This window comes from Rhineura floridana, chromosome 5 (assembly GCF_030035675.1).
Source record: "Rhineura floridana isolate rRhiFlo1 chromosome 5, rRhiFlo1.hap2, whole genome shotgun sequence".
Classification (NCBI taxonomy): Eukaryota; Metazoa; Chordata; class Lepidosauria; order Squamata; family Rhineuridae; genus Rhineura; species Rhineura floridana.
The window spans coordinates 188,143,508-188,377,128 of record NC_084484.1 but is presented as its reverse complement, the minus strand read 5'-3'; the positions used below and the strand labels follow the sequence as shown (position 1 = coordinate 188,377,128).

The 233,621-nt window shown below is 49.3% G+C and overlaps 6 protein-coding genes and 1 pseudogene across 11 annotated transcripts; 5 read left to right on the top strand and 2 right to left on the bottom strand.

Annotated features, from left to right (window-relative positions):
• Positions 1–1,888: 1,888 nt before the first annotated feature.
• On the top strand, positions 1,889–10,892 carry LOC133385713 (F-box/WD repeat-containing protein 7-like). The gene is made up of 13 exons (XM_061629299.1): positions 1,889–2,070; positions 2,257–2,427; positions 2,600–2,878; positions 4,267–4,349; positions 4,531–4,669; positions 5,065–5,199; positions 7,407–7,530; positions 7,614–7,750; positions 8,609–8,722; positions 8,812–8,993; positions 9,118–9,343; positions 9,431–9,641; positions 10,444–10,892. Exons 1-13 carry the CDS (start codon positions 1,942–1,944, stop codon positions 10,710–10,712), a joined length of 2,199 nt encoding a protein of 732 aa, XP_061485283.1. The 5' UTR covers positions 1,889–1,941; the 3' UTR covers positions 10,713–10,892.
• Positions 10,873–127,226, bottom strand: DNHD1 (dynein heavy chain domain 1). The gene is made up of 43 exons (XM_061629760.1): positions 127,089–127,226; positions 119,072–119,750; positions 118,791–118,970; positions 118,067–118,270; positions 117,840–117,950; positions 117,561–117,717; positions 115,487–115,738; positions 115,122–115,265; positions 114,815–114,905; positions 111,378–111,646; positions 90,101–90,344; positions 89,819–89,976; positions 79,987–80,112; positions 78,192–78,468; positions 77,942–78,069; positions 65,364–65,562; positions 64,954–65,045; positions 64,578–64,794; positions 61,916–62,041; positions 61,626–61,723; positions 58,416–61,440; positions 58,034–58,178; positions 54,432–54,624; positions 54,048–54,351; positions 52,164–53,877; positions 51,866–52,071; positions 51,301–51,505; positions 36,453–36,555; positions 26,755–26,904; positions 26,487–26,669; positions 21,413–21,844; positions 20,871–21,312; positions 20,645–20,791; positions 20,280–20,462; positions 18,393–18,571; positions 17,345–18,310; positions 17,072–17,264; positions 16,908–16,976; positions 16,294–16,495; positions 12,616–12,707; positions 12,299–12,451; positions 11,460–12,187; positions 10,873–11,364 (listed from the first exon to the last, which is right to left on the bottom strand). The coding sequence occupies exons 1-43, from the start codon at positions 127,123–127,125 to the stop codon at positions 11,020–11,022; spliced, it is 14,148 nt and encodes a 4,715-aa protein (XP_061485744.1). The 5' UTR covers positions 127,126–127,226; the 3' UTR covers positions 10,873–11,019.
• LOC133386319 (5S ribosomal RNA) lies at positions 74,323–74,431 on the top strand (annotated as a pseudogene).
• Positions 127,227–132,417: 5,191 nt separating the features above from the next.
• Positions 132,418–137,676, bottom strand: TIMM10B (translocase of inner mitochondrial membrane 10B). Its single transcript, XM_061629290.1, has 4 exons — positions 137,614–137,676; positions 133,700–133,973; positions 133,093–133,188; positions 132,418–132,978 (listed from the first exon to the last, which is right to left on the bottom strand). The coding sequence occupies exons 1-4, from the start codon at positions 137,667–137,669 to the stop codon at positions 132,775–132,777; spliced, it is 630 nt and encodes a 209-aa protein (XP_061485274.1). The 5' UTR covers positions 137,670–137,676; the 3' UTR covers positions 132,418–132,774.
• Positions 133,364–146,015, top strand: ARFIP2 (ADP ribosylation factor interacting protein 2). 4 transcript variants are annotated; one of them, XM_061629288.1, is made up of 8 exons: positions 133,364–133,586; positions 137,614–137,721; positions 138,200–138,308; positions 139,018–139,133; positions 142,387–142,608; positions 143,551–143,708; positions 143,892–144,066; positions 144,265–146,015. In XM_061629288.1, exons 2-8 carry the CDS (start codon positions 137,623–137,625, stop codon positions 144,418–144,420), a joined length of 1,035 nt encoding a protein of 344 aa, XP_061485272.1. In that variant the 5' UTR covers positions 133,364–133,586; positions 137,614–137,622; the 3' UTR covers positions 144,421–146,015. The 4 variants fall into 4 exon arrangements, with proteins under 4 accessions (XP_061485272.1, XP_061485270.1, XP_061485271.1 ...); XM_061629286.1 differs by lacking the exon at positions 133,364–133,586 and adding an exon at positions 133,764–133,973; XM_061629287.1 differs by lacking the exon at positions 133,364–133,586 and adding an exon at positions 133,980–134,168.
• A 20,299-nt stretch (positions 146,016–166,314) lies between these two features.
• LOC133385708 (FH2 domain-containing protein 1-like) lies at positions 166,315–185,603 on the top strand. The gene is made up of 10 exons (XM_061629285.1): positions 166,315–167,468; positions 171,909–171,970; positions 172,101–172,203; positions 172,349–172,434; positions 172,559–172,659; positions 173,135–173,205; positions 173,765–173,872; positions 183,471–183,541; positions 183,853–184,132; positions 184,520–185,603. Exons 1-10 carry the CDS (start codon positions 167,064–167,066, stop codon positions 185,108–185,110), a joined length of 1,878 nt encoding a protein of 625 aa, XP_061485269.1. The 5' UTR covers positions 166,315–167,063; the 3' UTR covers positions 185,111–185,603.
• Positions 185,604–188,705: 3,102 nt separating this feature from the next.
• TRIM3 (tripartite motif containing 3) lies at positions 188,706–206,698 on the top strand. 3 transcript variants are annotated; one of them, XM_061629284.1, is made up of 12 exons: positions 188,706–189,269; positions 190,375–190,550; positions 194,040–194,283; positions 194,715–194,866; positions 195,007–195,187; positions 198,381–199,104; positions 199,405–199,508; positions 199,616–199,783; positions 200,642–200,822; positions 202,133–202,203; positions 204,025–204,165; positions 205,261–206,698. In XM_061629284.1, exons 2-12 carry the CDS (start codon positions 190,420–190,422, stop codon positions 205,411–205,413), a joined length of 2,250 nt encoding a protein of 749 aa, XP_061485268.1. In that variant the 5' UTR covers positions 188,706–189,269; positions 190,375–190,419; the 3' UTR covers positions 205,414–206,698. The 3 variants fall into 3 exon arrangements, with proteins under 3 accessions (XP_061485268.1, XP_061485267.1, XP_061485266.1); XM_061629283.1 differs by lacking the exon at positions 188,706–189,269 and adding an exon at positions 189,555–189,933 and having other exon boundaries at positions 200,642–200,810; XM_061629282.1 differs by lacking the exon at positions 188,706–189,269 and adding an exon at positions 189,555–189,933.
• The last annotated feature ends 26,923 nt before the right edge of the window (positions 206,699–233,621 follow it).

Here is a 233,621-nt window from a genome sequence, read left to right as displayed (position 1 = left end):
TATATGGACCCCAATGGGCCAGCATAAGACAGTTTTCTAGGCTCCTATCCACTCATGGCTTCCGGAAGGCATCTGGCCAGCCACTGTGGGAAACAGCATGCTGGACTAGATAATCCTTTAGTGGATTGACCTAGTGATTAAAGCTTGTAGCTCTACCTGATGCTTATTTTATTGGTCAGTGAAGGGCTTCAGCCAAGGTGCCTTTGGGTCATTCCTGAAAGTCACAGAGTGGCAGCCTTGAGCAACTCCCTCCTCTGATCTCTACCAGAAATCACAAAGGAGGCAGCAGCTCTTCCACAAGCTAGAATCTAAGGCTGCAGTGAACAAGAACCTCAAGATGAATGGTCTTTGAAAGCCTGGCCAAACTTCCCTCATGTAGAATCATGGAATGGTAGAGTTGGAAGGGGCCTGTAAGGCCCTGTAGCCCAACCCCCTTGCTCAATACAGAAATCCAAGTTAAAGCATACCCAACGCATGGCTGTCCAACTGCCTCTTGAATGCCTCCAGTGTTGGAGAGCCCACCACCACCCTAGGTCATTGGTTCCATTGTTGTGCCACTCCAGCTGTTAGGAAGTTTTTCCTGATGTTCAGCCAAAGTCTGGCTTCCTGCAATTTGAGCCCATTATTCCATGTCCAGCACTTTGGGATGATCAAGAAGAGATCTTCTCTGTGACAACCTTTCAAGTACCTGAAGAGTGCTGGTGTATCTAAATAGCACTTTTTATTATTATTACTATTATGATAGACTGACTTTAGGTTTTGTAATTGCTGTGAGCCTTGCAAGCAGGGAAAATAGGTTTGTTAGGTAATTTGCTGTTGCCAGAAATGGTGATGATTTTTAGAGGGAACTGATTATGCAGATTCATGGAGGATAAGACTATCAGTGGCTACTGGTCATGATTGCTACAGGCTACCCGCAGGATCAGAGGTGGCAGCACCAGCTTGCCTCTGAACATCCGTCAGTGCAGAACAAAGGCGGATGGGAGAAGGTAGTTGTGCTCACAGCCTGCTTGGCGGTTATCTTCTGCTGCTTGCATGTTTTATTACATTTTTGCAGCCACTCGTCAAATATTCCCTGGGCTCCTTACAGGGCAAACAGTAAAACACATTCTTTAAATAGAAGCTAATAATTAAAAGCATCAACAAGAACAATAAAATACTACATAAAGCTAACATTAAAGTGTTTTTGGTGGCAAAGACGCTTGTTTTCTCCCAGACCTTTCATACATCTTTTTTACCTGCTGTGCTTTGTGGGATTTGTTGATTAACCTCTTAGGGACGTCCGGGCCTTCGTGGGGGCGCTCGCCCAGCTGGGCTTCAAGCTGGTTTCCAAGGTAAGGCCAGGCCCGGCCCAGCGGGCGGAGCAGCCTCCCTCCCTTCCTCTGAGCAGCGGGGGGGGGGGGGGAGGAAAAGCCGCTCTGACCCACCTGGGTGAAGCAGTCGCAGCGTGTCCGGGGGGAGGGGGTGAGGGACAGCCAGCCGGCCAGCCACCGCCCCCAGAGCCTGCCGGGGAGGGTCAGAGAAGGGCGGGACGGGTGACGTGCCCCTCGGGCCTCCCGCCTCTCCGCTCAGGCAGCCGTTCCTCTCTCTCCCCAGGACGTCTCCGGCAGCCACTTCTACACCTTCGCGCTGTGCAAGGTCCGTGCTCCGGCCCCGGCGGCCCCACGAGGGCAGAGGCCACAGAGTCCAGATCCAGGTCCTCGGGCCCCTCCCCCGCCAGGCCTGGTGCTCCGGCCTTGCCTCTACAAGCGACGATGACGCAGGCGGGAAGGGCGTGGCTGGGGCGGGAGCGGCTGTATCTCTGTGAATAAAGTTTCTTCCTCTTGGACCGGAAGTGCCTGCTCTCATCTCGCGATGTTTACGGGGGTCCTTGCGAGAGGGGCGGGGCAGGGTGGGCGCGCAGGCGCAGTCCGACCGGCCGACTGGCTCCGGGCGGCAGCGATGTCGGGATCGGCGGGCGGGCCGGGCGGCGGCAAGCTCGACATCAACCGGGCCGGTGTAGCAGAGCTCGAGCGGGCCCTGGTCGGGATCGGGCGCCGCCGGGCGAGGGGCATCGTGCGCAAGAGAGAGGTGAGGGACCCAGGCGTCCGGGGGTGATCCCTCCCCCAGGCGCGCGGTTTCGTCGGCTTCCTTGCGTTTCTCGCCCGCCGAGGGGGTTCTGCCCGCAGAAGCGGCTCTGCTGGGCGGAAGGGCGGCTCCGTGTCCGTCCCGGGCGGGGGTCCTGCTGTGACTCTGCTGCCCTCTCCTCCCCCCCAGGAGCTGAAGGGTTTCGCCTCCCCAGAGGACCTGCTGCGCGTCAAGGGCGTCACTGCCCGGATCCTGGAGCTCAACAGCCAGCGGGTGATCTGCTCCCGCCGGCCGGACCCTGCCAGTGCTGCCGCCGCCGCCGCCGCCGCCGCCGCCCCCCGGAATGGCACCGCCACGGAGGTGGGCTTCACAGCAGCCTGGGCGAGTCCCCCATTGCGCCGCCTGCTTTCTTGTGCCTTTTGGGGTGGGTGGGCCGCTGCGCCGGCCCTGCAGAGCGGGCTTGGAAGTGAGGGAGGGTCTTTGATGAGGTGCTTCGTCCGCCCGTCCTTCCCTGACTTGCTTCCTCTTCCAGGCTCAGGAGGAGGAGGAGGAGGGCGAGGGCGCACTGTGTTCGAGCCAAGCCCCCGTTCAGGGCTGTTGGGAGCCAGACGGTTTGGCAGATCTGGACCCGGAGCCCAGTAGTTCCTACCCCCTGGGGGGGGCGGAATCTGAGGATGAGGAGAGCGGAGGAAGCAGCGATGGGGAGGAAAGCGGGGGAGATGTCTACTTCTACTACACGGTGGACGAACGCTGGATCGATTACCTGGAGCGGACGGAGGGTGGGGGCCTCATCCGGCACACCCGGCCCAAGGTGAAAGGGTCGTACTCTGGAGTTGGGGGGGTAGTTCAACAGTTTATCTGGCTCCTCAGGAAAGAAAAAGACATCTCTGTTGTCACGATTTTAATCAGCAGAGGGTGAAGAGCTAGTTCTGAACTCCCACTATAAAGCTGGTTGTACTACTTAGAGCTGTCTTTGCTCATACAAAGTTTCCCAACCAGGGGTGTAGTCATCCAGAGTCTCAGGGAGTCTTAGATCCTTTACCTTTTTGGGTGCAGGGTCCCTATGTCTGGAGCATCCTGTGAATCAGCATGAAAGGGGGATGTCTTAGCGACTGAGAAGAATCTTCTAACACACTTCCTTGACCTTTCCTGATGATTGGAGCCAGTCAGTTAGAATGAAAGGAGATGAGTCAGCTACTGAGAAGACACTTTTAAGTAGATAATGCTCTTCCCTTTCATGCTTATCAGTTCCTAGGGACATTTGTTATTGTGGGAGAAAGCATTAACAAGGATCTCATTCTCAACCCCACAGCAGGAAAGGGGGAGGGATGTGGCTGTGACTAACATGAACGGATCCTGCACTTTTGCATTTGCTACTATACCACTGTCCCCAACAGGTGCTTGCGGTACAGAGGTTGAGGAGTGAGCCCTTGAGGTTTGCAGGCTTTCCTGTTCTAGCGCAGAAAAATGGCTGTATAAAGCAGTCTCCAGTGATCCTAAGGAAGGTGGCCTTCTAGCCGGTTGGCCACCAATCTTTACTTTGGGTTTAACTTTCTATGCAACACCAATGGAGGCTGGCTCTGGATGGTGGTGGCCAATGCTTTCAGTTAAGCCTTGCAAATGATTGTGACAGCAGTGTGTGAGTTGTGTTTGTTTTACTATTGGAGCAAGCAAGGTACTGTGCAACACAAAACAAATTTGCTGGAGTTTTTTTAATGTAATACCTTATTCCTAGCGTCTTTTCTGATCCACCCGGAGCAATTTTGAAGCCTGGGCGTTTCTGTTTCTGGAGAGTTTTAGTTTGCAATCGTGAGAATATTGGGTAGGTTTGTAGCCCTCAAAGCCACCAGAAAGAAAGACAAGCAGGCAATAGCTGTTGGAAGCGGGTGTGTGTGTGGAGGGACTGCTGTGTGATAAATCTTTATTCTCTGTTTTCTTACGATGTTGTCTGTCCCAAAATAGGGTTTCCGGGTCAGAACATTCCTTGGAACAATGTTTTGCTGTTGACTCTTTAGATAGGGTGGGGAGGGGCAGTGACTAAGTTAGTGGCTGCTCTCCAGTGGTGGTAGGGGTGCCCTACTTGGACTGTTGTGTTTGGGTTATGGTGTTTGCATGCATGGCTTTACTTTATTTCCTGCTGAGCTGGAGAGCTTTCTGAATTCGCATGACTCCACTCCACCCCATCTCTTCACATTGCAGATGAAACGCAAGTCAGAGAATGGCCCAGATGGCAGAGCCCAGTCCCCTGGTAAAAAACTATGCAGGGGTTCTGAGAGGGGCAGGTAAGGAGGTTGTCTGTGGGGTGGGGTGGGGTGTGGGAAGCTTCTCCAAGGAACCAGTTGTGAAGTATGGTCAGTCTCCAGCTAGGTTCCTGACTTAAGCAGATTCTTGTTGGAGAAAAACTTGTGACAACTCGGGTTATTCCTCTACCAAGGAGACCTAATACACTTATTTCCTGTCTAGAATGCTGGGCCCCTGTGTTGCTAGTCCCACTGCCACATTTGGGGATTTGCGGAACGCAAAGGCAGGTCAGGCACGCTGCCGGCATGTCCCCCCGTTGACCCCACCCCCTGAACTGCAGGATTGGCTACGGACTTTCCAGGTGAGCAGCATGCAGAGGCTGCCCAGGAGACCCACAAGGGCTCCTCGGTGTGTGACTGATATGCTCCTGAATTTGAGGCGAGGCAGGGCAGGGCTTTCTGGGTGGTGGCTCCTATTTCCTACAGAAGGCCTGCTTGGCTGGCTTGCTGTTGGCCTTCTGACATCTGTCAAAAGGTTTTTTTGTGTGAGTTGTAAGTTTGGCAGATTTTATACTATGTTATGCTTCTTATTTCCTGTTTGGTTTAGGATCTTGATTTTAAAATGGGGCATGGGTTGGTATGTTGGTGGTGGTTCAGCTTTTAAAATATTATGAAAGTTTTATTTTGATCGTTTTATGGGCTGTGTTGTGGACTTGGGTTTCCACTCATGTACTCTCTTACTCCTTTCTCTCGCCAGCGCTGGAGCAGCCCAGAGAAGCTGCTGGCTCTGGATGAGCTCATTGACCGTTGTGAGCCTCCCCAGATCAAGCACATGATGCAGGTGATTGAGCCCCAATTCCAGCGTGATTTCATATCACTCCTCCCCAAAGAGGTGAGTGTCGGGGGGCGGGGGGGTTGGCAGGAGGAAAAATGCAGGGTGGCTGAAATGGGGCAATTGTGAATTGTTGGCATCAGGTGTGGATGAAGGTATGAGCACGGATGATATTACTTAAAAGTCTTGAGTGAGAGGTTAAGAGGTCAGAACCTGAGCCCTGTAGGAAAGAGGAGAGGAACTTGAGAGTAAGTTTAAAACTAATAAAAACCATTAAAACTATTCATATAAGCTCAATTTTAAAGATATGTGTAAACACAAAAAAAGTAGGGAGCAGTAAAATTGGTCAGAGGAAAGACAATGGTTGAATCTAGAAGAACTGGATAATTTGGCTGAAGGGGTAAAGGTGGTGTCAGAAGGAAAAACTGATGCTGCCTACAGCTACTTACTTTAGAAAGATGCCGGGGAGGGTTATCAGAGGAGGAAGGGAGCTTGGTTAGTAATTGTATGAGTTCTTGGGAAAGGTGTAAGGGAAAGAATCGAAAGAGAGCCATTGGAAGACCTTGAGGACTGGCTAGAGGGTAATTTGAGAGTAATGGGTCTGTTTTTGCAAAAGAGCAGTTGTGGCTGCCTGTGGGTAGTGAGGGGGAGGAGAATATGATATTTTGGAGTGAGAGAGTCAAGGGGACAGGGAAGCACAGCAAGGAGAAGAAAGGTAAGATCACATCTGCAAAAGAGGGGCTTGAAAACCGAAGATGGGGAAAAGGAAGGAGAGAGTGGAGGGTTTTGCCAGCTGATGGTCTCTCCAGAGAAGTACTTGCTCTTACTACTGCGAGGCTGCTCAATATGCTAGAGTGGAGGGGGCATTTACATCAGAAAGAGAAGGTGAGAGAGCCTGCAGGAGAGTTCCTCTGCAGGAAAAGTAGGTTTCTGGCATCCAAAAAATTTCTAGCTGCTCAAGGAGAAGAGCATAAAAATTAAAATAGACTGCAAATCCTGTGTTCTCAGAAGTAATTGGCACCACTTAAAAATATTTAATAGACAGGATGTTTGTCATAAATCTCTGAGAAACAGCTAAAAGTGCATCTCCTTTCTGCTGTCCAGGCGGGGAGGGGATTATAAAATCTTTTGGCCTTTTCTGGTGGGAGCCTCAGGTCACCAAAATGTCTTATTCGTCATTATGGGCTTAATACGCCTGGAAAGATTTAGATGTTCTTTTTCTTATCTTTACGTTTGTGAGAAGGAAGCATGGCAGAGATCTTTCAGTGAGAGGAGATGACGATCAATGGATTTAGCAAGAGGCATTGCAACTTAGCTTGGTTGAATGGGTCTCCCTGATTTATTATGATGGAGGCCGTCTCTTTCCTCTCCAGGCCAAAGCAGAACTTCCCTTCTCAGGTGCAAGCTACTACTGTTAGAGCAAAAGCTGGGTTTTAGAGTTCTGTCATAACGTAAGCACAAGAGCTGCATTAGGTAGGGCAGCACAATGGACAGCATTGAAAGTAGCAGGTAGAACAGTCAGAAATGGAATGAGGGAAGCTGAGCGGGGGGGACAGTGGCACAGAGAGCAAAAAGCTGGATGCTTGCCAGGAGAAAGGAGGCAGCAGAATGGAGGGTTGGGCGTTCAGGTGCAGGCTCTGGCTGGTCAGAGAGGAGGATGGGGCTGCAGAACAGGGGAGTTGTTGAGCAGAACAGGCAGAAGACCTCATATGCTGAAGGGTGGGTGCACCCTGTGTGAGCTGGGCATAGGGCCCAACACCCACTGCCGGCCCACGACCCGCGAGTGACTGTGTGCATTGAAAGGCTGTGGGAGGGTGTGGAGGAGTGGCCTCCCAGAACTACCTTGGGGTATCTCAAAGAAAGTGAGGGGAGGGGGGTTGGAATTCCCTGGTTCTGATCTTTTTTTAAAATTTCTTTAACGTTGTTTTAATTGTATTTTAAGGTCTTTTTATGATGTTTTAAACTGTTTTTAACGTTTCTGTTTGCCGCCCTGGGCTCCTGCTGGGAGGAAGGGCAGGGTATAAATAAAATAATTAAATGAATAAAATTGTTTTGAGCCGCCTTCTCTGAGAAGTACCCAAGTGCTGTTTCAAATGTACAGTTGGTGAGGCTAAAGGCCACCCTGTTGGAGGCAGCCCACCTCCCCACTGAAGCCCCTCTGGTTGACCTGGGAAGCCACCCTGGGCACACGCTGCGTAGCCACACTCTCTCTTTCACAGGGGAAGGAGGGGGACGTTTCCATGTTGCACCTCTGGCTTTCTTTGCAGCTGGCTCTGTACGTGCTTACGTTCTTGGAGCCCCGGGATCTGCTCCGTGCGGCTCAGACATGCCGCTATTGGCGCATTTTGGCCGAGGACAACCTGCTGTGGCGGGAGAAGTGTCGTGATGTAGGTGAGGCCCAACTTCTGCCCCCTCTCCTTCCTTGGCCCCACTCCTCCGTCCTGCCCCATCATGGCAGTTCTTGCCTCCTGCAGGTATTGAAGAGCCACTGAGCCTGCGCAAGCGTCGGTTGCTCAGCCCAGGCTTCATGTACAGCCCCTGGAAACTGGCCTTTCTGCGGCAGCACCGTATTGACATGAACTGGCGCAGCGGCGATGCCCGGCCCCCCAAGGTATGGGAGTTGTCTTGCCACTGTGACCTTAGTTGACCCCCCCACCATCAGAATCATTTGATGCACAGTTTGCATACATTACTATTGCTTATGCTATTGTGATTGCAAGATGTTTCTCTGGGATCTGTAGTGCTGACCACATGATGGGGATATCAGGATAGTGGGTGGTCCACAGAGGCCAGGCTCCTATGCAGGAGATGCTCCCTTCCTCCGACCACGCCACCCCCAGCTCGGAAAGGTAGTAGTGAGCAAGGAAAGGGCCAGGAGATGCCTAGTTGGGTCCCAGTGATGCCACAGGAGCCACAGCTCCTTGAGAGCTTTTTAAAGAAATGTGTTTAAAGATGCTTTCTTTTAATGTATTTTAAAGTCTTTCATGATGCTTTAAAGTGTTTTTGGTGCTTTTGTTTGCCTGCCTGGGCTCCTGCTGGGAGAAAGGCGGGATATAAGGCAAATAACAAACAAACAAGCAGCTCAGTGATGGAACACATCCCTGTCAACATCTGCAGGGAGGGCTGCAGAAGACCCCTGCCTGGAAGCTGGGTGGGCCAGTAGTCTGACCTGGGATAAAGAAACTCCCCCTGTTCCAGGTTAGACACACACAGTGCAGTGAGAGGCAGGGTCAGGCTTTAGTCTTAGACCTCAGGTGAGCAGGATTCAGCAGGGGGAGGGGGAGGAGAGGAGCGAGACCTTTCTCTCTGAGAGTAAAATGAGTTGCTGAGGTAGATGCTAATTAACTGGGCCTTGATCTTGGTCTCAAGTTCTGAACTCCTGCCTGACAAAGCTCAGTGCATTGGTGCAGGGAAAGTAGAAGGGTTTGGGGAGTGATGGCAGCTCATCCACTAATTCTGTCTGGAGCAGGTCCTGAAAGGCCACGATGACCACGTCATCACATGTCTCCAGTTCTGTGGCAACCGCATTGTTAGCGGCTCAGATGACAACACGCTCAAGGTTTGGTCAGCTGTCACCGGTGAGGTGAGTTTCAGTTCCGTTTCCCCGCTGCAGCAGGTTATGCCTGCAGTTCTGCCTCCACTTGGTCTGAACATTGCTTCCTTCCACCGCAGTGCGTGCAGACCCTTGTAGGACACACAGGTGGCGTCTGGTCCTCCCAGATGAGGGACAACATTGTGATCAGTGGCTCCACGGACCGGACTTTGAAGGTGTGGAATGCTGACACTGGCGAGTGTGTACACACCCTTTATGGGCACACGTCCACTGTGCGCTGCATGCACCTCCATGGCACCAGGTATGTGTGTGGGGCAGGGAGGGGAGCTGGTGGAGAGACGGCAGCCTGCAAGGAGGGGCTCTCCCACCTGCCACCTGCGGTGTTGAGCCTGGGACTCAGGGCAGTTGTCTTCCTCCCTCGACAGGGTAGTGAGTGGCTCACGGGATGCCACCCTCCGCCTGTGGGACATTGAGACAGGGCAGTGTTTGCATGTGCTGATGGGCCACGTCGCTGCTGTGCGCTGCGTCCAGTATGATGGGCACAAGGTTGTGAGCGGTGCTTACGACTACACGGTGAAAGTCTGGGACCCCGAGACGGAAAGTTGCGTCCACACCTTGCAAGGCCATACCAACCGTGTCTACTCCCTGCAGGTGAACCCGCACCCTCCCTGCCTTGCCCGCCTCTTCCCCACATTAGTGCAGCTTGTCACTGACCTCCCCCCCCATTGTGTCACGCAGTTTGATGGAACCCACATTGTGAGTGGCTCCCTGGACACTTCCATCCGCGTGTGGGACGCTGAGAGTGGCAACTGCCTGCATACGCTGATGGGGCACCAGTCCCTGACAAGCGGCATGGAGCTGAGGGACAATATCCTTGTCTCTGGCAACGCTGATTCCACTGTCAAGATATGGGACATTAAGACCGGCCAATGCCTGCAAACGCTTCAAGGTACAGGTGGCAGAGCAGCCCCCACCCGGGTGGGCAGGTTGTGTGCTGCTGGAAAGGATGGGATTGAAACAGGAACCATCATATGATAATATCCTAATGGGTCAGCCCAGCAGTTTCCAAATCTTTTTCCCTGCAGACCACTTGAAAATTAGGAAGCATCTTGGTGGACCACTTAATTTTTCTGCCTGTATGATTTTTAATTGTATTTCATTTCTTTTATTTCTTAGATTGTATTTTATTGTATTCCAATTCAAATTGTAATACAATAAAAGCCTATCTGAGAAAAAAAGTGCAGCAGTAAAATACAATGAAAAATCCGTTGTGAATATTAAACGTGGTGCATATGCTAGCTCCCCTCTTCAACAAAAATGGACAGACACGCTGCAGACCACCGTTTGGAAACTCTTTGGGTCAGCCTGTTTGAAACACAGAACACTGTGCTGGGGGAAAGGGCGTGGGGTGTGTGGGAGAGGTCCCATCCCTCTGGCGTTATCTGCCTGAACACTGGAGAGCTCAGCACAGGCAGTGGTTGCAGGTAGGCACACAGGAACTGCCCTGCGTAGAGTCTACCTCAGTGTCGCTACAGTCATCCTCAGCAGTCCTCTGGGGTTTCAGACAAGGGTCCCTCACTCTCCTGCCGGGAGATGCCATTGGGCATTGAAGACCTTCTGCACACAGAGGAACTGTTCTATCACTGAGCTATGCAACATTCTCCAGTTGGGCTTGTGGGGCACTTCACAGTTGGACTGAGTGACTGACGGGTGTCCCTTTCTCTCCTTACCTGCTCCCACCCCCTCTGCAGGTCCGAGTAAGCACCAGAGTGCTGTCACCTGCCTCCAGTTCAGTTCTAAGTTTGTGGTGACCAGCTCAGATGATGGCACCGTCAAGTTGTGGGACCTGAAGACAGGAGAGTTTGTGCGCAACCTGGTGGCCCTGGAGAGTGGAGGCAGCGGTGGGGTGGTCTGGCGCATTCGCGCCTCCAACACAAAGCTTGTGTGTGCTGTGGGCAGCCGCAATGGAACTGAGGAGACAAAACTGCTTGTGTTGGATTTTGATGTGGACCTTAAATGAGGGGGGGGGGCTGGACTGTTTAAGGGAGCCTGCTGGACAGGCGTCCTGGGTGGGATGTGTGGTGCCTGGCCCAAGCACCTTATTTATAGCTGGGCATATGGGGCCCCGGGCAGCTGGCAGAACGGCATAGCGCCAAGGCCTGCTTTTTGTACACTAATAATATATCACTTTATTTCTGTACTTGTTTCTCGCTGTGTCTGCACTCCGCCTGTGGCATTTTCATAGCCGGAGAGGGCTCCATGGGAGGACTGGGCAGGTCTGGGCGGTGGCCTTGGTTTTCACCCGAGGCTCTTGCCCTCTGTCCCTCTCACCTCAAGAGGCTGACAATGTGCACCCGCTGCTGGACACACAGGTCAGGCGACATCCTAGAAGGCAGGGCCAAATGCATGATGACCCGGTGGCTGCTGAGGGGCACGAGGGCACCGGGTGCCCCCAGATACACGGGGCACTGGTATTTGGCCATGTCAGAAGTGCGCTTCCAGGGCAGGCGGCTGGCCTGGATCCAGATGGTGGGCAGCTGGCTGGCCTGGGCTGAGAGTGTCTCCTGCAGCTGGGAGCTCCGGCTGTTCCATTGGGCGTGGCGAACCTCCAGGCCACTCAGGTAGAGGCCTTTCTCTGGGCCGCTGGTGGGGGGCTGCACACTGGACAGCAGCTGCCAAAGGAAGCCAAGAGGAGGCCGTGAGGGGGTGGAGGAAGAGTCAAGGGGGCCACCTCGGATGCCCACGCCTGCTGCGCTATCCTCCCTACCTGCTGCTCTAGCTGATAGCGGTCCAGCTCTTGCTTCTCTGATCGCGCCTTGTCCTGCAGCAGGGCAAGGAACAGACGGCGTGGGTGATGGAAGGCTGCTAACTGGTAATGCGCCACCGGCTGCCCACTGATGGACCCCAGATAGGTGCACAGGAGCTGGCACCGATGCTTCAAAGTCTCTAGCCACGCCTCAGGGGGCTGGGGGCCAGTGGGCGCATAGGGCAGCCAGGGGCGGGGCAGTTGGCCTTGTTTCAGGTCGTGAAGGATCGTGGCACAGCGGCGGGAGGAGCAAGGGGTGCCCTGCAGGCATTTGTGGGCGCAGTGCAGGTCCCTGCCCACCTGCTTCAGCACAGCCAGGAAGATGCCTCCCTCCTCCAGCAGGAAGCGCTGCAGGGGGCGGGGCTTGGGGCGGGACTGCCCTCCTGGGGGGCGTCCCTTCCCTCCCACCTCCCAGCCACACTGTGTCAGGAGCTCCTGCAGATCCTTCACTAGTGTCATCCCACGCTGTGCCAGCAGCTCTAAAGCGTCCTTTTGCTGGCTGGCAGGGGGGCGCGGTGGTTGCCACAAGCCCTGGGATGCCTTCAAGGCAGAGAGCAAGCCCTGGCTCCGGAGTGCCACCATCTCCTGTTGCAGCCCGCTGCACAGGCCAACCCAGGCTGGCTCCATGGGGCTGGGTAACTGCTCGATGCGGGCCAGGGTGGCGACAGCAGCCTCCTCCTCTGACAGCCCTGCAATGGGAGAGGGTGGTCGGAAGGGGCCTGGTTCTTGAGAAAAACACTTAGCCCAAAAGCCACTCCAGCTCCCCTCCCTAAAAGCCTATGTGGCCAGCTTCCTCTCACCTGGGCTGGGCTGGCCAATGACTGTGGCCAGGAGCCTTTGGAGGCCAGTGCCAGGCTGCTGGCATGAAGCAGTTGCCAAGCATTCCTGGCATAGGCTCTGTACCGCTTGAGCGTCTCCTCTGTCCAGAACGTGACCTCCATAGAGGGTGGTCCCTAGAGCGGGCAGAAGAGGGTGACACGTTGGCTTTCAGCAGCCTTTGGAATAGGACTGGGGGCTGGGCTGAATCCTTGCACGCTGTTATGGAGGGCTTGTGGTAGCCCACCTAGCCAGGCTCCTGTATGCTTGTTGGGCCACTTGCTTGGTCCCTTTTTCATACCTGCAAGCTCCTGCAGCGCTTCCTCAGAGCTGGCCATCAGTTGGCTCACCTTCTCCTGCACTCTGAGCCCTGCCAACACATCGCCGTGGCTCCTGAAAGGTCACCACAAAATCAGGCACAGGCCAAAGTCCCTCTGCACCAAGGAGGGAGGAGACAAAGAGTGCAGAAGACGGAGCCAGGCCTTGGCCATTGGCTCCACAAAAAGCAAACGCCACACACCCTCAGCTTTACTGTGAGCTCCAAGGTGGCTCTTCAGAAAGCCGTCTCGTTCCATGGGCAAGCCCGGTTAGGCTGCAGAAACACTCACCTTGGGGAAAACATAATTTAGGGGTGTCTAGCCCTTGGGGGGAACTGTTTAGGAGTGGAGGTGTGCTTTACCTAGCTTAAGTTGCTGGCTTCCATGCACAGGAGCTCAGTGGGAGGAGAAAGGCCTCTAGCCAGGTCTGAACAGCAGCTACAACAGAGAACACTGGGGCGGAGGGAGTGGAAACGAGCCTTGCTGAGGCAGGACTCTTAAGTCCTGTCTCACCTATTATTTGAGAGTATCAACAAGGATACAGATACAGGTGAGCCCATTGACATGGTGCACTTGGACTTTCAAAAAGCTTTTGACAAGGTACCTCACCAAAGACTCCAGCATAAGCTTAGCAGTCTAAGAGGAGAGGGCCTCTTGTGGATCAGGAACTGGCTGGGAAACAGGACGAAGAGAGTAGGAATATATCGGCAGCTCTCCCAATGGAGGGCTGTAGAAAGCGAGTCCCCCAGGATCAGTACTGGGACCTTAACTTGCTCATAGGCCAGCAAAGTTTGCTGATAATACATTTTTCAATGTTGAAAATGTCCTGGGAGGCTCTCCCCAAACTGAGTGAAGGGACAGGAAAATGGCAAATGCAACTCAGTGTAAACAAGTGTAAAATTATGCATGTCAGAGAAAAAAATCTTGATTTTACATTTATGCTCGTGGGTTCTGAATTGGTGGTGACTGACCAGGAACGAGACCTTGGGGTCACAGTGGACAGCTTGGTGAAGTTGTCAACCCAGTGTGGCAGCCGTGACAAAAGGTGAATCCTATGCTAGGGATCATTAGGAAAGGAATTGTTAAAGAACTGGCAATGTATCAGTATCACTTGCTGTTACGCGAACTGATAGCGTGACCTCACATGGAATGTTGTGAACACCGTTCTGGTTGCTGCACCTCAAAAAGAATATGGTACAATTGGAAAACATTCATAAAAGGGCAACCAGAATGATCAAGGAGATGCAGTGACTCTGGTGAGGAAAGGGTCCAATACGAGGGACCTCAGTTTTAAAAAACGGTAAGTAAGAGGAAACATGAGAGATGTATACAATTGTAAAAAAGGTAAAGGTGTCCCTGCACTTGTAGTGCGAGTCGTTTTCTGACTCTTAGGGTGACGTCTTGCGACATTTACTAGGCAGACCGTATATATGGCGTGGGAATGCCAGTTCCTTCCCCGGCCTTTCTTTACCCCCCAGCATACGCCGGGTACTCATTTTACCGACCACGGATGGATGGAAGGCTGAGTGGGCCTTGACCCCTTTTACCGGAGATTCGATTTCCTCCTTCCGTTGGAATCGAACTCCGTCCGTGAGCAGAGCTTCAGCTGCATTACCGCCGCTTACCACTCTGCGCCACGGAGGATCTTGTATACAATTGTAGACAGCATGAAAAAAAAAAACCAATTGTAGATAGCATGAAAAAAATGGATAGAGAAAATATTTTCTTCCTCATAGCACTAGAATGTGATGAACCAATGAAGCTGAATATTGGGGGAATTCAGGACAAATAAAAGAAAGTACTGCTTCACAAAGTGCATAGCTAAACTATGACATTTTCTCCCATAAGCAGGGGTGACCACCAACTTGGAGGATTAGACAAATACATAGAGAATAAGGCCATACTTTGGACACATCATGAGAAGACAGGGTTCATTGGAAAAGACAATAATGCTGGGAAAAACAGCAGGGAGTAGAAAAAGAGGAAGGCCAAACAAGAGATGGACTGATTCCATAAAGGAAGCCACAGACCTGGCTTCAAATCATTACTGGTTTCTGTTAGTAGTATGGTATATCTGAATATCCATGGATTGTGAAAAAGACAAATAATTGTGTGTTAGAACAAATTAAACCAGAACTGTCACTAGAAGCTAAAATGATGAATCTGAGGTTATCATACTTTGGACACGTAATGAGAAGACATGATTCACTAGAAAAGACAATAATGCTGGGAAAAACAGCAGGGAGTAGAAAAAGAGGAAGGCCAAACAAGAGATGGACTGATTCCATAAAGGAAGCCACAGACCTGGCTTCAAATCATTACTGGTTTCTGTTAGTAGTATGGTATATCTGAATATCCATGGATTGTGAAAAAGACAAATAATTGTGTGTTAGAACAAATTAAACCAGAACTGTCACTAGAAGCTAAAATGATGAATCTGAGGTTATCATACTTTGGACACATAATGAGAAGACATGATTCACTAGAAAAGACAGTAATGCTGGGAAAAACAGAAGGGAGTAGAAAAAGAGGAAGGCCAAACAAGAGATGGATTGATTCCATAAAGGAAGCCACAGACCTGAACTTACAAGATCTGAACAGGGCGGTTCACGACAGATGACCTTGGAGGTCCCTGATTCATAGGGTCGCCATAAGTCATAGTCGACTTGAAGGCACATAACAACAAAGGCCATCAGTGGCCAATAGCCATGATGGCTCTGCTCTGCCTCGATGGTCAAAGGTAGTGTGCTTCTGAATACCAGTTGCTGTTGCACTCAGGCTGCTTGTGGGCTTCCTATAATGGGCATCTGGTTGCCACCATGGGAACAGAATCCTGGACCTGATGGGCCAACGGCTTGATCCAGCAGGATCTTATATTCTTATATATTGCCTATTAGAAGCTACTACTGGTATATAAAGTCCTGAAGAGCTTGGGAGCAATTTACTTGCAGGACCACCTTGCCGCATATGTGCCCATTCGAGCACTCCACTCTGGGGCAAAGGCACAGTGCCGCATCATACTCGTTCTGCAGTTGCAAGGAACTGTTCTTTTAGTGTGGCAGCATCTGCCCTCTAGCACTCCCTACCAGTGACATTAGCCCGGCATTAGTCCACTGTGGTCTTTCTGGTACCTGCTTAAAACATATCTGTTTAGGCAAGCCTATCCAGACACACACAAGTCAGTGTGGTGTAGTGGTTAAGGTGTTGGACTCCGATCTGGGAGACCAGGGTTCGAATCCCCACATAGCCATGAGGCTCACTGGGTGACCTTGGGCCAGTCACTGCCTCTCAGCCTCATGAAACCCTATTCATAGGGTCGCCATTGAAGGCAGTACATTTACATTTAATGTTAATTTTACTTGTTTTTTAATTGTGTGTTTATTGATAATTTTAATAATTCTTATAAACTGCTTAGAAGTTTTATTACACTCAAGCAGTATATATATTGTTAAATGAAAATAAGAAAGGGAGCAGCCCAGCTCAACAGGCAAAGGTTCCACCCCGCTGTCCAAAGCCCCAGTTAAATTAATTAGTAGACCTTAATCAGCCTCGCTGCTGGATGCTTCCCCACCCGCTGCCACCCCTTCACTCTGGACAGCACCCCGGCCCCTCCCTTTCTGGCTGCGTCTTTAAAGTGCTGCTTCTCTCTCCCACTTACTCACCACAGGTAAGTCTCTGCCTGGGTCCACTGGGCATATGTCTGCCTGTAGAGCAGGATCCCGTAGAGGGCTAGGAGGGGCAGCCGCTGCTTGGAGTCCAGACTCTGTGCTTGCCCCTGCAGCCACTGGTGGGTGCGTGCCAGGGTGCCCTTCAGCTCCAGTGGCATCTCACAGAAGAGGGTTGTGGCACTGCGGTGCACAGATCCTATGGTGGTCACGGAAGAGATCAGTCCCCTCTCATGGCAGAATCCGGCAGGGGGCATTCAGAGGAGAGTGGCAGCAAGCACAGCTGTGCCCGCCAGCCTCGGGGGGGGGGGGAGGCAGGCAGAGGCGCCTCTTCTGTTTTCACCAGAGAAGTCTCAAGGGGTAGAGTCCCTGTTTTGCAGGTCCAATCCCCAATGGCATCTCCAGGGGGACCCTTGCTCTGAAAGCCTGGAAAGCCACTGACAGCATGGGCAGAATCCTGACTCTGCTCTGACTTGGCCGCTTCCTGGGAGGGACATGAATGGGGCGCGGTGTGTGTAAGGAAAGCCCTACAAGAGAAGGGCTGTCTCTCATCCCCAGGCTGCTCCCCTTTCAGGTGGTGGTGGTGGGGCTGTGGAGAAGCCTCCCTGTACCTGGCACAGAGTCAGGGGCCTCTACTGCTGTGATAAGCCACAGGCGGAACTTGGGGTGGATCTCGAGGGCTCCGCCGCGGGTCTCGCCTGTGTGAAAAGAGAGGAAGGCAATGCAGGGGACTGTGGCACGGGGGGGGGGGAGCACCTGCATTCCCCAGACCGGCTCTCTTCTTCTGCCACACCTGCCTGTGTTTTTAGTAAGAGGTCCATCTGGACCAGTACGTCAGGATCCCAGTGCTGCTGAAGGTGGCAGTTGTTCAGAACCAGCCATTTGCCTTTCTTGGTGCAGAGAGGCAGTGTCCTCCATACACGTCTGGCAGCATCTGGGGTGCCAAAAGAGATGACCACGACTCTCCCCTGCAGGGAATGGGGCACAATTACCCTTTGCCCTCCCAGGAGGTCCCACGTGGCTCCCTCCCTCCCTGTGCCCATCTCACCGCCCGTCCCCGCTGGGTGGCCATCTGCTGGATCCAAAGGAGTGGATGCATGAAGAAGCTTGGAGACCTGGCAGGGGACGTGAGAAAGATGACAGGCCTGTTGGCACGGCTGTAGGAGTACGGGTAGGTGGCTGCCATCTCCTCCGTGAGAGACCAGCCCAGCAAGCAAGTCGTGAGGTCTGCAATCACACTGCTCATGGCGTTGGGGCACAAAATGCGCCACAGGATGGCACGCTGGAAAAGGCTGAGGTGGGCATGGCTGGGGCACAGAGCCAGTCCCACCACCGTGGAAGGCAGGCGGAAGTATTCCTGCCACTGGGCAGCCTGCTCAGCCAGGGAGGCCAGCAGCCCCTGGAAGCCAGGGAGGCTCTCCAGCAGGCTGCACTCCTCCCAGGCCTCCACGCTCACCCAGCTGGGGCGTGGGAGGCCGGCCTCCGGCTGCAGGAGCTCCCTGGCAGCCGGCTCCTGCAAGCCCTTGCAGAAGGCCAGCCACTCCAGCGGGCTGACCTCCCCAGACACTCGCAGCGTGGCCAGGGCCCCGAGGAAGAGGTAGAGGAGGCGGTCCATCTCCCGCAGGCAGGGCAGTGCTTGGGTGAGGAGGTGCCGGAGCACAGCCTTGGTGAGCTCCAGGAGACGGGCCTCCAGCGACTCCTGCTTGCTGGTGTCTTGGCGCTTGGCAGTGAGCAGGGCTTGCCGCACACGGCTGATGCAAAAGTCGGTGGGGAAGCGGTAGAACGGGTGGAGGCGGCACAGCTGCTGGAGGGCCCGGTGGAGCCCCACACCGAGGCGGGACACTTTCCGATACTTGTCACACAGTGTGGCCTGGTCCTGGTACTGGGAGACCATATGCTCGTGGGTGGCATGCAACGCTTGGATCTGGGTCTGCAGCAGCCGTACCATCGGCATGAAGTTCTCCTCCTCTAGCAGAGACCGCTGGGGCTGGGAGATCAGCTCCACCAGCTCCTCCTGAGGGGGAAGGAAAGAGGGCTGGGCGGGGCTGCCTTTCGCTTGGCAACAGCTTGCACCACCACTGATGCCGAAGCCTCACCTCTGTGGCCTCCAGTTTACCCTCCAGCTGCAAGACGCCCAGCTGTAAGGCCTGCCGGTTCTTCAAGATCTCCCGCCGTTCGGCACGTAGCACCTCCACCAGCAACAAGTCCTCCAGAGCCCCCTGGCTGAGGCTGAGATCAACCACATTTAGGCTCTTCAGCAGCATCTGGTCAACCTCTGCACAGAGGGGACAGGCACTGCTAAGCTGGCTTGCAGCTCCGGTCTGCTACCCTCTGCAGAACACTCACCATGGGGGAAAACACGCAGTGAGTGATGTGGGTATCACTACCCTACCTCCCAGCACTCTTCCTCCACTCCACTTTTCTGGATCCCAAGTGGGTCTCAGCTGTGCGCTGACAGCATGGCAGAGGGCCTACCCCACCCTTGGTGTCATCCGCTGAATCTCTCCCTCCACCCTCTGAGATACAGCAGCTGGCTCTTTCGGACGTGGAATACGCTCCCCAGAGAGGCCCCCCTGGCACCTACTTTCATGTCTAAAGAACTTTTTTAAATAACTTTTTTATTCTCCAGGCCTTTTAAACTTTACTGTGGTTCTTAGCATGCTTGCTTTGGTTTGTGGGGCTTGTTTTTAACTGTGCTAATTTATTATTGTTGTAACATTTTTATTGGTTGATCTGTTTATTTTTATTTTAAAACTTTTATTTGCTGCTTCTTACTTTGTCTTGTTCTAACTGAGGTTTTAAATTTGTTTTTACTTTGTATGCACCCGGATAACTCTTGCTATTGTGTGACTGATAAATTGGGTGAATGAAAGAATAAATAAATATAAACATATAAATAAGAGACCCTGACCCTACCCAGGGCTGCCAGAACGAAAGACAGCAAGGGCTGAGTGACTTGGAGACAAACAGGCCAGGAGCTGGGCAGGCGCAGGCCTCTACCAAGCCCTGCAGCTAGATCAAACCTAGGAGGCCCTCCGAATGAAACATCAGCTGCCTCTTGGGAGAAGCAGGGCCTGAGTGCAACAGCACTCTCTCCACGGAGGATTCCCAGTAACTGGTATGGAGAGGGATACTAACTCAAACCGTGGAAGGAGAAAATGGGCTGCCAGTTCATGTCTGGGCCAAATTTAAGGTGCTCATGTTAGTTTAAAGCCCTAAATGACTTGCCCCGAAATATCTGAAAAACCATCTTCCGCACAGGCCTCTTGGGGCACTCTCAGTAGTTCCACTGTCCTCAGAGGCTGGGGGACGTGGCCGGGGGGGGGCACATCCGCTGTGGAATTCAGAGGCGCATCTGACACCTTCACTACCTAGTTTTTGTCATATGCTGAAGACGCAACTTTTTATCCTGGCCTTTGACACTTGAGGTGCGTATTTTTAGGACCTACCCTATTCTTGCGATCGTAATTTGTTTTAAACTGCTTTTGACATTGCATTTTTAAATTGCTGTGACCTGTCCTGGGTCCTGCCCTTATGGTGAAGGGCGGATAATGAATAAAACAGCACAAATAGAAGAATGTGGCCATCACGCTAGCAGCATCTGATTGCCTTCTCTTCCTGCCTGTATTTGCAGGATCCCCTTTGAAGTCATGCAAGCTGGTGGTCATCATGGCCTCTTGGGGAGCAAATACCAGAGTTAAACAGTGTGCTGTACTTGGAGAAGTCAGAGGGTGAGGAAATCTCCTAGGAGGGTCAGGGGTTGAAAGCCAAACCAAGGGGGCAGAGAAGATGCCAGATGCCCCCCCAGCTCATGTTCATCCCAACTCACATCACGTTGGAAGCAAATGCAGCCCAGACAGTTCTCACTAACTGTCCTCCGCCATGCTCCTGAGAGTGAGCGAAACCAGGGATGCTCTACATTCTTGTGAGGTGGGGGGGGAAGATGACCCTTTGGAAGGGAGGGTTTGGGGCGTCTCCCTCACCTGTAGCCAAAGCCTCCAGAGGCAGTTCCGTGCACAGGTACAGCCGGAAGGAGGAGGGCACCAGTAGCTCATCCCCAGAGTCTGAGTGGAGGACTCCTCGAAATGATTCCTTCTGCATCAGCTGCTGGAGGGCCAGGCACCAGGGGACATTCTTGTCAAAGTCCACCAGTAGCACAGGGGAGCCTGCAAGGAGGCATAAGCCCAGGAGCACCACTGCCAGTGAGCTGCTCACTTCTGCCCAGCGCCACCTGAGAACCCAGAGGGCGATGAAGGATGGATGGCTCCTAGCAGAGGGCTGGGTACCCCCGTGCTGCCAGTGGCAGCGTAGGGCCAAGGCCCATGACGAGACGCATTCCTCTACTTACCAAGGCTGGCTGCGTTCCTCAGGTTCTGCTCCAGGTCAGGGTCTGTTAGTGACAGTATTTCCAAGTTGTTCTCCGGGATCTCATCATAGCAACCTTGCTCCACCATATCTGGCACCAGATCGGAGATGACATAGGCCTGGGACTCCTCTGTAAAGACAGGGACTTTCAAGTTGGCCCCAAGCCAAGACCACACTGCCCCTAACTCCCTCCCTCCCTCCCCACTCACCTTCTTCTAAAGCTGAAGACATGAGCAGCCAGAGATGGGCCTGTTTGTCGGGGTCCACCAGCAGAGGCCACCGGTGAGCCTGCGTGTGGATGCCCGAGTGCAGGATCATGGCAACCAGTCGGCTCGCGGGGTCCTTGGGCTTGTGGACCCGGTCCCAGAGGCGCTGCTCTTGAGGAGAACTGAGCAAGGACACCAGGTGCAGGGGCTTCTGCACCGCCAGCAGTGGGGTGTCGGCAGAGGCCGAGCCGGGGCAGGGCAATCCCTTCTGCAGGAGCCGGCTGACGTCATCTGGGCCCAGGGAGACCCGGGCTCCGGCGCATATTGCCTGCCACTTCTCAAGCAGCTCCTCTCGTCGACAGGGGGGGAAGGGACCCAAGTAGCATAGGGCTGCTGCACAGAGGAGGGCGTCCCCATGCACGGTGCTGTGCTGATATTCCAGACCCTGGGGAGAAAGCAGAGGCTGAAGAGCACTGAGCCTTCAAGAAAAGCAAGCTCTGCTCACGGCAGGGCACAACCCACATGACCCCCCCCCCAGCCATTACCCTGGTCAGCGCAGTCCAGTTGGCCATGTGCTCTGCCACAGAACTCTCCACAGTGGTGGCCTCCTCTTTGGCCTGCAGGGACTGCGTCAGCTGCTGCAGCACCTTCTCCTGGCGCTCCTGCTTCTGCTTTAGCTCTTTGATCCGGGCCTGGGTGGCATCTTTCAGGTACTCGGAGTGCAGCCGCCGGTTGCCTAGTTGCATTTTTTCCGTGTTGATCTGAGCATCGCAGCGCTTCAGCTGCAGCATGGCTGGCTGCCAGTCACGCAGTGCCCAGTGGTACCAGTAGGTAGCAGAGATCCACTGATAGAGGGCTGCAGCAGGCTGGCTGGCACTGCGTATGAATGCCACAGAGAAGTCCTTGTCACACACGGCCTGGCCTAGTGCCTTGAAGAGCTCAGTGCCCAGCTTGTCTTTGGGGTAGAAGATCAGCTCCTGGAGTGGGAAACAGAGGGAGAAGTGAATGGGACCCCCCTCTTCTGTGGCAGAGATTGCCAAGTGGCCCGTTGTCTGCTTTCTTCACCAAGCAATGGTGTGGAGTCATGCTATCTTGCATAGTTCTTTGTTCTGCCACAGAAGCTTAAGGTAGCACACAATATCAGTGAAGCAGTCAGCATTAGGATACTTCCAAGAAAGACTTTTAAAATATCCTAAGTGAAATAATCAGTTATTAAAACTAAGGAATGTAAGCACCACTGAACATCACTAAAGACGGACAGAAGGGGAATACCTTCACCAATCACCAGAATTGCACTGGAGACACAGTGGGCATTCCTGCTGGGAACCTTTGATCAAAGCATGGATGAATGTGGTCTTACTGTGTAATGATCTGTTAAACGATACCACACACAAGCCAGTAGGCACAGCAATGAGCAACCTTGAGTGAGGAACAAGGTGTAGATAGCCCCCAGCGGTTTTATGTAGATGTTAAACAGCATCAGGGAGAGGATGGAGCCCTGAGGCACCCCACAAGCGAGAGGCCAAGGATCCGAAACCTCATCCTCCAGTGCCACTCTCTGGTATCTCCCAGAGAGGAAGGAGCAGAACCACTGTAATACAGTCCCCCCTATGCCTAACCTCTCCAGGCGGTCCAGGAGGATACCGTGGTCAATGGTATCAAAAGCCACTGAGAGGTCCAGGAGGACAAGGAAGGTGCATTTGCCCCTATCCAACACCCTCCTCATATCATCTACCAAGGCGACCAAGGCCGTTTCAGTCCCATGTCCTGGCCTGAAGCCTGATTGAAATGGATCCAGATAATCCGCTTCCTCCAAATGCGTTTGCAACTGGTTCGCCACCACCCGCTCAACTGCCTTGCCCAGAAATGGTAAATTCGATATCTATATATACTGTCTGAATCTGTCCAAATTTTGTCAAAAAATGTCAAAAAATATGGAAAACTAAACAATAGCAAAAGCAATTAGAAGCTACAACGCAAGGTCTGAGCAAGTTATATCAATAAGATTAAATGGGAAACCTATCAACATAACCATCATCCAAGTCTATGCTCCAACGGCAAATGCAGAAGAAGAATTGGAGAGATTTTACACAGAAGTACAGGAAGAAATTGATCACACACCAAAATAAGATTTGCTGATAATCATGGGGGACTGGAATGCAAAAGTAGGGAACAGAGAAGAACTAGGAATTGTGGGGAAATGGGGCTTAGGAGACAGAAATGAAGCAGGAGAAAGACTTATTGAATTCTGTGAAGCCAATCATTTGTTTCTTGCAAACATGTTTTTTGAGCAACCGAAAAGATGACTGGACACATGGACAAATAGGACTGGGGAGGGCAGCTGTGAGAGAACCAGAAAAGGTCCTCAAATGCAAAGATGTATCACTGAACACTAAAGTCAGGATCATTCAGACCATGGTATTCCCGATCTGTATGTATGGATGTGAAAGTTGGACAGTGAAAAGAGGGGATAAGAGAAAAATCAACTCATTTGAAATGTGGTGTTGGAGGAGAGCTTTGCGCATACCATGGACTGCATTAAAGACAAATAATTGGGTGTTCTTGTTATGTGCCTCCAAGTCGACTACGACTTATGGTGACCCTATGAATCAGTGACCTCCAAGAGCATCTGTCATGAACCATCCTGTTCAGATCTTGTAAGGTCAGGTCTGTGGCTTCCTTTATGGAATCAATCCATCTCTTGTTTGGCCTTCCTCTTTTTCTACTCCCTTCTGTTTTTCCCAGCATTATTGTCTTTTCTAGTGAATCAGGTCTTCTCATGATGTGTCCAAAGTATGATAACCTCAGTTTTATCATTTTAGCTTCTAGTGATAGTTCTGGTATAATGTGTTCTAACACCCAATTATTTGTCTTTTTCACAGTCCATGGTATCCGCAAAGCTCTCCATTTCACGAGTTGATTTTTCTCTTATCTGCTTTTTTCACTATCCAACTTTCACATCCATACATAGAGATCGGGAATACCATGGTCTGAATGATCCTGACTTTGGTGTTCAGTGATACATCTTTGCATTTGAAGACCTTTTCTAGTTCTCTCATAGCTGCCCTCCCCAGTCCTAGCCTTCTTCTGATTTCTTGACTATGGTCTCCATTTTGGTTAATGACTGTGCCAAGGTGTTGATAGTCCTTGACAAGTTCAGTGTCCTCATTGTCAACTTTAAAGTTACATAAATCTTTCTGTTGTCATTACTTTAGTCTTCTTGACGTTCAGCTGTAGTCCTGCTTTTGCGCTTTCCTCTTTTACTTTCATCAGCATTCGTTTGAAATCATTACTGGTTTCTGCTAGTAGTATGATATCGTCTGCATATCTTAAATAATTGATATTTCTCCCTCCAATTTTCCCACCTCCTTCTTCTTGGTCCAATCCTGCTTTCTGTATGATATGCTCTGCATATAGATTAAATAAAGAGGGTGATAAAATACACCCGTCTCACACCCTTTCCGATGGGGAACCAATCGGTTTCTCCATATTCTGTCCTTACAGTAGCCTCTTGTGCAGAGTATAGGTTGCGCATCAGGACGATCAGATGCTGTGGCACCCCCATGTCTTTTAAAGCATTCCATAGTTTTCCACGATCTACACAATCAAAGGCTTTGCTGTAATCTATAAAGCACAGGGTGATTTTCTTCTGAAATTCCTTGGTCCGTTCCATTATCCAATATATGTTTGTGATATGATCTCTGGTACCTCTTCCCTTTCTAAATCCAGCTTGGACGTCTGGCATTTCTCGCTCCATACATGGCAAGAGCCTTTGTTGTAGAATCTTGAGCATTACTTTACTTGCATGGGATATTAAGGCAATAGTTTGATAATTACTGCATTCCCTGGGATCCCCTTTCTTTGGAATTGGGATGTATATGGAACGCTTCCAGTCTGTGGGCCATTGTTTAGTTTTCCATATTTCTTGACAGATTTTAGCCAAAATTTGGACTGATTCAGTCTCAGTAGCTTGTAGCAACTCTATTGGTATGTCATCTATTCCTGGTGATTTGTTTCTTCCAAGTATTTTATGAGCAGCAATTGGGTGTTAGAACACATTAAACCAGAACTATCACTAGAAGCTAAAATGATGAAACTGAGGTTATCATACTTTGGATACATCATGAGAAGACATGATTCACTAGAAAAGATAATAATGCTTGGAAAAACAGAAGGAAGTAGAAAAAGAAGAAGGCCAAAGAAGAGATTGATTGATTCCATCAAGGAAGCCACGGAGCTGAACTTACAAGATCTGAACAGGGTGGTTCATGACAGATGCTCTTGGAGGTCCCTGATTCAGAGGGTCGCCATAAGTCGTAGTTGACTTGGAGGCACATAACAACAAATTATTAAATTTATATCTTTCCTTTCCTCTTTTAACCACCCTGAGGAATTTAGTATCATCAGTAAATGTGGCCATCTCACTGCTCACCCCTAAACTCTCGTTTGGGAGAACTGTCCATTTCTTCCTACTCTCTGTTTGCATGATTGCTAAGCTCACTCAGGAGTCTTTGGTGGAGGTACTTTGTCAAAAATGTTTTGAAAGTCCAAGTACACTAAGTCAACTGAATCACCTCTGTCTATACACTTTAGTTATTTTTTCTGAACCAGAAGCTCCTCAGTTCCTGTTGGCTTCTCCCAGGATAAAAGCTGCTCTGCCACCTTGGACATTATTCTTGGTTGTAGCCTTTCCGCTACTTGAAAATCAGGGCCAAAGCACAAATAATTTTTATTGAAATGTAAATCACTTTGAGATTTTTTAAAATATAAAGTGGTATACAACTTAAACAAGCAAACAAATAAATAAAACAATGCACTCATCAAAGAAATAGGAGTGCTCTGGCTGACCCCCACTTTGGTTCATTCAGAGCTGAAGGGGTAGCAAAGCCCTGGAGTATTCTGGACTACATTTCATACCCCCACCCTCTCTGTCCCAACTCATTGTGCCATCCTGAGTACTGTGAAATGAGGGCAACAAGCAGGGGAAACTTTTTGGCACTTTTGGAGGAAAATGCAGACACTAAATCAAATGTTATCTTCTTTCTGGGCAGATTTCCCTTTTACCTATTTATTTATTTGATTTATTTATTATTTGATTTATATCCTGGCCCTTCCTCCCAGCAGAGCCCAGGGCAGCAAACAAAAGCATTAAGAACACTTTAAAACATCATAAAAACAGACCTTAAAATACATTAAAACAAAACAACTTTAAAAACATTTTTTAAAAGCTTTGAAGACTTTTTTTTAAAAAGAAGGTTAAAAAATATTGTTTTTGAAAAAAGGTTTAAAAACATATTAAAAAGCAATCCAAACACAGACTTTACCTAGCAGAACAATTGTATTGTTTAAAGACAGCATTAGAAAGCAAAACTAGTGTTTTTTTGCCCAGAGTGTCAGCAAGAGGGACATTCACAGTATCAGATCCCCTCCCAGCCAGCCCCCTCCTTGTCTGGTTTTGCTAGCGGTGCCTTTCCTCTGGGCATCAACCAGCTGCTTTCCTGCTGCTTTGCCAAAGCAAGGGCTGGGCTCTCAGGTCCTTTCCCTTCTGGCAGTGTTGTGGGGGTATGGCTCTGGCCCAGGGCCACCGCCGGGTAGGCAAGGGAAGCGTCAGGCCCTCACCTCGTAGAAGTTTTCCCTGTTGAGCAGGAGCTTTGCATTCTCCCAGCCTGGCTCCTGGTCAAACATCATGCAAAGGATGTCGGCCACTCTGACCACGGGGGCTGGCGGCTGGCGGTAGCTGCGCAGCTCCTCAATGTCTTGCACATGCAGCCTTGCTAGTGCTGCCTTGTAGTCTTTGCTCACCTGAGTAGAGAGGAGGAGGCTGTTTCATGCTGGCTGGCCTTTCCTCAACTGCCCTCCTCTCCAGCACCAGCACATCTCCCTGTACCTTCTTCATGGCCAGCTCCTTCCCCTTCTCCAGCACATCTCGCTCCTTTGTAAGAGCATCAATCCGTGCCTCGAACATTTGGCATTCTTTCTCCTGCTGCTTCAGCACCTCCTGCTCCCGCTCCACCTCCCGTTGGTTTTGCAACACTTGCTGCAAGAGGAGGACAAAATGAAGGAACACCACCAACAGCCACCCTGCCCAACTAGATAGGGCCACCTACTCCAACACATCCAGTTCCCCCAGTGTGAGGCTGCCGCTGAGTGCTGCCCAGTGGCCTTCCAGGTAGCCACTTCCTGCTTATGGAATAGCGTCCCTGGTGAGCAGCCTCGGCCTCCGTCATTATTAACATGGAGGTGGCATTTTAAACACTCTTGTTCACCCGGGTGTTTGAAACCTGGGAGTCATTTAGCTCTGAGGATATTTCACTGTGTATAAAATCTTTGCATTGCTTTTCTGTTTGGTTGTTTGCCACCCTGGGCTCCTGTGGGAGAAATAAAAACCAAATAAATAAATTATGCCCAGCAACTGGTGTTCAGAAACATACCGCCTCTGATACTGGAGGCAACGTAGCCATCATCATTCTCTGACAGTTGTGGTACTTTGTTTTGTAGGACCCACCTTGGTTTCATTTATTTATTTATAAAACTGTTTCTATCCTGCCAATTCATGCAATATAAAAAGGTTGTGTGCATCAATATACTGTATACAATAAAATATAAAACACAATAAAAAATACAAAATGATCATTAAAATGAGTGGCCAATAAAAAAACCTCAGCAGTTACTAGTTGAAGCCTATCAACATTTTTTAAAAATTATTCCAGAGATGCCTGAAGACCGTCACGGGACCAGCAACACTAAATTGCTGACTTCTAGTGGAGCTTAGTCAGGTCTCTGTAACAGGGAATAACCACCACCACTCCTCTAGCATAGAAGGGCTCAGGCAGGTCCTTAGGACATCCTGGATCCAAGTTGTTCAGGGTTTTGTATATTAACACAAGAACCTTGACAATGAGTACATGGGCAGCCACTGCAGTTTATTAGAATTGTCTCCTGATGTTGGCCATCTGCCCTCATCAGCAGTGTTACTGCTACATATGCAGTAATTCTTATTTTATTTATTATTTAATTTATATCCCACCCTTCCTCCCAGCAGGAGCCCAGGACGGCAAACAAAAGCACTAAAAACACTTTAAAAATAATAAAAACAGACTTTAAAATACATTAAAACAAAACAACTTTAAAAACATTCTTTTAAAAAGCTTTAAAAACATCTTAAATAAAAAGGGTTAAAAATATTGTTCAGGGGGGGAAAGGGTTTTAAAAAAACATATTAAAAGCAATTCCAACACAGACGTAGACTGGGATAAGTCTTAACTTAAAAGGCTTGTTGAAAGAGGAAAGTCTTCAATAGGCGCTGAAAAGATAACAGAGATGGTGCCTGCCTAATATTTATGGGAGGGAATACCACAGGGTAGGTGCCGCCACGCTAGTTTGTCTGCATCCTTCTTGAAGTGTGGAAGCCAGAACTGGACGCAGTACTCAAGATGAGGACTAACCAGTGCTGAATAGAGGGGAACTACCACTTCATGCGATTTGGAAACTATCCTTCTGTTATTGCAGCCTAAAATAGCATTTGCCTTTTTTGCAGCCACATCACACTGTTGGCTCATATTCAGCTTGTGATCAACGACAATTCCAAGATCCTTCTCATGTGTCGTATTGCTGAGCCAAGTATCCCCCATCTTATCACTGTGCATTTGGTTTCTTTTTCCTAGGTGTAGAACTTTGCATTGATCCCTGTTGAATTTATTCTGTTGTTTTCTGCCCAATGCTCCAGCCCATCAAGGTCCCTTTGAGTTTTGTTTCTGTCTTCCATGGTATTAGCTGTGCCCCCCAATTTTGTATCATCTGCAAATTTGATAAGCGTTCTCTGCACCTCCTCATCCAAGTCATTAATAAAATCGTTGAAGAGCACTAGACCCAGGACCAAGCCCTGCAGTACCCCCTCATTACCTCCCGCCAGCGTGAGAAGGAACCATTGATGTGCTCTTTGAGTACGATTTTGTAGCCAACTGTGGATCCACCTGATAGATCCATCCAGTCCACATTTAGCTATCTTGCTAATCAGAATATCATAAGGCACTTTGCCAGAAGCTTTGCTGAAGTCGAGATATATTATGTCCACAGCATTCCCACAGTCTACCAAGGAGGTTACCTGATCAAAAAACAAGATCAGATTTGTTTGGCAGGATTTGTTCTTCATAAATCCATGTTGGCTCCTAGTAATCACTGCATTGTTTTCAAGGTGCTTACAGATTGACTGCTTTATAATCTGCTCCAGAGTTTTTCCAGGGATTGATGTTAGGCTGACTGGTCTGTAGTTCCCCGGTTCCTCCTTTCTGCCCTTTTTGAAGATAGGGACAACATTAGCTCTCCTCCAGTCATCCGGCACTTCACCAGTCCTCCACGATTTTGCAAAGATAATAGACTGAGAGTTCTTCAGCCAGTTCCTTCAATTCTCTAGGATGCAGTTTACCAGGCCCTGCTGATTTGAACTTGGTCAAAATGATTAGGTATTCCTTGACCGTTTGCCTATCAATCTCAAACTCCAATCCTGCCCCTTCCACTTCATGTTTCCCGGGAGGGTCATAAACCCTTTTTTGGGTGAAGACTGAACCAAAGTAGGAATTGAGCACTTCTGCCTTTTCTTTGTCATCTGTTATTTTGCCATCCTGATTGAGTAGCTGTGCCACCATTTCTCTTCTCTGTCTTTTACTATGGACATACCTGAAGAAAGCTTTTTTGTTGCTTTTACATCCCTCGCTAATCTCAGCTCATTCTCAGCTTTAGCCTTCCTGACACCATCCCGGCAATTCCGTGCTACCTGCCTGTATTCTTTATTCCACTCAAGCCCCAGAGGCATTGGATGAGATCTCCTTTTCAGCTACCTGTAGGGTTGGTGCTAGGTGCAAGGGGCTGCAGACTCCAGGTCCCCACCCTCAGTCCCACTACCTCACCTGAGGTTTCCTTCCAGTTCGGGAGCTTTGCCAGTGCCTGGAGAGGAGCTGATGCAGATTGGGTAGCACAGCCACATCTCATAGAGTATGACAGAGATAGGTGCCAAAAGGCCTGACTGAGTCTGTATTATGGACAATCAGGCCCTTTTGCCCAGGCCTGCTCTGCCATCTTATCCCCCTTTGTTAGTGCCATGACTATTGACTGAAGGATCTTCATCTTGAACTGCTTTTTTGTGACCCATTTGAGCAACTTGGATGAGATCTCCTTTTACAAGTGCCTGTACGCTAATGCTAGGAGCCTCCGAACCAAGATGGGAGAACTGGAGTGCTTGGTCTTAGAGAAGAGCATTGATATAGTGAGCATAACCGAGACCTGGTGGAATGGAGAAAACCAGTGGAATACGGTTATCCCTGGATATAAACTATATCGGAAGGACAGGGAAGGACGTATTGGTGGCGGAGTCGCTCTATACGTGAAAGAAGGCATTGAATCCAGCAAGCTCGAAACCCCAAAAGAGGCAGACTCCTCCACAGAATCGTTGTGGGTGGTGATACCATGCCCCAGGAGGGACTTAATACTGGGAACGATCTATCGTCCCCCTGATCAAAATGCTCAGGGAGACCTTGAGATGAGATATGAAATTGAGGAAGCATCCAAACTAGGAAATGTGGTAGTAATGGGTGACTTCAACTACCCGGACATAGACTGGCTGCATATGTGTTCCAGTCATGACAAAGAAGCAAAGTTTCTAGATATTCTAAATGACTATTCCCTAGACCAGTTGGTAATGGAACCGACCAGAGGGACGGCAACCCTGGATTAATCCTCAGTGGGGACCGGGACCTGGTGCGAGATGTAAGTGTTGTTGAACCCATTGGGAGCAGTGACCACAGTGCTATTAAATTAAACATACATGTAACTGGCCAATTGCCAAGAAAATCCAACACGGTCACATTTGACTTCAAAAGAGGAAACTTCACAAAAAGGAGGGGATTGGTAAAAAGAAAGCTGAAAAACAAAGTCCAGAGGGTCACATCACTCGAAAATGCTTGGAAGTTGTTTAAAAACACTATATTAGAAGCTCAACTGGAGTGCATACCGCCGATCAGAAAAGGTACCGCCAGGGCCAAGAAGATGCCAGCATGGTTAACAAGCAAAGTCAAGGAAGCTCTTAGAGGCAAAAAGTCTTCCTTCAGAAAATGGAAGTCTTGTCCGAATGAAGAAAATAAAAAAGAACACAAACTCTGGCAAAAGAAATGCAAGAAGACAATAAGGGATGCTAAAAAAGAATTTGAGGAGCACATTGCTAAGAACATAAAAACCAACAACAAAAAATTCTATAAATACAATCAAAGCAGGAGACCATCGAGGGAGACAATTGGACCCTTGGATGATAAGGGAGTCAAAGGTGTACTAAAGAACGATAAGGAGATTGCAGAGAAGCTAAATGAATTCTTTGCATCTGTCTTCACAGTGGAAGATATAGGGCAGATCCCTGAACCTGAACTAACATTTGCAGGAAGGGATTCTGAGGAATTAAGACAAATAGTGGTAACGAGAGAGGAAGTTCTAAGCTTAATGGACAATATAAAAACTGACAAACCACCGGGCCCGGATGGCATCCACCCGAGAGTTCTCAAAGAACTCAAATGTGAAATTGCTGATCTGCTAACTAAAATATGTAACTTGTCCCTCGGGTCCTCCTCCGTGCCTGAGGACTGGAAAGTGGCAAATGTAACGCCAATCTTCAAAAAGGGATCCAGAGGGGATCCCGGAAATTACAGGCCAGTTAGCTTAACTTCTGTCCCTGGAAAACTGGTAGAAAGTATGATTAAAGCTAGATTAACTAAGCACATAGAAGAACAAGCCTTGCTGAAGCAGAGCCAGCATGGCTTCTGCAAGGGAAAGTCCTGTCTCAGTAACCTATTAGAATTCTTTGAGAGTGTCAACAAGCATATAGATAGAGGTGATCCAGTGGACATAGTGTACTTAGACTTTCAAAAAGCGTTTGACAAGGTACCTCACCAAAGGCTTCTGAGGAAGCTTAGCAGTCATGGAATAAGAGGAGAGGTCCTCTTGTGGATAAGGAATTGGTTAAGAAGCAGAAAGCAGAGAGTAGGAATAAACGGACAGTTCTCCCAATGGAGGGCTATAGAAAGTGGAGTCCCTCAAGGATCGGTATTGGGACCTGTACTTTTCAACTTGTTCATTAATGACCTAGAATTAGGAGTGAGCAGTGAAGTGGCCAAGTTTGCTGACGACACTAAATTGTTCAGGGTTGTTAAAACAAAAAGGGATTGCGAAGAGCTCCAAAAAGACCTCTCCAAACTGAGTGAATGGGTGGAAAAATGGCAAATGCAATTCAATATAAACAAGTGTAAAATTATGCATATTGGAGCAAAAAATCTTAATTTCACATATACGCTCATGGGGTCTGAACTGGCGGTGACCGACCAGGAGAGAGACCTCAGGGTTGTAGTGGACAGCACGATGAAAATGTCGACCCAGTGTGCGGCAGCTGTGAAAAAGGCAAATTCCATGCTAGCGATAATTAGGAAAGGTATTGAAAATAAAACAGACGATATCATAATGCCGTTGTATAAATCTATGGTGCGGCCGCATTTGGAATACTGTGTACAGTTCTGGTCGCCTCATCTCAAAAAGGATATTATAGAGTTGGAAAAGGTTCAGAAGAGGGCAACCAGAATGATCAAGGGGATGGAGCGACTCCCTTACGAGGAAAGGTTGCAGCATTTGGGGCTTTTTAGTTTAGAGAAAAGGCGGGTTAGAGGAGACATGATAGAAGTGTATAAAATTATGCATGGCATTGAGAAAGTGGATAGACAAAAGTTCTTCTCCCTCTCTCATAATACTAGAACTCGTGGACATTCAAAGAAGCTGAATGTTGGAAGATTCAGGACAGACAAAAGGAAGTACTTCTTTACTCAGCGCATAGTTAAACTATGGAATTTGCTCCCACAAGATGCAGTAATGGCCACCAGCTTGGATGGCTTTAAAAGAAGATTAGACAAATTCATGGTAGACAAGGCTATCAATGGCTACTAGCCATGATTGCTGTGCTGTGCCACCCTAGTCAGAGGCAGCATGCTTCTGAAATCCAGTTGCCGGAAGCCTCAGGAGGGGAGAGTGTTCTTGCACTCGGGTCCTGCTTGCGGGCTTCCCCCAGGCACCTGGTTGGCCACTGTGAGAACAGGATGCTGGACTAGATGGGCCACTGGCCTGATCCAGCAGGCTCTTCTTATGTTCTTATGTTCTTAACTTGAGATCCAATATGGCCCTTATGCCACCATTCTTTTTTTCACACTAAAAAAAGATTAAAGAGACCCCAGACTTCCTCTGCAAGAGTGGAACATGTTCTGTGGCATTTATCTGCAAAAGGTGTTGGATTGCCCTTAGGTAGTCTCAATGCTTCTCCAGCCACCTTGAACAAGGAGTCGTAACAAAGAGGTTTTAGGGTATGCACATGAACTCCGGGGCATACCCTTGTGATACAGTCTCCAGGATCCACCTGTCCAAGGTGATTGCCCCCCACCAGTGGGCAAAGTGTAGGAGTCTCGCACCCACTGGAATTCATGCTAGGTCCTGAGCGCAGTCAGGCAGAGGAGGTTTTCTTGCCATCTTTCTGAAACTTGGAAGGGTTGAAGGATGACTCTCCTGATCTGGGGAAGGACATTCCTCTCCCCTATCCTGTCTCCCCCAATGAAGCCAGTATGAAGAGAACCCCCTGGAATGAGGAAACTGCTTGGGGGGATGAGAAAACTGATTTGTCTTGCCCTTCTGCTCATCTTCTTGGTGGAAGGCTAGGCCTTCTTCTTCTCTCTAGTCTCAATCAGATGAGCCTCAAGAGGTTCTCCAGACAGTTTAGCCTCTGAGACGGGGAGGTTAACTAAGCATACCTGCGAACACGAGTCCACCTCCCACTGGTGCAGTGAAATATTCCTAGAGCCACAGTGGTGGAAGCCATGGAATGTGCCCCATATTGGAAGTTGTAAAAGGAAGCATCAGCTGCCAGAGCTGACCTGTGATAAATTTTCTTGAGACCATCCTTCACCCCCTTCAGATCATCATCCCTGGCTCCTAGCTCATCAGCCCAGAAGTAAAGAGCCCAAGAGAAAACAGAGGCTGTGGCAGTGGCCCAAAAAAACCATCACATCTGCCTCAAAACTCCTGCAAGAAGCCACTTTGAGCCACTTGTGACAAGGGTCTTTTGGACCCCCTTCCGCTTTGGAAAGAATGACTGTGGATGAGGCCAGAGCCACCACTGGAGGGTGGAAAACACAGTTGTTGCATGACACCATTAGCAAAGTTGTAGTACTGCTTAATGAGCCTAGACACCAATTTAAATCTATTAGGCTTGGCTCGTTCAGCTTTCCAAGCAATCTCAAACTGCTGAGGCAAAGGAACTCTAGCTGGCCTAGAAGAAACCAAAGGAAAAGCCTTCTTCAAACCAGGACCACCTGATGGTGGAGCAGGTGTAGTCACCAGGTCCACCTCCTCTGTCAAATGCAACACCCTGCAAGCCTTTGCAAGTAGAGGTTGAAAAACCTCAGGAAAAAAATGAGCCTCCACCTCCTCATCTGGAATCACCCCCCTCCCCAGCAGCCTTTGAAGGTGGGGGTTCTGAATCTGAGAGATTCCCTTCAACTATTGGCACAGAACCCTGCCCCACAGGGGCCTCGGTCCGAACAGAGGGTAAAGAAACCTGCAACTGTAAAGAGCCAGGCACCTGGGCTCCTGCTGGGAGGAAGGGCGGGATATAAATAAATAAATAAATAAATAAATAAAGGGGGATGCGTGTGTGTGTGAGAGAGAGAGAAGCCATCACAGCACCTTCAGGGATCCAACTGAGCCCACTTATGCCCTGGAACCACACCAGCAGAAGAAAGCACAGCCAAGGCACGTGAGGATGAGCAGGGGACCCTGCAGAGGCCTCAGAATAGTGACACCTGCGAGGCCTCCTGATCCTCCTGTTCCTCAGATCTATGATGTCTGGATTGATGCTTGTGCCTTGACTTAGACCTATGGTGTCCCCTGGAGAAAGAACACCTTTCCTGGCCCTCCTGGGCAGCCCAAATGGAACCATGAATTTCTTCAGCAATAAAGCTCTTCATCCAGGACAAACTCCCCCTCACTGGTAAAAAAAACCAAGGACTGGGGAGAAAGCAGGTTACTCACCCCAACACTGACCACACTCGGGGAGGGAAGAGCCACATGTGCCTGGTGCCTTGTGGAATCCATAGCTCACCCTTGATAGTCAGAACAGTCTCTCCTTGATGGATGACTGAGTGAGAGGCAGTGACACAGCAGGAGAAGCCATACTGGCAGTGCAGACTCTCAATGGAGCAACAACCAAAAAGGCAGGGAAAAGCCCCTATTGCGCCTTGCAGCCAATATGGGCGACACAGTACCCCAAGCCACCACACACCCTCAGAGAAAGGGTGGGTTATGTGAGACAGCAATTCCCTGAACTGAAACAGAACAAAATGGTGCTGAAAAGGTGATTCCACTGAGCGCAGGAATTCAGCCTAGGAATGGAGCTGAGCACAGTACGCTTAATCAAAATAGCAATCCTGCCAGCTGTAGAAATGCGAGACTCGCCAAGGCTCCAACTCCCAAACAAAGCAGCAGCTCCCTGCAGCTGCCCATGCTAGGTGCTTCAAGAAACAATGGTGGCCTCACTCGATAGCTGCAAGGGATGATGGGGCAGGAGAGCAACCCAAAGCAAATGAGTGCTACGTATCCTAGGATGAAATGGCAGCTCTGCTTGACGTCAGATGCAGAGCCTGCCAAAACTCTTTGCCCCAAGCCAAGCCCCACCAGCTGCACAGGGAAGGAACAGCTAGAGTGGGTGGGCAAAGGGGCTCTCTGCGCCAAAGAAGGGGAGTTCGACCCCAAGGTTCACTGGGTGAAGGGCAGGGTAGAAATATTTGAAATAAACAACAAACTGCATCTTTTCCACAAGCACAGGGAATGGCGCTCTCTTTCAGAGACCTGCTCTGTAGAGAAGGCAGATGCCTCTGGCTGATGGCAGCCCAGGTCAAAGTTTTCCAGGTTTGCTTCTATGCTTCCGAATTAAAATGGAATGAAAGATAATTCTCCATTTTTTCCCTGGCACCATTTTAAATATCCAAATTTGGTTTGCAAGCCTTACCCCATTCCCAGTTTCCTTCTAAATTCCTCTTTTGTGAAGTTCCTTCTACTACAGCAACTATTATTTGGTTAATTTAATTTAGCTTATTATTCTGGAGCTGCCACCCAGCAGAGACTGCTCTGAATGAGAACCCTCTGAAGATCATGCAGACAGTCCTCTCCCACTTCCCAAAAGCCTAGAAGAACCCCCATATCGACATGCCTGTTTGGGACCCCAAGAAACCAAACGAGTGGAAAGAGGCGGCTCTGCACCTGGCTCTTGCTGTCGGTGAAGCCTGCTCGAGTCACAGGTTCCAGCTGAGGAATCTGTTTGGGGAAAGCCACTTCCTGCCTTTTAAGCCAAGTTTTAATCTCCATACGGTGGATGCTTAGTAAATGTTAGGTGCTTTATAAATGACAAGTAAGCAGATAATAATTTGGGAGCCGAGAGAGATTCAAGCAGACAGCTGGCACTGTAAGAGGCTCCCCACATGCAGTGATGCTGTGTGACTGCCTTGCAGACCTCACCTCTCTGATCTTGACCAGCTTCTGCTGCAGAAAATGCACATCCCGCGTGTGCTCCTGCTGCTTCTTGCTCACTTCCCCCATCTTGAGCAGGGCCAGCTTCATCCTGCAGGCAGGAAATCAGCTCCAATGAGTATTGCACAATCAGATGCTGAAGGAGGAGAGGTGGGGCTCAGGTGTCCAGCTCTGGCATCCAGGATCCTTCAGTGGTCTCCCAGCCCACAAAAACTGGGAGGAAGATGGAAGGCAACTGGCAGCATCATGCAAGTGCTTGGAAGCGAGTTGCCTGCTCGTTGCCTATGAATGCATGCCTGAGTGGATGGATGCATAAAAAAGTAACCGTGCTTACCCTCAGATTGTGTACACTCTGAACATAACTGAAAAAAGAACTGACACTATTAATCACAGAGAGAGCCAGTGTGGCATAGTGGTTAAAGTGTTGGACTACGACCTGAGAGACCAGAGTTCGAATCCCCACATAGCCATGAAGCTCACTGGGTGACCTTGGGCCAGTCACTGCCTCTCAGCCTCATGAAAACCCTATTCATAGAGTCACCATAAGTCTGTATACTAATGTGCAGAGCATGGGAAACAAGCAGGACGAACTTGAACTCTTAATACAGGAGGGCAATTACGACTTGATAGGTATAACTGAAATTGGTGGGATGACTCCCATGAATGGAATACAGCAATTGGAGGATACTACTTGTTCAAGAAGAACAGAATGAATAAAAAGGGAGGTGGAGTTGTGCTATACGTTAAAAATATATATCCCTGCACAGAAATACAGGAAGATGAGCTTGGTAGTTCTACCAAGAGTATCTGGATTAAAATTAATGGGGCAAGTAATAAAAGGAATGTGGTGCTTCGAGTCGACTACCGACCACCCAATCAAGGAGAAGACAAGAATGTAACTTTTGAAAAGCAAATTGCCAATGTTTTGAGCAGGCATGATGTGGTAGTAATGGGGGACTTCAGTCATCCCGGTATCTGTTGGGAGACAAACTCTGCCAAACATGGCCCCTCCAAGAAATTCCTGACTTGTGTTGGAGATAATATCCTCCTACAGAAAGTGGAGGAAGCAACTAGAGGATCGGCTATCCTGGACTTGATTCTAACCAATAGAGATGACTTGGTGGATGAAGTGGGAACTCTGGGGGAAAGTGACCACACCATACTTGAATTCTTGATTTTAACAGAAGCAAAAGCTGACAGTAGCCATACGCACACCCTGGACTTCAGGAAAACTTCCTAACTATTAGAGCCATACAACAATGGAACCAATTACCTAGAGAGGTAGTGGGCTCTCCGACACTGGGGACATTCAAGAGGCAGCTGGACAGCCATCTGTCGGGAATGCTTTGATTTGGATTCCTGCATTGAGCAGGGAGTTGGACTCTATGGCCTTATACGCCCCTTCCAACTCTATGATTCTAAGAAAGGGGCTTTCCCTCTGCCCAGTGTCCACCCACCCAATCTCCTCCCCCCTCCCCCCCAGGTCATATCCTAAGCATAATTATACAGGAGTAAATCCCATTGAACTCAAAAAGCATACAAATGATCAAACCTGCCTTCCCCTCCTCCTATCCCCTCCCTCTTGCCCCTCCTCTCTCCCCTTTCTCCTTCCCTGTCCTCTCCCCTCACCCCTTCTTCTCCTCCCCCATGGTCAGTTTTACCTATTTTAAGCATAATTGCATGGGAGTAAATCCCATTGAACTCAACAAGCATGCTAATGAGCAATCCATTCTCAGCAAACTTGCACAGGATCCCATTTCTTACCTCCTGTATTAAAAAGCAGAGAAATTCACTAATAGGCAAAAAAACCTTGCTGTTTAAGAATGTACCTATAGCCAACACATATTTCTATCAAACTTTAAAAAGCAGGGAAATTTGGCAGGGAAGCGAGAGATCTGACCTCCTCTCTGAGATATTGTGCTACACTACAAACTTGTAAAAATGCAAATACAATTTGGATTGGTCTTTCACAGTCCAATCCACTTCCTGTGTAGCTTGGAAGAATTTGGTAACATGCCTCTGAGCATATGGTGAGTGGTGGCAACACCTGCAAGCAGCCCAAATAACAGAAACAAGACGTGTGCTGTGCTGATCTTGTTTTAGCAGGGAGAAAGCAACAATATTAAGACAGATGATATAGTTCTGATAGTCACTTTCAGTATCTTTGATTTACTTTGCAATATTAATGAAGCATTATCTTTTGCTTCTGTTTCTGTGAATATGTGGAGTACAGCAACACGTTGCATAATTTAAACTAAAAAACTCCAAAAACAATTCTGGAATAATGGAACTGACTATTCTGCAGAATAGCCTCCAATGGACATGAGGAGTGTCCCAGTTTGCACAAGATAAAACAGTGGGAGGTGAAATATATTCTAGCAAATTTCTAGGTGTGCTCTACGTTTTTAATTGACCGTGTCCACCCTTCCTTAAGTGGGGTAGTTTAAGCATAGCAGTAAAATCTTGGGCAGGCCAAGTTTGTTTTTTCCAAAAGCTAGATTCATTGCTTAAGTAGCAACATATGGTAATCCATCTGATTTTACATCAAAATGCAGTTTCAGATCCAACTGTTAATGCACCCAAAATAGAAATAGAACATAACCTCCAGTTTGAAACACAAAAGGCTGTCTTCCCCATCATATGACACGGACCAATAAAAAGGCTTTGAAATAAATTTGACACAGATTTCTAGGATGAATAATGAGAGAAATATAATTTTCTAGGTTAGATGCTCTGTAGAAACAGTAGTAACACAGGAAAGAAGCAAAGCAAACACCAGCAAACACACAAAAATGCAATTCTCCATCTATGCTCAGAGGCACATTACCAAATTCTTCCAAGCTACACAGGAAGTGAATTGGACTGTGAAAGACCACCCCAGATTGTATTTGCATTTTTACAAATTTGTAGGGCAGTACATATCTCAGAGAGGAGGTCAGGTCTTCTGCTCCCCTGGTGCATTAGCTACAGCTGCCCAATTTCCCTGCTTTTGAACGAAATATGTGTTGGCTATAGGTACGTTCTTAAACTGCAAGGGCTTTTTTGCCTATTAGTGAATTACATTCTAAAACATTTCCCCCTTTACAATTTTTCCCAGCACTTTGACTGGCTACCATTTTAACTTTCTACAATTTCCTGCATGTAACATCTCTCCCAGAGTGATGCTCTATTAAGGGCACTGTGGGAAGTAAAAATGGCAACTGTATTGGGGAACGGCCATTGTAGCTCACAGGTGGAGCATCTGCCTTGCATGCAGACGGTTGCAAGTTCAATCCTCAATGGCATCTCCTGGCGGGTTTGGGAGACACTTCTGCCTTGTAACCCTTGAGAGTTCTGCCTGTCAGCGTAGATAATACTGAGCTAGATGGTCTAATGGTTTCATTAAGTATAAGACTGACTCCTGTGTTCCTACTGGATTACCTAAATCAGGTGTAGGAGCCTTTGGTCCCCCTGATGTTGCAGAACTACAATTCCCATTAGCCCTAGCAAGCATTGTCAATGGCCAGGGATTAAGTGAGCTGTAGTTCAACAACATCTAGAGGGCCAAAATTTTCATAGAATCATAGAGTTGGGAGGAGTCTGTAAGGCCATCAAGTCCAACCCCGTTCAATGCAGGAATCCAAATGAAAGCATTCCCGACAGATGGCTGTCCAGCTGCCTCTTGAATGCCTCCAGTGTCTGCAAGCCCACTACCTCCCCAGGTAATTGGTTCCATTGTCATATGGCTCTAACAGTTACGACGTTTTTCCTGATGTAAAGTCGAAATCTGGCTTCCTGCAACTTGAGCCCATTATTTTGTGTCCTGAACTCTGGGATGATAGAGAAGAGATCCCGGCCCTCCTCTATGTGACAACCTTTCATATACTTGGAAGAGTGCTATCATATACCCCTCAGTCTTCTTGTCTCCACGCTAAACATGCCCAGTTCTTTCAGTCCCTCCTCATAGACAAGGCTTGTTATGGAGGAGGGCTTTTAATGTTTTAATGTTGTTGTCTATTGTTGTTTTTGGCTGTATTTAATTGTTGTTGTCTGTTTGTTGGTTGTTGTGTGAATGAGATTGGGTGGATGTGTGTGAGTAATTGTGTTGTTTGTTTTTAGAGTTTGTTGTATTAGATTTATTTTAAGATGTGCCTGGGAGAACATACTCCGGCCCTAGCAAGGGGATTTTCGGGGGCCCCAATTAACGTAGTGACGGGTAATGGGAGGTATGGTGTTGGGAGGAGAACGTGCCAGGTAAGGGGAACGCGTCCCAGACAAGTTGTGTCTGTGCCTTGTTCCGGTTCTCCTCATATCCACAGGATTGTTGGTTGTACTGTCAGCCAGCCCTCGGATCTCCAGGTGCTGCTTTTAAATGCTAGATCGGTTGATAATAAAAAACCCCTTATCCACGATCTGATCGTGGAGAAAGGTACCGATCTTGCGTGTATTACCGAGACCTGGGTGGGAGAGCAGGGAGGAGTTGCTCTCTCCCAGCTCTGCCCACCTGGGTACTCGGTGCAGCACTGTGGTAGATCTGAGGGCCGGGGAGGTGGGGTTGCTGTGGTCTATAGGAGTTCTTTCTCTCTCACTAAGCACCCTGTCCAGACGGCGACTGGTTTGGAATGTCTTCATCTTGTGCTGGGCCAAGGAGACAGACTGGGAATACTGTTGGTGTACCGCCCACCTTGCTGCCCAACAGCTTCCCTAACTGAGCTGACAGAGATAGTCTCGGAGGTATTGTTGAGGTCCCCCAGACTCGTGGTACTGGGGGATTTCAACATCCATGCCGAGGCTGTCTTGCTTGGGGCGGCTCAGGACTTCATGGCCTCCATGACAACCATGGGGCTGTCTCAAATTGTTACTGGCCCGACACATGTGTCGGGACATACCCTTGATTTGATCTTCGCCACTGGTCATGGAGATGGTGATCTGAAGGTGGGGTATTTTTCATCTACTCCATTGTCATGGACAGATCATCGCTTGCTGAGTTTTAGACTCACGACAGCCCTTTCCCTCTGCAGAGGTGGGGGACCTATTAAGTTGGTCCGCTCCCGGAGGCTTATGGATCCTGTAGCTTTCCAGAGGGCTCTGGGAGTTTTTCCGGCTGATAGTACTGGTGCTCCTGTCGAGGCCATGGTTGACCTGTGGAATACGGAGATGACCCGGGCCATCAACATGATCGCTCCCGCGCGCCCCCTTCGCTGCCGAACTCATACAGCACCGTGGTATACCCCGGAGCTGAGAGTGATGAAGCAAGAGAGAAGGAGGCTAGAGTGCAGGTGGAGGCGAACTTCTGACGGATGTAATCATTCCCTGGTAAGTGCTTCCACTAAGTTGTACATAAAAGCGGTTAGGCCGGCGAAAAAGTCTTATTTTGCTACCACCATTAGATCATCCCTTTGCCGCCCAGCGGAGCTTTTTAGGGTGGTACGAGGGCTCTTACATTCTGGCCCTCATGATACTAAGGAAACATCGGAAGCTCGCTGCAACAAATTTGCAGAGCACTTCCAGGACAAGATTGCATGCATCCGTCGGAACTTAGACTCTGATGTTATGACAGATGAATCCATTGAAGTGTCCAGAGCGCGGCCTTGTCCTTTATTATTGGATGAATTTCAGTTGGTGCAGCTCGAGGAAGTGGACAAGGTGCTTGGAATGGTGCGGGCAACCACCTCTGCTCTGGACCCTTGCCCATCTGGCTGGTGAAGACTGGCAGGACTGTAACCGCCGGCTGGGCCAAGGAGGTAATAAATGCCTCCTTGAGAGAGGGAGTAGTCCCTGGCAGTCTCAAGGAGGCAGTAGTAAGACCTCTTTTAAAGAAACCTTCTTTGGACCCAGATGTTTTGAACAACTATAGACCGGTCCCTTTTTTGGGCAAGGTTTTGGAGCGGGTGGTCGCTGGCCAGCTCCAGGCGCTCTTGGATGAAACCGATTATCTGGATCCGTTTCAATCCGGTTTTAGGTCCGGTTTTGGCACTGAAACAGCCTTGGTCGCCCTGTATGATGACCTTTGTCGGGAGAGGGACAGGGGGAGTGTGACTCTGTTGATTCTCCTTGATCTCTCAGCAGCGTTTGATACCATCGACCATGGTATCCTTCTGGGGAGGCTAGCGGAGTTGGGGGCACTGCTTGGCAGTGGCTCTGCTCCTACTTAGCGGATCGTCGCCAGAAGGTAGTGCTTGGGGAACATCGCTCGACACCCTGGACTCTCCATTGTGGAGTCCCTCAGGGGTCGGTTTTGTCCCCCATGCTCTTTAACATCTACATGCGGTCATCAGGAGTTTTGGAGTGCGTTGCCATCAGTACGCTGATGACACGCAGCTCTACTTCTCCTTTTCACCTTCTTCAGGTGAGGCTGTTGATGTGCTGAACTGTTGCCTGACCGCGATAATGGACTGGATGAGAGCTAATAAACAGAAACTCAATCCAGACAAGACTGAGACACTGTTGGTGAGCTCTTTCCCTGCTCAGATGGAGGATGTTTATCCTGTTCTAGATGGGGTTACACTCCCCTTGAAGGAACAGGTTCGTAGTTTGGGGGTCCATTTTGACCCTTCCTTGTCGCTCGAGGCTCAAGTGGCCTCGGTGGCACGGAATGTGTTTTACCACCTTCGCTTAGTCGCCCAACTACGCCCCTATCTGGACAGTGATGATCTCGCCTCTGTTGTCCACGCTCTGGTAACTTCTAGATTGGATTACTGTAATGCGCTCTACGTAGGGCTGCCCTTGAAGACTGTTCGGAAACTTCAGCTAGTGCAAAATGCGGCAGCCAGGCTGTTGACAAGGACCAATCGGTCTGCGCATATAACACCTGTCCTGGCTCGCTTGCACTGGCTACCCATTTGTTTCTGAGCTAGATTCAAGGTGCTGGTGTTGACCTATAAAGCCTTACACGGTGTGGGACCGCAATACCTTGTGGAACGCCTCTCCCGCTATGAACCTACCCGCTCACTTCGTTCAGTATCTAAGGCCCTCCTCCGGGTACCAACTCACCAGGATGCCCGGAGGACTGTTACTAGAACTAGGGCCTTTTCTGTGGTGGCCCCCGAATTATGGAACAGCTTACCGGAGGAAATACACCTGGCGCCTACGGTTCTTTCTTTTAGGCGCCAGGTTAAGACCTGGCTGTACTCCCAGGCATTTTAATGTTCAATGTTTTATGTTTAATGTTTTAGTTTAATGTGTTCCTTTCTGTTACTGATTTTATTCTATATTGTATTTTAATCTCGTTTTGTACACCGCCCAGAGAGCTATTAGCTATGGGCGGTCTAGAAATGAAAATAAATAAATAAATAAATAAATAGGGCTTTGTTTCCAGTTCCCTGATCATCCTCGTTGCCCTCCTCTGAACCTGATCCACTTTGTCTGCATCCTTCTTAAAGTGTGCTGTCTAGAACTGGATACAGTACTCAAGATGAGGCCTCATCAGTGCTGAATAAAGGGGAACCAATACTTCACACAATTTGAAAACTATACTTCTGTTAATGCAGACTAAAATAGTATCTGCCTTTTTTTGCAGCCACATCATACTATTGCCTCATATTCAGCTTGTGATCAACAAGAATCCCACGATCCTTCTCACATGCAGAGCCAAGTATTCCCCATCTTATAACTGTAAATTTGGTTTTTTCCCCCTAGGTGTAGAACTTTGCACTTATCCCAGTTAAATTTTATCCTACTTTTTTCAGCCCAATGCGTCAGCCTATCAAGATCCCTCTGAATTTTGTTTTCCAAGGTATTAGCTAGCCCTCCCAATTTTGTATTATTTATTTATTTATTATTTGACTTATATCCCACCCTTCCTCCCAGCAGGTGCAAATTTGATAAGCATTCCCTGTATCTCCTCATCCAAGTCATTAATAAAATTTTGAAGAGCACTGAGCCCAGGACCGAGACCTGCAATACCCCGCTCGTTACCTCCCACACCCTTTCCGATGGGGAACCAATCGGTTTCTCCATATTCTGTCCTTACAGTAGCCTCTTGTGCAGAGTATAGGTTGCGCATCAGGACAATCAGATGCTGTGGCACCCCCATTTCTTTTAAAGCATTCCATAGTTTTTCATGATCTACACAGTCAAAGGCTTTGCTGGAATCTATAAAGCACAGCGTGATCTCCTTCTGAAATTCCTTGGTCCGTTCCATTATCCAACATATGTTTGCGATATGATCTCTGGTGCCTCTTCCCTTTCTAAATCCAGCTTGGACATCTGGCATTTCTCGCTCCATATATGGTAAGAGTCTTTGTTGTAGAATCTTGAGCATTACTTTACTTGCATGGGATATTAAGGCAATAGTTCGATAATTACTGCATTCCCTGGGATCCCCTTTCTTTGGAATTGGGGTATATATGGAACGCTTCCAGTCTGTGGGCCATTGTTTAGTTTTCCATATTTCTTGACAGATTTTAGCCAAAATTTGGACTGATTCAGCCTCAGTAGCTTGTAGCAACTCTATTGGTATGCCATCTGTTCCTGGTGATTTGTTTCTTCCAAGTATTTTAAGAGCAGCTTTCACCTCACATTCTAGAGTTTCTGGTTCTTCATCATACGGTTCCTCCATGAATGAGTCTGTCATCCTGGCATCTCTTTTATAGAGTTCTTCACTGTATTGCTTCCATCTTCCTTTTATTTTGTCTTGGTCAGTCAGCGTGTTTCCTTCTTGATTATTCAACATCCCTACTCTTGGTTTAAATATCCCTTTCATTTCTCTACTCTTTTGGAATAGGGCTCTTGTTCTTCCCTTTTTGTTGTCCTCTTCTATCTCTATACAATAACTATTGTAATAGTTCTCTTTGTCCCTATGTACTAGTCGCTGTATTGCTGCATTTAGTGTTCTGACCATGTTTCTATCTCCTTTTGCTTTTGCTTTCCTTCTCTCTTTAACCATTTTAAGAGTTTCCTCAGTCATCCATTGAGGTCTTTCTTTCTTTTTAACTAGAGGTATTGTCTTTTTGCGTTCTTCCCTGATAATGTCTCTGACTTCACTCCATAGTTCTTCTGGTTCTCTGTCAACTAAGTTGAAAGCCTCAAATCTGTTCCTTATTTGATCTTTATATTCTTCTGGGATGTTATTTAAATTGTATTTTGGCATTATGATTGCTTTGTTGTTCTTCTTTAGCTTTACTCTGATTTTCGATACAACCAGTTCATGATCTGTACCGCAGTCTGCTCCTGGTCTTGTTTTCGCAGAAAGTATGGAATTTCTCCATCTTCTGCTACCAATGATATAATCAATTCGATTCCTATATTGACCATTTGGTGATGTTCATGTGTACAGTCATCTTTTCGGTTGTTCAAAACGTGTCCGCAAGAAACAAATTATTGGCTTCACAGAATTCAGTAAGTCTCCTGCTTCATTTCTGTCTCTTAAGCCCCATTTCTCCACAATTCCTAGTTCTTCTCTGTTCCCTACTTTTGCATTCCAGTCCCCCTTGATTATCAGCACTTCTTGTTTTGGTTTGTGATCAATTTCTTCCTGTATTTCTGCATAAAATCTCTCCAATTCTTCTTCTGCATTTGCTGTTGGAGCATAGACTTGGATGATGGTTATGTTAATAGGTTTCCCATTTAATCTCATTGATATCACTTGCTCAGACCCTGCGTTGTAGCTCCTAATTGCTTTTGCTACATCACTTCTCACTATTAAAGCAACCCCATTTCTTCTTAATTTCTCATTTCCTGTATAAAATATTTTGTAGTTGCCTGATTGAAAATGTTCCATTCTCATCCATTTTAATTCACTCACGCCAAGTATTGTAATGTTGATATGTTCCAGTTCTTGCTTGACGATTTCTAACTTTCCCTGGTTCATGTTTCTCACATTCTGTGTGTCTAGACTCCTGGCGGCATTGCTCTCAGCTTCTTCAACACTCTCAAATCCCTTTACCACGTTAAGGTGTGCATCCTAGAGGTTTAATCTATACACAGAACATATCTAACGGAAAGCGGGATTGGACAAAGATGAAAGGGGTGTGAAAATTGGAGGGAGAAATATCAATAATTTAAGATATGCAGCCAATAAAATACTACTAGCAGATTTGAAACGAATGCTGATGAAAGTTAAAGAGGAAAGCACAAAAGCAGGACTACAGATGAACATCAAGAAGACTAAAGTAATGACAACAGAAGATTTATGTAACTTTAAAGTTGACAATGAGGACACTGAACTTGAACATTGAACAAGGATTATCAATACCCAAATCCCTGTTGGAGGGAGGCTGAACAAGGCTGAGAGATGTCAGGTGTCTACCCTTTACTATGATAATATTGCCAACCCCCATTCCATACTTTGCCCAGGACCTGGTAGTAGCAGCCTGGTCAACCTCCCACACCTGATCCTCCAGCCCAGGCACATGATGCCATTATGGATTCCACCCATCTCAAGGCAACTGCTCAATCCCTCTCTCAGCCCAGAAGAGATCAACGTCACATATACCACCCACCAAGAGTACACACGGAAGAGTATAAGAGAAGATGAAGAGTTCTTAGATAGAACACTGGAACAACAACAGCAAAGAGAAGTATAGGAGGTGGAAGAGCAGCAGTATGTTGAAGCAGAAGAGGAGAGTGTTGTGGAGAGCAACTAAGTGGAGGAAACTCCGTGGAAAAGGGTGACAGGAGCAGAAGAACAAGAAGACACCCTTCATCAGTGGAACTGGAACCGCTTTCAAGCACTTGAGGATGAGACTAGAGGACAATTTGCAGAGGAAGAATTACAGGAGACCTCACACGACAGTGAGCAAGATGCTGAAGCTCAGTCAAGCAGAGGCAATGAAACCATGCCCCACAACAAGAAAAAAAGTAGTAGTGGTGGAAGACTCCCTACTGTGTGGGACTGAAACCAAAGTATGCCGAGAAGACCTATGGACTCACCAGGTATGCTGCCTCCCTGGAGGACATATTAGAGATATGAGGGAAGGGTTGCCATTGCTCATAAAGCCCACTGACAGATATCCCTTTCTTCTCATTCATATACGAAGAAATCACATCAGACTTTGAAGCTCTGGGAAGGGAACTCAAGGACTTTGGGGCCCAGATAGTTTTCTTGTCTCTCCAGTACTCAGAAGAATAGTGGAAAGGGAAAGAAAAATACTCCGGGTGAATGACTGGCTATGAAGGTGATGCTGAAATGAGAGATTTGTATTCTGGGACCACAAACTATGCTTCTTGGAAGATGGATTGCTGGCAAGTGATGGGTTGCACCTCACAAGGATTGGGAAGAATGTGTTTGGCCACAGCATGGACACATTCACCAGGAGAGCTTTAAACTGAATCCTAAGGGGGAGGAAGATGTAAACTTGGTGGTAACGACTAACAACTTGTGCACAGTAAGAGGAACTGAGGAAACAGCTCTAATGGGGCCCAGTAATAGTCTTCATAAAAATGTAGGAAGGAAACTAGACCATAAATCGCATGTCTTCAATGTCTGTATACTAATGCCCAGAGTAGGCATGATGTAATAGTAAGGGTGTACTTCAATTACCCCAATGTCTGTTGGGAGGCAAATTCTGCCAAACATGGCCCCTCCAAGAAATTCCCGACTTGTGTTGGAGATAACTTTCTCCTACAGAAAGTGGAGGAAGGAACTACTAGAGAATCAGCTATCCTTGACTTGATTCTAACCAACAGAGATGACTTGGTGGATGAAGTGGCAGTTAACTGAACTCTGGGGGAAAGTGACCATGCTATACTTGAGTTCTTGATTTTAAAGGAAGCAAGAGGTGAAAGTAGCCATACGTGTACCCTGGACTTCAGGAAAGCAGATTTTATTAAACACAGAACAATGGTAAGTAAGGTTCTGTGGCAAGTGACCCTAATGAGAAAAGGAGTCCAAGGTGAGTGGGAGTTTCTAAATGAGGAAATTCTAAAGGCGCAATGGCAAACAATTCCATCAAGGAAAAAGGGGCCAAGACAGCAGAAGAAGCCAATGTGGGTTCACAGAAAGCTTAGATATGACCTGAAAACAAAAAAGGACACATACAAGAAGTGGAAAGAAGGCCAGGCCACAAAGGAAGAGTACAGGCAGGTAGCACAGAATTGCAGGGATGGTGTCAGGAAGGCAAAAGCTGAGAATGAGCTGATTTAGTGAGAGATGCTAAATGCAACAAAAAAGCTTTCTTCAGGTATGTCCATAGTAAAAGACAGAGAAAAGAGATGGTGGCACAGCTACTCAATCAGGATGGCAAAATGATAACAGATAAAGAAAAGGCAGAAGTGCTCAATTCCTACTTTGGTTCAGTCTTCTCCCAAAAGAGGGTCTATGACCTTCCTGGCAAACGTGAAGTTGAAGGGGCAGGATTGCAGCATGAGGTTGATAGGCAAATAGTTAAGGAATACCTAATCACTTTCAATGAGTTCAAATATCCAGGGCTCGATGAACTGCATCCTAGAGTATTGAAGGAACTTTCTGAAGAACTCTCAGAACCACTGTCTATTATCTTTGCGAAATCATGGAGGACTGGTGAAGTGCTGGATGACTGGAGGAGAGCTAATGTTGTCCCTATCTTCAAAAAGGGCAAAAAGGAGGAACCAGGGAACTACAGACCAGTCAGCCTAGCATCAATCCCTGGAAAAACTCTGAAGAAGATTATAAAGCAGTTAAACTGTAAGTACCTTGAAAACAATGCAGTGATTACTAGGAGCCAACATGGATTTATGAAGAACAAATCCTGCCAAACAAATCTGATCTTGTTTTTTGATCAGGTAACCTCCTTGGTAGACTGTGGGAATGCTGTGGACATAATATATCTCGACTTCAGCAAAGCTTCTGGCAAAGTGCCTTATGATATTCTGATTAGCAAGATAGCTAAATGTGGACTGGATGGATCTATCAGGTGGATCCACAGTTGGCTACAAAATCGTACTCAAAGAGCACATCAATGGTTCCTTCTCACGCTGGCGGGAGGTAATGAGGGGGTACTGCAGGGCTTGGTCCTGGGTCTAGTGCTCTTCAACGATTTTATTAATGACTTGGATGAGGAGGTGCAGAGAACGCTTATCAAATTTGCATTCAAAGTGATCTTGATAGGCTGGAGCATTGGGCTGAAAACAGCAGAATGAAATTTAACGGGAATTAGTACGAAGTTCTCCACCTAGGAAAAAGAAACCAAATGCACCATTATAAGATGGGGGATACTTGGCTCAGCAATACGACATGTGAGAAGGATCTTGGGTTGATCACAAGCTGAATAAGAGCGAGATATGGCTGCAAAAAGAAAGGCAAATGCTATTTTAGGCTGCATTAACAGAAATATTGTTTCCAAATTGCATGAAGTATTGGTTCCCCTCTATTTGGCACGGATTAGGTCTCATCTTGAGTACTGTGTCCAGTTATGAAGACCACACTTGAAGAAGGATGCAGACAAACTGGAACAGGTTCAGAGGAGGGCAATGAGGATGATCAGGGGACTGGAAACAAAGCCCTGTGAAGAGAGACTGAAAGAACTGGGCATGTTTAGCCTTGAGAAGAGAAGAGTGAGGGGAGATATGATAGCACTCCTCAAGTACTTGAAAGTTTGCCACACAGAGAAGGGCCAGGATCTCTTCTCAATCATTCCAGAGTACAGGACACGGAATAATGGGCTCATGTTACAGGAAGCCAGATTTCAACTGAACTTCAGAAAAAACTTCCTAACTGTTAGAGAAGTACGACAATGGAACCAATTATCTAGGGAGACAGTGGGCTCTAAACACTGGAGGCGTTCAAGAAGCAGCTGGACAGCCACCTGTTTGGTATGCTTTAATTTTGATTCCTGCATTGGGCAGGGGGTTGGACTTGATGGTCTTAGAGGCCCCTCCCAACTCTATGATTCTAAGCATCCTGCATATGTACCCATGAATGGTTTCTATGCTCTTATCAGGTCATCATTGATTAGGCATATACACACCCTCACATTTATTCCTGGCTCTCACACAGGAAAAAATCCAATCAGCAAACTTACCAGTAGGGGTGTAATTGTCTGGGGGGGGGTCTTAGACCCTTACTATTTTGGGAGTGGGGGCCCAGCCGACATCCCACAAGTCAATCAGCATGAAAGGAGAGTGTGTGAGAAGAATCTTCCATCATGCTTCCCTGTCCTTTCCTGCTAACTGGAGCCAATCATAATGAAAGGAGGTGAGACAATTCTCGGTAGCTAAAACACTCTTCTTTCATGCTGATTGGCTCTTAGGGACATCTGTTATTGTGGGAGATGGCTCATGTGGGGAAGACTGAGGTGTGTGGGAATGATGACGGACAGCAATCAAGCGACTGAGGGGGCATGGCTGTGAGGGGGCGTGGCATGATTCTCATGAAGAGACCCTGCACTTCTGACGTTGCCACCACACAACTACCCTAGCCTGAGTGGCTACCAAAGAAACAGATCCCTTTTGTATGGGCCCACCACCAGGCAGCATTCCTTATAAGCCCCTGTGGAGTTTCTGGCAAAAGAGGACACCGGTGTCTGCAATCAAGAGCAGCTGAGTCAGGCCTGGCTGGTCCCTCAAGGAAGCCAAGCTCTTTTGCAGAGCCAAACTGCCCGGCAAGAGCACCACCGGTAGAGGCAGCAGGCAACAGCTGTTCAAGTGAGCTCCTCACTTGCGCTTTCTCCCTCTGCTGCTGCCAAGGGCAGGGAGGAGGGCTATCTGTGAAGATGTAATTTAGCTGCTGCTTTCTGTAGCTAAGGGCCAATGTCTGTATTGTCAAGCATTTCCTCACTAACCATTTATTATCTTTAAAAACAATTTATGCACAGAACTGCTTCTGCCACGTGGCTAGAACCAGGGGCCTTATCTGAAGCCCCGGAGGAGCAAACTGCTGGCTAGGGGCAGGGGTAGGGTTGTACCCACCTTTCCTCATGAGAGGAAGCGCCACACTTACCGATCTATTTGCTTGGAATTCTTCTCTTGCAGACTACTCGACAGCACGAGAAAGGTGTCAAGAAAATCCAGAAAACTTTTTGGAGTGATGAGGGGCAGGTGGGCAGCCAGGGATGTGACGTATGCTGTGGCAGAAGAGTGGATCCGTGCTGCAGCTGTGGCAATGCGATGCATCAAGTCCTTGTGCGCATGTACCGACGTTGGCACTAGCAACAGAGATCACAGCCTCTAAGGGTGGGGCATCCACTCTGCACCCTACAGGACCTGGGAGGGGCTCTGCCTTAAGCTCACTCACAGAGGCAGAGATAGTAATGTTGCCATCTCAGCGCATGGGGAGGGCAGAGAGCATGTGTGTAAGCAAGCAGCAGCCTAAGAGCTTAGCTACTGGGAAAGTAGCCTGAAGAAGAAAGGCAACAGTTAAAGAGGAGTGAATACAAGATGAGCAATGATGGCACGCCATACACATAGAGCCCTGTTGGGGGCACGGGACTGTTGCTGGAGGGGAAATGAGAGGTGGTGCCCCTCCCCTCTCCCCCCACCCTCACTGCTTCTCCACTGGCACCCACCTCGAGTGAGCTTTGCAGAATACTTTTGGTGGTACTTTAAGTGTTTGGAGGCCACCTCCAGCAAGGACTCATGGCTCCAAGTCTGATGGATCTCCAAGCTGCAGAACAATTGGGCCAGGGCGGTGGCTGTGAGGGGTGGTAGTGCCAAGGAGCCAGGCCCCAACAACAGCACTACATGCAAGTTGGTACGCACAAACTGAAAGAACCTGCAAGGAAAGCCAAAAGGAGGGACCTGAGGTCTGTACCAAATCTCTCTTGCCAGCCCCTGAGGAAAATGCATCCCCCGTCTGCCCTGTACCTCTGCAAAATGAGATCATCTCGCATTGTCCGTTTGATGCTCTGGTTCTCTTGCAGCAGGGCCTGAATGACAGATATGGTATCTTCAGAGCTGTAGAGCCCAGGGCATGTGCCCTCAGCCATAAGTGGCAGTACCAGGTGCAAGCTGGCCAGGCTCACCCCAGAGTGCACCAGCAGCAATACCCGCCTGCCCATAATTCCTGCCTGCCAGCTCGCCAAGCGCAACAGTGCCAGTGCCTCTGCCTCCTCAGCTTTTGCTGGCAGCTCTATGAGCAGGGAGGCAGTGGCGCGAGCAGCCAGAGCCACGAGAGTCTGTCGCCCTGTGCACCGGATGAAGGAGACAAGGGCCCCGTGCCTATCTGGGCCGCAGAACAAGCGGCTCAGCCGCACCACGTGCTTCAGCCCCTCTGAGCACAGCAAGAAGTCAGCTGACAACAAGGGGGTCAGTTGTTTCTTTAAGACCTTCCAGAGTTTTTCCTGATAAGGGTTGTGGGCATTGGGGCTGTAGGAGTCTGGGCCCAGGTCCTTGCTGAAGACAATGTCTCTTGGAGACTCGCCCTGCATCAACAGGAGATGAGATGGTAGCAGTGGGCCAGAGTTCTCCTTCTTGGCGGAGCAACGGCGCTTGACCTTCATGAGAGAAGGCCGACGCGGGGACACCTGGTGCCGATCGGTCATCACCCCTGGAAAGGTAGGACTCTGCTTCTTCCCTGTCTCAGTGTCCTCAGGCTCCATCTCAGGCACGTCATTCTCCAGCTCCCTCCGCACAGGATCTTCACGAGGGGCTGAAGCTGGAGGGTCCAGCACTAGGGAAGGGGCCTGCTCCACAGGATCCCAGGGATCAAGGTGATCCACACTGCCACTCCATGGGAAAAGCAGCTGTTCTTCCTCAGGCTCCTTCTCGACCACTGCTGGAGCAACGCTGGCACCGGAGGAGCTGCTGGGAAGACGGAAGGCAATGCGGGTCCGGCTGGGCAGGTGAGACGGCTGCTCACTGAGAGCGGGCACGACCTGCAGGATGCTGTGCTTGGCACAGAATGTGGCCGTGGCAATATCCGCTAGCATCTGCCCACAGAGCTCGTGTTGATGCTCCCCCCGCAGTGGGTCACAGAAGATGCGCAGGCATTCATGCATCCAGAGGCGGATGATCAGTCGGATGCTGAGGAGCGTGGTGTAGCCGGTCCCCATGGCTGGCCGGCCTAGTAATGAGGCATGCCTGGCAGCTGGCACCCTGATGCCATGATCCTCCTGGGGGCTGCTGAGGTGGATGCCTGGGCGGGGCCGCAACAGGAACAGCCCCTTGAACACCTTCTGGATGTCGTGCAAAGAGAAGCAGAAGAGGCAGCAAGCAGGAGAGGGCTGGAAGCAGCTTCTCACTGCCTCGTAAGTGTCGATGGTGGCCCTGACCAGGGCAGAGGCCAGCTCAGTATGCCGGGTCAGCAGGGGGAACTTCTCCAGCCAGGCTAAGACAGTGCCCAGATGCATGCTGAGCAAGGAGTCCTTGGTCATGACCGGCAGCACCACGGTGCTGAAGAGCCTGCCAAAGCGAGGGCAGAGAGGCAGGGCGCCTCTCATGGGTACCGACATGGTGCACAAGCAGTTGAAGCCTGCCACTGGGCAGTGTTGCAGCTCCAGAGTCTCAGCGTGGTAGAACTGCTGGTGGGACAGAGCCTGGCGCAGAGACTCCACCACAGGGCTTGAGCCTCGGGCGGGATCTGGAGGAAGAGGAGAGCCAGCATGAGAGTTGCTGCAATATTCCCTGGAAGGAAGGCCTCTCTGCAGTAAAGCCTAGCCCACAGACAGACAGACAGACAGTACGTGGGGCCGGAGAAGAGAGAGGGGTCCCTCCTTCCCACGTGGGGCAGCCTCTGCCTTCTCAGCTCACCAGTGAAGGCCAAGTGCAGATCCTCCACCAAGAAGAGGCAGCATCCTTTAGCGGCCGTCACCCAGGCAGGTTTGCCCAAGGGGAAGAGGCCCTTGTCCCGTACTATGCTGAGAAACCTCTTGTGCAGCAGGTGGCGCAGGTGGGCTGCGCTGAGCGCAGGCGTGAGGCACACCCTGTGGTAGAAGTAGTTGGGCTGCACCAGCATCTCTGCAAAAGACGACTTCCCACAGCCTGGCTCCCCAACCAGAAGAACAGGCCGCTCAGTGCCCAGGAGCAGGTCCACCACAAAGAGCACTCGCTCATACTGCAAGGAAAAGAAGATGCCCAGGCTCAGTGTGTGGTGCTCTTTTTGGAAGGGGATCCATCCCAGGAGCTTAACCATACCTGTGGCAGGAGAGAGAAGCTCACGGGGATGTTCTTGATGCGGCTGGGCAGGTACTGTCCATTAAAGGGCTCCAGAGTGCCATCCTCTGCCACGGGACAAAGCTCAAAGGCAGACGACCCAGGAGGAAGCTCTATGGAGAAGCGGCTGTTTTGCAGGGCCTGGCGGGCAAAGTGCTCAAAGAGAGGCCAGTGCCTGTAGAAAGAGAGAGGGGGCAGGCAGCAGGGAACGGGCTCTCTGAAGCCTCCAGGTCTCAGTGCCAAACGGCTAACAAATGTTGCCAAGGCTCATGTCCTGCTTGTCCATCACCACTGAGATTTGCACCTATAGTATGATGTGCCTCCATTTCCCATCTACTGAGAAGAACAGCTTTCCTAATCCACCGCCTCCCCATAAGAAGCATGGGAGTCTACCCAAGTCCCTCTCCCTGATAGGGTGCAGTGTGGCTATGAGGGGCTCCATGCCCTCTATGTAGCAGCTGTGCTTGGAAATGGGGCCATATTCTCCTGATGATCTCGGCCAACAGCTCCTGACCCTTTCTGAAAGCATCTCTGCTCTGGCCACCACTATGTCCCATGGGAACAAAACTGAAGATCAAGTGTGGAGCGGGTGGAGGAGGGGACAGAATATCTCCTCAGTTTCCCTGGAGTTGCTTGGCTGGTCTTGCTTGACAGTTCTCACAGTCTGAGGTGGGTCCCCTCCAGGCACTCTATTGCAGGCTCTCGCCTGGGCCAATTAGCAGGGAACCACCCCACCCAATGGCCACATTCCATGGGGTTCTTTGTATGAGTGAATAGCTTGGGGGACAGAGTCCTCTCGCCTCTATCCAGCATGCCATCGCTATCCACCTCTTCACTTGTTCAGCCCATGCTAGGAGGCCCCTCACAGCCTTCGGAGCTGTCAGGGTATTCCCATTTTTGTAGCCCTCAATACATCCATTGCTTCTCCAGTTCCACCACCCTCACCCACCCCAAGGCCTCCTTATCCTTACAGGGCTCCACCCCCCCACTTGCTCTGTGCTGACGCTTGAGCTTTTCAAAAGTCTAAACACATGGTGTCCACTTGATCACCCCATTGAGATACTTTGACTCTCAAAAAACACTGAAAGGTTAACCCTTTTTAAAAAGTTTTTAAAATGTTTTTAATGCTGTTTTGTCTTAATGTATTTTAAAGTCTGTTTTTATGATGTTTTAAAGTGTTTTTAGTGCCTTGTTTGCCACCCTGGGCTCCTGCTGGGAGAAAGGGCGGGATACAAATGAAAGAAAGAAAGAAAGAAAGAAAGAAAGAAAGAAAGAAAGAAAGAAAGAAAGAAAGAAAGAAAGAAAGAAAGAAAGAAAGAAAGAAAGAAAGAAAGAAAGAAAGAAAGAAAGAAAGAAAGAAAGAAAGAAAGAAAGAAAGACAACAACAACAACAACAATAATAGTAGTGAGACAGGGACTTACCCTTGAAGAAGCTGGGCTAGTTGTGCTTCACCAAGGCTTGTTCTATATGCTTTATATCTCTATCTTTAATAATTCTTCCCAGCAGTTTTCCCAGGACAGACATGAAGCTAACTGGTTGGCAATCTCCCAAATCCCCCCTGTTCCCGCCCTTTTTTACATGGTGTTATATTGGCCACTTTCCAGCCCTCAAGGTGTGGAAGCCCATCACAGGGACAAGTTCCATATTTTTCTTAGAAGGTCGGCAACTACATGATTGAATTCTCTTAAGAACTCTTGGGTTGATGTCATCCGGACCTGGCGATTTGTTCATTTTTAATTTGTTAATAAGGGCTAGAATTTCAACTCTTGTCACTACTACTTTCCTCAGCTCCTCAGACTCCTTTCTTAAGGAAGTTAGTTCAGGCACAGGGATGTGCCCTACATCTTCTGCAGTGAAAACAGAGGCAAATTATTTATTTATTCAGAGAAGTATTTCGTACTGCCCTCTCATGAAGTATCAGGGTGGTGTGCAGCAATGTAAGCATCATTCCGCATTCCTGGAATCTCGCTTTCCTTTGTTATTATACCATTGTCTGTCCAAAGGTCCCAAGCTCTTTTATTGTTTATTTGCATTTCTTTTAACAATTTGTGGAGGGTTTTGTTCTCCTCACTTGGACAAAACTTCCATTTTCTGAAGGAAGTCTTTTGCACTCTAATAACTTCCTTGGCACTGTTAGCCATGAAGGTATCATCTTGGCCTTTCTGGTACCTGTCCTGATCTGCAGAATACATTCCACCAGAGCTTTTATTATTTGTTTCTTTATTATTAAATTTATATCCCACCCTTCCTCCCAGAAGGAGCTCAGGGCAGCAAACAAAAACACCAAAAGCACTTTAAAACATCTTAACAACAAAAGACATTAAAACATATTAAAACAAAACATCTTTAAAAACATTTAAAAGTCAAGTTTAAAACCTCTTAAAAAGCAATTTCAGCAAGACACAGACTGGGATAAGTTCTCTACTTAAACGGCTGTCTGAAAGAGGAAGGTCTTCAGTAGGCACCAGAAAGACAACACAGATGGTGCCTGTCTAATCTTTAAGGGGAGGAAATTCCACAGGGTAGGTGCCACAGCACTAAAGGTCCGTTTCCAATGTTGTGCGGAACTGGCCTCCTGATAAGATGGTATCTGCAGGAGGCCCTCACCTGCAGAGCGCAGTGATCGACTGGTATATAAGGGGTGAGATAGTCTTTCAGGTATCCTGGTCCCAAGCTGCATAGGGCTTCGTACACCGCAACCAAAAGCCTGAACTTGGCCCAGCAGCTGGATTACTGTGGTTTTTGTGGTTTTGAATAACTCCCAAGAATTATGGAGAATGCTGACCCTCTTTACTTTCCCTTTCAACTTCCTTGTTACCAGTTCCCTCATTTTTGAGGAATTTCCTCTTTTGAAGTCAAACGTGGGCTTGCCCTGTCTTTCCTGTGGACTTTGTACAGGTCCTTCCTATAGGGCAGGATGGGGAACCTCAGGCCCCAGGGGCCAAATGCTGCCCTGCAGGCATCTCTCTCTGGCCTGGCAAGACATGTCTTGGACCTCTGTGTGTATGCGTGTGGGGAACACACATACAAACCTCTTGAGCCCTGTCCACAAAGAAAAGACTCACATCTGTCGCTCCACTCATTTTTTGCTGCCTCTGGCCCCACCCACCCCTGGCATGCGGCCCCTGGAAACTGGCCCCTGGGGGGATGTGGTGCTTGGGCTGAAGATAGTTCCCCCTCCCTGCCAGAGAGTATCCCATTGGCCCTCTCCATTCCACACCAAATAGCCGCTCTCTGTGCTCTCTTCTAAAACCAAGCCTTCCGGCTCACCCATCTTGGCTGGGAGGCTTCTGCATTAGCAGAGAAACACCACCGTTGTGCATTTTACCCTTCAGCATGCCATCACGTCCCCTGTGCTTTCATTCCCTAGTTCTACCCTCCCTGCCCTGCCCTGCCCCCAAATTTGGGCAGTCCTAAACATTTCCATCCTCATTCCGTAGGGCTGATTCATCCCGGCCCAGATGTTCCTCAGCTCCTCTCTGCTTTCCCCCACAGTGTGCGTCTTACTATGGGGCAGAAACGGCAAACAGTCCAGCACTGTGCCCCCGCCCCCCCCCCACTCTCACCCCATCCTGGGCAGTACCTGGGGTGCAGGTGGCTCCCAAAGCCCCAGAGGTAGGCGAAAACAAAGATGCTCTGTACAAGCAAGTGATGATGGACAGGGACAGAATCGTCAAGACTGCGAGAGGCAGGGGCACTGTGGGCAGCAGCAAACGTGTTGGTCTTGGCTTCTGGAGGGAAAAAGCCAGAGGAAGAAAAAATGGAGCCAGAGGAGGAAGAAACAAGGATTCTGCAGCTGGGCGTGGGGAGAAGCTAGCTCCCTCCCTGACAGGGCCAAGGCAAGGGCAAGACAGGTACAGCCCCCCCCCCGAGATACGGGGCTGCAGCTGGGGGCCAGCCCTGGCAGGCAGAGACCCCCGCACCCAATGACCCCCGGTTGGGTCCTTGCTCCCCTGGCCACTTACCACAGGATGGCTCCTGGACAGCCGGCAGGTGCTTGATCCGGTCACGGCGGAGGTACTGCTCCAGGAGTGCGTGGAGTATCCTGGCGTAGGCTGTGGTCTCCTGGACCCCGGAGGCCACAGGGTTCCGTGGGTGGGCATGGGACAGCAGCACCGAGCAGCAGTGCTCCTGCAGGAAGGCCAGCGTTGGGGGGAAGAGCTCCTCAGCCAGGTCCTGCAGCATGGCCAGGCTCTCCTGGGTCAGGCTGTACTTGCGGTACACGGGGGCAAGAGCTGAAGACAACAGCCCCCGCCAGAGGCTGGTGCCCCCACAGTGCAGCAGGGAGCAGTGGGTGCAGATGGACGGGGACATCCCAGAGACATCCGGCATTTCAAAGAGGAACTTGATATTCCCAGGGATCTGCAGCTTCTGTCCGTTGGGCAAGCTGAGGGAAGGTCTGCTGCTGAAGAGCGAGGAGATGGGGTCCAGCCACTCGGCACAAGCGGCTCCATCCAGCACCAGCCACTGCTGGGTGCTCCCCTCGTGTGTCCCACAGGCCAGGGCAGAGGTGGCTGCCCTCTGCAGGACCCGGGAGAGGACCCCGTCCTGCCAGATGCTGCCCTCCAGGCTGCCCACAAACTCAGAGACGCTCAGGCCGTTGGGCCACAGGCAAACAGTGCTGACGGGCCGGAAGAGCTCAGTCTGGGACGTATTGGGACTTTGTGCCCCAGGGGCTGCATCGCTGGCTGCCAGCCTGCTCAGTGCCTTGGCCAGGGTTCTCCAAGTGGTGGTCTTGCCACTCCCCGAGGGTCCCAGGAGGAGGATGCCCAGGGCACCCCGCAGCGCCTGGGAGAGCTGGCCAGCCATGCGCAGGAGCTCTGGGTCCGGCTGCAGCTTGTCCTCATGCAGCTGAGCCACCAGGGCACTGTGGAGACGAGACGGGACCGGAGGCTCATAAGGCTGCACAGAGGCACTGGGGAAGACCTCACGAAGCAGCTCCCGCACGTTGTGGAGCCTGGGGCACTCGGGGCCGCTGAGCAGACGCGAGAGGTACAGGGCCTTGACCATGGCTGGCTCCTCCTCCAAGCCCAAGGAGAACGCGGTGCGGGCTGTGGCCTTGGCCCTGGCCGGCAAGAGCTCGTGTCTTGCCAAGGGCCTGAACAAGATGTCAACAGCCATCCTGATCACCTCCCGGATTAGGGTTGGGTGGCCGAGCTGGGGGTCCGGGCTCAGCTCTCCCTCCAGGCGCAAAAAGTGACTCAGCTTCTCAGCCAGGCGTGCTGCCTCCCGGAAGCCAGCTGCTAACAGAGTGACCTCTGCGAGCCTGGCGAGGTCAGGGGGCAGCATGGCCAAGGGGCGCAGGGCCAGGCACAGAGGCTCTGGGAGGCGCTCCAGGGTGACCACACAGCCGTAGGCCTCTCGCACACGCAACAGCCGCCCTCCAAAGAGGATGTTGCCCAGGACCCGTGGCTGGTACGGCTCCGTCTCGTCCGTGCCCAGCTCTGGCAAGGGGATTTTCGGCTGCCCCTCGCCATCTGAGCTCTCAGAACTCTCTGAAGCCTGGCTGGAAGGGGACGAGCTAGCTGTGGACAGCCCTGGGGTGGTCCCCCTGCCCTCTTGCAGGCTCAGGCACATCCTCTGCAGGTCAGTGAGGAGCTGGCTGAAGGCTGAGAGCACAGCAGGCTCCAGCCGCTCGGCAGACTCCAGTAGCAGCAAGGCCCCAGCATGCACTGCCCCGCAGAGGTGGCGAGAGAGGCAGCCAATGGGAATCTGCGCGGTGCAGTGCAGGGTGACCAGCTGGCGGCCAAGAGCCTGAGCAAGGCCCCGCACTGTGTGAGACTTGCCCACGTCAGGGCAGCCTATCAGCCCTCCGCAGCGGAACTCGTCCAAAGCCAGGAGCAGCCCCAGGAAGGTCCTGTCCAGCAAGGGGCTGCCCAGCAGCTGCAGGCAGGGACCGAGGTACTCATAGTCATATGGGAGGTGGCTGTCAAGGATTTCAGCCCAGCAGCCAGGGGGACCACCCACCCAAGGGGTCCCAGGAGTGAGCCCAGCCCCCCGGGCTCTCTCTTGACTCAGGGTCACACGGTACTTGAGGAGCCGGGCCCACTCAAAGGCTTGTTGGGAGCTCACCTCGTGTTTCAGCAGCTGGGAAAGGACATCGCGTTGCTGGACAGTGATGATGATCAGAGCCTCCAGCAGCAAGCCCAGCGGGTCACTGCCGGGCTTCCAGCCGTGGATGCTGCGGCAACTGCGGACGTAGTGGGCCAGGGCCTCTAGCTTTAGGCTCAGCTTGAGTTCAAGTCCTGGCTGGTCTCTGGGGTCTAAGAGGGCCTCCTCCATGGTGACATGCCACAAGGCCTCTTCCGCAAGCACCACGCACTGGTTTGGGAAGGCGTTGCCAAGCGTTGCCCAGCACTCTGCCACCATGTGAAGGGGCAGCTCTGTGGGGCCAGGGCGCCGCCTAAAGGCTAGATCCAGTTGTGGCCGCAGGGCTAGCCGCTGGGCCACACACTGCTGCATCTTTTGGAAGACTGTCTCCTTCATGCGCTGCTCCAGGGTGCACAGCCACTGTGTGGCCTTCCGGCTGAGGGAGACCATGTTACACAGCTCCAGCTTCTCCCCTTGGTCACTGACCAGGCCTGTCACCTGCACCACAGGAAGCTGGGCTGAGAATGTGCCACGGTTCAGGGCAGCAGAGGGTACAAGGAGTTCTAGCTGGCACACCCCAGGGAAGCAGCGATGGGCCCAGGCAGAGGCGTCCGCTGGCTCTGAGGCTGTGGCGAGCATGCCAACCAGCTCCTCGTTGCTCAGGAAGAAGAGACGAGGAAAGCCCATGCGCGTGGCCTCTAGCACGTAGTCTAGGGCCCGAATGATGACCTGCAAATCTCCAGATCCATCCACAAAAGCAGCTTGTAAGATGCCACCAACAAAGCGGCTCTCGCGGCTTGAGCCCTGTGGTGGCCTCACACTGGACAGCACCAGCGGATCATTGCAGGTCACCTGCATGAACTCTCGGAAGTGGCTATCCACCTGCTGGAACCGTGAATCCTATGCAAAAGAGGGAGGAAAAGGGTGGATCACAGCAGGGCACGTGGTGCAAGGGGGAGCTGGCATGACAAATGAGGGGGGGCAGGAGCCAAGTCAAGGAGCCCCAGAACACAGCAAGGCCAAAAAAGGCACCTGGGCTCAACGGAGAGCAGGAGAGGCAGGCAAGGAGATGGTTGGAGACTCACCAACTCAGCGCTGGGCAGACTAATGTCCATCTCATAGAGAACAATATTCAAGAATACCCATTTCTGTTGGAAACTGACCCAGGCATCTAGGAGGGATTCTGAGGAACCGTGGAAACAAGGGAAGAAGTTAAATAAAAGCGACATTGGCTCTTTCTCTGATGCAAGCCCCGACTCCTCCCTCATTGCCAAGTGGGCCTGGGGTGATGGTTGCAGCTCCCCAACAAAAGATCTGCAGTGGACTTCCCCTGCCCCTGCCAAAGGCTACCAGTGGCTCTTCCCCACCTCCTCACCAAAGGCACGTAGTGTGGAAGCCCAGCTCTCAGCCTCCACCAGGATGTCGGAAGAGAATGGGGACAGGATGATGTTCTGGAGGGTTAAAATGCTATGTTCCACAGTAGCCTTCAGTTCTGCAGTATCTGAAGCAAGACCAAAGAAGGAACAGTTTCTCTTACTGTAAATGGTATTTCTTGTTGGATGTCCAGAGGGCTCCAAGACAGGTTGTGCTCCCTGCAACTTGGAGACAGAAAATGCCTAGGCATCAACAAAAGACTTTGTTCCTCTCTTCTTTTCTTGTTGAGGCTCAGTCCCATTTCATGCAACAGCATAGAGAAAACAGCATAGAGAAAATGGTGGAAAAACATCAGTGCCCAAGAGGAAACTATTTTAACACAACACATTAAGAGAAGTGAACAACAGTGAGGCACGAGTGGCAATGTTTGAAAGGAAAAATGGCACCCCCAAGGCAGTCCTGACCACCTGAGGCAATAAAGGATGTTTACAACTAGCCACACAGGGAGCGTCTTGGAGCCCTCTGGACATTCACAAAGAAATACCATTTACGGTAAGAACAACTGTTCCTTCTCTGGGGAAGCGGGGTCAAAATGTGCTGTAAAACTCTGCATCCGAAGGCTGCTGTTCTAGAGGCATGTAGGTCTGGTTTGTAGTGTTTTGTGAAAGTGGTGGGAGTTGACCAAGTTGCTGCCCTACAGATCTCAGATATAGAAGCATTAGAAGAGAATGCTGCAGATGTGGCTGCTGATCTGGTGGAGTGTGCTGTGAGGTTCTGGGGAGAAGGTTCTGATTGCTGAGAATATCTGCTTGCTGATCTGTGGTGGAATGCCTTGATGATGCCAAAACATTGGCTATGTGTCTTCAGACTGCCTGCCCCCTTGCTACCTAAAGGGGGGTGGGAGAAGCCCCCCTTGAGCACTGCCATACCTGCCAGGCATTTAGGGGGCAGGGGGGCATAGGATCTGTAGTAGCCATAGCAGGATCAGGAAAAGGCCTTGTGAGCGCTGGATAACAATACAGAATTGAGTTAGGTTATCCAGATATAGAAAATATGGATACCAAAGTTAATAAAATGAATATATAAAAATGTCCAACTTTAATCTCAAACAATTATTACACACACACACACACACACACACACACACACACACACACACACATATAACACAATACAGGGAAATGCCAACAAATAAAATAAAATGTCTACAAACTAAAATATCATAATGTCAACTACTACAGCCGACAATGTTGTGACAAACCAAATGTAGCATACACATACTTTGATAATGGACCAAACGTCTTTCTACCCTAAACGGGTCTTCTTCAGTGATCCACTTACATACAACGTATAATTCAATTCTGTCACTACACACAGTTTGTTATTGTAAGCAGGCATAATATAATGACCTACCTATTCCTACGAATATATTTATATCCTTTGATAAATCTGGATTAATCATGTATTTTGCCCAATCATTCCTACTTATAGGGCCTTTTCCAAATTCTCTCATAGGTCAGCCAGCAAACAGTTGAAAGTAGGGTAGAAACGCGTTTGTGAAACTGGAAGACCCTCTCTCTCTCTCTCTCTCTCTCTCTCACACACACACACACACACACACACTTTTTCACGCCACCCCTTGAACATATATTTTTTCTCTGTTTTCCTCTTTCCTTATTCCTGGCTTTGGGCTGGAACAAAGCCACAGAATTATGAAATCATAGAACAGTTGAGTTGGAAGGGGCTTATAAGGCCATCAAGCCCAACCCCCTGATCAATGCAGGAATCCAGGAATCCAAATTAAAGCAACTGAACCTCATAGGATGCTGGAGACATATGGACCTGCTGGGATCTGAACCTCAAAAAAGTAAGGGGTCTAAGATCCTCCTGAGACCCTGGACAACTACACCCCTGGAAATAAACTGGACTGCTGATGGGGAGATAGGGAAAAAACAGTACAAGGAAAGAACAGGCAAACTCAGTGAGGAGAGACAGAAAGTTCGCAAAGAGGATGTGCTCCAACCTGAAACAGGAAATAGACTCAGCCTCAACAGGAAGGGAGGGGCAAAGTCTTCTGTTGAAGCTGACACATTTCCCTGTCTCTGTGCTGCATGGCAGGCAGCCCAACCCATCTTGAAGACCTCTGACCCTCATGAGAGGATGAGAGCTGTACGGGGGGGGGGGAATCTCAGCTGGGGAGGGGATGGAGCCCAAGTGGATCACCATGTTAGAAAGTGCACTCCCGCACAGGCGTCTACAGGATGCTGGGATTGTGAGTGGCACATGAACTCTGCAGTGCTCAGTGATGACTCTGGATTGTCTCTTGTGTTGAGACACACATTTAATAGCGTTTCTAGTGTCTGCCGTGGCTCGTCTTGCACTGCCTGGCCATTATGACAGAAGAAAACACAGGGGGCAATATCTAGCCATGGGCATTCTCCTCATTCCTGACACAAAGCAAAAAGTGTGTGATCTACACAGTGATGAGATGGAAAGAGCCTTCGACATCACCACATCCTAGATTCCCAGTTCAAGAACTCTTTTTCATGGATGGAAGAAATGAGGGCCACAGCAGGTGCCTTTTGAGGATTCTCTTTGCTGGGGTCCAGCAGTAAAGGGCAGGCAAGGACCCAGGCTCTGGCTAAGGTCCTTCAACACCTTACCTGACAATATATAAGTGCCACTGTCCTTGGAGATGTACTCAAGCTTGGTTTGGCGCTGGCGCCCACCAAGTGGTCGCCGGAAGCGCTCAGGCTGTGGCTCCTGGTATGGCACGTTGAGGATGAAATTGACAAGGCGGAACTGCTTCTCAGCCCAGGATCTTTCCAGACGAAGAAGAGTGTCCTTGGCATAATGGCGGCTCTTCTCACAGGAGTAGACCTGGGTGTCAAAGACGATTATTGTGCTAACAGGGGGAACCATGCAGGCTGGGGCCATGCGGGCTGAGCCCTGCCCTTTCCTGCTCTTTCAACTGGCATGAGCAATCTCATTTTCTCACTGCTACCAAGTTGTTGCTAGCCCACAAGCAAAGCCACTCACCCTGAAGATGGCGTCACTGTGTTCTAGTAGAGGGTATGAGAGGAGCTGTCCCAGCGTAAATTGCATGTTCAGGGGGCACTTCACACCCATCACTGAAACAGAGCAGGTAGCACAGACCAGCATCACCATCTCCATTTGACCATCTCCATTCTTGGGGGATGTGGAAATGGACCCTGCCTGAACCCTCTGAGGCTTCTCCTCACAACTAGTCTTGATCGAAGTAGCTCCCTCTGCCCAGCCTCCTCATATAATTTCCCCACCCCCAGCCTCATGATGTAGTTTGGCTCTTCCAGCCTCTGTCAGAAGGAACAACCTCCCCTTCACACTCCATGGAAGGATACAGCTGGGGCAGAGGTGCTCCTGCCGGGGCAGGGCAAGAGACCACCCCACTCCCAGCACCAAGGCCTCACCAGCAAAGATTTCCTTCCAGCAGCTGAGCTTGAGAAAGTGGCTGCCGAGTTTCAGGAGCATGGGAAGGTACTTCTGGAAGTTGGCAATGGCACGCAAGCAAGCCTGCAGCACAGGGTGGTGGCTAGGCAGGCAGTGCTCAATACTGATCACCTCCTTTTGCCACTCCTCTGTCTTCTCCATGGCCAGAGCGGTGCTGAACTGCAAGGAAGAGGAGGAGGGAAGGGATGCTCAGACAATCTTGCAAAATCTAACTCCTCCTTCTCCTGATCTGCCTGGAAGGGGGGCACAGTAGACTTGAAAAAGCCTTGCAAAATAGTAGCAGGATGAGCAAAAAAAGTCTTGTACCACCTTACAGACTAGCACATTTTTATGGCATACAGTATGTGGACTAGAGCCCACTTCATCAGATCCATGGAGTATGAACCTCAGTTGATATACACGTGGGTGTAAAGTGGCAGAGGTGAATTAAATGTTAGGGTTAATGGCAATGGAATGCAAAAGTACAAACGGTGAAAATCCAGCATTTTCATGGCGACTTGGAACTCCTCCTCCTCTGTTTCCATCCCCAAAAGCCTCTACCTGGAATGTGTTGCTAACACCTTTATCCTCTGGAGCTACAGACAAAAAGCACTTGGGAAGTCCCACCAAGACGTCAACAAGTTTCACCCCACCATCAATGTGAGCTCAGAGCAGCCCACAGAGCAGGTTCTGGGCATGACTAGTACAACTACATAACGGAAATATAAGCACCACCTTATATCGGACACCTATTGTCCACTATCATATCTATAATAATAATAATAATAATAATAATAAAATTTTATTTATGTGTCACCTATCTGGCCGAATTAACGGCCACTCTAGGCGATGTACATTTACACAGTAAAATACAATAAAAACCAATGAAAACCAAAACAGTAATTAATGTACCAGTATTAAAAGCAACCCACCCCAGAGATCCCATAGGCCTGCCTGAACAGCCAGGTCTTCAAGGCCCGGCGGAAACCTATCAGGGAAGGGGCATGGCGAAGATCAAAAGGACGGGAATTCCAGAGGGTGGGGGCCACAATCGAAAATGCCCTCGCTCTGGTTCGCACCAGCCTCGCCATCTTAACTGGTGGGACTGAGAGAAGGTCTTGTGTGGCTGATCTCGTCAGGCGGCATAATTGGTGATGCTGGAGGCGCTCCTTCAGATAAACTGGGCCGAAACCATATAGGGCTTTGAAGGTCAACACCAACACCTTGAATTGGGCCCGGTAAACAACTGGTAGCCAGTGTAGATCTACTAACACCGGAGTGACATGATCACGGCGACAGCTGTTCTTAATCAAACGTGCCGCCGCATTCTGTATCAGTTGCAATTTCCGGACCGTTTTCAGGGGTAACCCCACGTAGAGTGCATTACAGTAGTCTAAGCGGGAGAAGACCAGGGCATGTATCACCCGTGGGAGCAGATGGGCAGGAAGGTAGGGTTGCAGCCTCCGTATCAGATGTAATTGATACCAAGCTGCCTGGCTCACTGCCGAGACCTGAGCCTCCATGGACAGCTGGGAGTCAAGAATGACCCCGAGGCTGCGGACCTGGTCTTTTAGGGGCAATTTTACCCCATTAAACACCAGGTCTATATCCCCCAACCTGCCCCTGTCTCCCCCGAGCAACACCTCGGTCTTGTTGGGATTTAGTTTCAGCCTATTCCTTCCCATCCATTCACTTACGGATTCCAGGCACTTGGAAATGGTGTCCACTGCCAACTCTGGTGAGGACTTAAACGAGAGATAGAGCTGAGTGTCATCCGCATATTGGTGGCACCGCAGCCCAGATCTCCTGATGATGGCCCCCAGCGGCTTTACATAGATGTTGAATAGCATGGGGGAGAGGATAGAGCCCTGTGGCACTCCACAATTGAGAGGCCAAGGATCTGAAACCTCATCCCCCAATGCCACCCGTTGGTGCCTGTCTGAGAGATAGGAACGGAGCCACCGTAAAACAGTGCCCCCTATTCCTAATCCCTCCAGGCGATCTAAAAGGATACCATGGTCAACGGTATCAAAAGCCGCTGAGAGATCCAGGAGGACGAGGAAGGTGAATTCTCCCCTATCCAACGCCCTCCTCATATCATCCACCAGGGCGACCAAGGCTGTTTCCGTTCCATGTCCAGTCCTGAAACCCGATTGGAATGGGTCTAAATAATCTGCTTCATCCAAGTGTGTCTGTAACTGTTTAGCCACCACTCACTCAATCACCTTGCCCAGAAATGGTAAATTAGAGACTATGTACTTTCAGCTTCCATTCAGAACACACCACAAAATTAATTGGGTTGTAGTCAGCCAAGTCCTGCTCAGAGTAGACCCATTGAAATTAATGAACCTAAATTAGCCATGTCTGCTAACTACCATGAGTCTACTCTGAGCAGGACAAGCATTGAATACCACCCAGCATTTGTCTATATCTGCATCTATGAGGAGAGACTGAAATAACTGGGCATGTTTAGCTTGGAGAAGAGAAGACTGAGGGGAGATATGATAGCACTCTTCAAGTACATGAAAGGTTGTCACACAGAGGAGGGCCGGGATCTCTTCTCAATCATCCCAGAGTGCAGGACACGGAATAATGGGCTCAAGTTGCAGGAAGCCAGATTTTGACTGACATCAGGAAAAACTTCCTAACTGTTAGAGCCACACGACAATGGAATCAATTACCTAGAGAGGTAGTGGGCTCTCCGACACTGGAGGCCTTCAAGAGGCAGCTGGACAACCATCTGTCGGGAATGCTTTGATTTGGATTCCTGCATTGAGCAGGGGGCTGGACTTGATGGCCTTAGAGGCCCCTTCCAACTCTACTATTCTATGATTCTATAATACTAAAACCTAGTGGGACCATCTAATGAAGCTGAGCATTGGAAAATTCAGGACAGACAAAAGAAAGAACTTCATACAGTGCGTAGTTAAACTACAGACAACTCCCACAAGATGTAGTGATGGCCAGCAGGGATGGGGGAGAATTTCCAATTCAGTTTGCGTAATTTGCACTTTCCAAACAATACACAGCATTTCCCCCACCTTTTTATTCTACAGCAGGCACATGTAGCCTCCCACACAAATTTAAACCAAAGCTGTCCCTGGCCACATCCATACCTGGCCTTTATTTCACTTTGGACAGTCATGGCTGCTCCCAAAGAATCCTGGGAAGTGTAGTTAATGAAGAGTGCTGAGAGTTGGTAGGAGATGCCCTGTTTCCCTCACAGACCTTCAATCAGAGTGGCTGACTGTTAAACCACTCTGGCCACTGGAGCTCTGTCAGTGGAACAGGAATCTCCTCTCAGCACTCTTCACAAACTACACTTCCCAGGATTCTCTGAGGAAAGCCATGACTGTCTAAAGTGAAATAAAGGTCAGGTGTGGGTGTGGCCCCTGATTAGCCAAGCCCAGCAGCTGTGAGTCTGGCTTTTAGAACACTGAGAGTTGGTTCTTACTGAGCATGCCTGACGTTATAATTGGGTTCCAGCCAAAATTTCTTAAATTAATTAAAAATCAGCCAGACATTTCTTAAACTTTTAAACTGCAGAAGATGAAGATCAGAGTATGGGGCAACAGCAGTAACAGGATTACACGTACTCTGTGAACATGGCTGATTTTTAATGAATTTCAACAGATTATGAGAACTCTGAGAGAAAAAAGTCCAAAAGGCATCTGGGTTTTCTCTCTCTCTTTAGACTTTGAACTCTCAATTTTTTCTAACTGTCTTGTGTATCGCCATGAAAATTGAGAGGGTTGTTAAGCAAGCATTTCTGAGTTCAGGACTATAAGTCTTGTAACGTTTTGTTTTGAAATGAGTTTATGGGAAGCATCAGAAGGGCATGGTGGTATTTTCAATTTAACATTGCAGAATGTGAAAACTCCATGCTGGCTATAGTATACAGCCACTCTTGGGGCTGTATAATTATGTCCACAGCATTCCCATAGTCTACAAGGGAGGTTACCCGATCAAAAAATAAGATAAGATTAGTCTGACAGGATTTGTTCTTGATAAATCCATGTTGGCTTCTAGTAATCACTGCATTTTTTTCAAGGTGCTTACAGACTGACCACTTTATAATCTGCTCCATAATTTCCCCAGGGACTGATGTCAGGCTGACTGGTCTATAGTTCCCAGTTCCTCCTTTTTGCCCCTTTTGACAACATTAGCCCTCCTCCTCTATTCCTTCTGTTATTTTTGAACACGTTATATCCTTTAATAACTGTGTTCCAGTCATGGGAGTCATCCCACCAAGTTTCACTTATACCTATCAAGTCGTATTCACTCTCCTGTATTAAGAGTTCAAGTTCTTCCTGTTTGTTTCCCATACTCTGGGCATTTTTTTTTTGACACACATCATAGAATCAGAATAGTAGAGTTGGAAGGGGCCTCTAAGGCCATCAAGTCCAACCCCCTGCGCAATGCAGGAATCCAAATCAAAGCATTCCCGACAGATAGCTGTTCAGCTGCCCCTTGAAAGCCTTCAACTGCTTATCAATGGTTCCTTCTCAAACTGGGAAGAAGTAACGAGTGGGGTACCACAGGGCTTGATCCTGGGCCCAGTGCTCTTCAACTTTTTTATTAACGACTTGGATGAGGAGGTACAGAGCATGCTTATCAAATTTGCAGATGATACAAAATTGGGGGGCACAGCTAATACCATGGAAGACAGAAAGAAAATTCAAAGGGATCTTGATAGGCTGGAGCATTGGGCTGAAAACAACAGAATGAAATCCAACAGGCATAAATGCAAAGTTCTACACTTAGGAAAAAGAAACCAAATGCACAGTTATAAGATGGGCGACACTTGGCTCAGCAATATGACGCGTGAGAAGGATCTTGGAATTGTCATTGATCACAAGCTGAATAAGAGTCAACAGTGTGATGCGGTTACAAAAAAAAGCAAATGCTATTTTAGGCTGCATTCATAGTTTCCAAATCACATAAAGTACTAGTTCCCCTCTATTCGGCACTGGTTAGGCCTCATCTGGAATACTGCATCCAGTTCTGGTCTCCACACTTCAAGAAGGATGTAGACAAACTGGAAAAGGTTCAGAGGAGGGCAACAAAGATGATCAGGGTGCTGGAAACAAAGCCCTATGAGGAGAGACTGAAAGAACTGGGCATGTTTAGCCTGGAGAAGAGAAGACTGAGGGGAGATATGATAGCACTCTTCAAGTACATGAAAGGTTGTCACATAAAGGAGGGCCGCGATCTCGATCGGCCCAGAGTGCAGGACATGGAATAATGGGCTCTAGTTGCAGGAAGCCAGATTTCAACTAGACATCAGGAAAAACTTCCTAACTGTTAGAGCCATACGACAATGGAATCAATTACCTAGAGAAGTAGTGGACTCTCCAACACTGGAGGCATTAAAGAGGCATCTGTTGGGAATGCTTTGATTTGGATTCCTGCATTGTGGGGCCCCTTCCAACTCTATGATTCTATGATGGATTAAAAAACTATCTGGGCCCCAAAGTCCTTGAGTTTCCTTCCCAGAGCTTCAAAGTCTGATGTGATTTCTTCATAGCTCCATTTGGCAGTGTCATTTGTTCCCACATGGATGAGGAGAAAGGAATACCTGTCGGTGGGCTTGATGAGTGATGGCAACCTTTCTGTCACATCTCTAATCCATCCTCCTGGCAGACAGCATACCCGGCGAGTCCACGGATCTTCTCGGCATACTTGGGTTTCGATCCCACGCAGTAGGGAGTCTCCCACTACTAGTACTCTTCTCTTCTTGTTGTTGTGGGGCGTGGTTTCATTGTCTCTGCTTGACTGAGCTTCACCCTCTTGCTCGTTGTTGCACGGGGTCTCCTGGAATTCTTCCTCCACAGGCTGTCCTCCAGTCTCCTCCTCGAGTGGTTGAAAGTGGTTCCACAGTTCCACTGGTGAAGGGGGTCTTCTAGCTCTTATGCTCCTGTCACCCTTTCCCCACGGAGTTTCCTCCACTTCGTTGTTCCCTCTCCAAAGCAGTCTCCTCTTTTGCTACCTCATGTTGTTGCTCTTCCACCTCCACTTCTCTTTGCTGCTGTTGTTCCAGCGTTCTGTCTAAGAACATTTTCTCTTATAGTCCTCAGTGTGGCCACCCGCCGTTCCAGGCCTCTCACTTTTCCTTCCAACAGTGCCACGAGCTTGCACTTGTTGCACATGTACGCCATGTTCTTCTCAGGCAAGAAAACAAACATAGCACAGTTGCCAGGAACCGAATGAAAGTCCCAGCACACACAGCTGCTGCTTGTTGCCCTCAGCAGTTCTCAGGCCACGCCCTTCAGCCAATAGCTAACTAGCTAACATCGAATACCATGTGAGCCAATTGGGCCCAGGCACACCCTTACCTATCGGAAACAGCCTGCTAGATATGGCAGTGTTGGTATCCTGCCCAAAGCAGAGGGATTCAGACACAGCCTCAACTGCGCCTTTTTCTCTTTTTATTAAAGTAATAGGTACATCCAATGCAGTTCGCCTCGTTAACCTAGCCGCTCTTTCTAGGAACTCAGCTCATAATTGTTGTAATAACACCACTCCGATGGCTACATCCGACCCATCAGTCTCCACCACAAAAGGGTGTTGGGGGTCTGCATGCTGGAGTATTGGCTTTGAGGAGAAGAGCAGCTTTCGATCCTTGAACACCTCTTGAGTCGCTTCAGTCCATCGGAAGGGGCCAGTTCCTTTTAGGCAGTTAGTGAGCGGGGCAGTCAACTTGGAGAAGGCTGTGATGAAGCATCAATAATAGTTGGCAAACCCCAGTAACTGCTGCAGGTATTTCTTGGTTTGGGGGGGCTGCCAGGAAAGCACGCCGCGCACCTTCCCCAGATCCATTTCGACTCCTGTGGGGGTGATACAGTAACCCAGGAAGTCCAGGGTGGTTAAGCTGAAACTGTTGGGTCCAAATCCAAGCACCCTCCCCCTTCCTAACAAAACCACACTTCTGCAGCTTGGCAAACAGGTGATGCTCTCTCAAGTCTCTGCAGCAATGCCCTCACACATGACTCATGGTGCTCTGGGGAGCCAGAGTAAATAAGGATGTCATCTAAATTAACTATCATAAAGTGGTCCAGGTAGTCCCGGAAGATGCACCCCCTTATCAGCTTCAGTCAGGCTCCGTGGTCTTGGGAGCGCTGAGGCCTCTGCTTCCCTCGGCGGTCCTAAATGTGGGAGGCACTCTGCTGTGGGTCACCACTGCCTGGCTGGCAGCCACGCCAACTCCTGACTGCTATGACTAATGCTGGAGAAGGGCAATCTGACCGCATCACCTCCTTGGAGGAGTGCAGGCCACACGAGCCCCAAAATCCCTCCTGTACCATCTAGTAGTGGCTGATATGTCCAGGAGGGGGTGCTGTGGAGGAGCAGCAGAGCAGCTGGTTTGCTGCCACCACTACCAAGAACAGTGCTCTGGGCAAGGCCACAAGCTCTGGAACAACACCTTCTCCAACATCTGCCACCAAGCCAAGGAGTTTGTGCGAAGTGGTGGACCCATCCCGGAGGCCATGACTCAGGCTCTTGGCTCAGAGGAGGAGATCCTTGGCCTGATCCTGTCAACTAAGGCCATATGTGGAACTGGAAAGGATTCCTTTACAGGTGTACATGGGTGACAGTGGTTGGGTCAGTGGTTGGGCGTGCCACAATTGCAAGGTGGCAGGCCACCAGGAACATCAGCATAGGCCTGACTGCTCTCTCCCTCCGGCAGCTCCCAGTGCCCAACTTGGCACTGAGGAGGGCGCTGAGGGTGGCCAAGTGCAGCGGCCTGAGCTGACCCCTCCTGTGAAGTGCAAGGGAGGTCCCAGCGATGCGCAGGAGACCATTCCAGGCAGGAAACATGCCAAGCAGGGCCAGACTGTGCTTGGTGAGTAGATGGACCACGCGCCCATATCTGAGGGTTCAAAGCGGAATGTGCATGCCAGGACGCGTCAGCAGAAGCCCCGGGGTCCCTCTCACAGGCAGCGTCTGCCCAAGCCATGGAAGCCATTCCTGAGGCGCCCGCTGCCCAGCTGAACATCTGCCTGCTGGCATTGCCGTTGGATGCCTCTTCAGCTGGGACTGTCCCCAGGGGGCTTCCCTGGCCTGTGGCCACTCATGCCATCCTGAGGCGGGCACCTGGGCATCTGTCTCAGACCTGGTTCCACCCTCTCTCCTTCCCCTGCAGGCTCCCTGGTGCTCTGTGGCTCCCTGCAGGTGGCAATGCTGATGTGGCAGCTGCCAAAGGAACTCCACAAGCCACTCCTTTGCCAGCTGCCGTGCACCCAATCCATGGAAGGAGTTTGGCCTGTCTATGATGCCCTTGGCAGCACTTCCCAAACCTCATACGCTGCCCACCAACCTGCCAGTTTCTCCCCCAGCTAGTCCCTCTGGCTGGGATCAGCCTGCCCAGTTCATGGGTGTGGTGTGTGCTCAGTCCAATGAGCTCCTGGCCCTCAGGGAATGTGCTTGAGTCCCTTGACTCAATCCCTCAGGGAATCCCTTGAGTCCAAGATGCCTGACCTAAAGATGCTGAGAGAAGCAGAGAGGTTGGAGGACGAGTCCTCCATGGACATAATAGCTGTATCCCACTCCTAAGATGATAGCACCCCTACTGTCATGGAGAAATAGGGTCAGGTATCACTCTGAGGAAGAGGGAAATGCTCACTTAGAAGGGAAGCATTGCTTCAGAGATCAACAGGCTTCCTATCGTGCTGACGAAACTCCTCCGGGGAGTGGAGAGATGATTTGATCATTAGGAACATAGATGCCCTTTAACAAGGACAAAAAGGAGGAACCAAGGAGCTACAGACCAGTCAGCCTGACATCAATCCCTGGGGAAATTCTGGAACACATTATAGAGCAGTCAATCTGTAAGCACCTTGGAAACAATGCAGTGATTACTAGGAGCCAACATGGATTTATCAAGAACAAATCCTGTCAGACTAATCTTATCTCATTTTTTGATCAGGTAACCTCCCTGGTGCCTACGGCCACACTACCCTGAACACACCCGATCTTGGAAGCTAAGCAGGGTCAAGCCTGGTTAGTACTTGGATGGGAGACTGCCTGGGAATACCAGGTGCCATAGGCTTAGAGGAAGGCAATGGTAAGCCACCTCTGAATACCTCTTACCATGAAAACCTTATGAATATATCCATACAAGATTCATAGGGTCACCATAAGTCGTAATCGACTTGAAGGCATATAACAACCAAACAAAACCTCCCTGGTAGATTGTGGGAATGCGGAGGACATTATATAGCTCGACTTCAGCAAAGCTTTGACAAAATGCCCCATGATATTCCAATTAGCAAGCTAGCTAAATGTGGGCTGGATGGAACAACTCTCAGATGCATCCACAGTTGGCTCCAGAATCGTACTCAAAGAGTCAATGGTCCCCTCTCAAACTAGGAGGAGGTAACAAGCGAGATACCGCAGGGCTCAGTTCTGGGTCCAGTGCTCTTCAATATTGTTATTAATGACTTGGATGAGGAGGTGCAGGGAATTCTTATTAAATTTGAAGATGATATAAAATTGGGAGGGATAGCTAATGCCTTGGGGGACAGAAACAAAATTCAAAGGAATCTAAATAGGCTGGAGCATTGGGCTGAAAACAACAGAATGAAATTGGACAGGGATAAGTGCAAAGTTCTACACCCAGAAAAAAGAAATCAAATACACAGTTGTAAGATGGGGGATACTTGGCTCAGCAATATTACATGCGAGAAGGATCTTGGGATTGTTGCTGATCACAAGCTGATTATGAGCCAACAGTGTGATGTGGCTGCAAAGAAGGCAAATGTTATTTTAGGCTGCATTAACAGAAGTATAGTTTCCAAATTGCATGAAGTACTAGTTCCCCTCTATTCAGTACTGGTTAGGCCTCATCTTCAATACTGCATCCAGTTCTGGACATCATACTTTAAGAAGGATGCAGGCAAACTGGAACGGGTTCAGAAGAGGGCAACAAGGATGATCAGAGAACTAGCAACAAAGCCCTATGAGGAGAGACTGAAAGAACTGGGCATGTTTAGCCTTGAGAAGACTGAAGGGAGATATGAAAGCACTGGTAAGGTTATCCCACAGAGGATTGCCAGGACTTCTTCTCAATCATCCCAGAGTGCAGGACATGGAATAATAGGCTCACAGGAAATGAGATTTCAATTGAACATCAGGAAAAAAGTCCTGTTAGAGCAGTATGATAATGGAGTCAGTTACCTAGAGAGGTGGTGGGCTCTCTAACACTGGAGAAATTCAAGAGGCAGCTGGGCAGCCACATATCGGATATGCTTTATCTTGGATTCCTGCATTAAGCAGGGGGTTGGACTCAATAGTCTTATATGCCCGATCCAACTCTACTATTGTATGATTCTAAGCTGAAATGCATAGACAAGATGGTCAAAATCTCTTCAAAATGCTTGAGAGTAAGAGTTGTTGAAAATAGCCTCAGCTAGAAAGTATACCACTGATAAAGAAAGGTACCAATAGGGTTAAGAAAATGCCAGCGTAGTTTATGAGCAGAATCAAAGAAACTATTAGAGACAAGAAAGCTTCCTATAGGAAACTGAAGTCTTATCCAAATGAGGAGAACAAAAAAGAACACAAACTTTGGCAAAGAAATGCAAGCAGGCAGTTGTCGTGAGTCATGCAGGGAGGGCAGATAGACAAGGGTGAAACAGAGGATGAGGCCTTGGACTGGGACCCCGGGGAGGGGGCAGACAGCGGGGTGGACTCACAGGCTGCCCCAGCCCCCATCTTTAACAGTTCAGCCGCCTCAGCTCCTGACTCCCCTGTGGAAGCGCCACCTAGCATGTCTGACACCCTCCAGCTGGACACACCACCACTGCAGCCGCCAGAGATTCAACCTTGCATGTCAGATGTTCCCCAGCCAAGTGCTGCACAGCTTTCTACACCATGACAGCTAGCAGCCCCTCTCTGTTGGAGACTGAAGCTGAGATCCAACTACCTTAGCCCCGCACTTGGAGGTGCTTGACACGGGAAGTTCAACAGACTGAGATGAGGCAGAGTTTTTGTTTGCACACGCGATCCCAGCCACTAAAGGGGACTCAGGGGGGAACCCAGTTGCTGAGTCAGCATCTTAGAGTCGCGAGGTCACGTTTAGGCAGAGTTAGAGCAGTGCAAAGTTCCTAGAAAGAGTAGTTAGTTTAATGAGGCGAACTGCATTGGATCTATCTATTACTTTAATACAAAGAGAAAAAGCCACAGCCGAGTCTGAGCCTGGTTTCCTCGACTTCGGGCAGGACAGCTGTGAGGTTATCTTAAACCAGCATAACTTTCACTGGCTTCCTAAAAGTATTTATTGCTCTAACCAGCTCTAACTGAATTGTCACAAACTGTACTTTTACATTATGTTGTCATTTTATTCCAGCCTTTTACATTTCCCCCCGATACACCCAGATGTATTTATTTGATTTATTATTAACTATATAAAGAGTTAAAACAATCACATATATAAAAAACATGTTCAAAACCCAAATTTTATATAGAAAAACAGTTTAAAACAATAACAGCACGTATGTAAAATCAATTCAGATCCAAGACAGATACAAACTGGATAAAGATCTCTATTAAGAAGGCTTGTTGAAAGAGGACTGACTGCAGGCACGACAAGTTAATAGAGAAGACGCCTGTTTGATTTGCAATGGGTATAGAGAGCTCCAAAGTATGGGGGGCACTACACTAAAGGCCTGATTCTAACATTGTGTGGAACGGACCTTCTGATAAGATGGTATCTGCACGAGGCCCTCTACAGAATGCAGTGATTGGTTGGGTATGTAGGTATTTATTTATTTAAAATACTGTTATACCACCATTCATAAACTGTCTCAAGGCAGTTCACAACAATAAAATTCACTAAAAATACATTAAAAGGATAAATCCAGCGGTACCTACAAAGTCAGGGCAACAATTCAACTAAGAACAGATATACCCGCAAGGAAAACAAAGGTCCTCAAAGAAGAAATATGTTTTTAGCAGGGACAGAAACGACATCATTCCTGGTGCCTGTTTTATTCTTGATGGGAGGCCATTCCACAGCAGAGATATATTCCTGACAATTGAGGATTTTGCTCCATGCACATGACGGAATGAGCTCTAGTTGCCTACTTGTAATGGAGGACAGCTGTCTGCTGCGGCTTGGTATGGATTTTAACACAAGTCTGAATGTGTTACTGTGTTTTATAGGTTTAATAATTTTACATGTGGAAATCGCCCTGCAGTTATTTGTGGTGAAGAGCAGCATATACATTTATTGAACGAATGAAAGAACAGTGCATGAAAGCTTATGCCACAATAAAATTTGTTAATTCTTTTTTTAAGATGCCACAAGACTCTTTGTTGGTTTTGCTGCAACAGACCAACATGGCTGCCCCTATGGAAATAGCAGGATGGCATCAGCAGAACTACAGCAAGAAGGTCCAAGGCTGCAACAGCGCAGGGCTGCTGCTGGGTGGAAAGTAAACACTAGAAAAGCAAGGGGACTAGACCACAGGTTGCACGCTAGGGGAGAGGGGCACCTAAAAAGTGGTTCTCTTTTGGGGGGCAGGGAGAGGTGTACAGCCAGCCACCTCCACCCCCTTACCTTAACAAAAGCCAAGCACTTCCATTCCGTGATCTGCTCAGAAATGATGCGGAAAAGCTGCCAGATGCGTGCGTGAATTTCAATGACCCCCTGCTTCCCAGTGATGAAGGAGACGTCCATGCACTCCCCTGAGAATGCAGCAAAGGGACACAGGGTTCATACACAGCCCAGGAGGAGGACACTCCTGCTGTGGAGTGCAGGGGACACACTACAGACACTGTGTTCTGTGGCTAGAGTCTGGCTTTCTCACCTGTCAGGATCCGCTGGGAGCGGCAGAGGTCAGTCACGCGCATCACCATGGCCTGGAAGCGATGGAAGAGCAGGCGCAGTCCATCCTCCATGGCACGGGGGTTCTGGGCAGGGTCCTGGAAGTGCCCTACTGTCACCACAGCTAACAGTTCCTGCAGCTCCTGGGTGGCTTTCTGGAGCGAGCTGCTGAGCTCAGCGATGATGCTGAGGCGCCGTGAGACAATGAAGTCTGAGACCTCCCGTTGCTGGTACACAAAGGCATCCCAGGTGTCCAGCAGCTGCAACAGAAAAGGCCAGGAAGTCACTCTCATGCCACATCCTCCAGCTGCCTCAGATGCCCCAGCAGGGCTCAGAGGAAACTGCACAGCAGAAGGGGCTAGCCTTCATTGCCTGTGCACCAGCTGAGCCACATATCAAGTCTGACCCTCGCGCCATCATGGAGAGCCAATGTGGTGTCGCAGTCAAGAGTGCTGGACCAGGGTTCAAATCTGCACTCGGCTATGAAGCTCACTGGGTGACCTCGGGCCAGTCACTACAGCTTAGTCTAGGGCTGTTGTGAGGCTAAAATGGCAGGGGACACACCATGAATGTCACCTTGAGCCTCTTGGAGGAAGGTGGGGCATAAATGGAATAAACAAATCAACGGAAGCTGACTCAGTACTGCCTTCCCTGAGTGGCAGCAGCAGCTCTCCAGGGTATTCCCCAGCCCCACCTGGAGATGCTGCCCTGGATTTATTTATTTATTATTTGATTTATATCCCGCCCTTCCTCCCAGCAAGATTGGCCCTGGGGCCTCTAGCATTCAGCACAGATGCTCTTCCACACAGCTGCAGCCCTTCTGTATGCAAAGCCAGACCAAGAAATGGACTCTCAAGCAAGCTAACCCATTATGCACACCATGCCCCACATCACTCAGGCACCGGGCAGCCTGTGGCGGCTTCCTGGGAAAAGAGCCTCAGGGTCGCTTGGGCTCCTTTCTGTATTGCTCCACTTCTTTACAAATAGACAGACTTGAGCAGGAGGAAATTTTGTTTTTATGCTGCTTTATGTCCCTTTAGAAAGGCAGCATATAAATGCTGAAACAAGAAAGAATGAGGACACCCATGAGCAGGTGGTGCTAGTCCTGAAGGAGTGTCAGCCTCCAAGCACCCTAGAGAGAGCAGCTTTTGGGCACCCCACAGCCGCCGCTCAAAATCCCATTTCTCCAACAGAGGGCAGAGCTTCTGTGGTACCCAGGAGTTCTTTCTTGGCATATTGTTGCCACTCTCATTGCCAATGCATGATATACATGGGAAGAAAAGGTCCCGGGTTCAATTCCCCTGATGTACACCTGGAAATGTGCCCTGGGGAGTCAGTGCCAGGTGATGACACTGAGGCAGATGCATCAAGGGTCCAACTTGGTAGAAGGCAGCTTCCTTCCCAGGTCCATTTCACTGCAGAGGTGCAGAGAAAGAAGGAGGCCTCTATTTGTTTTATAGAGCAAAATGGTCAGAGGAGACTTTCCACTTACTAGAGAAAGCCCAGCCTTCTTCTAAGCATCTGTGGCAAGAATGGGGAATCAGTGACCCTCCAGATGTTGTTGGACTCCAGTTCTCATGAGAGCCAGCCAGCATGGCCAAAGGTCAGGGCTTGTGGGAGATGGAGTCCAGCATCATCTGGCAGGCCGCACATCTCTGCTCTTCGAGCAACCTACAGGGAAGGGGCGGTTCTCCTAGCCAAAGAGCATGCTTCAAACAGCATTTTTCTCTGTCACCACCCAAATCCTTCCCTGCCCACCACCCCATCTCATATCTCACCGAGTTTTCCAGGCTCTCTTCACTAGGGCTAAGAGGGCGGAAGCACTGCTGGATGACTTCGTTCAGGGCCCGCACATAGTCAACATATTCTTGCAGCTCTGTCATCTGCCCCTGGTACTGCTCCAGCTGCAGAGGGACAAGCACATGCCACTCCGTTCATCAGCCCTCAGATCCCAGTGGTTCCAAACAGCACATGCTTCCACACAGTCCTGTGCCCCAGGTTGGGGAGCCATGGTGGTGATGGTTATTATCATTATTATTGGATTTATAATAATACGGATGCGATTAGAATGCCCTGACTGCTGACATAACATATGTACTAGGAGGGAGCGCTCAAAACCTAGGATCTAGTTTACTAAGAAAAGTGGGAGGGTGGATAAGCCACAGAGATGGGATCCGTTGGCCAGCACCAGTTTGAAAACATTCCATCAACCTAATAGGCAAGTATCAATTCGGGTTTGCACTTTGTCCACTAGCCACTGCTTCTACTGGTTTGATCTGGGGTTTTCCCCCCCTCACAAAAAATATTGATATTAATATCGATATTTTGAAAAGCAACATTGATACTGTCATGGTCTACAGCCACCAAACTGGCCGCCTGTGCAGTTCTAGGACCTAATGCCCCACCCAGGGCAATTGATCCTGGCAAACGATCTCCCCTTGCCAAGGTTGAGCAATCCAACAACAACCCTGCAAGGTAGATAGACTGCCACCACCCCTTAATCCAATTAACCACTCTGAGTCAGGGAAAACCCAGAGCCCAGAAATAATTCTGCCAGGGATTCCAAAAGCCCAACAGGTACTCCTCATCCTGGAGCCCCAGGCAAACACAACACACAGTAGTCTGTGGTCAGTGGCCAAGGTACAAGATTCAGAGCCAAATTTCTCCTCCTGCAAAGAACACACACAGATAAATAAGAAGTAGCTTTATTGAATAAAAATATAAGTGCACAATCAATAGCAGCAGAATGGTTCCTTAAAACCCACACCCAAAACAGGGCCAGGTAAAATACAAACAAAGAGTTCTATCACAAAGCAGAATAACAAGACTAACTAACCTATTCTACTTACTGAAGAGGTAGTTGTTGTGAGGTCTCACCTTTCCCCAGAGAAGCATAGTATGAGCAGCAAATGGCAGTGGAACCCACACAGGTACCCACCTATAGGCAAGATGGAACCCAGGGGAACAAAGGCTAAAGATTTCACCCCTATACTTAAGGAAAAGACCCTGGTAACAGACCATACTAATTAGCCAATCAGGGGGCTTCCTCATGAGATAATGCTTCTCCAAGTCTTCACACCTAACTGGCGCATAGTTCTCTCCATTCCCAGGCCAAGCTGCCCTTGGGTACCAGGCTCTTACCAGATAAGCAGGTGCCTTCAAAGATCTCCTAATTCAGCTGCAGCTACTGAGGAATGAAACTGCAAATTTTTCCACTCACAGAGAAGCCTCATTTCAAGCAAGATGAAATCCCACAACTCTTTGCATGAAAGCCATATTACATTCAAACCTTCTGACAGGTTTTTGACAGATACATAAAAGGAAATATCAGTAACAGTATGGTTCTTAACATCTACATTTTAGACTTCCGGGAAGGATTGCTTAGCTTGTGCCTGCCTCTGAGGCGAGCTCTCGTCTCAGAGGAAGCTTTTTCAGTTTTAAAACCAGCCAAAAGGTTTTTTTTGACTGGTAAAACTTTCTCCCAGGCAAGGGAGAAATGAAGAGATTATCCACAAGCTTCGTTGTGTTTGTTGGGGGACTTGAATTCATTAGGAACGAAGGACCTGCCAGCAACATCGGACGGAGCCAGGGAACTTCAAGCAAGCTCAAACTGATTAAGCAAGACGTTTTTTTTTCTTTAAAGAAAAACGTATTCTAACAGGCAAGCATTCTTCTATCTACTCTTATTTTGTTATCGTTACAGTAAAAGAGATTTGTTATAGGATCAGCAACAAAGAATCCCTGGGTGAGTTATAACTTTCTCTCATATACACGGAATTAAGGAGGAAGAAAATCGAAATAGCCTATCTTTGTTTTTTATTGCAAAAAGCTGGCATGGAATTGAGCATTTTAAAGATATAAACGGATGAGGGGCAACTAATCTAAAGAGGAAATCTGATTTTATGACATTTGAGACTATTTTTTCTGGTTTACTTTTTTTTTTTTTTGGATGAATCTGCTTACTTTTTATGCCACTAATTTTTTGGATGCTGTGAACCAAATTTGTTTTGCACTTTTGGACACATAAGAGATAAGGCGGTTTGTGCTGTCTAGAGGGTGATGTCAGCAGGCTTGGAGGATTAACTCCTTTGTGACTGGAAAAAGAAATAAACTGTTCTTTGCTTGGGAATAGTTAAGAATGACAATCAAGAAGGTGGCTGAGACCCTGGATGTACAGGAAGGGGTTCTCTATCTAGATATGTTTCAGAAAATAATGAATGAGATTAAGCTGGTGAGACAGGAGCTGAGACAGAGCAGACAAGAGATGAAAAGTGAATTTGGCAAAATGAGACAGGAGCTGAAGGAAATTCAGGATTCTGTGAGAGGGGAGGTGGATGAGACCAAAGATATGGCTGGACAAATAAAAGAAGATGAAAGAAAAATTAAAGGAAAGGTTCAAGCCCTGGACATTGGAATAGATATATCAACTATGGACTTGGAAAAAGATTTGGATTTTATGGTTGTGATGGATCCTGGAGACAAGTATTACTGTTTGGAATTCAGCGCTGTCCTTGAAGGAATTGGTGAAGAGATTAGAGATAAAGATATCAACGGTTCAAAAAAATTCCAGGACTGGAAGGATTTGATGGAACTTGAAATGGAGAAAGTTTACAGAATTAATTCCAGATGTGTGACAATGGAAAAACTCTCGGGAGATGTGATGGTGCATTCTGTGGAAAGGAGGAGCAGAGATGCAGCTTTACAACAACATTTCAGTGGTACATTCGGAATTGATGGCAAGGAAATATTTATGATGAAAGAAATTCCTATCAGACTTTTATTATATGACTATGACAGCAAGATTATTATGGGTGCAAGGATGGAGATGGAAGATGGAATTAACACTGAGAATGGCTATTGAAACTACTGGACCTAGCAGACTTGATGAGATGGATTAATTGACATGTTTATTTGGAGAAAAATCGATGGATATATTTCTCAACGAGTGGAAGCCTCTCTTTGACTTTTTGCGGAAAGAATAAAGTAATGTTAATGAGATTTGATGATTAATTAAGATAACTACTGGAGGAAAGTGATTTTGTAATATATTAAGAGACAGGTTTGTTATATATTATAGATCTATAACTGATCTGCGACAAATCGGAAGTCAACATTTTATTTTATTGTATTAGTTATTAATTTGTTTTTTTTGTTGTTTTGTTTTGTTTTGTTCTGTTTTGTTTTTTTTGAAACTTTGAATAAAAAATTATTGATATGAAACATCTACATTTTAGAGGTGGATTCCACCCCCACCCCCCAAAAAAATAGCAATGGAAAATCGCTACATAAAAATCCAATCTACCATGATAGAGAATAAGCAAATTAATGGAAAATTTGGTACCAAATCTGAATTGGGCAGAATTCTAGCCCATTCGTAGTAAGCCAGGATGGGAACAGAGAGGCAGAAACAAAATGCAAAATTCTGCTGTCTGACCAAAACCCCTGGATTCCTCCTCCTATTTTGGACAGGCCTCAATGGCAACTCAGGCTACCAAAGTGTGCCCAACCTTGAAGCTGCCCATGAAAGATGAGGGGTCCTGACCCACTTATCTCTCCCAGTAGAGCCTCTTAGATAACTTCCTTATGAGCAGCCTCTGGAGCATTACTTTACTTGCATGGGATATTAAGGCAATACAGTAGTTTGATAATTACTGCAGTCCCTGCGATCCCCTTTCTTTGGAATTGGGATGTATATTGAACACTTCCAGTCTGTGGGCCATTGTTTAGTTTTCCATATTTCTTAACAAATTAGTTGACAAATTAGTTTCAAAAAAAGCAACTTAATTTGTTTTATATACAAGGCTATGAAAACAGAGACAGAGATTTACAGTGAAACCCTACAGATGTACTCTCAGAAGTCAGCCTCCCTGAACTCAGTAGGGTCTTCTCCTTCCAAGTCCTGTGTGTGTATTGGACTGCAGCCTTAAGCAGCTTCACACAGAGAACAAAGGCTGCCCATCCCAGCAGTGGTCTAAAGGAGCTCAAACATAAAGGTGTTTTGATAATCTGTCAAGGGGTGTGGTCTGATAACTGCTGAGTACAACTAGCAGCAGCTGTGTGTCCTGGGAGTGTCATTCTGTTTCCTGACTCCTAATGGAGCAGACCAGAGAGCGCTGCCTCAGCTGGTCTACAAGTGATACAAGTGAGCTTGCTCTCAGAGAGCAAGCAAACAGAACAATTGAACAGGGAGAGCTAACAGAAGTTTGGTAGTGCAGTTCAGCGGGGGAGTTGCCTAACAAAAAAAGTTCTTGCAGCATGCATCATATACCAATGGGACTCTCCTGTTAAACTTCAAGGAGGATAGGACAAAGCACAGGCCATTCCAATTCAAGTAGAAATGTAATAGAGACTATGGTCAGAAAGGACACTCCAGCGGTGGTGAGAAGTCTGGAGCAGTGAGTGGCCACATTCAAGAGTAGACGAAGAGTTCTTAGGCAGAACGCTGGAATGACAGCAGCAAAGAGAAGTACAGGAGGTGGAAGAAAAGCAGCAAGTTGAAGAAGAGGAGAATGATGAGGAGAGGAACAACAAAGTGGAGGGAACTCCATGGAAAAGGGTGACATGAGCAGAAAAGCTAGAAGACACTCTGCACCAGTGGAACCACTTTCAGGCACTTGAGGATGAGATTGGAGAACAGCCTGCAGATAAAGAATTACAGGAGACCCTGAGGGACATCAAATAAGAGGCTGAAGCTCAGTCAAGCAGAGGTACTGAAACCACACCACATGACAAGAAGAGTAGTAGTAGTGGAGGACTCCCTACTGCGTGGGATTAAAACCCAAGAGTGCCAAGAAAACCTATGGACTTGCCAGGTATGCTGTCTCCCTGGAGAACATATTAGAGATGTGACTGGAAGGTTGCCAACACTCATAAAGCCCACTGGCGCATATCCCTTTCTTCTCATCCACATGGGAACAAATGATAGTGCCTAGCAGAGCTACGAAGAAATCACATCAGACTTTGACGCTCTGGGAAGGAAACTCAACGACTTTGGGGCCCAGATAGTTTTCTCATCCATCCTTCCAGTACTTAGAAGAGGAATAGATAAGAAAAGAAAAATACTCTAGATGAACTACTGGCTACGAAAGTGGTGCAATGTGAGAGGTTTGGATTCTGGGCCCAAGGGAAAATAGACTGCTGGCAAGTGATGGGTTGCACCTCACAAGGACTGGGAAGAATGTGTTTGGCCACAGCATGGAGAACGTCATGAGGACATCTTTAAACTAAATCCTATGGGGAGGGAGATGTAAACTTGGAGGTAACGACTGATGAAGGCCTATGCAAATTTATTTATTTATTTATTACATTTATATACCACCCCATAGCCAAAGCTCTCTGGGCGGTTTGCAGCAAAGTAATAGGAACAAAGATAATAGTCTTCATAAAAATGGAAGAAGGAAGCCATACTGTAAATCACATGGTCTTAGATGTCTGTATACTAATGCCCAGAGTATGGGAAACAAACAGGAAGAACTTGAACTCTTAATACAGGAGGGCAATTACGACTTGATAGTTATAGCTGAAACTTGGTGGGATGACTCCCATGACTGGAATACAGCGACTGAAGGATATAACTTGTTCAAAAAGAACAGAAGGGATAGAAAGGGAGGCGGAGTCACACTATATATACATGTATGTATGTTTGTGTGTGTGTGTGTATGTGTATTCATAATGCATTTTATATATTTTAATTGTATTCTATGCATTTTAATTTACTCAAATGTTTGTGTTTTTATTGTGTATTTTATTATATATGTGTGCAATTTTATTGTAGCTGCCCTGAGTGCCCTACTGTAGGGGAGAAGAGCGGGATAGAAATATTTTAAATAAATGAATAAATAAATAAATAGATAGATAAATAAAATATATGTTAAATATATATATCCTTGCACAGAAATACAGGAGGACAAGCTTCATAGCCTCACCAAGAGTATCTGGATTAAAATTAATGGGGCAAGGAATAAAAGGAATAAGATGGTTAGAGGTTACTACTGACCACCCAATCAGGGAGAAGACGAGGATGAAATGTTTGAAGAACACACTGCCAATGTTTCAAGGAGGCATGAAGTAAGTAAGGGGGGTAGTAAGGAGGGATCTAGTAGTAAGGAGGGACTTCAATTACCCCAATATCTGTTGGGAGCCAAATTCTGCCAAACGTGGCCCCTCCAAGAATTCCTATTTTGACTCAGTCTTCTTCCAAAAAGGGTCTTTGACCCTCCTGACAAACATTAAGTTGAAGGGGCAGGATTGCAGCTTGAGACTGATAGACAAATCATCAAGGAATACCTAATCTTTGAATACTTTGAATGAGTTCAAATCTGCACGGCCTAATGATCTGCATTCTAGAGTATTGAACGAACTGACTGAAAAACTCTCAGAACCACTGCCTATTTCCTTTGTGAAATTGTGGAGGATGGGTGCAGTGTTGGATGACTGGAGGAGGGCTAATGCTATCCTGTTATGTGCTGGCCCCATGTCTAATGTATGTAAATGTCCCATCTCAGAGTCTTTATAATGTATGTATTAACCCTACTGTATAGAATATTACACATCTAGGTATGCAGACCTCCTCATACAGTATACAGTTAAGCCTTAGAAAGTTTAAAATTTTTCATTCCCTGGGCAGGCAGCCAATGTACTCTTGCTTGTATAAACAGAGGAGATAACAGCTTTCATGAGCTGCACTACAGGAGGAAGCTCCTTCCATGGTGTGGATAACACCCGTCTATAACTATTTAACAACTAGTTGGGACATAACTATTTGCCATCACTGATGGACTGTAAATGATGCAGCTCTGAAGGTACATCTGTTCAGTAAGGTCACAGCCTTGATAAAATTCCTATATAAGGTGAGGGTTGTACCCAGCTAGGGGCCAGTCTCCTTTGAACTTGGCTGAAGACACACTGCTGTTATGCTTGCTCCTACTGAGAGCCAGAAGTCTGCCTCCCACAAAGATGAGATGATTCCATTTCATTATGGATAAGAAATAGAAATACTGTATACTAACAGGAAAATGTAACTTCTTTGATGTTGATTCCTTGCAATGTAACTATACAAATATTGCAATGCAATTTGTATAATGTATAAGTCTGAACTAACAGAACTTTATGCTTTCAGATATGTTAACTGTATACTGCAATGTGTATTGATGTACAAACCTGACAAGTAATCCTGAGCCAAAACAAATAAGAGACACATTAGCTAAGGACACTGTATGCATTACATCTGCATTTATACATAACCCGTCAGGACTTTGATCCTGACTTATATGATTCTGATATACTGGCTGAGGCCAGACACATGTGTACTTTGTATAAAGAAGAAATGAATGTATAAAGAATAAACGTTTTAAGAAATATTTTAAGACAATCCATTATTAAAGTCTGCCAAGCCTGAAGAAGTCTTGGGTGGGAGCTCCTACCTTAGCCTGCCTGTTCAGATGGACTGCTGTTGGAGACTGTGCAAACTTAGGTGAGCCCAAAGTCTGACATTTAAGGACTCTGAATGGCCAACAGGCAACAGGAAGAATATCGGAATCCTCAATCTTGTGCATTCACATGACAGAGGCCATCCAGTACCCATCTTCAAAAAGGGCAAAAAGGAGAAACCTGGAAACTACACACCAGTCAGCCTGACATCAGTCCCTGGGAAAATTATGGAGCAGATTATAAAGCGATTAGTCTGTAAGCACCTTGAAAACAATGCAGTGGTTACTAGAACTCAACACGAATTTGTCAAGAAGAAATCCTGCCAACTAGTCTTATCTCATTTTTTGATCAGGTAACCTCCCTTGTAGACTGTGGTAATGCTGTGGACATTATGTATCTCAATTTTAGCAAAGCTTTTGACAAAGTGCCCCATGATATTCTCATTAGCAAGGTAGTTAAACGTGGGCTGGACGGAACAGCTATCAGGTGCATCCACAGTTGGCTCCAGAATCATAGAGTGCTTATCAATAGTTCCTTCTCAAACTGGGGGGCAGGTAATGAGCAGGGTACCACAGGGCTCAGTTCTGGGCCCAGTGCTCTTCAACATTTTTGTTAATGACTTGGATGAGGAGATGCACGGAATGCTTATCCAATTTGCAGATGATACAAAATTGGGAGGGATAGCTAATACCCTGGAAGACAGAAACAAACTTCAAAGTAATCTTGATAAGCTGGAGCATTGGGCTGAAAACAACAGAATGAAATTGAACAGGGATAAGTGCAAAGTTCCACACCTAGGAAAAAGAAACCAAGTGCACAATTATAAGATGAGGGATTAGTTCAGCAATACTACATGCAAGAAAGATCTTTGAATTGTTGTTGATCACAAGCTGAATGTGAGCCAACAATGTGATGTGGCTGCAAAAAGGACAAATGCTATTTTAGGTTACATTAAAAGAAGTATAGTTTCCAAATCACGTGAAGTATTGGTTCCCTTCTATTCGGCACTGGTTAGGCCTCATCTTGAATCCTGTGTCCAGTTCTGGACACCACACTTTAAGAAGGATGCAGACAAACTGGAACAGGTTCAGAGGAGGGCAACAAGGATGATCAGGTGACTGGAAACAAAGCCCAGTGAGGAGAGACTGAAAGAACTGGACATGTTTAGCCTTGAGAAAGCTGAGGGGATATATGATAGCGCTCCTCAAGTACTTGAAAGTTTGCCACACAGAGGAGGGCCAGGATCTCTTCTCAATCGTCCCAGAGTGCAGGACACAGAATAATGGGCTAAAGTTACAAGAAGGCAGATTTGAGGGAACATTAGGAAAAACCTCCTAACTGTTAGAGCAATACGACAATGGAACGAATGACCTAGAGAGGTAGTGGGCTCTCCGACACTGGAGGCATTCAAGAGGCAGCTGGACAGCCACTTGTTGGGTATGCTTTAATTTGGATTCCTGCATTGCGCAGCGTGTTGGACTCAATGGCCTTATAGGCCCCTTCCAACTCTACCATTCTACGATTCTGTGACCTGACAGAACTGTTGGTAGATCTACATGCGGAAATACATTTGCCATCTTATCTACAAATGGCTGCTAGTTTGTATCCAATATATGATTGTGGACATACTAACATGCGCAACTTTGATGAACTTCCTTGGAAAAGTATTATTGGTGGTTTCTATGGCACAATAACCCATAAATAACATTTATTACGATGATGTTGTCTTAACTCTTTTCACTTAGTAACACTTCATTTAAAAATATACACTGAGAAGATGCAGTGAAAACTTTCCCCTGACATTGTCAGGGCTGTAAAAGGTATGGCATTTGAGCTGGCAAGCAGGCATTTGAGGAAGGAGCCCAGGTCCTAGATGCAGTCGCCAGCCACCACTGTGGCAAAATGGGATTGCAGCAGGGGCTATCAGCAGGGAGCAGTCTGAGCCACATCTGGGCAAGGCAAGTAGAGGAGTGCCTTTCTTTCCTACCTGGCCTGGAGGGGTGCAGTGATACTGAAAGGAGGAAAAGGATAACATGGGGACAGTGAGATTGCACATTAGCTGAAGTGGGGTTGAAGATTCCCAGGGGATCATTAAGACTATTAAAAATACAGGTGTGGTTTTGGCCTTACACTTCCACTACAGCAAAGGATATGGCCAGGGATGGGGAAGGGAGGTCCTACCTTCTGGGAGCACTTAGCAATTGTGAAGATATCAGTGCCAACATTCATGTAAAGTTGCAAGACACCAGCCAGCTCTGCAATGAACATCTCACTCCGTTGTGTGGTCTCGTTCAGCAACAGAGACAGAATGTCCTCGTTTATGGAGGTCAGTAGAGGCACTGCAAGGACACAGCAGGTTCAAAAGTACAGACACTGAAAAGCAATGCTCTCACCACTAGCCCAGCAGAGCAACAGAGAGCTCCACTGTGGGCTCCTTACTCCCACCCCCATCCCAGCACGTACGGATGTCCTGATGAATGCCACTGCAGTCCACAAAGAGAAGGAAATTACATGTGACAACAACACATGGCACCTTCTGGACCTGGGTCACCCACGTGCGCAACTTGAGGATTCGATTCACATATTCCTCTGCTGGCCAGCCCTTCATGCTCTCCAACTGGCTAGTTCCCCAGTTATGCACAAAAGTGTAGATCTCGCCCAGCCAGGAGTACTGTCGGCACAGAAGGTGGGTCTCAGTCAGCGCAGCCTGCGGGTGGGGAGAGGGCACCGTTCAGCCAAAGTATTTGCCATGCCAGACCAGGGCCCAACCCTCTGATCTGAAAGCCCCAATGAAGTGGTTTCTCAGTAGTGACAGAAATGAACCCTGCACATGCTCTGAATCTCAACTGGAATGTAGACCACAGATCAAGTGAAATGTGACTGTGTTGGATTTTCTTGGCAATTGGCCATTTACAAGAATGTATGATGTAACAGCATGATCGTCAATATTCACAATCAGTTCAACAATATTTACATCTGACACCAGGTTCTGGGCACTACTTACGATTAAGTGTAGGGTTGCTCCTGCTCTGGTCAGTTCCATCACTATGTTCAAGGGCACAGTCATTTAGGGCATCTAGAACTTTAACCTCTTTGTCTTGACTGGAACACATGTAGCCAGTCTGTGTCAGGTAGTTGAAGTCACCCATTGCTGCAACATTCCCTAGTTTGGATACTTCCTCAGTTTCATTTTTCATCTCAAGATCTCCCTCAACATTTTGATCAGGGAGACAATGGAATGTCTCCATCACCAAATTACTCTTGGAGCCTGGTACCACCACCCACCATGATTTTGTGGAGGAGTCTGCTTCTTCTGGGGTTTCTAGCTTGCTGGATTTAATGCCCTTGTTCACGTACTGAGCGACACCACCTCCAATATGTTCTTCCCTGTCCTTAAAATATAGTTTATATCCAGGGATGACAGTCTCCCACTGGTTTCTCCATTTCACAGGGTTTCCATTATTCTCACTGTATCAGTGCTGTCCTCTAAGACCAAGCACTCCAGTTCTCCCAACTAGGCTTGAAGGCTTCTAGCATGAGTGTATAAACACTTGTATACAGCGTCTCTCTTCAAGTTGTTATTATTATCATATCCTGCCCTTCCTCCCAGCAGGAGCCCAGGGAGACAAACAAAAGCACTAAAAACACTTTAAAACATCATAAAAACAGACTTTAAAATACATTAAAACAAAACATCTTTAAAAGCTTTTGAGACATCTTTAAAAAAAAGGTTAAAAAATATTGTTTTTTAAAAAAAGGTTTAAAAACATATTAAAAAGCAATTCCAGCACAGAGGCAGACTGGGATAGGTCTCAGCTTAAAAGGCTTGTTGAAAGAGGAAGGTCTTCAATAGGTGCCGAAAAGATAACAGAGATGGCGCCTGTCTAATATTTAAGTGTAGAGAGTTCCACAGGGTAGGTGCCACCACACTAAAGGTCCGTTTCCTATGTTGTGAGGAATGGGCCTCCTGATAAGATGGTATCTGCAGGAGGCCCTCACCTTCAGAGCACAGTGATCAACTGGGTATATAGGGAATAAGACAGTCTTTTGGGTATCCTGGCCCCAAGCTGTATAGGGCTTTGTACACCAAAACTAGAACCTTGAACTTGGCCCAGTAGCAAATGGGCAGCCAGTGCAATTCTTTCAGCAGCAGGGTGATATGTTGGCGATACCTGCCCCAGTGAGAAGTCTCGCCGCCGCATTTTGCACCAGCTGCAGCTTCTGGACCAACCTTAAGGGCTGCCCCACATGAAGCACATTACAGTAATCGAGCCTAGAGGTCACCAGTGCATGTACAACAGTGCTCAGGCTATCCTGGTCCAGAAATTTCAGCTGCAGCTGTCTTTACCAGCCAAGGATGGTAAAAGGCACTCCTAGTCACTGAGGTCACTGACAAAGATGGATCCTAGAGCACCGCCAGACTACAGACCTGCTCTTTCAGAGGGAGTACAACCCCATCCAAAGCAGGCAACTCACCAATTATCCGAACTCGGGAACCAACAACCCACAGCGCCTCCATCTTCCTAGGATTCAGACTCAGTTTATTGGCCCTCATCCAGCCCACCACTGAGTCCAGGCAGAGGTCCAGGGCTTGCACGGCCTCTCCCGATTCAGATGTTATGGAGAAATAGAGCTGGGTATCATCAGCATACTGCTGACACCTTGCGCCAAATCTCCTGATGAGCGCTCCCAAGGGCTTCATATAGATGTTAAACAGCATGGGGGACAAGATGGTACCCTGCAGCACCCCACAGCACATCTGCCAGGGGGCCAAGTAAGAGTAACAGGGCGCACTCCCCCTGTCCTTCTCCCAATAAAGGTCATCCATCAGAGTGACCAGCTCAGTCAGAGAAGTTGCCAGGCAGCAGGGTGGATGGTACACCAGCAGCAACCCTAGTTGACTATCTCCTCGGTCTGACACCAGGTGCAGGCCCTCACAGCCAGCTCCAAGACAGAGTGGTTTCCTGGTGACAGAACTGGAAATTCTGTAGACCACAGCAACTCCTCCCCCCCCCACCTATGCTGGTATTTCACCAAGTATCCAGGTAGGCAAAGCTGAGTCAGACCAACTCCTCCCAGCTCACCCACCCAGGTCTCAGTAATGCACACCAAATCGGCACCTTCATCCACAATCAAATCATGGATGAGTGTGTTTATTGTGTACCGATCTGGCATTATACAACACACACAGGCCAGTGGGCACAGCAGATGAGCAACGAGGAAACCATCCATGAGAGGAGTGGCAGCAAGGTACAAGGCATAGATAGCCTTGCCCTCGTCTTCTATAGTAATTCACCACCTCTCCATGGCTATACTTCCCTCTACCCATGATCACTGAAATTGGGGTGGCATCACCCATGTTCCTCCTTACTAAGACACCTCCTAACACCTGATATGGACCCAGCAATAGCCCACCAACAAAACCTACCTCAGCCAATTATCCCAGTAGGCCTCTGCGAGAATTAGGAACAGTAAGACCCACCCAATATTTTTCACACAGGGCACATATACTCCCCCTCTGTCTCACACCCAGGGAGGGCCAGCCTTCTGCCATTTACAGACTCTCACTCTGAAGGTATCTGATGACTTTCTCCTATCATTCAGTTCACTGCACAGGCTCTCACCCTGCGCAGGAACTACACATGAGCCATACGCCCTCCCCACTACCCAATCTCTTCCAGATTGGTTAGGAAAACAAAAGACAGAAACAGAACAGGGTAGCACCCTCGGCCTCGGGACTCCCGAAGGGCAACTCCCTACAGTGGCGACCCCACTGGCAGCAGACCTGCCACCCAAGGGCAGCTGGGCTTTTATGCCTTCTGACCCAAACAAGAGCTGATGCAAGAGGCTGCATGATTAACTGCAGCCTCTCTCTGGAGCCAGGATCAGGCAGGGGGTCCCAGTCGTCGCAACACTTACCAGGGACTTCAGCTGTCTCAAAAGACAGCAACCCAAGCAAGCACCCAGATGCTCGGATACACACTCCCAGGGCAGGTGGTCTTTAGTCCCACTAGTGCTTCAGCTGTCCCCCTTTAAAACATCTTTTAAAAAAACTTTAAAAACAATTTCAGACTGGGATGCAGACTGGGACAAGGTTTCTACTTAAAAGGCTTATTGAAAGAGGAAGATTTCAGCAGGTGCCAAGGGGTAAGTGCCACTTCACTAAAGGTCCGCTCCCTATGTTGTGCAGAACGGACCTCCCAGTAAGATGGTATCTGCAGGAGGCCCTCACCTGCAGAGCACAGTGGTTGACTGGGTATATAAGGGGTAAGACGGTCTTTCAGGTATCCTGGTCCCAACATAGGGTTTTGTACACCAAACCAGAACCTTGAACTTAGCCGGGCAGCTAAGATATTCCAATCTCTTCAGGAGAGGTTCAGCAGGTTCATGGTGGACTTATTTGCTTCCAAAAGGAACCATCAGACAAAATGCTTTTTTGCGTGCTTGCTGAATCAGGGAGCCAAACTGGTGGATGCTCTCTTGGTCAGCTGCCCCCAACTCCGTTGCTATCCAGGATGCTCAAAAAGATCTGGACAGAAAGAGCTAATGCAATTCTTTTGGCACTTTTCTTTCAGCCTGTAATACCGTGGCCTCTCTGAATTGCTATCCTGTGCCCCTCCACTCACAATGCCTAGGTCTAGGCCAACCTAGAACTAAATCATCATTGTTGGCTTTTTTGGCTTCATCCCAGAGAGATTTGTTCTGAACTGGACCCTCCTCAGCTCCTCTCGGATTTCCCTCCAAATCAATTTAAAAGCTGCTCTGCCACCTTTTTGATTTTAAGCACTAGCAGTCTGGTTCCATCCCGGTCCAAGTGAAGCCCATCCTTCTGTAGAGGCCCAGCTTGCCCCAAAATGTTTCCCATTGCCTAACAAATCCAAACCCTTCCTCCCAACACTGTCATCTTATCCACACATTTAGATTACAAAGCTGCACCTGGCTGGCTGGCCCTCCACGAGTTGTTTTAGGGTAGGGCTATACACAGCCCTCCCAATCCACCACATGGCCCAATCTGTGGACCCTGAGGAGGGCTAATGCATTCTGTCTCAAAGATGGGGCCACCCACCCACTCTGGATCTGTCCCCAAAGCTATTGGGGGCGAGGTTAGGGGTTCTTTTAAGTTAAAAGTATGGTTCGGAGGGGAGGAAGGAGATGTTATGAGAGCAGGCAGGTGAGAGACAGCCAAGGAGTCAAAGCCGCCACCACTATGATGGAGGTCCAGCAAGCCCAGTGCAATGCCTGATGGGGACTGCTGCTGCTGCTGCGGGTGATTGTGGGAAGGAGTGCAGCCACCGTCTCAGAGAAGGATGCACCATCTGCCCCTCTTTCTCTCTCACAGCCCGCCGGCATCCCCTCTGGGAATGCCCTGGTCCAGCTCCATTCTGGCTCTTGCACTCCCTCCACCGCTGCCAGCACCACCATCATGTCCTGCATGCACAACAATTTCTTTCTTCATGCCCTATGCCCTACCCCGAAAGCCCCGGATCACTCTGGGCCACTTTACCCAACTTGTAAGAACATAACAACGTAAGAACATAAGAAGAGCCTGCTGGATCAGGCCAGTGGCCCATCTAGTCCAGCATCCTGTTCTCACAGTGGCCAACCAGGTGCCTGGGGGAAGCCCACAAGCAGGACCCGAGTGCAAGAACACTCTCCCTTCCTGAGGCTTCCGGCAACTGGTTTTCAGAAGCATGCTGCCTCTGACTAGGGTGGCACAGCACAGCCATCATGGCTAGTAGCCATTGATAGCCCTGTCCTCCATGAATTTGTCTAATCTTCTTTTCAAGCCATCCAAGCTGGTGGCCATTACTGCATCTTGTGGGAGCAAATTCCATAGTTTAACTATGCGCTGAGTAAAGAAGTACTTCCTTTTGTCTGTCCTGAATCTTCCAACATTCAGCTTCTTTGAATGTCCACGAGTTCTAGTATTATGAGAGAGGGAGAAGAACTTTTCTCTATCCACTTTCTCAATGCTATGCATAATTTTATACACTTCTATCATGTCTCCTCTGACCCGCCTTTTCTCTAAACTAAAAAGCCCCAAATGCTGCAACCTTTCCTCGTAAGGGAGTCGCTCCATCCCCTTGATCATTCTGGTTGCCCTCTTCTGAACCTTTTCCAACTCTATAATATCCTTTTTGAGATGAGGCGACCAGAACTGTACACAGTATTCCAAATGCGGCCGCACCATAGATTTATACAACGGCATTATGATATCGGCTGTTTTATTTTCAATACCTTTCCTAATTATTGCTAGCATGGAATTTGCCTTTTTCACAGCTGCCGCACACTGGGTCAACATTTTCATCGTGCTGTCCACTACAACCTCAAGGTCTCTCTCCTGGTCGGTCACCGCCAGTTCAGACCCCATGAGCGTATATGTGAAATTAAGATTTTTTGCTCCAATATGCATAATTTTACACTTGTTTATATTGAATTGCATTTGCCATTTTTCCGCCCATTCACTCAGTTTGGAGAAGTCTTTTTGGAGCTCTTCGCAATCCCTTTTTGTTTTAACAACCCTGTAGAGATCCAGGGCTATCTGAACCTGACTCTGCCAATGCCCAACAGCCTCTGAAGAGGCTCGATTCATCTCGGGCCTTGGCCAAATACAGAGCACAGCCTTATTTTATGATTGCAACTGTTTAATAGTTGTATATATTGTGGTAACCCACCCTGGGACCTTATGGTAAAGGGCGGGTAAGAAATCTAATAATGAATATTAAAAAGTACAGGCCCAAATATCATAGACTTGGAACAGGCCTATAAGGCCATCAAGTCCAACCCCCTACTCAATGCAGCAATCAAAATTAAAGCATACCTGACAGGTGGCTGTCCACCTGCCTCTTGACTGCCTCCAGGGTTGGACAGCCCACCACCTCCCTATGTCATTGGTTCCATTGTTGTACTACTATAATAGTTATAATTTTTGCTGACATTCAGACAAAATCTGGCTTCCTGTAACTTGAGCCGATTATTCTGTGTCCTGCACTCTGGGACGATCAATAAGAAATCCTGCCCTTCCTCCATGTGGCAACCTTTCAAGTACTTGAAAAGTGCTATCATATTTCCCCTCACCCTTCTCTTCTCAAGGCTAAACATGCCCAGTTCTTTCAAGCTCTCCTCATTGGGTTTTGTTTCTAGTCCTCTGATCATCCTGGTTGCCCTCCTCTGAACTCATTGCAGTCTGTCTGCATCCTTCTTGGAGTGTGGTGTCCAGAACAGGATGCAGTACTCAAGATGAGGCCTAACCAGTGCCAAATAGAGTGGAATTAATACTTCACATAATTTGGAAGCTATACTTCTGTTAAAGCAGCCTAAAACAGCATTTGCCTTTTTTGCAGCCATATCACACTGTTGGGTCATATTTAGCTTGTGATCAACAATCCCAAGATCCTTCTAGCATGTAGTACTGCTGAGCCATACATTTGGTTTCTTTTTCCTAGTTTTAGATCTTTGCACTTATCCCTGTTCAATTTCATTCAGTTGTTTTCAGCCCAGTGCTCCAGCCTATCAAGATCACTTTGAATTTTATTTCTGTTTTCCACGGTATTAGCTATCCCTTCCAATTTTGTATCATCTGAAAATCTGATAAGCATTCCCTGCACCTCCTCATCCAAGTCATTAATAAAAATGTTGAAGAGCACTGGACCCAGGACTGAACCCTGCAGTATCCCACTTGTTACCTCTCCCCAGTTTGAGAAGGAACCACTGATAAGCACTCTTTGAGTATGATTCCGTGGCCAGCTGTGGATGCACCTGATAGTTGTTCCATCCAGCCCAAATTTAGCTAGCTTGCTAATCAGAACATCATGGGGCACTTTGTCAAATGTTTTGCTGAAGTCGAGATATATTATATCCACAGCATTCCCACAGTCTACCAGGGAGGTTATTGGATCAAACAATGAGATAATATTAGGTTAGCAGGATTTGTTCTTGATAAATCCATGTTGGCTTCTAGTAATCATGGCATTGTTTTCAAGATGCTTACAGATTTACCGCTTTATAATCTGCTCCAGAATTTCCCCAGGGATCAATGTCAGGTTGACTGGTCTGTAGTTCCCAGATTCCTGGTTTTTGCCTTTTTGAAGATAGGGACATTAGCTCTCCTCCAGTCATCTGGCATTTCACCCATCCTCCATGATTTCACAAAGATTAGGCAGTGGTTCCAAGAGTTCTTCAGTCAGTTTCTTCAATACTCTAGGATGCAGTTCATCAGGCCCTGGAGATTTGAACTCATTCAAAGTGATTAGGTATTCCTTGACCATTTGTCTATCACTCTCAAGCTGCAATCATGCCCCTTCAATGTCACATTTATCAGGAAGGTCATAGATCCTCTTTTGGGAGAAGACTGAGCCAAAGTAGGAATTGAGCACTTCTGCCTTGTCTTTGGCATCTGTTATCATTTTGCCATCCTGATTGAGTAGCTGTGCCACCGTTTCTTTTCTCTGTCTTTTACGATGGATGTACCTGAAGAAAGCTTTTTTGTTGCTTTTGGCATCTCTCGCTAAGCTCAGCTCATCCTCATATTAATCTTTGGGAGACCCTGCTTCTGACATATCTCCACTGGAAGAACTGTTCATTTATTTCTGCTCTGTTTCCTGTTTCTTAACCAGATGACTGATCTATATGATGGCCTGTCCTCTTAATCCTTGACTGCTAAACTTACTCAGGAGTCTTTGATTAGGATCTTTGTCAAAAGATTTTTGAAAGTCTAACTCAGGGATCCCCAACCTTTCTGGGCCAGTGGGCACATTCCAAATTTTGACAGAGAGCTGGGGGTGCCAGTCCCAAAATGATTGTCATGTGATAACTCACAATGGCTGCCCTAGGGGGCTTGGCATAACACAAATTAGGCAGTGCAGTCATGCTGATGCTTTCCCCATACTATTTCCATACTAGAACAGGCTTTATTTGTTGAATTTCTGCCTGCCTTACAGCTATTAAAGTCACAGGAACTCTGTTTTTCCCCAGTGATATTCCTAAACCAAAGTCTAGGCTGCCCCATTAAATACAAAGAGACTTCTGAGTAGAATGTATGCCATTGTACTGTACAGTGAACTTGAGTGCCTGGTCTTTTAACTCCTACACAGCAGGAAGCATGACTAAATTTTTGCATTCTTTAACATCCACACTTAGTGCTTAGTAGTATTGCCGCCCTGGGGTCCTACTGGAAGGAAGGGCGGGATATAAATCTAATAAATAAATAAATAAATTTGCAGAAAATAACTTCCAGGGACTACATGATCTCAGACAAACTCACCACAAGAAAGATGCAGCCTAATCACTAGGGGGAAAGGAAAGACAAACTACAGAATTCCAAGGACTAGAAAATAAGACAGAAACAAGGAAAGTGCAATAAGGGAGAGGAGAAAACAGCAGCTGTTTAGGACCCCAAGGATTCCTACTGTCTGTAGTTCAAACAACTCAGTCATCAGTCATAGCTCTGACTTCACTCATAGGTTTAAAACACTGACAGCCAGGAGCAGCCTGGACAGCTCATTTCACAAAAATTGCTTAGAAGTAATTTTGCTTCATAACATTCTTTCTAGAAGAGCTAGAGACCTACTTTTTGAAATAAATGAAAGAGAACCTGGGGACCCTACCCTGGGGCACTAATTAAGACCATTGTAGCTGCTGGGTTAATGATTCTACGCCTAATTACACAATGTCAGCTAGATCATCTGATCTATATGCTTGCTGACACTCTGAAAGAACTCTGAAAGACTAGTGGGACAGGATTTACCCTTGCAGAAGCCATGCTGGTCTAGCTCCAGCAAGACTTGTCTTCCTCTATGCTTGGTAATTTTATATTTAACAATCACTTTTGGAGGCATGGCTGGGTGCCAAGCTTAATGGTGGCTTAACTGCAGAGCTCCAGTGACCGTGGGACAGTAACGGCTTGAGAAGGAAGCAATATGAAGCACCTGAGGATCCAACAGTAAGCATTGCAAAGATTATGCTGAGGGGAGCAGATTGGCAGTCTGCAAAGTTTAGAAAAGTGGGAGAGGGAGAAGCAATAAGCAGCTCTTTAGCTGAGCTGTCAAGTGGAAACAAAGACACCAATATGGCAAAGGGTAATGGCAAAGGATCAAGTGGTACAAAATTTAGGAGGCTTTTAGCTGATAGCTCTGACACTGACAAACAGGTCAGTAAGCTGCAAACAGCATTAATGGAACACTGGGGAAATGTGTTACCACCACTTGAGTCAAAAATAGAGATGCTATTGTCACAAATAGCAGATTCAACTAAGACAGCTGATGAGGCTATGCAACTAGGCCTTGACAACCAAACTGAACTTGAGCTTATCAAAATGGTGACAGCAGACTTGGAACTCTGCCAGGAGAAATGGAAGAATAGGGAGTCTATGTGAAATTTCTGCATTCAAGGTGTCCCTGAAAAAGAAGAAGGGGCAGATATGGCTACATTTGTGGTTGAATGACTCACCACTTTAAATCTTGGGATCCCCATACCAACTGATGATATTCAAGACTCACAGGTCCTGCCCAGAGACAAAGTGGTGGGTTTGAGCGCCTACACACTAAGGAAACAATATTCAAAGCTTTGAGGAATTTTAGGGAATTTAAATATGGTGAGGCAACTGTAGAAGTGTTTCAAGACATATGCCCTGAGACTGAAACAACGGAGGGTATTCTGGTCCTACACCAAAGCACTCAAAATGTGGGTTCTCCTACAGATGTTGGAGGGATTGTTGTTTAGCATAAGGGAAAATTCTAACTGCCTCCAATGATTTGCAAGCTGAGCACATGTTTCAAGATCTCAACATGCCCCTCCCTGAAGCGAGTTCCAAGGAACTGGGAACAGCAACAGTGGCGAATCTGGCCAGAATTGGCAAAAGCAAAAGGGGAGACGGGAGAATCGCAAATACTCAATTGCTTCTTTCCCTGCTCTCACTGTGTTCCAGTGTTTATAGGTTCCAGAATCAGAAACGTTATCTTTTTGACCAAACGGCTTCCTTCTTATGAGGCTATGCTCTATTTATTTATTATTTATTTACTTACTAGATATATATATATATATCCCGCCCTTCCTCCCAGCAGGTGCCCAGGGCGGCAAACAAAAGCACTAAAAACACTCTTAAACATCATAAAAATAGACTTTAAAATATGCTACAACAAAACATCTTTAAAAACATCTTTTTTAAAAAAAAAAAAGCTTTTAAAACATCTTTTTTAAAAAGCACTAGATTGAAGCACTAGACAATGTCCCAAGGTTGGGAAGGGACTAAGTATGCATCCTGAAGTCCCTGCACAGTTTCAGGGATCCTAGGGATGTGGGGTTGCATCCCGCACCAACCTGTGATGCCCTGCTACTGGGCTGGCATCATCCTCTCATTAGAATCAGTTGGTTTGATTCCTGTTGCACCATTTTTTTTCCTGTTTGAAGTTCACTACGGAGTGGTGTACTGACTCCCGCCAAGCTACGCCATACAGAGGCTTATTTTGTATATGCAAACCATGAAAGATAGCCTTGATTTGACTGATCTGCGAGTGCTTATTCTCAACATCAATGGCCTTGGTACAGTGGTGAAGCAGGCAAGAACAGAGGCCCTTCTGAAGAGAGAGCAACCCAGGAGCATCCTCTTACAAGAAACCGGTCAATGCCGCAACCCCAAAACCAAGCTGCTAAAGAGTTCATGAATAGGACACTTCCAAAACTAGGGGAGTTGCTATTATGATAGCGAAAACCTATGCCTTGGCAGTTAGGGATTCACTTGCTGATCCAGCTGAGAGATACCTGTTTGTGAAAAGATCTTTAGGCCAATTACAGCTGACTCTGGGGTCCATATATGCCCTGAATGCAGGACAGATTGCCTTCCTTTGAGACACACTCTCTCAATTGTGAGACTTCCAACAGGGGGAAAACATTTTGGGTGGAGACATTAATATAAGAATGGACACGTTAGACAGGAGCACTCCACAGGCAATGCCTTGAGGACAAGGCCCTCAGCTGAGATCTCTTTCGGATGACTTTGGGCTTGCAGATGTATGGGGGGAGTTTCATTCTGACACTTGAGACTACACATTTTATTCTTTCAGATTTAAATCTCTTTCCCGCATAGACTACCTTTTCACCCCGAGGGGCCTGTGGCCAATGATTATGTGGGAAGGAGAGCCTGGCTGGGAGTCCAGAGTCTGTGAGTTCAAATCCCTGCTCGTGTCTCCTGGGTGTCAAGGGCCAGCTAGAGATCACCCCCACAGGGAGTGGCTCAGGGGTTACGTGCCCTGCCACCTGTGCAGCCGTGGGCAAGCGGCAGAGTCCCAAGGAGCCCAGTTGCCCCCCAGCTGGCAGTTGCGGACAAGGAAGGGGCTGGCTTGTGCAGCTGTGGCAAGCTGAGCAGGCCCTAGCCAGCTGGGTTGGAATAGCCTGAGACGGAGGCAATGGTAAACCCCCTCTGAATACCGCTTACCATGAAAACCCTATTCATAGGGTAGCCATAAGTCAGGATCGACTTGAAGGCAGTCCGCCCACACTCTATAATTCGAGCAATAATGACTTCATAGAATCATAGAATAGTAGAGTTGGGGCCTATAAGGCCATCAAGTCCAAACCCTGCTCAATGCAGGAATCCAAATCAAAGCATTCCTGACAGATGGCTGTCCAGCTGCCTCTTGGATGCCTCCAGTGTTGGAAAACCCACTACCTCTCTAGGTCATTGGTTCTATTGTCGTATGGCTCTAACCATTAGGAAGTTTTTCCTGATGTCCAGTCAAAATCTGGCTCCCTGCACTTGAAGAGTGCTATCGTATCTCCTCTCAGTCCTCTTCTCCATGCTAAACATGCCCAGTTCTTTCAGTCTCTCTTCATAGAGCTTTGTTTCCAGTCCCATGATCATCCTTGTTGCCCTCCTCTGAACCTGTTCCAGTTCGTCCGCATCCTTCTTGAAGTGAGGAGACCAGAACTGGACGCAGTATTCAAGATGAGGCCTAACCAGTGCTGAATAGAGGGGAACTAGTACTTCACATGATTTGGAAACTATATTTCTGTTAATGCAGCCTAATATAGCATTTGCCTTTTTTGCAGCCACATCACACTGTTGGCAACAATTCCAAGATCCTTCTCACATGTATTGCTGAGCCAAGTATCCCCCATCTTATAACTGTGCATTTGGTTTCTTTTTCTTAAGTGTAGAACTTTGCATTTATCCCTGTTGAATTTCATTCTGTTGTTTTCAGCCCAATGCTCCAGCCTATCAAGGTCCCTTTGAATTTTGTTTCTGTCTTCCACGGTATTAGCTATGCCTCCCAATTTTGTATCATCTGCAAATTTGATAAACGTTCCCTGCACCTCCTCATCCAAGTTGTTCATAAAAAGGTTGAAGAGCACTGGGTCCAGGACTGAGCCCTGCGGTATCCCACTCGTTACTTCTGCTCAGTTTGAGAAGGAACCATTGATAAGCACTCTTTGAGTACGATTCTGGAGCCAACTGTGGAGCCACCTGAGAGTTGTTCTATCCAGCCCACATTTAGCTAGCTTGCTAATCAGAATTTCATGGGGCATTTTGTCAAAAGCTTTGCTTAAGTCAAGATATATTATGTCCACAGCATTCCCACAGTCTACCAAGGAGGCTACCTGATCAAAAAACGAAACAAGATTAGTCTGGCAGGATTTGTTCTTGATAAATCCATGTTGGCTTCTAGTAATCACTGCATTGTTTTCAAGGTGCTTGCAGACTGACCGCTTTATAAGCTGCTCCATAGTTTTTCCAGGGGTTGATGTAAGCTGTAGTTCCCTGGTTCCTCTTTCTTGGCCTTTTTGAAGATAGGGACAACATTACCCCTCCTCCAGTCATCTGGCACTTCACCTGTCCTCCATGATTTCGCAAAGATAATAGACAGCTGTTCTGAGAGTTCTTCATCCAATTCCTTCAATACTCTAGGATGCAGTTTATCGGGCCCTGGAGATTTGAACTCCTTCAAAGTGATTAGGTAGTCCACGAGCATTTGTCTATCAATCTCAAGCTCCAATCCTGCCCTTCTACTTCATGTTTCCCGGGAGGGTCATAGACCCTTTTTTGGAAGAAGACTGAGCCAAAGTAGGAATTGAGCAATTCTGCCTTTTCTTTGTCAACTGTTATCATTTTGCCATTCTCATTGAGTAGCTTCAGATTATCTTCCTATCCTCAAAGACTTGAACGCTGTAGATCAATGCTCCAGATCCCATCAGTGGCACTTCCACTGGTCTTCTCATAAATGAATTGGCCCAGTCAAGTTTAAAACAAACATTGCAGTTTTATTTCAAGAGAATGCTACCCCTGGTGTGAATTCCCATACACTATGGTATGAGATAAAATTGGTTGCAAGGGATCAATGCATCAGTGAGTCCAGCAGATTAAAGGCAGCACATAATCATGACATTCAAAGTCTCTTGCAAGAAATTGAAGAACTACACTAGGACTACAAAAGGTCAAGGGCTCCTAAGACCTACTGCAAACTTCTTCCCAAGTATAATGAACAGTAGCACCTCGAGACTGGAAATATTTATACAGGGTTGGCATATATGAAAACTCAGATACTATGAGTTTTGAGATAATCCTTCCAAACTGCTTGCACATTGTCCTGCCAGCTTGCCAGCCTTGCCCTGGCCTGCATTTAAAATGGCTAAATCCCAAAGCCTTGTGGGGAATTCTTCGCCTTGACATCTTTTCTGTTAACTTGCTAGCAAGCAGTTAAACCTTGATTTTCTTTCATCACTGTGACTTGGTGATTTTTACAACACAGCTGTATCAGCTTACAGTAGTTTTGCACCTTCTTATCAGTGGAAGGGGCCTGGTCAAGGCCGTAAAACTCCTTGCTTTGTTATGGGAAACCAAGGAGGCGCCAGGTGCTGTGGGAACATAGTTTTTTCATCCCTTTCATGAAAATGTTAATTGGTTAATTGTCTCTGGCTGGGAGGGATTTTTCATCCATAAGAAGAGGCTCAGAACTCTGGGTTTGTGTCCCACTTCCGAGCACCACCTTGCCTTTGGTGATGTTCTGTTGTGGCTCCTTTTTCAATCCTATGGTCTGTGAGTATAGCTTAGGCAGAAAGCTTTGTTATTTTGATTTGTGCCAAGAAACTTCCTTTACCTTTTTATTTACTAAACACTTTACCCGTTTGGGTGTATGGTATTAGGATTCAATTTGCTGCTACAACTTACTTTTGTGCACCTTCTTGTTTTTTGTAACCCTTTTTATGCTTTTCTTATTTTCTTTTTAAATAAACTTTAATTACTTTAAACCAACGTGTGTTCATTCCAGAGAAAGGGGTCAGTTCCTAAATTCAGTCCTTGCCATTTGACTACAACTACCGTGTAACAGAGAAATGTTTTACCTAAGACTTCAGAAGGGGCCAGGAGTGTATCCAGACTCTGGTCCTGAGAGGCTCAGGTGTTTAAGTGGGCTCTGGGGTTCCCTTTGCCCCAGAGTAGCTAACCAGTTGAAGGGTGGTGGCCGTACTACCTTGCAGGGTTGGTGTTAGTGTGCACAACCTTGGCAAATCAGGATTTGCTGGGATCAATTGCCCAAGGCTGGGGATTGACTCCTAGGACGGTGAGAGCAGACGGGGAAGGGATCCCCACTTTCACTACACACATGCCATTCAAAAGAAGAGGAACAGGAATGTAATCAGGGGTGTTCACAATAAGAAAAGATCCTCTGTGGCGCAGAGTGGTAAGCGGGGGTAACGCAGCCAAAAGCTCTGCTCACGGCCGGAGTTCGATTCCAATGGAAGGAGGAAGTAGAATCTCCAGTAAAAGGGGTCGAGGTCCACTCAGCCTTCCATCCATCCGTGGTTGGTAAAATGAGTACCCGGCATATGCTGGGGGGTAAAGAAAGGCCGGGGAAGGAACTGGCAATCCCACCCCATATATACGGTCTGCCTAGTAAACGTTGCAAGATGTCACCCTAAGAGTCAGAAAACGACTCGCATTACAAGTGCAGGGACACCTTCACCTTTTTACAATAGGAAAGAACATAAGAACATAAGAAGAACCTGCTGGATCAGGCCAGTGGACCATCTAGTCCAGCATCCTGTTCTCACAGTGGCCAACCAGGTGCCTGGGGGAAGCCTGCAAGCAGGACCCGAGTGCAAGAACACTCTCCCCTCCTGAGGCTTCCAGCAACTGGTTTTCAGAAGCATGCTGCCTCTGACTAGGGTGGCAGAGCACAGCCATCACAGCTAGGTGAGTTAATACTTGGTTCCAGAGACATATTGCAGGAATTCACACAATTTTAATCTTCCCTGTACTGCTCAGATAGCCCCACCACAAATTCTGTAGGACAGTACTTGAATGCAGCTGGGCTGGTGCTCATTGTCTATCTGTGCAATGCAGGGGAAATATGCAGAGTTCTATTTTTGAAGAAGAGGTAAGTGATGCTATTGAGAGGCTAAAAAAATAGGACGTCTCCAGGCCAGATGGGTACACCAGGGAGTTCTATAAGGCCTTTAGACTGGAACTCACCCCAAGGCTCTGTAGGGTATTTAACAATATACTCTCTGGAGGTCTCATTCCTGATTCTTGGAAGCGCTCCAGGTTGGTGATTTGGCTTCAACCAGGCAAAGATCTGACTCACCTGAGTTCTTATAAGCCCATTGCTCTGATTAATATAAATGCAAAGCTATTACCCACTGTCATGGTTGCCCATCTGAATGTCTCAATTGGCAATTATATCTTTTATGACCAAACTCGATTTCTACCGTGTTAGAATATAACAATTATGCGTGCGAAGTTTTGAATGTTGTCCATGCAACCAACTAAAGGAAAACCGAAGCAGCTTTGATATCATTGGATGTCTTCAAGGCATTTGATCGAGTAGAATGGGGCTGCCAATGCCCCCAGACCCACAATGCTGGCCTAGAGAACCCCTGCTCAGAGGTGGCCCCATGGCAGCAGTGGTAAGGCATCCATGGGATCCTGTTGGGTGGAGAGGCCCCCAACCACCAGACCACACTACCATCAAGCTATCTCCACAGACCAAAAGCCACCCACAGCAGCGCCTGCCATGGAGGCTTCCCATCCCCACAGAATGGTGGCCCTGCAGTTGTGAACAGGGGACAGCACTGCTCCCTGTTACGTGCAATACAGTTTACTTGTTCTGCTGCTACCAACTTGGGGGCTTCAGCTGGGAAGGGCATAGGAGGGCCCCACGGGAGGCAAGCCATAACCCCCAGGAGGCTGTGCTGCTGTTGAGTGCTCTGCAGCTCAGCCCCTTGGGAGTTAAGCTCTGAGGTGAGAGCCAAGCATGCACACACCTTCACCCACACAGCAGAGTGGCGGGCGCAGCTGAAGTTCTGGCCCTCCCAAGGCACAGATGGGTGGGAGAGGCAGAAGGGAGGGGGATTGAGAAGTGTGGTGGGAGGAGACCCTTGGCCCAGTCCTGCCAACAGAGGCCATCTGTGGCACTGGGAAGGATTCCCTAACAAGTGGGCATGGGTGAAGGTAGGTGGGTGGGTGGGGGGCAGCATGCAGGGGAACTGGCACAGTCCTAACTGTCCCCTCCCTGCCCCCTCCAGCTCCCAATGTCTGACCTGCCCCGGAGGTGCTCAGAGCTGGTGGCCAGAAGCAGTGGCCTGAGCCAACACCTCCCGCACAGCCCAAGGGAGCTCCAAGTAATACACAGAAGGCATTCCAGGCAGGACACGTGCTGAGGGTGCCATTTGTTCCCTGAGGAGCAGCCTGAGCAACTGCCCCATGCCCAACCTGGAAGTGCCGGAGCAACCCGTCGCCCTCCTCCCACCGGCGGTGCTTGCCCAAGCCATGGAAGCCGCACCTGAGGCAGCTGTAGCCCAGCAGCCTGCTGAGATTCCACCTGCTGGCATCGCGGTCAGTCTGCCCTGCAGCTGGACTGACCCCAGGCAGAGTTGCGTGTGGCTGGCAGTACCCCAGGGGGGCCTCCCTGGCCACGAGCACTCATGCCGTGCTGAGGCGGACAGCCAGGCGTCTGCCTGTGACCTGGTGAGGGCTCCATGGTGACGTCTGTTCCCCCTCCCACCCCGCAGGCTCCCTGGAGGTGGCGATGCTGATGCAGCAAGAACCACTGCTGAAGGCTTTCCACATCGCTCCCATGCCAGCGCCCACTGGCTCCCATCCAGGGAAGGCCCCTGGCCCACCTGAGGCACCCTCAGCAGCGCTTCCCAAGCCCCCAGTGGTGCCCTCGTACCTGCCATGTTCTCCGGAAGCAGGCCCCTCTGGCTTGGATCAGCCTGCCCCACTCCTGGAGGAGCTGCTGGAGCTGCTTCTGCTTCCTCAGGCAGCCCCTCCCTGCCCCCAGGCACAGCCAGATGAGTTGTCCCCCCCCCGCCTGAGCTGCTGCCTGCCCCTCCCTTCTTCCCCTCCCGGGGCCTTCAGGGGCCCCCTATGCCTCTGCCTTTTCTGCTGGTGCCTGTGCTGCCCCCCCAACAGCTACGACAGCAGCAAGGGCGGCAGCGGCTACAGGGACAGGAAGGATGCTCAGGGCGACCCCAGCAACAGGGATGGGGAGCCACCCTACCACCCCCCTGCCTGAGAGATGATAGGGGGTAGGAAAGGATGGGGGAGGAGGGGCCTGATGAAGGGAATGATGGTGAGCTGGATGGCAATGATGTGCCCGTGGTGGAGGCTGGCGTGAACAAGAGGGAGAGACTGCACCCACGTGCCAGGCCCTCGCCCTTCGCAGACACTTCCTCAGATGGTGGCTGTACTGTGGGATCACACAGAGGCTGGGCACCTCTGGAAGGATGCCACCAACACCTCAGCCCTTGCGGTGCGTGCCATCTGGGATGGCCCTGGGGAGGTGGCAATGCAGCTGTGGGCAATGTCGGCATCCGTGCAGGGTGTCCAGCGTTTGGCGGATGGGGGCATGGCAGCTGCCTGGGCCAGTCAGAGGCCTCCACCAGAGCACCCAGCAGAGCAACAGGCTAGTGGTGGCGGCAGAGGTGTCTGCGATGTTGAAAACACTAAAAGAGACAGCTTTGGAGCAACAGCACCTGCCCGTCCCGTAGCTGCACCTTGCTGTAGGCGATGGGACTGTCCGTGGGTGTGGGGTGCAGGGAGGGCGGCTGCAGGTGAGCACAGCAGGGGGCTGACGAGGGTGTCCATGTGCGTCTCTTTACCCGGTCGCACTGTGTTGTGCTGCCTGGGCATGCAATTGGCGGGTGCGTGGTGTGCATGTGTGTAAGCGGGTGTCGCTGTGCTTGTCTGGCGGGACGGCTGCTCTGGCTGCTGCAAGCTGCACCGACTCCATAATGTGTGTGTGTGTCTGTGTGTGTGTGCGTGCGTGCGTGCACACTGTGGTATTCCAGTGCTGCTGATCCTGCTTCCCAGGGGCTGTGGGTGCGGATTCCGGTCTTTTGTGCCCAGCCTCAGCAGGATGCCTGTGGCTCCCTGGGGGTGGCTGCCATTGCTGCCATGGCGCAACAAGTGCTCTGCCAGGAGCTTGTTTCCCTGATGTTCTGGCTGCATACTGCTGTCTGTCTGTCTCCTCAGGATAAGTTCACTTGCACTTCCTGGTTCTTACTCCCCAGCAGGGTTTCTGGGAGGGCAGTTTTTACTTTCTGGTCTCTGCACGCAGCTCTGCCAGGTGAGCTGGAGTTCAGCCGGCCCAGAAGCTCCTGAACGGCAACTGGAAGCAGCAGAACTTTACACCGGCTTTACTTCTGCTGATTTCCTCTGAGCTGGATTGCTCCGCCCAGGTGTCTAGACGTTTTATGCCTTTGTTGTGACTGGAACACGTGTGTAGCCAGTCCACGTGAGCCTAACTGAAGTCACTTATTACTACGGCATTTCCTCTTCTAGATGCCTTGTTGATTTCATTCTCTATCTCAAGATAACTCTGAGCATTATGATCGGGGGGGGGGGACACACGATAGCACAGCCCCAGTACTAAATTACTATTGGGGCCCACTATTACCACTCACAATGATTCCGTGGAGGAGTCTGACCCGTTGGGATTTCTAGCTTTATTTATTTATTTGATTTCTTAGTCGCTTATCTGGCTGGCTACCCAGCCACTCTTGGGTAGCCACCCAGCTTGTTGGGACTCTGCATCTTCTTTGAGATAGAGAGCAATACCACCTCCAGTATGTCCTTCCCAGTCCCTCCTATAGAGTTTGGATCCAGAGATAATCATGTTCCACCAGTTCTCTCCCTTCCACCAGATTTCTATTATGCCCACTGTCATGAACCTGTATATGTTCATGAGTTATTAAAAATCTCATAAGTAATATCTTGGCTCAAGCAAGGGACTCTGGGAGATTTTACAGTTAGAAAAGACAGGCCTCTGACAAGGTAATATTCTAAGTTTCACTTTCCAGCTGAAGACAGTTAGAAGAAGCCTCAACAAGCTGCACCTGGTTATCTGTGCTGATTAGCAAGTGCCTGGCACTCAAGGTCATCCCTGGCCTGTGCAGTTTGAAACACAGTTGGGAGGGGGGCCTGGAAGGCGCGAAAAAGTGAGAAACACCTAGAAGAAGGTTACATCAGCCAACTCCTGATTGGTCAATTAATCTTGGACCGTTAGGATTCTTTCCCTTAAGTATAGGGCTGGAAACCCTTAGCCTTTGTTCCCTGAAGTTGACCTAAAGGGTTCCTGGTTCCCCTAGTGTTGCCTATGGGAGGCAACTACGCAGAGTTCCATTCTTCTTGTTCTGAGGCCAACCTCTCTTAGGGGAGAAGCCTTTGCAACCATCTACCTCATGTGTAAGTATTAGACTAGAAAGGTTATTATTTTCCTGCTGTGTCTTTGAATCCTCTTATTTGTACCTAAACCCCTGTTGGGTGTATGGTCTTAAGGATTACTTGCTGCTATATGTTTATGTGCACTTATATATTTTTAATAAAGCTACTTCTATTTAACCTGGTGTGTTCCTTGAGAGAGAGGATGGTTCTGGATTCAGTACCTTGGCCATTCTCAGTCACATAACTACCAAAGAGGGAAAAAGAAGTTCAAAGTTTACTTCTAATTTGAGGTATTAAACCAGAGGTTCCTGGCAAGGAGTGTAACTTTGGCTCTTGCCTTATAGGATCTTGGTTCTACCTATTTCCTGGGCTCAGAGATCCCCTGGCTCTGAGTGGACCAGTAACAGGGGTGGTGGCAGCCTACCTTCTACCTTGCAGGGTTGTTGTGAGCGTACACAGCCTTGGCAAGGGTGAAGTGGTATTTTCGGTTCTAGTCCCATTTTTCCTAGGGTGGGGTTTGGGTCTGACGCATGATCCCTGTGCCTTGACGGTAGGGATTCATGACACCCACTATATCAGTGCTGCCCTCTAAGCACTTCAGCTTGCCCATCTTGGCTCGGAGGCTTCTAGAATGGTGTATAAACACTTACATACAGGGTCTCTCTCCAAATGTTTTTGTACTTGTGTTATAGCCTGTTGTATTTTGCCCTTGCTATCATGAATCGGCTGGTGTATGTTCCAGACCCTCCTCCACCAGTGATGCAAATGGATAAAGTGTATGCATCAGGATGGAAAACAAATTGCACCAAAGGCAAAGGAAGCAGACAAAAACTCTAAAAGAGGCAGCTTCAACTCAACGGTACCTGCTCTTGTCCCCTTCACTGCGCTGTTGCTGAAGAGGTCCTGCTCAGTTCATGAGCCCAATGCTGGCCCAAATTAATTGACCCTGGACAAGTCCCTGGGCAAAGCAATCAAAAGCCCTGTTCCAAATGCTGACTACTGCAGCTCCCTATCCTAGGTAATACCAAGAGGGATTGCTGCCCCAGCCGAAGCTCAGCAAACTCTTTCAATGGACACACTCACTGTGAGCAGGGTATGCTGCTTGGCCAGAGCCTTCTCGATGATGCTGTCTGATCGCAGGTCCTTCTCCAATTGCTCACGCGACAGTAGGGGGTACTCGCCCCTCAGCCGGTGGCCAACCACCTCCAGGCCACCAAACGCCTTCAGGTCCAGCCGATGTACCAGCTCCGGCTTCTCGCCACAGAGCACTGCTGTAGGCAGCCGGTGGAGCTGCCCTGTGGACTCTGAGGAACCCTGGTCAGCACTGCTGCTTGCATCTGCCACACCCACAGCTGGAAGAAGACAGAGCAAACACTACCTTAGTGGACCGGCTGGGGAAAGACCCGTATCCCACAATTTAAATCTGGATAATACATAATAAAAGCAAAGCACATAAAACAATCAAGCAGAGCAGAATCAGCAGAAACAGCAGCAGCAGCAATACAGTTAACAAGGAATTCTCAACAAGCCTAAAAAGCCCTCCAAAAGAATGGCTTATCATGGTGGAGCAAGAAGGAAGTTCTATTGAATTGAACTGAACTGAACTGAAACTTTATTTTTACCCCTCCCTTTTTCCAAACTGGAACTCAGGGCGGCTTACAAATAAAACTACATGTAGTTAAAAACAGAAAACATACAATTAAAATACAATTAAACTATGCACAACCTTAAAACCATAAAACGCACGTAAAAATCTAAAAACAATTTAAAATAATACAGATAATAATATAAAACAATAAAACAAGCCTTGTAAAGCCCAATCCTAAACACCTTCTATCCCAAAAGCCTGTTGGAATAAAAGAGTCTTTACTTGCCGACGGAAGGACGGCAAGGAGGGGGCCATTTGTGTCTCCCTAGGAAGGGAGTTCCAGAACCTAGGAGCAGCCACCGAGAAGGCCCTATCTCGCGTCCCCACCAATCGCACTTGTGAGGGTGTTGGGACTGAGAGAAGGGCCTCTCCTGAAGATCTCAGGGCCCGGGCAGGCTCGTATAGGGAGATACGGTCTGACAAATAGCCTGGACCTGGGCTGTATAGGGCTTTAAAGGTCAAAACCAGCACTTTGAATTGTGACCGGAAACAAACTGGCAGCCAGTGGAGCTGTTGTAACAAGGGAGTTGGATGGTCCCTGTAACCAGCCCCTGTTAATACTCTGGCTGCAGCTCTTTGCACCAGTTTAAGTTTCCAAACAGTCTTCAAAGGCAGCCCCACGTAGAGCGCATTACAGTAGTCTAAACGGGATGTAACTAAGGCATGCATCACCATAGTCAAATCAGGCATTTCCAGGAACGGGCGCAGCTGGCACACTAGTCTTAAATGGGCAAAGGCACTCCTGGCCACGGCCAAGACCTGAGCCTCCAAGTTCAAAGCTGAGTCCAGGAGCACACCCAAACTGCAAACCTGTGTCTTCAGGGGGAGTGTAACCCCATCCAGCACAGGCTGAATCCCTATTCCCTGATCTGCCCTTCGACTGACCAGGAGCACCTCCATCTTGTCTGGATTTAGTTTCAATTTGTTCGCCCTCATCCAGTCCATCACTGATGCCAGGCACTGGTTCAGGACCAGGACAGCTTCTTTGGCTTTAGGTGGAAAGGAGAAATAGAGTTGGGTGTCATGCACCGAACCCCAAACCCCCGGACAACCTCTCCCAGCGGTTTCATATAGATGTTAAATAACATGGGGGACAAACCTGAACCCTGAGGGACCCCATAGGTCAACGACCAAGGAGTCAAACAGGAGTCCCCCAGCACCACCTTCTGAGTTCGTCCCTCCAGAAAGGAATGGAGCCATCGTAACACGGTGCCCCCAAGTCCTATCCCAGCAAGGCGGTCCAGAAGGATACCATGGTCGATGGTATCGAAAGCTGCTGAGAGGTCCAGTAGAACTAACAGGGACACACTCCCCCTGTCCAGCTCTCTGCATAGGTCATCCACCAAGGCAACCAAAGCTGTCTCTGTCCCGTAACCAGGCCTGAAACCAGACTGAAATAGATCCAGATAATCCGTTTCATCCAAGAATCTTTGGAGCTGGGCGGCCACCACACACTCTATTACCTTACCCAAAAATTGAATGTTGGAGACTGGCCGATAATTTCCTATTATGGAGGGATCCAGGGAGGGCTTTTTCAACAAAGGCCGTACAACTGCCTCTTTTAGGCACGATGGAATTCTGCCTTGTTGTAAAGAGGCATTAACTACTTCCCTCACCCACTTGGCCAGTCCCCCCTGGCACTTTTAATGAGCCAGGAAGGGCAAGGATCCAGGAGACATGTAGTGGCTCTCGCCTCTCCAAGGATCTTGTCCACATCCTCAGGCTGTACAAATTGAAAGGAATCCATTATTATTGGACAAGCAGGAGCCAAAGTTACATCCCCTGAGACTGAATTTTAGCGTCCAAGTCAGAGCGAATCTGAGCGACTTTATCTGCAAAGTGACGTGCAAATTCTTGACAGCGGGCTGTTGAGTGGTCTATATTACCCTCCTGAGGGCCAGATTTAAAAGACCCCTGACCACTCGAAACAGCTCCGCTGGACGGCTCCCAGCAGACGCAATGGTGGCAGAAAAGAAAAGTTTCTTCTTGGCCCGCACTGCCACGGAGTAGGCCTTCAGATAGGCTCTAGCCCGTGTTTGGTCAGACTCGCACCGAGTCTTCTGCCAAGTCGCTGAAGTCCCCATCTTATTCATTTCATTGCCGCCAGCTCCCTGGTAAACCAGGGAGCTGGTTTAGCTCCACTCCGTAAGAGGGGACGCTCAGGAGCAATCGTGTCCACCGCCCTGGTCATTTCCCCATTCCAGAGGTCAACCAGGGCTTCGACTGAATCACCTGCCGCGGTGACAGGAAAATCCCCAAGAGCCATCAGGAAACCATCCGGATCCATCAGCCTCCTGGGGCGGACCATCCTAATAGGTCCCCCACCCCTGCAGAGGTTCTGAGTCCCAGTGAGTCCAAACCCAACCAGGTAGTGATCTGTCCAAGACAACGGAACTATAGAAAGTTCCTCCACACCAAGATCACCATCATCCCATCCAACACAGAAAACAAGGTCCAAAGTGTGACCAGCGACATGAGTGGGGCCAGATACTACTTCGGACAGACCCATGGTTGTCATGGAGGCCATGAAATCCTGAGCCACTCCTGACAGAGCAGTCTCGGCTTGGATGTTGAAGTCACCCAATACCACAAGCCGAGGGGACTCCAACACCAACCCCGAGACTACCCCAGCTAGCTCAGGAAGGGAGACTGTTGAGGGTTTGGTGCCACTGTTGAAGAGGGCCTGTCCAACACAGCCACCACCACCTCCTCTTACAGGATGCCCTTACAACATATTCCAGTCTCAAATACTTGAGCACATTAAAATGTGACACCCACACCTCCCTGAGAGCAAAAAGAGGCCAGGCAACTGCCCATTGGGATGGGAGTTCATCCTTACACAGGCCTTTTGCTCTTCCCCTTCCTGGCTCACCACTTGGTTGGGCTGGATGTTGCTCAGCTTCAGATGTAATGCTCTGTGGGCTCTCTGACAGATCTGACCTCACACTTTTGATCCGGGTTGTCTGAAGGAAACAGAAAGCTAGGAAAATTCTCCCAAGACCACTGCCTACTCAGGCAATAGAGCAAAGCCCCATTCCAACCTCATCTGAGTAGTCCACATCTACTCCTTGAAACTGGGGTAAGTGTAAGACACCAAGAGGAGAGAATATAAGCGGGATGGGGTGGGGTGGAGAAGAGGCAGGATCCTCCTTGTGTATTGACCCAGGAGGCTCACCAACCTGCAGGACTGATTCCACAACAGTATTCACAGCCCCCAACAGGCAGTCCTCCAGCTCCTTGCTAGAGGGAAAGAGCATGAGCTGGCTGTCAGCACTGAACACCAGCTGCACCCGGAGGACAGCTTTTCGTCTGATGCCATCAGCCTGCAGAGAGACATACCAAAAGGCAGGTGAAAAGGCTTCTGGGACAGGACATGGCCTCCTATCTGCTCTGCAAGCAAAAAGCTGAGCCTGGCACTGGAAGCATCCCTGTGTGCATAGGCACTGTTCCCATATCGCCTGTTGGAGGAGACCCTGGGAACTGTCGCCTCCCACCATCCGCCCAGAGTGGGGTAGAAAAGAAGGGCCTCCCTGGGATACAGCACCTTCATGGTGTGGCTGACAAACGCTGTGACTTCCTCATGCATCGCAGAGACCAGGGTCTGGCAGATGAGGAAGTTCACCAGCAGGGCCAAGAAGCCCAGCCTCTGCAACCAGGATTCAGCTTCCTGCAAGCGGCGCTGCAGCCCCTCATACTGCATCCGCTGCTGGTACAGCGATTCCTTGGTGATGTACAGCTTGTAGCTTTGCACCTGCATCTGCAGCCCACGTACCATCTTGTACGTGTCATCCCGTACCTGCCAGAGTAACGTTTTACTTATTTACTTATTCAGAATATTTCTATCCCACTCTTCTACCCTACAACAGCACACTTGCAATAAAATCATATACAGTAAAATCACAAAAACATTAAAACAGATAAAAATACATAAAATACAATTAAGTATAGGGGAGTGACATTAAAAGGGAGGAAGCAGGGAGGTCTTCTTGGGGTAGGGTATTCCAGAGCTTGGGGGTCACGGCTGAAAAGGCTCTTCCCGTTTGCCTGCCAGTCTGGCATCTTTCATTCCAGGCACACAGAGGAGACCAGAGGCAGCCCATCTTAAATCATGGGCAGGTACATATGGGCTTAAGCAGTCCCTCACGTACATTGGTCCAAGACCGTTTAGGGCTTTAAAGGTCAGAACCAGCACTTTGAATTGGGCCCGGAAGCAAATTGGGAGCCAGTGGGGTCGATAAAGCACAGGGGTGATATGCTCCCTGCGCCGTGCTCCAGTTAACATTCTGAGTGCTGCATTTTGAACCAACTGTAGTTTCCGAACCGTGAAACTTTACAGAGTGATGAGGAGAGGAACAACAAAGTGGAGGGAACTCCATGGAAAAGGGTGACATGAGCAGAAAAGCTAGAAGACACTCTGCACCAGTGGAACCACTTTCAGGCACTTGAGGATGAGATTGGAGAACAGCCTGCAGATAAAGAATTACAGGAGACCCTGAGGGACATCAAATAAGAGGCTGAAGCTCAGTCAAGCAGAGGTACTGAAACCACACCACATGACAAGAAGAGTAGTAGTAGTGGAGGACTCCCTACTGCGTGGGATTAAAACCCAAGAGTGCCAAGAAAACCTATGGACTTGCCAGGTATGCTGTCTCCCTGGAGAACATATTAGAGATGTGACTGGAAGGTTGCCAACACTCATAAAGCCCACTGGCGCATATCCCTTTCTTCTCATCCACATGGGAACAAATGATAGTGCCTAGCAGAGCTACGAAGAAATCACATCAGACTTTGACGCTCTGGGAAGGAAACTCAACGACTTCGGGGCCCAGATAGTTTTCTCATCCATCCTTCCAGTACTTAGAAGAGGAATAGATAAGGAAAGAAAAATATTCCAGGTGAAAGGTGGTGCAGACATGAAAGATTTGGATTCTGCGACCATGGGCTACACTCTCCGGAAGATGGACTGCGCACAAGTAATGGGTTGCACTTCACAAGGACTGGGATGAATATGTTTGGACACAGCAATGATAACTTCATCAGGAGGGCTTTAAACTGATCCTACGGGACAGGGAGACATAAACTTGGAGGAAATGATTTACGAAGGCTTATGCACAGAAACAGGAACTGAGGCCCAATAATAGTCTTCATAAATATGTAGGAAGGAAGCCAGACCATAAATCACGTCTTCAGTGTCTGTATATTAATGATCAGAGTATAGGAAACAAACAGGAAGAACTTGAACTCTTAATACAGGAGAGTAAATACAACTTCATAGGTATAACTGAAACTTGGTGGGATGACTCCCATGACTGGAACACAGTGATTGAAGGATATAACTTGTTCAAAAACAACAGAATAGAAATGGAGGCAGAGTCACACGATACGTTAAAACTATATATCGCTGCAGAGAAATACAGGAGGATGGGCTCAGTAGCACCACCGAGAGTATCTGGATTAAAATAAATGGGGCAGGGAACAAAAGGAACATGTTGGTTGGAGTCTACTACCAACCATTCACTCTCTCTCTCTCTCTCTCTCTCCCTCTCACACACACACACACACACGGGGGGAGAGAGAGAGAGAGAGAGAGAGAGAGAGAGAGAGAATCTGGTGCTTACCATCTCCAAGATAGAGGAGCAGAGGCTGAGGAACCTGCTGAGTAGTCCTTGGGCATTGCTATTCTCCTGGGCCAGGGCCCGTTTGAGCTCGGGGAAGGTGTAACATTTGCAGCTGTCTGTTGGCAGCCAGTGGATGGATTTTAGCTCCTGCAGGAGTCTGCAAAGGAGAGGCAGGAAACAGCTGCCAGGACGAAGGAAAGCAGAGGCACCACAAGGGGCAGGAGGACATATGGGAGCAGATGCTCCAGCCCCTTGTCCAGGGCCTCTCCCATCTCTCACCTGGAAATGTGAAGAAGAGCTGCTCCAAAGTGGGGCACTGCCTGGAGCAGTTGCAAGCGCAGCTTCTCTTGGCGCTTCAGGCGCTGCAGATGTTTGACATTGAAGCACCAGCTGGTGGGGCAGGAGAGGGAGGGCCATCAGACTGAGCCCCCCTCCTCCTGCCACCCTGAGGAGAAGCTGCTATCACAGGACTCCCATCCCACGCCTCTTCCCTCCCTCCCTCTTACCGGGCAAAGGCCTTGCGGACCAAGAAGAGCCGGAAGAAGGGGATATACTGCATCAGCTGCCACAGCACAGCTTCCCGATGCCATTCACCCAGGGACAGGGCCTCGGACCCTTCCTCAGGGTGCACGTGCAGTACCCCAAATGGCGAGAAAACATAGTGCTGAGGACTGATCAGGTGCTTGGGAACCACCACCAGGTCATAAGGCCTGCAAAGACAAAGGGAGGGCGCATGAGCATGACTTCCTGAGGAGGCTCTAAGCAGGGCATTCATGCCTCCCCTGAACTCTCCTGTCCTCCCCCGCTGTCAAAGGGAAGGACACGTCACCTGATCAGACAGAGTCGGTATCGACTAGCAGTGGCTCTCCAGGGTTTCAGGCCAGGGACGCTGCCAGCTCCCACTGGAGGTACTGGAGACTGAACCCAGCACCTTCTGTATGCAAAGCATCTGCACTCAGGCCCTTGCCTTGAAGCTTATGTAACTCTGCAAAGGACTGTGCACACCAGTGACACTATACAAGTGACGACTGAGCCACAACAAGAAGAAAAGCAGATTCTAGGCTCAGTCTGCAGAATCTCCAGTTGGATCAAAACTGGGAGAGGCCTCTGGCCAAGATCCTGGTGATGGGAAAAGACGGGGCTGAACAGAGTGGACAGCATCTTAATCAAAGAAAAGGGCAAGATCGGGATTCAGCCACAGGAAGGAACACCTGGAAATGACAGCGTTACCTGAAGTGCCGGTTCTGGGCGACATTGAGGTAGAGGAAACTTATTTCCCCTGCATGTCGGTTCCTTGCAAAGACCTCGGCTGCCTGGAGACTTGTCACCAGCTGTTCTCTGCCTGCTGACGCCGCAGCTGTCTTACTGGGGACTGGCCCTGGTGCTTCTTTGTCTGGATCTAAGGAGGGTCTGCAGCAAAAGACGAAAGGAAGAGAGAGAGGCTAGAGCCAGTGGGACATTGATTGGCAGAAGTCCCAAAGGGTGCCCAGGGAAGCTTGGCGAGGCCTTACTCTGCAGCACTGCTTGAGCTGGCACAAGGGCATTCTGTTGGCACGTCTGCAGCTAGATTCAGCGGCATGAGGCCCAGCCTGCCAGCTCGGGGGGCCTCTTCTTGAGCCACCTGGCTGCCTACTGGCCCCACACATCTCTGCAGCTCCTGGAGAGAAACAGGGCGTGGCTGCAGCATGCCAGAGGCCCCAGCCATTACCCGGTCAGTGGCAAAAGGGCACGACTGGCCCACAAAGACTGGCCCTCGGCTGGAGAGCAGCAGCCTAGCTGGTTCTGTAGGGTCTCGAGGGCATGAAGTCCGTGGAGGGGCCCACAGTACAGCACAGTCCTCGGGGAAGACCTGCCAAATAGACCCCAGAATGTCCAGGTCAGAAACCAAGGCCTGGCTGCTGAGGAACTGATAGTAGAGTCCCTCCAGGTATGGCACCAGCTCCACTCGCCCAGACAGCAGCTGCTGAAAGGGGGCAATCAGCTGCAGCACTTCTATCAAGCGCAGCCAGGCCCGCCGGCCGCCCTTCTGCAGCACTGCTTGGAAGATGGTGATCAGTTCTGCCACGAGCACATCCAGGTGCTTGGGCTCTGCATGCCCGGCCTCTTGGAGCTGAGTGGTTAGGCATTGGCGGAGGGAATGGGCCCAAGAATGGTCCTCCTGCAATGCTGGGCTGTGTGGCATTTGCCTGCCTGCAAAGAGACACAAAAGGTGATGAATCAGAACCATCCCAGAACAGGCCTCTTCAGGCACGGGATACAATAACAAGGAAAAAAAGAGGGCCTCTGAGGAGGAACAATATACATACGGCCTTCAGCACCAGGAAAGAACACTTCATTCCCCCCCAGGCTTTTCAGTAATGTTAATAGTTTCATTAGTCTTAACAGCAGCACAGTTTTAAGGGTTTGTTTGTTTGTTAATAATTAATTAATTTAGACTTATATCTTACGTTATGTTAAGGTTTATTTCTAGGCCGCCTTTGAGCCAAAAAGGCCCCCAAGGTAGCTTACACACAAATAGAAAAAACACAAATACACAATACAAATAAACACAATACAATTTACAAAAATTCAAGCCATCAAAATCCTAGCATTTCTAAAAAGCAGCAACAGCTAAAAACCAAACACATTCATCTTCCTGGTAAAGGACAGTCCCTAGAAAAATGTCACTAAGAGCAGCAGGGGTGAGGGGGCAAGGCAGGTGGAGAAGCTTCCCCTTGATGCCCCAGCACAGTCTCACCCCTGCAGCAGTCTCACCCTTCCTCCCAGTAGGAGCACAGGATGGCAAACAAAAGCAGTAAAACACTCTAAAACATCATAAATACAGACTTTATATTACAACATCCTTAAAAACATATTAAAACAAAACATCTTTAAAAAAAATTTTTTAAGCTTTAAAAACATCTTTTTTTAAAAAAAAAAAGAGCATTAAGAACACATTAAACAGCAATTCCAACACAGACACAAACTGGGATAAGGCCTCTATGTAAAAGGCTTGTTGAAAGAGGAAGGTCTTCAGTGGGTGCTGAAAAGATAGCAGAGATGGCGCCTGTCTAATACTTAAGGGGAGGGAATTCTACAGGGTAGGTGCCGACACACTAAAGGTCCGTTCCCTATATTGTGCAGAACGAACCTCCTGATAAGATGGTATCTGCAGGAGGCCCTCACCTGCAGAGTGCAGTGATCGACTGGGTATATAAGGGGTGAGATAGTCTTTCACATATCCTTGTCCCAAGCTGTTATAGGGCTTTGTACACTAAAACCAGAGTCTTGAACTTAGCTCCTCTAGGATGCACACCTTAACCTCCTCTAGGATGCACACCTTAATGTGGTGAGGTGGTTTGAAAGTGTTGAATAAGTTGAGAGCAATGCCGTCAGAGGTCTAGACCAAGAGGCTAGACTCCTAGCAGGGGCACCCAAGGCGGAATGGTCAAAGCTGAGACACCAGACTAGGATGTATCCAGACTCAGAGAAAGGCAATGGTAAACCACCTCTGAATACCTCTTGCCACGAACACCCTATGAACAGAGTATCCAAAATGCAACACGAGATAGTGCTGGAAGATGAGACCCCCAGATCAGAAGGCACTCACCGAGCTACTGGGGAAGAACAAAGGACACGTATGAGTAGCGCTGTGACTAATGATGCAGCTGGGTCAAAGCCGAAAGGAAGCCCAGAGGCTGATGCGCACAGATGCGAAAGGAGAGTCCGGAGTTGTACAAAGCACACAATAGGAATATGGAGTGTGAGAAGCATGAACCAGGGAAAGTTAGAAATTGTCAAACATGAAATGGAACGTATCACTATTACAATACTTGGCGTGAGTGAATTAAAATGACGGGAATGGGACATTTTCAATCGGGCAAGGACAAAATATTTTATGTAGGAAATAAGAAATTAAGAAGAAATAGGGTTGCTTTAATAATGAGAAGTGATGTAGCAAAAACAATTAAGAGCTACAACGCAAGGTCTGTCTGAGCGAGTGATATCAATGAGATTAAACAGGAAACCTATTAACATAACCATCATCCAAATCTACACTCCAACAGCAAATGCAGAATTGGAGAGATTTTATGCAGAAGTACAGGAAGAAATTGATCACACACCAAAACAAGGTGTGCTGATAATCATGGGGGACTGGAACGGAAAAGTAGGGAACAGAGAAGAACTAGGAATTGTGGGGAAATGGGGCTTAGGAGATAGAAATGAAGCAGGAGAAAGACTTATTGAATTCTGTGAAGCCAATAATTTGTTTCTTGCAAACACATTTTTTGAACAACCGAAAAGACGACTGTACACATGGACATCACCAAATGGTCAATGTAGGAATCAAATTGATTATATAATTGGTAGCAGAAGATGGAGAAGTCCATACTTTCTGCAACAACAAGATCAGGAGCAGACTGTGTACAGATCATGAACTGGTCATATCGAAAATCAGAGTAAAGCTAAAGAAGAACAAAGCAATCATAATGCCAAAATACAATTTAAATAACATCCCAGAAGAATATAAAGATCAAATAAGGAACAGATTTGAGGCTTTAAACTTAGTTGACAGAGAACCAGAAGTACTATGGAGTGAAGTCTGAGACATTATCTGGGAAGAATGCAAAAAGACAGTATCTCTAGTTAAAAAGAGAGAAAGACCTCAATGGATGACTGAAGAAACTCTTCAAATGGTTAAAGAGAGAAGGAAGGCAAAAACAAAAAGAGATGCTCAAGATCCTACAACAAAGGCTCTTACCATATATGGAGCGAGAAATGCCAGACATCCAAGCTGGATTTAGAAAGGGAAGAGGCACCAGAGATCATATTGCAAACATACGTTGGATAATGGAATGGACCAAGGAATTTCAGAAGAAAATTACCCTGCGCTTTATAGATTCCAGCAAGGCCTTTGAATGTGTAGATCATGAAAAACTATGGAATGCTTTAAAAGAAATGGGGGTGCCACAGCATCTGATTGTCCCTGATGCGCAACCTACACTCTGGACAACAGGCTACTGTAAGGACAGAATATGGAGAAACCGACTGGTTCCCAGTCGGAAAGGGTGTGAGACCGGGGTGTATTTTATTACCCTAGCCAGTGTGGTGTAATGGTTAAGGTATTGGACTACAACCTGGGAGATCAGGGTTCGAATCCCCACATAGCCGTGAAGCTCACTAGATGACCTTGGGCCTGTCACTGCCTCTCAGCCTCATGAAAACCCTATTCATAGGGTTGCCATAAGTCGGAATCGACCTGAAGGCAGTACATTTACATTTATGTTTAATCTGTACGCAGAACATATCATACAGAAAGCGGGATTGGACCAAGATGAAGGAAGTGTGAAAACAGGGAGAAATATCAATAATTTAAGATATGCAGGTGACTTGGAGCTGACTGAAGGACACCCGGTCGAAACCCTGGTGATGGAGTGGAACAAGGAGATCACTAGGGCAATAGACCGGGTGGCACCGAAACGTCCTCTCCCCCTGAATAGAACTCAGACTGCACCCTGGTATACACCACGGTTACGCGGTCTGAGACAGGAAGTGAGACGACTAGAACGCCGATGGCGGAAGTCGTGCACTGAAGGCGAGCGGACACTGGTTAGAGCGGCAATGGCGGCCTACCAGCGGGCAACAAAGGCAGCAAAGAGGCAATTTTTTGCTGCCTCTATTGCGTCGGCAGAGTGTTGTCCCAGGAGGTTGTTCCAAGTGGTCCGAAGCCTGGACGGTCCAGCTGCGCAGGAACCTATGGAACATTCAAAAGCCTCCTGTGACACATTTGTAAAACACTTTGCTGATAAAATCGAGCGCCTAAAGGGCAAGATTCCGTGCGTCGTGGTTACAAGTAGTGGTCCAGAGGCCGCCAGTTGCTGTCCAGTCTGCTGGGATCGGTTTCAGCCTGTTCTCTCTGATGAAGTGGACAAGGTGCTCTCTACTGTGAAACCAACCACTTGCTTGCTTGATCCTTGCCCTTCATGGCTCATTATGAGCTGTAAAGAGAGACTGGGCAAAGGGATCAAGGCAATGGTAAATGCATCCTTGGAGGAGGGTGCAATGCCATTAGCCCTCAAGGAGGCAGTGATAAGACCTATTTTGAAAAAGCCCTCCTTGGATCCCCAAGATTTAAACAACTTTCGCCCAGTCTCCAATTTACCATTCTTGGGCAAGGTGATTGAGCGTGTGGTGGCTAAACAGTTACAGACACACTTGGAGGAAGCAGATTATTTAGATCCTTTCCAGTCGGGCTTCAGGACTGGACATGGAACTGAAACAGCCTTGGTCGCTCTGGAGGATGATATGAGGAGGGCGTTGGATAGGGGAGAACATACTTTCCTCATCCTCCTGGATCTCTCAGCGGCTTTCGATACCGTTGACCACGGTATCCTGTTAAATCGCTTGGAGGGATTGGGAATAGGAGGCACTGTTTTACGGTGGTTCCGTTCCTATCTCTCCAACAGATATCAACGGGTAGTGTTGGGGGATGAGGTTTCAGACCCTTGGCCCCTTAATTGTGGTGTGCCACAGGGTTCTATCCTCGCCCCCATGCTATTCAATATTTATATGAAACCGCTGGGAGCCATCATCAGGAGTTTTGGGCTGCAGTGTCACCAATATGCGGATGACAAGCAGCTCTACCTGTCATTTAAATCCTCACCAGAGTTGGCTGTGGAAACCTTGTCCAATTGCCTGGAGTCCGTAAGTGGATGGATGGGAGAGAACAGGCTGAAGCTGAACCCCGACAAGACCGAGGTGTTACTGGTGGGAGACAAGAGAAGGCTGCGAAATTTAGACCTGGTGCTTAATGGGGTGAGATTGCCCCTAAAGGACCAGGTCCGCAGCCTGGGGGTCATTTTGGACTCCCAGCTGTCCATGGAGGCCCAGGTCTCTGCAGTAAGCTGGGCAGCCTGGTACCAACTTCATCTGGTACAGAGGCTGCGACCCTACCTTCCTATACATCTGCTCCCACGAGTGATACATGCCCTGGTCTCCTCTCGATTAGACTACTGTAATGCGCTCTACGTGGGGTTACCCTTGAAGACGGTCCGGAAACTGCAGCTGGTACAGAATGCGGCAGTACACTTAATAAAGCAGAGCCGCCGCCGGGACCATATCACCCCAGTGTTGATGGAGTTACACTGGTTGCCAGTTGTATACCAGGCCCAATTCAAGATGTTGGTATTAACCTTTAAAACCCTATACGGTTTTGGCCCAGCTTATCTGAAGGAACGCCTCCAGCATCACCAAATATGCCGCCAAACAAGATCAGCCTCACAAGACCTTCTCTCAGTCCCACCGGTAAAAACAGCTAGGCTGGTGCGGACCAGAGAGAGGGCTTTTCCGATCGTGGCCCCCACCCTCTGGAACTTGCTTCCTTTTGACCTTCGACATGCCTCCTCCCTGATGGCTTTTCCCCGAGCCTTAAAGACCTGGCTATTCAGGCAGGCCTATGGGATCTCAGGGGTGGGTTAGGCTATTATGCTGTATTATTGAAGGATGGTTTAGATGAACTGATGTTAATATTATGATTGTTGTATGCATATGTTTTATATTGTATTTTATATTGTGTAAGTCGCCCAGAGTGTCCGTTAAGTCAGACAGATGGGCGACTAACAAGTAAAATTTTATTATTTTATTTATTATTATTAGCAGAAACCAGTAATGATTTGAAATGAAAGCTGATGAAAGTTGAAGAGCAAAGGACAAAAGCAGGACTGCAGCTGAACATCAAGAAGACTAAAGTAATGACAATAGACGAATTATGTAACTTTAAAGTTGATAATGAGCACATTGAACTTGTCAAGGATTATCAATACCTCAGCACAGTCATGAAGCAAAATGGAGACAATAGTCAAGAAATCAGAAGAAGGCTAGGACTGGGGAGGGCAGCTAGGAGAGAACTAGAAAAGGTCCTGAAATGCAAAGATGTATCACTGAACACTAAAGTCAGGATCATTAAGACCATGGTATTACCGATCTCTATGTATGGATGTGAAAGTTGGACAGTGAAAAAAGGGGATAAGAGAAAAATAAACTCATTTGAAATGTGGTGTTGGAGGAGAGCTTTGCGCATACCATGGACTGCGAAAAAGACAAATAATTGGGTGTTAGAACACATTAAACCAGAACTGTCACAAGTAGCTCAAATGATGAAACTGAGGTTATCACACTTTGGACACATAAGAAGACATGATTCACTAGAAAAGACAATAATGCTGGGAAAAACAGCAGGGAGTAGAAAAAGAGGAAGGCCAAACAAGAGATGGATTGATTCCGTAAAAGAAGCCACAGACCTGAACTTACAAGATCTGAACAGGGTGGTTCACAACAGATGCTGTTGGAGGTCGCTGACGCATAGGGTCGTCATAAGATTGACTTGAAGGCACATAACAACAACAACACTAAAACCAGAATCTGGAACTTAGCTCCGTAGCTAATAGGTTGCTAGAGTTAACAGCTAGAGTTTAGCGTTAACAACTTCTCCCCTACAGGGCTTTGTCTGTTGAAGTTGCAACTTTTGTTATTGTGCTAAGGGGTCCTTTTACTTTATTTTTATTTATTAATTTATTATTTGATTTATATCCTGCCCTTCCTCCCAGCAGAAGCCCAGGGCGGCAAACAGAAGCGCTAAAAACACTTTAAAACATCATAAAAACAGACCTTAAAATACATTAAAACAAAACGTTAAAAATATTTTTTTTAAAAGCTTAAAAAATATCTTTAAAAAAGGCTTAAGGGTTTTTATGTATACTTTTGTATTACAGAGGAGTTTGATTGTTGTATACTGTTTTTGAGATGTAATTTTGTATTTGAGATTCTGCTTGGTTTTGTTGTGATCAGTTTGTGACATTTTGATTGGTCTTGATAGATGTATCTAGCTTTAATTAAGGTATCACCCTACTGTGGCTTTCGGAGTTCTCCAAATGGACCAACACAGCCACCTAATTGTTTTAAATGTGCTTTCCCAACCCATCAAAAAAACCAAAAGCCACCAGGTGGGGGCGGTGGGCACATCTTCAAAGTCTCCTGCGTACAGTCTGTACTCCCCCTTCCGTTGAGAGTCTCCTCAAGGCGAGAAGCAAGCAGGCGCCCATGGGTGCCACCCTCCAGGGCACAAGCACCCAGGCTGGCTGGAGAGGAGGCATTCAGGCCAGCCCAAGCAGAATGCAATGAGCCACTTGCCGGGGGGCGGGGGCACCCCAGAAACTCCAAACCTCAAAAGAAAGAGACGCGGATTCTCCGGCTCTCGCTCTCTCGCACACACACACGCAGGTCCCCTGAAGCGCAGGTGGCGGCTGTCCTTTGCCTGGGGGGGGCAGGATGGGGGTGACCTCCTCAGGCGGCTGGGCCTTCTCTTCCCCCCCCCGGTGTGATCGGGAGGAAGGGGAGGGGCGGCAAGGGTTGCTCAGTGAGGCAGAGAAGCTTCCCTGGCCATGGATGGGATGGAGGGGTGGGCGGAAGGAGCCTGAACAAAGAACTCTCTGTGCATGGTCAGAGGCATCCCTTTGCGACCCATATGTGAGGGGAGGGGGAGGCCCTTACTCCGGTGAGCAGCCGGGGTCGAGGGCAGAGGCTCCATGGGGAGAGCAAAGGCAGCGCCCGGGCCAGAAGCGCTGCACCCGCCGGCGCCAGGAAGGGAGACAGGAGGCGTTGCTACGGCGCGCGAGGCGTTGCTAGGGGCGCCCAACGGCCGCTCCGCCCCGCCCCTCTAGCCTCCGCATTTTCAAGAGTCGCGCCGGCCGCCGACTTCGGGGTTTCCTCTTTCAGAAGGGGGCGGAAGTGACGCGGCTGCTCCGCCGAGTTCAAGGAAGCACCGCAGCCCGCGAGCCTGCTCTTTCCGGCACCCGCGGCGTTGGAAAGGGGATTCTGGCCGGTCCCGCCGCATCGCCCCTTGGCTGAGGAAGGGCCCCGCCGTCCATGCCCGCGGCGGCCATTCCCTCTCCGTCGTCCCTCGCTGCCTTTGTCACGTGCCGCCCCGCGCCCCAGGGCAAGGCCTGGCCCTTGTTGGCTCGCCGTGCTAGAAGCCCACCAACCTCCCGCGCTACCGCGAGTGGGAGAGCCGCTGTGTGGGATCCTCCTGCCCCCAGGTGGCATTGCCGGAGCGCAGGGCCAGATGTGGGGGACACAGCAGGGTATCGCTAAAAGTATATGGGTGTTCAGAACAAGCCCTTATTCTTTTCTTTCAGTCTCTCAGAATCTGAGAATTGCTGTCCCTTTAAGATTCCTATTCCCTTGAAGCTGTGTATCCTCACTGCTAAGTATGTAGATCAAAGGTGAGGGGTAATTGCTTGTTTGCCCTAGAGGAACTCTTTTTTTTATTCGTCAAGCATTGTACTAGTTCCTGTCTCTTCCTCAAGGGCTTCAAAGCCCTTACAGATAAGCAAGTATCAGCTTCACAGGAGAATGGACGGAATGTGATATCCTCTTCTGTCCTTGAAGGAAGTACTCTATGTAATTCTTTCACATTTTACTACCTATATGTGCGTCTTTGATGTTTATTATTTACTGTACCCAAAGTCCTATATAACACTGAGGAGTTCTGAATAAAGTTGTCCACCTGACCACAGCTGTCTTTCTCGGTTGGATGGATGGAACCTTTGATCAAAGCTTGTGTGTGAGTGTGTTTCCTTCCTAATCAAGATTCAGGGTCAATCCAGCTCCATGCCTCACCTGGTGGAAGGAGGCACACCGAGTTCTCATTTAGATCTCGCCCAACAAGGGGAGGCCGGCTGCTGCCTTTGTGTCTGCTTCTGAGCTGCTCAGAGGCACCTTTGGCCACTGTGCAAGGCGGGAACATGTGGCCTGCTGCACCCCAGCGCTAGAAGTCGTGGATTATTATTTTTAAAATAACACCCTGTGGTTCAAGAGAACAGCTTCAGGCTCTTACAAAGTCACTAGTACACCAAAGCCAGATTGTGATTGCTTGGAGAAGGGCTGTAGTTCAGTGGTAGAGCACATGCATGTTCAATCCTCGGAGTCTTCCCTTCACATCTGAAACCTGGGAGAGAGCCACTGCCAGTCAACAATCCTAAATTAGACAGACCAGTATTGTGGGTCTACGGCAGCTCCTCTTGCTCTTAACGAAGGCTCCATCACTTTCCCTTGGTCTTCCAGCAACAATCCTTACAGATTAAGGGCAAAACTCAAGATGAGGACAGGGAGACGCCAAACTTTAGAATTTACAAATATTTATCATATTAAACGCTTGCTTCTGGCAGCCATTCCTTTAATAAGCTTATCTCTCAGCTATAGACCCCAATTCTATGAAAATATCCAAGAAAACAAGGTGGCCACTGCACTGCTACATGCCTCATCTCCTCCATGCTGTATTCAGTATTCAGTTGGATTTCATTGGTTTTCTCCCTGCCAGATTTCCTACTAAAAGGACATAATCTTTATATTTTCAGGCTTTATCATGAGAGAAAGCTGGAGAATGATTCTACCTTGAACTGCACGCATCTCCTGCCACCTTGTAGCTGTATCTTGTGTGCCCCTCTCCCACCCCCCGTTCTATTTCCCTTCTTATTGGCCTGGCCACTTCCAACCCAAAAGGCTCCAGGCAATCCTTTGCACCCTTGGCCACCTACAAGCAATTCCAGGCACAGAAGAGTCAAAGGAAGGTGGGATTCTCACACCCAGCATCCGCTACCCCAAAATTTTGCCCCATTTCGAATTTGCCATTTTGGGGAAAGATCATTGAGCGAGTGGTGGCAAACCAGTTATCAGTACACTTGGATGAAACGGATTATTTGGATCCATACCAATCGGGTTTCAGGACTGGACATGGTACTGAAACAGCTTCTGTCGCTCTGGTAGATGATATGAGGGCATTAGACAGGGGAGAATTCACCTTTCTTGTCCTCCTGGATCTCTCAGCGGCTTTTGATACCGTCGACCACAGTATCCTGTTAGATCGCCTGGAGGGATTGGGAATAGGAGGCACTGTTCTGCAGTGGTTCCGTTCCTTTCTCTCTGACAGGCATCAACAGGCAGCATTGGGAGAGGAGGTTTCAGACCCTTGGCCCCTCACTTGTGGAGTGCCACAGGGTTCTATCCTCTCTCCCATGCTATTTAACATCTATGTAAAGCCGCTGGGAGCCATCATCAGGAGTTTTGGGCTGCGGTGTCACCAATATGCTGATGACACGCAGCTCTATCTCTCTTTTAAATCCTCACCAGAGTTGGCTGTGGAGACCTTGTCCAAGTGCTTGGAATCCGTGAGTGGGTGGATGGGAAGGAACAGGCTGAAGCTCAATCCTGATAAGACCGAGGTGCTACTTGTGGGTGACAGGGGAAGTGTGTACCCTGTACCAGTTTGGTAGTTCCAGCAAGCAAGTAGAGGCCTATAGCAAGATATTAGCCTTATATTAAGCATAGATTTAGACTGTATTTGTTAGTGAGCCTGAGGGTTTGTATTTCCCCTTTCAGGCCCTTGTATTTAATAAGCACCTGAAAGCCTAAGATAGTCAAGGGCATGATGACCTGCCCAGTACCTTGTTAGAGAGGCATCAAAGGAGCCCAATTAGGCATATATCCAAGAATAAGTTATCAGTAAGGTGTTGCATAGATGATTTAAGTTTAAGTTATACTCCCAAGGACGACGGTTAATGAGCAGGTGCTTGTTAAGTACAGCCAAGTGGACGAGTCAAAAGACGGTCAATGGGAGTTGCTTAGATATATGGCCAACATATAGTTTGCCAAAGAAGTGCCAGGGAGTTTCCATATAGTTTTCTAGCAATTAGTTTGCTTTTGAAGATGTTCTGTGAAAAGGTCAGAATAGCCAATTATAGGTAACAGGTGCCATGATGCAATGTATTGATGCTTTAAAATCATCATTTATGTATGTAACCCTGCCAATATTGTATGTAATCATGCCAATACCACGTGCTAGTTTCAATACTATAAAAGTGTTGCGTGTGCCCCAATGGGGTGTTCAGTCTGACACGAGCTACTGCAGAGCTGTGTGGCTGTTCCACTTTTATTGGGCTACTTGGCTGTATGCTTGTAAGTTACTCAATCAATTTTAACTCTTTGTAAGCAAATCTCTTGTCTGCATCTCATCTCTGGTAACCCAAAACAACCTGGAGGTACACAGGAAGGTTGGGTGTTGCTGACCTGAAGCTTAATGGGGTGAGATTACCCCTGAAAGATCAGGTCCGCAGCCTCGGGGTTGTTCTTGATTCCAAGCTGTCCATGGAGGCTCAGATTTTGGCAGTGAGCCGGGCAGCTTGGTATCAACTACACCTCATACGGAGGCTGCAACCCTACCTCCCTATTCATCAGCTCCCACTGGTGGTACATGCCCTGGTCACCTCTCGGTTAGACTACTGTAATGCGCTCTACGTGGGGTTACCCTTGAAAACGGTCCGGAAACTACAACTGGTACAGAATGCGGCGGCTCATCTGCTTACAAACAGCCGCCACCGTGATCACATTACGCCAGTGTTATTTCATCTACATTGGCTTCCAGTTGTTTTCTGGGCCCAATTCAAGGTGTTGGTGTTAACCTTTAAATCCCTATACGGTCTCGGCCCAGTTTACCTGAAGGAGCACCTCCAGTACCACCAATTAAGCCACCCGACTAGATCAAACACGCAGGGCCTTCTCTCAGTCCCACCAACGAAAACAGCTAGGTTGGTGGGGACTAGAGAGAGGGCATTCTCAGTGGCGGCCCCCACTCTCTGGAACTCCCTCCCGTTTGATCTTCGCCATGCCCCTTCCCTGGATACATTCCGCCAGGCCTTAAAAACCTGGCTCTTTGGACAGGCCTTTGGGATCTCCGGGGAGGGCTAATTTTTCTATGACTGTTTAAAATTGGTTCTATACTGTTGACTGCATTGTATTTTATTCTGTATTTATATTGTATATTATTTTGTATTTTATGGAATTTCAATATGTACGTCGCCTAGAGTGACTTCGGTCAGATAGGCGACACAAAAATTAAAATTTATTATTATTATTATTATTATTTTATTATTATTATTATTAAATATCCTTATAAATCACTGCAGTCCCCTCACCTTCCAAAGAAAGTGCCAGCAAAACTGACTTTGCTTGGTTTCTGGTTCTGCTTACGAATATAGGAAGCCGCATCGGCCCATCTAGCTCAGAGCTGTCCATGCTGGCCAACTCCCAACCTGGAGATACATTCAGGGATTGAACCTGTGATCTTCTGCATGCAAAGCGGATGCTCTGCCACTGAGCCACAGCCCTATCCTGTAAGGCTTGGGAGCAACAAGATCACTTCTGTGTGCTCTGTACAGTACAGTTTTATTCTTGGAGAGTCTCATGTTCTCACCATTTGCCAAAGGCTGGTGTTCTCATACCAAATTCGCACTGGAACTCAGGAGAGTATCCATGTTTGACAACATCTCTCCAAATCCAGGTACAGATGGACAGACCCACCAAACAGCATGGGCTGAACAGCAAGAGACCACACTGCATCAGGGCTCTCTGCTTACTGTACAGACCAGACATTCTATCCAGATCCCCTGCTCTCGACCCACAAGCTATGTAGTGACCCCCACAGCATCAGGCTTCCCAACAGTTTCTCAGGGGCCCTCCCTGCTCAGAGCCCACCATTTCCCAAAAGCATCTGGAACAGCGAGGGACAAGGGGTGGGCTCCTAGCAAAACAGTTGAAGGAGGAGGAATGCATTTAGGTGAGAAGGCTTGCTGTCTTCAGCTACCAACACAGGAGCTCTACAGTTAGCCTTGTGGTTTTAAGTGGCAAGAAGGCCTTCCCTTTCCATCCCATCCTGAGGTTTAGTTTAAGCAAGCAGCACTAATACAACACAGATAAGGAAAGTACCTGGGTCATGGAGCGGTGATGGCAAATAACTCCCACCAAACAAGCAAGAGCGAGAAAGTAGTTGATGTTGTTGTAGCTTTTGTTACTTTTAAAAAAGTACGTCCCAAATAGTACTTTACAATTTAGAAGGTGCCCATCAGAATGATCTGAGCAAGAAAGTGGTTTTATTGTCACAGGAAACAGCCCACTGAGATGTGTCAGGAGAAATGGGCCTAAGAAGGAGGTGGAGCGGCTGACACCATCCCATCCATGCCGGTGCCATCAAGTCCAGCCTCCACAGTGCAAGCGAGTCCTGTGGCAGTCTCACAGGCTGCAGGAGCCATTGAGAGCCAGCCACGAGCCACAAGCAGGCTGCCCCATGTGCTGCCGTGTGGATGAAGCCATGCTGCGTTGAGTTGGCAGACACTCCTGGGTCACATTAGGAGGTACTGATGATGCTGGGCCCTGGGAGGGACACAGCTGGAGTCACTGGTGGGCTGCCCTCCTGCTGAGCCACTTGGCTGGCTGCCTCGTAGTCGGATATCCGGCGCTGGACAATGGAGGGCATGAGCTGGACATAGGCAGCCATCAGGCGGTGGTTGGAGCGCACAAGTTTCCCAGCACAGCTGTCCAAGCAGGCTTCCTGCAATAGCAGAGATCCCCCAGCTAAGCGGCTTCCGGAGAGCCTGCCCCCCCCCCATTGCCAGCCACACAGGGGAGGCGGCCACAGAGCGAGCCCTCCTCGCCCTTACCTCACCTCATCCCTTGTGAGCGTCCGGTAGTTGAGGTTGGAGACGCAGCGCTGGAAGCATTGCTCCGTCATTTGGTTATAGACCAGAAGGAAGTCCCGCAGCTGCAACGAGACCGCGAGGCTGAGAGAAAGAAAGGACGCCGGTCCTCTCTTCCGGACCCTTTTCAGCATTCGCCACCCCATGGCCTTTCCCCGCATTCACACGTGCACGTATTCCGCGGAAGGAGGAAGCTGCAATCTATCTATACTGTATACACATGCATGCATGAGGCGGGGAGAAGCTTTGGCGGCCGGGAGGGCCAGCCAGGCACAGAAGGGGCCAAGTCCCCCTTTGCGGGGGCGAGCTGATGCCGGCCTCGGACAGCCCTGCGCACCCCACCCTACCGTAGGGCCACTCGCCCCACCAAAGGGGCCTCCAGCCCTGCGCCGCCGCCGGGCAGCGCCTCTCAGGCGGGGTCTTTCCCAGCCTCAACGGAGCACCTCCCGGCCACTTTCTGCAGGCAAGTCCCGCGCTCAGCCCCGAGGCGGCTCCGGCCCCAAAGAGGCGGAGGCGGCAAGAGCCGCCTGGGAGCTGCCCCAGGGCGGGAGGGGGGTCGTGGCGCGGGTCCCTCACGCTGCGCAGTTGCTGCTGCTGCTGCTGCTCCATCCTGCTCCTCCTCCTGCTCCTCCGTCCCTCGCCTGCCCGCCCTCCCTGGGCTTCCGGGAGCCACTTCCGGCCTGGCTCGCGATCCCCACGCCGGGACCCGTGACGTTGTTTCCGGTGTGCCCCGGGGCCCAACGCGGATCCGACGCCCGGAGCCTCCGGGACCGGCCACAGCAGGGGCAGAGCCGAGCCGAGCCGGGCCGGGAGAGGAAGCAGGGCGCGGGAGGGACCTCGAGCCCCCAAGGTGAAGCCCATCCCCAATCTAGGCCACGGGGGGCGGCGGCGGCGGGGTCCCTCCTCCTCCTCCCGCGCTGGGCCTGGCGGGGCCCGAGATGGCTCTGGAACGTACCCGGACCGACCTGCCTGCGCGGCGCCCCTCCCCTCCCGCGGTTGTCTGCCGCTGCCGGCCCCTCTCGGCGTCCCCCCCCCAGTGGCACAGGTAGGCTGTGCTGCGCTCTCCCGCCTCCACCCCCCCGTGGCAGAGCGCAGACGTGGCACGACGGGCACCTGGCCAGCGCCTCTAAAGGGCCGGAGAGGCGCTACCCCCCCCCCGCTGGGCCAAGGGATGTGGCATCTTGCGGGTCTTCAGGTGCCCGGCGTCCTCCTGCCGGCTGTTGCCTTTCTGCCTTGTTGCCCTTCTTCCTCTACTCGACCAGGGAACTGCTGCTGAGCGAGCCGGACTTGCTCACGGCCACCAGCAAGGCCGGGTGGGGGACCCTCCAACTCCCCCCTGCATCATTGGAGCTGCACAGTGCTTTGCCCATGCCCCCGGATCTAGGGCTGTGCCCAGTGCGGCTCCGTGAGGTGTCCGCTTGGCTTCTCTGGTGCGGAACGGGCTGTCCTGAGGCCTGGACAGCTCCAGCAGGGCGTGTGGCCGGCGGCTGACCCTACCTCTCAGCTCGTGCCCTCTTTTCTCTGGGGGGTGATGAGAATTTGGAGGAGGAAGGGCTGGTGTTTCGGTCGGGGAGGGGGTCTGCGCCTGACCGTCTTCTTCTTTGCCAGTGAGGTTGGGCCACTTGCATAGGGCAGCTGAGGGGGCGAGGGGCATTGGCATGTCTCCCCTTACCCATCGGGTGCCAGGGTTCTCCAACAGCCCCTGGTCAGCTGGTGGCATCAAGGTGCCTTTTGCCTGGCCTGCTATTTGGCAGTATTGGATATGGGGGATGGGGGGGCAGCACAGGCTGGCCTCACTGATGGGCTGTTCTCCCCGGGTGTCTCTGCAGCTCCTCTCCTTGCTTCTCTGCGCCTTCTGGTCCTCCCCAGAATGGACCAGAAGGGTTTGGAAGGCAGGCTGAGAGAACTCCCAGGGGCTGGCTGATCAAGCAAAGCCTAGAAACTGGGTGCCAGCCTCGGGGATGCTGGGTTGTTTCCCACCCTCCGCCCCTGGACAAGCTCACGTGCCACATATGCATTCTTCTGGGAAAGGCCACCGAGCCAAAGCCGGGTGTCCTTTTCCCTCCCAGGTGTCTGGCAATGGGTTGTGGGAATCCAGTGAAGGGCGTTTGGGCACGTTGAGCAAGGAGTTGGCCACGGTCAGGAGGGAGCAGGGCCACGCATGCCGCCAACCCCCAAATCCAAGTGATGTTTCCTCTGGTGCTGCTGAAGGTTGCAGCATGAAAGGACTGGGCAGGTTCCTGGCAGCTCCGATGATTGGGCAGCATGGCCAGACCTTGAGGTGAAGGAGCCCCTCGGACTGCGCCACCTCTCCTCTGTATCTGTCGTTGGGGAGGGGGTGTCTTGCGCAGTGTTGAGTGTGGACTTCCTGGGAGGGAGGGAGGGTGTTGTTTATTACACCCTTCAGTCTAAAGGCTGTCAGGGTAGTACATAACAATATACTAAAACGTGCAAATGCATAAAAAACCCATAAAATCAACAATATTAAACAAATACGAGAAGCCAAAGTGTATGTTTTTCTCAACACCTGGAGCAGTGAAGTGCCTGGCAGCTGCGTCCCCATCACGCACTGCTTGCCTGTTCTTCTGCAAATAGACGGCCACCCTGACTCACCTGGGTGGAAGCTCTGTGTTCCTGGAGTGATGGTTGGGAGCTCTTGTGGTGCTCCATGGACGTGCGAAGGGATCTGGTGGCGACCTGCTGCCGCCGCCACTGCCGATTTTAAAGCAGTCTGATTGCATTGACGGGGATGGGTGAAGTAAGTTGGGGCAGAGTGATCCCAGTCATGGTCTGTGCGTCCCCAGACTGGAGGAGGAGCCGCCGCCGCCGCCACAGTGGTATCTGGCCTGCTCTGGTTCTGTGTTTGGTTGCAGGAGATGCAATGCTGCCTCCTCTCTGGAGCATTCTGTGTCAATGGCCCATGCTGGCGTTTCTCACCTGGATTCGGTTTCATCAGGATTTCCAGATTGTTGAGCTGATACTCTCCTGGGTGGGTCTCCACCAGCACTGTGGCCATGCAGGCTGTGCCTAGTTCCTGTCCATCTCCTGCACCTGATTGGCATTCTTTGCACCTCCGTTGTGCTGTGCTCATTGGAGGGCATCATAACCAGACACTGCCCCTGGCCAATGGGAGCTGCTGGCCAACCTAGGAGACAAACAGTGCTTCCTGAGACACAAGTAGTGGGGGGCAGGAGCATTTCTCTTTGGAACCTGCTTTCTGCTGAAGCTGGGAATTCGAAAACCTCCCAGATCCCTGAGCCTGAATGAGGCTGATGATGTAGTGGGGGGCAGGAGCATTTCTCTTTGGAACCTGCTTTCTGCTGAAGCTGGGAATTCGAAAACCTCCCAGATCCCTGAGCCTGAATGAGGCTGATGATGGCTTCCAAAAAAGTAATTAGGCTGGTGCCCTTCAGAATGTGAAATGTTTTGCGTTAGCTGTGTATTATTTTGAAATTTGCAGGCAAGGCCTAAACTGCAAGCAGGTTTTTTTTGGGAGGGAATCTCTGTGTTCGTGTGGGCCCGGGCTCTGTTCTCCCCAGGGTAGCTCTGAGGGTTGATGGAGCGAAGGGGAAAGGGGCTTGTCATCTCCAGGTGTATGTCTGTGGGGGGGGGGGCTCTTTCATTTCAGAAGTTGAGCCCACCCTCTTTTCAAAGGAACGGTGCACTTGGCCTGTTTCTTGTCCTTCCTGCCCTGTTTTACAGAAGAAAAGCCAGTGGCGGTGCTGGATTTTTCTTTTGTTTTTGTCAGAGTGATGCATTTCAACGGCTGTCAGGTCATGATGGGGTGGGGTGGCATTAAGATACTAGGCAGTTAGCAGGTACCACAGTAGTTGTTTTTCAATGCTCTCTGGTACATTTTGGGGGAGGAAAGTGAGCTTTCTTTCTTTTTTATTCAAACAAGGGTGGCAACAATACCCCAAGGGTCAAAGGTGGCAATGCAAGGTCCTGCAACTAAAGGCCGCAAAGGAAATACGCTGCTAAGAAAGAACAACAGAGGGATTGCCAGCATAAAGCCATCTGCATTGTGATAAATGCCACCTCACCGCTGCAGTGCAGAAACAAAGCCTTGTAATTTTCATAAGAACAAGTTTGGAAATGAAGTCCCTCTTGCAACCTCAGGGGTGACCCGCTGCGATTGGTTCTCCCTGCCAACCCTTGACGAGGTCTTCAGTGAGGTTGCCAGAGCATTGATGGGGGGGGGATGGATGGGACTGGACATCTTCCCTTCCTAGACAAGAGCAGAGAGATGTCCCCTCCCTCCCCCCTCCCTCCCTGGATCAGCTTCTAGGCCAGTGGCAGCTGATCCTGGATGGATGGGGGCTCTGTGGAAGGGGGGAGCTATCCAGGCTGCCCTGTTCATTGGAACCAGCACCAAGGAGGCATTGTGTGTGTGTCTCACGTGCTGTTTGGGATGGAGGCGGAATGGGGGTGTTGGTGGTGGAGCCAAGACTGGCCCCGGCAGCTAAGCCGCCACTCTTTCTGCCCTCCAGACCCTGAGCATGACAGACGGGCTGATGAGCAAAGCGGCCACCATGGAGATACCCATCCATGGCAATGGAGACTCCAGGCGTCTCGCTGAGGACGATGGTCTGGAGCAGGTAAATTGGAGGGGGACAGGACAGGGTGGTGGTGGAGCCACCAGGCTCAGTGGCCCTGGACCCAGGAATGGGCACCGATGTGAGGCAGAGGGATGGGAGAGCTCTTTGATCTTCTGTGCCCTACAAGGTTGGGAGGAAAGGAGGAAGCTGCTTTAGTTGAGTATGAGGAAGTGGCCTGCTTGGGTTTTCTGAGAGGCAGCACAGGCTGACTCCCAGCTGCCAGCGTGGGGATCCCTGTGGCCCCTTCTTGATCAACTGAGGGCAGAAGCAGAACAGCCTTGTCTGTCCTCTGTTCTCCTGCTCCCCCTGCCCCAAGAAAAAGCAGGGCTATGGCTGTGTGGGCAGCAAGCCCCACCCGAGGCCAAGGATCTCTGGAAGCCAGACTCGGGCAAAGGGATGCCGGTGGCTGCCGTCACTCGCAGGCAAACGATGGGCCTGTTCTCCAATTCAGAAGCTGTCTTTCCTTTGCGTCCTCCAGGACCTGCAGCAGGTGATGGTGTCAGGGCCCAACCTGAATGAGACCAGCATTGTGTCCGGGGGCTACGGGGGCACCGCCGAGGGCATCATCCCCACCGGCACCATCAAAGGTCAGAGTCCAGGAGAACCAGAGGGCGCTGCTTTTTGTGCAGAGAGGAGGCCAGTCTGGAGCCGCTGCCCGTGCCCAGCTTGCTTGGCCTGCGCAGACATTGGTCCATCCTGCCTGTCCATGAAGGGCATTCTGATGCCCCTGCGGAACGCTCCTCTCCCTTGGAGCGCCGCCAGCTCCCCTCAGCTGCTCTCCTCCTTCCAGATGGGGCAGTGTGCAATGCCCAGGGGCACCGGCATCATTTCCCCCCAACCCCCAACATGTGTAAGGAAGGCATGTAGGTGACCCGGCCCCTGTCTGGGTGTCTGTTCCTTTGGGGGTGCTGAGTCAGGTGTTCATGTCTCCCTGTCTGTGTCTGTCACGGTTCACCCTCTCCCCCCCCCGTGTTATCCTGCACCCCCTCCACGGCTCTCCTTCTCCCGCCACTCCACTCCCACCCTGGTGCCCATCTGCCCTGCCTCGGGCCCCCTGCATTTCAGGCTCTCTTGTTCCATCTCACCCACCCCGAGGACCATTCATCTCCCCCAGCCCATCAGCTGCCAGCAGGATAGCCAGCCAGGCTGCTGCTGCCGCCTCAGGTATTGCCCTACACCCCAAGAACACCCACCTTGGGTGTGGCTGGGATAGGGGTTCTGGGGGACCCAGGAGAGGTGGAGGGACCTAGCAGCTGCCTACTGCCCTGCTGAGGAAGCCTCCCCTGGCTGTTGCAGGTTCCGGTTTGCACCAGCCTCACTCCAACCAAGCTATGGCAGGCGAGGAGGCCACACGAGGGGTTGCTGTGGAGAAATTTGATGTCGTCAAGAAATGGGGCATCAACACATACAAGGTGAGCCAGGCACTTGGGGGGGGCGAGGGGAAGGCTTCATGCCCAGGTGAGATGGAGGTGCTGCGGGGTGTGTGTGGCTGCACTCCCCCCCAGGGATCGGGCTCTCACCACCTGGCTGATGCAGCTTGTGTCGCCCTCCTGGGCAGAGAGTCGGTTCAGAGTTGCCTCCAAACCATTATTTATTTATTTATTTATTAAATTTATTAGTTGCCCATCTGGCTGGTTGTCCAGCCGCTCTGGGCGACGTACAAGATAAAAAAACAATACATTAAAATGTTAAAATTTAAAACCATAACAGTAAAAACCTAACCCACCCCAAAAGCCTGCCTGAAGAGCCAGGTCTTCAAGGCCCGGCGGAAGCTCATCATAGAAGGGGCATGGCGGAGATCATTTGGGAGAGAGTTCCACAGGGTGGGGGCCACTATTGAAAAAGCCCTCTCTCTGGTCCTCACCAGTCTAGCTGTTTTAACCGGTGGGATCGAGAGAAGGTCTTCTGAGGCTGATCTTGTTGAGCGGCATCCCTGAGGATGCTGGAGGCGCTCCTTCAGATAGACTGGGCTAAAACTGTGTAGGGTTTTAAAGGTCAAAACCAACACCTTGAATTGGGCCCGGTAAACAACCGGTAGCCAGTGCAACTCCTTCAGCACTGGAGTGATGTGATCTTGCCGGCGGCCGCCTTTAATCAGACGAGCCACCGCATTCTGTACTAGTTGCAGCTTCCGGACCATTTTCAAGGGTAACCCCACGTAAAGCGCATTACAGTAGTCTAGGCGAGAGGTGACCAGGGCATGTACCACCGGTGGGAGCAGATGGTTGGGAAGGTAGGGGCACAGCCTCCGTATCAGATGGAGTTGATACAGCGCCGCCCGGCTCACAGCTGAGACTTGAGCCTCCATGGACAGCTGGGAGTCAAGAATGACCCCCAGCCTGCGGACCTGGTCTTTCAGGGGCAATCGTACCCCAGTGAGCACCAGGTCCACATCCCCCAGCCTTCCCTTGTCTCCCACAAACAGTACCTCGGTTTTGTCAGGGTTCAGCTTCAGCTTATTCCTTCCCATCCAGCCACTCATCGACTCCAGGCACTTGGACAGGGTTTCTACAGCCAACCTTAGTGAAGATTTAAATAGAGCTGCGTGTCATCCGCATACTGATGACATTGCAGCCCAAATCTCCTGATTATTGCCCCCAGCGGCTTTATATAGATGTTGAACAGCATCGGGGAGAGGATGGAACCCTGTGGCACCCCACAAGTGAGAGGCCAAGGATCCGAAACCTCATCCTCCAAAGCCACTCTTTGGTACCTACCAGAGAGGAAGGAATGGAACCACTGCAATACAGTGCCCCCCATGCCTAACCTCTTCAGGCGGTCCAGGAGGATAACGTGGTCAACGGTATCGAAAGCCGCTGAGAGATCGAGGAGGACAAGGAAGGTGCCAAGGCGACCAAGGCTGTTTCAGTCCCATGTCCAGGCCTGAAGCCCGATTGAAATGGATCCAGATAATCCGCTTCCTCCAAGTGCGCTTGCAACTGCTTTGCCACCACCCGCTCAACTGCCTTGCCTAAGAATGGCAAATTTGAAACTGGGCGAAAGTTGTTCAGATGTTGGGGATCCAAGGAGGGCTTCTTTAAGATTGGTTTTATTACTGCCTCCTTGAGCGCTGATGGCATTACTCCCTCTTCGAGAGATGTATTTACCACCATCTTGATCCCCTCACCCAGTCTATCTTTGCAGCTCATAATGAGCCATGATGGGCAAGGATCGAGTAAGCAAGTGGTTGGCTTTAAGGTTGAAAGCACCTTGTCCACTTCATCAGATGGAAGAAGCTGGAACCGATCCCACACCACCAGAGCACCACTGGTCACCTCTGGCTCGCTCACTGTGTCCACAGCGCACGGAATAGCACTCTTAATACGATCGATTTTCTCCGCAAAGTGTTTAGCAAACTCGTCACAGGAGGCCTTAGCATGTTCCGTTGGTTCCGGAGCAACTGGACCGACCAGGCTCCGGACCACTTGGAACAGTCTCCTGGGACAGCACTCTGCAGATGCAATAGAGGCAGCATAAAAATCTTTTTTTGCTGCCCTTATTGCCACATGTGTCCGATCGTCGTCAGAGCGAGATTTCCGCCACCGGCGCTCTAACCGTCTCACCTCCCACCTCAGAATTCGCAACCGTGGGGTGAACCACGGTGCCGTCTGAGCTCTATTCAGGGGGAGAGGGCGTTTCGGAGCCACCCGGTCTAATGCCCCGGTGATTGCGGCATTCCACCCCTCCACCAGGGTCTCAGCCGAGTGGCTGTGTGCATGCTCCAGAGAGTCCCCAAGCGCATTCAGGAATCCATCAGGATCCATCAGACGCCTAGGGCGGACCATCTTAATAGGTCCTCCACCCCCACGGAGGGTTTGTGGCACCGAAAAGTCCATCCTCACCAAGTAGTGGTCTGACCATGACAAGGGGGTGATGGATGTACCCCCAATTTTCAGATCACTTCCCTCCTCTCCCGAGACAAACACAAGGTCGAGTGCATGACCGGCTACATGGGTGGGCCCCATTGTAATAAGGTGCAGCTCCCAGGAAGCCATGGTTTCCATGAAGTCCCGAGGCGCCCCAGTAAGGATGGCCTCTGAATGTACATTGAAGTCCCCCAATACCAGCAGGTTTGGGGACTGTACACGCACAGCCGAGACCACCTCCAGCACCTCGGCCAGGGAGTCCGTCGTGCAGCGGGGTGGACGGTACAAGAGCAGAATCCCTAGACTGCCCTTTGGGCCCAACCTCCAGTACATGCAGTCTGCCACCTTGGTCTCACAGAGAGGAGGTCCCAGGACTGCCTTTGAAGACTTCTCAGGAAATTCACCCACAACCACTAGACACTAGCCGCTGGCACCAGCCCACAGGGACCTCAGGGCCCTTCCCAGCACCGTCCCAAAGGTCTGGTCTCACCTGGAGAGTCCTTTCTGTCTTGGGAGCTGGGCTCTGGCTGTGAAGATCCTCTCCGGAGGACCTTCTTCTCCGAGTGCCATGGGAAGGTGGGGCAGCGGCAGCCTTTTCAGCCATGGCGCCCCCACTTGTGCAGTCCTCTCCTCTCCCTTTGTGGGCATCTGAATTTCGTGCCCCCTGCCCCCGGGCTTTTACAGCGGTCCTCAGTGCTGCTTTTCCATTTAGCTGTCCTGGGAGTGTTTGTAATTAAGAGCAAGCTAAAGCAGCAGTCAGTGCGCCAAACGCCACCTCCTCATTCTCCACCCTCCTCAGTGCACGAAGCAGCTGATCTCGGAGCGCTTTGGCCGAGGCTCTCGGACTGTCGACCTGGAGCTGGAAACCCAGATTGAGCTGCTGCGAGACACAAAGCGGAAGTACGAGTGTGTCCTGGGCCTGGCGCGGGCCCTCACCAACCACTTCTACAGCCTGGTGCAGACGCAGCACGCCCTTGCCGACGCCTTCTCAGACCTCAGCCAGAAGTCCCCCGAGCTCCAGGTTTCTGCTCCCTACTCCTAGCCGAGGCGGACAACACCAGGCCTCCCAGTGTGCTCAAGTGCAGCGGGCCAGGGCCTCCCTCCTGCCTTTGGGGTCCTTTCCAGGGTCTCCCTCCAATCACCTGGCGTTTCACAGAATGGCAGGCGCAAAAGATGAGCCCCTGCCCCAGGGGAGGGGGAGAGCTGGGCCGAGAGGGCCCAATGCGTGCCGAGGGGGTAGGACAGAGGGCCGACGGCTTCTGGGGAAAGGTGGGTTTGAAGGAGAGGGGAAGACACGGGGGGAGAAGGGGCGCTGGGCGGGGTTTCCAGGCGTGGCTCAGCAAGGTCCCTTAGAGAGGGGAGGTCAAAGCCAACAAGGTTGCACAGGACGTGGTGGGGCAGCCAGTGAGGGGTTTCGAGGAGAGTGCAGTAGGCCATGCTCTCTGGGCAGAGCCCAGTGCTGCCTCCCTGGCTCAAGGCTCCGGCCTCCCCCCCCCCCCCCCAGTCAAAGGCAAAAATCCAGGGTGAGAGAGGAGTTCCGGGAGGAGGAGGAGGAGGCATGGAGATGGGCAAGGCCCTTCCCTCCCAGAAACCCTGGAGAGCTGCTACCAGTCAGAGTAGGCTGGGGCTAGGCGGACAGAGAGTCTGATCAGCTCTTCTGTCCTGTGACGCTGCACAAGCATGGTCCGCTGTCTGCCCCCTTGCTTGGCAAAGCTGAGTCTGAAAATGCCTGGGCAGTGCCAGGACGGCAGCTTCAGTCCCCCCAGATGTCCATATCTGCAGACGGCTGAAGCAAGATCAGTCAGGCCCAGGCCCCTAGCGTTGGCAGCGGGGCGGAGAGAGGAAAGGGAGTGTTGGTTGCCTTCCATTGAATAAGCTGCTTCGAGTGCAGGCTGCGGGTCTGGGGTGGGCTTTCTTCCCCAGCAGCCCCCAACCTTGGGCCTCTTCTCCCCTCCCCGCCCAGGAGGAGTTCGGGTACAATGCAGAGACACAGAAGTTGCTGTGCAAGAATGGGGAGACCCTCCTGGGAGCCGTCAATTTCTTCGTCTCCAGCATCAACACACTGGTCAGCAAGACCATGGAGGACACCCTCATGACCGTCAAGCAGTACGAGACTGCCAGGTGGGGCCGAGGGGGAGGGGGCACCTGTGGAGGAGGCACAGGCAGGGCCCAGCGGGTTCCCTGGTGGTGGTGGGGGGGCTGCACAGAGGCCACAATGACTACTCACGCCGGGAATGGGGAAGTGGCAGGACTGCTGCGGGGGCAGTGGCTGCCGCGACTCAGCCTGTCCACCCCACGGCGCAGGTTGGAGTACGATGCCTACCGCACAGACCTGGAGGAGCTGAACCTGGGCCCCCGGGATGCCAGCACCCTCTGCCGCTTGGATGCTGCCCAGGTCAACTTCCAGGCCCATCGCTCGAAGTACGAGAAGCTGCGGGCAGACGTGGCGGTCAAGCTGAAGTTCTTGGAGGAGAACAAGGTGGGCGAGGGGGCAGGGAATGGTCCCCCCCCCCGCTCTCACCTCCTGGGCTGCGCTCCTTCGGCATCAGGCATTGCCCAGCAGTGCTCCATGCGTGCTGACATGTGCCCAGTGGGCCCGGGTCTAGAGCGGAGGGGGCTGCAAGGGGGGCAGAGCTTCTCCCTGGGGTGACACTCACCTTTCTCCCCCCCCCCGCAGGTGAAAGTGATGCATAAGCAGTTGCTCCTCTTCCACAACGCCATCTCGGCCTACTTTGCCGGCAACCAGCAGCAGCTGGAGCAGACCCTGAAGCAGTTCAACATCAAGCTGAAGAGTCCTGGGGCGGAGAAGCCCTCCTGGCTGGAGGAGCAGTGAACGCCTTGGCCCCCTCCCTCCCTCCCTCCCTTCCTCCTGGGCCTGGACTCTGATCTGGTGTGTGGGGAGGGGGAGCTCAGGCCTCCTTCCTGTGCCCCAAACTGCCTTTGGAGGAGGGGGGCAGCTCACGCCTGGGAGGATCCCAGCAGTAGGAACAGTTGCTTTCCTCTCCTCCTGTCCCCCTCCCCCAGCGTTTCCTGAGGCTGGTTTAGTGGCCCCTCACCCCCTCCATCTGGGTTGGAGGCCTTTGAATCCTTCCCCAGACTTATCTCCTGGCTCTGAAAAGAGTGCCCCCCCGTGCCATGCTGGAAGGTCAGCGTAGAATGTTGCCTGTGCACTTTGAAACACTCGGGGGGGGGGGGCTGAAGGGAGAACGGCCACCAAAGAGGGTCTTACATTGGCGGGGGCAACTTCATTGGTTGCTCCCTTGTGCAGCAAGCAGCGAGATGTGTGGCCCGTGAGGTGCCCCCAGCCTATGCTGCAGTCCCCCACTGGCGTAAATAGGGAGGGGGGCAGTGGCTTCCCATCTGCCCCCCACTGCTGCTCTGTGCCAGCGTTTGTCGGGGGGTTCCTGCATTTGGGTAGTTCTGGCCTCTGTGTTTTTGCTCCAAATGGAGAGGCAGCCTCCCCCCCCCCCCCGCACAAGAGATCTCGGCCTTGATATGCTGCTGTTGGGGAGTAGGGAGGACGAAGAGCCCAGGCTTAGACCCCCCACCCCACCTCGCAAGTGAGGAGGGCAAGGACCAAAAAGTAGCCTGTCACCAGTCTGGTGGTGGGGGACAAATTGGTGTGTGTGCGCGAAGTGTGTGTGTGTGTGTGTGGGCATGTCTTTTATGGCCAGTATCCCTGTGTTGTATTCCTGGGTGAGTGGTGGTGGCGCAATGGGGGGCTGGGAAGAGGTGCTTCTTTCTTGCTAGGTCAAGCCCCTGGGCGACACCTCCAACTCCCTCTGTAAAGATTCCAGAATAAATGGTACAAAACAGAACCTGCCATGGTCCTCTTGTAGGTGCCACGGTGATGATCTGCACCCCCAGCTTGGCATATTTCTGCTCCCTGGTGGGCCCTCTTGTTCCCCCTGATTTGGGTTGGGATGGTGGAGCTGCAGTGGTTGGCAACACGAGACCTGAGCAGTAGTCCCCCCCCCCCGTCTAGGTCCAGACACGCTGGCTGCGTTGAAGCCAGAGTGGGGAAAGGGACAGCCTGATGCTCTCAGCCCTTCCCCTCCTCGGCGAGAGGGGAGGTGCGAATTGTTGTAGTCTCGCTTGGAGGGCCTTGCAGGAGGCCGTGGAGACTGCACGACTGGCCAGGGCCTTCCTTCCAGCTCCTACGGCCTGGCTTGGTGTCCCTGGGCCTAATTTCACATGCCTTTAGGAGCAGTCCTGGGGCATTGCTTAGCCCTCAAAGCTCTGCCACCTCCAGATCAGCCGCTGTGGCTTGCCCCACCCCTCCAAGTGTGCTGGTTTCAGTCAGAGGAACATGACTTGTATGGATGGAGAGGAAGGGTGCAGGGACCCAGCATATGGTGGCGATGGAGACAATCAAAAGGATTGTGCAGAAATAAAATACAAAATTCTGTTTCTAACTCTGAAGAAAAAGTGTTGCCTTGGATTCCCTCCTTTTGGCAGAATACGCAGGAACCTCCGCCCTTTTTCCATGAGTCTGTGGCAGCCTTCCCTCCAGGGCAGGTGGAGGGATCTGTGTGGCAAAGACAGCTGGCAGAGGCCGCCTCCATTTTTACTGGTCCTGAGCGAGGACTAGCATTCCTCAAGCACAGCCTGCTGCTGACACCCACCTGCAGGACTCCCGGAGGGGGGGCAGAATCCTATGCGGGGCTCCAAGAGTCAGGATATTCTATCACCCCTTTCTCCCCGAGGCTTGGCTGTGGAGGCACACACCACAGAGAACTTGTGTAACTGCAGGTTTGGGGGAACGGGGGAGAGCAATGTGCCAAAAAATGCTCAGGGGTGGGATGGTTTGGCCCGCGTCCTCTTTCTCCAGCCCCCCCCATGTTTCTGGAAAGGCAAGAGCTGTTGCTCCACCCATGTTTTGATTCTGGCCACACCTGCAAGCAGGGCTGTGGAGTTGGTATGCCAAACCTTCGACTCCGACTCCTCTATTTTTCTACTGTCCAACTGACTCCACCCAAAATTGCTTCCAACTCCACAGCCCTGGAAAGGGCTGTAAATGTCTTTTTAAATTGGAAGCTCTCATAGGAGCATTTTTATCACTGCCTGAATATGCGCTGATCTTGGCATCACAACATTTGTCTTCATCTGGGTCCTGTGTCATACACTGACACACAAAATGTTTTCCATCTTGAGTTATGGTGAAATGCTCAACTACAGCTGACTTCATGGGAAGCTTCTTTGACATTTTGAATTTATATTTTTAAAAATTTGTCAATCAAACTTTATTTTGAAGTCTGAGTCGGTACATTTCTACTGACTCCGACTCCACCCAAAATTGCTTCCGACTCCACAGCCCTGCCTGCAAGGAATGTGGCTCTCAGGCTTGAAAAAAATCTGTCTAGTCCACCAGTCTATACACAGTGGCCAACCACATGCCCACAAGCAGGACCTGAGCACAACAGCGATTCCCAGTAACTTGTCTTGTACTAGAGGTAGTCCATTGGCCTGCCCTCTCCCATATGCACTACAGAATTAGAATAGTAGAATTGGAAGGGGCCTATAAGGGCATCAAGTCCAACCCCCTGTTCAATGCAGGAATCCAACTAAAAGCATCCCCGGCAGGTGACTGTCCTGCTGCCTCTTGAATGCCTCCAGTGTTGGAGAGCCCACCACCTTCCAAGGTCATTGGTTCCATTTTGTACTGCCCTTATAGTTAGGAAGTTTTCCCTGACGTTCAGCGGAAATCTGGCTTCCTGCAACTTGAGCCCTTTATTCTGTGTCCTGCACTCTGGGACGATCGAGAAGAGATCCCGGCCCTCCTCTGTGGCAACCTTTCAAGTACTTGAACAGTGCTATCATATCTCCCCCTGAGAACAAGCCCAGTTCTTTCAGTCTCTCCCCATAGGGCTTTGTTTCCAGTCCCCTGATACTCACTGTTGCCTTCCTTTGAACCTTTACAATTTATTCTGCATCCTCCTTAAAGTGTGGTGTCCAGTGGACATAGTGTACTTAGACTTTCAAAAAGCTTTTGACAAGGTACCTCACCAAAGTCTTCTGAGGAAGTTTAGCAGTCATGGAATAAGGAGAGGTTCTCTTGTGGATAAGGAATTGGTTAAGAAGCAGAAAGCAGAGAGTAGGAATAAACGGACAGTTCTCCCAATGAAGGGCTGTAGAAAGTGGAGTTCCTCAAGGATCGGTATTGGGACCTGTACTTTTCAACTTGTTCATTAATGACCTAGAATTAGGAGTAAGCTGTGAAGTGGCCAAGTTTGCTTACGATACTAAATTGTTCAGGGTTGTTAAAACAAAAAGGGATTGCGAAGAGCTCCAAAAAGACCTCTCCAAACTGAGTGAATGGGTGGGAAAATGGCAAATGCAATTCAATATAAACAAGTGTAAAATTATGCACATTGGAGCAAAAAATCTGAATTTCACATATATGCTCATGGGGTCTGAACTGGCGGTGACCGACCAGAAGAGAGGCCTTGGGGTTGTAGTGGACAGCACGATGAAAATGTCGACCCAGTGTGCGGCAGCTGTGAAAAAGGCAAATTCCATGCTAGGGATAATTAGGAAAGGTATTGAAAATAAAACAGCCGATATCATAATGCTGTTGTATAAATCTATGGTGCGGCCACATTTGGAATACTGTGTACAGTTCTGGTCACCTCATCTCAAAAAGGATATTCTAGAATTGGAAAAGGTTCAGAAGAGGGCAACCAGAATGATCAAGGGGATGGAGCGACTCCCTTACGAGGAAAGGTTGCAGCATTTGGGGCTTTTTAGTTTAGAGAAAAGGCGGGTCAGAGGAGACATGATAGAAGTGTATAAAATTATGCATGGCATTGAGAAAGTGGATAGAGAAAAGTTCTTCTCCCTCTCAATACTAGAACTCATGGACATTCAAAGAAGCTGAATGTTGGAAGATTCAGGACAGACAAAAGGAAATACTTCTTTACTCAGTGCTCCCACAAGATGCAGTAATGGCCACCAGCTTGGATGGCTTTAAACGATTAGACAAATTCATGGAGGACAGGGCTATCAATGGCTACTAGCCATGATGACTGTGCTCTGCCACCCTAGTCAGAGGCAGCATGCTTCTGAAAACCAGTTGCCGGAAGCCTCAGGAGGGGAGAGTGTTCTTGCACTCAGGTCCTGCTTGCGGGCTTCCCCCAGGCACCTGGTTGGCCACTGTGAGAACAGGATGCTGGACTAGATGGGCCACTGGCCTGATCCAGCAGGCTCTTTTTATGTTCTTATGTGGTGTCCAGAACAGGATGCAGTACTCAAGGTGAGGCCGCACCATTGCCAAATAGAGGGGAACTTGTACTTTGCACAATTTGGAAACTATACTGTTAATTCAGCCTAAAATAGCATTGGCCTTTTTTGCAGCCATATCCGACCATATCCACCAGGAACAGATGGCATACCAGTAGAGTTGCTACAAGCTACTGAGACTGAATCTGTCCAAATTTTGGCTAAAATCTGTCAAGAAATATGGAAAACTAAACAGACTGGAAGTGTTCAATATACATCCCAATTCCAAAGAAAAGGGGATCCCAGGGAATGCAGTAATTATTGAACTATTGCCTTAATATCCCATGCAAGTAACATAATGCTCAAGATTCTACAACAGAGGCTCTTACCATATATGGAGTGAGAAATGCCAGACGTCCAAGCTGGATTTAGAAAGGGAAGAGGCACCAGAGATCATATCTGAAACATACGTTGGATAATGGAATGGACCAAGGAATTTCATAAGAAAATCACCCTGTGCTTTATAGATTACAGCAAAGCCTTTGACTGTGTAGATCATGAAAAACTATGGAATGCTTTAAAAGAAATGGGGGTGCCACAGCATCTGATTGTCCTGATGCGCAACCTATACTCTGGACAACAGGCTACTGTAAGGACAGAATATGCAGAAAGTGATTGGTTCCCCATCAGAAAGGGTGTGAGACGGGTGTATTTTGTCACCCTCTTTATTTAATCTGTACGCAGAACATATACAGAAAGCAGAACTGGACCAAGATGAAGGAGGTGTGAGAATTGGAGGGAGAAATATCAATTTAAGATATGCAGATGATACCATACTACCAGCAGAAACCAGTAATTATTGGAAACGAATGCTGATGAAAGTTGAAGAGGAAAGCACAAAAGCAAGACTACAGCTGAATGTCAAAAAGACTAAAGAAATGACAACAGAAGATTTACTTTAAAGTTGACAGTGAGGACACAGTCATTAACCAAAAAGGAGACAATAGTCAAGAAATCAGAAGGCTAGGACTGGGGAGGGCAGCTGTGAGAGAACTAGAAAAGGTCCTCAAATGCAAAGATGAATCACTGAACACTAAAGTCAGAATCATTCAGACCATGGTATTCCCAATCTCTATGTATGCATGTGAAACTTGGGCAGTGAAAAAAGCGGAAAAATCAACTCATTTGAATTGTGGTGTTGCAGGAGAGCTTTGTGCATACCATGGCCTGTGAAAAAGACTGGTCAACACTAAGTTTATTGCCAATGATGTTTGATCGATTTTAGAGTAACTTTGTGTCGCTGATTCCGAATATGGCATCGGTTTTGCTAGATTGGCTCTAATTTTTGAGATAATGGATGCCCCCATTGAAAAACATAACAAATTCAAAAAATTTAATGGTCAGGCATAGCCTACCCACAAATGACATGGAAACTGTCTCAAATCATACAAAAGTAAACACATGAAATACCTAATGGCGTTGTATTCAGTACAATATTAAAACAAAGTAAGCTGATTCAGATAATCACAATTAATGCATAGAACAACGCTGTGTGTACGATTTTCTTTTATGTGGGGCATCAGGACAATCACGTTGGAGGCTCCAGCAGTAGTCTGCCACCATGTGTCTGTCCCATCTGCCTTGATACCTTTCCTCCATCACCTTTATATCCTGATGGAACCTCTCCCCTTGTTCCTCACTAAAATCACCAAGATTATCCAGAAATCTGTCTAAGTGGCCATGGAGATAGTGTACCTTTATGCTCATATTGGTACCCAAATGTTTATTTATTTATTATATATTATTTATTTAAAGTTTAAAGTTAGCGAGCATGTTTTGCACCAATTCTTCATAATTGTCTGCTTTGTGGTTACCCAAGAATTTCATAGAATCAGAGTTGGAAGGAGCCTTGTACGCCATCGAGTCCAACCCCCTGCTCACAGCAGGAAATCCACAGCTAGAACATCTCCCGCAGATAGCTGTCCAGCCTCTGCTTGAAGACATCCAGCGAAGGGGATCCCACCACCTCCCTAGGCAGTCAGTTCCATTGCCGAACTGCCCTTTCTGTCAAGAAGTTCCTTCTAATGTCCAATCTGAATCTACACTCCTGCAACTTAAAACCATTAGACCTAGTCCTACCCTCTGGGGCAGCAGAGAACAAATCTGTACCCTCCTCTATGTGACAGCCCTTCAGGTACTTAAAGAGTGCAATCATGTCACCCCTCAGCCTTCTCTTCACCAGACTGAACATGCCAAGTTCCCTCAACCTTTCCTCATAAGACTTGTTCTCCATACCAGCTATCATCCTCGTCGCCCTCTTCTGAACCCGCTCTAACTTGTCTATATCTTTCTTAAAATGAGGCGCCCAGAACTGAACGCAGTATTCCAGATGAGGCCCGACTAATGCAGAATATAGTGGGACTATTACTTCCCTCGACCTGGAAACTATAGCTCTGTTTATGCAGCCCAACACCGCGTTTGCCTTTTTTGCCACAGCATCACACTGCTGGGTCATGTTCAACTTGTGATCCACTACAACTCCAAGGTCCTTCTCACACGTACTACTGCTAAGCCGGGTATTTCCCATCCTGTACCCGTGCATTTTGTTCTTGTGGCCTAAATGCAGAATCCTGCATTTGTCTTTATTGTATTTCATTTTATTAATTTCAGCCCAATTTTCTAGTCTATCCAGGTCCCTTTGGATTTTATTCCTGTCTTCCATTGTGTTAGCTATCCCTCCCAGTTTCGTATCATCCGCAAACTTCATAAGGCTTCCCTCCACCCCATCATCTAAGTCATTGATAAAAATATTGAAGAGTATCGGCCCCAAGACAGAACCCTGTGGCACTCCACTCAAAACCTCCTTCCAGTCCGAAGCAGAGCCACTGACAACCACTCTTTGAGTACGGTTTTCCAACCAGTTGTGAATCCACCTGACAGTATTTCCATGTAGTCCGCATTTGACCAGTTTGCTAATCAAAAGGTTGTGGGAGACTTTGTCAAATGCTTTGCTGAAATCTAGATAGATGACATCTACAGCATTTCCACCATCTACTAAGCTAGTGACCCGATCAAAAAAAGAGATGCGATTAATTTGACAGGATTTTTTCTTGACAAACCCATGCTGGCTCCTACTAATCACAGCATTGTCATCTAGATAGTTGCCAGTGGACTCTTTTATTATCTGTTCTAATATCTTTCCCGGTATTGAAGTCAACTTTCTTGACAACTGCTTTTAGTTTTTCCATAGTCAGTCCAAGGAACGATCTACAAATGTATTTGAAGCAATCACCATCTCTGTCCAAGGCCTTAACAAATTGCTTCATCAGTCCAAGCTTGATATGGAGTGGTGGGAGAATGATTTTTTCTCTGTCAACCAATGGCTTGTTAATGATGTTCGCTGCACCTACAGTCATGTGTTCCCTTGAAGGCCATGTCACTTTTTTCCAATGATCTCGCTTTGCCCTACTATCCCACAAGCAGATGAAACAAGGGTACTTCGTGTATCCACTTTGCTGCCCAAGGAAGAAGTTCACCATCTTTAGATCAACACAAATAGACCACTGGTACTCGTGATAGCAGAGCTTCTGCAAGACCATTTTGATATTTTCATATTCTTCTTTAAGTTTTGTTGAGTGAGGACTTCCGGGAAGGGTGACTTAGCCTGTGCCTGCTTTTGAGACGGGCTCCTGCCTCAAAAGAAGCTTATTCAGATATATCAGTCAGTTTTTTCTTTTTTTTTTGACTGATTAAACTTCTCCCGGGTAGGGAGAAACGAAGAGATTAACCTCAAAGCCTATTTTTGTTGGGACGACCAGATCTCATTAATTTATGGGACGAGGTCCAGCCGACGAAGGTGGGACGGATTTTCAACAGCAAGCTCTATCTGTTAAAGCGAACGTTCATCTTATCTTCTAAGAGAGAACGCACTAACAGGCAAGCACCCTTCTTTCTATATTTTTCTTTTACTTGACTTAAATTGTTGCTGTTTAAAAGAGATTTGCCAGATTGATCAGTTTTTGACATCTCACTGGGGAGCCATAACTTCTCTCTGCTACGCACTAATTAATAGCTTATCTCTGTTTTTGTTGCAAAAAGCTGTCCTGGATTTGCATTCTAAAGATATACACAGAAGAGGGATTTCTATTCCAGATTTTTATTTTGAAAAATATTATACTGTTTTGAGACTACTCTCTTTTTGGTCTATTTTATTTTGACGAATCTGTTTCTTGACGATTGCCATTAATTGTTTCGATCCTGGGAACTGCATTTTGTTTACTTAACTATTGGAGAGATAAGGCTGTCTGCTCTGTTTATACTGTGATGTCACCAAGTTTGGAGTATTAACCCAATTGTTGCTGAAATAAGAAGTGGTTTTCCTATATTTTTCTTTTAAAATGGCAATTAAGAAAGTGGCTGAAAATCTGGAAATAACTATGTTTCAGAAAATAATGGATGAGATTGAGATAATGAAAATTGAATTGAGTAAAATGAAGCAGGAGATTAAAGATATAAGGGTCCCTGTGAGAGAGGTGACCCTGGAAGGGGTCCCTGTGAGAGAGGAGACCCCGGAGATTGGAACAGGGGTCCCTGTGAGAGAGGTGACCCTGGAGACTGGAATAGGGGTCCCTGTGAGAGAGGAGATCCCGGAGATTGGAACCAACGTGGAACAGGAACAAGATTTGGAGTCTATGGACTTTAGAAATAAAATCTATTGTTTGGAACTCAATGTTATCTCTGAAGAAATGAATGAAGATTCTAGAGATAAAGTTATCAATGGCATGGATAATCTTCTGGACTGGAATGATGTGATGGAGCCCAATATAGAGAAAATCTATGGAATTAACTGCAGCCATGTGACAATGGAAAAACTTTTAAGAGATGACCCAGTGTATTTTGAAAAAAAGAACAGAGATATGATTTTACAGCAGTATTTCAGCAACCTATTCAGAATGGATGGCAAGAAAATATTTGGGATAGAGGTAATCCCCATCAGACTCTTACTATATGACTATGGCTTTGACAGCAAGATTATTATGGAATACTGATAATGGAAGATTGGATATTGAAATTACTGGACTTAACAAGACTACTGAAGATGGAAGATGGAAAATGGAACTAATAGAGATAATAGAACAATGGCTACTGAAATTATTGAACCTAACAGATTCTGATGTGATGGATTAATTGAAATGTTTATTTTGACTATGGTTATGACAATAAGATTATCATAATTAGTAATGAGATGGATTAATCGATATGCTTATCTGGAAAAAAAAATTGATAGATATATTTCTTAAAGAATTGAAACCTCTCTTTGACTTTTTGTGGAAAGAATAAAGTAATGTTTATGAGATTTGATGATTAAGTAAGATAACTACTGGAGGAAAGTGATTTTATAATATGACTTAAGAGACAGGATTGTTATATATTATAGACTTATAACTGATTTGATCTTTGACAAATGGGAAGTCAATATTTTACTCTTTATTTTTTATTTTTGTTTTTTTTTTTCTTTTTTTCTTTTTGTTTAACTATTTTTGATTTTGTTTTTTGTCTTTGAATGTTTTATGATTTTGTCTTGTATGTTTTATGAAAATCTAAAAAAAAAAAAAAAAAAAAAAGTTTTGTTGAGTGAGCAATTGGAAGAGATGCATAGCAGTTACCATTGTGCAATAAAACACATTTCAAGCTTCTGGTGGAGCTGTCATAAAAAGTCGCCAATCTTCTGGTCGATATTCCGGTAGTCCTATTTGGAGAAGAAGTCCAGAAATGTTATTGCAGTATACAAGTTCTTCATCTTGGCTGAAGTATTGAAGAAGTCCCTCCTCTCTTGTCCGATAAGCTGTTATGTTAGCTTCCGGCTGTAGACAGTTCTTTTCCATTAGCCTGGATGCTAAAAGTTCAGATGCTTGCTTTGACAGACTGAGGTCTCGTATCAGATCATTGAGTTCTTTTTGGGAGAACTGCTCAGGTGTTGAAAAGCTTCTTCATATCCACTTCCAGGGCTACCACCTGTGCTACACTCCACGTCCAGCATTTCTTCGACATCTGACAATGGAAGGTCAGGCAGTGAGGTAAACACTGGTATGGGAACGTCTTCGCCGTGTGGCACAGGTCGCCTTGCTGAGTCCAAATCAGGATACTCCCACTTATAATAATAATAGTAATAAAATAATAATAATAAAATTGTATTTGTTAGTCGCCTATCTGTCCGAATTCACGGACACTCTAGGCGACTTACAACAGCATGATAAAATACAATATACAGTCCAAAACAAACTCATCAATTAATAACATCAATACATCAATTAATTAACCCAAAAAACTAATCTAATCCACCCCAAAGACTCTGTAGGCCTGCCTGAAGAGCCAGGTCTTTAACGCTCGGCGGAAAGTCATCAGGGAGGCGGCATGCCGAAGATCATAAGGGAGAGAGTTCCAGAGGGTGGGGGCCAACACCGAGAACGCCCTCTCCCTGGTCCGCACCAGCCTAGCTGTTTTGACTGGTGGGATCGAGAGGAGGTCCTGTGTGGCTGATCTTGTAAGATGGCCTGATTGGTGATACTGGAGGCGGTCCTTCAGATATACTGGGCCAAAACCGTATAGGGTTTTAAAGGTCAACACCTTGAATTGGGCCCGGCAAACCACTGGTAAACTTATGTTTCTTGTAGCGATTGAAGCCTTTCACATTCACGACACAAAAATAACAATCATCGTGATGGTTTTGCAGCTCTCTCCACACCACAGGCGCACCAAAGTTTAAACGTTTCCTTTCTCCATTTTTCCACTGTCGTAGGCACTCTACACAGGTTTTGCAAACCTTATGGGGAGCCCAAGCTTCACTCCAAAATAAGCAAGATATGCTTGTTTTACAAAGTCAGTGATGTTTTTTCTTTGTTTTTGCAGAGTGTATTCGCCACAAACGTACAGTAGGGCCCCGCTTACCGGCGCTCCGCTTCCTGGCGTTCCGCTAATGCGGCGGCTTTCGTTTTCAATTTTGAAGCCGATTTTGCTGCTTTTGCGTCATTTTTGCGTGATGCGGCCCATTAAAGTCAATGGGGTTCCGCTTTACAGTGTTTTCCGCTTTATGGCGGGGGTCCAGAACAGAACCCGCCATATAAGCGGGGCCGTACTGTAGCAAAATGCATTAGGATTGTTTAAGCAGCCTCTTCGTGACGAACTCATTCCTCTTCAAAAAAAAAAAAAGTATTAATATGATATTATATGCAATGGATAAACTTGCAAAACAATGTTCAAGAGTAGAAAGACAGACCAAACCCTGCTGCATATGTCAGCAGCTACAGGTCGTATTGGGGTACAATCGTCATTTGAGGGTTATCCATTATCTCAAAAACTAGAGCCAATTCGGCAAGACTAATGTCATTTTTGGATTTAGCACCCCCAAAATACCCTAAAGTCATTCAAACATCCTTGGCAACTAAAAAAAAATTATTTTTTTTGTTGGGCTGTGATTGGGTGTTAGAACAAATTAAACCAGAACTATCATTAGATGCTAAAATGATGAAACTGAGGTTATCATACTTTGGACACATCATGAGAAGACATGATCCATTTAGAAAAGACCATAATGTTGGAAAAAACAGAAGGGAGTGGAAAAAGAGGAAGGCCAAACAAGAGATGGATTGATTCCATCAAGGAAGCCACAGACCTGAACTTACAAGATCTGAACAGGGTGGTTCATGACAGATGCTGTTGGAGGTCACTGATTCATAGGGTCGCCATAAGTCGTAATCGACTTGAAGGCACATAACAACAACAAATGACCTCTGAGTTGCCTTTTCTCTAAACTAAAAAGCCTCAAACGCCGCAACCTCTCTTCATAGGGGAGTTGCTCCATCCCCTTGATCATTCTGGTTGCCCTTTTCCAGCCATACAATACCCTTTTTGGGGTTAGGTGACCAGAACTGTATACGTACAGTATTCCAAACATGGTCACACCATAGATGTATATAATAATATTATGATAACGGCACTTTTATTTTCAATACCTTTCCTAAAGATTTCTAGCATGGAATGTGCCTTTGCTGCACACTGGGTTGACATCTTCACGGAGCTTTCCACTTCAACCCCAAGGTTTTGCTCCTCAGTCACCACCAGTTCATTCAGACCTCATGAGAGTATTTGTGAAAATAAGATTATTTCCTCCAATATGCATCACTTTACATTGAATTGCATCTGCCACTTTACCACCCATTCACTCAGTTTAGAGATATCATTTTGGAGCTCTTTGCAATGCAAATATTTTAATAACACTGAACTATGTAGTATCACCACCAAACAAGATGGTTTATGAGCAAGTTTTAAAAGCACAGACCCCAGTACTGATCCTTGGGGGACTAACAGAACCAGAGAATGGTAGAGCTGAAAGGGTCCTTGTGGCACCCTTCCCTGGCTCTCCCTGTCAGGTTCCTACCTGCGCGTGGCTACTGCCTGTCACTAGGCACCACCAGGGACTCCACCAGTCCGGACTGTCCTTTTTTATTGTTTCTCTCCCCGCTCTAGCACAAATCTCAACAGATCCCCCTGCTAGGCAACCACCAGTCACGTCCTAATACTAGTATTCCCAGAGACTCTGAATACTGGTATTGTTATTCTCTTCACCGCTGCCACCATTTGTTACAGTTCCCCTTCAGCCTTGGTCATTACCTTACCCTCCCTTCTGGTCTGTGAAACCCCAGCCAAGGATCAGGCCTTTGGTAAACCAAATTAAGTATTTATTAAAGATAACAAAGCTAACAAGATTAACAAGATTTCTTCTTAAGGCACATAAGCATATGGTTTTACTCAATACTAATCCGAACTCCACCCCCCTCCTCCACTCTCTCCTGGCAAACCACTCTCTCAAACCCACCAAACAACCCACTGTTTCTCTTCTCCCCCCAGATTCCACTCTCACTCTTCCTTTTATACGTTCAGCCATTTTAAACACTCAGCCAATCATCTAGCATTCTACTGCCCATTCACTCCCCCTCCTCTTTCACTCCACTTACCATGTATCTTCTAAACAACCAACACTTACCATATATACATTAATATAGGAACATCACAGTCCTCAATGCAGGAATCCAAATAAAAGTATACCCAACGGTATACCCACCACCTCCCTAGGTTATTGATTCCATTGTCAGATTGCCCTAATAATAAGGACGTTTTTCTGATGTTCAGCCAAAATGTGGCTTCCTGTAATTTGAGCCCCTTATTCCATGTCCTGCACTCTGGGTTGATTGAGAAGAGATCCTGGCAAGCCTCCGTGGGACAACCTTACAAGTGCTTTCATATCACCACTCAGTCTTTTCTCCTCATAGGGTTTTGTTTCCACTCCTCTTGTTGCCCTCCTTTGAACCAGTTTATCTTCATCCTTCTTAAAGTGCAGTGTCTAGAATTGGATGCAGTACTCAAGATGAGACCTAACTGGTGCTGAATAGAGCACTGGTTACTGCTCTATGGCAAATGCAATTCAATGTAAACAAGTGAAAAGTGATGCATATTGGAGCAAAATATCTTAATTTCACATATGTGCTCATGGGGGCTGAGCTAGTGGTGACTGACCAAGAATATGACTTTGGGGTCATAGTAGATCGCTGGATGAAGACCTTGGCCCAGTGTGCAGCAGCTGTGAAAAATGCGAATTCCATGCTTGCGATCATTAGGAACAGCATTGAAAATAAAACTGCTGACATCATAATGCTTATATAAATCTATGGTGTGGCTGCATTTGGAATATTGTGTACAGTTCTGGTTGCCTCACCTCAAAGACGATTGTGGAGTTGGAAAAGGCTCAGAAAAGGGCAACCAGGATGATCAAGAAGAAGTAGCGACTCTCCTATGAAGAAAAGTTGCTGCATTTAGGGCTTTTCCCTTTAGAGAATTAGAGAGTCAGAGGTGACATAGAAGTGGAAAAAATTATGCATGGCATGGAGAAAGTGGATAGGGAAAAGTTTTTCTCCGTGTCTCATGACACTAGACCGCGTGGACATCCAATGAAGCTAAACATTGGAAGATTGGTAGACAGTGCTGGGGAGGAGTCAGTGGTCGTGGTGCATGCTGGCACCAATGACATGGAGAAATGCGGCCGTGAGGTCCTGGAAGCAAAATTTAGGTTGCTAGGTAGGATGCTGAAAGCCAGGACCTCCAAGGTAGCTTTCTCTGAAATGCTACCAGTTCCACGCACAGGACCAGCCAGACAGGCACAGCTTTGCAGTCTCAATGCGTGGATGAGACGATGGTGTCGGGTGGAAGGGTTTAGATTTGTTAGGCACTGGGGAACATTTTGGAACAAGCCGTGCCTGTACAAAAGGGGCGGGCTCCACTTGAACCAGAATGGAACCAGACGGCTGGCACTTAAAATTAAAAAGATGGCAGAGAAGCTTTTAAACTGACTGAGGGGGGAAACCCTACAGGAGCTGAGGAAGGTCCGGTTTGGAATAAACCCCCCTGGGATAAAGACCAAAGAAATGAGGAAATTTTAAAAGGGGTAGGCCCAGAAGAAGGCATTGTGAGAGCAGGGGCACAGGAGATAAATTCAGAAGGGCAAAATTACCACAGGCTAAACCACAAGTGCCAAAGACCCAGTGCCTGCAGGAAGAAGAGACCATCGCCCAAGGGAAGGAGAGGCTGCTGCTGTTGCTACTGTGCTACTGCTGCTGCTGTGGGACCACCACCTCCACCACCCTTCCCTGTGGGACTTCTGCCTGGCAGGACCAGGCCCCAGGTACCCAGCCAGCTAGGGCTGATTCTCACCACCTGTTCCTCTTGGGAGGGATACATAAGCCGGCTGGCTGAGTTGGCCTGGGAGACCCAGGGCCTGCAGGAAGAAGAGACCATTGCCCAAGGGAAGGAGAGGCTGCTGCTGTTGCTACTGTGCTACTGCTGCTGCTGCTGTGGGACCACCACCTCCACCACCCTTCCCTGTGGGACTTCTGCCTGGCAGGACCAGGCCCCAGGTACCCAGCCAGCTAGGACTGATTCTCACCACCTGTCCCTCTTGGGTGGCTGGGGTGGCCTGGGAGACCCAGGGCCTGCAGGAAGAGAACATCACCGCCCAGGGAAGGAGAGTCTGCTGCTGCTGCTGCTGCTGCTGTGGGATCACCACCTCCACCACCCTTCCCTGTGGGACTTCTGCCTGGCAGACCTGCATCCTGCAGGACCAGGCCCCAGGTACCCAGCCAGCTGGAACTGATTGCTACCACCTGTCCCTCTATGGAGGGATACATAAGCCGGCTGGCTGAGGTGGCCTGGGAGACCCAGGGCCTGCAGGAAGAGAACATCGCCACCCAGGGAAGGAGAGTCTGCTGCTGCTGCTGTGGGATCACCACCTCCACCACCCTTCCCTGTGGGACTTCTGCCTGCTGGACCTACATCCTACAGGACCAGGCCCCAGGTATCCAGCCGGCTGGGACTGATTGCTACCCCCTGTCCCTCTTGGGAGGGATACATAAGCCGGCTGGCTGGGGTGGCCTGGGAGACCCAGGGCCTGCAGGAAGAGAACATCGCCGCCCAGGGAAGGAGAGTCTGCTGCTGCTGCTGCTGTGAGATCACCACCTCCACCACCCTTCCCTGTGGGACTTCTGCCTGGTGGACCTGCATCCTGCAGGACCAGACCCCAGGTACCCAGCCAGCTAGGACTGATTGCTACCCCCTGTCCCTCTTGGGAGGGATACATAAGCCGGCTGGCTGGGGTGGCCTGGGAGACCCAGGGCCTGCAGGAAGAGAACATCGCCGCCCAGGGAAGGAGAGTCTGCTGCTGCTGCTGCTGTGGGATCACCACCTCCACCACCCTTCCCTGTGGGACTTCTGCCTGGCAGATCTGCATCCTACAGGACCAGGCCCCAGGTACCCAGCCAGCCAGGACTGATTGCTACCACCTGTCCCTCTTGGGAGGGATACATAAGCTGGCTGCCTGAGGTGGCCTGGGAGACCCAGTGCCTGCAGGAAGAAGAGACCATCGCCCAAGGGAAGGAGAGGCTGCTGCTGCTGCTGTTGCTATTGCTTTCTTTTTTGCTTTTTTAATTATTATTAATTGTGTTTGTGTGGTTGTTGTTCTGTGTGTTCCGTGTGTGTGGATTAGTGTGGTGTGAATGATTTGTATGATTGTTTTGTGTATGTGTATTTGTGTATTTTTGTTATGTGCCTGGGAGAAAGGATTCCATCCTTCGTGGGGGGACTCTCGGGGGCCCCAATTAACGTAGTGACGGGTAATGGGAGGTTTGGTGTTAGGAGGAGAACTGGCCAGGTAAGGGGAACTCGTCCCAGACAAGTTGTGTCTGTGCCTTGTTCCGGTTCTCCTCTTACCCACAGGATTGCTGGTTGTCCTATCAGCCAGCTCTCGGATCTCCACGTGCTGCTCTTGAATGCCAGGTCGGTACATAATAAAACCTCCCTTGTCCATGATTTAATTCTGGAGGAGAGTGCCGATCTGGCATGTATAACCGAGACCTGGGTAGGTGATCAGGGAGGAGTTGCTCTTTCCCAGCTTTGCCCACCCGGGTATGCGGTTCTGCACTGTGGTAGATCTGAGGGCCGGGGAGGGGGAGTTACTGTGGTCTATAGGAGTACTTTCCCTCTCACACAGCACCCTGTCCAGGCGGCGACTGGTCTGGAGTGTCTCCACCTTGTATTGGGCCAGGGAGACAGACTAGGAATACTGTTGGTGTACCGTCCACCTTGCTGCCCAACAGCTTCCTTAGCTGAGCTGACGGAGATAGTCTTGGAGGTACTATTGAGATCCCCTAGACTTTTGGTACTGGGGGATTTCAATGTCCATGCCGAGGCTGTCTTATCTGGTGCAGCTCAGGACTTCATTGCCTCCATGACAACCATGGGGCTGTCTCAATTTTCTACTGGCCCAACGCATGTGTCGGGACACACTCTTGATTTGATCTTCGCCACTGGTCATGGAGATGGTGATCTGGAGGTGGGATGTTTTTCATCTACCCCATTGTCATGGACAGATCACCGCTTGTTGAGATTTAGACTTACAGTAGCTCTTCCCCTCTGCAAAGGTGGAGGACCTATTAGGTTGGTCCGCTCCCGGAGTCTGATGGATCCTCTTGGTTTTCAGAGGGCCCTGGGAGATTTTCCGGCTGATAAGACTGGTGCTCCTGTCGAGGCCCTGGTCGCACTGTGGAATACGGAGATGACTCGGGCTATTGACACGATCGCTCCTGCATGCCCCCTCCGATGTAGAGCTCATACAGCTCCGTGGTATACCCCGGAGCTGAGAGTGATGAAACAAGAGAGGAGGAGGCTGGAGTGCAGATGGAGGCGAACTCCCAACGAATGTAACCATGCTTTGGTAAGTGCCACCAATAAGTTTTATATGAAAGCGGTAAGGACAGCGAAAAAACTTTATTTCGCTGCCTCTATTAGGTCATCCTTATGCTGCCCAGCGGAGCTTTTTAAAGTTGTGCGGGGGCTTTTACACTCTGGCCCTCACGATATTATAGAAACATCTGAAGCCCGCTGCAACGAAATTGCTGGACACTTTCAAAATAAGATTGCTTGCTTCCGTAGGGACTTAGACTCCGACGTTGTGACAGATGAATCCAGTGAAGTGTCCAGAGCACGGCCTTGTCCTTTATTATTGGATGAGTTTCAGTTGATGCAGCTCGAGGAAGTGGACAAGGTGCTTGGAATGGTCTGGGCAACCATGTCTGCTCTGGATCCTTGCCCATCTTGGCTAGTGAAAGCTACCAGGGCTGGAACCACCGGCTGGGCCAAGGAAGTGGTTAATGTCTCCTTGAGAGAGGGAGTAGTCCCTAGTAGCCGCAAGGAGGCAATAGTGAGACCTCTTTTAAAGAAACCTTCCCTGGACCCAGATAATTTGAACAACTACAGACCAGTGGCGAATGTCCCCTTTTGGGCAAGGTTTTGGAGCGGGTGGTTGCTAACCAGCTCCAGGTGCTCTTGGATGAAACTGATTATCTGGATCCGTTTCAATCCGGTTTTAGGCCCGGTTTCGGCACTGAAACAGCCTTGGTCGCTCTGTATGATGACCTTTGTCGGGAGAGGGATAGGGGAAGTGTGACTTTGTTGATTCTCCTTGATCTCTCAGCGGCGTTTGATACCATCGACCATGGTATCCTTCTGGGGAGACTCGCGGAGTTGGGAGTTGGGGGTACTGCTTGGCAGTGGTTCCGCTCCTACTTCGCGGATCGTCGCCAGAAGGTAGTGCTTGGGGAACATTACTCAACACCCTGGACTCTCCATTGTGGAGTCCCACAGGGGTCGGTTTTGTCCCCCATGCTTTTTAACATCTACATGAAGCCTCTGGGTGCGGTCATCAGGAGTTTTGGAGTGCGTTGTCATCAGTATGCTGATGACACGCAACTCTATTTCTCCTTTTCATCTTCTTCAGGTGAGTCTGTTGATGTGCTGAACCGTTGCCTGACCGCGATAATGGACTGGATGAGAGCTAATAAACTGAGACTAAATCCAGACAAGACTGAGACACTGTTGGTGAACGCCTTCCCCGCTCAGATGGTGGATGTGCATCCTGTTCTGGACGGGGTTACACTCCCCCTGAAAGAACAGGTCCGTAGTTTGGGGGTCCTTTTTGACCCTTCCTTGTCTCTTGAGGCTCAAGTGGCCTCGGTGGCACGGAACGCGTTTTACCATCTCCGTTTGGTAGCCCAACTACGCCCCTATCTGGATGGCGACGACCTTGCCTCAGTTGTTCATGCTCTGGTAACTTCGAGATTGGATTACTGTAATGCACTCTACGTAGGGCTGCCCTTGAAAACAGTCCGGAAGCTTCAGCTAGTGCAGAACGCAGCAGCTAGACTATTGACGAGGACCAGTCGGTCTTCGCACATAACTCCTGTTCTGGCTCGCCTGCACTGGCTACCTATTTGCTTCCGGGCGAGATTCAAGGTGCTGGTTATGACCTATAAAGCCTTACATGGCGTGGGACCGCAATACCTGGTGGAACGCCTCTCCTGCTATGAACCTACCTGCTCACTTCGTTCAGCATCTAAGGCCCTCCTCCGGGTACCAACCCATCGTGAAACCCGGAGGGTGGTTACTAGATCTAGGGCCTTTTCTGTGGTGGCCCACGAGTTGTGGAATAGCCTCCCCAAAGAGGTACACCTGGCGCCTACATTATCTTTCCGGCACCAGGTAAAGACCTTCTTATGCTCCCAGGCATTTTAATCATTTTAATCTTTTTATCTTTTTAAGGTTGTAATACTAATCCTTTTATCATCTTATATTTTGTTTAATTGTATTTTGTTTTCATTGTGTCTTATATGTTTTGTGATTTTATTATTATGATGTATGTATTTTATCCTATTCTGTTTACCGCCCTGAGAGCTACTTGCTATGGGCGGTATATAAATGCAACAAAATAAATAAATAAAATAAATAAATTGAAGAGAGACACTGCTTACAAGTGCCTGTGCGCTAATGCTAGGAGCCTCCGAACCAAGATGGGAGAACTGGAGTGCTTGGTCTTAGAGGAGAGCATTGATATAGTGAGCATAACGGAGACCTGGTGGAATGGAGAAAACCAGTGGGATACGGTTATCCCTGGATATAAACTACATCGGAAGGACAGGGAAGGACATATTGGTGGCAGAGTCGCTCTATACGTGAAAGAAGGCATTGAATCCAGCAAGCTCGAAACCCCAAAAGAGGTGGACTCCTCCACAGAATCGTTGTGGGTGGTGATACCATGCCCCAGGAGGGATTTAATACTGGGAACGATCTATCCTCCCCCTGATCAAAATGCTCAGGAAGACCATGAGATGAGATATGAAATTGAGGAAGCATCCAAACTAGGAAATGTGATAGTAATGGGTGTACAGTTCTGGTCACCTCATCTCAAAAAGGATATCATAGAGTTGGAAAAGGTTCAGAAGAGGGCAACCAGAATGATCAAGGGGATGGAGCGACTCCCTTACGAGGAAAGGTTGCAGCATTTGGGGCTTTTTAGTTTAGAGAAAAGGCGGGTCAGAGGAGACACGATAGAAGTGTATAAAATTATGCATGGCATTGAGAAAGTGGATAGAGAAAAGTTTTTTCCCCTCTCTCATAATACTAGAACTCGTGGACATTCAAAGAAGCTGAATGTTGGAAGATTCAGGACAGAGAAAAGGAAGTACTTCTTTACTCAGCGCTCCAAGACGCAGTAATGGCCACCAGCTTGGATGGCTTTAAACGATTAGACAAATTCATGGAGGACAGGGCTATCAATGGTACTAGCCATGATGGCTGTGCTCTGCCACCCTAGTCAGAGGCAGCATGCTTCTGAAAACCAGTTGCGGGAAGCCTCAGGAGGGGAGAGTGTTCTTGCACTCGGGTCCTGCTTGCGGGCTTCCCCCAGGCACCTGGTTGGCCACTGTGAGAACAGGATGCTGGACTAGATGGGCCACTGGACTGACCCAGCAGGCTCTTCTTATGTTCTTATTCAGGACAGACAAAGGAGGACTTCTCGCAGTGCTTAAACTATGGAATTCGCTCCCAGGGGCGGCAGTAAGACCGCCAACTTTCATGCATTTAAAAGAGGATTAGACAAATTTGTGGAGGAAGATAAGGCTATCCCTGGCTACCGGCTATGATGGCTACCCTTTGTCTCCATAGTCACAGGTATGTTTCTGAATGCCAGTTGCTAGAATCTGCAGGAGAGGAGACGGTCTTGCCCTCAGGTCCTGCTGTCGGCTTCCATTGGGGCTACTGGTTGGCCACTGTGAGCACAGGATGCTGGGCTAGGTGGGCCACTGGCCTGATCCAGCAAGCTCTCGTGTTCTTACCAACTGAATATCTGGGCCCAGGTATCCCAAAATTTTCAGGAGCCCTGTGGGGGTTCCATCAGGGTCTCCCCCACCCTTCCCTTAAATAATGTGATTTATCACAGCTTTTTCAGCTGTCTGCAAAGTGGCAGACTGCCATGACTCCTGTGGTGGCCATGCTGTCTCAAGGTTACAGCCGCATCCTAATGTCTACCCTGAGGTAAGTCCTATTGCATTCTGTAGGGTTTACTCCCTAGTAAGTGGGGTTAGGTTTGCAGCTTTAATTATGTAAAAATATTTCTAAACCACAACATTTTACCAACTTCTTAGCAGCCTACAAGCAATACTAATCAACAAAAACGTTCTTGAAAGGGGCATCCGATGATGCTGGGACGATCGCATCAGTAAAATTCTTAACAGGAAGTCACCTATTGCCGATCAGTCCAGACGGGGGGCGACACCCAATCTTGGGGGTGGGCGACACTCAGGAGCTCACGAGACGGGCAGGACCCCCGACACCGAATAAAAACGCAGCAGCCCATAAACCCAAACCACCAGGATGGCTGGTGGCGAAGTGGCGCTGAAGGTATGGTGCCCACGCGGGCAGCAGACCGAGGCGAGCGCTCAGGCGTGAGGAGAGACGCCCCGCCCCCCCAGAAGCGAGGGCCCTGCTACGCCCAGCTCTGACGTCGGTCCAGCGAACCGACGAGCCAGGACAAGGAGAACTGGCCCCCAGCTGAGCCCCCACACAGGGCAGAAGGGCTCGCCCAGGCCCCAGGTCCGGCTCCCCCTTCTTCCCACCAGCTGAGATGGGGGGATCTACTTTGGCGGCGTTCAGACCACAGGGCAGAACAGGCCCTTTTGCCCGGGCTTTACGGGGGCGGCCGCGGATGGACGGTCCTCGCTACAATGAGGGCTTTGGGGTCTTTGACGGCTTTAGACGCGGACGCGGCTTTTTCTTAACGTGTGCAGCTTCCTGCCCTGAGGACTGTAGATGCTGCTGATGGGCGGGATGTCGGTGGCTTGCAGACGGGCTTCTCTGCGCCCCGCCTGGCTGGTGGCCAGGCGGCGGGGCCAGCATGCCGGGAGCTGGCGAGCCACCCATCCTCTGGCCGCCCTTTCTCCTGTAGTCCGTTCCGTCGGCGACCTCGGTTGCGGACCCCGCGGGACTTGGAAGGGCCGGCGGCGCTCCTCTCCGGGAGGAGGCGTCTCTAGAAAGCCCGCGAGGAGGGCGGGGCTGCGCAGGGGCGGGCCGACCCTAACCCTAGGGAACGAGTCGCTGGCCGGGCCGACTCTCTTTTAGCGGGCTAGCTCTTAAGTTCTCTGGGTTACCGGGAGGCAGGCACTCGGCCCCGCAGCCTCTGCGATAGGCCCTCGAGCGACAGGTCCTCGGGCCGGGCGAGGCCGCCCCCTACCGAGCCCGGGGGAGGCGGATTCCCCGACGGAGGCGGCGGCGGCGGCTCTTGACTGCCGGGTCTCGTGCGCGTTCTTTCTCTTGCCGCTTGTCATGGTGACCGTCCGGGGCGCTCCCACCTCACCCACAGACTGGACGGGGCCTGGGGTGACCCCTGCGGCCGTCGCCTCCTGCTCCTCCTCCTCGCCAGAGGCGGCTTCTCTCCCGCAGGACCCCGCGGCCCCCTTGCCGCCGCCCCTGCCGCCCGCCGCCGGCTTAAGCCCCGGAGGGCCGCCGGTCTCGCTGGGCGCGGAGGGCTCCTCCGGGCAGCGGCGCCCCGCCAAGCTGCGGAACTTCAACTGGGAGGCCATCCCAGCGGAGCGCGTGCGTGGGCGCCCCAACCTCTGGACGGGGCGGCGCCGCGCCTTCCACCTGGACGTCGCGCTCCTGCAGGAGCTTTTCGCGCAGCGCCCGGAGCCGCCGGGGGGCAGCCTGCGCGGGCAGCAGCCGGCGGAGCAGGTGAGCGAGGGCGGAGCGGAGTCGGGCGCCCGAGGGGCAGGGTCAGTGGGGGGCTCCGTCCCGAGGCCTGGAGAGAAGCGAGGCCAGAGCCGGTTGGCCAGTTAGGGCCGACTTATACAGTAGGCACAGTGCCTAGGCCCCACCATACTTTTAGGGGCCCACGAAAATATTTTAATTTCTTTTAAAATCAGGAGGAAAAAAATGAATTTTTAGGGTCAAAGAAAATCTTGTAATTTTTTTCTCACATCAGAAAAAAATGAAATTTTTAGGGCTCACGAAAATTTATTAAATTTTGCCTAAAGCAGAAAAAAATAAAATGTTGAAGTATTTAAAGTTATATCAAAAATAATTGTTAATATTGATGTTATCATGGAGGAAGGAGCCCAGAAAGGCAAAAGTGCTAGGGCCCACGAAAGTCATAATGCGGCCCTGATGGGACACCTGTCCACCTACCTACCCCTTTGCTGTCTGCCCACCCGCCCGGGTTCTCTGAAGGCAACTCTTTTCACTGTTGCACAGTCTGTGACGTGCAGCCCTAACGGTCCATCGTCAAGGCGGGAGCCTCATTGGGGAAGGGCCGGGAGAGCCGGTCTCGGCCACATCTGCAGCCCAACCCAGGGACGCTGCCCAAAGGAGCCAGCCCCTCTGAGGGAGCCCCCGCCTGGCTGCCTGCCTGCCTGGCTGCCGTGAGGAGGCTGACAAGCTGAAAGCAGGGAGGCAGGTGGGGGCCTTCCCAGGAACCTGGCCCGGTGAAGCTGCTCGAGCCCTCAGTGGGAGGCGTGGCCCCTCTGCAGCTCAATGCAGCATACATGGGTCTTCCTTTCCTTACTCCCCTCACACAACAACCCTGTAAGGAGGGTTATGCTGAGCGATAATGACTGGCCCATGGCCACCGTTGCAATGTGGTCTCTGCCCTCTGCGCTGTGGAACCTCTCAGCCGGTAGCCCATCTGCCCTGCCCACCCTTGCAACCCAGACGTCCTTCCAAGCTATGTTGAGTGGTTGAGTTTCTCTAGTGAGATGTGGTGGTAGCAGCTTTATGAAACCCCTCTGAAAGGGGGGCATTTGTCCTGGAGCAGGTGCTTCAGCTCAGCTGCTACAGTACCATCTACTGCAGCCCAGAGTGTTGGGGGGCCAGTCAGGCTGCCCTTTGGCCCAGGATGAGAGAGGTTCTTTTAAGAGCCCTGGAGAGAGGCTGCCTGCCAGTGCAGACAAAATCCAGAGCTAGAAAATCCAGCAGCCTGCCCTGGTCTAAGTTCACTTCCTGTGCTGTGTTCATGGCTCCTTGGCTCTTGGCAGCACTACCTGCAAGCCTGTGTAAAAGGCAACAAGTGGCATGTGGTGCTGGTGCTGGTGGTGCTAGTCATGGCAATGCCAGGAGGCAATCTGGAAATAAGTCCTTGGACCATTTATTTATTTCACAACATTTTTATGCCGCTTCTAAGAAATCTCTAAGTGGTTTACAAAAAAAGTTAAAATTATCAATAAAATCAGTTAAAAACATTCTAGTTGGATGAATGAATCGGGCTAACTGGCTGCTCCAATCCCTGCCCTTTCAGGTTTTTAACCAATACATGAAGTCATAGTTGTGATTGACAAGGGATTGGTTGAACTCCAGGCAATAGGTAGAACCCCTTGCAAGTCCTGAAAATAGCTGCCTTTTCTGTTCATCTCTGCGTATTGGTTAATGGTGTGCATCTACGCATCACATAAGCTGAGTAAGCTTATAGCTTTCAGCAGCAGCATATGTGCCTGTCCGCCCACTTTTCTTTCTGTGTACACATCCAGCACAAGTCACAGAATAGAAGATCACAGCAGGATCTTGGTAGGCATGCTCAGTAAACAATTTCAGTGATGATGATGATGATGATGATGATGATAGTAGTGTACATGCAGGTTTTTTAAATTTAAAAATAGTTGAAATGTATATGCTATCAAATCACTTTTGAACAGAAATAAAAAGTGTATATGTAGCTCATAATGCATAATGTGTTATAGTTTTCTAAATATAAAGGGTCATACATGTTTAAATTTCCTGGGCTGTTGAAGAAGGCAGTTCATTTGTCTAATTCATAGCCTGTTTTGAAAATCTTCCCAACATGAGGCTATAATCCTATACTCACTTTTCTGGGAGTAAAGCTGCAGTGCCAATCCCACATATCTGGGAGTAAACCCCATTCAATTCAGTAGGACTTATTTTTGAGTAGACATGTTTAGGATTGTTCTGAAAATCAATGGGCATTTTGAGTAGACAGCATAGGATTGTGTTGCAAATCTTTATCTCTCCTTTATCCTTTTTAAAAAAGCAATTAGGCAGGGCTTACGTAGGTGTCACAGCTATTATTTTGCAGAAGATTAACACTGTTTTTTAAAAAAGTTCTGCAGTGGCCAACTGGTTTTGACCATAAACGATTATATGAAGTCTTTCCAACAATCCTGTGAAGTAGATTAGGCAGAGAGTTGGTTCAGTCAAGTTGCACATGCTCAGAGTATTTATGTGTGTGTTGGCAAGCTTTTGTTTTGTCAGTATTTTGCTATAAAATATCAAGACTGTGGAATGTTGCAGTTAAAACAATTGTGGGATTGTCTTTATGCCTGTTTCTTCCATCCCAACACATACATACATGCTGCACAGTTTGTGAATATTGCCAACCAAAAGGAGAGGGCTCCTAGTACAACCACAAAATACACAGAAAAAGTTACTACCCAAATTTGCAAAGGAAAGTGAAAAGCACTGTGGCATGCAGCTGAAATGAAAACTAGCAAAACAATAAAAATGAGCACAATGACTGTGAATCACAGAACAGGTAAATAATAAATATATCAAGAGGCCCAACACATGCGGAAAATATACGATGACAGGCAAAGGAAAATGACACAATAAGACAAAAATGACAGTTATTCAGGATTGTTAAACTGTTTCAATGCTTCTTCAGACATTCATAATGCTCAAGTGTACAAATTTGTATTATTGTGTCATTTTCCTTTGCCTGTCATCATTGTACATTTTTTCATGTTACTATATTCACTGTGGCAGCATTTTGCATTGTTATATATTCTTGTTTCAGGTCCCATGTTTTGGGCCTCTCTCTATATATATCAATATATATGTTCTGTGATTCACAGTCATTGTGTTTGTTTTTATTGTTTTGCTAGTTTTATTTATTTTATTTATTATTTTATTTATATCCCGCCCCTCCCAGCAGGAGCCCAGAGAGGCAAACAGAAATGCTAAAAAACACTTTAAGATATCATAAAAAGACCTTAAAATACATTAAAACAAAACAATATTAAAAACATTTTTTAAAAAACCTTTAAAAACATCTCTTTTAGAAAAAAGGGTTAAAGACATTAAAAGGAATTCTAACACAGACGCTGACTGGGATAGGTGCAACTTAAAAGGCTTGTTGGAAGAGGAAAGTTTTCATTTCTGATGCTGGCTTCCAAAAAAGTAATTAGGCCGGTGCCCTTCAGAATGCAAAACGTTTTATGTTAGCTACCTATGTATTATTTTGAAACTTGCAGGCAAGGCCTAAACTGCAAGCAGTTTTTTGGGGGGAGGGGGGGATCTCTATGTACATGTGGACCCGGCTGCATGCCACAGTGCTTTTCATTTTCTTTTGTAAATTTGGGTAGTGAATTTTTCTATTTTGCAGTTTGTGAATATGACATGATATATTTGCTTTTTTTCCTGGGTCCTTCCCCTTTTTAACAACCCTGTGAAGTAGGTTAAGTCGAGAGTTGGTTCAGTCAAGCTGCACAAGTTGTTTTAGCTGTTCCTATTTTTTAAATATTTTTTAATATTTAAATGTTATCTAATAATTATATGATTATGCTTTTTGAACCAACTGTTGCAAATGTCTTGTGAGGGCAGGAACTCTGAAAGGCGGGTTAAAAATCTGTTAAATACATCTTAAAATAAGACTGTGGATTCAAAATAACTGTTCATATCCGTCATGTAAGCAGCAGTTCTTGCCAATATATTGCCGGGAGGTGGGTGGGAGTGTAGGGAGCCCAATTTACATAGAGTGTACCATGCCCAGGAAATCCTCTTGGCACCCCTGGGTGTGGGTGTTCCTGTTTAGAAACTATGGCTTAATGCCATTAATAGGCCTGTGCTGCACGAATTTGTCAACTTCTTTTAAAACCCTCCAAGGCAGGAGCGGGGGGCCCTTTTCAGCCTCAGGGCTGCCTTCCCTTCAGGGCAACCTCACAGGAGTCACAGGCTAGCGGTGGGCGGGGCCAGAGCAAAAGCGAGAGCAGCAACGAAGGAACGTCTGTCGTCTTTTTGCAGTCAGCGAGTTTCAGCACACGCTCACACAAACCTCCCGGCAGGCAAGAGGCATTATAGGAAGCTGTTGGGGTGCTTGCAGGGTTGTGCGTGGTGTGCGATATGTGGTGGCAGCTGTAGGGCTGGCTTCCTTTCTCCTCCTTCATTCAGGTCTCCCTTTTGGACCCCAAGAAGATTCTGAACCTGGGGATCTTCCTTAAGCAGTTCAAGAGGTGAGGGGAGGCAGTGAGCAAGCTGGGCTGGGGGGCCAAAGGGGTGGTTGGGGGGCCCTGGTCTGGGGACCAGATGGGCTGGCGAAGAGGGCTGCGGCCCGGTTCAGGCAGCTGCCTCCTCTCTTCCCAGGCCGGTCCAAGAGATTGTGGCTGATATCCGAGGTGGAGCAGGAACCCTTTATGGCGCTGAGAAGCTGCAGGAGCTGACCAAGATGCTGCCTGATGTGGAGGAGGTGACTGCTGCTGCTGCTGCTGCTGCTGCTGCTGCTGCTGCTGCTGCTGCTGCTGCTGCTGCTGCTGCGAGATTGGGGTGGTGGAGGCGGGGGGGGCTTGCTCCACTGGCCGACTCCCAAGTGACCCCCCATTTCTCTTTGGAAGGTCAAAAAGCTGGCAACGTTCCAGGATGGCCAGAGCCGGCTCTCTGAGGCGGAAGCCTTCACCTTGCTCCTTGTCCAAGTGCCCAGGTGAGGCGAGTGGCCAGTCCGGTGGTGGCCGGGGGTGTGTGTCAGAGGCTCCACTCGCCCTGCTGCATCTGCTCCTGCTGGCCTGCCCTGCCCTGCCCACGGATGCCCTTATCTCCACCCCCAGCTATGCGCGCCGCCTGGAGCTTCTTGTGCTGCGAGAGGAGTTCTTTCCTCAGCTGAATTCGCTGCAGTCGGCCATCCAGATCCTGACGGAGGCAGCACGAGGTACACAAGGGGCATGCGGGGGGGTGTGTGTCAGCAGCAGCAGAGATGAGGAAGGGGGTCTCTTCCTCTTTGGCAGTGCAACATTAGCTGTGGGGGCGGGGTGCTGCCTCTTATTTGGGGGGAGACACATGAATCTGTGGGGAGGGCTGCTTGGCTCTTTCCCCTCAGCACATGGCGGGAGGAAAATGATCCTGAGCTGGACGCTGCCCAGAGGTCGCCTGTCCTTGGGGCAAGGCAGAACACAGAGCGGGTCTTCCGTGGGCTGGCTAGCAGAGATTGTGAGTGCCATCGTTCTGGAGGCAAAATGGTGCCCCATGAAGTGGCCCAGCAGAGCCGCTATCCCTCATTCCTCTTTCTTTCTCCTCATACCCTGAAAGGGACTTGGAGGAGTCTCAAAGGGCATCTAGCCATGTCCTGCCTGGGACAGGAGCCCCTTCTCCCCTCCCAATGTCATTCACACCCTTCCCTTCTCCAGAGCTGTTGGAGTGTGAGGAGCTGCACGAACTCATCCGGCTGGTGCTGGAGGCAGGGAACTACATGAATGAGGTAACTGGGCTGGGCTGGGCTTGGGAGAGAACAAGAATCTCTGGTCTGGGGAGCCGGAAATGCAAGCCTCTTGGCTCAGCCTTGAGGCCCTACAGGCTCCTTGTTGGGGTCCGGCTCCTTTGTCCGCCAGTGGGTTGGAAGGTAAAAGCTGCCAAGCCTACCCCAGCTGTGGGTGAAGAGGTGGTGCATCAGAGGTGCTGCTCCTTAGGAAGAGGCAGGCCCTGCTTTGCGTAGCTTTTTGGCCGCCCAACTGGGAAAAGGAGGACCTCCATGTCCCTGCAGAAAAGCTCATGGTTAAGGGTTTCCTTCTCCTCAGGTGGCCCTTGGACTACAGCCTGGCCACCAGGTCTCTGCTCAGCCCCCTCGAGCAGTTGCCCCATGGCCAGCCATGAGGGCTTTTGTGAGCCTGCGTAGGTGCCTGTGCACATAAGCAGACTCTGCACACATGAGGAGAACTGTAGGAAAATGTGGATGCAGGGAGAGCCATGGCAGGTATGGGGGCTCTGGGGCATGGCTCCCTTCACTGATGGCTTCTCTCTTCTTCCCCCCCAACCACCAGGGAGGCTATGCTGGCTCTGCTGTTGGCTTCCGCATGCTCTCGCTGCTCAGGCTAGCTGACACCAAAGCGAACAGGCCTGGGATGGACCTACTGCACTTCATGGCCCTGGTGAGCTCCGTGCCCCTTTGGGGGATTTTAGCGAGGGAGGGAGGGAGGTGCCATGCGCCCAATGCGGGTGGCAGCATAAGCAAAGACAGGCAGAGAAACTGGCCCACAAGAGCAACATGACAAACAGAGGTAGGAACAGCATCCCCAAACAGCCTCTCTCCTCCTCCAACATGGTCACGTTGAAGGCAGACTGGCTCCAGGCCACGCAGGACATCATTTTGAAACCCACCTGGCAGCCAGCATGGCACTTGAAGAAGAGCCCCGTTAGACCCTTGGTGGCCGGCAGCAGCCAGCGGGGCTGACATTTCCGCAGTCCTTCCAGAGCTGCCCCTCACCAAGTGCCTCACGTAACCGAGTCCAGTGGTGAGCAAGCAGCATGCTCATGGGGGAGGGATCCTGCCTGCACCTGCCAAACCAAGTAGCAGGTCTCGGTCTAGGGGACTCCCCTGCCCCCCGCTGTGCTCAGCAAGAGGAAGATGGGCCATTCACTGGTGCCTGTGTCAACTGGGCTACTCAGCATCAACGTTTTGGTCTCCTCAGGACTCGGCCTCAGTCTTTGAATCCTCATCCAGTCTAATTCCACTTCCTAGCAATCGCTGCCTGAGGTGATCTTGACTCTAGTATTGTGGATCTCCAGGATGCTGTTTCTGGGCATCCCAACATCCCTGCAGAGGCTGCCTCCACTGGTGCTGCTCAAGACTCTGGCCAGCATGTTAGCAGTCAAATGCACGATGGTGGGACCAGCTCTCTACTTGCTTCAAGTGTGCAGGCGGATGGTGGTCAGTAATGGGGGGCTTCTTAATTCCCTTGTCATGGAGGAATCAATTCTAGCCGAGCTTTAGATGCACAGTGACTATTCCCCTTTGCTCCCTCCCCTCAGAGCCTTATTCTCCAAAATACACTGGAGAGCCCCAGGGGGAGGAAGGTTCCAGTTGGCATTGCTGGCGTTCCTGCTGATGCCCTCGTTGTGCTGTGAAGAGCAGCATGTCTCATCTACTCATGAAGGCTTCCCACACCCAAGTGTGATCTCCCCACTCCTGGCAAGAGCCCTCTCTGTTCCTTGGCATGCCACTGCCTCCTGGGTGCTATGCTTGTCCAATCTGTGGAGGTGTCCAGAAGCCCAACTGATAAATGGCTTTCTGCTGCTGAGGCCTGAGGATATGGGCAAGGTGCCTGGATAAATGCAGCCCACCCCAAATGGCTAGTGCATTTGCCTTATATTGACCCTCTGGATCCCAGACATGGCAAATGCCTCGGAGGCGGGGGAGCACTCCCAGCTGCACTAAAGGATGGTGATCCTGGGACCATTAACATAAGAACATAAGAAGAGCCTGCTCACAGTGGCCAACCAGGTGCCATTCTAGGCAGAACCTGCCTTGCACCTGCAAGGGCTAAATAATGATCATCTGGCTGCTGACTTCCCTCCCCGGGCAACACGCTCAAGCGGAGGTTGCTGGTTTAACTCCAGGCACTGGTGGATGCGGCTGAGCTTCCACGTCCATTTTAATCCGGCTTTATGCCTGATCTTGGAACTGATACTTCCTCAGTCAGCCTGATGTTTGACTTTTTCTGGGAGCAAGACAGGAAGGCTCTTCTGCTGGCTGGTTCTGCTGGACCTCTCAGTGGTTTCCCATGCCATCAGCTGTGGGTTTTTTCAGGATAGGCTGACTGGTCCCTTCTAGGATGCACACCTTAACATGGTGAGGGGGTTTGAGAGTGTTGAAGAAGCTGAGAGCAATGCCGTCAGGAGTCTAGACCAAGAGGCTAGACTCCTAGCAGGGGCACCCAAGGCGGAATGGTCAAAGCTGAGACACCAGAGGCATCCAAACTCAGAGGAAGGCAATGGTAAACCACCTCTGAATATCTCTTACCATGAAAATCCTATGAACAGAGTATCCAAAATGCAACACGAGATAGTGCTGGAAGATGAGACCCCAGTCAGAAGGCACTTACCGAGCTACTGGGGAAGAACAAAGGACACGTACGAGTAGCGCTGTGACTAATGACGCAGCTGGGTCAAAGCCAAAAGGAAGCCCAGAGGTTGATGCGCACAGATGCGAAAGGAGAGTTGTACAAAGCACACAATAGGAACATGGAATGTGAGAAGCATGAACCAGGAAAGTTAGAAATTGTCAAGCATGAAATGGAACGTATCACTATCACCATACTTGGGGTGAGTGAATTAAAATGGGAATGGGACATATTCAGTCGGGCAAGTACAAAATATTTTATGTAGGAAATAAGAAATTAAGAAGAAACAGGGTTGCTTTAATAATGAGAAGTGATGTAGCAAAAACAATTAAGAGCTACAACGCAAGGTCTGTCTGAGCGAGTGATATCAATGAGATTAAATGGGAAACCTATTAACATAACCATCATCCAAATGTACACTCCAACGGCAAATGCAGAATTGGAGAGATTTTATGCAGAAGTACAGGAAGAAATTGATCACACACCAAAACAAGGTGTGCTGATAACCATGGGGGACTGGAATGGAAAAGAAGGGAACAGAGAAGAACTAGGAATTGTGGGGAAATGGGGCTTAGGAGATAGAAATGAAGCAGGAGAAAGACTTAATTGAATTCTGTGAAGCCAATAATTTGTTTCTTGCAAACACATTTTTTGAACAACCGAAAAGACGACTGTGCACGTGGATATCACCAAATGGTCAATGTAGGAATCAAATTGATTATATAATTGGTAGCAGAAGATGGAGAAGTCCATACTTTCTGCAACAACAACATCAGGAGCAGACTGTGGTACAGATCATGAACTGGTCATATCGAAAATCAGAGTAAAGCTAAAGAAGAAGAACAAAGCAATCATAATGGCAAAATACAATTTAAATAACATCCCAGAAGAATATAAAGATCAAATAAGGAACAGATTTGAGGCTTTCAACTTAGTTGACAGAGAACCAGAAGAACTATGGAGTGAAGTCAGAGACATTATCAGGGAAGAATGCAAAAAGACAATACCTCCAGTTAAAAAGAGAGAAAGATCTCAATGGATGACTGAAGAAACTCTTCAAATGATTAAAGAGAGAAGGAAGGCAAAAACAAAAGGAGATAGAAACACTGTTAGAACCCTAAATGCAACAATACAGCAACTAGTATGTAGGAACAAAGAGAACTATTACAATAATTACTGTATAGAAATTGAAGAGGACAACAAAAGGGTAAAACAAGAGCCCTGTTCCAAAAGATTAGAGAAATGAAAGGGAAATTTAAACCAAGAGTAGGGATGTTGAATAATCAACAGGAACACACTGACTGACTGAGATGAAATAAAAGGAAGATTGAAGCAATACACTGAAGAACTCTATAAAAGTGATGCAAAGATGACAGATTCATTCTCAGAGGAACCATATGATGAAGAACCAGAAATCTTAGAATGTGAGTTGAAAGCTGCTCTTAAAATACTTGGAAGAAACAAATCACCAGGAATAGATGGCATACCAATAGAGGTGCTACAAGCTACTGAGATTGAATCTGACCAAATTTTGACAAAAATCTGTCAACAAATATGGAAAACTAAACAATGGCCCACAGATTGGAAACTTTCAATGTACATCCCAATTCCAAAGAAAGGGGATTTCAGGGAATGCAGTAATTATGGAACTATTGCCTTAATATCCCATGCAAGTAAAGTAATGCTTAAGATTCTACCATATATGGAGCGAGAAATGCCAGACCTCCAAGCTGGACTTAGAAAGAGAAGAGGCACCAGAGATCATAGTGCAAACATACGTTGGATAATGGAACGGACCAAAGAATTTCAGAAGGAAATCACCCTGTGCTTTATAGATTACAGCAATTTGACTGTGTAGATCATGAAAAACTATGGAATGCTTTAAGAGAAATAGGGGTGCCACAGCATCTGATGGTCCTGATGCTCAGCCTATATTCTGGACAAGAGGCTACTGTAAGGACATAATATGTAGAAACCAATTGGTTCCCAATCGGAAAGGGTGTGAGACAGAGGTGTATTTTATCATCCTATTTGTTTAATCCGTACGCAGAACATATCATACAGAAAGTGGGATTGGACCAAGATATGTGAAAATTGGAGGGAGAAATGTCAATAATTTAAGATATGCAGACAATACCATACTCTTAGCAGAAACCAGTAATGATTTGAAAAAAATGCTGATGAAAGTTGAAGAGGAAAGCACAAAAGCAGGACTACACCTGAACATCAAGAAGACTAAAGTAATGACAACAGAAGACTTATGTAACTTTAAAGTTGACAATGAGGACATTGAACTTGTCAAGGATTATCAATACCTTGGCACAGTCATTAACCAAAATGGAGACAATAGTCAAGAAATCAGAAGAAGTCTAGGATTGGGGAGGGCAGCTATGAGAGAACTAGAAAAGGTCCTCAAATGCAAAGCTGTATCACTGAACACTAAAGTCAAGATCATTCAGACCATGGTATTCCCGATCTCTATGTATGGATGTGAAAGTTGGACAGTGAAAAAAGCAGATAAGAGAAAAATCAACTCATTTGAAATGTGGTGTTAGAGGAGAGCTTTGTGCATACCACGGACTATGAAAAAGACAAATAATTGGGTGTTAGAACAAATTAAACCAGAACTATCATTAGAAGCTAAAATGATGAAACTGAGGTTTTCATACTTTGGACACATCATGAGAAGACATAATTCACTAGAAAAGACAATAATGCTGGGAAAAACAGCAGGGAGTAGAAAAAGAGGAAGGCCAAACAAGAGATGGATTGATCAGGGGACTGGAAACAAAGCCCTATGAGAGACTGAAAGAACTGGGCATGTTTAGGCTGGAGAAGAGATGACTGAGGGGAGATATGGCACTCTTCAAGTACATGAAAGGTTGTCACACAGAGGAGAGCCAGGATCTCTTCTCGATCGTACCAGAGTACAGGACATGGAATAATGGGCTAAAGTTGCAGGAAGCCAGATTTCTACTGAACATCAGGAAAAACTTCCTGTTAGAGCCATACGACAATGGAACAAATTACCTAGAGAGGTAATAGGCTCTCTGACACTGGAGACATTCAAGAGGCAGCTGGACAGCCATCTGTCGGGAATACTTTGATTTGGATTCCTGCATTGAGCAGGGGGTTGGACTTGATGACCTTATAGGCCCCTTCCAACTCTACTATTCTATGATTCTTTGATTCCATAAAGGAAGCCACAGACCTGAACTTCCAAGATCTGAACAGGGTGGTTCACGACATATGCTATTGGAGGTCGCTGATTCGTAGGGTCACCATAAGTCGTAATCGACTGGAAGGGGCATAACAACAAGAACAAAAGCAGATTTGATCAGCATTCCCTGCACCTTTTCATCCAAGTCATTAAATGATGAAGAGCACCAGGACCAGGACCAAGCCCTGTGGTACCCTGCTCATTACCTCACCCCAGTTGGAGAATGAGCTATTGATAAGCACTCTTTGATTAGGATTCTGTAGCCAACTGTGAATCCACTTGATAGTTGTTCCATCCAGCTAACGTTCAGCTAGCTTGCTAATCAGTGTTTCATGAAACACTTTGTCAAAAGCTCTGCTGAAGTCAAGATATATTATGTTCACAGCATTCCTACAGTCTACCAGGGAGATTAGCTGATCAAAAAATGAGATAAGATTAGTCTGGCAGGATTTGTTATTGATAAATTTGTGTTGGCTTCTAGTAATCGAGAGCCAGTGTGGTGTAGCGGTTAGAGTGTTGGACTACGGTGGGTGACCTTGGGTGCCTCTCAACCTCAGAGGAAGGCAATGGTAAACATCTCTGAATACCGCTTACCACGAAAACCCTATTCATAGGGTCGCCATAAGTCAGAATCGACTTGAAGGCAGTACATTTACATTTTTCTAGTAATCACTGTATTGTTTTCAAGGTGCTTACAGACTGACTGCTTTACAATCTGCTCCAGAAGTTTCCCAGGCACTGATGACCGGCTGACTAGTCTGTAGTTCCCAGGTTCCTCCTTTTTGCCCTTTTTGAAGATTGGGACAGCATTAGCCCTCCTCCAGTCATGCGGCACTTCACCAGTCCTCCATGATTTCGCAAAGATAATAGACAGCGGTTCTGAGAGTTCTTCAGACAGTTCCTTCAATACTCTAGGATGCAGTTCATCAGGCCCTGGAGATTTGAACTCGTTCAAAGTGACTAGGTGTTCCTTGACCATTTGTCTATCAGTCTCAAGCTGCAATTCTACCCCTTCAACTTCACATTTGCCAGGAAGGTCATAGACCCACTTTTGGGAGAAGACCGAGCCAAAGTAGGAATTGAGCACTTCTGCCTTTTCTTTGTCATGTGTTATGATTTTGCCATCCTCACTAAGTGGCTGAACCACCATTTCTTTTCTCTGTCTTTTACTCTGGATGTACCTGAAGAAAGCGTTTTTGTTGCCTGTGGCATCTCTCACTAACCTCAGCTCATTCGCAGCTTTAGCCTTCCGGATGCCATCCCTGCAATTCCGCGCTACCTGTCTGCACTATCCTTTTTTGTTTTCAGGTCATTTCTAAGCTTTTTGTGCAGCCACATTGGCTTCTTCTGCTGTCTTCCACCTTTTTTCCTTGTTAAATTGTTTGCCATTGTACCTTTAGAGTTTCCTTTTGTAGAAACACCCACCCATCTTGGACTCCTTTTCTCATTGGGGTCACTTGCCACAGAACCTTACTTACCATTGTCCTAAAATCAGCTTTCCTGAAGTCCAGGGTACGTGTGTGGCTACTCTCAGCTTTTGCTTCCTTTAAGATCAAGAACTCAAGTATAGCGTGGTCACTTCCCCCCAGAGGCCCCGTAACTGCCTCTTTATCCACCAGGTCATCTCTGTTGGTTAGAATCAAGTCAAGGATAGCTGATCCTCTAGTTGCTTCCTCCACTTTCTGTAGGAGAAAGTTATTTCCAACACAAATCAAGAATTCCTTGGAGGAGCCGTGTTTGGCAGAGTTTGTCTCCCAACAGATATCGGGGTAATTGAAGTCCCCCATTACTACTACATCATGCCTGCTTGAAACACTGGCAATTTGCTTTGCAAAATTTTTATCCTTGTCTTCTCCTTGATTGGGTGGTCGGTAGTAGACTCCAACCACCTGATCCATGAATAAATGCTCCTTTTATTCCTTGCCCCATTAACTCTCCATAAGCTAGTCCCTTCTGTTTTCTGTCTTCAATCAAGAAATCTGGAAAGTGGGCCAGTTATTATGCCGCCCTGGGCTCCTACTGGGAGGAAGGGCAGGATATAAATCTAAAATAAATAAATTATGGCAAGGGTTGAGTTTGGGTGGGTGGGGGCTGTCATGAGTCTTGGTTCTGGCAGACATCCCTGGAGATAGCAAAGGGGGGTGGTAGAAGCACTTCCATGAGTGCAGAGGTGACTTGGAGCCTCCACGAAAATATCCAGAATGTCCTGGAGCAATTCTACTTCAGGGCCTCTGGAGCATTTTAGGAAATGGTGGCGCCTCAGTGTTCTGGAAAGGGCAGGGTTCGATGGGTTGGGCTGTCGTTGGTGGGGGGCTCTGGTATTTGCTAGTGGATGCTGGGTGCCAACCCCAGTCTTGCCCATGTTGAATGGTGTAAGTAGAACAACTCTCTTGGAGGCTCTGTTGACCCCCCTTTCAATGTCCCACCCTCCTTAGCCTCGCCACACTCATCTGTGGCCAAGCCCCCAACAGGGAGTTGAGGCGTGGCTCTGCTGATCAGGGCAGGCTGGCTTGATGCTGAGCTGAAAAAGGGGAGCAGGTTTAACTGCCTCCTCAAGTACATCCTTGGAGCGAGCATCCCTAGGGACATAAGGTGAGCCTGCTGGATCAGGCCAAAAGGGGCCCATCTAGTCCAGTATCCTGTTCTCACAATGGCCAGGCCCACAAGGAGTAAAAGAGCACCTCTCCCTGCTTGGGATTCCCAGCTGCTGGCATTCTGGGCAAGCTGCTCTGACAGTGAACATAGACGTCGTGACGAGTAGCCCCTGACAGACTTATCCTCCATGAATTTGTCTAACCCTTTTTTAAAGCCATCCATGTTGGTGGTCTTAATTACCTCTTGTGGGAGTGAATTCCATAGTGAATAAATACTTTCTCTGGTCTGTCCTGAGTCCTCCAAAATTCAGCTTCCTTGGATGTCCACGAGTCCGAGTTTTTACACACACACACACACATCTGAGAGAGAGAGAAATCCTCTCTGCATTTCTGCCACACCATTCATCTTATACAACCCTTTCATTTCCCCGTTTAGCAGAGTGAGCTGATGCGCACAGCCAAATTGTGAACAAGTGTAGGGCTTCACCGATACAAGCAGACTTTTACTTTGCATGCAGAGGGACTTTGTTATGTGCCTTCAAGTCAGTTACGACTTATGGTGACCCTATGAATCAGCCACCTCCAATAGCATCTGTTATAAACCACCCTGTTCAGGTCTTGCTAGTTCAGGTCTGTGCCTTCACAAGAAAAGCTGGTTTATTTAAGGAAGAACGTTCTTGGTAGGAAAGAGAGCTTCTTGCTCTAGCTAACCAGCTTTGTCCCCTCTCCTGGAGATGCCAAGAAGGACAGATGGGAGGAGCCAGAAGATGTGGTCAGCATCTCTAAGAGTACAGGAAGGAAGATTATCAGAAGCACAAAGTTTAGAAAAGCCCCAAATGCTGCAACCTTTCCTCGTAGGGGAGCCACTTCATCCCCTTGATCATTCTGGTTGCCCTTCTCTGGAACTTTTCCAGCTCAACAATGTCCTTTTTGAGGTGAGGTGACCAGAACTGTACACAGTACTCCAAATGTGGCCATATTGTGATTTTGACAGTTTTCTTTTCAATCCCTTTCCTAATAATTCCTAGCATGAAGTTTGCCTTTTTCAGTGTTGCCACACACTGAGCCTCATTGAGCAGTCCACTACATCGCCCAAGGTCTCATTCCTGGTCAGGCAGCACCAGTTTGGACCCCATGAGCATATCTGTGAAATTATGCATATTAGAGCAAAAACTCTTTACACACGTTTACATTGAATTGTGTTTGCCATTTTTCCACCCATTCACTCAGTTCGGAGAGGTCCTTTTGGAGCTCTTCACAATCCCTTTTTGTTTTAACTACCCTGAACGATTTAGTATCAGCAAACTTGGCCACCTCACTGCTCACCCCTAACTCAAGATTGTTTATGAATGCACAGGTCCCAATCAAGAGTGTTTGCAGAAATATTTTTTGAGGGGGACAAGGTCTATGAATTGTTACTACAAGTCATTGGCAACCCACTTCACCTACCATTACATTTATAATTTTTTAGGGGGGTGCCCCCTGCTGCGGACACCCTTGGTCTCAATACTAATCTTTGGAGGACTCCACTTTCTACATTCCTCCATTGGAGAACTTTGAATTGATTCCTATTTTCTGCTTGCTGTTTCCTAGCCAGTTGGTGTTCCAGAAGAGGACCTGTGTCTGTGGTCAACCTTGCTTCCTCCTTGTGTGGCTGAGGGAGTCGTGTTAGCTTCATGGTTTGAGCATGGAGTGACCCAGACACATCACCCTCTCTCTTTCTCTCTCTGGCTACCTTGCATTGGCTACGTGGCCATCGTGGAGGGGGGCAGCAAAGGATATTAAGGGCTAAGTAATCTCCTTCTCCACACAGGAGGCAGAGAAGAAGGACCCAACTCTGTTGCGCTTTCCCAGCAAACTCCCGCACGTTGGCCCTGCGTCACGGTGAGGAAGGGAAGCCAGTGGCACCAGTGGGACCCTCTATTTTTTTTGGTGGAGGGAGTGGGTGGGAATTAGTCCCAAGGAGGAGATGGTGTGCTTTGCAGAGAGACAGTCCTTCCATCCTGCGCCACTTTCCAATGAATTAAAATTTTGGCCAAGCCCTTCTCCAGCATGCTCTACCAGGCCTGGAGGCTGCAAGTTTAGTGTGCTTGTTGCCATTGCATGGGGAGGGGGGGCATCTGGCCCTTTGTGGGTGGAGGGGATGGGGAATTAAGCAAGCTTAGCTGCTGGACCTCTACCGTGTTCCTTCCCAGGATCATTGATCAGGAGGTGATGGTGGAGCTGGAGAGCTTGGAGCAGCGTCTGTCGGGGGCTCAAGGAGAGCTGGAGCCCCTGGGCTTGGAGGCCCAGATGGGGTCCTTCCTTCAAGTGGCAGCTGCAGAACTAGGCGCCGTGAGGACCTCTCAGGAGGATCTGCACCAGGCACAAGCTACCCTCTGCGACTTCCTCTGTGAGGATCTGGAGACCTTCAACTTGCCTGAGTGCTGTGGCATCTTCCAGGCCTTTGGGGAGCGTTTCCTTGCTGCTGTTCAGGTAAAAACTGGCCCCCCCAAAGTATGTAGGTGGGATGGTCCGTACGCCTCTTCCCACTACCACCACCACCACCTTGTTCACACATGCAGCTTCTCCACTGTTGGAAACCCCAAGGGGTCCAAGACTTTGGGGAACAAATTTGATGGAGGCAGTGCTAGGTGGTCTTGAGCCCCCTTGCCCAATTCCAGAGAAGCATTGTGTGGCTTGTATTGTGGGGGGGTGGTGGTGGTTGGTAGTAGTGGGGGTGATGGCTTTGCTTCCGCCTGCTGAGCCTTGGAGCTCCCCTTAAGTGTACCACCCCCAGGCTGCCGCCTCTGCCCCAGTGTTTCCAAGAGGGCAAAGCACGGGACAAACTCACTGCTCTCCACCTCTGCCTCCTTTCCCCAGGACAACCAGGCCCGAGAGGCAGCCATTTGCCGGCAGCAGCTCCAGGAGCGCGAGCAGCGGGAAAAGCAGAAGCGGCGCTCCATCACCACGTGCTCTGCGCAGGACCCCGGCTTGCAGGACATTGAGCTGGACCTGCTTTTCCGCCACCCTCCTCGCTCGGGAAGACGCAGCAGCCGGTCCCTGCGAGGACCCCGGGGCCCTGCCCTGGATAGCCCCCAGGCCAGAGAGAGACCCTTGCCCCTCAGCCGGCGCCACACTCTTGCCACGCTGTCCCCTTGCCCGGAGCCCCCTGTCCCCATAGAGCCTGAAGCTGCCACCCCCCCTAGCTGTGGCAAGAGGACAGGGGGGCTCTTCGGGCAGGGTCTCAAAGCCTTCCTTGTGACTCCACCTGCTGCTTCCTCCAAGGGCCCGGTGTCGCCAGAGGGCCCCAGTGGCTTCCGCTTCCCCACCCTCTTCCAGAAGAAGGTCCTTCCCGGAGGGCCAGTGTCCCCCACTTTCCCCCAGCCTTCCCCAAAGAACGTCTCGGCCCTTGTGGGTTTCTTCCGCCGCCTGAGCATGGGGGAAAAGCCGGGGCAGGGGGCCCACTCCTGAGTCCCTCTGGGGTGAGCCAGACCAGAAGCAGAGCTGCTGCCGGACTCCCCCTCCTCCCCCTGCATTGCAGCCAGGGAGGGGGGAATCATAGCTTCCCATTCCCACCTCTTCTCTCTTCCCCCACTTCGTTCTCCTGTGGCTGATCTGAGGGGGGGGGGCTTGTGGGTTTGTTTCTGCCCATCTAGCTGTGAGTATGTGATCCCTCCCCCTCCAGCCTCGCTGGGTTTTTTTGCAGGGTTTTTAAAAAAATGATCTGGTCTGCCTCCACTAAAACTCGGCACTGACTTAGCAGAATTGGCGCCCTTTCCTCACACTTCCACCCCCCCATCCCAACCCTACCCTTGTGGGAGCAGCACCCCCCAATGTGTGTTATGTTACCAACTGAGCTGCTCTCAGCAATTTTAAAATGCACACAAAACAAGTGCACTTCACTTCTTTTTCCTACCCCTGACTTCTTAAATAAAAAAGCTGTTGTTTGTGGACTCTCAATAAAGCTTTTTGGATTCCTTTCCTGCATGTGTGCAGTCTGAGCCACAGGAGTTTAGCAAGCTGATGTAAGTGAAACTCTGAGTATGCGGGTTGGACCTTTGCAGAGGCTGCCATGGGTGGGGGAGCTTGGTGCTGGTGTCTAGTGGTTATAGTGCTTCGGGGGGCGGGGGAAGTATCTCGCAGCCCTTTTCTCTTAGCTGGGATGCAGCTTCTCCCCCCCCCGACTCACCTTTCCTTCAAAGGAGAGAACATTGTTGGTCAACCACAAACTTGTCTTTCTCTAACCATCTTGTCCGGTTCTGGGCTTTCCACAGATTTTAGGACAGGGATGCTAGATGGACTTTGCTCTAAGGGATGTGTCAGGTATTTGTGGCTACTATTTTCATTAATTGATGAAAGATAATGTAATCTTCTAACTCTTGCTCTGGGAGGCTCACAATGTCCTTAAATGCAAAATGGGCACCAGCTCTAATTGCTGGCCCAAGAATGCAGAGAGTATAAATGAAGAAATAGAATGTGTGTGTGCCTGCCTGTCCTGTAGAGGAGTTGAAGGAAGGGTACCCATGGTGCAGAACTCCCAGCCTGGACAAAAAAAAAAATGGCAGGGCATTGCTGCAACCTTGAGGCATGGTGCTGTCCCCCACCTCCAGGGTGGAAAGTGCAGCCGCCCTCTTCCACCAGGTTTCAGCTCAAACTGCCCCCTCCTGCATCATCCTTATACACCATGACTACAACTTATTTCTGCCACAATAAATCTGTTAATCTTTATAAGATGCCCCAAGAAAAAGGCTGGTAACATTAAATAATGAGTATACAAATCAAATATCTTAACCAATTAATTGCACACTGGTAATTCAATTTGTATTTTTCAATATGTTTTTATATTCACTCATCAATAAAATTATTTCAAGGTGCTGTCTGAAGTTGAGACAATAAGCAGAAAGCTGAGAGTAGGAATAAACGGACAGTTCTCCCAATGGAGGGCTGTAGAAAGTGGAGTCCCTCAAGGATCGGCATTGGGACCTGTACTTTTCAACTTGTTCATTAATGACCTAGAATTAGGAGTGAGCAGTGAAGTGGCCAAGTTTGCTGATGACACTAAATTGTCAGGGTTGTTAAAACAAAAAGGGATTGCGAAGAGCTCCAAAAAGACCTCTCCAAACTGAGTGAATGGGCGGAAAAATGGCAAATGCAATTCAATATAAACAAGTGTAAAATTATGCATATTGGAGCAAAAAATCTGAATTTCACATATACGCTCATGGGGTCTGAACTGGCGGTGACCGACCAGGAGAGAGACCTCGGGGTTGTAGTGGACAGCACGATGAAAATGTCGACCCAGTGTGCGGCAGCTGTGAAAAAGGCAAATTCCATGCTAGCAATAATTAGGAAAGGTATTGAAAATAAAACAGCCGATATCATAATGCCGTTGTATAAATCTATGGTGCGGCCGCATTTGGAATACTGTGTACAGTTCTGGTTGCCTCATCTCAAAAAGGATATTATAGAGTTGGAAAAGGTTCAGAAGAGGGCAACCAGAATGATCTGCAAGAGACTTACAACATTGTTAAAAACACAAAAATGTCATACAATGAAAACAGCAACAATAAACAGCCGCGGCCCCCAAAACAGTCACAGGAAGCTTTGGTGGCAGCACGTTAACACAAAGAGCATCATCCTAGCCTATGAAAAGCCTTGGGGGAAGAGAAGTCTTTACCTGGCCCCAAAAAGGTGTCAAGGAAGACACCAGGTGGACCTCGCTGGGGAGGGATGCCAGAGACGGGGAGCCACAGCTGAGAAGTCCCTTTCCCTCCTCACTATCCTGGCCTCCCTCAGAGGGGGGACCTGGAGAAGGGCCTCGGAGGAAGTCCTAAGGGTCCGGGTGGGCTCACAGCAGGGGGAGGCTTTGCAGAGGTATTGGGGTCCTGAGCCATAAGGGGCTTTATAGGTCCAAACCAGCACTTTGAATCCACTGCCTTGCAGCGGGCCCAGAAAACACGACTGTGAAATGGCCATTGGAGACGGAGGGCAAGGAGAATATCCTGGGCAGCCGTGAGGAATAGCTGGCAAGGGAGCAGCCCTGGAACCCTCTGCATCATATCCACAGAGTAACACCTCCTCCTCCTTCTCTGTTTGCTGCCTTTCAGGTGCCCCCTCCCGTTGCTGTGGGGTAGAAGCAGCAGGGCCCTTGGCCCAGTGAAGACGTGACCTGGCCATGGCACAGTAAGACTATGGGGCAGCGGGTCAGAGGACTTTACTGGATGGGGGGAGCCATTATACTGCAGCCAGGCCAGGCCAGGCCAGGCACTGTCTGCTCAGGAGCTGGACTGGAGCAGCGAGGAGGGTTCCTCTTGGGAGAGGGGGTGGGCATGGGCCGGATAGGGGAGGTGACTATTATGGAGGGGAGAGGGGTTACAAGAGGGTTCGTCCTGGCCTTGCCCTTCCAGTATCACACCAGGCTCAAGGGTTGATACCCCTTGAGCAAGTAGGAGACCTGTCAGGAGCCCTCCAGACCCAGAGAAGAGGTGGTGGTTCCATGTTGCTGCCTCCCAGGCTGGGGATGAGTTGGGCTGTGGCACTTAGGATCATGTGGCCGACAACCGGACTGGAGAGGCTTTTGGCCTCATCCAGTAGCCCAACAGGCTCTTCTGATGTTCACTGGAATGATTCAGGGTCACCCAGTGAATTTAATAGGCATGGCATTCTGCAAGATTTAGTGCTGGCTGCTGCTTTGGGCGGGTTTAAAAGTGGTTTAGATAAATGCATGAAGGATAAGAAGTCTTTTAACCACTATTAGCCACAGTGACTTAGTGGTGCCCCCACATCCCATGAGCATCTGCCTCTAGGGCTAAAGCAGGGAGGGCGGTTGCCTTCCTGCCCTGCCGGGCACTTCCCACACACACACGGATCATTGCAGAGAGAGAGAGAATGTCTTAATTGGGCCTCCGGAAGGCGCTTCCATGAAAAATCTCCAGCGGCACTGGGCGCCATGCGGTGACCTTCCTGAACTGCGGGTGGGGGGGGCAGAGGACCCTCCCTGGAGCGAAGAAGCCCCTCCCTCCTGCCACTCCCCTGCAGCATCCTCCGCGGGTACCCTTTGCCTAGATGCAGTTCCCATGACAACCACCATCGCTCCCTCCTCCCTTTCCCGTAGCGGGCTGGAGCAGGCTCTTCTCCTCGCCTCCCGGGGCAAGGGCGGCCTGACGCTCGCTCCTGGCCCCCCACCCCCCACCTCGGTGGGCTCCGCTTCTCCGGCTTGGGCACTGCGGAGGAGCCGCAGCTGCTGCGGCTCCGGCGGCTTGGCGCGGCGGGCGCGACCATTCCTGCTTCCGGAGAGGGGGCGGGACAGGGCGGCCCCGCTTGCCCAGAGGTCCTGACTTTCTCGGGGCTTAGGCGGAGGCCGCGAGTGGGAAGGGAGACGGTCCCCGGCCGCCTCCGGCTAAGGGCGCCGGCCGAAACCCCCCCTCTCGCCCCCCTCCGGCGTGTGCAGTGGTACGCTCCGGCCGCGGAGGAGATGCGGTGAGCCAGCCCAGCCCAGCCGGAGCGGGAGGCGCCGCCGCCACCTGGTGCAGCACGCCGGGCCTCCCCCCCGCGGGCGTCCCGGGCGATGTGGGCTCTGGTCCCTCCAGCACCCCCCCGCTAAGCCGTCAGCCAGGCAGCCACTCCGCCGGTGAGTGAATGGTGCCAAGATCGGGGCGGGGGGAGGGGAATGGGCCGCCTCTCCCGGGCTGGCACGCGCGGAAGGCGCCTGGCGCAGAGCCACGAAGGGACGGCCGGTCGAGCAGCAGGCGAGGAAGGGCGGGGCCGGGTTTCTGGAGCAAGGCGGCGGGGCCGATACCCCTGCGGGACCCTCTTGGTTGCGCCCCCGTGTGCCGGCGGGGGCAGGGCCGGGGCGGGGCAGGGGCGGGGGCGGGGCAGGGGCGGGGGCGGGGCCGCCCCCCCCTCGCCCAGCTGATTTCCCTTCCGCCTCCCGCAAGCAGCGGGGCGGGCTGCTCTTTTTCCTTTGGCGCTCGGGGGCGCCTTGGCCCCGGCCCAGCGTGTCTTGCCGGGAGGGGCCCTTCCCTGAGCACCGAGGGGCGGGGAAGCGGCTTGCCGCCCGCAGACCCTCCTCCTCCTCCTCCTCCTGGCCGGGCTGTGTGGCACACAGCTGCCTCGCCTCCCTTCCAGGGGAAGGGGAGGAGCCGACGCCTCCGCCCGCCCAGCCCGGCTCGCCGCGGGCCGTCCTACTGCTAGACCCGGAAGGTCCTCGGGCCGCCGCTGCGCCATGCCTGGAGTGCAGGCGTGAGGCTCCTGACAGCCGGACCCGAGGGGGCCCCCGCGGCCCGGAGAACCCGGTGAGAGCGCCACTCCCCGCCTAGCCCTGCGCCGCTGCCGGGATGTGGCCCGCCGCGTGGGGTGAGGGCGGCGGGCGGGCAGGCGTCGCAGGCCTGGCCCTCGGACTGGCCCTCGGACTGGCCCTGAGGGAGGGGCGGGAGGGGGAGCCGGCCTGGCAACGGGGGGAGGCAGATGTGCATCTTCTGGCTCTTGGGCCAAGGTGACTTGTAGTTCCTGGCGGTGTGTCCCCCCCGTGGTGGCGGGGAGGGAGGGAGACCGATTTGTAGAGGAGCTGCTCACCTAGCCCTGCATACTGCCGAGTAGGGGAGGAATGATTTTCAGGACCCCGCTCTCCCCTGTGCCAAGGGGGAGAGTGTGTGTGCGTGTTTGGGTTGCGGTGCCTCCTCCTGAGGTCTGGTGTCACCCTTTGTCCGCCTCTTCCGCCCTTCCTTCCTTGGCAGGCCAGCCGCAGAGGGTGCCACTCAGGCCTCCACCCGACCGTCACCATGGCGAAGCGAGAGTCGAGTTCGAGCCCAGTGGTGCGGCAGATCGACAAGCAATTCCTAGTGTGCAGCATCTGCTTGGACCGCTATCACAACCCCAAGGTGCTCCCGTGCCTCCACACCTTCTGCGAAAGGTGAGAGCAACCCTTCTCTTTCTGCTCCCCCCTCCCACTCCACATCTGCCTTCCCCTGGCCTGGAGGTCATCAAGAGTTGTGGTTTTCAAAATCCAGCTTCCTGCAGTTTCCGGTCAAGAGACTGCAGTGATGAGCTTTACTCTGCTGAGCACAACAGAAATTGGAAGTGCTGCTTTGCTTTATTTATTTATGTATTTATCTTGAGGGGTGTGAGGGAAAGGAGGAACTGGGGAACAAGTAACAGACTTCTAGGGTGTCTCTCTAAGTTGTGTGTTGGGGGGAAGAGGGAGATTTCTGGGAGGTTGAGCTGACCCCCCACTGGCTTCTGAGTATTGCCATTTCTAGTATTACTCTTGAGTTGGTTGGTTCTTTTGTGGGGATGGGGACCAGCCTGTTTGTCTTATGGAGAATGAAGGAGGACATTGGTGGCAGATGAGGGCATCTATCGCATTGGAAGGCTCGCCCTTGGTGCCATGGATAATGCCAGTAGGTAGGCCCTGTGATAGTGCTGCCAGAGGAAGGCAGAGCTGGCATCTGGCTCTGCCATGTGGCCTGTTGTTGCTGGTGAGGATCTGTTTCAGGTTGTCTGTGAGCAAATACAGCCCTGTCCCCCGAGGCCTGTGAGGGGGAAGTGCTGTTGTCCAGGATGGGCTTGTAGATCATTGGTGATGTGTGTGAGTGATTTGAACTGGGAGCTCTGAGTGACAGCAATAGCAACAAGTGGTGTTCTCTTGTTTTCTGTTCTCACTCTGCTTTGTAGTAGATTGTTCTGAGCGCTAGTCTAGAAATATAATGCAGCCATTGCCCCTGTGTCTTCTCCACCCCCACCCCACCCCATCTCCAGTGCCCAGTAAAGTCACACGCAGGCTGTGATGGACATGGCAACCCCTGTTCTTTTACCTCCCAGCATCTGATAAGTGACTGGCCTGTTCTTCACCAATATGTCTCAGCCCATTTTGAAGGCAACTTATGCTAGGGGCCATTGCAACATCCTTTGCGATATGATCTCTGTAGATATGTAACACAAGCAAGCCATCTTTGGATGTCTGACATCTTCTTTCCCTCAAAGTTGTTTTATGTGTACCACACTTTGAGATTCACCTTAGAGAAAGCTGCAAAGACCAGGAAGTGTCTCATTTCTTTCAGCCATTAGATTGGCTCCCCTATTGCTTTTGATGCTTTTTTAATGCTTCTAAATTTACTGAAGTTGAGATATATTATGTCCCTGGCATTCCCACAGTCTACCAGGGAGGTTACCCGATCAAAAAGTGAGATAGATTAGTCTGGCAGGATTTGTTCTTGACAAATCCATGTTGGCTTCTAGTAATCGCTACATTGTTTTCAAGGTGCTTACAGATTGACCGCTTTATAATCTGCCCCAGAATTTCCCCAGGGATCGATGTCAGGCTGACTGGTTTGTAGTTCCCAGTTCCTCCTTTTTGCCCCTTTTGAAGATAGGGACATTAGCCCTCTTCCAGTCATTGGGCACTTCACCCTCCTCTACGATTTCACAAAGATAATAGACAGTGGTTCTGAGGGTTCTTCAGCCAGTTCTTTCATTACTCTAGGATGCAGGTCATTGGGCCCTGGAGATTTGAACTCGTTCAAAGTGATTAGGTGTTCCTTGACCATTTGTCTATCCATCTCAAGCTGCAATCCTACCCCTTCATGTTTGCCAGGAGGGTCATAGACCCTTTTTTGGAAGAAGACTGAGCCAAAGTAGAAACTGAGCATTTCTGCCTTTGTCATCTGTTATCATTCTGCCACCCTCATTGAGTAGCTGTGCCACCATTTCTTTTCTCTGTCTTTTACTATGGACATACCTGAAGAAAGCTTTTTTGTTGCATTTAGCATCTCTCACTAAATCAGCTCATTCTCAGCTTTTGCCTTCATGACACCATCCCTGCAATTCCGTGCTACCCTGCCTGTACTCTTCCTTTGTGGCCTGGCCTTCTTTCCACTTCCTGTATGTGTCCTTTTTTGTTTTCAGGTCCTCTCTACGCTTTCTGTGAAGCCGCATTGGCTTCTTCTGTTGTCTTCCCCCTTCTTTCCTTGACGGAATTGTTTGCCATTGCGCCTTTAGAATTTCCTCTTTTAGAAACTCCTGCCCCTTTTTGGACTCCTTTTTGTATTAGTGTCGCTTACCATGGGACCTTACTTAGCGTTAGCATGCAAGAGTTATTTCCCCCTATAGCAGGTTTTGGGTGGGTGGAGAGGGACTGAAGTCAGCATTAGTGGCTTTCTGAGGCATGCTTAGGTGGAGGTGCAGTCAAATTCAGCGTGCCCGCAAGAGCGCCATGCACTGTCCCATCCAGGCATCATCGTGTGAGTGCAGCCACAGGATTGAGACAGGCCTGTGTGGAGAGGCTGCCCCTTTCAATTGGGAAGGGTTAGGCCCTGTAGTGAAAGCTTTATTAGAAGGCTATACCCCTTGGTCCTCGGGGAAGGAGCGGGCTGTACATTTAAAAACACAATGAAGTAACCTCCCTCTGCTCTCATTGTTGCCACAATGGAAGGACAAGGGCAGGGAATGGCTGGGGGCTTTTGTGGATCGCTGGCCCAGGGCCAGGGCCAGGCTGGCCCTCTTTTGGCCTTGTGCTGAGATCTGGGAATCCACACTGGCTTCCGACAAGTGCCAGTCTCCACGTCCAGATCTTCTGCCGGGCACACTGCGACCTTGCAGATGGTCTGGTCCCCTGGAGAGGCACCAGTCTCTGCTGCCAAAGCCAGAACCTCATTGGAGGTGGCTGAGCTGGGTGTGATGATTCAGTGGTGGACGTGGGGAGGTGCTTGGGTGGCATAAGAGGCCTTGCAGGGGTGGCCTCATACCTGAAGGAGGAGCCAGCAAAGCATGGTGCTGCTGTGACCGGCCACAGCTGCATGGCCAATGTGGCAGGAGGCTGTGGGTCCACGGTGCAGGGTGGCCTCTGGCTCTTCTTGGGGCAGGCACGGCAGGACTGCCTTGCTCCGGAGTGGCTCTGCCAGAAGAAGGGGGCTTGAAGTGCAAGAGAGTAGGGGGTGTTGGGTGGGACCTGGCAGGTGGCGTGGGTTGTTTGCACTCCGGGTGGGGCGGGGAAAGGCTTTGAGCAAAGCGGCTTCCACTACAGGCCCATCCTGCAGCTGGAGAACGTAGGAGCAGAATTCCTTGGATGCTTGCAGGTGAAGAGGCACCTGTCAGGGGTGCTGTGCATGGAGGGCAGGGGTGTGTGTGTTGTGTTGGGGGGAACAGAGCTGACTGTAACAGGTCCCTCCCAGCCCTGAAGACTACAGTGCTCTGAAGCTTCTTGACTCCTCTGTTCTCCCCGGTCTGTCTTCCCCCCCTCTTTCCGCTCCCCCCCCCATTTCCTGCCACTCCCCCCCCCATTTCCTGCCACTCCCTCCTGGCTTCGTCTGTGCCGCCTCCTCCTCCTTGCCCTTCCTCCCCTCCCTGTGAGCAGCGGGCACTAGGCCACCTGACCCTCCGTCTCCTCTTGCCTGCTCTGCCCCAGGTGTCTCCAGAATTATATCCCACCCCAAAGCTTGACCCTCTCCTGCCCCGTGTGCCGCCAGACCTCCATCCTGCCCGAGAAGGGCGTGGCTGCCCTCCAGAACAACTTCTTCATTACCAACCTCATGGAAGTGCTGCAGCGGCAACCTGACAGTGCCAGCCACGAGGACGCTGCCGCTGCCATGCTGGACTCCGTCAGTGCTGTGCCCGGCAAGCCGCTCTCCTGCCCCAACCACGAGGGGAAGGTGGGTGCTCTGCGCGTGTGTAGGGTGCTGGAGGGGCCCATCTGGGAGGTGGGTGGAGGAATGGCTGTGAAAGGAGCTGCAGTATATTTTTGGGGAGAGGTCTGCCGGGATGGGCAGGTTCCCCTACACCAGTTTCTCAGGAGGACTGCGAAGGGGCCTGCTGTGGGCCTGGAGTCTCTCCCCAGGTGTGGAGGTGGGAGCCTGGAGGCACTTTGGTCAGCGTGGCATCTCCAGGGGAGACCCTTTGCCCCTCTGAGGTCTCCCTTTCTGAACTGGATTGACCCTGGGGCCTTTGACTTGCTCAGCTGCGGCAGCCCCTCCCCCAGGGCCACTCAGGAGGGAGGGGCCTGCTCTGGCTCCTGCTCCCCCAAGGCTGGCTGAGGTGGGGGAATGGGCTGGCCCTTGTACCGGTGGCTTCTTCCTCTCCCCAGATGATGGAATACTACTGTGAGTCCTGCGAGACGGCCATGTGCCACGAGTGCACGGCAGGCGAGCATCGAGAGCACATGACGGTTCCCTTGCGCAACGTCGTGGAGCAGCACAAGGCTTCCCTGCGGCAGCAGCTGGACGCCATCAAGAGCCGGTACCGCCCTGGGCCAAGGGGTGGGTGGCATTGCAGCGGGGCTTCTGAGGAGCCGGGAGGGGCAGCAGCTACTGCTCTGGCCAAGGTCTGGCGTCTGCAGCATTGGCTGGACCAGCAGGCCTCCCCTGCTTTCCTTCCAGGCTGCCGCAGCTGGCCACAGCCATCGGGCTGGTGTCCGAGATCAGCCAGCAGCTGGTGGAGCGCAAGAATGGTGCTGTGGCTGAGATCGGAAGCACTTTTGCTGAGCTGGAGAAGGCCCTGCACCAGAGGAAAGGGCTGCTGGTCCGGGACTTGGAGGCCTTGTGTGGGGCCAAGCAGAAGGTAAGCCCTGGCTGGGGTGATCTCTCGCCTCCTGCTCCAGCTGTCTGACTGAGCCCCCAGACCAGTCTTTGCTGGGCCCTCAGAAGCCAGAGAGGCCTGTTTTAGCAAAGGCCATTAGAGCCAGAGACTCACCATGCTGGGCCAGCCCAAACATTCAGCTTCCCGTCGTCACCAGCCTCTTCCTCCTGGGAGATTCTCTGCCTCTGTCTTCCCCACAGCATCTGGCATGCGGCGTTAGACTGCTCCTGTATGTGCAAGCTCCACTTTCCTCCTGTGGCGAATCGCTGCTGTCAGGCCTGTTATCTAACAATTTGTACAATCCTGTCTCAAAGCCACGTCAGCCACTTTGCGATGGCGTTACAGAGAGGGAGGCTAAATTCTCTCTACCCGCTTATTCCACACGATGCTTAATTTCATGAACTTCGATCATGTCCACAGTCCTCCCTCCCCCTTTTGCTGCTCTTTTCTCCCTAACCCTGAATAAAGAGTTGCAGCTGCTTTAGCCTTGCAAGGTTGGCGTTCCAGACCTGCTGAACGTTTTAGAAAATGCCTTTTATGTGTGCCTTTTCTGGCGCCTTGCCAAACGTTTTGGAGCTAATGGTGACCAGAGCCATACATTGATTTAAATAACAGCATTGAGATACCTTGCATGGAATTTGCTTTTTTTAAAATATCTCACTGGTCTCAGTACAGTTTCATGTGGGGGCACTACTTATCCTCCCCCCCATTGTGAGAATTGGCCTTTATTCCTGCACTGCTGCTGCTTCACCCATGACTGCGAGGTTGACCCGGAGCTTTGATGGGGGTTTTGTCAAAAGGATTTTGGAAGCCAGCTGTGGAGCCACTGAGCTCAGGTAATCTTCCAGACCCTGACGTGAGCTGTGGGATTGTTGGCTCCCTCCGTGCCCTCCCTCCTTGTTAGGGGCCTTTCCTCTCATTTCCCATTCAACGTTCATTACAGTTTGCTGCAGTATCCCAGTTGACAATCAGTGGGTGGCACTTGGTCCAATCTGAAGCTGGAATCTGAGTCTCTTTTGGAGAGCAAGTTCTGTCAGTCATCATTAGCCAGTTCAGGCGCCGTGGCAGTTTCAGTTAGTTGTAAACAGGAAATTGGAAGGAGGGAGCAAGTGTGAGTGGAGAGGAGGGACTGTGCACATTGGCAGCATGCACGATTCACCGTGGTTTGGAGGGTTGTCTGAACTTAGCAAGTGTCTCTGCCGCAGGACCTTTACTTTAGTTTCTGTTTGTATTTGAGGGTTTTCAAGAGCCTACCAAGGCAGGGCTTCCAGCGTGGCTTCTGCAAGGGAAGGTTCTTCTTCAGCAAAGCCTTAATAATAACCCCTGCTTTATTGATGCTTTCCTTCCTTCCTCATGGCTGATGGATTTGTACTTTCCTGGGCCTTGGTGATGGTGGTAGGTAGACAGTGTAAGGAGGCCGTCTTTAGCATAATGTTTACATGAGGTGCGAAGTGTCAGCAGTTTCACATTTGAACTGTTAAGAACTTTTTGGTGGACACTGTCCAGCCTTAGGGGTTTGCTGTTACTGTTTAATTTGATCAGTTTGTTCTGAAGGAGCCTTTTTTTTTTTGCAGTTTCAAATGTACTTAAATCCTAAATACTGTCTCTAAAATCCCAGAAGGATGGGAACTGGAGAATTCTGCTAGGGAAGGTCTGGAGTTCAGTGTGGGCTGATCCTGGCTGAAATTCCACTCTGGGCCTTGTGACTTGAAGCGACCACAAGTGGGTGTTTTGTGAGATTTCAGGCTGAGCGTGAATAGCGGCTTCTGAAAACAGTTGTTGTTCTTTTTGAATAACAAAGCATATATCGAGGGGGCCAACATAGTTGCTTTTCTCTTCCCAGCTCTCCACCTGCCTTAGACCTGTGCTCCCAACTGACCAATGGCCAGCCCCTCCCTGTTTTCCAAACAGCAGAGATTTTTGTTCTCTGGTTGAGCCAGTGGCCAGTTGGCTAATGGGAAAATGAATCTGTGGTAGGCTCAGCCCTGGCCCTTGCACCCCTGCACCTGTGTACTGACTGTCCCTCTGCTCCAGGCCAGTCTGGGGACTGGGCTGTGGGTCTGACACTGTCCCTGCCCCCCCCCCCGGCAAGGCTGTCGGCACCTGTGTCCATGTCCTGTCTCGCTTCTGCTGCTCCCTCCCAACCGGGGTGGCTGCTGAGCCTATGGCACCTGCATCTGACACCAGGCAGGGTGTGGTGAAATGTGGTCTGCTGAGCCTGAGGGGAAACTCTGCAGAGGGCAAGCCCGCATGGGTGAGCCCAGGCGGGCCCTGCCATGGCTGCAGCATCCCCACGTGATTGAGGAGCCTTGATAACCTTTCCCAAGCTGGGAGTTGCCCATGGACTACTTGCAGGGAGGCTGAGAGCATCTTGCAATGCAGGGTCCCATCACGGGCCCCCATGAGGCTCCGCGCCACACACAGTGCACCCAGCCTCCACGCAGGTGGCTCCCAGTGGCAGCTCCAGACGCTTCACAGTTGAGAGGTCCTGTGGGCAGTAGCAGGTGTGGCTGAGGCTGTGCTTGGAGACCTGGGCCGCCTCCTCCTCCTCCTCCATCACTTACTACAGCCTCTTCTCTGTGGACCCCAAGAGAACCCCAGAGTGCTTCCAGGATCAGTCCTTCTGTCCTGCCCTCCGATGCATTCATTCCGTCACTTCTGCCCCCAATCTCACTTTAGGAAGTGACCATCTGTTACAGGGAGAGAGGAAGCTGCCTTATATTGCGACAGGCCATTGGTCCAACTAGCTCAGTATTGTCTACACTGACTGGCAGCGTCTCTCTCCCAGCCCTAGCTGGAGATGCTGCCGTTGGGGATTGGACCTGGGACCTCCTGTTGGCAAAGCAGATGCTCTTCTCCTGTCCACATGGAGGGCTGGGCACCCCTTTCCCTGGTCAGTGGATATGCAAAGCCACTGGTGTGTAGGCTGAGACCCCCACCCATCTGCAGGAACCAACTGGGGGTGGGAGTCTGCAGTGGGGCCTGAAGCAGGCCGCGTGGTGGGAGGGAAAGCACTGCAGCAGCAGCAGCAGCACCCTCCAGTCTTCCAACCTGGTCTGTCCACTGGGAGGTGAGTCCTCAGCGGCAGATGTTGTGAGGATGGCTACCCAGCCGCCTCACCCTGCCCAGCCGCACCTGCTGGCCTGCCAGTGTCCAGCTCCTCCCTCTCCCGCAGGTGCTGCAGGCCCAGCTGGACACCCTTCGCCAAGGCCAGGAGAACATCTTGAGCAGCTGCAGCTTCACTGAGCAGGCGCTGGACCACGGCTCGGAGACAGAGGTGCTGCTGGTGAAGAAGCAGATGAGCGAGCGGCTGAGCGAGCTTGCGAGCCGCGAGTTTCCCGAGCAGCCCCATGAGAACGCCCAGGTGGACTATGTGGTGGAGACGGAGGGTGTGCGCAAGTCCATCCTCAACTTGGGTGTGCTGCTCAGCACCAGTGCCATCGCTCACAAGACCGTGGCCACCGGAGAGGGCCTTCGCCACGCTGTGGTCGGCCAGGCCGCCTCGCTCACCATCACCACCAAGGACAAGGACGGCGAGCTGGTGCGCAGCGGCAGCGCCTGTCTGCAGGCCAAGGTGACGGCGCCTGACGGCTCTGCCCTGGACCACGAGGTGCTGGATAACAAGAACGGCACGTACGAACTGCTGTACACTCCTCGCCATGAGGGCGACCACCTTCTCTCCATCCACCTCTACGGGCAGCTGATCCGCGGCAGCCCCTTCCGCGTCAAAGCTGTCAAGGCTTCCGACGTGCCCCCCTCCCCAGATGACGTCAAGCGCCGGGTCAAGTCCCCCAGCAGTGGCCACATCCGCCAGAAGGCTGTGCGCCGCCCATCCAGCATGTACAGCAGTAGCAAAAAGAAGGAGAACCCCATTGAGGACGAGCTGATCTTCCGTGTGGGTCAGTGTCGGGGAGACGCCTGTGGGTGCCGGGAGCAGGCAGGTGACCCTGCAGCGTGGCCGCTTCCCCTGGGGGCACGGACGGCGCTGCTGCTTAGGTCTCGTGCAGCACTTGCCTGCCACTGCACTGGCCACCTGTATTTAATGGTCAAGGTAGAGAGCGGGGAGGGGAGCTGATGGGCAAATTCAGGGGCTGGCTGCCTCCAAGTGAGCAGCCTTAGCGTGAGTGAGCTTTCTTGAGCTGCTTTTCACTGACCTTTGCCGTCTCTCTCTCTCTCTGTCTCCCTTCCTCTGGCTGCAGGTAGTCGGGGCCGGGAAAAAGGTGAATTCACCAACTTGCAGGGGATTTCCACCTCCAGCAGTGGCCGCATCGTGGTGGCCGACAGCAATAACCAGTGCGTGCAGGTAGGGTGTGGCCAGCCTTGCCCCTGCCTCTAGCTGCCTGCTGAGGCTGACTGGGCCACCACCTGACACACACTCTCTCTCCCCCCTCCTCCTCCGGTACATGCCAGGTCTTCTCCAACGAGGGCCAGTTCCGTCTGCGCTTCGGCGTGAGAGGCCGCTCCCCAGGCCAGCTGCAGCGCCCCACAGGGGTCACCGTTGACCTCAATGGGGACATCATCATTGCAGACTATGACAATCGCTGGGTCAGCATCTTTTCCCCTGAGGGCAAGTTCAAGGTAAGGTCTCCGAGGAGGCAGAAGGCAACTTCCACCCACCCCCCAGTTGGGGGCTGCAATTATGGGGTATGGAAGGGTCTTTGGCTCCCATCAGAAGTGAAAGAAGTAGCACTGTAGAGTTCCCACCACCACTGGGAAGGGTGATGCCTGCCCCCCTCCATGCCTTGCAGTCTTGGTACCACCAGGTGTCTGGAGAAGGTTTGGAAGGCAGACCAAATGGGCCTGTGATATTCTGGAATGTTTGGGATGCCAATTTCCTTGTTGGAGCCTGGCGGTTGAGCTAACTAGATGACCCCATAAGATCCTGACCCTAAGGAGGGAGCTGTGGCAAACTTATCCAGGTGGCTGATGGAGGAAAGTGTTGCTTTTGCAGGGTCATGTTCTGGGGAACATGGCAGGGTGCAGATGGAACAAAGTGTGTGTGTGCGTGCGTATGCGCGCTAGGAGAGATGGGCCAGAGCTGAAGACTGGTGGAAGGGCTGAACCCCAAACCCAGGCTGTGACTCCTCCTTACCTTGTTTGTGTGTAGGCCACACTTAGGAACATCAGCAGCTGCCTTAGACCAGGTCAGATGGCAGGATTGTTTAGCCGAGGTCTGCCTACCATGACTGGCGGTAGCTGTTGAGGTTGTCAGGCTGAGAAGGGCCTGCCTCATGACTTGCTACCTGATTTTTCTTTTTTTTAAAACCAAACTTGGAGATGCCACTTGAGGATTGACTGTGGGGCAGTCTCCTGCCACTGAGTTGTGGGCTCCTCTGTGGTCTGATGGGTGGCTCCGTTCTCGTTTTCCCTGCCTGCCTGCCTGGCATTGCCTTCGCAGGTGGCATCTCTGATCTTTCTCTTCCTCCCCCCCCCCAGACCAAAATTGGAGCGGGCCGCTTGATGGGCCCCAAGGGCGTGGCTGTAGACCGCAACGGGCATATCATTGTGGTGGACAACAAGGCCTGCTGCGTCTTCATCTTCCAGTCAAATGGGAAGCTTGTGACCAAGTTTGGCTGCCGAGGCACCTCAGAGCGCCAGTTTGCAGGTACCCTTGATGGTAATACACTGACAGGTTTCCTCTTGTTACCGCATGCCGTTGGCTTCTGCCGGGGCCAGGCTGGGACCGGGTTGGTGAGTACGCTCTCTCGCGCTCTCTGCGGCCAGCCCTGCTGCGCTGCCTTTGTTCTGGGAGACTTACTTGTTGGTGGGGGAAGGGGTAGGCTTGCCAGCTCTCTGCTCTGTCGCCCGGGCCTTGCTCCTTTGCTGTGGACTGTGGGCTGTTCCTTACCACAAGGGCACTTCTTCAGCTTCACTAACAGTTCTGGCCATTGGTGTGGTCACTAACATGTCTGTGCCCTTCTCTTCCATAGTTAGCACTCTGCTCTGTGGGTGATTTTACCCCAACCTGCTGTCATCCAGAACTTGTTGGGCTCCAAGACCCAGCAGCCAGTATGTCCACGGTTGGGGCTGACAGCAGCTGGAGTCCAGCAACATCTGGAGGCCACCTGGTGGGGAAGGGTGGTTTTGCACATCCACTCAGGTGCTGAGAATTGGCATTGGGCCTGGGGTAAGGTGCATGATTGGAGCCTCCTCCCTAAACCTTCCTTCAAACCAAATGTTACTACTCTCTTTGAACAAGTGTTTAAGTGACTTAGGGTTAACTTAGGGTGAGAAATATTATTTATTTATTTGTTTGTTTATTATTTGATTCATATCCCACCCTTCCTCCCAGCAGGAGCCCAGGGCGGCAAACAAAAGCACTAAAAACACTTTAGAACGTCATAAAAACAAACATTAAAATACATGAAAACAAAACAACTTTAAAAACATTTTTAAAAAAGCTTTAAAAACATCTTTAAATAAAAGGGTTAAAAATATTATTTAAAAAAACACATATTAACAAGCAATTCTACACAGATGCAGACTGGGATAGGTCTCAACTTAAAAGGCTTGTTGAAAGAGGAAAGGTTCTATGTTGTGCAGAACAGACCTCCTGATAAGAGACTGTCTGGTGGCTCCCCTCGCACTCTCCCCTTGCCTCTGGGTTGGGGCCAGGCGGGGCCCTCAGGGGGCGGCGTTTGGCTCAGGGCCTCTTAGGTGTGCACTCACTTCAGGCAACAGAAGCAGGCGATCGACTCTCTCCCACTCTCCCCACATGATTTCTTTTCCTCTTTCTATAGACAATTTCTGTATGTCCGTGTGCCTTGAATGTACCTCCCAAAGAGAGCCCAGTTCTTTGACCCAAACTTTCCCACTGTTGTCTTCTCCAGCCCTTTGCAGTTGCCCCCCCCCCCCGGCCCTCAGATTCCCAGCAGTGGCAGGCCAAGTCTCCCTCCCTCTTCCTTTCTTTTCTTTTCCTTTCCTCAGGACCACACTTTGTTGCCGTCAACAACAAGAATGAGATTGTGGTGACTGACTTCCACAACCACTCCGTGAAGGTGAGAGTTCAGCCCTGCAGGACCCTTCCAGCCTTCCCTTCAAAGCTAGGGCTAGGAGGCAGGGGGTAGCCTTGCCTGCCTGCCTCTTCTGCTATTGCCATGAAAGCCAGCATCCCCCGCTCCCCATTTCCCTGAATGGAGGTGGGCTGCAAAGCCTCTGTGTGTGTGTGTGAGTGAGAGAGAGAGAGAAGATTCACAACGAGGTTCAACTGCCAGCTCTTCAAGTTTAAATTGCCAGAGAGAGAGAGAGAGAGACTGTGTGTGTGCATGCGTGTGAGAGAGAGACTGGCTTTTGTTGAGGCTGCCTTTCCATTCCCCTGGCACTCCTGGGGAAGAGTTGCATCAAGTCTGAAATACTTCTGGGGAGTCTGTGTCCGTGTCTGGTGCTGCTGTCCCACTCCCCAAAGCACACCACAGCAGTTGAGAGGCTGCCCCAAAGGTGCAAGAGCTCCAGAGCTGAGTAGGAAGCACCTGCTTTGCATGCTGCCAGAGGTCCCTCTCCTTTCAGTAAAAAGGGTCCCAGGGAGAGGCCTGTCAGAACAGCGCGTGCTGGCTGAAAGGAACCCACAGTTGGGGGCTCAGCAGATTTGCAAGGGAGCGTCACGTGTCCACCCAGAGAAGCACCTCCTCCTCCGTTTAGTGTCATGATGGAGCTCGTGAGGGTGCATTGGGGTAAACGTTGCCCTTCGCCTGAGTTATTGTGGGACCTGCTAGTCAGTCTGGATTTGGTGCAGCAATGCCCCCAATCCCGTGGCAAATTGAGTGACTCCAAATGGGCGTCAGGGAGGAAGAGGGCTTATTTGTTGGGGGGCTCTGTAAGAATGAAAAGATCTCCACAATTCCAAGAGCTGAAAAGGGGATTTAAGATCAAACAGCGGCTGCACTCAGTGGCCAGATGGGTTTGAGACAGGCTTTGAAAATGAGATGCACAGAACTGTTTTGCTTGGGGCAACAATGCAAGAAATCAGCATATTAATCAAGTGGGCAAAGTCTTCCCAGAGACAGGTAGTATAGTCATACTGAGTGTAAAAAGTGATATTCCCTCCAAAATTCAGACAGTGAAAAGGCTGAGGGTACATACACACCAATGTGCAGAGCAAAACCTCATTGAATAAAATACTCCACCCTTCCCAAGATCTTCCTGGATGGCTTTAGTGCACCGTTGTTATTTGGGGGGGGAGGCTTGGGTCTCCATCTGCAAAATGGGAGCATTGTTTTGGCAGTTTCATTATCCTGAGGATGGAAGTGAATGCTGATCACTTCCGTGCTAGGGCCAGGAACTGCAGGCTCCTGGAAGTCTTCTCACACAAAACTAGGCCTTAGCGTGGTCCATGACAGATGCTCTTGAAGGTCGCTGATTCATAGGGTCGCGGTTACACACAGGGTCGCTCTCTTTGCCTGTGCTGCACATAAGATCCGTGCGGCACAGCTGGCTCAATTGTCGAGTAATTCATAGGGGATAAGTTTTGCCCTGTACACCTCTTGAAATTTACCAAAGAATGTTTTAACTGTAGTTTTATATAATGATCAGCGATTCTGTATGTTGCAATGGCCTACGGCTAGGCAATAAAACTGACTGACTGACTGACTGACTGACTGGCCATAAGTCGTAATCGACTTGAAGGCACATAACAACAACAAGGGGGGGTGGGCATCCAGTGCCTTGTGTCTGGGGCAAGCCGTGCAAGGCCAAGCCATTCATTATTCTGCTCCCTTCCTTCTCCGATACATTCCAAGAGGCAAGGGGTGTGGGAGGGGGGCAGAGGCGCTGTGGAGGAGGGGAGAACTTTGCCAACCATGACGTGTCTGCCCACTCCCCAGGTGTACAGTGCCGACGGAGAGTTTCTCTTCAAGTTTGGCTCCCACGGCGAGGGCAACGGGCAATTCAATGCCCCAACGGGTGTCGCCGTGGATTCCAATGGGAATATCATTGTGGCTGACTGGGGCAACAGCCGGATCCAGGTACTTTGTGTGGGGGGGGGGGCAGGGGAACTGCTTATGCTGACAGGTATGTGTGTGTGTGTGTGGCTCCTCAGTCCATGTCTGGTGGCAGTGAAAGAAGAGGGCTTAAGACCCTGGTGAGGAGGAGGGTAATGAGCCAGCCGGGGGGGGGGCATTGTCAGGGTGATCCAGTTGATTTTTAAGGAGAGAGAGACAGTGTGTAAAGCCCCAGGAGTCCTCGCTGCCTGACTCTGAAGCCCTGCCCCTATTCCCAGGCACCAGTACAGGCAGTGGGATGGACCCTGCACATGCTCAGGCCAGCTCCTTGTCCTGGAGCCAAGCCTGGCCTCTGCAGCTTGGCCACAGTCCTTTTCTGGGCAGCTCAGCGATGCTGCTACCTCTGTTCTCTGGCAGCCAAGAGGCTGTGCTCTCTTAAGGACACGGGGAATGCCCCTGGTGGGGCACACCCAGTCTGACACCCTTTTTCCAGTGCTGGTGCACCTAGAAAGGCTGCGGGCAGGGCAGGGAAGCATCCCTGCCCAGCAGCTGTGCTTAGAGGTAGACAGGCTTTGAACCTGCAGGCTCTGCGGAGCTATTTTCTCCTTTGTGAATTTGCTGAGTCTTAAAACTGCCTCCGAGGTAGGGGCCTTTGTGGAATCTCTGTGTGGTGATTCAGTCATGAATTGCATGTCGTGTGAATGCCTCATTCTTGCACCTTTTGTCAGATGAACCTGAGCTGAGGGGGAGGGGGATCTTTTCCCCTGGTGGCTCTTCCCACGATTCTTGTAATTAGATGAAACTCCTCCTTTCATATTCTTTTCTTTGTAAACTGGACTTGTTTGCTTTTCCTGATAGAGAAGGTGGACCGCTCCTGTCTCATTTGGGTTGCTCTTTCTGGCACCTTTTTCCACCTCTGGCAGCATTTTTGGGGAGAGGTGACCAGCACTGTGCGCCATCTTCCCAGGGTAGCTGCCCCAGAGATGTCTTTCAGGGCATTAGGGCACCTCTTGCCTGGGCTCCTCTCCACCCCATGGATGGCAGCTGCTCTCCTGGGACTGGAAGTGTTGGCCTAAGGCTCCCTCTGCAGGCTCCTTATCCCGGTTCCTCCTTTTCCAGGTTTTCGATAGCTCAGGCTCCTTCCTCTCCTACATAAACACCACAGCGGATCCGCTCTATGGACCACAGGGCCTGGCGCTCACCTCTGATGGACATGTCGTGGTGGCAGACTCCGGGAACCACTGTTTCAAGGCCTACCGCTACCTGCAGTAACCGGGGGGGGGGGCAGCTGGGTCCAGGCGGGGGGGGGGAGTTGGGATGTTCCCTTGATCCACTTCCTGCCCACCTGCTGGCCTTAAAGATGTGGGCTGGGGGTGCTGGTCCCTCCGTGGGGCCCCTCCCCACACTGGGTTGTGGGCTGTCTGGCAGGTGTCTGTGTGAAGGTGCCAATTTCTCCGGAGGCAGCTCTATGCCCATTGAGTTCAGGATGCTTCCTGGGGTGGGTGTGCAAGGGGGTGCCTTTCGCTTGGCCATAAGCCTCTGGCCTCTTCAGAGGGGAGGGGACTCTCCCTCCCTCCCTCCCTCTTGGTGAGGGCACCGCAGCGCCTTGCCTGTTTAGAGGTCTTGGCATCCCTGCCCCCTCCCCATCATGGGGAGCAGCTAGCCCTCTTTAATTCTTTCCCCACTGCTTTGTACATCACTTTGCTCTTTCCTAACTTGGATTCGCTCTGCACTTTATCTCTGAGGCAGCCCCCTGTCCTCCCCCGCCCTCCCCCCCTTACCTAGCTATGGCTGTTTGAGGAGGGGAGGCAGGCGGCAGAATACTTGCCCCCCAGCAGGTGGTAGCGGAGCGACTGTCGCCTCTGGGCAGGGCAGGAAGGGGGGGGCATCACTGCCTGCTTTGATCTCTGGGGCTTCTGTGGGGCTGTCCTTCAGATGCAAAGAACCCAGGTGGGGAGAGGGCCAGACTTGCTATGGGGAAGGTGGGCCTTCCTCATCCTGAAGGGCACCTGCTACAAAGCAGTTTTTCCAAAGCCTGAGGTACTGCCTTCCCTCCCCCAATGGGGGTGAAGAGACCCTGCTTCATGGTGGCTTAGGCAGGGGGGCCTGGGCTGATGGCTCCAGCTGCGTGGCACCTGAGCCCAGCCTTGATTCCTGACCCTTGCCTTTGCCCTCCAGGGAAGGTGGAATTGCCACTGGGTCCCACTGCTACTTCCTGCAGGCTCTCTTTCAAGATGTCAGAGCTCTTTGTCCTCCCCCCCACCCCAAGAGGGAAGCAGAGTCCATGCTCCGCCACTCTTGGGGCGGTTTCTCGCCTGGGGGACTCTGCCCCTCCTTTGGGCCAAGCTGAACAGGCCTTTCTGCCTGCCCGCTTCCCTGTGCCCTTCCACTCAATAGCAGTTCCAGCTGTAGCCGCTGCCTTCCCTCCCCCTCTGCTCTCTGGGCCTTCCTCCCCCACACACTCCTGTCTGGCTGGGCTGGGTTGAGGCAGCCATGGGCTGACCATGAAATGTATGTATAAAATAAATAAATAAATAAATAAGTATTCTGAAAGTAATTCCATGTCTTCTTCCTGCAATTGTTCAGGGTGGGGGCGGTGCACGGCTGCATCACAGCCTCACTTATGGGGCAATACCTTCCACACAGGTGGCAGTGTTGCCCCTAGAGTCTGCTCATCACTGCAAGATCAGCAGGTTCAAAGCAGCACAAAAAGCTTCTGCCCCATCAACTGCCGCCATCTTTAAGGTGCTGTTTCATCACAAGTCAAAGCTGACCTGGGGCAGAGTTGCTGACAGGATCTGAAGTGGGAGGGGGCTGATAAAACCAGTTCAGCACAGCTGATGAGGATGTGCCATGTCCTTGAAACCACACAGGGAGCCACGACCCCCACTGAATGGCAGTCGCAAGACTCCTGTGGTTGCCATCTTCACAGTCAATGATGAAGCAAGTTGCTCTCTGTTGCTGCAGGGGGTTTGTGTTAAAAAGGATTCAGAATAAATGTCAGGCGAGTTCCTGGCAGGCTCCCTGGGAAGGGGTGGTGCCTTCCGCCCTGCCTGGGATGCTCTGGCAGTTGCGTAGGGATGGGTGGCGGGTGTTGTGGCCAAAGGCCCATCTAGTTAAACATCTGGTTTCGTCTGGGGAGGAAGCCCACAAGTAGAGCAATGGCCCTCACACGCTCAGGAGATGCCGTTTGGCCAGGCTGAACAGGTGGAGGCGTTACACATTTCACGGCCCGCTCCTAACACTTAAATGTTTACTCTTTTCTACCAGCTCTGTTCGCTCCCTTCCCTAACAAGAAATAAGAGCAAGAACTCAAAATTTAAAAACTTGGGATTAGAGTCCAAGTTGTTTTAATGCCTCAGCATTCAGATGCGAATCTCCTAGTGGATTTCAGTGAGGACGGGAGGGTGCCTGCATCTCTAGAAGCCCAACCATCTTGGGCAGGGTCACCTTGGGCACCAAGCAGCCCCGATTCCTGGGGCATTGGTCGGAAGCAGGGCTTGTATGCTGGCCTCACCCCAACAAGAATATTGCAGTGTGCTGGAAAAGGTTCAGAAAAGGGGAACCAGAATGGACCAACTCTCTGAGGAAAGGTTACATTGGGGCATTTTAGTTTGGAGAAACAGCGAGTAAGTAGAAGTGTATAAAATTATGCAGGGCATGGAGAAAGTGGTAGAGGCAAGTTCTTCCACTCTCATTGCAGAAGAACTAGTCGATATTCAATGAAGCTGAACGCCGGCAGCTCAGAGTTAATTTAATAAAATAACTTTTGGCCGCCAACTTGGGACGGTACTAAGAGAGGATTAGCCTAATTCACGGAGGAGGAGAAGGCTGTCAATGGCTGTTAGCCACGATGGCCACACGCTGCCGGTGCTAGGAAGTCAGGAGAGTCTCCCCGCCCCCGCCGGCATGCGAAGGTAGACTGCTTCTGCAGGGGGGGCATTGTAGGTTAGGCAGCTGCTGCTGCTGCTGGAGCCAGCCTCTCCCTCGGTGCCAAAGGGGGGGCTGGGCGCAGAGAAGACCCGGGAGACCTGCGGGTTAGCCGGGCGCTCTGCACACGGCCAAGGGCACGCTGCAGGGTCTTTCCCCGCCTTCCTGGGCCCAAATTGCGCGGCGTCCCGCCCTCGGGCCTCTCTCGACCAATAGGAATGGAGAACTACCTCCAGCAGCGGGCCCTGATTGGCCGGAGCCGCTGTCCGTCGGGGAGTGCGGGAGGCAGGCGGAGCGGTAGTGGGCGTGGAGGGTGCCGAAGGAGGCGGCTTCACATTGGCCCCTCGGCGCAGCCACAGAAGTACGGGGAATCGGCACAGCCGCCATTTCACCCTCGCAACGCCCCCCTCCGCGGTCGGCCAATGACAGCCAAGGAAAATTCGGCACCCCGAGTGTGATTGGCTGGTGCTCCTGCCACTCCGTCGCTGCCGGATCCTCGCGCTGGGCCCGTGGGCGCGGTGCGTCGAGAGGGCGGTCACGTGGCGGAACAGAGGCCCCGCCCACAAACGAAAGCCAGTCGCGTCAGCCCGAAGCTCCCTTGAGCTCGCCTGCGCCTCCAGCGGCCGGCGACGGGAGTGGCCAGGCGGGGGCGTTTTTCTTGCATCTTCCTCTCTTACCGGCATTTTTGCCAGAGCGGAACGTCGTCTCTGGGCTTTATTCTTGGGGCGAGCCGAGGGCTCTTCGACGGTAGGAAACGACGGAAACGTCACTCCTGGCAGCACTGAGAGATTAACTTTCCACGTGGACAACGGAGGCTAGTGCTCCAAACTAGGCTGTTGGCGCAGAGCTTGGAAAAGTTTTTTTTTTTTTAAACTACAACTCCCATCAGCCCAATCCAGTGGCCATGCTGGCTGGGGCTGATGGGAGTTGTAGTTTTAAAAAAGTAACTTTCCAAAGCTCTGTCCGCAGCAATACTTGCCGTGCCTGGTTGCCCGTGCGTGACACGCCAAGACGTTTACTAGCCATCCATTAGCTTTTGCCGGAGGGCAACTGCTGGTCAGCTGTACAGGAAGAAGAAAGTCAGCCGGGGACTCCCATGGATCCGAAGAGCCCCAGAGGAGGGAGAGTTATCATCGGACGAACACCCCCCCCCCAATGCGCAATGGTTTCCTGGCCCTGAAAGTTCCGGCGCCTTTTAAAGATGTTGCTGAAACCAAATGGGAAAGTGCACTCGCTGCAGCCATTCCCACGCTTTGGGTCCCCGGGAGTTCCTGCAACTTCTGGAACCCAAAGGAAGGGAAAGGGAAACCTTTGCCCCCTCCAGATGTTGACCACAATCTCTGGTCATTGGCCATCCTTTTCTGGGGCTGATGGGAGTGGGGTTCAGCAACATCTGGAGGGCTACACTTGCGCTAAGGTTAGAATTTAGTGACTGCAGATGCTAGCTGAGAAAGAAAGTAAGAAGAGGTTCCCACCCCCACCCCCCACAGGGCCAGCCTTAGGGCCCAGCTGGTGCAGCATCTTGGGCCCTTGGCTCCTACTGGGAGGAACGGCGGGATATAAACCAAATAAATAAATAAATACTCACTGTGGCCCACCAGATGGATAAGGGACGCCCACAGGCAGGACCTGAGTGCAAGAGCACTTCCTCTTACTATTTAAATTTATTGCCACCTTTCACCCAAAGGTCCCAGGGTGGGTCGCAACAGCTTAAAAATACATCAATAAAAACAGTTAAATACAAACTAAAATCACATCACAAAAAAAATAAGATTTAAGTCTTAAAAATATACATCTCAGGCGTCACAGGCCAGGATAAAGGTAAAGGGGTGCCACTTGTGATTCCAACTGGCATTTGGGCATCTTGTCTGTGGAGGCAAAACACAGTTGTCTGGCTAGGAGGCACCTTTTACTCCTCCATGGATGTGTCTAATCCTCTTTTAAAGCCATCCAAGCTGGTGGACATCACTGCCTCTTGTCAGGGTTGTTTTTTTTAACAATCATTTAGTATATAAATCCTGTTAAAAAAAATTGTGGGAGTGAATTCCATTATTTAACTATGCACTGTCTTCCAACATTTAGCTTCATTGGATGTCCCCAAGTTCTAGTATTATGAGAGAAAACTTCTCTATATCCATTTTCTTCACAACATGCATAATTTTATACACCTCTGTCATGTCACCTCTGACTTGCCTTTTCTCTAAACTAAAAAGCCCCCAATGCTGCAACATTTCCTCCTTATAGAGGAGTCACTCCATCCCCTTGATCATCCTGGTTGCCCTTTTCTGAACCTTTTCCAGCTCTACAATATCCTTTTTGATATGAGGTGTTGCTAACTAAACTTGGTTTTCTTTAAGAACCTCCACACATTGGACTATTTCTATTTCTTTTCCCTGCCACAGACAACCAGAACAATACAGTACACAGTATTTCAAATGCAGACACACCATAATTTGTATAATGGCATTATGATATCAGCAGTTTTATTCTCAATACCTGTCCTAATGATCCCTAGCATGATGGAGTTTGCCTTTTTCACAGCTGCTGTGCACTGGGTCAACACTGCTGTAGAACACTTTGAGCAGAGATTCGGCAGGCAGCCTTGCTGCTAAATTTCAGGCATCTCTTGAAGATATTTTTATGCCAACAGACCTATTCATTTGTGGCTTCACAAAAAGCTTAGAGATGACCTGAAAACAAAAAAAGGACACATACAGGAAGTGGAAGGAAGGCCAGGCCACAAAGGAAGACTACAGGCAGGTAGCACAGAATTGCAGGGATGGTGTCAGGAAGGCTAAAGCTGAGAATGAGCTGATTTAGTGAGAGATGCTAAATGAAACAAAAAAGCTTTCTTCAGGTATGTCCATAGTAAAAGAGAAAAGAAATGGTGGTTCAGCCACTTAGTGAGGATGGCAAAATGATAACAGATGACAAAGAAAAGGCAGAAGTGCTCATTTATTTATTTATTTATTGAATTTTTATACCGCCCCACTAGCATAGCTCTCTGGGCGGTGTACAACAAATATAATAAATACAATAGAATCACATGGAACAATACAAAAAATATAAATGTAAATCCATAATCTAAAACCAGTTAAAACATATTTAAGAAAAGCTAAAATGCCTGATAAAATAGGAAAGTTTTAACTTGGCGCCAAAAGGATAGCAATGTCGGCGCCAAGCACACTTCTTCGGGAAGATTATTCCACAGTTTGGGGGCCACCACTGAGAAGGCCCTAGTTCTTGTTACCATCCTCCGAGCTTCTCTATAGTCGGAACTCGGAGGAGGGCCTTCGATGTTGAGCGTAGTGTACAAGCAGGTTCATATCGGGAGAGGCATTCCAAAAGGTATTGTGGTCCCGCGCCGTATAAGGCTTTATAGGTTAAAACCAACACTTTGAATCTGGCCCAGAAGCATATAGGTAGCCAGTGCAAGCGGGCCAGAACAGGTGTTATGTGTTCAGACCGTCTGGTCCTTGTTATTAGTCTGGCCGCCGCATTTTGCACCAGCTGTAGCTTCCGAACCGTCTTCAAAGGCAGCCCTACGTAGAGCGCATTGCAGTAGTCCAATCGAGAGGTTACCAGAGCATGAACAACTGAGGTGAGATCTTCTCTGTCCAGATAGGGACGTAGCTGGGCCACCAACCGAAGTTGGTAGAACGCATTCCGTGCCACCAAGGCTACTTGAGCCTCGAGTGACAGGGAAGGATCTAAAAGTATTCCCAGACTACAAACCCGCTCTTTCAGGGGAAGTGTAACCCCATCGAGAACAGGATGAGTATCCACCATCTGATCAGAGAAACCACCCACCATCAGCATCTCAGTCGTGTCTGGATTGAGCCTCAGTTTATTAGCTCCCATCCAGTCCATTATCGCAGCCAGGCAACGGTTCAGCACATTGACAGCCTCACCTGAAGAAGATGAAAAGGAGAAGTAGAGCTGCGTGTCATCAGCATACTGGTGACAACGCACTCCAAAACTCCTGATGACCACACCAAGCATCTTCATGTAGATGTTAAAAAGCATGGGAGACAGAACTGACCCCTGTGGGACTCCATATTGGAGGACCCACGGCGTCGAGCAATGTTCCCCAAGTACTACCTTCTGGAGACGACCCGTCAAGTAGGAGCGGAACCACTGCAAAGCAGTACCTCCAACACCCAACTCCACAAGCCTGTCCAGAAGGATACCATGGTCGATGGTATCAAAAGCCGCAGAGAGATCAAGGAGAATCAACAGAGTTACACTCCCTCTGTCTCTCTCCCGACATAGGTCATCATACAGGGCGACCAAGGCTGTCTCAGTGCCGAAACCGGGCCTAAAACCCTATTGAAATGGATCTAGATAATCGGTTTCATCCAATAGCGCCTGGAGCTGGCTAGCAACCACTCGTTCCAAGATCTTGCCCAGGAATGGAACATTCGCTACTGGTCTGTAACTATCAAGATTTTCTGGGTCCAAGTTAGGTTTTTTCAGAAGTGGTCTCACTACTACCTCTTTCAGACAGCCAGAGACCACTCCCTCTCGTAAAGAGGCATTTATCACTTCCCTGGCCCAGGTAGCTGTTCCATCCCTGCTAGTTTTTATAAGCCAAGGGGGCAAGGATCTAGTGCAGAAGTGGTTGCACGTACCTGTCCAAGCACCTTGTCCACATCCTCGAGCTGAACCAACTGAAACTCATCCAACAAAACATGACAAGACTGTGCTCCGGACACCTCCTTAGGATCAACTGCTATAAACTGGGAGTCTAAGTCCCGGCGAATGCATAAGATCTTGTTCTGGAAGTGCCCAGCGAACTCATTACAGTGGGCTACCGATGGTATTATCGTGTCCTTAGGGCCAAAATGAAGTAGCCCTCAGACAACTCTAAAAAGCTCTGCTGGGTGGGAAAGAGAAGACTTAATGGTGGCAGCAAAATATTGTCTTTTCGCCACCCTCACCGCTTCTAAGTACAGTTTTGTAGAGGCACTTACCAGTGTATAGTTGCATCCGTCGGGAGTTCGCCTCCACCGCCGCTCAAGCCGCCTCCTATCTTGTTTCATCGCTCTCAGCTCTGGAGTATACCAAGGAGCTGTATGAGCTCTACACAGGAGAGGGCGTGCAGGAGCAATCGTGTCAACAGCCCAAGCCATCTCCGTATTCCACAGTACAACCAGGGCTTCGACAGGAGCGCCAGTCTTTTCAGCCGGAAAATCCCCCAGAGCCCTTTGAAAACCCTCAGGATTCATTAGTCTCCGGGGGCGGACCAATTTAATAGGTCCCCCACCCTTGCAGAGGGGAAAAGCCGCTGTGAGTCTAAACTTCAACAAGCGGTGATCTGTCCATGACAAAGGAAGAGATGTAAAATTCCCCACATCCAGATCGCCATCTCCATGTCCCGTAGCAAAAATAAGGTCTAGGGTATGCCCTGACACATGCGTTGGGCCATTAACATATTGGGACAGCCCCATGGTTGTCATGGAGGCCATGAAGTCCTGAGCCACCCCAGACAAAGAAGTCTCGGCATGGATGTTGACATCCCCCAGTACTAAAAGTCTGGGGGATCTCAGCAATACCTCCGAGACCCCTTCTGTCAGCTCAGTTAGGGAAGCTGTTGGGCAGCAGGGTGGGCGGTACACCAACAAGATTCCCAGTCTGTCCCTCTGACCCAACACAAGGTGCAAACACTCCAGACCAGTTGTTACGTGGACATGGTGCTTGATCAGAGAGATGGAACTCTTATAGACCACAGCAACCCCCCTCCCCGACCCTCAGATCTACCATGATGCTGAACCGAGTACCCCGATGGGCAGAGCTGGGAAAGGCTAGCTTTTGCTCAGTCTTCTCCCAAAAGAGGGTCTATGACCTTCCTGACAAATGTGAAGTTGAAGGGGTAGGATTGCACCTTGAGATTGATAGACAAATGGTCAAGGAATACCTAATCACTTTAAACGAGCTCAGATCTCCAGGGCCTGATGACCTGCACCCTAGAGGCTTGAAGGAGCTGGCTGAAGAACTCTTGGAACCACTGTCTATTATCTTTGCAAAATTGTGGAGAGTGGGTGAACTGCCCGATGACAGGAGGAGGGCAAATTTTGTCCCTATCTTCAAAAGGGGCAAAAAGGAGTAACCTGAGCACTACAGACCAGTCAGCCTGCCATTGATCCCTAGGAAAATCCTTGAGCAGATTATACAGCAGTCAATCTGTAAGCACTTTAATTTTTAATTAATTTTAATTAATTTTTTAAATTTATACCCCGCCTTATGGCCGAAAGGCCCTCAAAGCGGCTTACAAAAACACGAATATAACATATCATAATGCATAAATACAATAATGCAATTCTCAAAATTAAATAACAAATAACATTATTAAAAGAAAAGAAAAAACATTTAAATGTGTCACAATAAGAGAACCAAACACTTTATAAAAAGGCCTAGATAAAAATCTTCAATTTCCCAGCAAATAAGTAGCATTTTTATTTTTAACATATAAATATACACAGTATATAAATAGCCAAACAATAATAATAAACAACAAACTAATGAAAACATCTCAATAAATATACAATTAAACAATCCCCACACACTTCACAACAGTGTTTAACAAAAATATGCTGTAGTCCAAATAACTTTGAAAATAATGCAGTGATTACTAGAAGCCAACATGGATTTGTCAAGAACAAATCCTGCCAGACTAATCTTACCTCAATTTTTGATTGGGCAAGGATGACAGATTCATTCATGGAGGAACCGTATGATGAAAAATCAGAAATAAACCAGACTAAAGTAATGACAACAGAAGGTTTGCGTAACTTTAAAGTTGACAACGAGGACATTGAACTTGTCAAGGATTATCAATAGCTTGGCACAGTCATTAACCAAAATGGAGATAACAGTCTAGAAATTAGAAGAGGGCTAGGACTGGGGAGGGCAGCTGTGAGGGAACTAGAAAAGGTCCTCAAATGCAAAGATATATCACTGAACACCAAAGTCATGATCATTCAGACCATGGTAGTCTCAATCTCTATGTATGGATGTGAATGTTGGACAGTGAAAAAAGCAGATAAGAGAAAAATCAACTGATTTGAAATGTGGTGCTGGAGAAGAGGTTTGTGCATACCATGGACTGTGAAAAAGACCAATAATTGGGTATTAGAAAAATTAAACCAGAACTATCACTAGAAGCTAAAAAGATGAAACTGATGATATCATACTTTGGACACATAATTGTTGTGGTTTAAATTAGTATATTTGTTAAGCAGAGAGTAACAGTGGTCTGAAATGCGTGTGTGCCAGTGTGTGTGTGCATTTACCTAAGAAAGCAGGCTTTTGCCCTGCCTTGAGATCACTGAGACTTAAGACTTAGTAAAATAAGAAAAGCTACTTTATTTATAGAAATACATAGTAGATAAGAAAGGCAAACCTAGTTTTAACTAAGTTAGAGGTGCAGCGCCTAGACGTGGGAGTTACCCTCATGGCTTAGGAGACAGAGCAGAGACAAAGGTGTCTCCTCTCTCTCTCAGATGGAGAGGAGAAGAGAAGAGGGTGGAAGAAGGAAGGGCAGCAATCAGTCTAACAGCCGGAAGGAAGTCAGTCAGAGCATCATAGGTAAAGGTAATCAAGCCTATCCATCTGGAGGACCCTAACTCTATCTCCCTTCTGGAACATAAACAAAAAGAACAAAACAGGAGTTGCTCTTGCCCCACTTCCAGCAATAATGAGAAGCCATGATTCACTAGAAAAGACAATGCTGGAAAAAACAGAAGGGAGTAGAAAAAGAGGAAGGCCAAACAAGAGATGGATTGGTTCCATAAAGGAAGCCACAGACCTGACCTTACAAGATGTGAACAGGGTGGTTCATGACAGATGCTGTTGGAGGTCGCTGATTCATAGGGTCACCATAGGTCGTAATCGACTTGAAAGCACATAACAACAACATCACTGAAGACCAAGTCGGGATCATTCAGACCATGGTATTCACGATCTCTATGTATGGATATGAAAGTTGGACAGTGAAAAAAGCAGATAAGAGAAAGATCAACTCATTTGAAATGTGGTGTTGGAGGAGAGGTTTGGGTATTAGAACAAATTAAATCAGAACTATCATTAGAAGCTAAATTGATGAAACTGAAGGTATCATACTTTGGATACATAATGAGAAGCCATGATTCACTAGAAAAGACAATAATGCTGGGAAAAACAGAAGGGAGTAGAAAAAGAGGAAGGCCAAACAAGAGATGGGTTGATTCCATAAAGGAAGCCACAGACCTGACCTTACAAGATCTGAACAGGGTGGTTCATGACAGATGCTCTTGGAGGTCGCTGATTCATAGGGTCGCCATAAGTCGTACTTGACTTGTAGGCACATAACAACAATAGACAACTGTAGTCTGGTGCTCTATGCCTTCCTCACGTAGAAAATCTTGCATAGCCCCGGACACAAATTCTCCTCCATTGTCAGACCTTATAATCTGTGGCTTTCTGCCAAATTTGTTGAACACAATTCTGACATAGTTCTTCAATTTTTGAAGTACTTGACTTTTCTCTCTCAATAGGTACTCAAGTATACCTTGAGTAATCATCTGATAGTCATCATGTATAAATTTCCACTTTTGATGGCATTCTCATGGGTCCACAAAGGTCATTATGAATTAATTCTAGAGGTTTTGTAGTTTTCCTTTCATTTTTCTTAGGAAATTTTGGTTTCACACTTTTTGTCTTTATACAACACTCACATTTTTTGTCAATTTACACTGTCCAATTTTAATGCCTCTAGTCAAATTTTCCTTCTCTAGAGCATTGATTCTGGCTAAGCTGGCATGTCCCATTCTTCTATGCCAAACATGTAAACATCCAGAATCACAGGTTTCTTTGGCTGAATTTGCAAGCAGTTTCAAAATACTCCAAATGCAAAAGTCCATTTTTCAGTTTTGCAGTAAAACATATTTCTCCTTCATCTAAAACTTGGCATACTTGCCACAAAGTTCACCTCCAAGTTCCATTATTTTAGTGACACTTATTAAATTATCTTTAAATGCTGGAACAAATAGGCAGTCTTTCCGTTCAAGCTCTGTGGTACCCTCTGGTGTTCTGCAAAGTAACTGCACTGTGCCTATTCCTTGAGAACATGTCTCCAGACACAGTCATTATATTCTGTGTATGAGTTTTAAAATTGTTAAAACAATTTTTATCATTTGTTAAATGTGCAGTACAACCACTGTCAATTAAAATCTGGTTTTATAATCATGGCTCAGATTCCTCCTCCTCTTCTACTGCACATTACTATCATCCCTTTTTTGTTGTGGATGAGTAGATCAATTCCTTCTTCCTAATCACTGCTGTCATCGGCTTGAAGTGGTGCCCCTTCTGGTTGGTGTGCACAGCTTCCTTCTTCATAGGGAACAGCTCAGTATACTCCAACTTTTCCAGTTTTGTGGTTCTTTTCCCTTCTGCTTCAGAGGGAGGCAATGGGAAACCCCCTCTGAATACTGCTTACCATGAGAACCCTATTCGTAGGGTCGCCATAAGTCGGGATGGACTTGAAGGCAGGCCATTTCCATTTCCATCCCAATATCCAACAAATATTCTTTCCTTTGCAGTATTGTTGAGTTTCGACTTTTATTTTGCTATGTGTAGACAGCATTTGCATCCAGACATGCACAGGTGTGACATGTTTGGCAGGTGCCTCTGCCACAGTTCAAAAGATGTTTTGTTGTACGAAGCAACCACCAGCATTTCTGTGGTAACTGCGTATCTTATAATAAACCGTGAATCATTTCCATAATGGACTTGTTTCAGTGTTCTGCGACCCCATTCTTTGGTGGAAATGTGGGACAGTAGTTTGGTGCTTTATCCCTTCCTCATGCTAAAATTCCTCCATATTTTTGGACACATATTCTCCACTGTTGTCAGATCATAGTATTTTTGGCTTATAGCCAAACTTATTGGAGGCAGCTCTGACATAGTCTTTGAATTTCTGAAGTACTTGACCTCTCTCTTAATGGGTACATAACAGTATATCTTGAATAATCATCAATGAAAGACAATAGATAACGATTTCTGCCTTGTGAGGGGGTCTCTCCACATGCTTCAGTGTGAATCAGTTCTACAGGCCTTTTAGTTTTCCTCTCACTGTTCTTTGGGAAACTTGAGTTTGTTCTCTTAGCTTTCAAACAGCATTCACATTTTTCCATAGATTTGCATTTGTCAATTTTTATGCCTCTAGCCAAAGTATTTTCTGTAGGGCATTAATTCTGGAAAGATTGGCATGTGCCAATCTATGCTAGACACAATCATAGACTACACCATATTCATCTCTAACATTGTCAGCATGCATAGGTGGGTAACATTGCAGTTCCAAAAGTCCACCTTTCAGCCTTGCTGTGCAGCAAATCTCATTTCCATCAAAAACATTGCAAATATAATTTTAAAAGTTCAAATGAGCCCCAAATGTCATGAAGGTTGGGACACTCACTAAACTGTCCTTAAATTCGGGAATGAACAGTGACTCGAGTTCAAGCTCTCAAGCACCTTTTGGTGTCTTGCATAGCAGCATTACATTCCCTACTGCCTCGGCTTCAGTAAATTGTCCTGAAGGCAAAGAAACTTTACTTGAGCAGGGTCTCAATCATTTAAATGCATTTTTATCTTTAAAATGTGGCAAGATGCCCCACTGTCCAGAAGAATTCTGCCACTCGTTTTGGTCTTTTCCTCATCAGAAATATTAAAACTAGACTGTCTCCCTTTGCTTCTTGGATCTGTTTCTTGTCTTTAAAATTACCCTTCTCTGCTCTAAGTTTCCTTGGGTAGTCTTTGAAAAGATGTGTATCTTCCCCCCAAGAAAAACATTGTCTTTTGTTTCTCTGCTTTACCACTGGCCTGTTCTTGCTTTTTCCTTTGTCTGCAAGACAGTTCATTAATATTTCCACAATTCTGATTCCCGGTTCCTGATTCAGCTTAAAATCAAATTCCTTCAGAGATGTGATAGATTCTTTGAAAGATTTGTTTGTTGCAGAACACACAGTAGTGTTTTATATCTTTCATCATTTTCCAAACAGAACAGAACTGCTAATTTTTGTTCCTCAATCAAAGATTGTCCACATTTTTCAAGAGCTCAGATTAAGAATGTGAATTTGTCTAGATGCTGTTCAAGAGACTGATTGGTAGCTTTTTTCAGTGAAGCTAGTTAATTAGGCTACAACCAAGAACACCTGCTTATCAGTGGAGACTGGTATTCAAGGCCATTTGGCCTGGGAAGGTTGGGGAGTGCGTGACCGTTAGGCACAAAAACACCAGAAATATTTCATCATCAGAAAGCCCCCTGACTGGCTAATTAATTCCTGGCTGTTGCTGGGGATTTTCCCACAGGAATAGTATTCAGACCTTAGGTTTCTGTTCCTTATGGTTGCTGATACTACCTAGGTGGGGTTCCATCTTCCATCTACTACCCAGACTATACATCTCTGGGGAGATGTGGAACCATGAAGCTTTTTTGCTGTTTACCTCTTTGTAAGTATAGAATAGGCTGGACAATTTTGTTTTTTTCTGTGACTGTACTCTGTATTTTTACCTGGCCCTCAGGGGTGTGGGTTTTAAGGAACCAATTTACTGCTATATATGTGCACTTATATTTCATTTAATAAATCTACTTCTTATTTACCTGTGTGTGATCATCGCAGGAGTAGCGTGGCCCTGAAACTGGTACCTTGGCTACTAACCATGGACTACTGTATATTTGGGTATTTTGCCCAAGGCTCCAAGACAAGGAGTGCACCTTTTGCTCTTGTCTGCTGGAATCCCTGGCAGGTCTATTTCTAGCACTTTAGGTTTCCCCTTGGCCCAGAATAGGTGACCAGGTTAAGGGGTGGTGGCAGTCTACCTACCTTGCAGGGTTGGTGTTGGTTTACTCAGCACTGGTAAGGGAGGCAATGGTTGTGCTTTGCAAGGATCAATTGCCCTGGGTTTGGGAAATTGAGTCCTGGGACTGAACTGGTGGCAGCGGTTCATGACAAGCATAGCATACATTTTTGAAGACTTTTGGTGTATTTGCATAAGATTTCCCCAAATCTCTTTAACAGTCTTGCATTCCAGGCATTCATTCAGATCCTTGTTGTCATGAACCTGACCCAGTTCAGTCCCAGGAATCTGGCTTCCTGCAACTTGAGCCCATTATTCTGTGTCCCACACTCTGGGATGATTGAGAAGGGATCCCGGCCCTCCTCTGTGTGACAACCTTTCATGTACTTAAAGAATGCTATCATGTCTCCCCCCAGTCTTCTCTTCTCAAGGCTAAATATGCCCAGTTCTTTCAGTCTCTCCTCATAGGGCTTTGCTTCCAGTCCCCTGATCATCCTCGTTGCCCTCCTCTGAACCTGTTCCAGTTTGTCTGCATCCTTCTTAAAGTATGGTGTCCAGAACTGAACACAGTATTAAAGATGAGGACTAACCAGTGCCAAATAGAGGGGAACCAATACTTCATACTATTTGGAAACTATACTTCTGCTAATGCAGCTTAAAATAGCATTTGCCTCTTTTGCAGCCACATCACACTGTTGGTTCACATTCAGCTTGTGATCAACAACTATCCCAAGATCCTTCTTGCATGTAGCATTGCTGAGCCAAGCATCCCCCATCTTATAACTGTGCATTTGGTTTATTTTTCCTAGGTGTAGAACTTCATAATTATATATTTCATTCTGTTGTTTTCAGCCCAGTGCTCCAGCCTATCAAGATCCCTTTGAATTTTGTTTCTGTCTTCCAAGATATTGGCTATCCCTCCCAATTTTTTATCATCTGCAAATTTGATCAGCATTCCCTGCACCTCCTCTTCCAAGTCATTAATAAAATATTCCACAGTTCTATGAAGAAAGTGTTTGAGTGAGTAAAAATGATGCTCAAATGCCAAAGGCTTTATCTTACCTGATTGTCAAGGAAAATGCAAGGCTGGACTGGCCCATGCAGAAAGAGGGGGCAATAGAATTATTATCATTATTATCTTCATACCCTGCCCTTTTTCCAAACTGGACCTCAAGGCGGCTTCCAGATAAAAACAAGCACACATCATGAAGAACCTATAAAAATATAAAACATATAAACAGATAAAATCAGCATTAAAACAGGATTAAACTATTAAGATGTTAAAACCAATTACTCTTAAAATACTGCAACCCAGTTTAGGAGAATACAGGCAAAACAATAACATACAGCATCCTCTTCAGTCACTACCCTTAAAACCTTCAGTTCCAAAGGCCTGCCGGAAGAAAAAAGTCTTTAGCTGTCGGCGGAAAGACTGCACAGAGGAGGCCATTCTTGCCTCCCTAGGGAGGGAGTTCCAGAGCCTAGGGGCAGCCACCAAAAAGGCCCTATCTCGTGTCCCCACCAGTCGCACTTGTGAAGGTGTTGGGATCGTGAGAAGGGTCTCTCCTGAAGATCTCAGGGCCCGGGCAGACTCAAGCCCCCCCTTCCTGCTTGTTATCAGGACACTTCCCATTTCTCCTCCACAATCAGAACCAAAGCAAGCATCATGCAGCTCATTCCTTCTCAGGTTGATAATACATTTTGGTATAGTTTGTTTGTTTGTTTGTTTGTTTGTTTATATCCCACCCTTTCCTCCAGAAATCGCTCAGGACAGCAAGCAAAACACTAAAAGCACTCTAAAACATCTTAAAAACAAACTTTAAAATATATCAAAACAAAACACCTTTTAAAACATTTAAAAAAGCAATTCCAGCACAGATGCAGACTGGGATAAGGTCTCCACTTAAAAGGCTTATTGAAAGACGAACTGTTTAGTCTGAGTATGCAATTTTGCTGGGAGTGGGGAGGCCGCATTCCTCACCAACAAGGGCAAGATTTTTGTTGGGAGGTGCTCTTGGGGACTGAGCCTTGCAAAGCAGGGGCTCAGCCACTGGGCTGCAGCTGCTACTTATGTTGCACCCTCCCTGGGAAGAAGAGTTATTTTTAAAAAGCCATTTGCCAGTTTGGGAGAGGAACCCTGATGGGCTTTGACATGGAGCCTGCTAAATTTCTCCTGACCCATCAGCCAGGATTTAAATTTCATTTACTCCAGAGGCTGACTCATGCCCCTCTGAATCCCTCAAAGCAACTGTTCAAGATATACAAAAAACACAGGCAGCCTCCTGGTCTATTAGGGAAAAAAACCCAAAATCTATAGCAGGGTGTCAGACCCCTTCCTGTGTGATCGCCACCTTGTCACGGTCCCACCTCAGGGTCCTGGTCTCTTAATGGTTCTCCCACCAGCCCTAGCACAGATCTCTCAAGATCCCACTGCTAGGCAGCACCACCTGACACTCCCTGTAAACAATATTGCCTTGAGACTGTGCCTTAGTCTCCTCCTGGTTTATTGCTACTTTGTGTCTGGGTGCACTTGCAGGCCACAACCTCCCCGTATCTTTGTGCCTCTAGCATACAGCCCTGGGTTGCTCTGGATACCTGATGATGTTACACTATCTCTTCAGCGCTGCCACCATTGATACTGTTTCCCCATCTTGGTATATGCCCTGCCCACCCTTCTGGTCAGTGACACCCAGCCAAGAATCAGGTGTTTTGGTAAACCAAGAAATATTTATCTATACACACAGGGAATAACAAAATTACTTAAAGGTTTAGTCAACAAGCGTGTGGTTTCATAAGATGCGTTACTCTTTACGTTTCTTAGTCATCACTAACCTGCCTCACTACTAGTCTAAATCCAATCCACCCAACAACCTTCTCCAAAAACCCCTCTCAGAACTCCCACCCAGAACAACTGTCATCCTCTCATTTATACCTTCAGACACTCAAACGCTCAGCCAATCATCACACAACATTCTTCAGCATTCCAACCCATGTACTCCCCCCTCTCATTCAGTCTACTTACCACATATACTCTAAGAAACCCCCACTTACCATATTTACAGTAATTACATTTACAGGGGCATCACACAGGGCAATACTTTTCTTAGGCTAATTGAAATGTCAGAAAATATTTCTGCATGGAATGGGGCTGGACTTGATGGCCTTGTAGGTCAACTCTACTATTCTGTGAAATAGTCAGCATGCTTCCGAGTTCTTCAGAATTCTTCATTAGGCAGGATGCTAAAACAAGAGGAAGCAGAGTTGTTGCTTCCCAGGTCTGTAGTACGTTTGTCAGGTGGAAGAGTTCCAGTTGCTTTTGGGCACAAATGCCACAGGCTGCTCCAGGCTAGTTCAGCGATACAAGGAATTTAGTGCTGGTGGTGAGAAGCCCCTGAGGGAGGGAGCCACAGGGCAAACCCACACAGCCATGGTAGTCAACCCTGGCATACAAATTAGGGTTGCCAGGTTCATGGCCTGAGACTGATCCTGTAATTTTAGGAGAAAAGAAAGTCAGCCAAGTGCAGGTGTTCTTGCAACCCTGTAATGGGAAAAACCACAAGGTGGAATTCTTCCTTCACCGTGCACAACTTTTAAAGATACAGAAGACCTCTTGGTTGCCAGGCCCGGCCTCCAAGAGGTCTTCTGTATCTTTAAAAGTTGTGCACGGTGAAGGAAGAATTCCACCTTGTGGTTTTTCCCATTACAGGGTTGCAAGAACACCTGCACTTGGCTGACTTTCTCTTCTCCTAAAGAAACAGGATCAGTCTTAGGCCATGAACCTGGCAACCCTAATACAAATCTCCATTTTGTCTTCCTTTCTGAGATACATAAATTGGTACCAGGTGGTGGCAGTGGTGTTTCTTTAAAAAAAAGGGGGGGAGGGAGAATTTGGAGGTGGGTTGGAGGTGTCTGCAGCCAGACAGGAGAGGTTTTTCTCACCCCCTCTGCCTGCCACAGTCTCTCTGACCTCCCCTCCCTGCACAGGTTATTGGAGTCTTGTGCAAGTTGTGGTATTTGAAGGGCGAGCCTCGGGGTGGACTTCCTCATAGTTGTGGGTCTGGGAGAACAAAACCCCCTTTGTCTGCCCAGCCAGAGACCTGCCGTATTTCCCTCCTCCCAGATTCCACTCTGTCAGCTGTGTTGGGCAACATTGGCTCTCACTGGTGCTTCAGAGTTTCAGGATTTCATCTGGTAATTGGGGACTTTATCTGCTGGCTGCTAGTTCCACTTTTTTTTTTTTTTAAAGACTATTGCAAGAGCTTTCATGATCACTTGCTTGGGAAATCCACAGCAAACAAAGTTAGATATTAACAAGCTGCAGCCCCTTGTGCACTCTCCCCTTAGTTGAGGCAAATGCACAACAATGATTCTGGGAATTGTTTTAGATAACACTTGTTTTTTGTTTGAATCCCCACACAGCCATGAAGCTCACTGGGTGACCTTGGGCCAGTCACTGCCTCTCAGCCTCAGAGGAAGGCAATGGGAAACCCCCTCTGGAAACCGCTTACCATGAAAACCATATTTGTAGGGTCGCCATAAGTCGGGATCCACTTGGAGGCAGTCCATTTCCATTAGTTTTTTTGTCTTGCAGTGCAAACGGTTCTGAAGAGAGGCATGTTGTTGCCTGTGTGTCTAAGAGGTCCCCCCTACAGACTGATCTGGAGGAGCAGGTGGCACATTCACCACAGCCCACCCTCATCCTGCTGTGCTATATAGGGCCATCTACAATGGGGGCATCATCTGCCATTATGGAGTAAGCCTGAACACACCCACACACCCCACACAGGCACCACCATGAATGTGGGGCCAGGCCAGATGTTGCAGGGGTCACACAGATACCACTGAAAGTGTCCTTTGGGAGTGGGTGGTCCATAATGCATAGAATTACTTTGCTGTCCGTCACGTTGGGACTCTTCATGACCATATTCCCACCCAGTGGATGTCCTCAGAGATGTGGGGAGATTCTTGACATCATGGCAGAGATTCATGGGCTGCCTCATTCTAACCGCCACCTATTTCCATAAGAGAGTCCGCAGTCTATAGGGATGGGTGCTCCTCCACTGCTTTGTAATCACCTGAGAATATGTGATGATGGTGAGGGGCTCCTTGTGCTGTGGAGTGTGGCCCTGCAGCCTCTCAATACATGGGGCTCAGGCTGGGCCAGGGACCTGGGACCTGGAGGCAGGCCTGGAGTGGGTCTCCTCCAACCAGGGGCCCTGGAGGTGGCACCTGGAGAGTGACAGACAGGCAAGTCTGTCACTTCTGCTCTGTTGACCAGCCTGGCCTCATAGTTACCTTCAAGACAGGCCAAACCCCTTCCCATTGCTCTTCATTTCCCTGTTGCTTACAGCCTCTGACCAGCAGTCCTTCAGTCCTGACAGGTGAATACATTCCTTACAATCTGGGCAGCAGGCATTTGGCAGCTCAAGGGATAGCCAGCTCACAATGCCGCAAGTGAAGAAAGCCAGGAGCCCAGCACTTCAACCGCTCCACCATCGTGGCGCATAATAACAGTGTTTGGCAGCAGTGCCGTAACTAGGCAGGTGCAACAGGTGCACAGGCACAGGGCCCAGGACGAAGGGGGCCCTGAAATGGAACTGACAAAAAAATGGTCAAATACAATAATATTTTCAAATTTTAAATTTCGCCGCCGTGCTCTGCTGTGCGGTTCAGATGTCGGTGAACCGAGTGCGTCGAGTGGGCCCAGGCAGCCCACTGCGTTATTTAGCAGTTTAGCGATTGGTCATTGCGTCGCTCAGTCCCTGGACGCCCTCGACACCCTCTGCTCACCAACATCTGAATGACTGAATCGCAGGACTGATCGATGTGTCATGTGCGCGATGGGAGCGAATGTTTATGTTTATGTCATAGTTTATGTCGCTTTTTACCCAATGACCACAGCTGAAAATATTGTATGGCTGGCAAATACAAGGGTGTAAGAGCACGTATTTTGGAAATTAATAATTTGGCTCTATTTGTACCTTGCGCAGCTCATAATCTAAATTTAGCTGGTGTCCACGCTGCATCTACAACGCCAGAAATTATCACTTTTTTTTGGTACTGTACAGAGATTATTTAATTTTTTCTCGTCCTCAACAACACGATGGGAAATTTTTAATGAAGTCTTTAAAATTGTCACTTAAAAGTTTTTCTGATACAAGGTGGTCATGAAAGGCCAATGCAATAAAGTCGCTATGTTTACAATTATCCGAAGTAAAGAAAGGATTGGAAACTATTGCAAATGATTTATCAAATCCGGAAGCTGTATCAAATGCAAAAAGTTTGCTGTTACAAATTAATTATAGATTTATCTGTACTCTTGCTGTGTGGAATAAAATTCTACAATCATTCATACAATAATTCTACACAAAAATTATTTATAAACAATTGTTATATCGTATTTGTTTTATTATTATTCCCCCCCCCAAAAAAATTAAGGGGCCCAAAAATAAAACCTTGCACAGGGCAGATGAAAAGCTCGTTACGGCACTGTTTGGCAGGCCCCTCTCTCTCAAAGGCTGATCCGTCAGCAAAACTGCCCACACTGGACAGCCAATTCCACTGCCGGGTCTGGCCTCCCACATCTCAGTTATCTGTTTTTTTAGGGCTCATTTGTGTTAAGCATATGCAGAGTTATTCAAGGTTCTGAGGTACATGTGCCGACGTATTTACCTAAGAAGCAGGCTTTTATCCTGCATTGAGTTCACTGAGCCTTAAGACTTAGTAAAATAAGAAAAGCTACTTTATCCCATAGTACATAGGCAAGGCATACCTAGTTCTAACTAACTAAGTTGGAGGTGCAATGCCCAGATGTGGGTACTGCCGTCATGGCTCAGGGGAGAGAGAAAGACAAAGGTGTCTCAAAGGAAGGAGGGGCCAGTCAGCTTCCCTGAGCATACCAGTTTACAACGGAAGGAAGTTGGTAGAGAAGAGCACAGGTAAAGGTAGGCAAGCCTAGCTAGCTGGAGGACCCTCACTCTACCTTCCTTCTGGAATACAAACAAAAGAACCCAAACAGGAGTTGCTCCTGTCCCACTTCCATTGTATGCATGATGTGTGTTCAACACTTGAGTAATCTGGCAGTGCCTTGCATTCCTGTCGTTAAATTATTCTTAATTCTCACTTTGTTGATTCTCTTTTGTCCTCCTGGGGATCTTCCTCTGCCTTTCACTATATGTCACATGAGGAAGGAGACCACGCTAATTCAGTTGAGGTCTCAGGGGTGTTTGTTTTTTGAGGGTCAGAGTCATCTGTCAGCCCCATGGTGCCCATGCACTGCCTACCCATGTGGCAGATGTGACACAGAAGAAGCACAGGATGTGCAGAGTTGTAGAGGTGCTCACACTCTTGTGGGGAGAGGAGTCACTTTGAGCCACAAAGCTACCCCCCCAGAAGTGCCGTGTTTCCTTTTCTCCTATCCATCTAGTTTTACATTAAAGAGCCAAGCCAGAAGGAAGTACAAGGCAGCCCTCTTGTGAGCACATGGCCCTTCCTCCTTTAAAAATGGAAATGGGCTGCCTTCAAGTCGATCCTGACTTATGGCGACCCTATGAATAGGAATCTCATGGTAAGCAGTATTCAGAGGGGGTCTACCATTGCCTCCCTCTGAGGCTAGTCCTCCTCAGCTGGCTGGGCCTGCTCAGCTTGCCACAGATGCACAAGCCAGCCCCTTCCTTGTCTGCAACTGCCAACTGGGGGGCAACTGGGCTCCTTGGGTCTATGCAGCTTGCCCATGGCTGCACAGGTGGCAGGGCACGTAACCCCTGAGCCACTCACTATGGGGGTGATCTTTAGCTGGCCCTTTACACCCAGCTGACACGAGCGGGGATTTGAACTCACAGACTCTGGATTCCCAGCCAGGCTCTCCTCCCCACTGTGCTATACCTTTAGATGCCAATAATTGCTCTGTCTTCCTGTGGCATCAGGCTAAGGGCATTTTCACATGTGAGGCTGAAAGCTGCTTCAGTCTAGTTTGTAACACAGTTGTAAAATCTATATTGGCCAGAATGTACCTTCAGTTTGACATGTAATCTATTTAGTTATTTATTATTAAGTGCCTGTCCTGTTCTTCCTCCCAACGGAGCCCGGGGAGGCAAAATGCCCCTTTTCCAGTTCTTCCCCCATATGAGCACTGGTTTTATGGTGGTTCCAATCCTACTTCCAGGGTCGTTTTCAGAGAACAGCATTGGGTGATTATCTTTTGGCCCCCTGGCAGTTGTGCTGTGGGGTGCCGCAGTGTACCATATTGTCCCCCATGCTGTTTAACATCTGTATTGTTATGAGCATGGGGGTTGGGATGAATGATTCCTGTGGGTCTCCTTTCCAGCCTCTGATCTGGAATCCTGTGCCCTGGAATGAGGAACTCTCTGCTGGTCCAACGAGTCTTTTGTTAATCAAATTGATTGGCCAGGTAAGATAATGGGCCGATCACTTGCCTAGCAATGGTGAATGGGCCAAGGAGACCCTTTTGTCATTGAAACTCTTCAGGAGAGCCTCCACACACACACCCCAACTCCTGGCAGCTAGCAGAAGTTGCTTGTAGTTTTAGTGTGTCTAGAGAATTGCTGGGAACTGGAAGGCAGGCAGAGAGAGACTGGCTCTCTGCACCATGGCCTTTGGGGTGCCTCCTGCAACCCAGATGGAAAAGCTGGATATTGGACTGCTGATGCATTGAACCCCTCCTTCCTTGAACTCAGGTTGGAATGTGTGTAAATAAACAAACCATATTTCATAAAGACACCGCAGTCTGTGCTGACCTTCTTCCCCAAAGGAAACCAAACCCTGGAGGAGTGCAGGGATCCCCGAAATCTCACCGCTCGGAGATTGGGGGAGGCACGCAACAATATGAAGCCCTTGGGAGTGGTCATCAGGAGATTTGGGGAGAGGTGTCAGCAGTACGCTGACAATACCCAGCTCTATTTCTCTGTAACATCTGAATCAGGAGAGACCGTGCAAGCCCTGGACCGGTGCCTGGACTTGATGGTGGGATGGACGAGGGCCAATAAACTGAGTCTGAATCCTAGCAAGACAGAGGCACTGTGGATTGGTGGTTCCCGAGTTCAGATAATTGGTGAGTTGCCTGCTTTTGATGGGGTTGTACTCCCTCTGAAAGAGCAGGTCCATAGTCTGGGGGTGCTGCTGCATCCATCTTTGTTGCTAGAGGCCCAGGTGACCTCAGTGGCTAGGAACACCTTTTACCAGCTTCGGCTGGTGAGACAGCTGTGGCCATTTCTGGACCGGGATAGCCTGACCACTGTTGTCCATGCACTGGTAACCTCCAAGCTGGATTACTGTAATGCGCTCTATGGTGGGCTGCCCTTGAGGATGGTCCGGAAGTTGCAGCTGGTGCAAAATGCAGCGGCAAGACTGCTGACTGGAGCAGGGTATCACCAACATGTCACCCCACTGCTGAAAGAATTGCACTGGCTGCCCATTAGTTACCGGGCTAAGTTCACGGTGCTAGGTTTGGTGTATAAAGCCCTATGTAGCTTGGGACCAGGATATCTGAAAGATCGTCTTACCTCTTACATACCCAGTCAATCTCTGTGCTCTGCAGGTGAGGGCCTCCTGCAGATATCATCTTATCAGGAGGTCAGTTCCATACAACATAGGAAACAGACCTTTAGTGTGGTGGCACCTACCCTTTGGAATTCGTTCCCCTTAAATTTTAGACAGGTGCCATCTCTGTTATCTTTTTGGCACCTATTGAAGACCTTCCTCTTTCAATAAGCCTTCTAAGTTGAGACCGTATCCCAGTCTGCATCTGTGCTGGTATTGCTTTTTAAGATGTCTTTACAGATTTTTTTAAAAATATGTTTTTAATATGTTTTATTTTTAAAATGTTTTTAAGAGCCTTTGTTTTTGAGGTGTTGAGGTGTTTTTAATGCTTTGCCCTGGGCTCCTTCTGGGAGGAAAGGCAGGATAGAAGTTTAAATAAATAAATAAACAAAAGAGTGAGACCTCAAAGAGCAAGAGGAAGAAGCTCCAGTAACACGTGTGAAAATGCCCTCACCACACATGTGCCTTCTAGAAGTGCCTCCTCTTCTGATGTAGCATCTTTATGAGAAGAGAACTGTTGTTGTTTTGACACACTTTGTTCTGTTGGGAGTTTGCCTGGCAAACTCTGTAAAAGTAAACATTTCCCCTTCAACATTAGCCAATTCTGCTTAGGAGACTTTCAACTGTTCATTACAAATCCAGGAAGCTTTTCAATTCCTACCTTTATTAAAAGGCATTGCAACGCAGTACATACTTTGAGTCAGCAAGGAAGATTTATTTGTGCCTGTAACAAAGTAATAGTAGTGGCTTCTTTAATAATTTCTTTAAGTCCAGAAGGATTTTGTTAAAAATATATAATGCTGAGCTTGTCATGGACTTTCAGGAAAGTTTAAACCTGCAAGGTTTTTGCCATGCAAGGTTTATTCATTACTTTTTTATACATTAAATTCATATTCCACCTTTCCTCCCAAAAGGAGCCCAGTAGGGTTGACAGCCCTCCTGCCAGCCACCGCCACCATGTGGCTGAAAAGGGGCTTGTGGGACAGCGTGGCCGTTGGGGGCTGGGGTGACCCCTTGGTTCTCCTCAGCCCTCCTCTGCCTGCTTTCCTCAGCTGAGCAAATAGGAGCCCTCTGCTTGGAGGCAGGCAAAATTCATTTCCCATCAGCTGGGCCCTTTAGAAAGGGCACATTGCAAGGGTAGATCTTCCTCCTCTGGCCATCTTGGGACTCGGCAGCCCCTCAGTTTCTCTGGAAGATACCTCCTTCCACATTGCCTATTAATTTTATTCATTTATTTAAAAGGATTTATATGCTGCTTAATCGTCAAAACCGCTACACATTTTACAGAAGATATACATTAAAATTACCAGTAAAATCAGATGATAAAACAATGCCTAAAAACTTTCAACCTATGTGCATAATAAAATTACATATTAAAATTGCATGGTAAAATGTCATGCCTGGGTAGGCTTTCTGAAACATAAAAGGGTTTTTTTAGCAGGCACTGAAAAGAGTGCAGCAAAGGCTCCTGCCTCATGCCAGTAGGCAGGGAGTTCCAAAGAATAGGTGCTGCCACATTAAAAGAATGATTCCTTGCAACTGTGGAACAAGTATGATGCAGCACTATAACAGTGCCAGTGCTTGAGTGGGCATGTATGGGGCAAGGTGGTCCACAAGTAAACTGGTCCCAAACTGTTAAGGGCTTTATATACCAGTAGTAACACCTTGAACATGGCCTGGTAACAAGTCAGCAACCATTTCAGATCTCTGAGGAGAGGTGTTACATGCTGACAGGATCTCACACCAGTCTGCAATCTGACGGCAGCATTCTGCACTAAATGCAGTTTCCAAGTCAAGTGCAAGTGAAGCAAAAGAGGTTTAAAGATGTTCTTAAAGTGAACATAAAAAAAATGTAACATGAGCATCAAGAACTGGGAAGTCTTGGCCCATGAACGTCCCAAATGGAGGTTGGCTATTATCAAAGGTGCTGTGGACTTTGAAGAAGCAGGAATACAGGACAAATGGGACAAATGAGCTAAGCGGAAGGCACGTCATGCAAATCCTCATTGTGACCATCTTCCATCTGGAAACCTATGTCCTCACTGTGGAAGGCTGTGTGGATCCAGAATTGGCTTCCACAGTCACTTATGGACCCACCGTTAAAGACATTATCTTGGAAGACAATCTTACTCGGCCACGAGTGATCGCCAATGAATGAATGAATGCATTGAAGTCACCAATGCCTGAACTGATGTGATGGAGCTCTCTCTCCCCAGAAACAGCCATAGGTGTTGTACTAGTCACAGGTCTAAAAGGCATTTCTAGTTGGGCATTGGCAGAGATTAGTTGTGATACAGCAGTGGCAGCATATTGTGAGTGTGTGTGTGAAATTTACTTGTAAAGGAGCAGGCTTTTATCCTGCAATAAATCTCTGAGACTTCAGACTTGGTTAAAATAAGAAAACTACTTTATTTACAGAAATACATAGTTGACAGGAAAGGCAGTCCAGTTCTCGCTTACTCCTTGGCTGGTCAGAGAAGAAAGGAGAGAGGAGAGTTGGGATGGAGTGGTCAGCTTCCCTAAGGGGATGACTTTACAAACGAAGGAAGACGGGTAGAAGAGCACAGGTCAGATGAACCGCCTAGCGATAGTCTCTCTTGCCCCTCTCTGGCATGCAGACTTCAGCCCCCAAATTTGAATTGGAGTCTTCCAAACTTCTAACACTAAGCACTGAGGCAACCTGGGCCTCAGATCCAGAAGCACCCCAGACTGCATACCTGCTGCTTCAAGTGCAACCTCATCCAGGGCAGGCAATTGACCAATTTCTTGGACACGGGAACCATTCACCCACTGTGCCTCTGTCTTGCCAGGATTCAAGCTCAGCTTATTTTCCTTCATCCATCCCTCCACTGAGTCCAGGCATCAGCCCAGGGCCAGCACAGCCTCTCCTGATTCAGATGTTATGGAGAAGCAGAGCTGAGTGTCATCAGCACACTGATGACACCTTGCCCCAAAATTCCTGATAACCACTCCCAGGAGCTTCATATAGAGATTAAATAGTATTGGGGATAAAATAGTGACCGATGGCATCCCATTAACATAACAGCCAGGGGTCGAAAAGCACTCTTGCAACACTACTCTCTGGACTCAGCTCCACAGGTAGGACTGGCACCACCATGACACAGTGCCCCCAGTTCCCATTCCATGGAGCTGGTTCAGGAGGATACCATGCTTGATGGTATCGAAAGCTGCAGAGAGATTGCACTGGCTCAGTCCCATGGCCAGGCCTGAGCCCAGACTGGAGCTACCAAAGAATGCCTGCAGCTGCCCCATCACTACTGCCTCCATCACCTTACCTAACAATTCAATAGTTGCTCCAGTCCAAGGGTCCAGGGCTGGTTTCTTTAGGAGTGGCTGCACCACCGCCTCTTTCAAGGCTGCAGGGGCCACCTCCTCACACAATGAAGCATTAGCCACACTCTGGGCCCAGCCAGTCAAGCCAGGGGGACACATGGCTGGGTGTATAGCAGCCATCACCTAGTCATTTTTTGCTGCCGAGTGTGGGTGCTTTGTGTGTGTTGGAAGTGGAGCAAGAGCAACTCCTGTTTTGTTCTTTTGTTTAAGCTCCAGAGGAAAGATAGAGCGAGGGTCCTCCAGATGGACAGGCTTTGTTTACCTTTTACCTGTGATGCTCTGATTGACTTCTTTCTGTTGCTAGACTGTGACTCCTTTAAGGGAAGCTTACCTGCCCCTCCTCCTTCTGCCCTTTCCATTCCTTTCTTCTCCGGCTGTCCATGAGAGAGGAGACATCCCTTTGTCTCTGTTCTCTCCAAGCCATGGGGCTGACTCCCTGCACCTGGGAGTTATGCCTCCAACTTAGCTAGTTAGTTAGAACTAGGTATGCCTTTTCTATCTACTATGTATTTCTATAAATAAAGTAGCTTTTCTTATTTTACTGAGTCTCCAGTCTCAGTGATGCTGTTGCAGGGTAAAAGCCTGCTTTCTTAGGCAAACATATGCACACGCTGGCACACTCCCATTTCAACATCTGCTGTTACTCTCTGCTGCTGTGGTGCTGCTTTTAAATGAAATTAAGCAACACAACTACACACAGTGCAACACTCTGCTGGGGTCATCCAGCCTGACTCCTCACACCGCAGCAGGACCCATATCTTTATGGTGTATTGATTTATTTAGCAGTGTAGCTGTTCCCGTTC

Bases quoted from the DNA above. Each gene is read 5' to 3' on its own strand.
- LOC133385708 (XM_061629285.1), top strand. From the start codon at position 167,064: ATGGTGACCGTCCGGGGCGCTCCCACCTCACCCACAGACTGGACGGGG. The intron at 167,469-171,908 runs GTGAGCGAGGGC...TCCTTCATTCAG, and splicing joins GGCAGCAGCCGGCGGAGCAG to GTCTCCCTTTTGGACCCCAA. The intron at 172,204-172,348 runs GTGACTGCTGCT...TCTCTTTGGAAG, and splicing joins TGCTGCCTGATGTGGAGGAG to GTCAAAAAGCTGGCAACGTT.
- LOC133385713 (XM_061629299.1), top strand. From the start codon at position 1,942: ATGTCGGGATCGGCGGGCGGGCCGGGCGGCGGCAAGCTCGACATCAAC. The intron at 4,670-5,064 runs GTGAGCAGCATG...TTCTCTCGCCAG, and splicing joins ATTGGCTACGGACTTTCCAG to CGCTGGAGCAGCCCAGAGAA. The intron at 9,344-9,430 runs GTGAACCCGCAC...TGTGTCACGCAG, and splicing joins ACCGTGTCTACTCCCTGCAG to TTTGATGGAACCCACATTGT.
- TRIM3 (XM_061629284.1), top strand. From the start codon at position 190,420: ATGGCGAAGCGAGAGTCGAGTTCGAGCCCAGTGGTGCGGCAGATCGAC. The intron at 199,105-199,404 runs GTCAGTGTCGGG...CTCTGGCTGCAG, and splicing joins CGAGCTGATCTTCCGTGTGG to GTAGTCGGGGCCGGGAAAAA. The intron at 204,166-205,260 runs GTACTTTGTGTG...CTCCTTTTCCAG, and splicing joins GGGGCAACAGCCGGATCCAG to GTTTTCGATAGCTCAGGCTC.
- TIMM10B (XM_061629290.1), bottom strand. From the start codon at position 137,669: ATGGGTATCTCCATGGTGGCCGCTTTGCTCATCAGCCCGTCTGTCATG. The intron at 133,189-133,699 runs GTGAGGGACCCG...GTCTCGTTGCAG, and splicing joins AGCAGCAGCAACTGCGCAGC to CTGCGGGACTTCCTTCTGGT. The intron at 132,979-133,092 runs GTGAGGTAAGGG...CTGCTATTGCAG, and splicing joins GGACGCTCACAAGGGATGAG to GAAGCCTGCTTGGACAGCTG.
- ARFIP2 (XM_061629288.1), top strand. From the start codon at position 137,623: ATGACAGACGGGCTGATGAGCAAAGCGGCCACCATGGAGATACCCATC. The intron at 137,722-138,199 runs GTAAATTGGAGG...TGCGTCCTCCAG, and splicing joins AGGACGATGGTCTGGAGCAG to GACCTGCAGCAGGTGATGGT. The intron at 138,309-139,017 runs GTCAGAGTCCAG...TGGCTGTTGCAG, and splicing joins CCCCACCGGCACCATCAAAG to GTTCCGGTTTGCACCAGCCT.
- DNHD1 (XM_061629760.1), bottom strand. From the start codon at position 127,125: ATGGAGCCTCTGCCCTCGACCCCGGCTGCTCACCGGA. The intron at 20,792-20,870 runs GTGAGTGGGGAG...CTGTCTTTACAG, and splicing joins GTCTTCAGCTTTAGAAGAAG to AGGAGTCCCAGGCCTATGTC. The intron at 20,463-20,644 runs GTAAGTAGAGGA...GCCTCCTTGCAG, and splicing joins GAGGAACGCAGCCAGCCTTG to GCTCCCCTGTGCTACTGGTG.